Raw genomic sequence first — 288,358 nt, 5'->3', positions numbered from 1 at the left:
ATCCAAGAGAGAAGCCCAGTGCGAATCACAGGTAGACCCCATATTCTCCAAGTGACAAAAAAGACCCTAAAGCAAACATGCTCTGCTAAATTCAGTCGTGTCTGTTGAACTAAATGTGGCCAGTCTTCTAGGTTTGCTGACAGCTGTCTGGTAACCAACAGATGGGATTTTTCTGTAGTCTGCTGCTAATTCTCTGTCAGCTGGTGCCCCACTGGCAGTCTCTTTTAGCCAGTTTGCTTCTTGAAGCTAGATGAAGTATCCTTAAAGAAATGGGCTCCTCCATCTTGCTACTTGCAATTACTAGTATTAATCAATAAGTTTGGGAAGATTTCTGTGGTCTGCAGGCCATGAGCCAGTTGAGAGAGAAAGGAGAGGGGAGGAGGTTGATGAAATGACACCAAAAGTCCTTGAGAATGTACTGGCATTAGAAAGGCTTTTAAAAGCCAATCACTAGTTCAATGTGATTAATTATCTTAAAGTAGCTTGTAGAGTGTTTCCTGAGCAGCATTTGAGGTCACTTCAAACGAAGTAAATAAGCCACAGCTAATGTGCTGACGTTTTGTAGAGAAAAGACAAACCACTAAAAATGTCCACCCAATTTCCATTACTTACTATAAATTATTAGAAGCAAGGAATGTGTTTATCGATCTAAAAGCTAAACTATTAGATTAACAGTGGCTCAAACTCTATTTTCTTTATTGGAGCTGATTAGCCAGAGGGATATTCAAGAGTTTGCCCTGAGACAGAGAGAGAATCTCTTTAGGTGAGAAGCTGTTGTTTCTCATCTAAGAGCAAGGACTAAATTTCTGTGAAAGCAAATCAATTTTTGCCTTCTAATCACTATTGGGTGAGCTCTAGGGCCTTGAAACTCAAAATTGGTCTGGGACTAGCAACATCGGCATTATCTGGGAACTCATCAGAAAGGTAGAATTTCAGTGTCCACCTCAGGCCTAACTAAATCAGAATCTGCATTTTAACAAGGTGTCTGGGATTCATTGCACATTACTGTTGGAGAAGCACTAGTCGACGCCAATGTAAATTGTTACTTAAACATTTGCTAGAAAAGGTAGCTGGTTAATGAAAGGAGAAATGCTACCTTTCCTCAAAGATCTATCGGTGGTGACAAACTTGCTTCTAGCTATTAATCAGCCTCAGAGTCAAAACTTAATAGGCCCTATGGCCACGTGGCCAACGTGAGCACAAAAGCCGAGTCTGAGTTTGTTACATGATATTCAAAATGCCAACTAGAGGCACACTTCAAAGGAAAAACTTTCTGGAACAAATGTTTTAAAAGCCTTTTTTATGGCTAAGGTTACCAGTCACACAGAGTTTGCCAAGTTGATACAAAACTGTAAAGGTCTAAGATGCACTTGGTCTTGGGGGTACAGAGTTTAGGAAAAATCAGCTAGAGCAAACACTGAGCTCCCGCCAGCCAAGGTGAAGACGTCATCATGGAAGACTGATGCTGAACATCTGGGTCAGCTTTAGCAGCACCATGCAAAACCGTTTGGGGAGAAAGGCGGTGTGAAAATGTTCACACCCACAGCTTAATTTCGGGAAATTTTCTTAGTTTATTTGATACCAAGTGGACAAATTTCATTTCTCTATTGGGATTCCTTTATTCAAATGCCCTGTAAAAGCAAAAAATTGTTTTCTCCACTTTTCTTTGTTTGCTCCCGGGGAAGGTTTAATTGCTTACCCTGAGGTTTTTATCTGGAACAGGCATGAAAAGACGCACCCCATGGAATGAAGAGTCGTGCAGGCGCTGGCTGAGTCGGCAGAAATAATGGGCTAAAAATAGGCAGCAATCTCTAACTTGTCCAATGACCATAAAGGCATACCAACTAGAAAATACTCCTAGGAGACCAGTTTTTGCTTCTGGCTAATAGCCCAAATCACTCTTTAGTAAGTTCATTAACAAACAAAGCATTTAGTTTTCCTTTAAATTTTTCATGAGACAGAAAGTATGAGCATTTTAACCAATAAAATGATTTTTTTCCTTCCCTGAAGCAAATTCACATTTTGATCTTTGGAAAACACTGACTGCTTTCATGGGAAAATTCCTGATTATAGAGACACTTTGCTTGTCTTATCACAAGTCATCTTAGAACAAAGGTTTAAATCAAATGGACTATCAGAGTCCATTGGTCTTTTTTTATGCTTGACCTGGTATCTTGTTTTGCTGGGTTGGTGAAGATGGGGTTGAGGAAAACAGACCGAACTTTTCCTTTTAGTCAAGGAACAATCTTGTGCTTCAAAACACACAAATGAAAACAGCCTCCAAGCAATTCATCCAAACCTACCTGGACTATTTGCAGTGCAAAGGTAGTTGTTATTACTGTCCATTTACCTGCTGGAGTGAGTGCCTTTTGCATTTGAAGAGCAAAGAGGTGATAGCGTTACCATGTTTGCAAAACTATGAGAGAAAGGTTGACAAATAATTTATAATCACTTTACCAGCAAAGAACACATTTGTCAGAGCATTTGGGGGCCGCTACTTATGTCATCTATTAACAATTCACAAGGTGCAGTAGGTGGCCTCCAGGTTGGTCCCCAATGATCCCCACCTCCTGATATTGTGTGATCCTTTATCCTGAGAGTGATGGCTGGCCTTTGGTAGTGCCTCGTTTCTAATGAATAGAATAAGACACGAGTGATGGCATGTAACTTGAAAATTGATTATAAAAGGCAGGGTGGCATGGCTCTCTCTTTCCCTCTTGTTCACACATACACATTCAACATCATCATCATCATCATCATCTGCTCAGGGACAAGCCAGCTGCCATGAGTGAGCAGCCCTTTGGAGAGGTCCGCAAGACAAGAAACTGAGGCCTCTGGCCAACAGCCACATGAGTATGCTTGGAAGGGGAGCCTCTAGCCTTGTCAAGTCTGTCTGAGATGGCTGGAGTCCCAGCTGATGCCTTGATGGTAGCCTTGGGGAAGACCTTGAGCCAGAACCACCCAGCCAAGCTGTCCCCTGATTCTTCACCCACAGAAACTGTGAGATAATCGATATTCTTTAAGATGCTAAGTTTTGGGGTAATCTGCTACACAGCAACGGATAATTCACATACAAGGGCATTATGCTTCTTCTAGATTTATTGTCTCATTTATTCGGCAGGTATTTATTGAGAGACTACTGCATGCCAGGCACTACCTAAGCAGAGATTAATTGTCTGTTGAACATGAGGAACACATATTAAGGGATTCATGGCTTCTAGGCACTCTCTAGACAGCAGAGAGAAGGATTTCACACTTGGAAATTTGTTTGTGGCAGTCATCTTTGGAAATACAATCTACTATTTCCATATATTTGATCATTTTTATAAATTACAATTTCTAGCTACTGCTATAAATTTGCTATTATTTAGACATTAGTGGCTCAATAAATATGTGTAGATTGAATGCTTCTCTATGATTTGTGCCTACTTATGGACTTTAAAAATGAAGATGACCCTACATGCCTTTCTCCCTTACCCTGTATAGCTACTCAATCATTAGATCTTTCCAATTCTCCTTTCTAAATTCATGGGCCGGGTCTGGTGGTTCACACCTGTAATCCCAGAACTTTGGGAGGCCAAGGCAGGTGGATCACTTGAGGTCAGGGGTTCGAGACCAGCCTGGACAACATGGCGAAACCCCGTCTCTACAAAAACCACAAAAATTAGCCGGGCGCAGTGACACGTGCCTGTAGTCCCAGCTACTCGGGAGGCTGAGGCACAAGGATCGCTTGAACCTGGGAGGCAGAGATTGCAGTGAGCGGAGATTGAGCCACTGCACTCCAGCTTGGGTGACAGAGTGAAACCCTAGCTCAAAAATAAATAAATAAATAAATAGCATCCATGTTCTTCCCTCCTTCACCATCTCCCTTCTGCTCTTTCAGTTCAGGCCATTTCCCCAACTCTTTTTGGCATTTGCTTACTTTCTTGGTATCCCTGCCTCTAGTCTTGCTGCTGCCCCTCTCTGCTGCACCCTGCCAGCAAAGTGATGTTCTTAATATGCAGATCCCATCCTGTTTGCATCCTACTTAGAACTGCTCCATGGTTCTTAAATTATTTGTATGGATTTGTGGCAGATCCCTGCCTAGATGTCTGCTTTCATCACCCACCATTCCCCCTGTTGCCCTTCATACTCCAGGAGCCTTGAATGATTTATGATTTCCTGAACGTGCTCATCAGGCCTCTGTGGTTTCATACATGCAGTTCCTATTGCCTGGAACACTGGCTTATCCACTGTTAGTGAGAATCTCTTATTCCCTGCTACTGATTTCCCCTTTCCCATGAAGGGACAGTGATGAGTGTAACACACCTGCCCTCTCCAGCTCTGGGGTTAGGGAGAAGTGACTCACCTGATTAGTGAGTTTGGAAAGGCTGCAGCAAGTTGACCCAGTCCAATTTGGTGATTCTTCAGTGGTCAGTCTCTTGTGTTTCATTTGGGTAAGCTCTAGCAGAGAAAAGTAGGATGGAGTATACATCCCCACCCGACAACTTTGCTACTAGGTGGTCTATTCTAATAAAAGCCAGTCTTAGAACAAATCCTGCCAAATGTCTGTTTGTCAGCAAGTAGGCACAAAAACATGGTCTCATAAACTCGTGGGCGTCCCACTCTCTGTCCTTGTGCATTCCAACAGGCACCTTACAGGAAAGGTTCACTCCAAGATGGGTGCAACAAAATTCTGACGATGGGACTGGCCGATCCTATAGTTAAGTCTCCAGCTGAGTCCTCCATGACATGGCAGGCATAGGACCCATGAGAATTTCAAACCAGGCTACTGCTCCAAAGATATTAGATGACTCAGCTTGCCAGATCCTTATACTTCAGTTGTGCAGAGGCAGTTGGGCTAGCAAAATCTTTCTAGCCTGATATATCTGAGATATATATATATATATATGCACACACACATATACATAGATATAGATCAAACACCAGTCATTTACCAATAAAAAGTATTTATAACATATGTATTAACAAATTCTCTTGTTATAGATTTAGATAAAAATATTTGCAGCACTTCAATATCTCTGGAATATGGGTTTCTGAGTAGGTATTTCAAGTTCTAGCTAACTACCTCTAGGAGTTAGATTAAAGTTTACTTATACACACATGCACATTTATATCACACTATTCATACCACACAGACAACATGTGGGCATGTATTGTGCACCCTGTCCTTTTTGGGCACAAGCTGCCCCCAAGGAGCCACATTTTCCACTGCTCCAGAGGCAGGCTCTGCCCCTGCAGTGGGCAAGGTCTGCCCTGGTTCAAGGATGCTGGGTGGGTGGTCAGTCTAATTTGGGGGGTAAGCATTGGCAGGTGGAAGCCACCTTCTCTAATACCAGTCCTATCAGTCATAAAGATGATATTTTGTTCTCCAATTGCCAACTTCTTTGTCTTTGTTCATGAGTGATTCAGGTCTCAAGTGGGGAAGGGCTTTCTATTGGGCCCTTTCAAACACTACAACTTCAACGTGGCATGCTCCTAGCCCCTCTGAGAAGCCTTCCCTGGATCGCTCCTGGTACATCTCTAAATGTTTTATAACTGTTTCCTGCTGACCTTCTCCTGCACCCACCCCACTTAAAAGTAGAGCCCTAACTATTTGCATCTCTGTGCACCTAACCTCTGCATCTCTGTGTCCAGCATCTAACGCACAACCTGGCTGTCTTAGTCCGTTCAGGCCACTATCACAAAATATCATTAACTGGGTGGCTTATACACAACAGAAATTCTCACAGTGCTGAAGGCTGGGCAGTCTAAGATCAAGGCACTGGCAGATTCAGTGTCTGACAAAGGCCTGCTCCCTGCTTCACAGATGGTGCCTTCTTATCGTGTCCTCACATGGCATAAGGGGCAGGGTTCTCTCTGGGGTCTCTTTTATAAGGGCAGAATCCCAGTTCATGAATCCTCTGCCCTCATGACCTTATCCCTTCTCAAAGGCCCCACTTTTTAATACCATCATCTTGGAGGTTAGGATTTCAACATCTGAAATATGGGGCGACTCATTCAGGCCACTGACCATTCATAGCCTGGGTATATGGTAGGTTCTCAGCGAATGTTAGTTTAATGAATGAGTCATTGTTAGCAGGATGTCCTCTTAGCAGGGCCTTTCAAGAGTGTTGGTAAATGGCTGTCACCTCAGTACCAATCTGCTTGAAATAACAGGACCAACCTCAAATGATTCAGGCCAGCGTAAAGCGTTTCCTAGAACTGATGTCTCTTGTAACTTTAAAGTTTGTTGACTGAATGTGTTGGTTTATTTGTCTTTTTCATTATTCATTGAGAGTAGTGACTAGGCTTTGTTTTGATTTTTTAAAATAAAATACATGGCCATGTCATTTAATGTTGGTTTATCTGGTGGCTAATAAATTACTTGATTAGCAGGGTTTTGGGGCCATTTTATGGTCCATTGGCAGTTCTATTAAAAAATTAAAAAGGGAAAGACTCCATGGTCCATACTGACTAAATGTTTTTTGAATAAGTTATGAATTCTGTTAAAATGGTGGCAGTAAAGTCACAGTTTTCAATATTATATATAAGCAGCTGATAATGTGTTAGTTAGCAACCTCTAAAGCCATTGACTCCCATTTTTTTACCCACCTATTTCATTTAGTTGTGCCATTTGACGTTCTTAGCTAAAGCATAAATTCCATTTTTAAGATACCCAGTTTGGGCCAAGCATGGTGGCTCACGCTTGTAATTCCAGCACTTTGGGAGGCCGATGCGGGTGGATCATTTGAGGTCAGGAGTTTGAGACCAACCTGGCCAACATGGTGAAACCCCGTCTCTACTAAAAATACAAAAATTAGCCGGGCGTGGTGGCATACACCTGTAATCTCAGCTACTTGGGAGGTGGAGGCAGGAGAATCACTTGAGCCTAGGAGGCTGAGGTTGTGGTGAGCCGAGATCATGCCACCGCAGTCCAGTCTTGGCAACAGGGTGAGACCCTGTCTCAAAAAAAAAAAAAAAAGATATTCAGTTTGGGGAATGAGAAGTGATGACATCTATATTCCAATGCCAGAAGAATCGACACGGATGAGTTGTGGGGCCTTGAGTAAAGCTTTCCACTTCTGTGCACCTCTGTCTCAGTTTTCTCATCTGTAAAATGTGAATGTTGGCATGTGAATTCATTGATTCATTTATACACAGGGCCTGGACTAGGGTGAGCTAAGTGAGGCACTGGCCTCAGGGGCAAAATTGAAGGGGGTGCCACAAAATTCAGTCATCAAGAAAAAGAACATCTTCACACAATATTTTTTTTAAAAAACCAAGGCTGGGCACTGTGGCTCTCTCCTGTAATCCCAGCACTTGGAGAGGCCGAGGTGGATGGATTGCTTGAGCCCAGGAGTTCCAGACCAGCCTGGGCAACGTGGTGAGACCCCATCTCTACAAAAAAAATACAAAATTGGCAGGGTGTGGTGGTGCGCACCTGATACTTGGGGGACTGAGGTGGGAGAATTACTTGAGCCCAGGGGGTGGAAGTTGCAGTGAGCTGAGATGGCGCCACTGCATTACCTGGGTGACAGAGCGAGATTCCGTCTCAAAAACAAACAAACAAAAACACAAAAAACAAAGATAAGAAAAATCCATGATGACTAAAGTATCAATATTTTAAATAAAGATAGGATCACGATTGCAGATTTTCCCTTTTACCTCAGTTTCTGATATGGCTACGCATGGCACTATTACTGGCCCTGATTTTGATTTTTTTTAAGTTGCATTAAGGCCAGGCGCGGTGGCTTACACTGGTAATCCCAGCACTTTGCTGAGGCAGGTGGATCACCTGAGGTCAGGAGTTCAAGACCAGCCTGGCCAACATGGTGAAACCCTGTCTCTACTAAAAATACAAAAAAGTAGCCAGGCGTGGTGGCAGGCACCTGTAATCCCAGCTACTCAGGAGGCTGAGGCAGGAGAATCGCTTGAACCCGGGAGGCGGAGGTTGCAGTGAACAGAGATTGCACCATTTTACTCCAGCCTGGGTAACAAGAGTGAAACTCTGTCCCAAAAAAAAATGCATTAAAATATGATCGATGTTGATGACTAAGTGTTTTTCAGCCCCCTTCAATCTTGCACCAGAGATCAGTGCCTCACTTGTGTCACCTGAGTCCTGGACCTGTTACGTTGGATGTGCAGCTAATGAATGTCTGCTATTGCTAAGCACTGTGGGGACATAGCAGTCCTTGCTTTCAAGGAGCTCACAGCTTCATTTAGAAAGATAGGTGGGTAAGCAGAGATTAATGAGGACAGTGGCAAAAGCATCGAGATAGAAGGAAACAATGGAGGCAATATCAGACAAGACTATGTATATAAAAATCAGAGTCTTTCCTCCCAACATGGTATAACACAGTGGTTATGAGTGCAGCCCAGAGCTAGATGCCCTCGGTTCAAGCCCTGCTTCTTCCAATTACTGGCTCTGTAATTTTGGACAAATTATACCTTAATGTCTCTGCATTTCAGTTTCCTCATTTGTAAAAGTGAGCATGATAATCATACCTACTTCAAAGGGTTGTGTGGATTAAATGAGCTAAGGCATATAGGGTCTTGAGAATAGTGCCCGGGCTGGAGTGAAAGCTCAAAAATGTTAGCTGTAACTAGAATGCACTCATTTTCAAGCAAGGAGGAGCTCTACCAGATAAGATGAAAGCTAAGTCTCTTCTAAGCAAGCTGTAGGCGTTGCGGTGATTTTGATCTTTCTCTCATTTGTCACTCTCTGTCTCAAGCCACTTTCCTTTAGTTCCAGTCGAGCAGGAAAAGCTATTTCATCCTTGGCAGTTCTTCCCAATTCAGTAGACTGTGACCGAATCGTTTAGAAAGTTAATGGACAATTCCTGGCTCATGGACAAATGTACAAATCCTCATCGTTTTTTTTTTCTGAGCCTTTGATGTAAGGAACGACAAGTGGGCACTGTAATGTTCCCCCTTCGAATGTACAGGGACTCTTTTATTCACATTGTTTCACAGGGAGACCAATATGTGCCCTTTGAAGGGGGTGAACATGACCCTCCAGTACCTTTGAAATCCTGAGATTACAAGCACAGGGCAAAACTGAAATGCACATTTTTCCTTTTTATTGCACTGATTAAGTATAAGGAGATAATTTGCTTTTTCAGCTTAGCAAGACTCCATTCTAGTTTGGGTCAACTGGATGTTCTGAGAGGATTTGAGTACAAGCCCTCCAGTCCTCATTTATTCCTACACATGTCTGCTCTGATGTCGTGAAGAGTATCACACCATTTAAAAAGTATTCCTCTGTGTTCCCAATTGTCTAGAAATTTAAATATGGACTGAGTGATGGATGACATTTATAAATTGTTAGTTTTGTTAATTGTGAAGATAGCATTATGGTTACAAAGAAAACTCTTCTTCCTTCCTTCCTTCCTTCCTTCCTTCCTTCCTTCTCTCCTCCCTCCCTCCCTCCCTCTCTCCCTTCCTCCCTCTCTCCCTTCCTCCCTCAGATGCCTATTGCAGTAAAATGACATGACAACTGACATTTTGAGATTTGTGTTGGGGAATGGATACCTGAAAAAAACAAGAACGGCAATGTATGAGTTGCTGTTGAATCTGAATGGTGGGTATGACGGGGTTACTTGCCTTCTCTACTTTTGTGTCGTTCTGGAAATTTTCCCAAGAAAAAGTTTTAAAAGCACATTTTTTCAGTTTCAAGGCACTGATTCTCAATCTTGCCTCGGCCCTCTGGGCAGCTTATTCACACATCCCTCCCTCAACAATGGAAGGTGGTTTTCCTGCCAGTGTGCTGGGGGTGGGGCGGGGGTGGGGGGTGTTATAAGTGTGGCTGAGATAATGACCCCCTCAGCCCTTGGAGCCACCAGTGGGACCTAAGGCAGAGGGTGAGGCTCTGAATGGCCAGAATCCTGCACTAGTAGCCTACAGCCACGAGAGGCCTCATCTGTGTGTCCTAGGGTTCAGATAATTGTCACTTTCTTCAAGAGCCATGTGGTCAAAAAACACTAGTTCATGATTGTTCACAGTTAAGATGCAAATATCCCCTGGGAGGGGTTAACTCAACAAGCTAGTTTCAAGATTACTCTTAGGGCTCTGGCTGCCCAGGGACACCTCCCTCCACTGGTAGGTGAGTTTGGGACCTTGAGGGGCCAGGGTGGGGTAAGATGGTGGGGAAGCCTGTGAGCTGATTGCTGGGCCCCACTGTGAGTAGGCCTGAAGGGAGGAGGGGAAGAAAGATGCTGAGAAGTTGGGAGACAGATGGTGGTGGAAGGTACTGTGGGCAGGAGTGTCCTAGGGAACCCCAGGAGGAAAAGGTCCTCCAGCCTCACATTGTCTGATTCCCAGCTTCTTCTAGGCTTCTTCTAGCTTCTTCTAGACTGCTGCACAGCAGCGTCATGTCATAGTTCCACCTGGAGGACAAGTAATTTCTTGAAAACCTTCCTAGGGTTTATTTGAGGCCAGGGGGTTGAGACCAGCCTGACCAACATGGTGAAACCCCATCTCTACTAAAAATAAATTTAAAAAAAAAATAGCCGGGCATGGTGGCGCACGCTTGTAATCCCAGCTACTCAGGAGGCTGAGGCAAGAGAATCAATTCAACCCAGGAGGTGGAGGTTGCAGTGAGCCGAGATTGCACCACTGCACTCCAGCCTGGGTGACAGAGCCAGACTTTGTCTCAAAAAAAAAAAGGAAAAAAGAAAACTTTCCAAGGGCTTCTGCCCTCCACAGATTTATGGACACCTGACATTTACGCAAGTTGTCAGAGAACTGTGCTCAGGGGAATTCTTATTTTGAATCAAATGCCCCAGGTATATTTTTACTCTATTGTCCAAGTTTGGGTTCCCCGGTAGAAGCAGAAACTGAGTCCCTCTGGGGGACCACACCAGCCCTATACTGACTTCCTTTGGACATTTTTTTTAAACATAAGAAATGAATATACTTGTATCTTATTTAAGACCCCGTTATTTTGGATTTGTGTAACTCACAAGTGAACTGGACCCTAACTGATTTGGAATCCTAACAAAAGTGGAAGGATCCTGAGAATAAATGCGACTCTGAGGTTGTAGCAAACACTCTGAGGTGAGCCAGGGAGACTGAGGTCTTTGCAAGCCAAGGGGGCAGGAATGAAGTCAACAAAGGTTCAGGAAGTGGGCTGAGCCAAAAAGGAGCAAAAAGAATGTTGGGGACAAAGCGAGGAGCACCTTCTACACCTTGACTTTATTAAAGATGGTGCATAACAGTAGTCTGCCTTAAAGGTCAAGAGGACTGAAGAGAGAAGACGTGACGTTAGGATTGTGGCCAATTAGACATCATGGGCAAGGAGAGGGAAGAGGGAAGGAAGGATGACTCCGGGTTTCTGGCTTAGGAACCTGGGTGGCTAGTGCTGCCATTTTGAGAGAGGGCCCTCAGTGGTGGAGAGAGATCTGGAGAGGTAAGTTTTAGACCTGTTGGGGCTCACGGGAGACCCAAGTGGAGGCATTCATTAGGCTGTTGGGTCTAGACTCCATGAAAGAGAGCAGGGCTAGAAATCTCAGTGTGGACCAGTTGGGCTATAGATGGGCTTTGGTGACAAAGATGTGATTGAGGTTGCCAAGGAAAGTACGTGGGATGAGAAGACAATAGCTAATTACCAACATCTAAGTTGGCGGGGATGTGGGGGAAACAACCAAGGAATCTGTGAAGAAGATTGGGAAGAAGTGGCAAGAGAAGAGGGCAGAAAACAAGTGGGGTGGGGTGTTCTAGTATCCACGGAAAGGAAGCGAGTCAGGAAGAGTCATCAGTGATGTGAAACCACACACAGAAATGTCTAGTAAAGCAAATACTGCCGGTGCCCCACCCACATTCCCTTGGCCCTTACCAGTGTGTGCTGACAGACTTCCAACTGCTATAAGCTGCATTGCTTCAACTCTCTTTCTCTGGCTTCCAGAGCCTGCTCTGTCCATGGGCATGACAGGCTGGAAATGCCAGGGAATGCCCCTCTCCACCAAGCAGCCTTCAACCAACTCTTGACAGAAGCTGGTGTAGAACTACTCCAGCCCCCTTGCCCCTTGGGTGACATAACTCTGAGATATGTGTTCTACACCATTTCCCAGGGTTCCCCCCGGGATTAAGCCTCGCTTGCCCATCGTGATAACTTGTTAACAACACACTATGTTGACTTCCTTTCCCTTCCTTCTCATTTCTTCACTCCTTTACCAGTGTTTCCTGGGATCACCTCCCAAATAAATAACTTACAGTCAAATTCTTGTCTCAGGTTCTGCTTTTAAGGAATCCCAAACTAGAATATTTAGAAAGATCAAGCCTGAGAAACATCCCCTGAATCTGACAGTCAGTTTGATTGGTGAATCTGAGGGAGAAAGTTGAAATGGTGCAGAGGGAAGGATGTTGCTTTTCAGGGAGATTTTTTAAATGGATAAGAAATAAACGATGGAGAAGACACTTCAGACGCAAAATGACCCACAGAAGAGATAAACAGTGGCGACATCATATTTCACTTCAACAGGATCTCATTCCCCACTTCCTAATAGCACCCTAATAGTTTGAGGGGGCTCACCTTTCTCCCACTGTGTCTTGTCTTGGAGGGAGGTGGTGTCTGTCTCCTCTGGTGGATTTTAATGAGCCAGCTTCCTCATCTTGATGCAAGCAGGTGACCTATGCTAGGGGAACATGGGATGCTTTCTCCCCGGTTTTGGAAGCCTGAGTGATATAATATGAAGACTGGGCCGGTCGTGGTGGCTCACGCCTGTAATCCCAGCACTTTGGTAGGCTGAGGCGGGTGGATCACGAGGTCAAGAGATTGAGACCATCCTGGCTAACACGGTGAAACCCCGTCTCTACTAAAAATACAAAAAGAAAATTAGCCGGGTGTGGTGGCGGGCGCCTGTAGTCCCAGCTACTCGGGAAGCTGAGGCAGGAGAATGGCGTGAACCCGGGAGGCAGAGCTTGCAGTGAGCCGAGACCACGCCACTGCACTCCAGCCTGGGCGACAGAGCGAGACTCCATCTCAAAAAAAAAAAAAAAAAAATGACTGGTTAGAGGTCATTTATGCAACAGTCCAGTGCTAATCAGGCTCCCCCAAGTCTTCTTTTTTGTCTCCCAAATCCCTGCAACCAATTAACTTTTGCTCAAGATTGCCAGAAGCAGTTTCTGCAGCCAAGTATCCTGATTAATAAAAAGTGGGCTAGAACAAAAGATCTGACGATGGCTGAGAGTCATTTTTTTCTCCTCAATTTTTTTCTGATTATAAAAATAACCTGTGCTCAATGCAGAACATTGAGAAAGTATAGAAAGTAGTCAGAAGCAGAAAAAAGACTGTAAAATCCCATTACTCAAAGGCAGACACTATTAATTTAGTTGAGATGATACTGTGTATGCAATTCAATATCCAGTGTATAGAATTTGGCATTCCATTTTTTGGTTTCTTTTTTAAAGTTACTTAACATACGCCATGCATCATTTCTTTATTTTAACGACTTCTTCTTTTTTTTTTTTTTTTGAGACAGGATCTTACTCTGTCGCCCAGGTTGGAGTGCAATGGCTCAATCTCTGCTCACTGCAGCCTCCGCCTCGTGGGTTCAAGGGATTCTCATGCCTCAGCCTCCTGACTAGCTGGGACTACAGGAACAACAACTTCTTAAATATTATTTGGATGATTCATAATAGTCTTATGGATATATCATACTTTTCTGAAGACTACTGCCATCATTTAACATTCTGGCTTCTCTCAAAATTCTATCATAAAGAATAGTTTCCTGAACATTTTTGCTCATAAATTTTGATCTGACAGTTCTGATTCTGTCCATAGGCTTGATTCCTAGAGTGGAGTTGTTGTTTCAAAAGGAGCGAACACTGTTTAAAAGCTTTGGAAAGCTACTGCCAGAATCATCTCCAAATAATAACATACCAATTTATATTTCCACCAGTGCTCTTAATGGGAGTTTACAAAATGGTCAATTTAAGAGAAGCAAGTTATCTCATTGCTAGTCTAACTTATTTGATTTACATTGATTCAGTTTTCTTCTTTCTGAATTGTCTATCTTTGCATTAATATTTTTCATGGGAATTTGTACAAACTATATATTAAAGTCAATAATCCTGTGTTACAGTTGTTGAAAACATTTGTATCAGTTCGTTTACTTTATCCATCTGATTGTGTTGCTTTTAGCTATTCAAATGCTTAAAATTTTTATATCATTAAATCTAGAAAAAATTTGTCCTTGTGAAGAGAACTTTGAGAAGTTCTTTGCTGTTTTAAGCTTGTCAAGTCCTCCTTGATCTCAGTGTTTGATAAATATTCATTTTGAATAGTATTTTTGTCTTGAATCCTTTCTTTAGCAATACTACTATAGCTGCTTTATTTTGCCCACCTTTGATTGGCGTGTCTTTATTCGTCCTTCTAATTTTAACCTTTTGGTGTAATTTTGTTTTAGGTTGTCATTTATAAGTAGCACACAATCATGTTTTGATTCTTTTTAGCCCAGTGTGAGCATCTCTGCTTTTTTTTTTTTTTTTTTTTTTTTTTTTTCAGACAGAGTCTCTCTTTGTCGCCCAGGCTGGAAGTGCAGTGGTGCGATCTTGGCTCACTGCAACCTCCACCTCTCAGGTTCAAGTGATTCTCCTGCCTCAGCCTCCTGAGTAGCTGGGACTACAGGTGCATGCCACTACACCCAGCTAATTTTTGTATTTTTAGTAGAGACACGGTTTTGCCATGTTGCTCAGGCTGGTCTTGAACTCCTGGCCTCAAGTGATCCTCCCGCCTCAGACTCCCAAAGTGTTGGGATTATAGGTGTTAGCCACTGCACCTGGCCCCATCTCTGCTTTTTATTACAGAGTGTCAAACATTGACTATTAGCCTAAAAACTGATGCATATGTCCTGATTTCTGGCATCTTCTTTGTATTCTCTTTTAGGTTTGCTATTTTCTTTCTTTCTTTTTTTTTTTTTTTTTTTTTTTTGAGACAGAGTTTCACTCTTGTTGCCCAGGCTGGAGTGCAATGGTGTGATCTTGGCTCACTACAATCTCCACCTTCTGGGTTCAAGCAATTCTCCTGCCTCAGCCTCCTGAGTAGCTGGGATTACAGGTGCCCGCCACCACGCCCAGCTAATTTTTGTATTTTTAGTAGAGACAGGGTTTCACCATGTTGACCAGGTTGGTCTTGAACTCCTGACCTCAGGTGATCCACCCACCTCAGCCTCCATAAGTGCTGGGATTACAGGTGTGAGCCACCGTGCCAGGCCAGGTTTGCTATTTTCTTGCCTATGTCATTTTCACTGTGTTTTTGTTTTCTTCATTGGTAATTTGGAAAGTGGTTCTTAATCCTGGTAGTGGTTACCTTTTTTGTTAATTTTTAAAATTTATTTGTATATTTATTGTACTTTTTATTAAGATGTGGTTACCTTGAAGTTTACTAAACGTAGCCCTAAACCTATATTTCTCTAGTTGGCTAAATGAAAAAAGCATAATTTTTTTTATAGCAGCCATTTAACAATTGAGTGGGTTTTTTGTTTATTTTGTTTTGTTTTTAATCCTCTATGAAGTCCTGTCTTTAATATTATGATCTGGGGCTGTAAAACCCAGATAATTATTATATTGTATTCATTATGTGTTTTTTTTTTCAAGATTTGGTTTTGAATTTTGCATTTGATTCAGTAACCATATTTACAACAATTATTTTCATCCAATTAAATATTTAACTGCCTTCCAGGTAGCACGATTTTTAATTTGTCCTTTTTTTTTTTTTTTTTTTTTTTTTTTTTTGAGACAGGGTCTCACTCTGTAGCCCAGGCTGGAGTACAGTGGCACGGTCACAGTTCACTGTAGCCTTGAACTCCTGGGCTCAAGTGATCCTCCCACCTCAGCCTCCCAAAGTAGCTGGGACCACAGGTGTGTGCCACCACGCCTGGCTGATTTTTGTATATTTTGTAGAGATGGGGTGTCGCCATGTTGCCCAGGCTGGTCTTGAACTTCTGGGCTCAAATGACCCTCCCATCTTGACCTCCCAAGGTGCTGGGATTACAGGCCTAGTTCCACTGTGCCCAGCCTGGTTTTTTCAACTGGAGCATATGTATGAGAATCACCTGGAGAGTTGTTTGTCATTTTACATTCCCTGGCTCTACATTTCACTTAGAGTTTCTAACCCTAGGGGTCTACAACAGTCTTCACCTGACGCCCACTCTGGCCTCAGCCTTGCGGTTGTAGGCTAAGAACGGCTACAGAGGGCATTGTGGGAGACAGGCTGGAGGTGGGATGAAGAAGGGCTTTGGGAAAAGGTTTCCTGGGAAGAGGGAGTGTTCCTGGTTTCCCAATCAGGCCTGATGATGATGAAAGCACCTCTTGACCCCCACCTCCACCTCCCCAATCTCCAGTTGAGAACTGCTGGTATAAGAAAAGGAGAATGAGGCTTGGAAACTGGCTTCAAATCCTCGCTGCCACCTCCTCAGTCCGTTTTTGAACAACTTGAATCTTTGACTGTCAATTTTCTCATCAGTAAAAATGGTTCTTACTTCATAGGGTTGTAATCACAGATAATCTGTAAAGCACTTAGCACAGTGCTTGACAATAGCAAGCTCTTAATAAAAATTATTATAATTGCTATTTTATATTGACACGTCTATTGTTGTAGGGCTCCTTCTTCATGCAATTCTAATTTTTACTTCCTTCTCTTGGAGGAAGTAAACATCCAGCTAGTACTCCCATGCACAATCCGTTACAATTTATTTTCTCCAAAGCAATTTGCTCACCACTGCTTTTGCAAACCGCAGCTACCCTGAAACCTTTCTGCTCACTCCTTTTTCATCAAAACCACAGCAGTGCTGTCCAGCAGAACTTTGTGTGACAGTCGAAATGTTTTATAATAGAACATGGAGTTCCAAGCACTTGCCATGTAGCTAGTGAGACTAAGGAACTGAATTTTGAATGTTAATTAATTTGAATGTAAGTAGCTACCTGCGGCTAGTGGCTACCATATTGGACAGCACAACTCTGTAGGGTTTCTTTCTTGCTTGGAACTCCATTATTAAGTTAATGGTCCATCTCACAATTAATGGCATGTTAGAAAAGAGGAAGTTCAGTGAGAAACTATGAAATTTAATGTTAGACTTAATTTTTTATATTTCCAGCCTTTCATAAATAGCTTTCTTCTTTCCTTCAAAAATGAATATAAAGTTATTCTATATAAATCCAACAAAGGTCAAGATGAAGCAGGTTTCCTGCTTAGAGCATGTCTAATAGCGTCTATCCTTGCTACGGATGTATTGCGTTGATGAGACCTATTTGGTTTTAGCCAGTTAAACAGAACATTTGGAGGAAGTTAAGTTCATTGTGAATTTTGCTGATGATCAACCAGAATGAAAGTGCTTTGGAAGTTGGAGAGAGACAAAATGCACAGTCCAATTAGGTCAGTGACTTCCACATTATTTTTACCATGCCCCACAGTATGAAATTCAGCATGGACTAGTATACACAAATAAACATACATAATGGAAATAAAGACTTCACAAGAGCTATATTTTACCTTTATTACATGTAGCATTTTGATAGTCTGTATTTTATTCTATCCTATTCTGTGCCACTCTGTTGTGTTTTAGTCTATTTCATTTTCCATATACTGGTCAAGATTCACTAAATTGTCTTCCAGACCCACTGTTGGGTTCCAATCTGCAAACACCAGATTACGAGATGTACAGGAGCCACGTGGGTTTGAGAGTCAGAGGGAAGAGGGGTGACTTCCGAGTCCTGGGCTTCAGAAACAAACAGGGCTGGAGGCCGGATTAGTTCGCTAGGGCTGCTGTCACGAAATACCACAGGCTGGATGGTTGAAACAACAGAAATTTATTTTCTTACGGTTCTGGAGGCTGGAAGTCCAAGATCAAGGTGCCTGCAGGGTTGAGTTCTTCTGAGACCTCTCTCCTTGGCTCACAGAAAGCCACTCTCTCATTGCCTCTTCATGTGGCTGTCTCTCTGTGCATGGACAGTGCTCCTGGTGTTTCTTCTTCCAGTCATATTGGATCAGGGCCCACTCTAATGGCCTTATTTTAATGTAATCACCTCTTTAAAGAGGTGGTTACATTCTGAGGTACTCGGGGTTGAGACTTCAACATATGAATTTTAGTGGGACACTAGTTATGCAAAGCAACAATGCAAAACTTAATACACGAGTGCTGAAGGTTCTCGGGCTCCAGAAAAAAATGAGAGCATAAAGCATGCTACAAATAAATTACTGCTATCTTAGTGAAAAGAGAAGTTAGTTAGGTTCAAATCATAAATTCTGAATTTAAAATATAAATGTGTGTGCTTGCTGATATGAATATCTAATAAAAATCCTCATGCACACATTTGGCTTACCAATCAATATTTAACTCAAGGTTCACTTATCGTAAATGAGAACTGGAAGTTCTTTTGCAATTGGATGGGGACGCTGTCTGGTCTCAACATGCTATTTTTGAGAACACTTGAAGAATAGACAGCATTTTCTTTGCAAACATTAACTTGCCACGTCTTACAAAATTATTCCCCTTGGGCCACCTATATCAGGATGGTACTATCTCAGTTTTCCAGATATGGAACTGCTCAAGTCTCTCTCTGAGGTTGTATAAAAGCACCAGCAACCCAAGCTAATGCTAAATTGAGAAATCAACTGGTTTTCAACCAATGCAGCTAAACCAGATGGGCTGCCTTAGCAACTTCCAGGCCAACTCCATCTATTTTTCAACCCAAATTTAATAGATTTGTGCACTGCCTGCCTTTTTCATTTGTTAGACTCTGGAGAGAGAAAAGGAACACATTTTTAATACCCCCTTTTGTAAGTATAAAATAATACCTTCCAGCTCATGGAAAATAAAAGAAGTTAAATAAAAATGAAATATAGGTCATCTGTAACTCCACTACCCACTTTAAGGCTTTAGCATATTTCCTTCCAATATTTTAATGCATTCTTATAATGAAAATTATACTATATATACAGTTTTTTATCCTGCATTACTTGCTTATGATTGTATGCATTCCACTTAAAACCCTTTCAAAGCATTATTCTTTCATGATTACTGGATAGTTCTTTAAGTGTGTCCAGTGGAAGTGGGAAGATGGCAGTCCAGGGTGAAACTCAAGCCAAGAGGGTAGTCCACAAACCAGCCAAGGTGATCCTCAGGACAGCAGACCAAGAGAAGATTCTAAACTGCTGCTTAATGAGCCGTGGGGTAGAATGCGGAGGAGGGGAGAGTTTGTTCCAGGAAATTCAACGTACCCGCAATAGGTGGGCAAAATGAGCCATAACACATCAACTCCGAATCCTAGGCTTGTAGACCATGGGTGCAGAGAAACAGCTTTTCTGTGAATCCCTGCATCTCATGTGTTCTCAGCCCCACTTACTCACTCAGAAATCCCAGTCCCTTGTGAAGTCTTTCTTGAGTGTTTAGGGAAAAGTAGAGACACTTTATGTGTTTGCAACCATCAGTCTGGGCCACAGGGCTCAGTCTGCTTCTGCTTCTCTGAATTCTGTCTCAGCCATCTGTGCTTTCCTTGGAAGGGATCTCTGCTTCACCAGCCTCTACCCCATAAAGGGACACATTCAGGAAGATTCAGTCTGACCACTCATTATCTCCATCCTCATACCCCTTTAATTACCCAGCAGCCTTTTCCCGTGTGAGACATTCCGTGCTGGGCCCCCTTGGTTCACATAGGCAGCCTTCGCACTACTCCTCCCCTACAGTGTCACAAGTGCATTCGCTGCTCCTCTTGGAATCTCAAACTGTGTTGCCGAATCCACCTGATCACATCAAATTCGCTTCTCTTCTGGGATTCTTTTTTCAAGATTCTCCCCCGCCCCCATCCCTCCTTGCAAGCTGGCTTCTGTTGGCCTCCTCTTCCTCCCTACCAACTCTACCTGACGTGTCTGTCTATATCCAAACCCTAGCTGTGGCCTCTAGTCAATGCATTTTCTGCTTTGATGCCCATGTGCATCAGTTAATTCAAACCTATACCCAGAGGCTGGGGATGCCCAACATATTTGAGTCTCTGCTCTGGCCTAACTGGAACCTCTGCTACAGTGACTTAGCCCTTCCCCTTGTAAGGGAATCATAGAGCATTTTGCTATTATAAATATCACTGTAATCAACATCTGTTTGCATAAATCTCCAGGAATCATCCACATCTCTGGTCATTTCTTTCGAGAAGATCCCTCAAGGTGGAATTATGCAGTCAAAAAGAATACACATTTAAAATGTGTATACCATAGTACAAATTGCTTTTCACAAAGATGGTTCCAACTGTCACGCTCACCTGCCACATAGGACAGTCGAAAAGGCACATTTGAGAATGCGTCCCTGTGTTTCGAAGGGTGTGAATGAGTGGCACCTGCACTGACTCCTGGAGTTACAGCCAGAAAGCCTCGGTTTAAACCCTGGCTTGCCAACTATGTAACTGTGGTGGGTCACTTACTTTTCTAAGACTTGTTTTTTTCTCATGTCTAATGGGACTAATGACACCTTCCCAATAGAGGTATTGGAATGAATACGTGAGAAATTGCACGCATGAAGGTTAACTCACATCCCCTTTCAGCTCTGCTTGGAAGCTAGTTACTCTTGGAATCTAATGAGAGTTTACATTTTAATGACCAATAATGGTCTGATGACAACTCTCCCCAGCAAACTGCACCAGTGCTAGGTAAGCAGGAACAATCTGTTCTTTTCTTTTGACTAGCGAGCACGGAGGCTAAAGATTGGGGCTTCCCCAGAGCCCCCACGCCACACCACTGTCTGCCCTGCCTCCCAGATGTGGAAGGCCCTGCCATGCTGATTGGGTAAGATAAAAGCCACATGGTGAACACAAGACTTTGGGCTAACATTTTTGTTTTACAAATGGTTCCACAGTTTTGAATTCAGCTGCATACCCTACTTGCCAACCATAGCAAACTACGAATACAATTCAGCACCTCATTAATCCTAATATTATTACATGTGTGGTTTTCATTTCACATTTAATATTTATTTTTCTCAAGAGGAAGCCAGGACTAGATTAAGCATGTTAGAGTCACCCAGTCCGAAGGTCAGGGAAGTATTGGTAGAGCAGGGGAGGCAGGGGCTTCTGGGGGAAGCAAAGTCTGTGGCCAACTTTCGTTCATGGCCTGATGGGTAACACTCATTGATCATTTTATGGACTTAAACAGTAAGTGGCTTTTTGGACTGACTAAACTAAACATGGGATGCATGAACACATTTAGATTCATCTCTGAGTCTGAATCTGCCCACCTACTCATTCCCAGCAATCACACCTTCAAATCACAGGAGCTTGTTAGTAGCATGTTAGCTCTTAAATGGATCTTAGAGACAACCTCCTTCCCTCTGTCTGCTTGTGTGAGACATTTAGCATTACAGCGTTTATTGGCTGGGCTTTAAACAAAATAAAAAAGCAGTTGGAAATCAGTGGCTTAATTCTCTTCTGGAATTAAAGTTAAATTCCAGTCTAGGAAACTACAGGAGGACACTCACATGCAGAATTTTGTTCTAATCAGACTAATAAGAGCCCTATCTCTGGAATGAGAGAACTGGGGAAGAAAAAAAATTCTTCTAATCTATTTATAGTATATTCAGAAGAGCAAAGAAGTACTTTGAAGTTCTCTTAAGTAGGAAGAAGATAAAGGTATAATATATTGCCCAGATGACTTTTTTTCATCCTCCCTGAAACCTTCTTATTCTGCAAATATTTAGCAACTGTGAATAGGGAGGTCAGCAGAAGCACGTGAAACATTCAAGGCTGTTGCAAGCCAGAAGCTAGGTATGGGTTAGATTTATGAGAGGGGTTTGGACTTTTGTTTCTGCCTAGCATGTGGGGTAATAGTAAAGGATTTTGAGCAGGGAGAATGACACATCTGAATAATGCTTTAGGAGGCAGGATGCTTTGGAAGCAATGTGTGGTGAGGCAGGAAAGGAGAAGACGCTGCAGGCTGGGAGGCCAGGTGGGGAACATGTAAAATCATCAAGGAGAGGGTGGGTGATGAGGTTTGGCTATGACTCCACCCAAATCTCATCTTGAATTGTAGCTCCCATAATTCCCACATGTTGTGGGAGGGACCGGTGGGAGGTAATTGAATCATGGGGGCAGTTTCCCCCATGCTGTTCTTGTGGTAGTGAATAAGTCTCACAAGATCTGATGGTTTTATAAGAAGAAACCCCTTTCGCTTGGCTCTCATTCTCTCTCTTGCCTGCTGCCATGTAAGACGTGCCTTCCACCTTCCACCATGATTGTAAGGCCTCCCCAACCACATGGAACCGTGAGTCCATTAAACCTCTTTTTCTTTATAATTTACCCAGTCTGGGGTATGTCTTTATCAGCAGTGTGAAAATGGACTAATGCCTGAACTAGGCTTTCAGAACTAGGAATTATCTTAATTGAGCTGCCCCCAGAAGCAGGCCCTGAGACAAGGATTCCAGTGCAAGTATGCAAGTAGTTTCTTTGGGAGTTGATCCCAATCAACACTGGCTGGGGAGAGCGAAGTGAGAGGGAAAGCAAGCAAGTGGGTATTAGCAAATCAGCTACTGCTGTGGGCAATTAGAGCTTGATCCTGATGGGGAGCCCTGCGAGACTACCTAGAAGGCACCTCAGAGTTCTCCCTGCAAGAGACAAGGAAGATGGGGATTTATTCATCAATTCCTCACCAATCATTGGTGAAGAGCTGCTTCCAGAAGCACCCCCCAGCATTCCAGATTTGCCCTGCATGTGGGCCAAATGTGCTCCAACAAAAATGCCCTCAGGAAGAGTTGCAGGTGTCTGCAGTGAACAGCCTTGGGAATGGAGAGGTGAATGTGAAGGCAATCCGGGTAGAGCAAAAACAGGGCCCCACGTAGACGTCTATTTCTCCCTGGAGATACTCAGGCAGTCCTGGATCTTGTAAATGAGACTTAATTCTCTGAGTAGTTGGGCAGAAAGATCTCTGATTTGACTTTCTTCTCTAAATTCTGTGATTCCTTCATCTTCAATAACAGGCCACCCTATACACACAGATTACATTCTTGCATGTATTTAATCCCAGTTTTGAATCCATGCCCCTTTTAATTCTACTCTATAATATACATTTCCTTGAGGAACTTGCAATTAGCATTTTTGCATACATTTTATGGAATTATATTTTTAAAACACTTCTCTAATGAGATTGCAGAAAACTGGAAATTACAGTAATGAAGGTATTAGCCAGGCATGTGATACCCAAGGTAGGAAAGAAAAACATATTAAGTCAACTTGCCATAACTTACTCCAGTGAAGTTGGCAACGAGCAAGCCATCCATCTCCATCATTTACTAGAATTAATTCAAAGTCCTGCTAGGGTTCAACTGAGAAGAGAAACTTGCCAGGACTTCACATTGGAAGCCATTCAACATGAAAACCAGCATGACGTATTTTCTCTTCAGGACCGCACAACTCAAAATTGAAGACATTTGAGGAATTTCTAGAAAATTCCATAACAGGTCAATGACGATTTAACCCCAAGAAAATAGAACTGACTTTCTTAGGGAAACTGTAAGTTGCTTGCCTTTGTGGACCTTAAAACTGACCTTTTTGGTTCTCTTGCAGTTAGTTTATTAAGGGGGAAGGGAGTGAGAAAGTGCTAACAGCTCCCAGGACAGATTTTTCAGTGCTGAGGTCCACCGAGTGAACTCCCAAGCCAAGTAACCAACACTTGAAAATACGTTTACATCACGGAAGTAGAAAAGCCAAACCCCAGCTGGCCTTCATGAGAGGGAATAAATGTAAAGCCCAGAACGAAACGTGGCACCTCTTAGCGAGGCAGCGTTTTCTTCATTTTCATTGGTCCCTTTCCTTTGACCACAGTCCCTCGCAGCCCCTCAGGATCTGGTCTGGGAGGCAGGGGGCGGCTCCTGTTACTTTCACACCCAATTGGAGTGGCCTGGGAGCTGACCCAAATCTGGGTGAACGCATTTTCATTAAACCAGTAGATAGTCATTGAGCACCTACTGAGTGCAAGGGACAGAGTCAAGCTCTTCGCAGTTGGTAAAGGTAAGTCGGCCCTGGAGGGCCTTAGAATTCGATGGGGGAAGTGAGACATAGAGAACTCTAATATAAAGTTCCAAGGATGAAGTGCTGTCACCATGCTATAACTTCCTGTCATACTTGTAACTGTGAAAAGGATCCCGGCCGGGTACAGTGATGCACACCTATAATTCCAGCACTTGGGAGGCTGAGGCGGGAGGGTCACTTGAGTCTAGGAGTTCAAGACCTGCCTGAGCAATGTGGCGAACACCTGTCCCTGCAAAAGTAAAAAATCAGCTGGGTGTGGTGGCGCGTGCCTGTAGTCCCAGCTACTTGGAAGGGAGAATCACTTGAGCCCAGGAGGTCACCCATGCTTTCCAGCCTGGACGACAGAGTGAGACCCTGCCTGAAAAAAAGAAGAAAATAAAAATAACAATACTAGGAACTCACTTATAGAACACTTTCAGTGGTCTAGGTTCTGTGAGATAAGTATTATTGCTATCTTATTTTACAGATGTGGAAATGAAGGCACAGAGAGGTTAAGGCACTTCCCCAAGTTCACACAGCCAGTTAGTGGTAGAGCTGAGATTCAAATCCAAATCCAAGCAATCTGGCTTCAGAGCCCACGTTCTTAACCACTATACTACCTACCACACAATAATTTTTTAATATTAGATTGTTTGGGTATACAGCCGTTTCTCAGTTACTTTGGAAAATTCCATGAGGTAGAGAACTTGCGCTTTCATCCTTATGTTCTAGTACATGGCACATAGAGCCTGGTCCCAGGATATTCATTAAGATTTTTGTTTGTTTGTTTGTTTTTGAGACAGAGTCTTGCTCTGTTGCCCAGGCTGTAGTACAGTGACACGATCTCGGTTCACTGCAACCTCTGCCTCCCAGGTTCAAGCAATTCTCCTGCCTCAGCCTCCCGAGTAGCTGGGATTACAGGTGCACACCACCACGCCCAGCTAACTTTTGTATTTTTAGTACAGACAGAGTTTCACCATGTTGGCCAGGCTGGCTTGGAACTCCTGACCTCAAGTGATCCACCCGCCTTGGCCTCCCAAAGTGTTGGGATTACAGGCGTGAGCCACCGCACCCAGCCTCATTAAGATTCTTAATAAATATTTATTGAACAAATGAATGAATGAACTTAAAGCCCTGGTGAGGCTCTGAGGCTGTTTAGAGAAGGAAAAAAATGACTTTTAATCACAGGAATGAGGGAAGGCTGCATGGAGGAAGTGGTATTTAGCCTCTGCCTTGACTGGTAGATAGGGCCCATGGAGGTAGAAGGACATCTTTCGATTCTATGCTGCAAATGCAGACCTTTGGTCAGTTGGAAGGCCTACAGCCTGTAATTTGGCAGGCCTGCTTCTCAGAAGAAATGGGCATTCTATGGCCAAGTACCTTAGCAATGGGTCCAACGCCTCCACAGGCTCTGGAGACAGAGTGAGAGGACAGATGACCTGCAGATGGAGCATGGAGCATCCAGGAGGCCAGGGAGTGTGAGACTGTATCACCTGGCTGTGCTGGGCTGGGTCCCACCCTGGAGCACCAGGACTTTGGGTGACCCGAGCGGAGGTCTGCTTGTCCGCGGGATGTAAGCACAGGGGAGGGTCCCCACAGGCCACTTCTGGCTCTGCCCAGATCTGAGCAGCTGCCGCTGAAGGGAAGTGCCTGTCAGAGTGCATTTCATGGCGGGAACTGGCTGGGTGGAGGTGTGGCATGCCTGGTGGAGCCTGTCTGGTGGTGGGGGTTGGGGTACATTCGGCAGCAGAGAAGTGCATGGGCAGATTGAAAAAGCCCAGGCAGTGTCCAAGCCAGAGAGTGGTCATACCTGTTGAGACTGGAGGAGCACTTGACGGGGTCTTCCTTGGATGGGTAACTTTGGAAATCAGACCCCAAGGGCATTTCATATCTTGGTAACAAAGGGAGCCACTCAGAGGGGGCCTTTGGAGAATCCAGTCATGGTCCGAGGCTACCCTGAATGGACTCCAGGGGCTGCTAACTGGACTGTGTGATCTCTGTTGACAAACAGCCCAAGTGGAATTGCTTCTGGATTCATAACGTGATAAGGTTGCTGGACAGACGATGGGGGCTCCACTTAGCTGTTTTCTCTCCCTGTTCCTAGGCAGGATTCTGTGAACTACTGTGGAGAGGTGGATTTCGGCGTGAAATGGTCGTTCATGTGTAGGAAGCAGCAGGAAATGGAACTGGAAAATCCCAGACACAAAATATAGGCTACATAGTTTTAATTTCCTATTCGATGACATCACAGCTTGGCAATATCATAAAGCCAGGGCAGGGCCATTGGAGAGAACTGGGATCTTAAAATCAATTCCACAGTCCCAGCCTCTGATCACATGCTCTCTCCCACTGTCCACAGCAACGGTCTCAAACTTTCACAACATGCCTTAAAGTCCTCTCCTTTCAGTATGCGTGACTTCCTCACACTTCTCCGTCATGTCCCCTGCTCCCGCCACCCCCCAGTCAGGCAGGTTCTTTCTGCCTCCTATCCTCATGATCTTCCCTTCCTCTCAGACAGGACTGTCCACCTCCCATCATCCTGGGCCTTGGAGCCCCTCCCTTCCCAGCCCCTCATTACCTGATTCCCCTGCATCTTCAACCCCCAGCCGTCCTCTGCCTTTTATTCCTCTAGGATAGAAACACTATCCTATTTTCCTATTTTATCTCAGCTCACTGCAACCTCCGCCTCTGGGTTCAAATGATTCTCGTGTCTCAGCCTCCCGAGTACTTGGGATTACAGATGCCCGCCACCACGCCCTGCTAATTTTTGTACTTTAGTAGAGATGGGATTTCACATCTTGGCCAGGCTGCTCTCAAACTCCTGACCTCAAATGATCCACCCACCTCGGCCTCCCAAAGTGCTGGGATTACAGGAATGAGCCACCGTGCCCGGCCTCAAACCCTCTTTCTGCTCCCTCTCCCATCTTGCCAGGGCCAATTTTTTCCTTTCCTTTCCTTTCCATCCATTTTATTATGATCTTTGCTTCTCCCTTCCCATTCATTATGCAAACCACTGCACTTTTCCTTCAGCCCCTGGCAAGCCCCTACAACTGCTCACACACAAGTAGTAAGGGCCAAATACAGTTCACACCATAGAGCTGGCCCTGCCTCTTCCCCACAACTCTCCGCCCCCCAACTTGCCCAATGCAGTCCTCTCCTTGGGTCCCTCCTAATCTTTGATTTCTCATTCTTAGTCTTTTTCATGTCAACTGGGCAGTTAAAAATAATCAAACTTTTCAAAAGGGAAACTTTTATGAGAACTTCAAACAAAGTAGTATATTCACATAAGCATATGAACGCAATCCAAACCTAAAGTCCTCCTTATTGCAGAACTTATCTAGTGAAATGAGAAAATAATTTTTAGGAAAGCATCTGAAACAAAGAGATAAAAATGTCAAAAGTTATCAAAGGTGCTCCAACTGTTTCACACACAAAAAAGTTTTATTTATTTATTTTTATTTTATTTATTTATTTATTTATTTATTTTGAGACAGAGTCTCGCTCTGTCACCCAGGCTGGAGTGCAGTGGTGCGATCTCAGCTCACTGCAGCCTCTGCCTCCCAGGTTCAAGCGATTCTCGTGCCTCAGCCTCCCGTGTAGCTGGGACTACAGGCACACGCCACCACACCTGGCTAATTTTTGTATTTTTAGTAGAGATGGGGTTTCACCATGTTGGCCAGGCTGGTCTCCAACTCCTGACCTCAAGCTATCCACCTGCCTCAGCCTCCCAAAGTGCTAGGACTACAGACGTGAGCCACTGAGACCAGCCACATAAAAGTATTTTAATAACTTACCTAAATTGTGAAATTCAAGACTCTGAGCATAGTTGAACAGGTTTTGTTGATATTATAGAAGCAAAAGGAATAATATTTTAAACTCTATTGTTGGTACTTGAAAAAAAGTTATTGAAATGACAAATATTTACAGGAAAACTTCATTGCTTGGTAAAAAGAATAGAGCTTCTTCTGGGTTCAGTGGCTCACGCCTGTAATCCCAACACTTTGGGAGGCCAAAGCAGGAGGGTCGCCTGAGGCCAGTAGTTCCAGACTAGCCTGGGGAACATAGCAAGACCCCATCTCTACAAAAAACAAATTTTAATTAGCCTGGCATGGTGGCGTACATTTGTAGTCCCAGCTATGTGGGAAGCTGAGGTGGGGGAATCGTTTGAGCCTAGGAGGTCAAGGCTGCAGTGAGCTGTGATTACATCACTGCACTCTGGCACTCCATTCTAGGCAACAGAGTGAGACCTTCTTGTCTCTCTTTTTTTTATTATTTTTTTTGAGACAGAGTCTCACTCCATCCCTCAGGCTGGAGTGCAGTGGTGCGATCTCAGCTCACTGCAAGCTCTGCCTCCTGAGTTCACGCCATTCTCCTGGCTCAGCCTCCCAAGTAGCTGGGACTACAGGCGCCCACTACCACGCCCAGCTAGTTTTTTTTGTATTTGTAGTAGAGGCAGGGTTTCACTGTGTTAGCCAGGATGGTCTCGATCTCCTGACCTCGTGATCCTCCCGTCTCAGCCTCCCAAAGTGCTGGGATTACAGGCATGAGCCACCGCGCCTGGCCTTCTTGTCTCTTAAAAATAAAATGGAGCTTCAGTCAAAATTTTAGAAATCTTTCTGGATATTTTAAATTGAAAATAAGCCACTGTCAGTCAAAATTTTAGAAATCTTTCTGGATATTTTAAATTGAAAATAAGCCACTGCATTCAATTATCTTTGGATGATACACTAAACATATAAATCAGGTCAAACAGAAATTGTTCCCTGGGCACACAAGCCAAATCTAGTCTGCTCCCTAATTTTGTACAGCCTGTGAACGAAAGAAGAAAAATATTTGTTGACAAGCGAAAATTATCTAAAATTCAAATTCCAGCATCCACAAATAGAGTTTTATTGGAACACAGCACACCCATTCATTTCTATATCGTCTGTGACTGCTTTTTCACTACCACAGCAGAATCGAGTAGTTGCTACAGACACCGTGTGTCCTGCAAATGCTAAAATATTTACCTGTCACCTCATTACAGAAAAACTTTAACGATCCCTGAAGTAAAAGATTTAAATAAATTCAATTCAATAAATTTTATAATGCACTACCATACAAAAATAATAATTGGAAATAATTAAATAGAATATCTGTAAATTAAATTAATGAAAATAGGAAGAATATTTGAATCTCCTGAGGCAGCCTGTAGGGCCCAAGCTACAGAAGCAATTTTCGTTTGTTTTTTTTTATGAGATGAAGTCTCGCTCTGTCGCCTAGGTTAGAGTACAGTGGCAAGATCTACAACCTCCGCCTCCTGGGTTCAAGCGATTCTTGTGCTTCAGCCTCCAGAGTAGCTGGGATTACAGATACCTGCCACCAGGCACCAATAATTTTTTTTTTTTTTTTAAGCAGAGATGGAGTTTCACCATGTTGGCCAGGCTGATCTCAAACTCCTGACCTCAGGTGATCCTCCTGCCTCAGCCTCCCAAAGTGCTGGGATTACAGGTATGAGCCAGCATGCTGGCCTAATTTTTGTATTTTTAGTAGGGACAGGGTTTCGCCATGTTGGCCAGGCTGGTCTCAAACTCCTGAGCCCGCATGATCCACCTGCCTTGGCCTCTCAAAGTGCTGGGATTACAGGCATGAGCCACTGCGCCCAGCCAATGTGTGGTGGTGCACACCTGTAATCCCAGCTACTCAGGAGGCTGAGGCAGGAGAATCACCTGAACCTGGGAGGTGGAGGTTGCAGTGAGCTGAGATCGTGCCACTGCACTCCAGCCTGGGCGAGAGCAAGACTCTGTCTCAAAAAAAATGAAAACGAAAATTTAGAAATTATTAGAATTATTTGATGAATGATGCAATAAGCAGTTTTATGATATTTAAACATATAGCGTTTAGTTAGAGAATAAAAATTTTTATGTATTTTCATTTTACTATATTATATAATATGTACCAATATGTCCAAATATGTCTTTATCTCTATCTACATATATTATATTTCTATATCCATATCTCTATATTACTATACCTGTTATGGATTTTGACCATTGCCCCCAGGCACAACTAATATTCCATGCTAGTTTTCTGTCCTGGCCTCACCTTTTGGATGGCACACATGAAATTGACTTCCCAGCTCTGACCTTGGCACTCATCAAGAACTGTTCCAGTTCTCCCCTGCAGCTGGCTGCAATACTTTGAGTCACACCCCTTTTAATTCAGCACAGGCCTCAGGACCTTCCTTCCCTGGCACAGCAGTGGGGAGCACGCCCACTTCTCTCGCCTGTGTCAGTCTCAGCAGGGCCTGGGTAGTTAAAGGAAGCCTGTTCTCACCCTTTCTGCCTCTATCAAAACTTGCTGCCCAGGAAGTGTCTGAACTCTTAGGCAATATGCTCTTTTCCCAAGGGCCATTTTCATTTCATGTCTTGACTTCAGTTGCAGAAGGAAAGCTTTATTCCTTTATAGAAGAATTTCAGGCATCAAAGGCAGGTGGGGAAGAATTTTTGGGAGCTGAGGAGTCTAGAATGTGAATGTTTTATGAGTCCACCTGCAGATCAAAAGAGAAGAAAACTAATATATTCTTTTTCCAAAGGGGGAAGGAGAAGTTCCTCTACATTCTTTGGTGTGTGTTTTATTATTTTAATAGATCGTGTGAGTGTTCAGGCTTCAGGGAGATGAAACTGCTGTCTGATACATCACTGGTTATGTTATGGAGTATAAAGTCATGCAATTTAATGGAAAAAAGGCAGCTTGGAAAGATATCTGTGTAAGCCAGCTTTAAGAGGTCATACATCTTAATACTGATTGATAAACTGACCATGACTTGAAACAAACATGTCTGAATCTTCAATAGCCCATACAATAAAAAACAATAGCTAACATTAACTAGCTGCTTCTTCTATGCTTGGCATTGTGCTCAGTATTCTACAGACACTGTCTCATTTAATGCTTGAGACGAATTTTGGAGGTAGGTACTGTTTTATTTTTATTTTATTTTATTTTATTTGAGATGGAGTTTCACTCTTGTTGCCCAGGCTGGAGTGCAATGGTGTGATCTCAGCTCATCGCAGCCTCTACCTCCTGGGTTCAAGCAATTCTCCCACCTCAGTCTCCCAAGTAGCTGGGATTACAGGCATGCGCCACCATACCCAGCTAATTTTGTAATTTTTTTTTAGTAGAAATGGGGTTTCTCCATGTTGGTCAGGCTGGTCTCAAACTCCCAACCTCAGGTGATCCGCCCCCCTCAGCCTCCCAAAGTGCTGGGATTACAGACATGAGCCATCGCCCCTGGCCGTAGGTACTGTTTTTTTATCCCCATCTGTGTATTTTCCAGCATGCTGGCATTCTCTTTTTCAATCTCTCTCTCTTTTTTTTTTTTGACGGAGTTTTATTCTTATTGCCCAGGCCGGAGTGCGATGACGCGATCTCAGCTCACCGCAACCTCCACCTCCCGGGTTCAAGCGATTCTCCTGCCTCAGCCTCCTGAGTAGCTAGGATTACAGACGTCCACCACTATGCCCGGCTAATTTTTGTATTTTTAGTAGAGACAGGGTTTCGCCATGTTGGTCTGGCTGGTCTCAAACTCCTGACCTCAGGTGATCTGCCCGCCTCGGCCTCCCCGAAGTGCTGGGATTACAGGCACGAGCCACCATGCCCAGCCTTCAATCTCTCTTCTTAACCCACCCTAGGCCCATCTGGGCTCTGCTCTGTGCCCTGGACTCCCTTATCCTTGGATTCTGTTTGGGTTCAAACAATGGGAGCTACCACAGGTTATTGAAGGGTGGGAGGAAGGAGACAGAGAGGTTGGGCTATTTCTTCCCAGCTGTTTCCCTGTTCCATCTGCCTGGCTATGACAGCAGCTGTCTCCCTGTACAACTGTAGCTTCTGTCAGTCATCCCCTCTCCATAGCTCTGGCTCCTACTGGAAGCTGGTACCATCATCTCTTCTCCTTCCCTTTTCCAACCCAAGGGGAGCAAGAGCTTCCAGGTGCTGCTAGTCTCTGGGTGCTCTGACATCTCTTGGTTTCTTTAACCCTGCCCACACCTCCATAAATATTCTCTTTGTCAAACTGTCTTCACAGATCCCAGCTAAGTGTACCTTCTGTTTCCTGCTGGAACCCCGACTATTAAGTAACATTTGACCTCAGAACAATCTGCTATGTGTCCTTTTCACTCAACTTCTATACTTCCTGCCTTCTTCTAAATGCTATATTTTTGTTTATTTGTTCTGAAACTTCAGTTTGGCTTTATTTGAGGGGAGCTGATTGTATTAGTTCATTTTCATGCTGCTGATGAAGACATACCCGAGACTGGGCAATTTACAAAAGAAAGAGGTTTATTGAACTTACAGTTCCACGTGGCTGGGGCGATCTCACAATCATAGCAGAAGGTGAAAGGAATGTCTCACATGGCAGCAGACCAGAGAAGAGAGCTTGTGCAGGGAAACTCCCATTTTTAAAACTATCAGATCTCGTGAGACCCATTGCCTATCATGAGAACAGCACGGGAAAGACCCGCCCCCATGATTCAATCATCTCCCACTGGGTCCTTCCCACAACTCGTGGGAATTATGGGAGCTACAAGATGAGATTTGGGTGGGGACACAGAGCCAAACAGTATCACTGATCTTACACATAAAGTTACTGATTTTCCAAGTGGGTGCAGATTATTTTGACCTTCGGCTATAGGAACTTCTGTAGTTGTATATACATATTCATGAATATATTTATTCATGAATTTTGATCCTTTCCATGGGATTACTCGTTCTTATGCATGAATTTGTAATTAGAAAGTCTCAAGGGCTGGTATTCAGTTGCACACAAGCACACATTATAGTAACTAGCAAGCAATTTTTATCCCTATGAACCATAATAAATATTTAGGTGCATTTCTGGAAAATGTGATTATGCAAATCTCAGCTAGATGCTGAGTGAGGTCTGTGTGGAGAAGGAGTTTTTTTATTGGTAGCTTAAGGGGTTCAGCAGCTCAAATGCACTCTTTGGAAAACTTGGATATGTATGTTATAATATAATTTTATAGATGAATAAGTGTCTTTCTGTTTGGGTAAATTAATGCACATTTGCAATGAGGGCAGAGATTAGAAATAGGGGCTTGGGCTGGGTACAGTGGCTCTCACCTGTAATCCCAGCACTTTGGGAGGCCAAGGTGGGTGGATTGCTTGAGGTCAGGAGCTGGAGATTAGCCTGGGCAACATGGCGAAACCCCATCTCTACTAAAAATATAAAAAGTAGCTGGGTGTGGTGGTGTACCCTTGTAATCCCAGCCACTTGGGAAGCTGAGGCATGAGAATCGCTTCAGCCTGGGAGGCAGAGGTTGCAGGGAGCCGAGATGGCACTGCTGCACTCCATCCTGGGCGACAGAATGAGACTCTATCTCAAAAAAAGAAAGAAAGAAAGAAAGAAAAGAAATAGGGGCTTGAATTGCAGCTTCATACTGGCTCCCAATTTCTTAGAGGTTAAATAAAAAAATACATTTAAATACTTGTCCTGGGGTCTAAATCCCTAGACATAACTTTGTATCAAAAAATGTGTAAGACAACCACACACATAGTAGATTTTCAATATCACATTAACAAATCCAATTTTTCTTTCCCCAACCCTCATGATTCATGTTTTCTTAGCCACTGGAATTCTCACATGCCATTTCCAAGTAGATAGGATTGAAATTTTTAACGGTAGTGTGACTAAGCAGAGATAGCTTCTTATTAGTGTTACATTGCTCTGGGTACCAACTTACCACCTGAGTCACGTTCTACCATGGGCTTGTGTATATTAAGATAATTGTGGCTTATCAAAGTCCTATTCTAGATTTTTGTTTCCTCAGCACAGGCCCAGGAAACAAACAAACAAAAACCACAGGTTATAAGAGTGCCCAAACATAAGTCTGAATTATGCTTTTGTAGAGGTAGTTGATTTCCATCAAAAGCAATCAACTTAGTAATTAAACATTTATATACTTTTCTCTTTTTTTTTTTGAGACAAGGTCTTGCTCTGTTGCACAGGCTGGAGTGCGGTGGTGCTATCATAGCTCACTATAGCCTCCAAATCCTGGGCTCAAGTGATCCTCCCACCTCAGCCTCTCAAGTAGCTGGGACTACAGGCACATGCCACCACACCAGGTTAATTTTTTTCTTTTATAGAAACAAGGTCTTGCTATGTTGCCCAGGCTGGTCTCGAACTCCTGGGCTCAAGTGATCCTCCCGCCTCAGCCTCCCAAAACACTTGGGATCACAGGCATGAACTACCATGCTTGGCTCTATATACTTATTTTAAAGGGGTTTTTTTTTTTTTGCACTTACTTAAATGAATAATTAACACTTAAATGAATAATTCCATAAGAAAGTAGCATTTTAATGTTATTTTATAGATTGATTAACATAGCAGAGTTGCTCAGGTAGAAGGTAATTACAAAATACAGCTCTTATTTTTATAGATATTAGGGATGCATCCCAACAAGGATCTCAAAATCCCAAAGAAGATCTAAGATCTCAAAATCCTGCTGCTGGTTTCTGCCTGAAACTTTGGGACAGAGTTTCATTTTTTAGGTTAAACTTTCAATGCCTCTTGAAATGCAGATACCACCACTGGAAGATATTAGTCTTTGATTTGGTGGCATGAAACAGAAAACCCAAAATAGCAGTGGCTTAAACCCTTAAGAGTTGATTTTTCCCTCATGTATAGTAAATCCAGAAGAAGGCAATCCAATGTTAGGAGGGAAGTCCCACGGCCATCAAGAGCCCAAGCCCTTTTAGTCTTTTTGCTTTATCATTCTAAGTATGTACATTCTACCTCCAAGTTCCACTTGGAGTCCAAGATGGCTGCTGGAGCTCAAGCTGTCATATATGTATTCTGGCCAGTGGAAAAGATTAAGAGGAAAAGGCAAAAAGTACATGCCAGCTCCTACTTTTAAAGAAGCTTCCTGAACATCCCAACCAACCACTTCTCTTTACACCACATCCGTCAACCCTAGCTGCAAGGTAGATTGGGTAATGTAGTCTTGTCGCTGGTTCCTTTGCACTCTGGAATAAAACTAAGATTCTTTACCTAAGAATGTAAGATAATGAATTGTCTTGACCACAGAAAGGTAACATTTTCAACTTTCATTAGTCATTTATGCATTAGTGGAGATAAGGGACCTGAATAAATTAAGAGAGAGTAGAAAAGCACTGGGATCTGAGAAGAGTAGAAAAAAAAAGGGGAGCAAAACTGGACTAGGGAAGGAAAGTTTGAGAAGGGATTCAATGTTTGACACTTAGTAGTTACTCAAGAATTTGTGGAGGGAAGGGAGAAGAGATAGAGGAAGGAACAAAGGAAGAAGGAAGAATTGCTCTTTGGAAAATGCTTTGGAGGTAGAGACCTTGTTGTACTGATTTTTCTATTTCTAGAAGCTCCCAGCTCAGGCTCTTGCCATCCAGGTAGCTTTGGTTGTAAAGTCTTTCTTTGAGATCTGATACATTTTGCTCTGCCTTGATGATGTTACATCATTTTGTCTTCTTGTTTACATCATTCTCCCCCACTAAATCATGCATGCTTGGTGGAATCAATATGGCCCCCAAGAGGGCAAAACTTGGTTCCTGGGAGGGGAGGTACAAAAATCTTAGGTATGACAATGGTTGCTGGCTCGCCAAAAGGCCACAAATATAAAAACAGATAGACAGTGTATCTGTGGATTTAAAATTTCATGGGCACGTGGGGTTTGATTAGCATACAAAAAGGTCTAAAGAGGCTCCTTAGGGGGGCAATAATGAAAAAAGATTGAGAAACATTGCACTAAGCTATGAGTTCCTTGAGGTCTGGAAAGAAATCTCACTCATTTTGTGTTCCCAGAACCTAGCATGGTACCTGGTGCCCAGTAGGTAAGTGAATGTTGAATCAATGCGTAAAAGTCTTGAGGGATAGCTTGATAGGGAAGTATTCAAAGAGACAAAGAAATATTTTGTTAATATCACAATTTGGGGCTGGCCCTAACCCCGCCCCTCACCAACTATGCCAGATAGCAAATGAACTCCATCTGCCCATCTCTGAATGAACACATTTCATTCATCATGGTACATAGGTTGATGGAAAGATAGTTGAAAAAGAGAGAACAAAGATGAAGGCAGCGTTTAAGCAGGAGAAAAGGAGTGAAAAAGAAATATTAGTTATAGGCCGGGCGCAGTGATTCACGCCTGGAATCCCAGCACTCTGGGAGGCCGAGGCGGGTGGATCACAAGGTCAGGAGATCAAGACCGTCCTGGCCAACATGGTGAAACCTCGTCTCTACTAAAAATACAAAAATTAGCTGGGCGTACTGGTGCGCGCCTGTAATCCCAGCTACTAGGGAGGCTGAGGCAGGATAATCACTTGAACCCGGGAGGCGGAGGTTGCAGGGAGCCGAGATCACGCCACTGTACTCCAGCCTGGCTATGGAGCGAGACTCCGTCTCAAAAAAAAAAAAAAAAAAGAAAGAAAAAAGAAATATTAGTTATGAAAGTACCAAAAGAATGGAGAAGAAAAGGCCAAAGTATGGAATGTGGAAAAATTTCTATCCCCATCTATCTCTTTATTTTCCTATTCTCTCTTCTATTTTAGTATTTCTTTTTCCCCAGGAAGGCATGGAAACTTAAAAAATCATTGGTCTTTTGCAATACTGAAGCAAATCTGAAAGTTATTTATCACAATAATATGATATTATTTGAAGCAGAAGGTACCAAGATTTTTGGAGTTTTGATGTGTGATTGTTTGAACATATGGACTAAATGCAGATTGTATAAAAATAAATACATCACACAACTGACAGATGTTTTGCCATCCTATAGAAATAACCTAAAAGGAAGCACCTTGTGTGGGGCTTTACACTTTCTTTTTTTTAATGAAAGCATAAATGAATTTCTTTATTTTCTTCATTTCTGGATTTATAATTTTGATCACATTTTTTATCACCTTCATTTTATTTTATGGCCAAATATTTATTGTATGGATATATCTTTTTTTTTTGAGACAAGGTCTCACTCCATAGCCAGGCTGGAGTGCAGTGGCATGATCAGGCTCACCAAAGCTTCAACTTCCCAGGTTCAAGCAATCCTCCCACCTCAGCCTCCCAAGTAGTTGGGACTATAGGCATGTGCCACCATGTCAGGCAACTTTTTTTTTTTTTTTTTGGCATTTTGGTAAAGATGAGGTCTCAATATGTTGCCCAGGCTAGTCTTGAACTCCTGAGCTCAAGCGATCCTCTCACCTTGGCCTCCCAAAGTGCTGGGATCACAGATGTGAGCCACTGCACCTGGCCTTGGATATATCGTATTTTGTTTATCCATTCATTAGTTGATAGAAATTTGGGGTGTTTCTACTTTTTGGCTATTATAAATAATGATGCTATGAACATTTATGTGCAAGTTTTCGGGTGGACATACGTTTTCATTTCTCTTGGGTATATACCAAAGAGTAGAATTGCTGGATCATATGGTAATTCTATCTGTAACCTTTTGAGGAATTGCTAGAGTGTTTTCCAAAACAGATGCATCATTTTGCATTCCCTCCAGCAGTGTATGAGGGTTTTAATTTCTCCATATCCTCACCAACACTTGTTATTATCTCTCCTTTTAACTATAGCCACCCTAGTGGGTGTGAGGTGGTATCTCATTGCGGTTTTGATTTACATTTCCTTGATGGCTAATGATCATGAGTAGCTTTTCACGTGCTTATTGTCCATTCTTTTCTTTGGATAGATGTCTATTTAGATCCCTTGCCCATTTTAAAATTAGGTTGTCTTTTTATTATTGAGTTGTAAGAATTTGTTGTCTTTTCTAGACACACGTTCCTTGCCAGATATATGGTTTGCAAATATTTTCTCTTATTTTGTGGGTTGCCTTTTCATTTTCTTGATGCTTCTCTTTGAAGCACAATAGTTTTTAATTTTGATAAAGTCCAATTTATCTTTTTTTGTGTTGTTTGTGCTTTTGATATCATATCCAAGAAACCATCGCCCAATCCAAGTCCAGGAAGGTTTAGGCCTATGTTTTCTTCCAAGAGTTTCATTATTTTAGCTCTAATATTTAGGTCTTTGATCCACTTTGAGTTAATTTTTGTATATAGTATAAAGTAAAGGATCCAATTTAGTTCTTGCATGTGGATATCCAGTTGTCCCAGCACCATTTGTTGAAATAGATGATTCTTGCCCTATTGAATTGTTTTGGCACCCTTGTTGAAAATCAATTGGCCATAAATATAAGAGTTTATTTTGGACTCTTACTTCTATTGCATTGCTCTATATGTCTGTCCTTATGCTAATACTACACTCTCTTGATTAACATAGCTTCGTAGTAAGTTTTGAAATTGGTAAGTTTGAGTCTAAATTTGTTCTTCTTTTTCAAGATTGTTTTGGCTATTCTGGATCCCTTGCATTCCCATATGAATCTTCAGATTAGCTTGTCAATTTCTATTAAAAAGCCAGTCTAGACTATGATAGAGATTGCATTGAATCTGTAGATCAACTTAGGGACGATTACCATCGTAACAATATTAATTTTCCCAATCCATGAACATGGTTGTCTGTCTATTTATTCAGATCTTTCAACAATGTTTTATAGTTTTCAGACTATGAGTTTTACATTTCTTTCTTTAATTTTATTCCTGAGTGTTTTATTTTGTTTGATGGTATAGTAAGTGGAATTATTTTACTCATTTCACTTTTTGACTGTTTACTGCAAGTATATAGAAACACAATTGATTTTTGTATATTGATCTTTTAGCCTCAACTTTTCTGAACTTGCGTATTAGTTCTAGTGGTTTCTTAGTGGATTTCTTGGGATTTTCTATGCTCATGTTATCTGTGATTGGAGATAATTTTGCCTCTTTCTTTCTGACCTGGCTGCCTTTTATTTCTTTTTCTTGCCTAATGTTCTTGGCTGGAACCTCCAGTGCAATGTTGAATTGAAGTATCAAGAGCAGACACCAGCCTGCTCAACATGGTGAAAACCCCGTCTCTACCAAAAAAAAAAAAAAAAATTTAGCCAGGCATGGTGGCAGGAACCTATAATCCCAGCTACTCAGGAGGCTGAGGCAGGAGAATCACTTGAACCCAGGAGGTGGAGGTTGCAGTGAGCCAAGGTGGCACCACTGCACTCCAGCCTGAGCGACAGAGAGAGATCCTGTCTCAAAAACAAAAAACAAAACAAAAACAAAACAAAACAAAAAAGGCAGATATTCTTGTCTCACTCCTGATTGTAGGGGAAAGCATTCAGTCTTTTGCCATTAAGTATGATGTTATCTGTTGGTTTTTCATAGTTTTTTTAAAAATCAGGATGAGAAAGTTCCATTCTAGTCCTAATTTGTGGAATATTTTTTATCGTGAAAGGATTTGAGTATTTTTATCATGAAAGCATTTAATCAAATGCTTTTTCTGAATTTATTGAGATGATCATGTGGTTTTTGTCTTTTATTTTTATTTATTTATTTATTTTTGAAGCAGAGTCTCGCTCTGTCGCCGAGGCTGGAGTGCAGTGGCATGATCTCGGCTCACTGCAACCTCTGCCTCCCAGGTTCAAGCAATTCTCCTGCCTCAGCCTCCTGAGTAGCTGGGATTATAGATGTGTGCCACCACATCCGGCTAATTTTTGTATTTTTAGTAGAGACAGGGTTTCACCATGTTGGCCAGGCTGATCTCGAACTCCTGACCTCAGGTAATCTGCCCACCTCGGTCTCCCAAAGTGCTGGGATTACAGGCGTGAGCCACTGTGCCTGACCTTTTTATTTTATTAATATAGTGTATCACAGTAATTTAATTTTGGATGTTAAACAAACTTTACATTTCTGGGATAAATCATGTACAATCCTTTTAATATGTTGCTGGATTAGTTTTGCTAGTATTTTGTTGCGGATCTTTGTATCTATATTTAGGAGAGATACTGGTCTGTGGTTTTCTTTTCTTATGATGTCTTAGTCTAGTTTTGTTGTCAGGGTAATACTAGCCTTATAGAATGAGTTGGGAAGTGTATCCTCCTCTTTGGTTTTTGGAAGAGTTTGTGAAGAATTGGTATTAATTCTTTAAATATTTGGTAGAATTCAGCCGTGAAGCTATCTGGGCCTGGGCTTTTCTTTGAAGGGAGTTTTTTTGATTAGTTATTCAGTCTCTTTACTTGTTACGGGTCTACTCACATTTTTCATTTCTTCTTGAGTCTGTAATAATGACCCCTTCCTTTTATTTCTGATTTTAGTAATTCGATTCTTCCCTCTTTTTTTCTTGGTCAGTATAGCTTCTTTGTCAAAGAACTTTGTTGATCTTGTTGAAGAGACATTTGATTTCATTGATTTTTCTCATTTTTATATTTTCTGTTTTATTACTTTATACTCGAATCTTTATTATTTCAACACCCCTTTTATAGATGAAAAAACTCTGGCTCTAAGAGGTAAAGAGAGTTGCCCTAGAAAATTAACTAATAAAACATTTTATCTTTCCCTTTAAATGTAAGTCTTAAGCTCTGGAGTATAAAATGAATCAACTATTAAGATTCAAAATGCATAGTCCAGGGTTTTCATATAATCCTGTCCACTATAATTAATCATGTGTGAGCAGGTGCATTAGAGAGTGGCTATCTGGTCACTAAAACTAGATCCTCTTCCTCTGGGCACCTAGACAGGCTGCATTTCCCAGCCTCCCTGCAGTTAGGTATGGCCATATATGACTGAGCTCTAGCCTAGCCAATGAAATGCAAGCGAAAATGACATGTGCCACCCAGGTGTGACCCGTAACAACTACCCATTCACATTCTTCTCTCCCTTCCCTCCATCTAACAGCTGGCTGTTGGACCCCAGGGCAACCTGGAGAACTACAGGCTGAAGATGGCAGAGCCTCTTTTACTGGTTCTGTCTACCCGATTCAGCCACACTCAAGAGCAGTGCAACCAAGTTCTTTTGTGATATTTGTCATAAAGAAAAAAGAATTGTAACTTTATAAAATTCAACCCTGAGATGGCTCTACATCCCAGAGAGGCAAAGGCTTCCCACTTGAAGCCACGATAGCTTATGTGTGCCTGAGTCTTTAGAATTTGCATGGTAATTTACAAAGTATAAAGGGCTGGCCGGGCGTGGTGGCTCACACCTGTAATCCTAGTACTTTGGGAGGCTGAGGTAGGCAGATCACCTGAGATCAAGAGTTAAAGACCAGCCTGGGCAACATGGTCTCTACTAAAAATACAAAAAATTAGCCAGGCATGGTGGTGCGCACCTGTAATCCCAGCTCCTCAGGAGGCTGAGGCAGGAGAATCACTTGAACCCAGGAGGCGGAGGTTGAGTGAGCCGAGATGGCGCCACTGCACTCCAGCCTGGGTGACAGAATAAGACTCCGTCTAAAAAAAAAAAAAATATATATATATATATATATATATATATATATCTATCTCATTTAATCCTAAGAACAGCCCTAGAGTGGGAGTGTAATGTCAATGAGAGTGGAGAATGTGTATATCCTGGTTACCTCTTCATCCCCAGCACCTCCGCAGTATCTGACAATAGGTAATAAATACTTGCTGAATGAGTGAATAGACAATCTTGATCAATGAGAGATTTGCAAGAGCCTATCAGCAGTTTAAGCCATAGTTCTCATGTCTAGAGCACTAATAAATATAAAATAAAACAGCAGTGCTTGGCACTATCTATATATTAATACGTATAATATATATGTACTATATATCATATATATTTTGTATAATTTTATTAAATACTTTATTATAGCATAATTTTACTAATTTATTTATATAAATATATACGTTCCTTACTATAATTGGCATTAGAATGACTTTAGAACTTGACCATCTAGCCAGAGAAAACTTGACCAATATGCAGAATCCAATGGGAGGATTGGGTGCGGTGACTCAAACCTACAATCCCAGCACTTTGGGAGGCCAAGGCAGGTGGATCACTTGAGGTCAGGGATTTGAGACCAGCCTGGCCAACATGGAGAAAAATTAGCTGGGCATGATGGTGGGTGCCTGTAATCCCAGCTACTCAGGAGGCTGAAGCAAGAGAATCTCTGGAACCAGGGAGGCAGAGGATACAGTGAGCCGAGATTGTGCCACTGCACTCCAGCCTGGATGACAGAGTGGGACGGCATCTCAAAAAAAAAATCCAATGGGAGATGGGAGGCATTGGAGTGTTTCAGGCCCCCCAGACAGGACAACAAACGAAAATGTCTCTGGACATTGTTAAATGTGCCCTGAAAGGCAAAAATCACTCTCTCTTGAGAACCACTGATTTAACCCTAAGAAAAACTACAGTTAAGTATAGAGATAAATATGCCAAACCTATAGTATTCATATTTTTGTGTTATATGTGGGAATTCTCTGTGTATATTTACTTGCAATGTCCAAGATAATTTTGATTATTTGATTATCTAACAGGTTAGCCTTGTGCTTGTAGTTAAAATATGTATGTGAGTAATTAATTGATTTAGGCTTGTTATGACCAGTTTATTATGCTTGTCAACAGTATTAGGACATTTGAAAGAACTTATTTAGAAGCTTAACATATTATATTTATTAGAATCAGTGACATTCTTTTTTTTGGAGATGGAGTTTCACCCTTGTTGCCCAGGCAGGAGTGCAATGGCACAATCTCGGCTCACTGCAACCTCCACCTCCCGGGTTCAAGCGATTCTCCTGCCTCAGCCTCCTGAGTAGCTGGGATTACAGGCATGCGCCACCATGCCCGGCTAATTTTTGTATTTTTAGTAGAGATGGGGTTTCTCCATGTTGGTCAGGCTGATCTCGAACTCCCGACCTCAGGTGGTCTGCCCGCCTCGGACTCCCAAAGTGCTAGGATTACAGGCGTGAGCCACCGCGCCCAGCCAGTGACATTCTTAAGGAACTTGTTAGGGAACAGTGTACCTTCACAGAAAATAAAATATGTTAAAAGTACAAATTTGATATAAATGATTTAAAAGCTTAATTATGAAAGTGTCTGTAAAATTATTGATAAAATGAAATTGTATTTACAAAGAAAACAATAGTATTTGCAAGTTGAACTTAAAAATTTAAGAAGGATTTCAGTTTTAAAGTTTGTTAGTTGCATTTGAATTGAATATTATGGTATTTCCAAGAACCACATTAGCCTCTGAATAATATTTTTGCATGCAAAAGCTATCCTTGAGGACACAACTTCGCACTGACAATGAGAAGTTAGTTGTCTCATAAGGGGTGTGATGGTTTTTAGCATAGTCCCAGGGGGCTCTGAGGAACAGTCTTACGTCGTCCTCTTATTTCAAAGAATCACTCTGTGGAATGATGAATAAAATGTATGACTAAAAATGAGTAAATAAGGGGGAAAATGAAGGGAAAAGCATTTCCCAAAAATGAGGACAAATGAAAAACATTAAAACTTTGAAGTTCTACTTGGACACAGGGTGGGGAACATCACACCCCGGGGCCCGTCATGGGGTGGGGGGAGGGGGAAGGATAGCATTAGGAGATATACCTAATGTAAATGACGAGTTAATGGGTGCAGCACACCAACGTGGCACATGTATACATATGTAACAAACCTGCAGGTTGTGCACATGTACCCTAGAACTTAAAGTATAATTTTAAAAAAAACGCAAGCTTTGAGGTTCTGAAAATTCATTTTGAGGGGAGAAAAATTCAGGAGAAGGTATCAATACTCTCCTAAATCAATTTTTTAAAATATAGACTAGGAAGATATTGTGTAAAACTATCTAGAACAGTGTTTCTTAAATTTTAATGTGCATACGAGTCACTTGGGAATCTTATCAAAATCCTAATTCTGATGCCGGAGGTCTGGAGTGGGGGCCTCAGATTCTGCACTTCAAACAAGCTCCTAGGTGATGGTGTCAATCCTGGTTCCAAAACCACACTCAAACTAGCAAGAAGCCAGAAGGCCAGGTATTATCATTCTCTTCACTAAAGACAAGGAATATCCATAACTTTCATAGGCAAGTCCCAAAGGGACTTCTGCCCTCATAGAGGCGGGCAAAGAAGTGGGGAGGGTCTTCGCTGGTGACCTTCTTCATTCATTCACATATTGAGGCCCCTGTCCTCAGGGGGTATGGATATCAGCAGCCATTATCGACTCTTAGATTGGACCAAGGTTGGTAACTGACAGATGTTTTGCTATCCTGTAGAAATAACCTAAAAGGAAGCACCTTGTATGGGGCTTTACAATTTCGAAAGCCTTTTTAATCCCCTTCATTCCTTTTTATGGCCAAACAATATTTTATTGTATAGATCTACCACATTTTGTTTATCCACTCATTAGTTGTAACTGCTTACAGTCAAATTCTTGTCTTAGGTTTGGGGTCTGCTTTTTTTTTTTTTTCTTTTCTGAGATAGGGTCTTGCTCCGTTGCCCAGGCTGGAATGCAGTGGCATGATAATAGCTCACTGCGGCCTCCACCTCTCATGCTCAAGCGATCCTTCCACTTCAGCCTCTCGAGAAACTGGGACTACAGACGTGCACACCCACACCCAGCTAATTTAAAAATTTTTCTTTTTGTAGAGATCCAGGGGGCGGGGAGGGGCGGGTCTCACTATGTTGCCCAGGCTGGTCTCAAACTCCAGAGCCCAAGTGATCCTCCTGCCTTGGCCTCCCAAAGTGCTGGAATTACAGTTGTAAGCCACCGTGCCCAGCTGGATTTTGCATATCTAACAAGCACCCAGTTTATGCACGTACCACTGTGTTTATGAACCGTACTTTGAATGGCAAGGTTCTAGCTGGATCATCTCTTTTCAACCTCACAATAACCTTATGTACAATTAATATCTCCATTTTATAGAGAAGAAAACCAAGCACTAAGGAGATTAAGTAATTTGCCCCAGCAGTCAGGCTGGCATTATGACTTTGTCTACATTTTAAAATTAGAATTATCTAGCTAGTGGTTCTCAACTCTGGCGGCACGTTAGACTCACCTAGAGAGTTTTAAAAAATACAGATGCCTCCACCATATAAATCTGATTCTCTGAGGATGGGATCTAAGCATCAATAATTCGTTTAACCTCTCCAGGTGCTTCCAATGGGTAGCCAAATCTGAGTACCACTGACCTAAGTCAGCCCGGTTCTTTCACAAATAAGGACACTGAGGCCTCCAAAGGGTCAGTGTTTGTGATAAAAAAAAAAAAAACCCAGGTCCTGAGATTCAGCAAATATCCTAAAAAGCAGCTACTGTAATACAGGCTGGGGTTGGGAGGAGTTATTTCTCTTTGTAGAAAAATAGACCTTATTAAGTGATAAACTCGCAAAAGCCTATAGGATACTCATTAAAAGAGACTAAAGAGGATCTAATTTAGAACGAATTTACATTATTCTGAGGCAAAAAGATATATGACTGTGTTTTCAGGATCAGAATTCGCCTCAGAAACCCAGAAGGATGTTAGGGGTGGTGGATGTGCTGGGCTTTAGCATAATGTCTCTCATCCCCACTGGGAGGGAAAAAAAAAGAAAAAAAAGAGCAACAAACTGTACTTTCGTTAGGTACAGAAAAAAAATTGTGAAAATCTCAAGAAATTTCACATCTACCCCCAGAGTGCATAGAATCACCAATTTTGAAGATCACTGGATTCACTGATAGTTTACACTATTCATGAAGTGATTGAGTCATTCATCTGACAAATATTTGTTAAGCACCGGCTGTGCTCTAGGCACTTGAAAATATGGCAATGAACAAGACAGATCTAGAGGTTATAATATAAAAAGGAATCTGCCCATCATAATATCCTAGTCCTTGACTTCAAGAGGAGGTGTGTGACCTAGGCTTAGCCAATCATAATGCTCCATTCTCCTCACCATATGATGATTCAAGCCAGAGCAAGGAGAGTCTGTCTCTTGGATGAATATACACTGAACCAGGTATCAAGAGTTCTCTTTCTTCTCTAGGATTGCTACCAGGGCCAGTATAAACCCTTGTGGAGAAATATGTGGACCAGCTGCTGAGAGGTAGGAGGCAGGGGGAACGAGAGGAAGAGGACGAAAGGAAAAGAAAGTAAGAAAAAAATCCAATGACATCATTTGAATTCCTGTATCCAGAATCCACTCCACTTCGGTCCTTCCCGGATATGTGAGCTGATAAATTCCCTTTCTTTCTTTCTTTTTTTTTTTTTTTTGTTTGTTTCTTACAGTGGTGATCATAGCTCACTGCAGCCTCCAACTCCTGGGCTCAAGTGATCCTTCTGCCTCAGCCTCCTCAGTAGCTGAGACCACAGGCATGCATCACCATGTCCGGCTAATTTTTTATTTTTTGTAGAGACAGAGTCTTGCTATGTTGCCCGGGCTGACCTCAAGCTCTTGGCCTCAAGCGATCCTCCTGCCTCGATCTCCCAAAGTGTTGGGATTACAGGTGTGAGCCACGGTGCCCAGCCAAATTTGCTTTCTTAAGCTAGTTTGAGTCAAGTTTCTGTCACTTGTGACCAAAAGAGCCCTGACTCAGACTGATCCTAGACTCATGGAATGAACAAGTTATAAGAACCTCTAAGTTCATCTAATACAATGGCTCTCAAAGTGTGGTCACTGAACCATCAGCGTCAGCCTCGTCTGGGAACTTGTTAGAGATGTAACTCCTGGGGTCCCTCCCCAAAACTACTGAATCAGGAAGTCTGGAGGTGGAGCCAGCAATGAGTTTGAACAAGCCCTCTAGATGATTTTGATCGGCTCTAAAGTTTGAGAAACACTGTTCTAATACATCCTTTCCATGAGATGTGAAACTAGAGGCCCAGAAAAGGGAGTTAACTTGCTGAAGGTCACAAAACGAGTTAGTGTGGCCCCAGACCCTCTTAGTAATCCAAGAGCTGTTGGGTTTGGGGAAGGAGGGCCACTTGGAGTTTTGAGGGAAGTAACACATGGATTGGCAAAGAGGAGGGGGGAAAATATTTTGGGTCAAATAATACAGTATGGTTGGAAACACTTGCTATGTGTTTCCACAGGAGTTTGGAGAATATTTTACTCATCTTGGCTCCCCAGATGAGCCAACAACAATGTGTTAAAGCTCCACAGCCAATGGCAGAAATCCAAGAGAGTCCTTTTTATGTGCCAGCAAAGAGGAATTTCTTAGAAAAGCTACAGAAACTCTGCTACTATCATATTTCGCTTTGTGGAGTGAAGGAATAGGAAGATGAAACAAAAGGCATGGGGCTGAAGTTATTCCTAAGAGCCTTGCCTCTCCAATTGCAAGAAAGGGATTTGATTGTTCTTGCCAGGGCAGCGGTTCCTCAGAGGGAAACTGGGCACCTAACCTGGTGACTTGGAGAGTAACTTGTGGTTTTGAACTTTCTTTTTCAGGTGGACAGAGAGAGCAGCAGTGTCCCAGAGTGGCCCTGGAAACTCGATTTAGTAGGCTGCTTTCCAATGATCTGCCCAGCCTGCCCCAGGGACGTGGTCCATCCAGAGGCAAACCTAAGAGAGAAAAGGGCTTGGCACAAATATTTCTGACGCTTTCTCTTTAGTCTCTTCTTCTCCTACTCTTGAGTATACAGATGGGCAAAGGAAGGAGCAGAGCAAAAGACCAAGAGAAGTTGCTGGCACCACCAACGTTAGATAGTGCAAGCTTTTGATAGTCAGTATATACTACATCTACTCCAGCGTGGCCAATGTCATCCAGGAAGGCACCGGTTAAAAAATAAAGCAAAACAAAAGCATGACCTCCTCTCACAGAAATCCATGATCCACACATTAATTCATTAATAATGATTGAATATCAACTATGTGCTAGGCACAGGTCCAGGGACTGGGGACACAATAGCCACAAAAATAGTTAAAAAAAAAAAAAAAAAGAAAAGAAAAAAAAAAAAGAGGCCAGGCGCACTGGTTGACACCTGTAATCCCAGCACTTTGGGAGGCTGAGGCAGGCGGATCACTTGAGGCCAGTTCAACAGCAGCCTGGCCAACGTGGTGAAACTTCATCTCTACTAAAAATACAAAAATTAGCTGGACATGGTGGCAGGCACCTGCAATCCCAGCTACTAGGGAGGCTGAGGCAGGAGAATCGCTTGCACCCAGGAGGCAGAGTTTGCAGTGAGCCAAGATTGCACCACTGCACTCCAGCCTGGGCTACAGAGCAAGACTCCATCTCAAAAAAAAAAAAAAAAAAGAAAGAAAAAGAAAAATAAGACTTTGCCTCATGGAACTTACCTCCTGACTTGTCTTTTTGGGAGACAAACAATAAACAAAAGAGGTAATGTGTGTTAGTTGGTGATTAGTGCTATGGAGAAAAACTAAGCAGGGAAACAGCGATTCAGCCAGGAGTAGTGAGGGAAGGAGTTTAAAGTATAAATAGGTTGGTCAGGGAAGACATTACTGGAATCTGGTGTGGTTTTGGTCACGAACTCTCGAGAAAGATCTATTGAAACTAGGAAAGACCATGAGAAAGAGACTCAAATTATCAATCAAGAAGTAACTACTAGGCCAGGCACGGTGATTCACGTCTGTAATCCCAGCACTTTGGGAGGCTGAGGGCAGGTGGATCACTTGAGGTTAGGAGTTCAAGACCAGCTTGGACAACATGGTGAAACTCCATCTCTACAAAACATACAAAAAGTTAGCTGGGCATGATGGCGTGTGCCTGTAGTCTCAGCTACTCTGGAGACTGAGGTGGGAGAATTGTCTGAGCCTGGGAAGTCAAGGCTGCATTGAGCCATGATCATGCCACTGCACTCCAGCCTGGGCAACAGAGCAAGACCCTGTCTCAAAAAAAAAAAAAAGAAAAAGAAAAAAAAGAAACTACTGATACCTACTATGGCATGGTTGGTACCAAATATTCCATATGCTTTCCTACATTTCCCAGCCTCCCTTGCAGTTACATTGGGGCCACAGGATTAGGACTGGCCAATCAATCATGAGCAGGAGTGATATGTGTCACTTCTGGACCAAGACATTTAAAAGCTCAGTGCCTCTCCCACCCTTCTCTTCCCTGCCTCAGCCATCTTGGGAGTACATGTTCCTGATGCCTTGGACCTTTAAGGTAGAGAGAGGTATCTTGTCCTGCCTCAGACTTCACGTAAGGAGAAATCAACCTTTGTGGAGTCAAGCCCTTGAATTTTAGGTTTGTTACTGCAGCATAGCCTAACTTTATTTGACAAATACATCTAGTCTACCTAGACACAGGCATGAAGACTTAGGGGAAAAAAATGAGGCAGCAGGGCTTGCTCTCAAGGCCCTTATATTCTAGTTGAAGATGAAAACTATGACTTAAATCCAACATTCAAGGCCATGAGTTATCCGTGCTTAATGAATGCTGCAGATGGTGAGGGCTTTGGGAATTCAGTGGAGGGAAGGACATAGGATGCTGTCTGGCATCCCGGGATTGGCAGATCATTGTAGAATCAATAGATGAGAGAGCAGAGGAGGATTTGAAGAAGGGAAAGGGCAGTGGAGTATCTTTCCCATCAGAGTGGGGTCCATGGACCAGCAGCAACAGCATTGCTCAATAGAAATGCAGAATCGCAGGCCCTACCTCAGAGCTACTGAAACAGAATCTGCATCTTAACAAGACTCCTAGGTGGCTCATGTGCACATTGAGATTTGACGCGTGCTAATCCAGTAGACACCAGTGGATGGCTGTCTCAGTCCATTGGGGCCACTACAACACATTGCCTTAGACTGAGTTCTTAAAAACAACAAGAACTCATTGCTCACAGTTCTGGAGGCTGGGAAATTCAAAATCAAGATGTCAGCAGATTCCGTGTGTAGCGAGGGCCTGCTGGTTCATAGATGGCACCTTCTAGCTGTGTCCTCACATGGCTAGTTCTCTTGGGTCTCTTCTTTAAGGGCACTAATCCCATTCATGAGGGCTCTGGCCTCATGACCTAATCACTTCCCAAAGGCCCCACTCCCTAATACTATCACATTGATGATTAGGTTTCAACATAAAAATTTCTTATGGGACACAAACATTCAGACCATAACAGTGGTCTACCCTGAACCCATTCCTCCCTGCACCCCACCTCCATGCAGCCCATGTGACTCAGGGTCCACTGATCCCATCCCCAGCTGCAGAGTTAGTCTCTAAGGATAGTTCCCAGACTAACAACATCAGCATCACTAGGGAATTTGTTAGAAATGAGGCCAGGCGAGGTGGCTCACGCCTGTAATCTCAGCACCTTGGGAGGCCGAGGCGGGCGGATCAACTGAGGTCAGGAGTTCAAGACCAGCCTGGCCCACGTGGTGAAACCACATCTCTACTAAAAATACAAAATTAGCCAGGCCTGGTGGCGCATGCCTGTAATCCCGGCTTCTCAGGAGGCTGAGGCAGGAGAATTGCTTGAACCTGGGAGGCAGAGGTTGCGGTAAGCCGAGATGGCACAATTGCACTCCAGCCTGGGTGACAAAGGCAAAACTCCGTCTCAAAAAAAAAAAAAAAAAAAAGAAAAGAAAAGAAAAAGAAATGTACAATCAGGTATGTAAATTCCCAAACATCACCCAAGACTACTGAATTAGAAACTCTGAGGCTGGGGCCGGCCCAGCAATCTGTATTTTAACAAGCCCTCCTGGTGATTCTGATACAGCCTGACATTGGAGAACCACCGGTCTTCACGGATCATGGTAATCACATTCCCCTTGATAATTATTGGTTCCTGAACCCAGGCTTAAGCCAATCCATTTCTGGCCTTCCCCTGGCATCTGTAATTGGTCCAGAGGTGGTCATGTGACCTACTTTGGTCCAATCAGACTGAAAGGAAAGTTATTTACTCCACAGTTGGAGACGTGTTTTCTTTTTCCCCCTCCTGCCCCTTCTCGTATCCCTCTTGATGCACACAGCCAAGGTATTGTGTTGCCTTCTTTGCCACTGACTGCCAGCATATGACCAGGAGGAAAACCAGGGCGAGGGCAGAGCTGAAAGGACCACAGCAAAAAGGAGCCAGAATCTTTGCACTATGCCTCTGGCCTTCCTGTTCCCTGAACAATATATTTCCTTATGATTTAAACCAGTGGATTTGTGGTTTCTGATCCTTATAGCCAAAAACGTTGTAACGACAGATGAAACTAAGGAAGTATGAGGCCAATGGGCATACCAAAAAATTTTAATATGATGACGGATGTAATTAAGTTAACAGGCATTTTTTTCCCCAAATTCCAAAACTCTAGATCCAGGTAGCATAACTGTTACAACTTGAGAAAAGCAACTTAGTACAAATAAAATGGAGCATTACTTTATGCAGTGGGTCCTTGATTGGAGAATTGGTTAAAAACATACAAATGGGGGCTGGGCGCGGTGGCTCATGCTTGTAATTCCGACACTTTGGATGGCCGAGGCAGGCGGATCACTTGAGGTCAGGAGTTTGAGACTAGCCTGGGCAGCATGGTGCAACCCCATCTCTACTAAAAATACAAAAATTAGCCAGGCATAGTGGCATGCGCCTGTTGTCCCAGCTACTCGAGAGGCTGAGACAGGAGAATCACTTGAACCCAGAAGGCAGAGGTTGCAGTGAGCCGAGATCACGCCATTGCACTCCAGCCTGGGCAAAAGAATGAGACTCCATCAAAAAAAAAAAAAAAAGAAAAAGAAAGAAAGAAAGGGAAGAAAGAAAGAAAGAGAGAGAAAGAAAGAGGAAAGAAAGAAAAGAAAGAAGAAAGAAGGCTAAAAGAAGAAAAAAAAAAGGAAGGGGACTTACGATGAGGCATATTCTTAGGTGAAATGAAAAAAACAATAGGGTAATATACAAATGAGCCTGGAGCATATTATGGTGCCAGAAAGTAAGAAAGTGCTCAAGAAAGAATGGAGACACAGGAGCCAGCCTGAAAGAGCTTGCAATGTCTGAAGCTGGGACACTGACAACAAAGTCAGTAATAACAACATTGGATCCTAACCCAAAGACTAAACTCCTTATCCATGAATTCATATTGACATAAATAAGTAATTGAATAAATAAATGGGAGAGAATTCTTCCCCATAGAAGGATTCTAATGAATTCACATAGAAGGAATGAGGGAAATAGAAAATCACCTTTAGAACACCACAGGAATAATTGCATGCATGATCTACCGATGGATGCTAAAATTAGTGGGAGAAAGTCGGAGGAGAAACAGGATATTTGCATAGTCTCAAAGTATCTTCCTCTAGGGGAAAATGGATAGAGAAGGCAAACTAGGGTGCTATAGGGATGTGTCTGTCCAGAATTTTCTCCTGAAATGTGCCCTGTGGTTTCAGAGACAGGAAAAGCAAGAGATTCAGTTTAAAATCGCACGGCCAGGAGTTCATGGATTCCTCCAAGAAACAAAAAGGGCCATTGCTGTTCAAATATGGACTGAGCTGGATGTGACCTGGCCCTGAGAGTTGTCTCTTCTCACTACTAAAGAGCCACATGTGCTTGTCCTCCTCCCTCAACTCCCTACTCCAACCCCCAAGCCCTGGGCTCACTCGCTGCCAGGCAGGGTGGTGGTGAGTTTCACAAACTAATCCCAGCGTGCAGATTGACTGTGCTGCCTTTAGTTTCCTCTGGATTTTCGGGTTATTTGTGTTGGCACAGGGCCATCAGCTCTTCCCAAGTTGGAACACATTCTCAAAAAGGGCTGGTCCCACCTTCCTCATCTTGGTTGAGGCCGAGGTCTGGTTTCATTTTTCATTAAACTGCCATTTGTAACTTTCATTGAAGAGAATGACAACATGTCCAACTGTCTCCATTCAGTGTTTTCCCAAGAGAGGGCCTTTTTGCCTCCCACGAGAGAGTGTGTGATTTATTTATCTCATCTGTTGTGCAATAGGTTCGCCACCATTGCAACTAACACAATGTTCCAGAAAAAAAATGCTGTATCACACAGTGACTTCACTCAAGTTGGCAGTGATTGGTTTCTCACCTAGATCCACCAAAGCCTACACCGTGCAGGTAGAATTGCATCACCAGAGACTTCTCTGGTTTGATTGTGAGGGGGGCCTATAGGGCTGGGACTGCATCTTGCCCATCTTCATCTGCCCTGGGTCTGGCATGTAGTAGGTGTGGTAGTCATTGGTGCCGTTCACCAAGTATTTCCAACTCTTTGCTTCACAGGCCCTTGTAGGGCTGCATTTCCTGGCCCTCTATGTCTGGGTGCAACTATTTGCACAGTTCCAGCTGATGAGTTGGGTGCAGAAGCGTTGTACACCACTTCTAGGCTACAGCATTTAAATACTTGTGGTCCAGAGCTCTCTTTTCCCTCTAGCTCAGCAAGCAGCAATGTTTGAGAAGGTGGCTACTCAGTCATCCTGGATCCCTGATTGACTGCAATAAGTAGACACCCCCTTCTAACCTACGATGCACATGTAGTGTGAGTAAAAAAATTAATCATTGTGGCCAGGCGTGGTGGCTCATGCCTGTAATCCCTGCACTTTGGGAGGTCGAGGTAGGCAGATCACTTGAGGTCAGGAGTTTGAGACCAGACTGGCCAACAGGGTGAAACCCGGTCTCTACTAAAAATACAAAAATTAGCCAGGTGTGGTGGTGCACACCTGTAATCCCAGCTACTCGGGAGGCTGAGGCAGGAGAATTGTTGAACCCAGAGCCAGAGGTTGCAGAGTACGTCACTGTACTCCAGCCTGGGTGACAGAGTGAGACTCCATCTCAAACAAAACAAAACAAAAACAAACAAAACACCTTTGTTTACAGTAACCACTGAGATTTTGAGGGTTGTTTGTTACTGCAGAATAACCTAGGCTATCCTCACCGATACCATATGCATAAAATACATGTTTGTTGAATGAATGAATGAATGACTTAAGCCAGAAGAGACTGCTGAGCAGTGTTGCTCTAGAATTTCTTTCTATAAAGAAGAGATTCAGACATGGTAATCTGATTACACGTGTGTGGGAAGTGAGGACCATGTTGGCGAGGGGACTTTTCTTGTTTTGTTTGCATAGTACACTATTTTTATTACATGTCTTTTATTTGGGCTATGAGAGTGCTGATGGGGATTATAGGGAGCCTAAAGCCCCCCAAACCAAACCTCGGCATTATCACTGAAGTTTCAATTGACCTTGCCACCTCCTATGTATTTTACAAGTGGGGAAACTGAGACCCAGACTGTCTAAGTGACAATATCGATTAGTTAGTGGCAACACGGGTGAACACCAAGCCCCTCATTTCCTGATTGTCTACCTGGTGCTTTTGCTATGACACCATTCCACCTTTCACACCCAGGTTTTAAGAGAGCAGGGGCTTGAGAGTCATGCTCTGACTTATTCCAGTCCTGGCTCTGCCACTTACTAGCTGTGGACCTTAGGAAAAGCACTTAACCTATATGTGCCTTGGCTTCCTCAACTGTACAGTCCTCTGTGGGTTGCCACGAGGATTTTGTGAAATCAAGTATAAAGTATGTAAAGATCTAGCAGTTATTAGTCGATTGTTACTGTTATCTTAAACCCTCATCCCACTGTCTTTTTTTTTTTTTTTTTTTGAGACATGGTCTCACTCTGTCACCCAGGCTGGAGTACAGTGGTACATCCCGGCTCACTGCAGCCTTGACCTCCTGGGTTCAAGCGATCCTCCCACTTCAGCCTCCTGAGTAGCTGAGACTACAGGCAATGCCACCATGCCCAGCTGATTTTTGTACTTTTCTGGGTATAGACGAAGTTTCACCATGTTGGCCAGGCTGGTCTCGAACTCCTGGGCTCAAGCAATCCTCTTGCCTCAGCCTCCCAAAGTGCTGGGATTACAGGCATGAGCCACCGCACCCAGCCCAGCCCACTGTCTTGATTTGCACCTGAGCCCCATGTTCTCTTCATGCTCTGTTTCCCTTGGGAAAGAATGAATCTGTTTTAGACCGTCATGTGCTCTATTTGTAGACGATTTGGCCACAGGTCAATTACATTTGAAGTTCTAAGGAGAGCCGTGCCCTGAGCACTGGTGAGCTGTCCTCCTCTGCCACCTCCCTTTGCCAAGAGCCTACATTAAGGGAACTACCAGTGGGAAGGGGGCAAGGTGACAAGAACTTTTGCCTTCTCTATTCGGTCTCTGCCATATTTGCTGCCGATTGATGCCTGCTGATCAAGCTCCATCACTGCCTCAAAGACCCTGTGGGACTACAGCCAAAGCCACCCACTTTTCAGTTGCTGGGACATCAGCCCACAGGCTTTGGATAAATATTTACCTGCAAATCCCGAGCAGCCATAGCCTTCCTTCATATAGCCAGATAGTACCCGTGTAGAAGGCATGTGACTAGGGCTCCCTCTCTCAGAAAAGGCAGAAAAACCTGTGGCTGGAGGGCCGGGGTTCCCTCCTTAATCCCAATCTCTTTCCTCTTCCATAGGCCCTGATGTCAGAGTTATGTGAATCTGAGAGTGTGTGTCAAGAAGAATGAAACTTTGGCTGAAAGTGCAGCAAAATATGAATTTTTAAGAACTGTCTTATTTATGTTTTTTAGACATTCTTTTCTTTTCTTTTTTTTTTTTTTTTTAGAGACAGGATCTCACTCTGTCACCCAGGCTGGAGTACAGGAGCATGATCATAGCTCATGGTAGCCTCCAACTTCTGGGCTCAAGCCATCCTCCCACCTCAGCCTCCTCAGTAGCTGGGATTACAGGGGCAAGTCACTGTGTCTGGCTACCAGTTTTTGATAAAGCTAAACTTACCATACAACATAGCACTCTTACTTCTAGGTATTTACCTAAGTGAAATAGAAGTTTATATTCACACAAAAAGCTGTATGCGAATATTTATATTGCCTTTATTCATAATAATCAACAGCTGGGGCTATAGGCATGCACCGCCATGCCTGGCTCATTTTCTTTATTTTTTATTTTTACAGAGATGGAGTCTCACTATGTTGCTCAGGCTCGTCTTGAACTCCTGGGCTCAAGCAATCCCCTCATCCCAGCCTCCCAAAGAGCCTTAAAGTCCTTTTTTAAACAGCAAGTTTGTTTAAAGGAAAAGAATACTTACTCTGGTATCACTCTTAACTTTAGAAATTCAAGCAACTGTTAATATGAGATAGACATATCTTAACTTGTTATTGACGTGAGGCATACATACAGAAAAGCGCTCATAGATCCGTTTAAACTGTACCCAGATCAAGAAGCCAGACATTACCTGTAAGCCCTTCTTACTCTCCAGTGACTGCTATCCTAACTTCTAACAGCATAGGTTAGTTTTGCCTGTCTTATCCTTTACAGAAACAGAATCATATAGTGTCTGTGTTTTTGTGCCTGACTTCTTCACTCAACATTGTTTCAGAGGTTCATCTATATTAAGCATAGCAGTGGTTCATGCAGTCTCATTGCTGTCTGGGATTCCACTTTGTGACTATACCATCACAATGTCTGCGATCCATTCTGTTGGTGGGCATCTGGGTCATTTCCAATCTGGGCTATTGCAAATATACTGGTATGATATTCTAGTTCATATCCTTTGGTAAACATACACACTGATTGAGGTTGTGTGTACATCCAGAAGGGGAATTGCTGGTCAGAGGGTAGTTGTACTCTCAGCTTTAATAGATTCTGCCAAAGAGTTTTCCAAAATGCTTGTAGAAATTTACACTCCCACTAGCGGTGTATGAAAATTCTTTAGGTATGAGGTCTATGTAAAGCAAAAATAAAGAAGTTAATATGCAAAAATTATATGTAAGTTAAAAATACGTGTTAAGTTCATTCAAACGGGACCAATTTAACCCGTTGGAGTAATACTGGGTGTGTTTATTAAATACACCATTTTCCCCTTCATCAAAACTTTTAATTTATGTAACCTGGATGAGCTTCCTGACTCTACTCTCCCTTAATCCAACCAGTTAAAAGTCTCTCTGAAAACACTGTCCATTCATTTATTCAGTTAGAATGTTGTGTTAATAAACTGGTGTTTGCAAAACAAATTCAACCCCTCGAGAATATACATCTCGCCCATCATGTGTCTAAAATGGCAGAGTCAGCCAGGATGTGCCTTAAAGATCTGCACTTGATAACCATCGCTTCTCCAGGGCTATGAATGCAATTCAGAATCCAGAATTTTGTTCTAGTTGTAAAGAAAAAATGATATATTCTCCTGCAGGTTTACCGAAAGAGAACGATGCTTTTAAAACGATAAAGCATTTTGCAAACACAGGTGTTATTCGACTATAAAGGCGGCGGGGGAGGAGGGCAGTAAAATGAGCGGCAGAGGGAATTCAGAGCGCTTATTTTTTCCCTGGTCTCTGCAACTAATTCGTATTGTAGAACAGAGCCTCCATTTTCCCATCTATAAAATAGGGTACTTTGACAAATTGCTTAGGGGATCTGTACGTCCTATCCAGATCTAGCTTTTATTCTATGACCATGCAGGAGAGATGCTAAGACAGAAAGGTAGAGGGGACCAGGGACAACTCACTTTATATACCCCCTCCACCTCGACCCCCAGCAGGCAGAGCGCCCGAGATCCCGGTTTCTGGGAACCCGGTGTATTTCCAGTCCTTCACCAGGAAACCATCGAGCTGAATCCTTTACTGGGACATTTCTCATTTACTGCTCTCTCCAAATCCCCCTCTCAAGTGGTCTGACATCTGATCTCCGGATTCAGGAATATCTTGGCAGAAGTGCGCCCTCAGGGCTCCCACCCATCACAGCGTGCGACACTGAAACGGGCATATGGGTACCGGGGCGAGCCCTAAAGGTGAGCCGCTGAGTCTGGAGGTTGGGGTCCGTTGGGGTCCCCAAGGAGGAGCGCGCTGGGCTGGACGCCGAGCATCCGAGGGTCCCGCAGTGCCTGGAGCCCAGAGGCGCCACGGGGCCCCCGGCTGCGGTGGGGTGGGCGGCCGGGCTCGCCGCCCCCGCTTCTCCCCGGCCCCGGCCCTGAGCTCTCAGCCGGGCTTCGGCCGGCCGCGCTGCCCGCTCCCCCTCCTCCCTCCGCGCCCCGCCCGCTCCCCACCTCCGCGCCCAGCCTCGCCGCCGCCGAGCGCCGGACGCGCCACGCCGCGCTGGGCAGCTGGAGAGCTGGCGGCTGAGCGGGCCGGGAGCGGCGGGGGCGGCGCCCAGGCCACGGGCGGGGGGAGGAGGGCCGCAGCCCCGGAGAGGGGAAAAGGCGGGCCGGACGGCGCCAGCAGCCAGCCCCGAGGACGCGAGCGGCAGGTAAGCGCTCGGCGCCGGGACGGGTCTGGCCCCTTGGGGTCCTGAGACCCAGACTCGCACAGCCGGCCACGGGCGCTGGAGGCTCGGGCGCAGCGTCTAGCCCCGGAGGGCGGCGGGCCAGCGGGCCGGCGGGACGAACACGCCTTCCGCCCGGCTGCGGTTCCTAGCCGGGGCCCGGGACCGTCCTGAAAGGCGGAGGCGTAGCTCCCAGCCCCGGGGCTGGTTCCCCGACGGGGGGAGCCCGCGCGCCGTGGGAAAGGGGGCTCCAAGGGGAGACGCGCGTCTCCAAAACCTTCGGACGGAGCCGGACTTTCCCCAACCCGCGGGAAACTGAGCTACGAGCCTGACTCGCGCGGGTGGTGTGCTAGACGCCAACTCCGGGGAGCCCGGCTCCGCGCGCCTGGCCGGGCTGCGGCGGTGCTGGGGGAGCGCGAACGCGCCCGGGCCCCGGACGGCTTGGGGCTGCACCACTCGGCGCGGCCCCGAACAGGTGGCCCCGGGCGCCGAGGGACGGAGCGGCGGCCCGGAGCCAGGGGGTGAGCACGCCGGGGAAGGAGGGGGCTCGTGGTCTCGGAGTGAGCGCATTTCGGCAGGGACTCGAGTTTCGAGGCTCCGGAACCCGATAAAAAGTGAGGGGGAAGAAGAGAGCTGACCTCCCGAGAGCCAGACGAAGCAGGGGACAGGTTTTCCGTGGCTGCTTCGACAGTGACAGTCTGTACTGTGCACGATAATCCCCCAGGGATTACGTTAAAATGAGGTTCTGATCCCGCAGGTCTGGGGTGGGGGCCGAGCGTCTGCATTTCTAAGAAGCTCCCAGAGGCTGCTGATGCTGTTCCATGAACCACACTTTATCCGGCAGGCCCTACGGAAGTACTTTTTGTCCAACAGGCTGAAAACCTTAGGAAAAGTGGGAGATCGGGAGACGAGGTCCTAAGACTTTACAATATATATAGCTTTAATACCTCTTTGCCACCTCTACCCCCAAACGCACACAAAAACACTTGCTACTATAAAGGCCAAGGGAAACTTTCCCTTCGCCCCCTGAAGGTTCGCTTGAAAAATTAACTGAAAGGCAGATTGATTGGAGAAAAGGCATACAAATGTATTAATGTGTCCACGGGGAGAGAACAATAGAGTGATTACCACCAGCCCCCCAATGGGGTACAGAAGCTTGTAGATTATCTTGAGGTTACAGAAAGAAAGGGGGCTCAACGCATGGCCCCAAACAGGTTATGGTGGTAAAAGAGGTTGTGAGAGGGGGAGAGGAGGAGCCCTGGCCAGCAAAAATGGTCTGGAGATGTCAATGAAACCTCACAGGTGGCAGCCCTCAGAGAGAATAGACAGTAAATGTTTCTTTCAGAGCTTTAAAGGGGTCAGATCCTCAGTTAATTTCTCTTAGATCTGGACGAGGGAGGACCTCGATAAAGCCTGGCTACATCCGTGCAGATTCTCTACAAATGCAGATCTCCCGCACCAAGGACAGCTTTGCATTAGCTCTACTGGCTGGCTTTCTAAACAACCATTTCAAAATATGTCAAAGAAATATATTTTGGGGTAAGATGTTTTGATTTCCTTCACTACTCATTTAATAGCGAAATGTTTTACTTTTCTTACCAACTTTCTAGCCAAATACACGATCTGGTAGCAGGGCTGGCTTCATGGACATGCATCCTGCACTTGGTTTAGTGCCGAAATTCTTAATTTTTGAACAAGGGCTCTCTCCTTTTCATTTTGCACTGGGTCCCACAAATTATGTAGCTGATCCTAATAGTCACCATACGTGGAAAGAGAACCCATTTTTTGATCAGGGTTCGAGATGTTGGGTGATGGAGAGTAGAGGTTTATTAAGGGAAGACTAGCTAGATGTTGCAGTTATCTCCAGTCTTTCTCAACTCCTCTTTGGCTATCTGAAGAGATAAGTCTAAGAGCATACCCAGGCATGCATGGTGTGACAAAATTTATTGCTTTATTAATATCAATAGTTAACAATTTATTAGGAGCTTAATTATTGATAGACAATACAATTAAGTTTGATATTGAAATAATTTTGTAAGTTTATTGACAAGTTGTGTGTTATTTCCAAAGGATTGGGGAGTCTCTAGCATCTCATAAAATTTTGCTTAGTTAAGATCTAAGATGAGCTGGACATTGCTTGGTTTGGCAGCTTTCACAGCTCAAATGCAAAGCTGGAAAACAAAAAGTGGCCAAATTTTGTAGCTGTTCGGGAGTATTGTTTTACAGGGCCTCAGCATGATGCCAGCCCGGATCGGATTCCCTTCTGCTTTTATCACTCCCACATCCCTGCAAGGTGACTTTCATTAAAAGGGGGATAGAGCATATTTAGCTACTGAAAAACGCTGAAGAAAGGCAGGGCCAGCATCAGTATTTTGTCTGTGAAGAAATCTTGGCAAAAAAAAAAAAAAACACACAGATTCCAGGTGTGTGTATTTTTCTAGAAAAAAGAAATGTTGGAAATACAGAAAAGAAAAAGATTGTACTCTAACTATGGATATGATTTTGTTCAGCAGAGGGAGAAAAAGTCAGAGAAGTGGCATTTCATTGGCGGGTTTGGCAGGGAAAGGAAAGCTGCTGTGTTTTTGGTACCGTGAACAGCCTTCCAGAAATGGCAAAGTGAGTTTGCTCAGGTGCAAGGAAGAGCCAGCAAAGAAGCTGATTTTCCATGGCTGATGTGATCATTGTGGGGACTCAGAGGAGGACATCACGACATATGTTCTTGGTGCTTTGACGGCTCAGATGAAACTGAAAAACACATTTTTCCACTTTTCTGCCTGAGCGTGCCAAGTCGCTTTCAAATACATGATCCAAACTGGGAAGAGTGCTATTAAATTAACAAAAGGAGGGAGAGGGTGGTGTTTCTGTAATGTCCGTGGTTCAAAAGATAGAAAGGAGGGATTCTGACTTTAGTCAAAACCTGGGAGCTAGTTTTTATGCTTCACTGAGAAAGGTTTTCCTGACCACAAGATAGGAAGAAAAAAGTTCTTTTAAAATGTTTATGGTTTCAAAAATGTGTAGGTATTTAATCCGCATGGAACTTATTTTGGGATCATGGTGTGTGGTGGTGGGTGATGGAACTTAAGAAACGGGCTAACGTTTGGGGAAAGCTATCATAAAATAAATTCCCACAATCAAATAAATTGTGGTAAACACTGTCCCATTTTACAAATCAATTTAATGAATTCTTCAGTCTACTCCATGTTTTTCAAATTGAAGTGTAACTTATTACAGTAAAATTCACTCTTTTCAGTATACAGTTCTAGAAGTTTTGACAAATGTATATAGTCATGTAACCACCACCCTATCAGGATGTAAAAGAATTCTGCCACTCCAAGGAATTCCCTGTTGACTCTTTGTAGTCAGCCTCCCCCAGCTCTCAGCCCCTGGCAACCACTGATTTGTTTGCTGTCCCTATAATTTTGTTCTTTTCAGAATGTCCTGTAAAAGAACTTATGTATTCTGTAGGCTTCTGAGCCTGGCTTCTTTCACCTAGCATAATGCATTTGAGGTTTATCCGTGTTGCACGGATCAATACTTCATTCCTTACTGTTGCTGAGCAGTATCCCAAAGTTTGTTTATCCACTCACCAACTATTGATGATTATGAATAAAGCCAATATCAATATTCACATATGGCTTTTTGGATGAATGTAAACTTTTATTTCACTCAGGTAAACACGTAGAAGATGGCTATGTTGTATGTGAGCTTTATCAAAAACTGATAACCGGGCACAATGGCTCGTGCCTGGATTCCCAGCTACTCAGGAGGCTAAGGTGGGAGGATCGCTTGAGGCCAGGAGTTCAAGAACAGCCTGGGCAACATAGCAACATTCGCGTCCCTACAAAAAACATTAAAAAGTTATCTGGGCATGGTAGCATGCACCTGTAGTCCTAGCTACTCAGGAGGCTGAGGCAGACGGATCTCTTGAGCCCGGGAGTTTGAGGCTGCAGTGAGCTATGATTGGGCCACTGCACTCCAGCCTGGGCAATAAGAGCGAAACCCTGTCTCCAAAAAGAAAAAGAAAAACAAAAAGAAATTGTATCCTTTTTTCCCACTTCATTTTCTATGGTAGTAAGTAGGAAGGCTATTTAATTGTTTTTTGTACATTTATCTTACATTCAAGCCATTTTACTGAACTTTTCTTAGTTCTAATAGTTTTTCAGTTGATTTTCTTGGATTTTCAAAGTAGACAGTCAAATTGTCTGCAAATGGCAATACTATAGGGAATTTTCTCTCCAATATTTTTACCTCATTTTATTTTCTTGCTTTAGTGGCTAGGCTTCCCTGTAGGATAATGTTGAGTAGTAGTTGCTACTATTTTACCATTAACTATTGTGCTTGCCATAGGATTCTGGTAGCTACCTTAATTATCCTCAGGAGGTTTCTTTTCCATTGTTAGCTTGCTAAAAGTCTAAAAGTTTAATTTTAAAATTTCTTGTTCTGCTTGGAGTTCTTTTTTTTTTTTTTTTCCATCGAAAGCCTAAGAGGTTTAGGATCAGTTAGTTCGCTTCTTGACTTTGGAAGTTCACATTTTGATCTCACTGGAGGAGAAGTTAGTGTAGCATTAAGTCAATTCATTTTATTTTATTTTATTTAGATAGAGTCCCACTCTGTCACCTAGGCTGGAGTGCAGTGGTAGTAATCTTGGCTCACTGCAACCTCCACCTCCTGGGTTCAGGTGATTCTCCTGCCTCAGCCTCCTGAGTAGCTGGGACTATGGCTGCGCACCACCACACCTGGCTAATTTTTGTATTTTTAGTAGAGACGGGGTTTTGCCATATTGGCCAGGCTGGTCTCGAACTCCTGACCTCAAGTGATCTACCCGGCTCGGCCTCCCAAAGTGCTTGAGATTACAGGCATGAGCCACTGCGCCTGGTAATTCATTTTATTTAGATGATGAAGAACCTACCTTTGGAGGTTTTTTAAATAATGTTCTTATTTGGGGGAATGCTGGGTGTACTGAGGAAGAAAGAGAATCAAGAGACAGTTTATAACCTACTCATGTATAAACAAGGTAGCTTTTTCTAGTGTTCAAACTTTTTTTGCCCACCATTCACAATAAGTACATTTTATATTTCTTTTTTTCTTTCTTTTTTTTTTAATTTTTTTATTTTTTTTTGAGACAGAGTCTTACTCTGTTGCCCAGGCTGGAGTGCAGTGGCGCAATCTCGGCTCACTGCAGCTTCTGCCTCCCAGGTTCAAGCAGTTCTCTGCCTCAGCCTCCCGAGTAGCTGAGATTGCAGGTGCCCACCACCACACCCGACTAATTTTTTTTTTTTTTTTTTTTTGTATTTTTAGTAGAGACGAGGTTTCACCATCTTGGCCAGGTTAGTCTTGAACTCCTGACCTCATGATCCACCCGCCTCGGCCTCCCAAAGTTCTGGGATTACAGGCGTGAGTCACGCCTGGCCACATTTTATATTTCAACTCAGTCCAAACGTACTTGTATATAATGGAAACAAACTCTCACAAAGTCTTTGTCTTTCTCCTGTGTGCAATGTATTGATATTTTCAGTTATCTTTCATCTGTTCTATTTCATTTTAAACTGATGATCATGATTTTCCAAATTTCATTTGATTTTTTGACCCACAGTTTGAAAAACATTGTTTTGTAAAACTGCTCATTTAGTTTCTAAGCCCCCAAACTGCTGGATTATGTCCAGAACAGATTCATTTTATATCAGATCCTGCTATGATGCAAAGTAAGTTCATTTATTATGCTCTGAGATCAGTGTAACTACCCATTTCTCTCTTGAATTACTGTGTAGCCTCTAAACCAGTCTTTCAGTGTCTACTTTTGACCCCACAGAATAGCCAATACATGCAGTCTTATAAGTCCATGACTCAAACTCCTCTAATGACCTCTTCCCACACTTTTTTTTTTTTTTTGAGATGGAATCTCGCTCTGTTGCTGAGGCTGGAGTGCAGTGGCACGATCTTGGCTCACTGTAACCTGTCTCACGGGTTCAAGAAATTCTCCTGCCTCAGCCTCCCTAGTAGCTGGGACTACAGTTTCACACCTCCATGCCTGGCTAATTTTTATATTTTTAGTAGAGTCGGGGTTTCACCATATTGATCAGGCTAGTCTACGAACTCTTGACCTCAGTTGATCCACCCACCTCGGCCTCCTAAAGTGCTGGGATTACAGGCATGAGCCACCGTGCCTGGACTTTTTTTTTCTCTTGAGACAGGATCTCGTTCTTTTGCCCAGACTGGAGTGCAGTGTCGTGATCATGGCTCACTGCAGCCTCAACCTTCCGGGCTTAAGCGATCCTCCCACGTCAACCTCCTGAGCAGCTGGAGGCACTACAGGCTTGCGCCACCTGGCTAATTTTAAAAAAATTTTTGTAGTGACGGGGTCTCCCTGTGTTGCCCAGGCTGGTCTCGAACTCCTGGATTCAAGCAGGCTTCCTGCCTCAGTCTCCCAAAGTGCTGAGACTACAAGCATGAGCCACTGCACCCGGCCTGCACTTTTTTTTTTCTTAGACGAGATGGGGTCTCAGTCTGTAGCCCAGGCTGGAGTGCAGTGGTGTGATCATAGCTCACTGCAGCCGCAAACTCCTGGGCTCGTGCAACCACACCTGGCTAATTTTTGTATTTTTAGTAGGGATAGGGTTTCACCATGTTGGCTAGTCTATTGAACTTCTAGCCTCAAGTGATCCTCCTGCCTCGGCCTCCCAAAGTGCTGGGATTATAGGCGGGAGCCACCGCGCCGCCTCCTACCACACTTACAATCAATCCCTAGGGCCTCACTGGTACCTCCTTTACTCCCTATTCTCAACTTCTCCAAACACAGCCTCCTCCGTGCTTGTGTTCCTCACCCAAGCCAAGCGTTTGCTGTGCTACCTGCCCAGAACACCATTTCACCAGATAGTTTCTTTGTTTCGTTTGAGTCTTCTCTAACCCTCATTCTAAAACCGTACTCCCCACTTACCACAGGAAGGGTCCATTCCCTTATCCCACTTTTGTTTTATTTATATCACTGTTACCTGCAATTATGTTATTTAGTTATTTGTTTACTGATGCTGCGTCTTCTTTTCCTTGCTGGAATATAAGTTCCAGGAAGGCAGGGACTTTGTGTAGTTTGCTCATCATTGTGTTGTCAGGACTTTACAACAGTGGGACGTAGTAGGTGCTTTATCCATGTGTCAAATGACCAAATGAATGAGCCTAGAATGTAGATAAAATCTGACACTTGTCCTAAGAGAAGTATAATGTGCCCTGCCTTTCTGTTCCAGTGTTAGTGTGGAAATTTCTTTAGGTTAAGCGTGGAGTATTTTAATGTAAGCAGTTCATTAACCAATACACACTCACCTGGTATCCACTGTATTTCTGACACTCTCGTAATAATAATGATAGCTAATATTTACTGAGCAGTTGCTACTCTTATTGCTTTACATCTATTAACTCATTTAATCCTCCCAACCTCTTGAAGCAGGTACAATTCTCATCATTTTACAGATGAGGAAACTGAGGTACAGAGAAGTTAAGTTACTTGTCTAAGGTCATACAGAAGGTAAGCAGTGGGTCCAGGGTTTGAATACAGACCATCTGATTTCAGAGCCTGTGTTCTTCATCACAAGCTCCTAGCTAGAGCAAGGAGTGTGCACAATTCCTGACCTTTGTAAGCCTGTCTTGTTTATGGTGTAGCATAGTGGTTCTCAACTGGAGGTGATTTTGCCTCCCAGGGGACATTTGACAATGTCAAGAGACATTTTTAGTTGTCATGACTAGCAGGGTTTGGAGGTGCTACTGGCATCTAGTGGGGAGAGGTCAGGGATGCTGCTAAACATGCTGCAGTGCACAGCACAGCACCTCACCCCGACAAACAGTGATCCGGCCCAAGCATTAATAGTGCCAAGGTTGAGAAACCCTGCCGTGGCACAGTGGTTCTGAAAGCCCACTGCCCATTGGAATCACTGGGGGAGCTTGATAAATCAATACCGATGTCCAGGTCTTGTTCTTGACCTTAATAAACCTCAAATGGACCTTCATCATGGCCAGCAGTCCTACCATGCTTGCCTAGTGGGTTTGTTTTTCCATTCTCCAAAACAGCTGTTTGACACCTTTTATTTCCTCTGCCCCTCCTAGATCAGTTGCTGATTCTGGCTCATTCAACAGGAGCCTCCTCATATCCCGCTACCTGGACCCCCAACAGGCCCATATTTGTACAAATAAAGTGTTCCCCAGTGCTACTGTGAAACTGTGACTGAAATGTCCATAATGGATCAAAAACTGGCTTCTTTTCTGGGCTCTGGGTCCCTCATCCTCTTTGTCTTCTCAGGGACTTTTTTTTTTACTTTTGTATTTTTTGAGACAGATTCTTGCCCTGTCGCCCAGGCTGGAGTGCAGTGGTGCAATCTCGGCTCACTGCAACCTCTGCCTCCAGGGTTCAAGTGATTCTCCTGCCTCAGCCTCCTGAGTAGCTGGGACCACAGGTGCCCATCACCACGCCTGGCTATTTTTCTTTGTATTTTCAGTAGAGATGGGGTTTCGCCCTGCAGGCCAGGTTGGTCTCGAACTCCTGGCCTCCGGTGATCCGCCTGCCTCAGTCTCCCAAAGTGCTGGGATTACAGGCATGAGCCACCGCACCCGGCCTTAACTTTTTATTTAGAAATAATTTTAAACTTTACAAATAAGTTGAACATTTTTTTAAAAAAGTACAAAGAACACCCCTATGCCCTTAATCCAGATTCCTCTATTGTTAGCATTTTATCCTGTTTGCTTTATCATTTACACTCTTGCTCGTGTACCTAGGATTTTCCTGAACCATTTGAGGATAAATTTCATGCAGCAAGAACTTTAACTCCTAAATCCTTCAGTAGGGATTTCCTAAGTATAAGAATATTCTCTCAAATAATCACAGCACTGTTATCAATCTCAGTAAATGTTTTGATAAGATACTGTTATCTAATCTGCCATTTGTATTCCAATTTTGACAATAGACCTGATAACATCCTTTACAGCATTTTTTTCCTTCTAGTACAGGATCCAGTTTAGGGTTCTTGCATTGATTGATTGATTGATCGAGATAGGCTGGAGTGCAATGGCACAATCTCGGCTCACTGCAACCTCTGCCTCCCAGGTTCAAGTGATTCTCCTGCCTCAGCTTCCTGAGTAGCTGAGACTACATGCACGTACCACCACTCCCAGCTAATTTTTGTATTTTTAGTAGACATGGGGTTTTGCCACGTTGGCCAGGCTGGTCTCAAACTCCTGACCTCAGATGATCTGCCCGCCTCAGCCTCTCAAAGTGCTGAGATTACAGGCGTGAGCCACCGCACCAGCAGGTTTAGGGTTGTTGCATCTAGTTGTCATGTCTCTTAGTCTTTTTTAGTCTGGAACACTTCTATTGCCTTTCTTTGTCCTTCGTAACATTGATATTTGGGCTGAATATAGATTACGCTCTCTCCTTTTTTTTTTTTTGAGACAGAGTCTCGCTCTGTCACCAGGCTGGAGTGCAGTGGCGTGATCTCGGCTCACTGCAACCTCCACCTCCCGGGTTCAAGCGATTCTTCTGCCTCAGTCTCCCAAGTAGCTGGGATTACAGGCACAAGCCACCACGCCCAGCTAATTTTTGTATTTTTAGTAGAGACAGGGTTTTACCATGTTGGCCAGGATGGTCTTGATCTCTTGACCTCGTGATCCACCTGCCTTGGCCTCCCAAAGTGCTGAGTGCTGGGATTACAGGCGTGAGCCACCGTACCTGGCCTTTTTTTTTTTTTTTTTTTTTTTTTAATAGAACATTAATCATGTCTGGTTTGTCTGATGTCTCTTGTGATTGGACTCAGGTTATGCATTTTTAGCCTGAACACTGCATGGATGACATTATGTCCTTCTCAGGGTATCTTATTTTGGAGGCTCATAATGTCCATCTCTTCCTCATTGGTGATGTTAATTTTGATCACTTGGCCAAGGCATTGTCTAATTTCTCCACTGTGTAGTTATTGGTTTTTCTTTCCAAATCCACAGTCTGTGGGAAGACACAAATATCCTGCTCAAAATTTCCCTCTAGGGCCAGGTGTGGTGGCTCACGCTTGTAATCCCAGTACTTTGGGAGGCTTACACGGAGGATCAATTGAGCACAGGAGTTCCAGACCAGCCTGGGCAACATAGTAAGACCCCGTCTCTACAAAGAAAATTAAAAAATTAGCCAGGCATGGTGGTATGTGCCAGTGGCCCCAGCTACTTGGGAGGCTGAGGTATTAGGATCACTTGAACCCAGGAGATCGAGGTTGCAATGAACCATTATCGGACCACTGCACTGCAGCCTGGGTGACAGAGCAAGACCCTGTCTGAAAATAATAATAATAATAATAATAATAATAATAATAATAATAATTCCCTTTAGATTTAGCATCCAGTGATGATTTTTGTATGATCTAGTCTTTAATATGGTTGAAAATAATAATTTTGACTCTAGTATTCCCTCCACATTTGGTCCAGAGCCCTTCCTTCTCCCCTATTTATTGATTGATTCATCTGTTTATTTTTGGTATGAAATAATGAATTCATATTTTCAAAATAGGTCTACAATTCATTACTATACTTAATTATTTTGGTGCACAAATTGTAAAGGACTTAATTATGTATTGTTTCCTTCTCTCTTTTCTGCCTAATGAACTCCTCTCTCCCTGTTCTAGATCATTCCCATCAGCTTACAAGCCTGCTCTAATGTCTCATATGTTCATCAGCTCCATATTCCCCTCCACTCATTCCCCACCCCCATTTCTAGTCACCCCTTCTCAGAGGATCTTCTTAAAAGGATGCTCTGCACATTGCACACATGTACCATAAAACCTAAAGTATAATAATAATAATAATAATAATAATAAAAGAAAAAAAAAAAAGGATGCTCATATTTTATCACTCCACATTGTCAGTCCTCAGTGAATCCACGTTGGCAAATACAGCCATCACTTCTTTACTTACCATGTTTTACTTGGCGGCAGCATTTGACAGTCATTCCCTCCTCCTTTGACCACTTTCTTCTTGTGGCCTCCAGTATCCTACGCTCTCTTGGTTTTCCTGTCTTGCTGGTAGCTCATTCTAAGTCTCTTCGTCCTCTGTTCTACCTATGAAGGTTGATGTCCCTCCAAGGCACTGGGAACTGTTCTCTTTCTACCTGCTCTCCTGGGATGAGCCCATTCATTCCTATGGCTTTCCATTCCATCTAGATGCCAGTATCTCCAGTTGTGACCTTTCTTACACTTAAGACTTAATAATTTGCATGAATTTCTAAGAGGCATCTCAAACTCAATATTTTCCAAAGCAAAATCCTGATTCCCTGTCACCCTCATGCAAAACCTGATTCTCTCCCTGTGAAATCCATCTCAGTCCATGACATCACCATTCACTCCATCGTTCAAGCTCCACACCTACTAGTTTCATGCCCCACATCCAACCCATCAACAAATCTTGTCAATTTGGCTTCTAAACCGTATCCCAACTCTTCCCACTTCTCTCTACTCCTACTATTCCACTATACTTCAGTCCTTCTCCATCTCTTTCTTGGATGATTGTAGTGGCCTCCTAGAATCCGATATCCACATGGCAGCTAGAGTATCTTCTTAGAAGCATTAGGTGGATTGTGTCATTCCCTGCTGGACTATGGAAGTCTGCCGTGTTCTGGTCCCTGCCCCTGTTCTGTCTCTCTTGCTGACTGTGCTTCTTTATTGATTCTTCCAGCACATTAACCTCATCATTTTAGTCTTTTATACTAACTGTTCTGCCTGGAATGTTCTTTCTGTCCTCTCCTTCATCTTCTGTTTTTTTTTTTTTTTTTTGGAGATAGAGTCTCGCCCTGTCACCCAGGTTGGAGTGCAGTGGCACAATCTTGGCTCACTGCAACCCCTGCCTCCCGGGTTCAAGTGATTCTTGTGCCTCAGCCTCCTGAGTAGCTGGGATTATAGGTGCATGCAACCACACCCGGCTAATTTTTGTATTTTTAGTAGAGAAGACGGGGTTTTGCCATGTTGGCCAGGCTGGTCTGAAACTCTTGGCCTCAAGTGATCCACCCGCCTCAGCCTCCCAAAGTGCTGGGATTACAGGCGTGAGCCACCATGCCTGGTCCCTCCTTCATCTTCTTGTTGCTGGTTCCTCTTTCAGATCTCAGTTTAAATATCTCCTCTTTGATGACCTGATCCAAAATAGCCACCAGGTTACCTTCTATATCATCTCACCTTACTCTAATTCTCAACACTGTATTTATTATCTGTTAATTTCCTTGTTGATTTGTACATTTATTGTTCTCTTCTCCCCCTTCCACCCTCCTCACACTAGAATGTGAGCAGGGTCTACATCTTTACCCCCGGTGCCTAGAATAGTATTTGGCATGTAGTATTCAATTTTGGTGTTTAATAAATATTTGATGAATAAATGATACATTTAATCCTTCATGCATGATTCTCAGCACATGGAAGACACTCACTAAATGTCCTCTTGTTGTCTTTCCCCAAGAGTACATTCTTGTGTCTGGGGCTACTCTAGAAGTTTCCAGTGAAGACAATCATCTGATAAAGAGATTCATATTTCTGTGTTAGGATCCTGATTATTAGGGTTTCTAGACAAAGGGGAATTACATTTTACCAAGAAAAAAATAGTGATAGAATTCCAGGGATCATTAGTGTCACATTTTTCAGTGTGGGACTTTCCTGGCCCTCCTAACTACAAGACTGGTTCTCAGATTCCACAAAATTGACATGTTTTATCTTGGGATTCTGACGTGTAAATTTTTGAAACACTTCATTGGGGAGGATCACGTGGATTTTTAGGTGGGAGGAAGGGGATAGCAAAGGAAGTGGCATTCTTCTCTGCCTTTGTTAATAGTATCATTTCCTGTGCCCATTTCAACGTTAGCTCTGGTATAACACAAGTGATAAGCTGTGTGTGTTATTGAAATCTGAGAAAAGGGCACCAAAAAATGTTTAGTACTTTGTACTGGTCTAAAATTCGTGACTTGAATATATGGGGAGAGAGTGAGGAAGATTGGGAAGATGTATACTGAAGTGGTTTCCCTTTGAGGTATTATTTGAAGATTGGTTGTGATTTTTGGGAAAGCTCTTGTAGTGGATTTTAAAGCTTCCAGGAAAAAATCTGTACAAATGAACACGACTAATGATTTTGTCAGCAGATGATTCGGTTTTTGACAGAAATATACCACGTTTTTGGGGTATTTGGAGAAACCATCACCCTTGACCCAGTAGGATTTTTTTTTTAAACTGGGCCAAATGCTTATTGTATTCACAGTTCATACATGAGTCAAGAGCTGGGCGCCATTACTCATGCTTGTGATATTGATCACCTGTTCATCACCATTCATCATTTCTAGCAGCCATCCTTATGAAAGCAGGCAAGTGTGTCAAGTAGTATTTCATGGACATATTTAGAGGGTTCTTCTTCTTCTTCCTTCTTCTTTCTTCTTCTTCTTCTTTTTTGAGATGGGGTCCCCTATATTGCCCAGGCTGGTCTTGAACTCCTGGGCTTAAGCGATCCTTCTGCCTCAGCCTGAGTGTTATTCTCTTTGACTTATCCATAAAAGTAGATCCAATGTGTCTACATATATTTTTTAAATTAAACTTTTATTGAAGTACAAATTATACACATTACAAATGTACAGCTCAATTAATTTTCACAAACTGTGCATTTTCCTGTCACCAGCCCCCAGATCAAGAATCCAACACAAGCAGCCTTTAGAAGCCCTCCTCTTGCCTCCTTTCACTCACTGCCCCCCAAGGGTGACTACTGTTCTCCCTCAAATGCCACATATTGTGCCTGTTCTTAAATTTCCTATATATGGTACCAGACAGGCTTCCTGACTTCTGCTCAGTATTGTTTTTGAATTTCCTCCATATCGTTGCATGTGGTTATAGTTGGATGATTGTCACTGCCGAATAATATTCCATTGCATGATTACCATGGTTTATCCTTTCTACTGCTGATGGCCTTTGTTTGGTTTCCAGCAGTTTTTGGCTTTTATGAGTGGTGCTGTGGGTAACTCTCTTGCCTATCTTGTAGTGAACATATATGTGCATTACTACCAGGTAAATACCTAAAAGAATGCTTTAAATAGATTATTAATAGTTTTTATGGTTACTGTCAATTATTTTCTCCTCTGAATGCAAGTAGGATTAGTAGCCACCTTTGGACATAACTCACACATCTGTATCCATAGACAATGATGAGATTTTCTTTCTGTAACTTTTTTTTTTTTCTTGAACTCCTCAAGCAACCTGCCCGCCTTGGCTGCCCAAACTGCTGGGATTACAGGCATGAGCCACCGCGCCTGGCTTTCTGTAACTTTTTTATTAAGTTCTAGCATTAGTTGTTTTTACACTTTAATTTTCTTTTTTTTTTTTTGAGACGGAGTCTCACTGTCGCCCAGGCTAGAGTGCTGGAGTGCAGTGGCGCGATCTTGGCTCACTGGAACCTTGTGTCACCTCCCGGAGCGATTCTCCTGCCTCAGCCTCCTGAGTAGCTGGGACTACAGGTGCATGCCACCACACCTGGCTAATTTTTTGTATTTTTAGTAGAGACTGGGTTTCACCGTGTTAGCCAGGATGGTCTTGATCTCCTGACTTTGTGATCCGCCCGCCTCGGCCTCCCGAAGTGCTGGGATTACAGGCGTGAGCCACCGCGCCCAGCCTTTACTTTAATTTTTTTCTAATAATTGGTTTCTATGCTGATTTTTTCCTTTACCAACTACCTATATCATATCATCATTTTAAAATATCTTAAGAATTTTAGCTTGCTTTTTCTTTTCCTGCCTGCCCCCACCATCCCCACCCCCAGCTGTATTTCTTTTGAAATGAAAAAAAAAAAAAAAAACTCCTGGAACTGCTGAATGTGTTTTGCAGATGCAGAGGTAAAGGTTTACCACCCGAATAGCTTTAGAATGGTACAGGCTTATTCAGCACTGATTCCTAGTCTTGCCAAGGAAAAGTAAAAAGGACAAAGAAAGGAAGAAAGAAGGAGGTTTAAAAAACTAAATTATGCTTTATTCTATGGTGTATTGGTTGACAGTAGTATTTTTCTCTGTCTCCTCTCAGCTAATCTGGTCATTTGACCAACTGGATAGAGCAAATATTGTCTGAAATGAAGCAAATACACTCCATTTGATTTTGGTGGGAGACAAATTTTTAGGCAGGGAAAACGATTAGCAGATAGTGTCATGCACAGCAGTGACTTTCAAATGCCAACATGCAAAACGATTGCCTGGGGATCTTGTTAAAATGCATATGCGGATTCAGCAGGTTTGGGACTGGCCAGAGATTTCTGCATTGCAGCTCCTAGATGAGGTGATGCTGCTGTTGGGGCGGGGGAGCTGCACTTTGAGTAGCGAAGCTTTAGAACACAGCTGCCTCCATGTTCCTGGGGATTATGTGGAGCATTTGCCCGTTGCCCACTGATGGATGATAAACAGCTCTCCCAAGTACCCCTCTGGGCTTGTCCTCTCAGCACTGCTGGCAGAACCAGGTTGTGTGTAGCCTGCATTAAAGCAGCAGACAAAGCCCAGGGCTCTTCTTTTTTTTTTTTGAGACGGAGTCTCACTCTGTCACCCAGGCTGGAGTGCAGTGGCACGATCTCGGCTCACTGCAACCTCCACCTCCCGGGTTCAAGCGATTCTCGTGCCTCAGCCTCCTGAGTAGCTGGGATTGCAGGTGCCCGCCACCACGCCTAGCTAATTTTTGTATTTTTAGTAGAGATGGGGTTTCACCATGTTGCCCAGGCTGGTCTTGAACTCCTGGCCTCAAGTGATCTGCCCACCTTGGCCTCCCAAAGTGCTGGGATTACAGGCGTGAGCCACTGCACCCAGCTGCGGTGCTCTTTTTTTAACCTCGAATAGCAACTTCTTTCAAATCTCCCTCACCTGGACTCTCCTCAGATATCTCATAACACCTGAAGAAAAACCACTAACCTCCTCAAACACACGCCAAACCGAAACACACACACACACACAAACACACACGATCCCAGATACTGACATGGAGAAAGGAGTGGGGTGGGGCAGGCGTGAAGCCACCCTTTTTTCTCCTGCCTTCACTATCGCACACTTCCTCATTCATTCCAGAGCAACTAGGTGTCTGTTTCAACATCCCTGGCCCCACCATTATAGTACACACCAGTCATCTTCCAGCCACGAGCTGCACATTTCTCTGTGGGGGCCCTCTTTACACATCCATGCTGCAGGTTGGAAGTGCCAGGGAATTAACAGCTCCCACCCCACCCCAGGAGCAGCCCTCAACCAATGCCTGATGCAAGTCAGTGGATCCATACCCCAGCTCTTTTGCCCTCAAGTGGGATAATTCAGACCGGTGTTCTACACTGGCTCCCAGAATTCCCTAGAAGGACTAAACTCCCATTGCCCCCAGTGGTGACTGGCTTGATAACGCCATCTATTGGCTGCCTTCCTGCCCCAACTCACGTGTCCATTCTATCTGTGTTTCCTGGGGTCACATCCTAAATAAACTACTTGATCTCGAATATGTGCCAAAGAGTTACCTCCTTCTTCTTCTTCTTTTTTTCTTTTTCTTTTTTTTTTTTTTTTTTTTTTTTTTTGAGACACAGTCTCGCTCTGTCGCTTAGACTGGAGTGCAGTGGTGCGATCTTGGCTCACTGCAACCTCTGCCTCCCAGGTTCAAGTGATTCTCCCAACCCAGTAGCTGGAATTATGGGTGCACGCCACCATGCTAATTTTTGTATTTTTAGTAGAGACAGGGTATTTCAGCTAATTTTTGTATTAAAAAAATTTTTTTTTATTATACTTTAAGTTCTGGGGTACATGTGCAGAACGTGCAGGTTTGTTACATAGGTATACACGTGCCATGGTGGTTTGCCGCACCCATCAACTCATCACCTACATTAGGTATTTCTCCTAGTGCTTTTCCTCCCCTAGCCGCCCATCCCCCTACAGGCCCCAGTGTGTGATGTTCCCCTCCCTGTGTCCATGTGTTCTCATTGTTCAACTCCCACTTATGAGTGAGAACATGTGGTGTTTGGTTTTCTGTTCTTGTGTTAGTTTGCTGAGAATGATGGTTTCCAGCTTCATCCATGTCCCTGCAAAGGACTATTTAACATGGCCTAAATAGCAACTAATTATAATTGGATGATTGTCACTGCCGAATAATATTCCATTACATGACTACCATGGTTTATCCTTTCTACTGCTGATGGCCTTGTGTAAAATTTGTACTATAATAAAAGTTTAATTTAAAAAATATATGTAGACACGTTGGATCCGCTTTCATGGATGAGTCAAAGAGAATAACACTCAGGCTGAGGCAGAAGGATTGCTTGAGCCCAGGAGTTCAAGACCAGCCTAGGCAATATGGGAAGACTCCATCTCGAAGAAGCAGCAGCAGCAGAAGAAGAAAGAAGGAAGAAGAAATACAAAACACATAATTTTTGTATTTTTAGTAGAGACAGGGTTTCACTATGTTGGCCAGGCTGGTCTCGAACTCCTGGCCTCAAGCAATCTGCCTACCTCGGCCTCCTAATGTGCTGGGATTACAGGCATGAGCCACCACGCCCAGCCTTGGAGTTACTTTTTTTTTTTGAGACAGAGTCTCGCTCTATCACCTAGACCGGAGTGCAGTGGTGCGATCTTGGCTCACTGCAACCTCCACCTCTTGGGTTCAAGCGATTCTGCTCCCTCAGCCTCCCAAGTAGCTGGGACTACAGGCACCTGCCACCACCCCCAGCTAATTTTTGTATTTTTAGTAGAGACGGGGTTTCACCATGTTGACCAGGCTGGTCTTCAACCCCTGGCCTCACTCAAGTGATCCGCCCACCTTGGTCTCCCAAAATGTTGGGATTACAGGCATGAGCCACCACGCCCAGCAGAGTTACCTTCTGAAGGAACCCAACTAAGGCAAAACTGGTCAACAGTCAGGAATTCCTTTTGTTAATTTTAATAAAATCCTATTATAAAAAAAGGGAGAGCCCCATGGGGTTTCTTCTAAGGGGCATCTCACCAGTATCTAGATATTTTGTCTGCATGACACCAAACAGTCAGATGGCTGGAAATAAGCCTGACAATGGAGAGAATGCTTCTCTGTTCCTGGGCCGTTTTGGGATCTGGTCAACAGAGTTGATTTTCTGGACACCCCAGTCAAGCTAGTTCAGGTATTTTTGACCTGTACCCAGAGGGTGTATCTCTGAGGTCTGCCTCAGAAGCTTGATCACATCCCGGGGGCTCCTACAAATGATATCCTGGCTGCAGCCAACTCCCTTCCACGGGCCTCCCTCACTGAGTTTCTCTGTGGTCGGCTCTCTGCATAGCCCCTTGGGATGAGGAGTCCTTCTCAGACCTTTACAGAACAGAGCCTCTGACACTTAGTTTCAAGGGCCTACCTACACCCGTTTCCGAAGCTTTGCATCGATGGTCACTGCTCCTCTTAGCCATGTCCTCAGCTTTCTCCTCCTCCTGCCTTCTTCCCCAGACTGAAGTGGATCTGAACCTTGGCACAATCTATGCCTCTTAGTGCATTTTAGGGGATTTTAGGACTGCCTGGGCCCCTCTATATGTTCAGACGTGTGATAGGACCCAGCCTTTTCCCCTCAAGACCTTGTATTTGAAATGCCCCATTCTATGGTTCATCTCATCTTTGGAACCCACACCAGGCAGAGATGTTTGGGAGGGTGGCCTCACTTGGCACACTGGCCTGGATGTCTCACAGTTTTGCATACCTCTGCCAGGCTGTGCTGCCCCCAGGCCAGACTCCTATTTCTCTGTTTGGGCATCTTGGGGGTCCTAATTAGACACTTAGTCCTTTGGATTTGGTATTTTGAGAGTACACGCGGTATCAACAGGGCTAGCTTTAATGTTAAAACATCTATTAAAACATTAAGGGTGGATGGCTAGGTGACTGCTACTGTTACTAAAAGAGGTCCCGATCCAGACCCCAAAAGAGGGTTCTTGGACCTCATACAAGAAAGAATTAGGAGCAAGTCCACAGAGTAAAGTGAAATCAAGTTTATTAAGAAAGTAAAGGAATAAAGAATGTTTGCTCCATAGGCAGAGCAGTGGCATGGGCTGCTCAACTGAGAATACTTATAGTTATTTCTTGATTATATGCTAAACAAGGGGTGGATTATTCATGAGTTTTCTGAGATGGGGCAGGGAATTCCCAGAACTGAGAGTTCCTCCGCTTTTTACACTGTAAAGGGTAACTTCCTGATGTTGCCATGGCATTTGTAAACCGTCATGGCACTGGTGGGAGTGTTTTTAGCATGCTAATGCATTATAATTAGCGTATAATGAGCAGTGAGGGCGACCAGAGGTCATTTTTGTCGTCATCTTGGTTTTTGGTGCATTTTGGCTGGCCTCTTTACTGCATCTTGTTTTATCAGCAGGGTCTTTGTGACCTGTATCTTGTGCCGACCTCCTATCTCATCCTGTGACTAAGAATGCCTAACCTCCTGTGAATGCAGCCCAACAGATCTCAGCCTTATTTTACCCAGTCCGTATTCAAGACGGAGTCACTCTGGCTCAAATGCCTCTGACACTACCCTGTAACTTTCTTAGTCAACTTGGGCTGCCAGAACGAAATACCATAGATTGAGTGGTCTAAACAACAGAAATTTATTTCTCTTAATTCTGGAGGCTGGGAAGTCCAAGATCAAGATGCCGGCATGGTCAGGTTCTGGTGAGTTCCCTCTTCTGGGTTTATAGACAGCTGCCTTCTCACTGTGTCCTCAGTTGGTAGAGAGAGGTGGGGGAAGAAGGGAGGGAGAGGGGGAGAGAGAGAGACAGTTACCCTGGGGGTTAGGGCTTCAAAATATGAATTTGGCAGGAGGGACACACAAGTCCATAGCAATAACTGTGCACAACTCCACCCCCATCTCCCCACCCCCACCAGCATCTCATCTGTTGATCTGGCTGAAATCTGAAATTCCACAATTAGAGATTAATTTCCTTGGTTAAAGTGTTGTAATTTAAATTAGCACAGAACCTGGTTGATGGGCCTCCATGCGAGGCCTTTTCCTGAGAGCCAGTGAAAAAGTATGAGGTCACTGGGCACCTACAAGTTGGGAATGGCCCCCACCTAGAAGACACAAAGAGAACTAAAGAGGAAATTGATTTTCTTCAAGTGAGGTGGGCTTGTTAACTTTGCCAAGGCCTGTCCTAGTCCTCAGAGTTATGTTCATATCAGTTCCTGCAAAATAGCCCTTAAAATAAGAGAAATGAGTCCTTCATCTTGCTTTTTTGCATCTATGAGTGACGTGAAAGACATTGCCTTTTAAAGAGGGAGTCCAGGCTTGGTGTGGTGGCTCACACCTGTAATCCCAGCACTTTGGTCTTGAACTCCTGGGCTCAAGTGATCTGCCTGCCTTGGCCTCCCAAAGTGCTGGGATTACAGGTGTGAGCCACCACACCCGGCAATATTTTCACCGCAATACTTCATCTTCCTCCCCTACTAACATCCAAATGGTACCTGAAGTAAAGCGAGCCACTTCGTATGGCTTGTTATTGCTGGGAACAGCTGCTTGTGGATAATTAGCTCAGGCAATCAGAACACTGGGTCAGGAAATCAGGCACGTGGGTCTGACTCCTGTATGGCCTTTGCTCTTGGGGACCTGTTGAGGGTGGGTCACTGCTGGTTCAGTATGTGCTGCATGTGGAATTCCATCCCCTTTGAACCTGTACCATTAATGGGGTATCAGCTGGAGGTCCTTAACTTTGGCCCTGCATCAGTTTTCAAAAGTGCATAAAGGTAAGCACTATCCTGAAACTGTTGTTTATCTTTCTCATACATTTCTCTTTTTTTTTTTTTTTTGATATTGCATCTCACTCTATGGCCCAGGCTGGAGTGCAGTAGCTCCATCCCAGCTCACTGCAGCCTTGGCCTCCTAGGCTCAAATGATCCTCCCATCTCAGCCTCCCAAGTAGCTGAGACTACAGGTGCACATCACTAGGGTCAGCTAATTTTTGTATTTTTTGTAGAGAAGGAGTTTCACCATGTTGCCCAGACTGGTCTCGAACTCCTAGACTCAAGTGATTCGCCCACCTCGGCCTCCCAAAGTGCTGGGATTACAGGCGTGAGCCACCGTGCCTGGCTATCCTTCTAATACATTTCTTTATATTTTCCTACATAGGAATATGTCCTTAAGCAAGAGAGAATGCTACTCACATGCTTTTAAGCTTTATAAGATTGGTATGTTTTTTACTTCCATATTTTGCAACTTTCATCCCATTCAATACTATTTTTGTGAGATTGATCCTCTTGGCTACATGTAGCTCTAGCTCATTTTTCTTCCTTTGCTTTATCCACAAACCACTCCCAGAGAACAACTGAACTCACAGATGCCAGGGTGGGGGAAGAGTAGGAATTACACACACACACACACACACACACACACACACACTGTCATGATTAGTTGATCTGAAACACACGTCAAGCTATTCTCGTAACTAAATCTTAATCCAGCCAATAATTCCTTTAGATTTTAACCAGTTAACTTTGGAAATTGTTTTATAAGGCTTTAGTTCTTCCATACGTTCACAACTCACAAAATTGGTGTGGCAAATAATCCTTTTACCCTTTGCCCGTGAGGAATCGCAAAGCTGAGTTTGCTTTCATTTGCCATCGCTTTTCTTCCCCTGTTTTCAGCTGTCGTTATCTTTCTGTTTCCTTTTTTACTTGGCATAGATTTGCCTTCCTTTCCCAATAGTATGTCCAACTCCTTCAAAACCTCTCCATTCATTCAGCCATGCATTCTTTTCACATATATTTATAATGTCCCTAGTATGTGCCAGGCACTTTTCCAGGCACTGGGGACTCAACAGTAAACCGAGCAGATAAAACTTCTGCCTTCAAGCAAAGAAGCTTATCTTCCAGTGAGGGAAGCAGACAGTATTTCAGTAAAATACACAGTCAGTTAGATGGTGTTAGGTGGTGTCTGTGGAGGAAAATGAATCTTGGGAAAGAGGCACAGGAAGCCTTGAGGGGTTGCAATTTTATATAGCATTTTTCTAGGCCAGGGGTTGGCAAACCATGGCCCAAGGCCCTCCATCTGTTTCTGTAAATGAAGGTTTATTGGAACAGAGTCACACTCATTCACTTACATGTTTTCCATGGCTGCTTTTGCATTGCAACAGCAGAGTTTGGTCATTGCAATGGAGACCATTTTGGCTGCAAAGCCTAAAATAGTTCATATTTGGCCTTTTACAGAAAATATTTACTATTTGACCCTTTGCAGAGGAAATGCAGATTTTTACATATGATAACTTTTGAGGATTCTACCCATGTTGTGCTTTTCAGCTTCTAAAGCGTTGTCAGGAACACAATCTCATCTGAGTGTTGAAGTAGTGTTTGTTATGAAGTAGGTCTCAGTAGCTTTGTTTTATAGGTGACTCAACTGAGGCTTGAAGGGGTTATTATGGTTGTCCACGGTTGCTGACCTTGTAAAGTGGTCGTGTTTTTTGGTGTGTTTTTGAGACAGGGTCTTGCTCTGTTGTCCAGTCTGGAGTGCAGTGGCATGATCATGGCTCACTGCAGCCTGAACCTCCTGGGCTCAAGTGATCCTCCCACCTCAGCCTCCCAAGTAGCTGGAACCACAGGCATACACAACCATGCCCAGCTAATTTTTGAATTTTTTGTAGAGATGGGGCTTCTCTATGTTGCCCAGGCTGGTCTCATATCCCTGGGTTCAAGGGATCCTTCCAGCTCGGGCTCCCAAAATGCTGGGATTACAGGCGTCAGCCACTGTGCCTGGCCTAATGCTGGTGTTCAACTCTAAAAGCTGGTGCGTTTTCTACTTTCCAGTGACAAATACAACCCAGGTTTTTAGCGTGACGAGCTTCTAAGCGCATGAAACACAGACAGGCAGTCACGTGTAGGTGTCACGAATGTGGGCTCAGAAGCTCAGCAGCCCAAGTTCAAATGCTTGTTCTGCAACTTACCTTTGTGACATCAGGCAAGTTATTTAACCTCTCTGTGCCCTGCCTCAGTTTCCTTGTCTGTAAAGCAGTCATAATTGTATGCCTTCTAGGTCAGGTGGTGCTGTATCCTGGTTTTCCCAAGGCAGCTCTGATTTATGCCTGTTTTTTCCACATTAATCAATAGTGCCCCATTTTACTCTCACATACCCCCGTTTGGACATTAAATTATATGCATGCCCTAACCAGGGTCGTTGCAGAGATTAAGTGAGTTAATACAAATAAAGCAAGTTAATACAAATAAAGCAGTTCAATCCATGCTGTAGGAAGCATTTACTAGACTTTGGCTGTTGTTTCTTGTCAATGCCATGCCAGCCCATCACTTAATTTTTTTTTTTTTAATTTTTTTAGATGGAGTCTTGCTCTATCACCCAGGCTGGAGTGCAGTGGTGCGATCTCAGCTCACTGCAACCTCCACCTCCTGGGTTCAAGCTATTCTCCTGCCTTACCCTCCAGAGTAGCTGGGATTACAGGTGCCTGCTACCACACCTGGCTAATTTTTGTATTTTAGTAGAGATGGGGTTTCACCATGTTAGCCAGGCTGGTCTCGAACTCCTGACCTCAAGTGATCTGCCTGCCTTGGCCTCCCAAAGTGCTGGGATTATAGGCATGAGCTACTGTACCTGGCCTCACTTAATTTTCTTCTGACCCATTGCTTTGTCCCATTAAGTCTGAACTGATTCCTGTCTGGAGCAATTTTGCTTATCTGGGTTAATAGGTGATTGAGGATTCATCTTCTGTGTGGCAGTGCCTTCTGGCTCACTCCCTGACCTCCCTTAGCAGCTTTGCTCAGATGTCATCTTCTCATGATGGTGTCACAGGACACCTCTCTAAAATTGCTACCTCCCCCACCCCCAACACACTTCATATCCACTTCTCTGCTTTATGTGTTTGCTTTATAGTTATTACTAACATACAGGTTTTACTGAGCTACTAATGATGTGGTTCTGTTTTGCTGTTACTTGGATAAAAAAAATCCTACAAAATCTGCTATGCCTGTGAGAATATTTATTTTTATGTTTTAAAAAAATGTATCTTTATCATTACATTTTTGGAAATTACAGAAAAACCCAGTAAAAAATTCAACCCACCCATGGTCCCCCCTCCTGTTGGCATTTTGCTGTGTATCAAGAATAAAGCAATTTTACCCCAGCTCTAGAGGGAGTGCATTTTCTAATCTCACCATATAACTTTAGCTAAACAGCTTACAAGCAAATGACCATTTACTGTGTTCTCTAAGTATTGATTCCTTTAAAAGGAGATTTTTCCTACACATTTTCATCTGAAGCTGGCCTAGGAGGAAATATAAACACACTGGTCTAGCCTAGTCCCATCTCTAGAAGTAAAGGAAAAAAAAACATAGAAGAGAAATTGAGTGAAAAGGCATGTGCCCCCACTTGCAGTTAGCTTTCTGGCACGGTGGCAAAGCATTGGCCTGGCGCCTGCCAAAATGAGCATCTTAATAGAAATTATCATGTGTGACATTCCTTTGAATTGCTAACTTTCTTTGTAATATTGAGCAAGTTGCTTTTTGCATCATTGTCTCCTCTAAAAATATAATTCATCTTATATGTTTGCTTTATAGCTCTCTTTAAAACTGTCAGTGTTTCACAGATTCATCCATTTGCGTTTTTATTTGTTTGAATGCTGCACTGGCACGTACAACCCAAAAGGGCACGGTTGTATGTGTCTTGTTCACCACTGCACTCCTAGCACCTCCCGTAGTGCCTAGCACATGGTATTTACTTAATAAATATTTGTTGAATGGGAAGGTGCCTGAGCACAGCAGAGTACACTCACCCTCGATGCAGTGAGGGTGTCCTGCCACCGGGGCCGGGGTGGGGAGGAGATGACCCATGTATAAGGTCCTCAGCTGCGAGAGAATGAACCTCCAAAATGTGGTCTTGGTCCCTCAAATAGCATTCACACTTTCTCCCCCAGGCCCCGGATTCCTGTAACAAAGGATAAGTCATTAATTCAGTCCTCTGAGTTGGTTTAAAGAACAGATGCCTTTGTTTTTTTTTGAGACGGAGTCTCACCCTGTTGCTCAGGCTATAGTGCAGTGGCGCTATCTTGGTTCACTTCAACCTCCACCTCCCGGATTGAAGCGATTCTCCTGCCTCAGCCTCCCCAGTAGCTGGGATTACAGGCACCTGCTACCACGCCTGGCTAATTTTTGTATTTTAGTAGAGACGGGGTTTTGCCATGTTGGCCAGGCTGGTCTCGAACTCCTGACCTCAAGTGATCCACCCGCCTTGGCCTCCCAAAGTGCTGAGATTACAGGTGTGAGCCACAACGCCTGGCGAAAGAAGAGATGCCTTTTGAGAGAGGAAGCTCAATAGGACCTTCACACAAAGAGGTCAGGTGTGATATTAGCTCCATTCCTGGGACAGCTGTGATCAAGTGGGAGCAGAAAGAAGAGCATAAGGAGGGGAGGCAGAGAGGGGCTGGGTGGAGTGGCATGACCAAGGAGGAAAGCATGCAGGAAGGGCAGCAGGCCGATGTCAGACCTCTTCTCTTCTAGAAAAGCACATGAAATCTCAGCCACGGAGATGTATGTGGAGCAATTTGCAGAGTGCCTGGTGCCCAGAAGCAGTTAATGATGGCACTAACACTCACAGCTAATATTTTTGAGCATGTGCTCTAAGCCAAAGTCTGCTAAGCACTTTCCCTGTACTGACTGACTCATTACTCGTAAGAATTTTAGGACATAAATAAGAAGATTATCCCCATTTGATGGGTAAAGAATCCCAGGTATGGAGGCAGTAAATATCAGCAACTACTTTATCCCATGACTTGTGATAGGCTAAAATTAAACACTGGCTGTTATCATCATGACTCACTGAAAATACCTCACCACCTCCCTACACCTCCCTTTTTTCTGTAATACTGAAAAGGCTTTGACAATGTTGTCAATAATGTGGCATTAGTACTATAGGATAACCAAAAGCAGCTTGTAATATTTATGGCAAGGGAATTTTAAAAGATCTTTTGAGATACTGTACACTTGTTCTTACTTGCATGAGCACATTACATTTTTATCCAGGCAGAATCATTTTTCTATCAAACGGTAGTTTTCAACCTATTGCTAACTGCAGTACTGATTTTTTTTTTTTTTTTTAATAGATAGAGTCTCACTCTGTCACCCAGGCTGGAGTACAGTGGCGCAATCTTGGTTCACTGCAGCCTCCACCTCCTGGGTTCAAGCAATTCTCCCTGCCTCAGCCTCTCAAGTACCTGGGATTACAGGCACATGCTACCATGCCTGGCTAATTTTTTTATTTTTGGTAGAGACAGGGTTTCACCATGTTGGCCAGGCTGGTCTCAAACTCCTGACCTCAGGTGATCTGCCTGACTCGGCCTCCCAAAGTGTTGGGATTTCAGGCGTGAGCCATCGCACCTGGCCTGGTCCATTTCCTTTTAACCCTACGCTTTCCAATGAGAACTTGGGAGATGATTAAAATATTCCATTTTGTATGTACACTGCACTTTAAAAATTTTTTTAATTTAATTTTTTGAGACAAGGTCTCCCTCTGTTGTCCAGGCTGGAGTGCAGTGGCACAATCTTTGCTCACTGCAGCCTCAACCTCCTGGACTCAAGAAATCCTCCCATCTCAGCCTCCCAAGTAGCTGGGGCTGCTGGCACATGCCCCCACACCCAGCTAATTTCTGTATTTTTTATTGAGATGGGGTAGGGTCTCACTGTGTTGCCCAGGCTGGACTCCAACTCCTGGACTCGAGTGATCCTCCCACCTTGGCCTCCCAAAGTGCTGGGATAACAGGCATGAACCATTGCGCCTGGCTCCCCGGCACTGTTTTTACTATAAAATTTTTCAGCTGTCCCCGAGACTAGATTATGTGATTACTTTATTTCGGATGAGAGAATTGATGTTTACTTTTTCCTCAGCATTCTATTTATCATTCTAATTAACAAGTTATGAGTTTCACTAATAAAATGCTTTTGGCATTTGATATGCTGATTAGCCAAGTGTGGATTGTAGGTCAAGGTCACGATGGCAGAAGGACGTGTAGGAGCTGCCTTGAGAGAGTGGCCTTTGTGCTATAAAGTTTGCAGAGCACTCATCGAGTTCAAGCTTAAACTAACCGGCACACACAAACATCACACTGCCTTCCCTGCAGTATATTAAAGTGACTTCCAGACCTCATAACAGGCAGGCCCGGGGCACCTCATGGTTCATGGAGGCTTTGGGGTCTGGTGGCAAGTGATTAGCTTTGGGAGTAACATGACTCATGTAGTCTCCCGTTTTCTCAAATTATCTGGTGAGTTAGTCTCTTACTGCAAGGGAAAAAATAATACTCCCACACCACTTGGAACACCCCAGTTTTGGAAAAATCACTCAAAAAATGCTGCTTAGCCACCCATGCGGCATCCGTGCTGCTGGAGGGTCATTTGAGAAAAGGCAGTGTCCAGACGCCTGCGGGAGGCAGGATTTTTATGGGCTGTTTTTGTGTCCAGTTTCGTAGTCTTCAGAGGAGTCCATTCAGGCTGTCAATGGGAACCATTGAACCTGTCAAGTTGCTGTTTGCCGGGTCTCCTGGAAAAACACACTGCAACATCCCAGCCCTGGGCGGGTCAGAGAGGACAGTACTAAAAAAAGAAGGAGAAAGTGGACGGCCCCGCTCTGGTGGGAGGCCAGGGCTTGGGGCTGCAGCCAAGTTCCCTGGTGATAGAGGAGTTTCCACCATCCAAGGCTTCCCGTTCTGGCTCCCTCCACCCTACCGTACACCATCCAGCCTTCCAAAATAACTCCGCTTCCGGTGGAACCGGGCAGAGTCATTGGAATGCATGGTAAGCAGAAGGAGCAGGTAGCGTTGATGCTGGGAGAGAAAGTGTTTTGATGAGCGAGGAAAGAAAGTCAAACAGGAAGGCCAGCCAGCCACTGCAAGACTTTCCTGGCTATAGGAGCACTGATGGGAATGGCACTGACTTCTAGTTTCTGAGGCGCAGCCCAGCAAACCCATCAAGGTAGGCAAAGCCCTTCCTTGGGAGGCAAAGCCCTTCCTTGGGAGTCATCCCCATACCTCCTCCTCCCTCTCCCAGCTAACAGCAGGACTTCCCATCCCAATGTGCGTGCGTTGTCCATGCCTGACCCCACTGGGCTCTGCCCGGTCACTGAGGCCTGCCGTATCCCTGTTCACCACCCAAACTGACCTGATCATTAAAAAAAAAAAATAGATTTAGGAGGTACAATTGCAGCTTTGTTACATGAAGGTATTGTGTAGTGGTGAAGTCTGGGCTTTGATTGTAACCATCACCAGGATAGCGTACATTATAGCCGTTAGGTAATTTCTCACCCCTCACCTACCTCTCACCCTCCCTGCTTTCTATCCATACTGTATGTCCATCTATCCATACTCTATGTCTATCCATACTCTATATCCATCTATCCATACTCTATGTTGATCTATCTATACTCTATGTCTATCTATCCATACTCTGTGTCCATCTATCCATACTCTATGTTGATCTATCTATACTCTATGTCTATCCATACTCTATATCCATCTATCCATACTCTATGTTGATCTATCTATACTCTATGTCTATCTATCCATACTCTATGTCCATGTCACATTATTTAGCTCCCAATTATAAGTAAGAACATGCAGTATTTGGCTTTCTATTTCTGAGTTAAGATAATGGCCTCCAGTTTCATCCATGTTGCTGCAAAGGACATGATTTCATTCTTTTTCATGGCTGGGTAGTATTCCATGGTGTGTGTGTGTGTGTGTGTGTGTGTGTGTGTATATATATATACATATACCTACATACCACATTTATGTCCACCATTGATAGACACTTAGGTTGATTCCATATCTTTGCTATTGTGAATAGTCTGACTTGATAAATTAAGTCACACGTGCCCATTAATGACCGCAGTCATTGAAATTTGCATGTTTTATTGGGTGCAAGGCCTTACCAAAAAAACAACCAAACAAAAACAAAAACAAGCCTTGAGAGGTGGTCTTTTAGATACTAGTCAAAAATTAAAAACAAATTTTGGGGTGGAGGAGGAGTCCTACTCTAGTGAAGTCTTAATAGACTCTAGGTCACCGTCATCTTCAGATTCTCTGGTATAGAACATGTTTACATGTTCCCTGCCGGCCATCTCCCCAAACACACAAAAGATAGAATCAGTCACTCCCATCTTTGTGTCCTCAAAGCAGTGTTCTTATGACCATGAGCACGTTTTCGCCCACTGTTCATCCACGCATAGGAGTGAACATGTGAGTTTCTTGCCTTCTCAGAACGTTCCCCTTTATCCTCTCCTTGTGCACACAGACTGGCCTCCATTTAGAAGAGGGGCTCAGTCAAGGGCCACAACTTCCTGTAGACTGTGGGATCTACCATTCAAGACTGCTGAGAGGAGGAGTAAGCTGAGATCTGAGAATTGTGCCAAGGTGGAAGTTATGACCTTGATAAGAATAACACAAAAGCCCGATTGAAATCAGTTCAGGAGACGCTGGGAAGAGGAAGTGGAGGTGCCGAGTGCGGCCAAACCCTGAGCAGGTTAGTTGAGGACTAGCTGAGAGGAAAAGCTTGGCCTTCTCTAAGGATTGTCATGTTTTCTCTTGTTCATGGATAAGATTTCAGAATAAAACACGATCCCCTTTTCTATTTGGGCACCAAAGAGCCACGTTTGTAGTTTGATAATATAAAGGTGAAGGACTTGTGACCTACTTACCTACTTCCTAACTTCCCAGTTTCCCTCCTTGGTCCTGATCTCCTTCTCTAATTTATATCCTCCTTGAACCTGCCTTTCTTTGCAGGGAGTGAGGAGGGGAATACAAAGTGCCATTTTGTCATCTGTGGTCTTGGTTGTTAATTGCCTCTTAGCCTTCACAGAACAAGTGCAACTGAAGGCTCTAAGACACAAGTCAATGTGAAGGTCCTCCTCCATCTCGCCAGACAACTCCTGGACTAGGTCCTGGTTCAGGATGGGTTTGTGCAGTTGCTGCAGACAGAGGCAAGGACTGAATTTTAAGATGCTGGGTGAGGAGGGTGAGGCTGGAGGGTAAGAACAGGTAAAAAGGGACTGTGCACACCCCACTCGGAGCTGCAGGACTGCTTTCCCTCTCTTGCTGAGCAAGGCTATGGCCTTCCCCTGCAGCTTGGGAAGTTACTGTTCTCGCACCTGCCCCTTTGGGTTTCCTCTCCCCCTCCTGCCTTTGACCCTGCTCCTCATCCTCTCCAGACACCTGACTCCAAGCTCATCTTTCTAAAGCTGCTCTGTCTGGTTAATTTCACCCCCTCCCCCAATTTTATTCTCGCCCCCATCAAATTAGGCATTGACTGTCTACTCTACTAATTTGTTGTCATTGATACCTGACTTATTTTCAAGTTGTTGCAGGGGAACTGATGTGAGGGAAAAAGCTGGAAGGTGTTATTAACTCTAGAAATTCTATGTGACTATGAAGGCCAAAAGCATTTCAAGAAAGCATCCCATACACTTGTAACCTAGCAGCAGTGGGATGCTGGGATGCTGCAGGGGCTGGGATCAAAGGCTGTGGATTGGGCTGGCAGAAGGCCGGTGGCTGTGGTGGGAAGGCATACCAGACCCAAGGGGTGGACAAGTTGTCAGATGACCTGGATTCCAGTTCACATGCAGCTGCTTCACTGCCTTTGATCCTCACTTGCCTTAGCTGAACTCTAGGCAGTGCCTGCCACTCTTTCACTTTTTGTATCCAACCCAGACCCAAGTCGCGTCAATTCTTCCTCCGGAATACTGCTCAATGTGTCCATCATTCATCACCACCACCACCATCTTCATCTAGCCTTGTTTCTCACCTCGAATACTATAATTACTTCCTCGTTGGTGGAGAGCAGGGCAAACTAGTGCCCACAGGCCAAATCCCACAAGCTGCCTGTGTTTATAAATAAAGCTTTATTAGCACACAGCCACACTCATTCATTTACAGATTGCCTGTGGCTGTTTTTATGCTGTAATGGCAGAGTTGAGTAATTGCAACAGAAATCCTGCATCCTGCAAAGCTGGAAATATTTACTATCTTACCCTTGCAGAAAAGGTCTGCAGGCCCCTGGTGTAGAGGAAAATCATTTGTATAATTATTCTGACTCTTCTTTTCTGAACTCTAATACCCATTACATTTTAACAGATTTTCGTGTGTGTGTGTGTGTGACATAAAATCTGTAGTCTCCATTTCTTGATTCTAACTCTTTGTATTTTTGTTTTACTGAATTGCTCAGACCTTCAGAACAATGTTTGAGAATGGAGAGCTGAAATTCCAAACTGGACCCCCACTTCCACTGAGAGCCCCTCCTATTCATTTTCCATGCAAAAATTGCTAGAACAATCTTGTCAAAATGTGAATCTGAACACACTGCCCACTGTTTAAAATCCTTCAGTGACTTTCCATGGCTCTCAAAACAAGGGTGCAAATCCTTACCTTGGCCACCAAGCCCCCTTGGGAGCTGGGCCTTTTCTGTCTCTCCAGCCTCATCTTTCACTGTCCTCTCCTTGCCACGGCATGTCCTGTCCACTCCTACCTTTCTTCAGTTCCTTACATGAGTGACATTCCCTCTTGCCACAGTGCCTTTGCACATACTACTTCCTCTGCTTGATACGGTCTTTCCTTGCCTCTTTGGTGGGCAAGTTCCTCTCACCCTTCCAGTTTTAGCATCACTTCCACAGGGAAGCCTTCCCCAATCCCTTAGGTCAGATCCCCGTCTTCACCCAGAGCTCCTGTTGCATTGCTTTGTGGCACTTGCCGTAATCGCAATATCGCACTTCTTGGTGTGAATTTTTGTATCATATCTTTGTTTCCCCATTAGAATATGAACATTTACCCAACCTCAACATCTAATTTGACATTTCTAAACATTAACATCATAACCACAAACAAATAGGTTCTGGGACACTAAGGAAAAATCAACTTTTAAAAAGTCCAAAAAAAAAAATACATCATTTAGGAGAAAAAAATAAGTTAGACTGAGAATAAAGAATAAATTAGAAATGTGGAAAAGGAAAGACAAGCATTTTAAGAAATGACCTTCCGGCTCCTGAGTTGTACTGAGTGGCTTGATGTCATTAGCAAGATGAACGTATTGATTTTCTCTTATTTGTATAGTAAACAAATGGAAATCTAAGCATTTTACCACTCACAGTACATTGTTTCCTGTAGTTATAAATATATTTTCTTCTTTCTTAGCCTGGGCAGCCACGTGAGGGAGGAGGTCTTAAACCATGCCTCTTAACCCTTGGGCATCTGGCTCAAAGGCCCATTTTCTTCTCCTCTCCAGTGGCTAGGAGCAATGGGTAGAAGGGAGGGCTAGAACACACTTAACAGGTCACAGTGACAAATATTTCTTTCAGGGAGATTATCACGAGCAAATGCCCAGAAACTGGCTGCAAACTCTGCCCAGTGTCCCCGGAAACATCTTGGTTCATCTCTTTATGAGTAGGGCCCACGGACCATGCAAGGTCTGCAGAATCTGCTTATGTGGGTTCCAGAGGGAATGTATAGAGGGAGTGTATAAAAGAAAATGAGGCAGGCTTTGAATTAGAATCAGCCCAGGCCAGCATTTTATACATAATGGGCCCTTCCCTTAAATTGGTACTTGTAGTACTTACAGAAGGAAAAGAAGAAAGGAAGATGAGTGGAGAGAAATAATGAAAGGAAGAAAGGGTAAAGAGGAAGGGAAAGAATGAGGAGGAAGGAAAAGAAGAAAGAAGGTGTATAAGTTAGTTTTTTCCGCGTAACAAAACAGCCCCAAACTTAGCAGCTTAAAGCAACAACCATTTAATTAGTTCACATTTTTTGAGTCCACAATCTTGGCGGGGCTCAGCAAGATGGTTCTTCTGCTGGTCTCAGTTGGGCTCACTCATGCATCTTTTGTCACCTGCCAGTCTACCAGATGCCCCTTTGCCTGGGGGTTGGCCAGCTCTTGGTTGGAGCAATGCCTGACCAGCATGTGTCTTTCATCATCTGGCCAGCTAGCTCAGGCTGGTTTCCACTCTTACATGGTGGCTTGAGCCTTAAAGAGCAGCAAGAGAGAGCAAATTCCATGCTCAAGCACTTTTCACACTTCTGGTTGTATCACATTTGCTACATTCAAGGGGTGGAGCATTCAAGGGGTGGAGCAAGAGACTCCACCTTTTGATAGGAGGAGCTGCAAAATCACATTGCATGGATTTTGCAATGTAATTTTGGATAGGCAAAATGGATAGGCAAACTAGAATAGGAAAAGTTTGGTTTTTATTTTATTTTTATTTAACTTTTATTTTAAGTTCAAGTATACATGTGCAGGTTTGTTATATGGGTAAACTTGTGTCATGGGGGTTTGTTGTGCATATTATTTCATCACCCAGGTATTAAGCCTAGTACCCACTAGTTATTTTTCCTGATCCTCTCCCTCCTCCCACCCTCCACCCTAGGAAGAGTTTATGAGTAGCTTTGCAATCAGCCACAAAAGGGAGGGGCTAGAAACTTCTTTAGCTCGCAAAGTTGGCAAAGATACAGCAATTTAGAGGTGGAGTTTGAGGTCTTCATGTTGAATTTTTAAAATGTTATTAATAAATCACTAAATTCCTATCTTCCACAGTTTTTCTGTCAAATAGGGCTAGATAATAATGTAACTTCTTAATCATTTCCAGTGAGAATAATAACAACTTTATGGGCAAGGGTTTCCTCATCTTTTATTTCCTGGAATTAAGGTTTAGTACATCTCACGTGGCAGATATATATGGAAACAGAAAAATTTTAATGCACCAGCCTTAATTTATAGCCCAAGTGTCCAATATACAACAGAGGCTTACTAAACAAAGGAAACATTTATGTGTGTGGTTTTCTTACTACTTGGTGAGACCCATCCTACATGAACAATTGTTCTTTCCTTATCTGTGTAGCTTTTGGTCGTATTTTCTCTCATCATTGAAAATACAATATCAGGCCAGGTGTGGTGGCTCACACCTGTAATCTCAGGACTTTGGGAGGCAGAGGCAGAAGGATTGCTTGAGCCCAGGAGTTGGAGACCAGCCTGGGCAACATAGTGAAACCCATCAAGTAGCTGGGTGTGGTGGCATGTGTCTGTAGTCCCAGCTACTCAGGAGGCTGAGGTGACAGCATCACTTGAGCCTGGGATATTGAGTCTGTAGTAATTGCGCCACTGCACTTCAGCCTGAGCAACAGAGACCCAGTCTCAAAGAAAAAACAAACAAACAAACAAAAAACAGAAAAGAAAATATCAAAAGAAAATATCAAACATAGTTTAAACAGAGGGAAACGGCCAGTGTTTGTTGCTACCCAGTGGAAAGAGAAATTGAGTTAATTAGAAAATGTTAGCCATCTTAATTGAGATTGATTTAAGTTGTGATGATCTAAATTCAATTATCCTCTGAAGTGTTTTCATATTAATGGAAGAAAGCTCACTCTGGTGAATTTGGTATGAATATAGCTTAATGTCAGACTTGCATTTAAAAAATCAAGTATATAAGTTCTTTTTGTGTAATAGTAAATTAATGTTTTTGTAAAAGAATTGGTAAATTCTTGCCTATGCACTTATGAAAGTGAGAATTGTTTATACTCTAAGGAAGGTTATGTCCCGTTTTGGAATGCCTTAGTTCTGTCATCTTGGGTAGAGAGTTGGTGGTTGCCTCACACAGACCACTGGGACTGGAGGTGTGGGAGTCATTTGAAGGTGAGGCTCTCACCATGTGGTCTTTGATACTCTCTTCTCCAGCTCTGGGCAGAGGTGACCAGCAACATTCTAGCCCCCGGAATACACGTGGCAAGCCTTAAGCTAGGTAAGGGAAGGGAAGGAAAAGGGGGACACTGTAGGGTGAAGGAGAGTAGAAGAGAAAAGAGGGAGAGAAGACTGGAGGAAGGGAAGAGAGAAAAGAAAGCTTCTCGTGCTGCAGGAAAATAAAGCATGGTAGCAACAGCTGCAAGAGGCCCACCGACGACTTCTCCTGGCTGCTTCCTTCCACCTCAGCATGCAGCCCCTCCAGACTGATGACCGGGGTCATCTTTTGAGATGTTTCACAAAGCAATTCCAAAAGCTCTGTTAGTTACTTCTACAATTTAACAAGGATGGACACCAGGACACTGTCCTCCCACTTTAAACTCTTTGGCTGTGCCTTGGTTTCAGCCATTTCCTCTCTTCGGAATGCTCTCGGCCGTGTCTTCATATAAAGGGAGTTGCACCCTTTAAGCTGCAGCCTGATGATTACTTCCTAGATGAGATTTTCCTGGATCCATTTCCCCACACTGGGTCAGGTGTCCTCCCTCGGTGCTCCCATTACTGCCCACAGCTGATGCCAAAGCCTGGCATTCTGGATTCAGGCTTGCTGGTGCCCTTGGCCATGAGCCTTTGTGCAGGGCACAACCTGCACAACCGTACAGAGTGGCCTTGTTTTTTGGCACATAGTAGGCACCCAGTTAAATGTTTGTTGAATGAATGATCTTTAGTTTTCCAGAGCCATCTCACAATTTAACTCCTCTTGAGTGGTGGCATTCAGAACTGAACAAACCAGTCTGTGCAGGTCAGGGTCCTATTAGGCAGGGTCTGATCAGTACTGGGGCCACCACAAGGTTCTAGAACCACTCTTGTTTGTTCCTCGATGGCAATACCTACCACTCTAAGACCAAGAATGTGCATATCCCCAACCTTCTCCTGTATATAACTTTGCCTTCCCCATCATCTCCATTTGTGCAATTTGTTTTTCCTCCTAGTGTGAAGAAACTCCTCTTTCCTTCTTTCTGGCCCCATCCCGATGTATCAAGTCCTCTTTGTCCTCTGGTCATTTCTTCCATGGTGTTGGTGTCAGTGTCATCACCAGGAACTTCGAGCCAGTCTGTGCCTGTCGGTCTAGGTCACTAATGAATCATTAGGTTCCTAATGAAGTGCTGAGCCCTCCAGGATGCTGTATGTCATGGTTCTGTTTTGGCTGGTTTTGGTTTTTTTGGTTGGTCCTTCCTTGGAGGGCAGTGGGACAACTGCCTGGGGCTGCTGTTACCTGTGCTTTTTCCCAAGTAGGTTGCAGATTATCCCTAGGATGTGTGGGTGCTGTGGCCAGGCGCCCAGGATGGGAGTTCTGACTCTTGGACACAGCCTCCCTGAGAGCGGCCCTGAACTGGAGCAGGGCTCTTAAGTACACCCGGAGGTCGTTTCCTTCCCACCCAAACCACTTGTAAAGTCTGCCTGCCTTTTTTAAAATTTATTTTTTGGGTCACGCTGGTATTACCTTGGGTTTTAGCCAGCTTGATAAATAGAGGAAGTTGGGCGGCTTCCCAGCCTCCTGATGTCATGGTTTGGGGCAATCTGCAACTGTGGGAGGTTTCATGAATCCTAGCAAGTGGTGAGTTTGCTGTTCTTCTCTGCGAAATTTCTCTGTTCCATGCCATGTCTTACATAAGTTGATATGGTTCCTTTTGTGACTTGCCCTTTCCCTTCAATGATGTAAGAACCCCAAACATTGGCAGTCACTATGTTTTGTCACTGAAGCGCTGGTGCTCATCAGATCCTCATTCCTGTTCCGCTTCTCTAGGAGATAAAGGCTGGTGGGTGTGTGGTGGCCACAGGGGCAAGGAGGGATCTGTGGACTGAAGGATGGGCCCTTCTTTAATGAAGTTGAGGCCTTGGTATTCATCAGGCATTTTTGCATCATTGCTTTCGCCATTCTTTTCCACAACTTGCTGAAGTGAGTTCCTGCTCCCTGGCTGGGAAGCTGGTTTCTTGGCCCTGAAACCAGAAGTCTTTGTGTTCCCAGTTGGGCCTTTCTAACTGAGGTAGAGCAGGTGGAGGGGAGATGACGTTGAGCTGAGCAAGTGATGGCTTTCCCTCCCATTCCCCACCCCCTGAGCTTGAATGGAGGAGCTCTGTTCGGCCCTCCTTCTGTTCTGCTTTCCTTCACTAGAAGAAATCTACTTAATTGTGTAAGTACTATGTGAAGACATGCCTGTGGTCTATGGAGTAGCAATTTGGCTTCATCCTTTCCCTCATCACACTCCTGGGTTATTGGTGGGTTTCCTTCCAGGCTATTTTGTATGCATCCACCCTTGTCACTGTATTAATAAGGATAGGCCATGTGCAGTGGCTCACATCTGTAATCTCAGCACTTTGGGAGGTCAAGGCGGGAGGATTGCTTGAGTCCAGGAGTTTGAGACCAGCCTGGGCAACATGGTGAGACCCCATCTCTACAAAAAACTAACAAATTAGCCGAGCATGGTTGCACGTGACTGTAGTCTTAGCTACCCAGGAGACTGAGGTGGGAGGATCACTTGAACCCAGGAGTGGGAGGCTGCAGTGAGCTGTGATTGAGCCACTGCACTTCAGCCTGCGCGGCAAGGCAAGACCCCATTTCTAATTAAAAAATAAGCATACACATATAACTTTGATTGCGTCTTAACAAGTCCTCGTATATATATTATTCAGAAACTTGGTTTTTCTCTTGCCTTATATGCATTGACAGTCTCTATATGTTAATACACCTAAATAAACTTCACTTTTAAGTGTTGCATAATATTCCAAAACACAGATGTGCCATTGTTTAACTCTTCATCTACTAATGGAAACTTAGGCTCCCCCCACCACACACACAGCTGCAATGACAGTATTTGTGTGTATATTTTTGTATCTATGGGTCAGTATTTCTGTGGGGACAATCTCTGGAATTCGAATTTCTGTATCAAAAAGCATGCACATTTAAAATTTTAAAACATAGCTAAATTACTCTCTCAAAGTTTATGTTTCCACCAATGGTGTATGCAGGTGTTTATTTCCCCACATGCTCTCCAGCTTTGGATATTACTAGGCTTTTCAATTTTTTCATCCACTGGGAAAAACAAATGTCATGTTGCTTGCCCTACTTTTCTACCTGTAAGTATTCCAAGGGAGCGAACAGAGCCTCCTGTTGTTCATTAATAAACTGGATTCCCAAGAACCATTAAGTGTGCTTTATTATGGTTGTCAGTAAGGTTTTGGAAGAGGTAGTGTGCTTGGATTGGGAAATTTCATCAAAATATCAGAAATCCCTATGTAGAAAATTCTCATTTTCACAAATGTTAAATGAACTTCTTTCGATACTCAAGTCACAATCGATTTCTTTCTTTCTTTGATTATTGAAATGTTTTTCAGTTGTTAATCCTACATTTAGTCCACATTCAACATTGGGACATGTGTTTGCAATTGTTCATCGTAGGACAGGACAACATGGTTGGCCTTCATTTTTGTTTTTTATTTCAAGTTCTGGGGTACATGTGCAGGATGTGCAGGTTTGTTACACAGGTAAATGTGTGCCATGGTGATTTGCTATACCTATCAACCCATCACCTAGGTATTAAGCCCAGCATGCATTAGCTATTCTTCCTGATTCTCTACCCACCCCCTCCCCAACAGGCCCCAGTGTATGTTGTTCCCCTCCATGTGTCTGTGTGTTCACATTGCTCAACTTCCACTTATAAGTGAGAATATGTGGTGTTTGGTTTTCTGTTCCTGCATTAGTTTGCTGAGGATAATGGCTTCCAGCTCCATCCATGTCCCTGCAAAGGACATGATCTCATTCCTTTTTATGGCTGCATAGTATTCCATGGTGTATATGTACCACATTTTCTTTATCTAGTCTATCATTGATGGGCATTTAGGTTGATTCCATGTCTTTGCTATTGTGAATAGTGCTGCAATGAACATATGTGTGCATGTATCTTTATAACAGAATGATTTCTATTCCTTTGGGTATATACCCAGTAATGGGATTGCTGGGCACTGAACAGTCTGTCAGTAGGTCAGTTGGTTCCAAGATGACCTTAGAGATCATTTCTTATCACAGATCTTCATTTGAAAGTCATTATGTCCTATTTCACATGAGAAGACACCATTACGTGAAGCGACTGTCATCTTCAAGCTAATAGCTGAACCAATGTTTTGGTTCAGAAGTAAGGCATGTTGGAATATTCTAAAAGATACAAGTCAGGTTGTCAGCAATGCTCTCTGCCTTGGGTGGATACCCCATTCTTTCCCCAGCATGCATCTGAGTTTTCCCTCATATCATTGCAAATACCCCCATGTTCCCCTTTCAACTCTGAGCCAAACTTAGTAATTAACCAAGAGTTAGCCCTTTAGTGGAGAAAGAATTCTGCCTCTGGCAAAAGAGACCTAAATGCCCCAATCCTTGATATCAAGGAGTTTAGGTTCTAGGGAAGTGAAGTCACAAACACATGAAGAAATATCTAACTAAGCAGGGTCTCTAGAAGGGACCACCCCACCCCAGGTCTGGTCCAATCACTTCGTCGTCCAGTGCCCTATGATGTTGTTAATGAAGCCTTCAACTGAACAGTAATTCATGCCACAAAAACATTAACAAGGCTGGGTGTGGTGGCTCACACCTATAATCCCAGCACTTTGGGAGGCTTAGGTGGGCGGATCACCTGAAGTCAGGATTTTGAGACCAGCCTGGCCAACATGGTGAAACCCTGTCTCTACTGAAAATACAAAAAAAAAAAAAAAAAAAAAAATTAGCCAGGTGTGGTAGCGTGTGCCTGTAATACCAGCTGCTCAGGAGGCTGAGGCAGGAGAATTGCTTGAACCTGGGAGGTAGAGGCTGCAGTGAGCCGAGATCACGCCACTGCACTTCAGCCTGGGTGACAGAGTGAGACTCCATCACAAAACAAAACACATTAACAAGATCAGTCCCAAAACTGGCTTTGGGCTTGTGCTTCCAGTTTATATATAAGTTCCTCAAGAGCAGGGTTTACATCCATTTTTTCTGTAACTCCACTGCCAAGTTCAAGCTGTGACGTGCAGTAGGGAGCCCAGGGGGCGTCGGCTGATGAGCTCACCGCAGTATTGAAGTATTATGCTGTCAAGAAAGTCCACTTTCCATTGGTCTAACTTTGCTTTTTTTTTTATTTTTCATTTTCAGGTGTGCACAGAGGTTCTCCACCTTTTTTTCTGAACTTGCGGTCAGGTGAGTAATGCTATTTCTATGAGATAATGTTGTAGAAATGAGGAACATGTTGGCTTGGGGTTTTTTTTCTTTCCTATTTTCCCTCCTTCATTGCAAATTCCCATCCCCATACCAACTTTATTCTTTTTTGTTTGTTTTGTTTTGTTTTTAACTCCTCACTCCCACTTGGAGCTCTCTTTTCTTCAGATACTTTCTTTTCCTTGGGGATTCTATTGTTGACCTGTTTCTTCTTGGTAACCCAATTGCTTTTGAATGGGCGTTCAGAAATGGGTACCGATTTTGAAGTTACATGGTGCGGTCAAAGCTGGGGAAAGAGAATGATCATTTACTTGGAATTATTTGGGATCCTGTTTCACTGTTTTCCCCTTTCCTGCTCCCTGGATGTGTGTCCCTTGGCTCTAACAGCTTTTGTCATGTTTTGAAATGGACCAAGGAAGTGTTTGTTCTCTCTCTGACCTAAGTGCTGTGCAAATGCAGCTGTCAAAGGATCCTTCCAACCAGATTTCTACCCACGACTCTCTTCTAGATAGAAATTCTGAAGCTGCTACTTTCACGCTTCCTATTTCTTTCTTTTTTGAGACAGGGTCTCCCTCTGTCACCCAGGTTGGAGCACAGTGGCGCAGTCACAGCTCACTGCAGTTTTGACCTCCCAGGCTCAAGTGATACTTCCACCTCAGCCTCCTGAGTAACTGGGACCACAGGTGCATGCAACCATGCCTGGCTAATTTTTTATTTTTTGTAGAGACGGGATCTCCCTATGCTGCCAGACAGGGCTCAAACTCCTGGCCTCAATCCATCCTCCTGCTTCAGCCTCCCAAAGTGCTGGGATTACAGGCCTGAGCCACTGTACCCAGCCTATTTCTTTTGAGACTCATAAATAGTGGTTATTTCTGGGAATTCATTGACATAAATTATCAAAATTTTGTAAACAATGTAAATATCTATCATAATGAATACAAATTAGAATGATCCTGTTATAACTTACATGATAAATAACACATTGTTATTATAATAGATACTAGTAAGTTATTGCTATAAATAAGGTTATAACACCTGAGCGGGGTCACACAGCCAGTAAATGGCCCAGCTGGGACCTGAAGCAGGAATTGGCATGGTGTAATGACAAAACCAAGGAAGGGCACAGAATCCTGGCGAGGGGTGGGCCCTGGTGGGTGAGGTGGGGTTGGTTTCCTGAGTCCCTCGCTTCCTCTCCAGCATGGTTTCCTAGATGACCACTAACCATGTGCTTTTGCCCTATCTCTGCCCCAGCCCTGCAGTGTAGATCAATGCCCCAGGAGGCTTTTAAGAAGAGCCTCTTATTTCTCTCCTCTACGTATTGATAGAATTATTTTGCAGCAGTAGATTCTGGACCAAATCAATGAAAAAATCTTTGTCAAGTGCCTGCTGTGGGTGTGGGGGTGAGGTGGAGATCGAGCCTTTATAGGAGAGGCTATTGTGTTCTGCTTCCTTGTTTTTGTTTTTAGGCAAAGTCGAGTCTGATGGACCATGAAGAGAAAGTATCTTTTGTTTGTTGTTTTAAAAAAAAATCACTATTTATTTGGCCATGCCAATGACCAATGAATCTGAGTAGTGGCTATTAAGCTATCAAGGGCAGGAAAGATATCTGCCTTGTTTTTTGCAGTATCTCGGGTCCCTGGCATAGAATCTTGCTTGTAATAGAACTTCAATAAACATTCGTCAGCTAGATGAATGAATGTCAATTATTTTGGAAATAATTCCAAAATCTGTTTACATTTTGGACTGGAGTGTATTATAAACTTATCTTCTTTAGCTGAGTGTGGTGGCGTGTGCCTATAGTCCCAGCTACTTGGGAGCCTGAGGCAGGAGGATCGTTTGAGCCTGGGAGGCGGAGGTTGCAGCGAGCCGAGATTGTACCACTGCACTCCAGCCTGAGTGACAGAGCAAGACCCTGTCACAAAAAAACAAGCAAACAACAACAACAACCAAAAAACAACAAAAAACACAAAAACTTGTCTTCTAATTATGCTTGTAATCATAGCTAACACTTCTTGACTATACTAAGACTTTCATTATATTACCTCATTTAATCCCCACAGAACCCTGTGAAATAGGTCTTAGCATTACTTCCACGTCTTCACATGAAGAATTTAAACTCCAGAGAGGTTAAGGAACAGCTCAAGTTTACACTGTAAGTGGTGGAGCTTAGATGTGAAGGCAGACAGATGGCTCTACCATGCATGCTCCCGAATCCTATGCTATTCTGCTCGTTTTTGTGTGTTAAACATACTGCAAGCACTGGGGGCAGACCCTGAAGAATGAGGGGAGAGAGATATGAAGTAGGCTTTCACCTTGCGTTGGATAATTCACACATGGCTAATCAAGAGTATGGTAGATCGCAGGTATGAGAGAGTGGAGAAATTTGGAGCTGAGCAAGGGAGCCAAAAAACAGAACACCCCTCAGCTGGGTGCGGTGGCTCACATCTATAATCCCAGCACTTTGGGAGGCCGAGGCGTGTGGGTCATCTAAGGTCAGGAGTTCGAGACCAGCCTGGCCAACAGGGTGAAACCCTGTCTCTACTAAAAATACAAAAATTAGCCAGGTGTGGTGGCAGGTGCCTGTAATCCCAGCTACTCAGGAGGCTGAGGCAAAAGAATCGCTTGAACCCAGGAGGTGGAGGTTGTGGTGAGCTGAGATCACGCCATTGCATTCCAGCCTGGGTGACAAGAGCGAAACTCCGTCTCAAAAAAAAACCCAAAAACCAAACCAAACAAAAAAACAGAACACCCCTCACCAGGTTTGGTGAGTGTATGTTTACATTAAGCGCACAATTTAGTTCTCATCTTGCACGTCTGATATTGATTCACTTGTTTTATTGAATAAAGCTTCCTTTTTCTGCATCAGAAAGCACCTACCGCTTATTAAGAAAATCATTTTTGCACTGTAAAGACCAAATAAATCATTTCCTTCCATTTGATTCTAGAGATATGAAAGTTTCACACTGCAATGATGCCGTATGGCTCAGCATTGGCTTTACTTTGTGCTCTGACAAACAACATACAAGGCTGCTGTTTTAGAGTTCCTATTCAGCACTTACCAGTTAACCTAGTTTCTGTCATCTTTAGGACATGGTTGTTTTTGGCATATGGGATGTTGTTTCTCTTACTACAGTAATACTGGCTTTAGTTCTTGGTGACCTTATCTTCAAAAAATTTTGTTGCTGAAGTTCAGAATAGTTCCTTTTGTCCAATATTTATTCAAACTACCTCAATTTACAAGATTTGAAATTGCTTCTAGACATTTCTATGAGCATTTTGGAGAAATCTGAAAACAGTCATATTTGATTTATATAATGGGTAAAAATCTAAGGACTTTCCTTGTCTGGTTTTGGCATCGGGGTTATGATAGCCTTGTAAAAGTGAGTTCAGATGTTCTCTTTTTCTTGCGTTTCTGTGTGATTGAAACTCTTATTCCTTAAATATTTGATAGAATCATCAGTGAAGCCATCTGGGCCTGGAGTTTTCTTTGTGGGACAAGTTTTGAGACTTTTAATGGTTATACCTACTATTCATGTTTACCATTTCTACTTGATTCCTTCTTGGTAATTGGTATTTTTTTCTAGAAATTTGTCCCTTTCTATCTAGAGTTTCAAAATTATTGAAGACAGTTGTCCCTAAGAGCCTTTTATATTTATTATGTTTATAGCATTTACAGGTGTGTTGCTTTTTCCATAACTTCTATTAGCTACTTCCTCACTCCCTGCCTCTCTCTCTTTCTCCCCTTTCTCCCTCCCCTCCGTCTCTTGATTTTGCCAGAATTGTCTTGTCAAGGAGCAACGTTGGCTTTGTTAATCTTTATGTCTTTTTTCTGTTTTTATTATATGCTTTTTTTTTTATTACCTTCCTTCTTCTTCTTTGGGTTTATTTTGCTGTGCTTTTTCACCTTCTTAAGAACCTTAATTCATTAATTTTAAGCCTTTCTCTTTTTCTAATTTGTATGTTTAAAATATAATTTTCACTCTATCTTTAGCTGTATCCTATGTGTTTTATATACAGTGTTTTTCTTATTGATCAAGTCAAATATTTTCTTTTTTCTTCTATCTTTTTTGTTTTTGAGACAAGGTCTTGCTCTGTTGCCCAGGCTGCAGTGCATTGGCCTGATCATGGTTCACTACAGCCTCTACCTCCTTGTCTTAAGCGATCCTCTTGCCTCAGACTCGCATGCAGCTGGGACCACAGGCGCATACCACCATGCCCGGCTAATTTTTTTATTTTTTTGTAGAGAATGGTGGGGGGGGGTCCCACTTTGTTGCCCAGGCTGGACTCGAACTCCTGGGCTCAGGTGATCCTTCTGCCTTGGCCTCCCAGAGTGCTGGGATTACAGGTGTGAGCCACCACGCCTGGCGAATATTTTCTAATAAACATTGTGACTTCTTTGACCCATGGGTTATTTGTTAAATAACACATCTAACTTTTTGTTCTTGCACCTTAATTGTGTTGTGGTCAAAGAACATGCTGCTTTCCTGTTTTCCAATTGTTTAAAAAGCTTTTGAGACTTTTCTGATGGTCTGGATGGTTTTCGCAGACATTCCATGTACACTTGAAAAGATTATGCGCACTGCAGTTGTTGAATGGGGGCTTCTAGATATGGTCCTCATGTTGTTGGTTAAATGTGTGATTCAAATATTCTATATCCTTAATGACTTTCTTATTTAATTTTTACCAATTGCTGATAGAGATCTCATTATGATTGTGGATTTGTTCTATTTCTCCTTATATTCTGTCAATGCTGTTTGGTGTATTTTGAGGCTATAGTAGTTGCATTCACATGTAAATTTCTTCAGTCTTCAATTCAGAATTGAATCTTTTATGAATGGATGGTTTTATTTCTAGGTAAAGTATTTTGCTTTAAAGTATAATTTGTCTGATATTAGTATAAACACATTAATTTTCTTCTGATTAGTGTGGACATAGCATATCTTTTCCATCTGTTTACTTTCAAACTTTCTGAATCATTAGGTTCTATTTGTGTCCTTGTAAATAGCATATAATTGGAGTTTGTATTTTTTTCAGTCTGATAATCTTTGCCTTTTAATGGAATCATTGAGTCCATTTATATTTCATGAATCATTGATCTGCATTTTTTTTTTTTTTTTTTTTTTTTTTTTTTTTTTTTTGAGATAGAGTTTCACTCTTGTTGCCCAGGCTGGAGTGTAGTGGCGCAATCTCGGCTCACTGCAACCTCTGCCTCCTGGGTTCAAGCGATTCTCCTGCCTCAGCCTCCCAAGTAGCTGGGAATACAGGCTCCTGACACCATACCTGGCTAATTTTTTGTTTTTTTTTTTTTTTTAGTAGAGACAGGGTTTCATCATGTTGGTCAGGCTGGTCTCGAATTCCTGACCTCAGGTGATCCACCTGCCTCGGCCTCCCGAAGTGTTGGGATTACAGACGTGAGCCACTGCACCGGCCTGCATTTGTTTTTAAATCTTTATCACTTTCTATTTTTCCTAACCATTCTTTGTTGCTGTTTCTCCTCTTTCTTGCCTTTTTTCAGACTGACTGAATATGTTAAAAACTGTTTTCCTCCTCCACTAGTTAGGAAGTTATATGTCCCATTTCTGTTGTTTAGTTACTAAAGAAATTACAACCTGTTGTAGAAATTACAACATGTCTACTCAACTTTTCAATGTGTAAAGATAATCAATACCTTTAGCTTCCTCTAGTATAATTCAAGGACCTTGGAAGACTTTAATTTTTGAATTTCATTTTGTCATCTCCTTACTTATATTACATATAATGCATATATTATCTCCTATGTTTATATATATGAGATAGTTGCTATATGTTTTTATTTCATCATGTTTCACTAATCCCTACAAGATGTTATTGTTTTATATAGTAGTTTTGTTTTGTTTCAAGACAGAGTCTCCCTCTATCACCCAGGCTGGAGTCCAGTGGCACGATCTTGGCTCACTGCAACCTCCACCTCCCGGGTTCAAGCAATTCTCCTGCCTCAGCCTACCAAGAAGCTAGGGTTACAGGTGCCAGCCACCACATCTGGCTAATTTTTGTATTTTTAGTAGAGATGGGGTTTCACCATGTTGGCCAGGCTGGTCTTGAACTCCTGACCTCAAGTGATGTGCCCATCTCGGCCTCCCAAAGTGCTGGGATTACAGGCGTGAGCCACCATGACTGGCACTGTTTTATATAGTAAAAGTTCGTTTGGATTTGCCAATAGAGAGTACTACCCCTAGTTCTGGGCACCTGGGGCCTCTGGCCTGTGACTTGTGATTTAGAGTCCCCTCTCTGGCCCTTCTCTAGCTCCACCCTTCTCCAAATGGCAAGAAGTCTGTGGCACCAAGAAGTCATGCATACCCGGAGCTGCCTCCCTCTTCCCCTCACCCTTGCTTCTAGATCGTACTCTGGGAATCCAGGACCCTGGAATTCCCAATCCAAACATTCTGTGCCAATTTCCAGGACCTGGGCACTCCCCTTCCCCATTGCAAGCCATGCTGCAGGTGTATGTACCCCCAGACCCAAGGGATGACCAAGGGGTACATGCATGCAGGAGAGGGGGTTACGGGTATGCAGGCTGTGGTGATCACATGCGTGTGCACAAAGCCTCTTACAGCTTGGAATGAAGCCTTAGGGGAAGAATAAGGGCAAAGCCTTCTTTTAAACTCTTGATCTGTATCTTAGAAATGTTAGCCATGGGCCTGGCCACAAACCCACCACTTTCTTTGTTCCTCATTCCTCCTTTCATCTCAGTTCTTATGTCTTTTGCCTGAATACATGTTTTAGGATTGATTTCAGTAATGATTTGCAGGTAGGGAACAACATCACAGTTTCTGTTTGTCTGAAAATATCTTCATCTTGCCCTCATTCTTCAAAGATATTTTCCCTGAGAGCAGAATTCTAAGTTGGCAGTTTGTTTCCAGCACACTGCAGATAGACTTCCACTGGTTCTGGCTTCCATTGTTGCTTCTGAGAAGATAGCTGTCGTCAGTCTAACAGCGGCTTCTTAACAGCCTTTTTCTTTCTTTCTTTCTTTTTTTTTTTTTTTTTGAGGCGAAGTCTTGCTCTGTTGCCCAGGCTGGAGTGCAGTAGTGTGATCTCAGCTCACTGCAACCTCTGCCTCCCAGGTTCAAGCGATTCTCCTGCCCCAGCCTCCAGAGTTGCTGGGATTACAGGTGGGCATCACCACACCTGGCTAATTTATGTATTTTTGGTAGAGACGGGGGTTCCACCTCGTTGGCCAGGCTGACCTCGAACTCCTGGCCTCAAGTGATCCACCCGCCTCGCCTCCCAAAATGCTGGGATTACAGGCATGAGCCACTGCATGCCCAGCTTAACAGCTGCTCCTTTGAAGGTTATCTGTCTTGTTTTTCTGACAATTTTTCAGATGTTTGTGTTTTTGTTTTTGTTTTTTTTCATTTTCACTATGATGTATCTAGGTGTAGATCTCTTTTTATTTCTTGTGATTGAGATTCTTTGGGCTCCTTAAATCTGAGGATTGGTGTTTTTCACCCATTTGGGGGCACTTGGTCATTATCATTCCAAACACTGATTCTCTCTTTGAATTTTGTTTAAAGGTATGTTAGACATTGTATTTCTTTTCTCCATGTCTCTGAACTTTTCTTTCATATGTCATATTTGAAACTCAGGTTTGCCTCATTAGGCCCATACCCACAGGTATAAGTGGGCTTCATTGCTTACATTACTTACCTGAGTTCCTGCTTGAGTTTCACCTTTGGCCTGGCAATTCCTTTCTATCTTGCCAGCTCTTTGATATGTTTAAGAAAATCCGCAGCTGGGCGTGGTGGCTCACGCCTGTAATCCCGGCACTTTGGGAGGCCAAGCCGGGTGGATCAACTGAGGTCAGGAGTTCAAGACTAGCCTGGCCAACATGGTGAAACCCCATCTCTACTAAAAATAGAAAAAATTAGCCAGGTGTGGTGGCAGGCGCCTGTAATCCTAGCTACTCAGGAGGCTGAGACAGGAGAATCGCTTGAACCCGAGAGGCGGAGGTTGCAATGAGCCGAGATCATGCCACTGCTCTCCAGCCTGGGAGACAGAGCGAGACTCCACCTCAAACAAACAAAAAGAAAAAAAAGAAGAAAGAAAATGCGCTGGGTGCGGTGGCTCACTCCTGTAATCCCAGCATTTTGGGAGGCTGAGGCCCAGGAGTTTGAGACCAGGAGTTCAATACCAGCCTAGGCAACATGGTAAAACTTCATCTCTACAAAAAATAAAAAAATTAGCCAGGCATGGTGGTACATGCCTGTAGTCTCAGCTACTCAGGAGGCTGAGGCAGGAGGATCAATTGAGCCCACGAGGTCGAGGCTGCAGTGAACCATGATCATGCCACTACTGCACTCCAGCCTGGGTGACAGAATGAGACCCTGTCTCAAAAAATAAATAATTAATAATAATAATAAAAGAAAATGCTTTTAGCATTTTATTCATGATTTTTAATTGTCTTCAGCCCAAGGTTTGATCTAACTAACCTAACCCAACATATTCCCGGAACACTGAAGACATTTTTTTTTCCTGAGATATTTCCTGTATCGAAGTCATTGAGCAGTGTTCAAATAGAAATTTAATTATGCTTTTCTTACCAGTTTTCTGATTCTTTTTCTGACTTCTTTGAGAATTGAACAATCCAAATCAATTGCTTTTTCACTTTTTGTTCTCGCTTTATCCACACTGAGAACCCCTGCAGTCCTTCTCTTTCTACATTTCCCCTTGTGGTGGTCTTGTAAGCCAACATATATGACTCCGTATAAATGTCTCAAAAGCATAGAGTTTTCTAGAAGACTTAGGGAACAATTATCATACCTCTTATAACTCAGGTCAAAAATATTGATCATTGTCTATATCATAGTAGCTATGGTATAATCAAAGTATGCCAGTTAACCAGAGATAACAGAGAATAACTCTCACACAGACCTGCCCTATGGTGGTATCAAGCTATTTCTCCCTTTCTAATATTATTCTTTGATTATTCTGTATCTAAAGACAGATTTATCATTTATTGCCATAACAGGTTGCACTGATGATATATATTTCAAAAATATGATACTGATACTATTTAATGAAATTGAAGAGCTCTAGAACGAGTTTTTAGAGTGGAAGCACCACAGCATATAGTCATGTAGTTCGTGCACTGTACAACTCTAGAGGGAGGTTGCCATTTACATCAGAGTTCACAACCTAAAAGGGGGCCCTGGATAAAGATGAATTGGGGATCATCTTTAATCTAGTGTCAAGGTCTACGTTTCACTGTTTAAATGCTACCAAATAGTTTTCTCTGTAATTGTTGCTATCTTCCTAGCCATCCTTAGCACCTTAAAAATTTGCTAAGAACCAGTGGCTATTCGGATCCTCTTTGTTGATGACCTGGATAGCATTGAGCTAACCCAGATTGCACCAGAAGATGAATAGATGTTTGTGTTAGGCTGTTCTTGCATTGCTGTAAAGAAATCCCTGAGACTGGGTCATTTATAAGAAAAGGGGTTTAATTGGCTCCTGGTTCTGCACACTGTGCAAGAAGCATAGTGGCATTTGCTTCTGGGGCTCACTTATCACCAAGGGGATGGCCCAAGCTATTCATGAAGGATCCTCCATGATCCAACACCTCCCACCAGCTCACACCTCCAACATTCAACATGAGATTTGGATGGGGACACGTATCCAAACTATATCAATGTTCCAGCTGAAAAAGAGAAAAATGGCTTTGATGTGCAATGATTAAAGGTTTCAAACTTCACAGATTTCCCTTTGATTAGTGATCCTAGAGACTTTATGACCTAATAGGACATTCTCAGTTTATGCAGAAGGCAGTAGGAGCTACATTATTTCAAATACCATAAAACTTCTCCAAAAACGTACGTTCAGCCTTGAGGAAACGTATTCCAGATCTGACAACTGAAAGCAGTCTGCATTAAGTTCTTGATCTATATTTTCTTTCAAGATGATTGCCGGGGTCATCTTTCATTCTGGCCTTTCCTACCTGCATTTGGAAGTTGAGTAGATCCTGCCTTTAGTGAAAAGGCATAGTTTATTTTGATCAGAGGTCTCAGTTACAGCACATAGTAGTCACTCACTGTGTATGTACACTGAGTCACTGAGTACACGAATTTACCTTTGATCATATCTTGTACACCACTTAGGTCCTGCCCTACGAGTTAGCAAAGCTCAAGAATGAGTCTGTAGACATTTTTAAATTGTATAATAACATTTTGAACTTGATGTCTTTCAGCTGATGGACTCAAAACATTTTACTTACAAGGAGACAAAGTCTCAGGAGGCTGGCATTGTGGTAGAAAGAGTAAGGGTTCTGCCAAATAGCTGAAAGACGTTGATGCATCCCCTAGACTTGCAGGGGTGTCCAATCTTTTGGCTTCTCTGGGCCACATTGGAAGAAGAATTGTCATGGGCTGCACATAAAATACACTAACGCTATTGATAGCTGATGAGCTAAAAAAAAAAAAAAATTGCAAAAAAACTCATAATGTTTTAAGAAAGTTTACGAATTTGTATTGGGCCACATTCAAAACCATCCTGGGCCACATGTGACCCGGGGGCCAAGGTTGGACAAGCTTGCAATGATGGGGCCTCTTTCATCTGTAGAACGAGGGTTCGAGGATAGGTGATTTCTGAGTTCCTTTCCAGAAATAAGCCACTCTGATACTGTCTCCCCAGGCTACACTTAAATACTTGTGAATTAAATCTAAGTCAACTCCACCAGTTTCAGGTACAGTCAAGTCTAAGGCATTTGTAGAGGAGAGCATTTTCTGTGGCACTGTAGTTCACTCAATAATGCCTTCATTTTTTTTTTTTAAGCAGTGCTTTTGGAGGGGGGACAGAGTTCAAAAACTTTAAAAAATGTTAATTTTTAAACTTTTTATTGAAACTTATGGCATACATATATGTGTACAACTCAGTGAATTTCGTGAACTGAATACACCCATGTAATTGGCACACAGAATATTCTCGGTACCTCAGAAGCCTCCCTTGTGCCCACATCCAATATTGTTATAACTCCCTCCCTTTCAAGGATAACCCTTCTCCTGACTTCTCACCACATCGATTAGTTTTTTCTGCTTCGGTTTCTCATGAATGGAATTATGTACAATAAGCACTCTTTTGTCTCTGGTTTCCTTGGCAAACATTATATTTCTGAGCTGCACTGAGATTGTTTTGTATAGCTGTAGCAGACACTTAGATCTTTCCTCCAGAGAGACATCGATATATCTTTGCACAACTGTGTTAACATCCTCATTTGAGTGACTCCTTTGGGAAGATCAATAACATGCCATTATGCCCAGAGAGAGGTTAAAAGAGGAGGGAGAAATTAGAGGCTTTTTATAATTGATCAACATATTCTAGCATTAATACATAATACAATTTATTAATTTAAGGTATGCAAGCCCTCTTTTGAAGGAGAAAGATTCACCTCCTGGTCTAAAACATCATCATGTCAGGTCAAGGAAAGAATCACTCTCCTTGTGCTGGTTATGAGTATTCAATTACAGAATTCTTAAAGATTGCCAGCTTTACCTTGAGACAGAAACTCTGACTTATATATCCCCTTTCTTTCCATGCCCTCCACCCCTTAATCCCAGCACTGCCTGATCCTGCACATACTAGGTGCAAAATAGATATTTGTTGAATGAATGAATGAGTGAAGAGTACAGCTAACATTTACAGTGCATTCACAGTGCCAGCCACCGTGCAAAGATTTCTCGTTTACTCACTGCAACAGCACTATCAGGTGGGTGCTGTTGTCTCAGTTTGCTAGATGGGGAAACACGACCATTGGAAATAACTTGTCCACAGTCACCAGATATTATGTGGCCGAGTTGGGATCTTTGAACTCATGCTCTTTAGTCTTCACCACTATGTATTCACACTCACTCTAGGGCTTGCAGAGGCTGCAAGTGGTGGCTGGATTCATGAGTGCCCTTGGCCGAGAGCTCTGCTCGCTGAGGACACACAGCCTGGTTTGTCCCAGCCACTTCCATCTGGCTGTGTAGAGGGAGCCTGCCCAGTTGGCTCTCGCCACCCCCTTGCTTGTGCCTGTGCCCATGAGTGATTCCTTTCTCAGCACCCCATGCCAGCCTCCGCTCCTAGTGCTGACTGCCTGTCATGGGGTAATGTTGGCCAACTCCCAGACGTGAGAGGATCAGACACAGTCTTAGCATTTGCAGTTCTTTCTGTGTGCTGAACTCTCCCCTAGCCCCTGCCCCACCTCCAGCACGTGCATTTCATCTAGTTCACTCCTATTCAGCCCTCACATCTCATCTGGTACATATTGGCCCTCAATAAATATTTGTTGAATGAATAAGTGAATGAATGGTAAATGAGGCTTTTAAATTCAATTCTGACATAAACTACTAAAATGCAAGCAATGATGATAAAATAATATGCAACAAAAAGGAAATGCAATGTACTGATGAAACTGGATCGTTCCCTTGACCCCTTTGTGGGACTCAGGAAGGAGTGGCTCACTTACTCAGCCCACAGCTCTCAACCCTTCGTGGGAGGGGGAGCACGCAGGTGAGTGGGTACAGAGGCCAGGTTGAGTGCTTCTGGGCAACCAGCAGGAGCAGGACTCTGTGCAGGCCCACAGCAGCGTCTACAGGTTGCCCGCGACCCGCTGAGCCCCAGAGGGCATGTGTTACAGCGCATTCTTTTAGCATTGCCATCCTTGGACAGTGTAAGTGTTAAACAGCTCAGTGGAGGGTCAATGTGACAGCCTTTTGCACCCGCACCAAAGTCTTTGTCTGGCATCCAGGAGGAATGAAGTTGTAAGAACAAATTGGAGGGTGGTGAATGCAGAGGATTTTATTGCTGATGAAAGTGGCTCTCAGTGGGATGGGTAGCTGGAAAGGGGATGGAGTGGGAAGGTGGTCTTCCCCTGGAGTTCGGCCATCTGTGGCTGAACTCCTCCGAAGTCCCACTGTCAAGCCATCCCTCTGAAGTCAAGCTGCTCCTCTCCAAGGTCCGGCTACTTCTCTTCTCTCCTCTGCCACTCTGCCAGTGGGGCCCGGGATTTTTATGGGTACAGGACTGGGGGGCAGGGCAGGCCAGGGTGGTTTTGGAAAAGGCAACATTCGGGCAGGGAAATGAGAATGCATGTTCTCACTTTGAGCCACGGGTCCAGGCTTGAGGGTGTGGCCCTTGTCTAGGACCACACTCTTCTACCCAATATTTCCCTGCCTCCTGTCCATATCACTTATCCTTTTACAGTATAAAACATGCAAGAGCGAAACTCCGTCTCAAAAAAAACAAAAAACAAACAAAAAAAAACATGAATAGGAGCTGGGCACAGTGGTGCTGCCTGAGGCAGGAGGATTGCTTGAAGCCACAGTATACTATGATTGCACCTGTGAACAGCCATTGCGCTCCAGCCTGGGCTACATAGCGAGACCCTATCGCTTTAAAAAAGTTTTTTTTTTTTTTTTTTAAGAAAAAAATGACATAGAGAAGGATAATTATTGAAAAGATTCTGTGTAGTGGTAATAATGATGTAACATTTTGTGTTTTTTATTCCTTCTCTTGTTATTTTGCATGTGTTGATGTTTTCCATAAATCCACATGGCCTACCTTGCTTCTAAGTATAACATCCTACTGGGCAACCCTCCCATAATAAACATGGGTTTTGCTCGTTGTCACCAGTGCCCAACTGGCGTTTCTGATTCTCTGGAACCATAGCAATTTGAAGTGCACAGGATCACAGGTTGCCTTGGTTGAGGAATGACCTTTGAGGTATTGCTGTGTTGTGATTATGGCAGCTGTGATGATCTGTCTTCTCCTTACTTTATTCCAGGATGGTTTTCTCTGGTAGGCAGTGTGGCCATGTTGGCAGAACTGAAGAAGTTTTACTGACGTTCAAGATATTCCTTGTCATCATTTGTCTTCATGTCGTTCTGGTAACATCCCTGGAAGGTAATGTGTCTGTTTTTCTTCATTTTTTTTTCTGTTTATCTGCATGTGTGTATTTTTTTGTTATTTAGGATTTTTTTTACTGTGGTAAAATAACATAATATTTATCATTTTAACCATTTTAAAGTATACAGTTCATTGGCATTAAGTACATTCACAATTTTGTGTAACTGTCACTGCTATCCATTTCTAAAACATTTTCATCATCCCAAATAGAAACTCTATATTCATTAAACAATAACTCCCAATTTCCTTCCCCCCCACCCCTTCCTGGTAACCTCTGTTCCTTTTCTTTCTATGTATTTGTCTATTGCAAGTACCTTAGATAAGTGGAATCATACAATATTTGTCCTTTTGTGCCTGGCTTATTTCACTTAGGTTCACCCATGTTGCAGCATGTATCAGAATTTCATTCTTTTTAACAGCTAATGTTTCACTGTATGCATTGACCCCATTTTGTCTATTCATTCATCCATTGATGGGCATTTGGGTCGTTTCCCCCTTTTGACTGTTGTGAATAATGCTGCTATGAATGTGGGTGTACAAATCACTATTTGAGTCCCTGCTTTCATTTCTTTGGGGTATATACCTAAGAGGGAATTGCTGGATCATATAACCCTGTGTTGAACATCTTGAGAAACTGCTAAACGGTTTTCCACGGTATCATTTTACATTCCTACAAGCAAGGCACAAGAATTCCAGTGTCTCCCATTCTTGACAATGCTTGTATTTTCCTGTTGTTTTGGCAATGGGTGTGAAGTGGTATCTTATTATGGCTTTGATTTGCATTTCCTTAATGATTAGTGATATTGAGCATCTTTGCATGTGCTTATTGGCCACTTGTATATCTTCTTTGGAGAAGTGTCTATTCAAGTCCTTTGCTCAGTTTTGAATTGGGTTGTTTTTGTTGGTGTTGAGTTTTGGAGTTCTTTGTGTATTCTGGATATTAATCCCTTATCAGATATATAACTTGCAAATATTTTCTCCCATTCCGTGGGGTGTTTCTTCCACTTTCTTAATAGTATAATTTCATGCATAAATTCTTTTAATTTTAATGTAGTCTATTTATTTTTACTTTTGTTGTCTATGCTTTGGTGTTATATCAAAGAAATCATTGCCAAATCCAATATCATGAAGACTTTCCCCTGTGTTTTCTTCCAAGAATTTTATAGTTTTAGCTCTTATGTTTAGGTCCTTTGATCGATTTAGAGTTCATTTTTGTATATGGTGTAAGATAACGGTCCAACTTCACTCTCGTGCATGTGGATATTGTTTTCCAGCCGCATTTCTTGAAAAGACTGCCTTTTTGCCATTGAATGGTCTTGGCACCTTTGTCAAAAATCACTTTGTTACCAGTGGAGGGTGTCTAGGTTTTTGGCATCTTGAACAAATAATTGGACAAAATGCACTAACAAAGCAAGGAAGGAATGAAGAGATTTATTGAAAATGAAAGTACACTCCACAGTGTGGGAGTGGCCCGAGCACAGGGGCTCAAAGTCCCTGTTACAGAATTTGTGGGAGTTTCCATTGGTTACTTGGTGTATGCCCTATGTGAATGAAGAGGATGAAGTAAAGTTACAAAGTCATTTACTCAGCGTACACCCTATGGTGAGGATATTTCCTGTCATAGCTGAAGTGTGTATCGGCCTTATGTTCCCTGCCTCCAGACCCTATTTTCCTGCCTCAAAGTGACCCTATAGATGAGGGTTTATTTCTGGTGTTTACTTGTTTTTAAATGTATCTACTTGAAGGTACAACCATATGGCAATTTAAAGGCGGTAGAGAATCAGACAAATGAAGCAGCCTGGTATTTTCAGAAAGGGGGATCTTTAGAAGTTCATGGAACAAGAAGAAAAGGTATCTCAGAAAAGCAGTTGAAAGACCAGCAATGCTGGGCCTGCAATTTCTGTGGGCACAACTGCCAAAGGCAAGTGTAAAGAATCCTCATTAGGAGGTTCACACCTGTAATCCCAGCACTTTGGGAGGCTGAGGAGGGAGGATCATTTGAACCCAGGAATTCAAGACAAGCCTGAGCAACATAGTGAGACCCCGTCTCTACAAAAATGAAATAACATGAAAAATTAGCCGGGCATGGTTGCGGGTGTCTGTATTCCCAGCTACTCAGGAGGCTGAGATGGGAGGATCGCTTGAGCCCAGGAGGCGGAGGTTGCAGTGAACAGTGACCATACCACTGCAGTCCAGCTTGGGTGGCAGAGAGTACAACCCTGTCTCAAAAAAAAAAAAAAAAAAAAAAAAAAGAATCCTCATTAGGAATGGGACTAGGAAATGATTGATACTTGAGAAGACATCAAGGACACACAACAAAATACCTTTCTTATTCAGAAGTGGGTGGCAGGACCAAGGAATCTTTATTGCATAAGATAAAAATCTACTAGCAGCAAACAACAAAACATACAAACAAATAAAACACACATACAAATACACAGACTAAATGGAAAACTTCCCAACAAGCTATAACACAATTGGCAATCCTTTAAAAAGTAAGTACTGGGGCACGCTGTCAAAAAGCCGCCATTCTTTAAAAAAAGAAATAATGGCCGGGTGCAGTGGCTCATGCCTGTAATCCCAGCACTTTGGGAGGCCGAGGCGAGTGGATCACCTGAGGTCAGGAGTTCGAGACCAGCCTGGCCAACATGGCAAAGTCCTGTCTCTACTAAAAATGCAAAAAATTAGCCGGGCGTGGTGGTGCACACCTATAATCCCAGCTACTCGGGAGGCTGAGGCAGGAGAATTGTTTGAACCCGGGAGCAGAGGTTGCAGTGAGCCGAGATCATGCCATTGCACTCCAGCCTGGGTGACAGAGCGAGACTCTGTCTCAAAAAAAAAAAGAAAGAAAGAAAGAAAAGAAAAGAAATGATAAAGGCTAGATGTATTCTGAAGGCTTACAACATACCAGGTTCCTACATGTTTAATACACATCCACTCCCTTAATCTTCTCAATCCAGTCTAGGAAGGGGAGATCCTAGTTGTATTCCCATTTTCCAGATCAGGAAGCTGAGGCTCAGAGAGGTAAGTAACTTGCCCAAGTCTGTAAGCCCTTAAGAAGCGGCAGAGCTGGGATTTGAACCCAGTAGTCAGCCTCTAGATTTTGTGCTTGTAACCACAAAACCAAGTTCTCAAACTTGAGCATGCATCAGAATCCCCGGGAGGGCTTATGGAGGTACGGTTCACTGGACCCCACCCCCAGAATTTGTGCTTCAGTGGGTCTGGGGTGGGACCGAGGAATTGACAGCTCTCACAAGCTCCCAGGTGATGCTGATGATGTAGTCTAGGGACTACACTTTGAGAACCACTGCCTACACAACTGGTGGAAGACAGCAATGGGGAGAGAAATCTCTTCCTGAGATATATGTATGTATATATATAGATATCTATATGGGATAGATAGATATAGATATCTCATGGGATATATATATAGATATATATGTATATATATACACACATATATATATACGTATATATACACACACATATATATATACGTATATATACACACACATATATATATACGTATATATATATATCATGAGATACAAATTCTCTTGTTGTGACCATGTGATGTTCATCTAAACTGTGGGCCAGTGAGGTGGCTCATGCCTGTAATCCTAGCACTTTGGGAGGCCAAGGTGGGTGGATCTCTTGAGCCCAGGAGTTCCAGATCAGCCTGGGCAACATGGCAAGGCACTGTCTCTACCAAAAAAAAAAAAATAGCCGGGCAGTGGCATGCCTGTAGTCCTAGCTACTCAGGAGGCAGAGGTGGGAGGATCGCTTGAGCCCAGGAGGTCAAGGCTACAGTGAGCCGAGATCGTGCCACTGTACTCCAGCCTGGGTGACAGAGCGAGACTCTCAAACAAAAAATAAAATAAAATCTAAACTATTCTCACACGCACCATCTGCTTAGGGCACTGAAACATTACTGTGGGCTTGGCAGGGCAAAACTCAAGAGTCCCCCCTTTACTGATGAGTAAATGTCCCCAGGGAGGTTATTGGTTAGGAAGTGGCGGAGCCCAGACTAGATGCTAGATCTTCAGTCTCACGTTTCGGTGCTTTTTCCACCGCAGGGGTAGATGAGGCAGGAAAGTGGAACACAAGGGAAAAAATTCATCCAAATGAAAGCTGTTTGTTAGAAATATGTCTTTTTGAAAAATTATGTTTTAAAATGCCAACAACAGGGGCAGGTAAATAGGAAAGTGCATGGCTCTGAAACAAACCTAAGTAGGGAAAAGCTGAGTGATCACTTAAGGCAGCTGACTGCATTTCTTGCTCCAGATCTCTGATGAATTGATTTCTTAAAGCAGTGGTTCCCAAAGTGTAGCAGACAAGTAGCATTGGCATCACCTGTCTCTCAGAACGCCCAGTAAGAGTATTTATTCATGTTATTTATTTATTTTGTTTTTGTTTTTTTTTCTTTTTCTTTCTTTTCTTTACTTTTTTTTTTTTTTTTTTTTTTTTTTTTTGGAGACAGGATCTTGTTGTCGCCCAGACTTGAGTGCGTGATCTTAGCTCACTGCAGTCTCAACCTCCCGGGCTCAAGTGTTCCTTCCACCTCAGTCTCTGGAGTAGCTGGGACTGCGGGTGACACCACCACGCCCAACTAATTTTTTAAATTTTTTGTAGAGATGGGGTCTCACTATATTGCCCAGGTTGGTCTCGAATTCCTGGGCTCAAGTGATGCTCCCACCTTGCTTCCCAAAGTTCTGGGATTACAGATGTGAGCCACCACGCCCTGCTCATGTTACTGAATAATCACCTTGATAGCACTCACCATGTGCCAGCCACTGTTCTAAGCCCTTACAAAGGGCTAATTCATTTAAAGCCCACTCTATAACCCCTTGAAAAAGGCACTATTATCAGCTTATTTTACACGTGAGGAAACTGAGGCACAGAGGAGGTAAGCAACTTGCCTTCGGTCAAATAATTAAGAGGTTGCAGAGTTACAATTCAAATTCAGGCCATCTGGCTCCAAAGCTTGTATGTGGGACCTCTATACTATGGTGCCTTTTCACATTCTTAACCTCTCTGCTATGCTAGGCTCAGTTGCTTGGTAGTTGTGAATCTGTAGATTAAAAATAAAGATGGAATCCATAATTGTGAGATTCAATGTTGTTTTGGATCACCCAGGTGGCTCATAGGCACCACCTCCCCCAATACCTTTGGACTGGGGCAGGGGTTCTTTTAGTTCAGGATGGCTCGGGCCTGGTTTTTGAAGGCCAAGGGGACTGACCTGCCACTTCTCCATTGGGTTATCAATTATGCAATAATGATTGCCTGCTGTGTGCCCAGCAGTACTGGCTGCTGAGAACATCGTCTCTGACTCCAGGGAATTTACACTGCAGTTGGAGGGCCGTGACTATGACGCATGAGAACAATACAAACTATAAGTCTTAAAGTATGAGTCAGCGCTATAGGGTGCTCACATATGGCCTGTGGCCAGATCTGTGGATTAGTCTAATTCGATGCTAAGCCACCTATAGCAGATGCTATTGGTACCCTGCCCATATCCCCTTGGCCCACCCCAGGGGTCACCTGCAGACAGTTCCTGTGGATGCTGACGGCTTTCATGTCTCCCTGAGAATCATCTATGTCCATGGGAGTGTGCTTGGCCCGTGTGCGGGACAAACCAGAAGTGCCAGGGAGATAACACCCCCAAACAGTGAGTAATGGGAGTTGGTATTCAAATATGCCAGCTTCCTTGTCCCTTGGTGGGACCACACTCAGGTGTGTTCTATGTCATCTCCCAGAGTTCCCCAGTTGCACTGTACCCCATAATACTCATCTGCTCATGAATGTGCCCATTTCCGGATTCACCCCCTTGTCTGTCTCACTTGCATATCCCCCCACTCTGCTTCCAGGGACCCTCCCCATTAGGAAACTCCCCTTCCAAAGTTGAGGCCAAATCTTACTACCTCTAGAAAACCTGCCCTGACCTCGGAAGAATTAAACCCCCCTCCCCAGTGCTTGCTTCGCTTTATCCATCCGTACCTGGGGATATCACTTTGTGTCACACTCATTACAGGCTTCCTTTGTACCGTGAGTCCTTGCAGTGTGCAGTCAGTGCCGGACAAAGGGTTGGCGAGGCGGGTGGCGAACTCACGGGAGGGAAGCTGATGGGCACTGAGAGCCTGCTCAGGGCCACTCTTCCAGGTGCTTTACGCACATTATCTCATTTAATCCTTACAAAACCTCTTTCCGGTGGGTAGTTTTCGTCTTGGTTTACAGATGAAGAAACTGTCAAACAAATGAAGGCATTTGCCTAGAGGTCCCACAGCTAGGAAGATTCCCCATCAGAATCTGTAGCCTGTACTGCTCACACAACACCAGGCTGCCCAGGGCACCCTCAGTAAGTGTCTGGGGACTGAATGAGCATGCCACTGAGGCACAGGGCTGGGGGAGTGGAGAGGGAGCCTGGGGTGAGCTGTTAGAGAGCAGCAGCTCCCCCGACCCAGGGCTCTGGGAGATCTGGACCGTAAACACAGTAGCTTCACCCTGGAAGCCTGAGAGGTGACTCAGTAGCTCTTGACGGCAGGGAGAGGTGGGATGACACTCTCTCGTTAGGCCACTAGCCAACAGAGAGAGCCCGTGGACCTTAACACTTTCAGTTGTGTGATTTGGTGACATTTGAGGGGCTCATTCTTGGTCTACCAGAATGGGTTTTGGCACCTCCAGCCTCCAGATCTCCTGGGCAGTACCAATGCTTTTTTTTTTTTTTTTTTAATCAATCTTTGAAGGAGGTCTTCTTTTAGATACAACTATTCTATTTTCCAGAGGGGCAGATGACATAATAGTGGAAGATGGTTATAATTTCATTCTTGCAGAGTTGTCTTCCTCATTTGGAAACAATTACACACTTGAGCCAGTTTGGTGATCTCATGAGCTACAATCCCCAACTTTCTCTCTGAGCTGGGTCTAGATCTTTCTGTGCTGCAGGCATTTCCAGCGATGAGTCCCTCTATAATTCCCCTCTCCGAGGCCTGGCTGTCTGATTTCCTCCTATCCTCTCGTGCTGTGTCCACCTGAGTCCTTGGTCTTCCTTGCGAGGAAGTCAGTAGAGCTGCAGGAAATGGGCTGCGTGCTCCTGAGAGGCAGGAAACCTGTTCTGTTTCATTTTGTCCTCTAATACCAGACCCTGTCCTGGTCTCCTCATTCTCTCTCAATCCCCTGTCTATACAAATGAGGTTATAAATGCTTACCATGGCACTGATCTGATGCTCAGCCAATCTCACAACCCCCTCTGACCCCTGCCAAATCTTACTACCCACACCCAGGCATGAGGCCATGTCTGTTGGACCCTGGCTCTTTCCCTAGCAGGTGGAAGTGGTGATGGGGAGTGATGGAGAGTCTATCATAGATAGGTGGCAGGTGAAACTGAAAGCAGAGGACATTGTGTCCCACTCTCCACTTGGAACTCCAGGTAAGGACTCCTCATGGGCCCTGTGTGTCAGCATAGGGCAGTTGCAGAGATGAAATGGCAAAACTGTTTCCCCTTGGAGATGATGTCCCCTCCAAGTCTCTCTCAGCTCTCATGTGGTAGAGTAGGGACTCTAAAGTCCCCTCATGTTCCTAGTGGGTAGCTGTGATGAGATCCAGGGGTGGGGACAGGGCTGCAAAGACTATGGCGTGGACAGCCTAGGCCAGGGGTCAGATGGAGGATGAGACAGACACTCAGTGGTGAGAGCTCAAGGGAGCTGTATCAGCAGGAGAAGGACCCCCAGGCCTGGATGGGATTCTGAAGAATAGACCATGGGTCCACTGGACACAGCCTTCAGCAGTGGATACCAGTTGGATACCTAGGAGCCCTACAGGATGAGGGAGCTCTCTGGAGAGGCCATTGAGAACTCAGGGCTCAGCACTGGGTGAGCTCACAGATCCAGGCCCCTTCTCCCTACTGCCAGCAAGGCACTAGCATGCCATTCTCAGCCCAGGCAATCATAGTATCTTACTTATTTATTTATTTTTCTGAGACAGAGTCTTGCTGTGTTGTCCAGGCTGGAGTGCAGTGGTGCGATCTCAGATCACTGCAACCTCCGCCTCCCGGCTTCAAGCAATTCTCCCACCTCAGCCTCCCGAGTAGCTGGGATTACAGGCTTGCGGCACCACGCCTGGCTAATTTTTGAATTTTTAGTAGAGACGGGGTTTTGCCACGTTGGCCAGGCTGGTCTGAAACTCTTGACCTCAGGTGGTCCGCCTACCTCGGCCTCCCAAAGTGCTGGGATTACAGGCATGAGCCACCATGCCTGGCCTTCTTCATAGTGCCTTTAGTACCAGTACTGTGTTTACTAAGACAGATTCTTTAGTATATTCTTTAGTATACCAATACTATGTAGTATTGGTACTAAATACAGATTCTTTAGTACTACTACATAGTACTGGTACTAAAGACAGATTCTTTAGTACTACTTCATACATAGTGCTAGTACTAAAGATTAACAACAGCAGCAGCAACACAACTGGACACTCCTGTAGGTCTTTGCGGTTGACGAAGCACCTTGGCATACATCATCTCACCGTGTCCCCTTGAGGTTAGCAGAAAAGTTTGTGTTATCCTCACTTTGCTGAAGAGAAAACTGAAGCTCAAAGCAATGGAGTGACTTTCTAGGTTAGCCAGAAAGAGACAGTACCAAGATCCAGAAAGTGCTTATTTTTGGCTTGGACGGTTTGGGTAATTTCCAAATTCACACAGCTAGAAAGTGGAGGTGGTGAGATTCTAGAACTTGTGTTCTTAACCACTTCCCCAATATTTAGTCCTGAAGCATTAAAAATTGTTTTCTTGTTGTTGCTGTTGTTGTTTTAGAGCCTGGGTCTCACTGTGTTGCCCAGGCTGGAATGCAGTGCCTATTCACAGGCGCAACAATCATGGCTCACTGCAGCCTCGAACTCCTGGGCTCAAGCCATCCTCCCATCTCAATCTCCCGAGTAGCTGAGATTACAGGTGCACGCCACCGTGCCTGGCTTGAAAATGGTTTTTACAGAACTTTGCATGATTTGTTCATCCTGGGATGAATTTATATCCCCAAAGCTCTGTATAAAGATAAAGAGTGATCTAAGGCATAAAAGCAACAGTTCTGCTGATTTAACCTATTAGGGTTTAAGTTGATTTCCAAGAGAACACGCTGTTGAAATGCACCTTAATAGCGGATACATCCTTAGTTTAAGAAATAACAAGAAACACATTGATCTGGCCAAGAAGCCTCACATTTATAAGATCACAGGGCTGTAAAAAACATCAAGGTAAGTTAGAGATACTTTTGCAATGATGTTTGTGGGAGTTGTGTTAGTCTTTAACATCCATGTCCAGTGTGACCTAGACCCTTTTGTTACTTTTCTTTTAGAAATGAACAGAGCATAAAGTAAAAGTTACTCTAATGTTGCTATAGTATTTAGTACAGCATAGAGTTTTTTAATTTAAAGAAGAGATAAACAAAGATATAAAATGGCAGTAATTTTGCTTTAGTGTGTAAATTAGAATTGCTTATAATTATCTGATTAATTGAATGAACAGGAATTGAACACATAGCTCTGTTGTCTTTCAATTATGTAGACATTTTTGCCTTGCTCCTAACTTGAAATATGATTTGATATTACACAGATTTGGATTCACAGTGAAGTCTAACAAATTCTGGGTTTTGGTGTACACAAGCAGAAGGAGATGGGTTTGAATTAGTGAGAAGTTTTCAGTTACAGGATATTTTCAAAGTAGAGTTTTAAAACTTTGAAGTGAGTTGCATAATATGACTAGAATGTAAACTGTCTTTGAGGCCAGGGACTTTGTTTTATTCCCTGCTATAACCCCCGTGCCTGGCACACAGTAGGCCTTCAAAAATGGGATTAAAAGAATAAACTTTGGCTAATGACTTCACATTTCTGAGCTTGTGTTTCCTCACTTGTAGACTGAAGGGGCTGGACTATTTTGGTATCTGGTATTTTCCCTACCCATGACCTATTTTGTAATTCTTTTCTTCCAGTGAACTCCAAGCCCTAAAAGATGCTTTTACACAATTTATTTAAGTAAGATTGTTCTCATTTTTGGTGTTGAGTAAAAACATATATGACAGTATCCAGTGTTTGCAATCAGCAGTAGGAAACAGTATTGATATAATCCCAAACAGTGCAAACATTATACTCTATTTTTATTTTTTAGAGACAGGGTCTTGCTCTGTCACCAGGCTGGAATGCAGTGGTGCAGTCATAGCTCACTGCAGTCTCTAACACCTGGGCTCAAGCGCACCTCCCACCTCAGCCTCCCAAGTAGCTTGGACTATAGGCATGCACCACCACACCCAGCTAATTTTAACATGTTTAGTAGCGATGAAGTCTCTTCATGTTGCCCAGGCTGGTCTCAAACTCCTGGGCTCAAGTGATCCACCTGCCTCGGCCTCCCAAAGCACTGGGATTACAGGCATGAGTCATCACACCCAGCCTCAGCCTCACACTCTAATTTTTTTGTGTGCAGCCTATTGTGGATAAATAAGCGATTTTTGAAATGATGAAAGTACAGTCTAAATGACTACCTTTGCAAGACGTATGGTATTGCGCTAGATCATCTTCAAGTCTCCTTTACCTCTGAAGTGGATTTCTATGAACTTCAGTTTCCTGATGTGTAATACGAAGGGATGGAGCCCCATGATCTTTGTAGGAGGTGCCTTCCTATGATGATCCTATACTATGGAAACTTGAATTAGATGAGCACAGTGTTCTAACAGACATTCTCACTAACCTAGTATTAGTGAATAGATAAGAATGTTTTATAGTCAGAATGGAAATCTCATGCATGTAAATCCTGGAAGAAACCATCTTCATGATTTTTTTTAAATGCCCTCTACAAATTACTGATACCACATTGTTTGCATTAAGTGAAAAAAGTAGTTTATTATATAATGGTAAACTTTATCCAAGGGCACAGAATCATATAGTCTGAATTAATAATAATTACACCTTATTGTTGAAACTGTGATAAAATGCTTGATAAATGTAATATAATTTCATTCAAAGATAAGGAAATACAAGCAGAGAAATGTTAGAAACTTACTCAAGGCAGAGCCAGGATCTGAACCCAAGTCAGTCTCCTTAATCACATTTAAGGCTTGGCTCAGCAGGCATGTTCATTTATTCATTAGAAATGAATGAACACAGGCATTTTATTCATATGTAGGAGATTACCAAGTCAGAGTTACAGATTATTAAAAGTGAGGGATCTCAGATCAAACTTTCAAAGCTCATGACAAGCCAAAGAAAATATGAGGAGAAGACATTATTAGAACAGGAGCTACCAATGTATAAAGGCTGGCTAAGGATTTTCTGAAGGTTAAGGGTTAACTTGGCTTCAAAACAGAGGCAACTTAAAAATACAATTTTTCCAACTAAGTAGGATTTCTATGCAGCAGGACTATGCCTAATTCCAACCCTCTTAATGGTTTTTTACTACCATGTAGTTGTTTACAGAACTAGTTCCTCACATGGGAGTCCCACTCTCAAGGGTCCCGGAGAACCATGATATGAACATTCACTAGGAGCAAAGCTGATAGGGTGAGTCATAAAGAAGGGGTTGTTCATATTCAGCCTCAAAGTGGCAAGGACTTCTCCTCCTCGGGTTCATACTGACTGCCTGACTTTTGACCTTGTCAATATCATGACAAAGAACAAGAGAGAAAATGGTGGCTGGGGAGAGTGATTTTAGCATTCATCTTGTCCCACCCTTAGTTTAATGGGCATTAATTACTTCACAGCGCTCAAATTAAATCTGATGTGGCAGAGACTGGCTGGCACCAAAGCTTTTACTTTTTCTTCCTCAGCACACAGCTAGGCTACATTTCCCAACCTCCCTTGTAGTTAGAAGTGGCCGTGTAACTAAGTGCTGGCCAATGGATGTGGGTATAAGTGCTGTGTGCCACCTCCAGGCCTGGCCATTAAAAATCTCCCACCTGGCCAGGTGCAGTGGCTCACACCTGTAATCTCAGCACTTTGGAAGGTCAAGGAGGGTGGATCACCTGAGGTCAGGGGTTCGAGACCAGCCTGGCCAACATGGTGAAACCCTGTCTCTACTAAAAATACAAAACTTAGCCAGGCGTGGTGGTACAAGCCTGTAATCCTGGCTACTTGGGAGACTGAGGCAGGAGAATCACTTGAACCTGGGAGGCGGAGGTTGCAGTGATCCGAGATTGTGCCACTGCACTCCAGCCTGGGTGACAGAGTGAGACTCCATCTCAAAAAAAAAAAAAAAAAAAAAAAAAATCTCCCACCTGATTCCCATCACTCTCTCTCTTTCCCTGTTTGCCTGCCAGATGGTACTCTCCAGAGCAAACTTGGAATCTGCATCTGACACATGGTGGGAACTCAGTAAATACTAGTAATTATCACTATAGACCAGTGCTAATAGAACTTTTTTTTGCACTAATGGAAGTGCTCGGTATCTGTGCTGCCCAAAACAGTGGCCACCAGCCACGTGTGACCACAGTATTGAGCACTTGAAACTTGACTGGGGTACTAAATTCTAATTATGTTTAACTTTAATTAATTTAAATTTAAATAGCCACATGTAGCTAGTGGCTACCATGTTGGACAGCACAGTTATAGACCATTTAATCTAATTGCTTCAGAAGGTTTCTATCTCAAACTGTGTAAGTCAGGATTCAATCACAGGAGAACCACTAAGGTGCGCGCGCGCGCGCGCACACACACACACACACACACACACACACACACACACACACACACACACACACACACACACACACACACACACACACACACACACACACACACACACACACAGGGATTTGCTACAGGGATTTGTCCTAATACAACTGTGGGAGCTGGTTAAGCAGTCTCTATAAAGCTCTCATCTTCACATCTGATGTTGGGACTCGACATCTATGGGACAGGCAGTTGGGAAGGAAGGATAAATGTAAAATAAGGGAGAGCAAGAACAACCTGGAAACCAGAAGCATGCATTGTAGCCCACGAGAACAGACTGAGCCCCACATCGCTTATTGTTGCTTTTGACCTTGGCAGTATGGATGTCCTGCAGAAGCTGGGCCCTTCATCATAAAGTACACACATGGCCAAGGAGCTGAAGAAGCTGAAAAGGAAAACCCAGGAGAAGGTGGAGCAGTTACAGGCCCGGCAGCTCCCTGGTCCTAATAAGATGAGGCAACTGATCATTGCCAACCTATGTGAGCTACAACATGGCTGCTGCCCACATCTGCCCAGATTTCCCACAGGAAACTCTCTTCTGTCCCACGTTAATTAGAAACATGCAAGAAAGGGAATTTTGGGAAATGTAGTTGGTCTAACGAAGATGATGCATTATGGAGCCACCACACATGCTAGCATGCTAATGAGCTCAATTTTCTATCTGCTAATACTTCTAAATAAAACATGAAGCTAACATCTCCCAAGGCTCTATTTTGTTGTTTCAGTTCTGCAACTGGCCTAGAGAATTCTGAAGATCCTTGCAGCCAGCTAACGTTATCTTTGAGTGGTAAGATTAGGAGTACTTTTCAAGTTTTTCCTTATATTTTTCTGTGGCTTAGAATTCTTCCCACATAAAACCACATTATGATTATAATCAGAAAAAAAATTAGTTACATTTTAGAAGCCAGCCTATGACCCCTAGGGAGACCATGCATCCCACTTAAGGGCAAACCAATAACATCGTGATTAACTGTGTCTTCTACATTCTTCCTGGAAATTTCACCTGTTCTTGACTTTGTATAAGAACTTATAAAACGTAAGTTATGGTCATCAGATTTCCTGAAGCCCTCTGCTTCTCTCCTCCCATGTTCTCAAAGTGATCCCAAGGATATTTTAGAAACTGGAAGCAAATAATATAAGGAGAAAAGAAACTGGAGTGGAAGTCTTGCACATAGAAGGGAGAAATCATTTTTAGATAAGTCACTGGGAAAGTGAAGAATAGAGAGCACATCCTTGATATAGTTTGGCTGTATTCCCACCCAAATCTCATCTTGAATTGCAGCTCCCATAATTCTTACATGTTGTAGGAGGGACCCGGTGGGAGATAACTGAATAACGGGAGCGGTTTTCCCCCTACTGTTCTTGTGGTAGCAAATAAATTTCATGAGATCTGATGTTTTTATAAGGGATTTCCCCCTTTCACTTGGCTCTCTCTTTTGCCTGCTGCCATGTGAGACGTCCCTTTGCTCTTCCTTCCTCTTCCACCATGATGGTGAGGCCTCCCCAGCCATGTGGAAATGTGAGTAAATTAAACCTCTTTCCTTTATAAATTACCCAGTCTTGGGTATGTCTTTATCAGAGCGTGAAAACGGACTAATACAGTCATTGTATTAACTACTGACGTGAGCAGTATTTACTGTGTATTCTTCTCAATACTTTAACAGTAGTACCTATGAAGTATGTCCTGTTACACTTATCTTCATGCCTGTTTTTCACCTGGGAAACTGAAGTGCAGATGGGTTAAGTAAGTGGTCAAAGTTACATAGTTAGCAAATGGCAGAGCCAGGATTTGGACCTAGGCCGTCCTGGTCTTTGGAGTCTAGGCTCTTAACCTACCTGCCACACTGCCTTCCTTAGGGGTGCAGGACAGGGTCACGTGGACTATGGGAGTTCGATAGATTAACTGCTGGCAGGCCGATTCCTGTTTCTTCCTCACTCCCACATCCCAGTGACCCCCCTCCGCCCCACAAAATCCTCTCACTTTTACCTTAGAAGGATCTGTTGAACCTCTCTTTTCATGCCAGCTTCCCAAGCATGGGTTCCAGTCCTCATTGTGTCTTGCCCAATCTACCCCCGTAGCTTACTCTCTGGCCTTCCCACTTCAGATTTCCCTCATTTATTTCATAGTTATATAAAAAATATTGTTCTGTGTCAGGAACGGGGCAAGGGGAAGGGGAGAATGAGGAGTTATTGTTTAATAGGTATGGGGTTTTGGTTTGGGAAGATGCAGAAGTTCTAAAGAGAGAAGGTGGTGGTGGTTGCATAAAAATGTGGACATACTTAATGCAACCAAACTGTACACTTAAAAATGGTTAAGATGAGGCCGGGTGCAGTGGCTCATGCCTGTAATCCCAGCACTTTGGGAGGCCGAGGCAAGCGGATCACCTGAGGTCAGGAGTTCGAAACTAGCCTGGCCAATACGATGAAACCCTGTCTCTACTAAAAATACAAAAATTAGCTGAGCATGGTGGCAGGCGCCTGTAATCCCAGCTACTAGGAAGGCTGAAGCATGAGAATTGTTTGAACCTGGGAGGTGTAGGTTGCAGTGAGCCGAGATCGTGCCACTGCACTCCAGCCAGGGCAACAGAGTGAGACTCCATCTTGGAAAAAAAAAAGGTTAAGATGGTAAATTTTATGTGTTGCATATACATATGTATATATATATATATAAACGTATATATGTGTTTATATATAGACATAAAAACATGTATATATGTAGCATATAATTTGTGGTTTTATATATATAAATAATATATAATAAATATAAAAATAATAATTTTTCTGAAATGTACCTTAAAAAGCCTCTACTGCTTCTCCTTCTCCACAAGATAAAGCCCACATTTCTTAGCATAGCTTTCATTACTTGATCATCTGGCTTATGTGCCATGCAGGACTGTAGCTTGGCCACCATCTTTTTGTGCCGATGACCTTGTGATCGGCCACTCCTCTTTGGCCCTTCTCCTGGAAAGACCCCATAGAACTGAGAGCTATCATTCAGCCTTGCTGATTATCATGGAAGTAGCAGGAATGATGGGTTAATAAGGAGATAGACTTACAGACAGCCTCTCAGGTGGCCAGACAGCATAGAGTGAATGGAGATGGTATGGCTTAGTGAAAGAGGTATGGGCTCTCAAGTCAAACAAATCGGAGTCTGAGTTCAGGCTTACCATTAAACTCTCCATCTGTGAAATGAGGATGATCGTTTCCTATTGTAGGGCTATTGTGAGGATTATTAGCGATCATGCCCCAGATATAGTGGGTATTCAGTATAAGATACACAGTGTGAATTCTCTTTAGCTCAGACTCAGTTAACTAAGTTTGGAAAGAAAGACATGGGTGGTATTTCAGTTATCTATTTCTGTGTAGCTTAATACAACTGTCATTTAGTTTGCTCACAGATCTGTAATTTGGGCAGAGCTCAGCAGGAGGGCTCATTCCTAGTTCACGTGGAATCAACTGGGGCATCTTGCCTGAGGGCTGGATCCTCTGCTTCCAAGATGGCCCGTGCACATGTCTGGCAAGTTATTGCTGGCTGTTGGCCGGGAGCTCAGTGGAAGCTGAGGACTAGGAACCTCAGTTCCCATGTGGCCTCTCTACATGGCCTGAGTTCTAAGGATAAGAGAGAGGGAGAAAGAGAGAGAGTGAGAGCAAGCAGGCAGAAGCTCTGTTGCCTTTTATCACCTATCCTCTGAAGCCCATAGTGTTACTTGCACTATATTCTCTTAGTCAAAGCCCACCCAGGATCGAGAGAAGGGGACATAGGTTCCACCTCTTGACAGAAGAGTGGCAAAGTTCTGGAAGAACTAGTGAGATGAGAAATATTGCTGTGGCCATTCATGGAAACTGCAATCTGCCACCAGAGGTTTTCAGCTTCTAGCTTAAGGTTTTGGACTTGGAACCCATAGGGAAGTGATTTCTGAGGTTTAAAGAGTGTCATGGGGCTGGGCGCAGTGGCTCACGCCTGTAATCCCAGCACTTTGGGAGGCCGAGGCGGGCTGATCATGAGGTCAGGAGATCGAGACCATCCTGGCTAACACGGTGAAACCCCGTCTCTACTAAAAATACAAAAAATTAGCTGGGTGTGGTGACAGGCACCTGTAGTCCCAGCTATTCAGGAGGCCGAGGCAGGAGAATGGCGTGAACCAGGAAGCTTGCAGTGAGCCGAGATCACGCCACTGCAGTCCGGCCTGGGCAAAAGAGCGAGACTCTGTCTCAAAAAAAAAAAAAAAAGAGTGTCATGGGCACCATGTGCGACATGGAACCAGGAGGTGGGGGACATGAGTTTTAATCGTATCACCACGCAGCAGTCTCCTCTTACACAAAGCACTCACCTGGAGCCCTGGACTTGTCATTTGTAACCAGATGGTGCCCTCTTCAGCTTTACTCTTCTCCAGTTCTCTGAGACTGTGAGGTCCGGGCACTGTCCATTCCAACTCCGACATGTCAGCCATGGCTGAATCAGTGCTTCTCCATCCATCTTCTTTTCACATCGGAATTGCTAAAGGAGCTGTCAAAAATGCAGATGCCCAGGTTGAAATGATCAGGGGTGGGATCTGGACATCAGTCATTTAATTTAAAAAAAAATTTTTTTAGAGATGGGTTCTTGCTGTGTTGCCCAGGCTGGTCTCGAACTCCTGGGCTCAAGTGATCCTCCTACCTAAGCCTCCTGAGTAGCTGGGATTTGAGGTGCTAGCCACCACGACTGACTACATCAGTAATTTCCCTGGGGGTGGTATTAATGTGCAGCCAGGGTTGAGAATCGGTGAGCTCTGCCATTGTGTCCATCTAAGTGTGTACAGGAAGTCAATCAAAGGAACCCAAGGGTAGCCATTGCTTTTCGTGCCCCTGTCACATCCTTTTGAGCCATCTATGAGACCAGCCACAGAAGAGGTGGACAGTTCTATGCTCGCAGACTTCTGTCTGCCTCTGGGGTTTCCCCTGAGCCCTGGCAGCCTGCTCAGCTGTCACAGGAAGAGCCCAGGAGTGCAGGGGAAGTAATGGCCCAGGAGCAAATGTCAGCTGTTGGGGAGGGAGACTTGGATAAATGCCCCAGTCTCCAACCCTTCCTAGAGACAATTCTAGAAGGCATTCTCTGTGCTTCTCAGAGGTCTCTTTGGACTTGAGCTCCCACTGTCCACAACAAACACCCCAAACTTGGCTTCCATCCTTCCCTGTCTCTTTCTCCCTGCCTCCTGGGATTACCTCCCAAAGAAAGTACTTGCACTCCAGTCTTGATCTTAGGCCCTGCGACCCAGAGAACCTAAACTAAGATGCCAAGTGATCACTGCTCAATTGTGAACTGGCAAAGAGTGGTGTGAACTAAGGCAAATTGGAAAAACTGCTCGCCACAGCCAAACCACTAGTGCATGCACCCCTGCCACCTTTCCAGGCGCTTCTGCACTTAAAACTCCCACAAGGGACTCTTGCTAACCCATACATGACAGATGCTTTGGTGAGAAGGAAAGTGTCAGCTGGCTAGCAGCAGAATCACTCTAGACACTAGTGGGGTTGGGGAGGAGAGGGTTCTTTCTTCACACTCTATCTTTTCTGGAGGAAGCAGAGATAACCCTACAGCAGGGATGTCCAATCTTTTGGCTTCCCCAGGCCACATTAGAATAAGAAGAATTGTTTTGGGCCACACATAAAATACACTAACATGATAGCTGATGAGCTAAAAAAAAAAAAATCACAAAAAGATCTCATAATGTTTTAAGAAAGTTTATGAATTTGTTTTGGGCCACATGTGGCCTGTGGGCTGCGGGTTGGAGAAGCTTGCCTAGGGCATGCATTCTCAATGGAGGCGCTATCATCCCCATTGGGGTGGAAAGTTGGTTCTTGGTAGCAAAACAACAACAACAACAGCAAAAAAAAAAAAAAAACCACAGAAAACGCTTATATATGACACAGGGCCAGGACTAGGATGAAGCAAGTCAGGGGCCCAGGGAAGAAAATATTAAGGAGACAGCCACTCCCAGGGCTGTGGATGTCTGCACATAGATAAACATATTAACTCGCTAGATGGCAACGAGCCTGCGCATAAAGAGATGAAAAGGATCAGGCAGAGGCAGAAAGTGTTGCAGCTTGAAATAGACTGGTCTGGAATAGCCTCTCAGAGAAGGTGACATTTCAGTAAAATGTGCAGGAGGCTCTGGAGCAAACCAAGGGGCCTTCTGGGGTAAAAGTGTTCCAGGCAGGTGGAACAGCAAAGGCAAAGGCCCTGAGGTGGAAATATGCTTGGTGTGTTGGAGAAATGGCAGGGAGGCCAGGATGGCTGAGTGAGGGGAGGGCAGAAGATAAGGTTGGGGTAGAGAGCTGTCTGTTTCATGGAAATGTTGGGGCGATTCCACTGAGTGAGGAGCACAGGTATAAGGCCAGTGTCATCAGTGTCCAATAAAGGCAAGTCGGCCTCCCGCTTTCCCCACCCCCAAAGTGCTCAGCAGCATTTACATGTTGTCAGACTGAAATAGCTCTAGAAGCTACAAGCCTTCGGCAGTTACACCAATCACTTCGGAAGTGAACGGAAATCATGGCTAGCATTCTAAATGAAAAGCACAGCCACGACGCTCCATTATCAGCACACGCCAGGACCAGCAGCCTAGATTGCTAGCCATGTGTCTAGTTTCAGAGGCACTGGGAAGGGGGAATGATCCCCCAGTATCCTCTACTGGTCAGAAAGTTAATTTCAAGGCTCTCATTCTTCCTAAAGTGCACATCCCTCCTGGTGGAGCACAGTGGACACCCAGTAGGTCAGTGGCCCTTCCTTCTCTTCAGCCCACAGCCCAAGATGAGAAGCGGCCTGGTGTAGTGAAGCTGGAGAGCCTGCCTCACATCCTAGTCTGCCCTTTTACATGTAATCTTGGGCAAGTTACTTGACTGCTCTTTTCCTCCATTTCCCTATCTGTAAAATGGGGATAACGTACCTCATAGGGTTGTTATGAGGGCTAAATGAGCTAATATTTACTCAGTGCCCGGTCATATAGTAATGGTGTATAAGTGCTTGTTAATTAAAAATAGACCCCCTTTTGGGACTCTATTCTTCCCAGGAAAAAAATGCATATGAACACACATTTGCATTTTATTTCGGGGCATTTATGGACGCTCCAACATACATCTCGTGGACCCTTGGGGAAGGGACAGTTCATAAAGCCCCGAGAGAACCAGGATGAGTTCTGGAGGGATCAAGACCCAGGGGGATGGGTGGGCGATACTGTGCGAAGGCAGGAGAAAAGCAAGAATTGGGGGCTGGGGGCTCAAGAACACATTTCACCTTCTTCCCCTTCTGGCCAAAGCCCACCTAGAACTGCTGATTGCTTGCACTTTGGGAAGTTCCATCAGCTAAGAGCTGAAGTTTTCTTTAATGATGTCATTATTAAACGTTTAATAAATACATTATGTAAGAGTACTTATTGAGCAGTGTCCCAGCGTGAGTAAACATGTTTTGGATATGCCAAATTAGAAATGTTTTCATTCAGTTTTGGGGGTTATGTAGTAAACTCTGAAAATGCAGTTCCTGGAAGAGTGTCTGTTATCCCAAGCCCTTAAGAGCCAGTGTAATAACAACAAAAATATTGTTCTGTTTGGGGTTCCCATATAAGAGTGCCTAGGCATGGTGGCTTGTTTTTAATTATCTCTCTATGGAACAGTAATTCAATCCAGAGGAGGACTGCCACCAGATTACAAGTTTCAGTCAGGTTGAAAATATTCATGCAAGGAGAGCTAGTCGTAATCTTTTTAGATCCACTCCCAAAAGATTAAGCCTTTATCTTTCCCATCCAACTTGAGGAAGAATGTGGTAGAAGTAAATACTCATAGTATTAACACAATCATAGCTGTAAGACAACCATCTCACATTTGAAGTCTTAATATCTACCACAGTGTCAAACAGCAGGGAGAAAAATGAACACTTCAGAAACACCCAGACATGATCTTGCGTAACTTTGGTGCAGGTAGTTTATTTGGGAGGTGATCCCAGGAATCAGGAGTGAAGGAGCAGGCATTAAGAAAAGAGGAAAAGTCATTAACAGGTATGTTATTGAGGTCACCACTGTAGGCAGTGGGGGCTCACAATGGCTGACTTTTTAATGCTGTTTTTGATATGTATTTGGGTGGACATTTTAGCATACATTTGTAAGACCTGTTAAGGCATCTATCTGCTGTGATCGGCAGCTATAACTACTCCTCCAAACTTTGAAATCTGAGTCATAGTCATCCAAGAAGTATTCTTGAGTCTTTCCTCTGTTGACTCTGCATTAGTCATTTTGCCTTGTTACTTTCAGATCCATTCCCCATTCTTCCCTTACTCTGTATCACAGGGACCTGACCCCTTGCAATATCTTTCATGTCTCCTTGCCAACTGGCTTCCAGCTAGGTTTGGCCAGTGGGTGGCAGTGACAGGAGATTGGAGTGCAAAAGGAAAGGGGAAGTCAAGGTATTTCTCCCCCTCTCTCGGTTTGGCTGGCATCTCTGATGGGGGCTGTGCCTCTTCCATGATTCCAGTCTCACTGGACAGACCCCCTCCAACATCCCGTGGCCTGAACTCCTGCCTTGTGGCTCTGTTCATCAGTATCTGGTAATATTACCTCCCTCCTTTGCTCTTCCAGCATCTTCCTGTTGTTGCTCACCTCTGGATTGCTCCAGTTCTTCGTCTTTGCACCACTTCCCTGTGTTACATTCCTGCTCTTGAACTACCTGTCATGGGTTCCCGACTGATCTCTGACTGATGGAGATTTCTTAAGGATTTCATTAGTCATTGCAAAAATATTTTAGGACATCAACCACAAATAAGACACTGGACTAGATTCCTGGAAGGTAATAAATAAAGCATCAAGCAGCTTAGCGTCTAGTTGGGTAAACAAGGCACACAGTGGAAAAGTTAAATGACATCTGTCCAAATGCCAAGTGAAAGAAGGGTGTAGTCAATGAATACTTGAAGATATAAAGAGCAGAGAGCCAGCTCCATCAGCTTTTGTAACCAGGGCATGCTTTAGAGGGCCAGGGAGCCGACATAAAGGGGTCATCTCCCAAAACTTACAATTTTGTAAAACAAGGTGAAAAATTGGAATTTTATTTGAAATTTCCTGATTTTTAAATGTTGGTGAGTAATTCAAATTTTCAGTAACTTGGAGCTGGGCATAGTGCCACACCTCTGTAGTCCCAGCTACTCAGGAGGCTAAGGCAGGAGGATCACTTGAGCCCAGGAATTTGAAACCCCCATTTCTGAAAAAATTTTTTAAAAATAGCCAGGTGTAGTGGTATGCGCCTATAGTCCCAGCTACTCAGGAGGCTGATGTGGGAGGATCCCTTGAGCCCATGAGTGGGAGGCTGCAGTGAGCTATGATTGTGCCACTGCACTCCAACCTGGGCAACAGAGCAAGACCCTGTCACTAAAAGAATAATAATAACAAAAAACTCCAGCATGATTCCCACTATGTAGACAAGATAAAACTTGTTTGGAGGCTGAATTGAGACTGTGGGTGTACAATTGGTGGATGGATTACTGTATGGGGGAAGAAATGGGATGCAAAGAGTGTTAGGATTCCTTCCAATTAGAAGGTTCTAGGGTTCTAATTTTTCACCCGGGGAATGAGACAGTGACGGCCTGGGTATGGAAGGGGGCAGTGAGCATGGGGAGAAGGGACAGATGAGAGAGAGATTACGGAAGATTAATAATAAAATCCTACGGCCAGGCGTGGTGGCTCACACCTGTAATCGCAGCACTTTGGGAGGCCAAGGCAGGCGGATCACTTGAGGTCAGGAGTTCCAGACCAGCCTGGCCAACATGGTGAAACCCCATCTCTACTAAAAATACAAAAATTAGCCAGGCGTGGTGGCAGGTTCCTGTAATCCCAGCTACTCAGGAGACTGAGGCAGGAGAATCACTTGAACCCGGGAGGAGGAGCTTGCAGTGAGCCGAGATCGCGCCACTGCACTTCATCCTGGGCGACAGAGCGAGACTCTGTCTCAAAATAATAATAATAATAATAATAATAATAATAATAATAATAATACCCTCCATTTCTGTATTCCTTTATGGTCTACAGAGTTTGTCATTGGAACCGGGATAGAGTAGAGCCTCAGAGGTTAGGCTCAGAAGTCAAACTGCCTTCGTTCAAATCTCAGGTCTACAAGCAATGATCTGTGAGGCCTTGAACAAGTTTGTAAACCTCAGCCAGCCTGTTTCTCAAGCACTAACAAGGAATGATGTTAATGATATCACCTACCTCTTTCAGGGTCGAGGAGCCCTTCTCGTGGCATAACTCTGACCCACTCTTCTGCCTTCCTCTTCCACTTTTAAGAACTCATGGACTAGATTGGGCCCACCCAGGTAATCCAGGATAATCGATCCATCTCAGGATCCTCAGTGTTCATCATATTTGCAAAGTTGTTGGCTGATTAAACAATGAAGTATGTTTGAAGTCCTTCATGTGGTAAGCCTGGATCACAGGAAGCGTGGATCAGTTTTTGCTATTCCTGTTATGCCACGTACATTCTGTCTTTGAGAATCCTTGCAACAGCCCCATGCTACAATGAGAAGACTACCCGGGATGCAATGACTGGATATGGAGGTGGGAGTTGGGGATGGGGAGGAGTCAGGAGCAATGGCCAGAGAGTTAGCATCTTGGTTTGTAGACTCGACTCTATTGTTAAAAGTAACTCTTTGTCCCAGGCTCTTCACTTGACCCCTGTAGGATTTTCTCTCTTGAAGGGCGGTTCCTTGCAACTCATTCTCCATAATTTAGGAAACTGGGTTTCTGAGTATGGTGGAAAGACTAATGGCTCCCCAAAGATGTCTGCATCCTAAAATCCCTGGAACCTGTAAATATGTTACCTTACATAGCAAAGGGAACTTTGCAGGTGTGATTAAAATGAAAGACCATGAGATTATTGTGGACTATTTGGGTGGGCCTAATAGCTCTTAAAAGTGAAGAGGAGTCAAAGTGATGCCACCTGAGAAAGACCTGGCCCTGTCCCATCATGGCTGACTTTGAAGATAGAGGAATGGGGCATGAGCCAAGAAATGCAGGGGGCTTCTAGACTCTGGGAATTGAAGGAATGGCCCTCAATTTATTGCTAGCAAGAAAATGAGGACCTTTGTCCTACTACCACAAGGATCTGAATTCTGCTTATCCTGAATAAGCAGGAAATGGATTCTCCCCTAGAGTTTCCAGAAAAGAATGTGGCCTAGCATCATCAGCATTGATTTTAATCTGGCGAGACTCCTACTGGACGTCTGATGTACAGAACTCTAAGATAACAATTTTGTGTTTGAAGCCACTAAGTTAATGGTACAGCAGCAACAGCAAACCAGTACTGAAGTTTTCAACTTAAATGTTTGGCTGGTGTTACTGGCAATACTATTGAGTTCAGGAACTGGTCAAGGGTGGAAATGATGTGGGGTGATGAGGGATGAGTTCTTGGATATACTGAGTTGGAGAAGCAATGACAGCAAGACATTCACATGGCAGTGCTCAAACCACACTTGGCCATGTGGGATTAGAGTTTGTAAGGTAGTGGCAATAACTGAAAAAAAAAAAAAAAAAAAAGTGCCTGGGAGGGGATGTAGGGAAAGAGACTCCATCGATGGGGCCAGTTTCTTGAGTTTCCAGTTCGTCTGGCTCCATTTGGCTTCTATTCTAAGCCAAACTCCTGCTCATCCTAATTGGAATATATGGACTTTGTTTTAAAAAAATCACTAGGGAGTCATACTGAGTAAATTTTATAGACAGAGCACCATAATTTTATTTATTGACTTAAATTGAGACTTCCATAAATGAATAATGCTTGAAAATTGGCTCTTTGTAGGTTCCAAAGGAAAATCTGAAAATTTTAAATGTTTTTCCTTTCTTTGTTTATGAATCTTTTTAACAATGGAAATGTTTTGTCTCCTAAGAGTGGCATGGAGCTCAAATATATGACTCACTGGATATGACGACCACCTCTTTAAGTTGTAACAAATGGGAAGTGAGTTAGGAGAGGGCCCAAGAGAAACATAAGCTGATCCTCAGAAAAGTGTAAGTCTTGTGGGGGATACCTCTAGGTTGGACCAGGAGTGAGGTGGAGCATCATAATGAGAGACAGAAAAAGTGAATAAATGTTAGTCACCGAGCCGCTGGGTTCCTAAAGGAAAAAGAAATGCCAAAAGAAAAAAGCAGAGAAGAATCATTTAAAAATCTCTAGCTTTAATTTACTAGATTCCCTCCCTTCATCAAAGTAGACCGCCGTCTTTCCTGTCGGGAGTTACTGAGAGCCCTGTACATTTCGTGATGAAAGAGACCAGCCCTGGGCTGGTCCAACCCCTCATCTACTTTTTTTTTTTGAAACAGGGTTTGGCTCTGTCGCCCAGGCTGGAGTGCAGTGGTGTGATCTCAGCTCACTGCAACCTCCGCCTCCTGGGTTCAAGCAGTTCTCATGCCTCAGCCTCCCAAGTAGCTGGGATCACAGATGTGCACCACCACACCTGGCTAATTTTTGTATTTTTAGTAGAGACGGGGTTTCGCCATGTTGGCCAGGCTGGTCTCGAACTCCTGGCCTCAAGTGATCCTCCCGCCTCGGCCTCCTAAAGTGCTGGGATTATAGATGTGAGCCACTGTGCCCAGCCTCATCTACATTTTGATCAGGTTTCAGCTCTTGATTATAAGCCCACGCCTATCAAACTCAGGGATGGAGGACCAGTTTCGTGAGTTTCCCAGAAAACTTCCTTCTCTGCTTTGGCTCTTCTGTTACCCTTGACTTGCCCATTTTTTTCTAATAAGAAAGAGGTGAAACTCAAATCAGCCCCCTGTGTGTACACAGCTGTGGTCAACAGATTTGGCAGTGGAGAAGGTTGGAACTATGGCCATCCACCGGGCAAAATTGTCAATGAAGCAATGTTAGCCTCTGTTGGCCCTCGACGTCACTCTCCATCCCTCTTCTCTGGTACCTAACTCTTCCCAGGTGCCTTCATCCCGCTCCCCGCCTTTGCCAGGTGCCTGCCCTTCTTCACTTTACCTGCCCACACTGACAGGTGTCATTCTGAGGGTAGTCCATATTGAATGTTGATTTTACCCAGGGCTTTCCCACGTTGCCCAGTGTGGTAGCTCTTTGCTAGATGATCAGATGAATTCACCCAATTCAAATGAACTCATACTAAGATGTGAATGACTGATGACCCCTTAAGTGCTCCCAAAGGTATTTTTTAAATTAACCCTTTCAGGCTGGGCATGGTGGCTCACACCTGTAATCCCAGCACTTTGGGAGGCCGAGGTGGGTGCTTGAGCCTCAGGAGTTCAAGACCAGCCCTGGCAACATAGTGAGACCCCCATCTCTACAAAAAATAAAATAAAAAAGTTAGCCAGGTGTGGTGGTGCATACCTGTGGTCCCAGCTATTCAAGAGGCTGAGGTGGGAGGATCACTTGAGCCTGGGAAGTCTGAGGCTGCAGTGAGCCACAATTGCACCACTGCACTCCAGCCTGGGCAACAGAGTGAGACCCTGTCTCAAAAACAAAATTAACCCTTTAAAAGCTAACTCAACAGATTAGTGGAATATTAAAGTAGCATGAGAGATACAGAAGAACAGAGACTAAGGAAGAAGTAACTCCAATTAAATTAGGGCACCAAAGCACCTAGCCACTTGCCTACATTTGCCTTGTTGGCTGCAGGGTTATTGGGGAACTTGGGCACTCATTCAGTCCTGCTTTCAAGCCGAACTATGATTTTAATTATCCCAGAAAACAATCAGTACCCTACCATCATTTCAAGAAAATAGGCTCCTGGAGGCTACCAGGTATGTTTCGCTGTGCAATGTTAGTTTGCAAACATACTTATTCTTTCCTATTAATTATATCTCAAGATAACATTGTAAAAATAATTATCCCTTTGTCATTAATTTTTTTTAATGTATAAGATAACACCCCATGTGGGTCAGTGTTTGGGGATGTAACACTTCCAAAGGGTAGTATAAATTGGTCCAAGTTTTCTCTAGGGCATTTTGCAAACAACATTTATGGAATTTCTGAAAGAAATAGCCACATATGTATGTAAAAATTTAGCCCAGAGGATTTATTGCAGCATTGTTTGTAATCATGAAAAATCATACACACCAAAATGCCCATTAAGAGGAAATTTGTTATATAGATAAATGGTACATACAACAATTGAAGTGCTATTCAACCATCATAGATGGTGTTGTGTAAAATTGTTTGATGATATAGAATGACGTTCAGGATATATTGTCATAAGAAAAATCAAGTTATAAATATTTTTGTGTAATATAATCCTTATACATATACATACATATATATACATATAAACATATATGCATGTATCTGTATGTAAATATATATACACATATAAACATATATGCATGTATCTGTATATATGTAAATATATACACATATAAACATATATGCATGTATCTGTATATATGTAAATATATATACATATAAACATATATGCATGTATCTGTATATATGTAAATATATATACACACATAGAGAAATAATATATACCAACATGTTAATGTCATTTTTCTCTGAGTGGTGAAATTATAGATGGTTTTTATTTTCTTCTTCTTGCTTATCTGTAATTTCTAGTTTCTCCAGTATGTATGTATTATTTTCATAGATAGAAATATAGAATTACTTTTCTTTTAAGGGATCTGAGCATTTTCCCCAAATAAGTAACTCAGCAGCTCTTGTAGTTTATAAACCCAGAGGTGTCTGATCTAGCTTAACTCATAAGAAAGAAATGGCTTAATAGATATAACGTCTGTGCTCAAAAGCAGCACAGTTAATGGAAGTTTAATTTATGCAAACATACACGTTAAAAAGTATTCATTAGGCTGTTGAAAATAATAGTAAATTAACATACTGCCCTCTTCTGGTAGCTATTTGTAATTCAGCTTATGTTCACTTCCATTAAAGATGTTTATCTCCTACAAATGTGTGCATAAATTAAACTAATTTTATCTTTTTTTTAAAATAAATTTGTGCACATTTGAGGTTTATAACATGATGGGATGGAGTACATATGGATAGTGAAATTGTTACAGTAGTGAGGCTGATAAACATTCACATACTTTTTTTTAGTGACATGAGTAGCTGAAACCTACTTATTTGACAAAAAATCCTTAATATAATACAATTTTATTGATTTTAGTCCTCATGAAACTAAACTAATTCTGAATCACCTCTTTTCCTCAACAGAAGATACTGATAATTCCAGTTTGTCACCACCACCTGGTAAGTTGTTTTTTTAGAACTCTGGGGAATTTCAGGAAAATATTATTCTATAAGTTCTCTATGAAACATGGCATGTAGTCAGGTACAACAAAATTGTTTTCCTCCAAGAAGCTTAATTAGGTCATTAAGCCTACACCTGAAAAATCAATGCAAGCATAGACCAGAGGACAGCCATATTGATCCGTCCATATTGCTGGACAAAGCCAGGCAACAAATCACAGGGGACTAAATTGTTAGTTTTCATTACAGTAATTACTTAAGTTCATCAGTTATTTTTAGTATTCTAGTTCACAAGTCTCTTGAAGAGTATCAGGAACATAAACATGCCAGATGTTTTTACATTTAAGGGAGGAGATGAGATGTTCACTTAAATATACACCCTCAGTACCTCCACTGAATGGATATTTTTCACTAGGATTCTAAGGGCTTAGCACTCACTAGAATGGGAAGGCAAATACATTAGAACCCAGATTGGCGAGAGCCTGGAACAGAACCCGAATTCGAGACTGCTAGCTGGAATGGGACCTTAGGGATAAAGTGACCCAGCCCTGTCCCTTAGTTCATGAGATAATGAAGCCTGGAGTGGCTGAGGAACTTCTCTAAGATCACACAGCTCCTTGCTCCACATCACACAGAGGCAGCACATGGCTTCTCTGACTCCTACTTCTGTATTCTTTTGGGTACACCATCTATTCCAGAACAATCTTTTATGATGGGGAGTGAGTCAACTCACATCCTTTCTGTAGTTGTGTGCAAATGAGCTTCTACTGTTATTGATTCATTATTTAAATCCAATTAATCACAATAGCTATACTTCTCATGCACTACTATGTATCTGGAAGCCTTCAGATATCTCCTTGTTCTCCTCTCAATCTTGCAGCATAGGAAGTATTCGTGTTATAGATGAGGAAACTGGGGCTTGGGGAGGATAAAACATGCTCATGTTCACACATTCTCTGGAGCCAGATGACTTGAGTTGTAATTTGGCCACCACCTTCCTGCCTTCATTCCTAGCTGTGTGGTTTTGGGCTAGTTCCTTTAACCTTTCCATGCCTCAGTTTCCTCTCCTGTAAATTGGGGAGAATAATAGTACCTGCTTGTCGGGTAGTTGTGAAGACGGAATGAGATAACACATATGCCAGCCACAGTGTAAACCCTTGGTAAGTAGTAACTATTATTTTTACGAGTTTTTGAGTAATGGGGCAAAGATTCAAACCCAGGACTGCAGGCCTCCAAAGTCCAAGCTCTTTTGATCTCGCCAATTTGCCCCCTAGTTGTTAAGCTTCTAGGGCACAATGAACCACTGTATTTTTCTTCCAATAGAATAGTCCTCAGCAAACTGAATCATGCAAACCTTGTTTGCATAGAATAGGGAATGGGGCTCTGTAGGGACACACTGGGTCTAGTCACAGCCTGGCTTCTGGGTGCCCTGGGGGAGAGCAGTGCAAACTGGAAGGTAAGAGCCAGTGTAGCATCAAGGGATGGATGGGCAGCCGTGCCCAGAGGTCTCTTCTTTGCACAGTGTCACCATTCATAAACATTCGGAAGAATTAATAGTCATTCCTTAAAAACTAGTTATGGCCAATTATTTTGTTCTGCCCCAAGAGCAAAAAGGATTCTATATCTATGCTTTGAATCTTATTGCTCAGGAACTGTCTTACTTCTCAAGAAATATCCTTGGTAATTTAAGAAATAAATAAATGTAGTAAATGACAAAATATGGAAACAATAATGTGGACAGACAGGGTGTGTGTGTTTCAGCCAACACAAGAGCAGTCTAAAACAGGCCAGCCAAAGTGCCTGGACACACCCAAATTTTGTCCATACCGGCTGAAAATCAGGCTCCCTGCTGCAAAACTTATTTTAGTTATAAAATGTTTGTGTTTGCTTTTCCCATGTTTAGGTAGAGGTCAAGCCATTGAATCTTTTAAATATTTAAATATGCAAAATGTGTGTAGTAGATTGACTTCTTAGCTTAAGTGGAGTCATTCCACAGGAAATTTATCACTTGATTAATTGCCTTAATAGCAGCCATATTTTAAAATAACTTACCAGGAAATCTGGTTAGGTAGTACAGTATTGAGTGGTAGCAATTTTTTTAATCCTAAATTTACTTTGGGAATATATTTCATGATTGTAATTCGGCAAGTTATTTAAAATGTTTTCTAGAATGCTCTGGCTGAAAAATTTTTAAAGTAGTATTTCTTGTATTTTGGTCTGGTTCCTAATCTTATTTCTATAATATTCCATAAGTAGTTAGCAAGCTTTGTGATCATGGGTCTCAGGTTCATTCATCTTGGGTTCTTTTTCTACAATTCTCTGATTAAATTTTATACTCACTGAGTGCTTATGGGACATGCAGATTTAACTACATCTTGGTCTGCTAGTGTGTTTTCTACTTCTTTTCATAATTATATCTCAAAAGTTTTAATTCTTTAAAATTTGACAAATAATTGTTTCAAAATATTTATTTAATTTTTTTTTCTCCTGCAGCTAAATTATCTGTTGTCAGTTTTGCCCCCTCCTCCAATGGTACTCCAGGCAAGATTTTGAAAAAATTTAAACCTAGATTTAGTCCAATTTGTTAAAGTTTTGTTTTAATTATATCTTTGTATTGTTTTTCTCCTCGGGACAAAAAGAGGTTGAAACAACAAGCCTCAATGGTAAGAATTTTTCTGAAGCAAGTGAAAATTGATAACCCTTAATATGAATATAAGCATAATGAATGGTGTTGAAGGTTTCCATTTCTAAATTATTTCTGAATATGTCGAGTAGTTTCAAATAACCCAAAACAAAACTTGCCAACCCTGGAGAGTGACCTAAACTTTCTGATTAAATGATAACATTCTTACAGTCATGGAGGGAAGAGAGCAGTCCACCACTCTAATTGTTAACTAAAAATAAAAGAAATATCGATCACATTTTGAATTCTCCATTCCCTTGCTGTCCAACACAATGCCAGCAAGTTTTACATGACAGATTGTTTAAATGTGAAAAGCACATCCAGTAATTCAATATGATTCAGCATGGATTTGGAGGCACAGTGTGTTCAAAGACAGCCTTTTTACAGATGATTTGATCAATTTTTAAATAGTATGAAATGGAAAAAAAATGGCTTCCCCATCATGCTAGAGAAAAGGGCAAAGAAGTGGGCTGTATTCAAGGGAAGGGGGCAGAGCAGTACATTCTGTTCCCTCCAATAAGTGAACAGAATTGGTAGACAGCCTTCCTTCCATCTTATTGCAATGAAACCCCAACACTTTTCACAAGCCCTTGGTTAAAATCAAATCTCACCATGTGGTTGGTGGCTAAGGAGCTAAACAATCATAGATGCAGCTCATACTGATCAAAACTGGTTTAAATTCATATTTGGCCCAATGGGAAAGGACAGATGTTATCATTTTTATGTGCAGTTACTTCTCACAGTGAAAATAATATCTTCAATTTAGCTTTGGTGCAGTTTTTGGATCCCATTTTGTGTGTGTGTGTGTGTGTGTGTGTGTGTGTGTGTGTGTTTTAAGTATGATGTAATAAATGCCTTTTGGTTTTTTCCTAAAATTTCATCCAGAATCATAAATTCTAGAATGATTTGGATTTAAAGAAATGCCAATAGAATAGATTTTAAATTGGATTTTAAATCAAACAGGATCCAAATGAGATTTTCTTAAAAGTTAGTCGAATATAATGGTCATTTACTTGAAATTTAAGCTAGAATTATTTTAAATTGCTTTATAAGAGTGTACCACTGGTAAAAATGTATTATGCATCCACAGGGCTATATATTAAAATCAGTATTAATGTTGGAAATATCATATCCCTTAGGGACTTTCATTATAATAGAGAAAAAAGGGACAAAATATTAAACAACATAGATGAGTTTATTCAAATCTAATGGTTACAGGAGTGTTGCTCAGTGTTTAGACATGTAACTTGCATTTGAATCAATGAACATTTCTCAGGAATTGTCTCCAGGGGTTGGAGAATGGAGTAGTGAGAGGATGGGTAGCAAAAACATTTAGTAGTGTCAGTTGGCTTTTGCGAAACTAACTTCTCCCAGATTTGGGGAAAAGGGAAATGTTTAAGTAACCTAGGAAGACACACATGTTTGTAAACCATGCCAGTAGTTATGCTAATTTTTATTATTTTATTTCAGATGTTACTTTAAGCTTACTCCCTTCAAACGAAACAGGTAATATCAAGTGATTTCTAAATGTAATAGCTTCTTCTGCAGCCTCTTGAGTTCTTGCTTGTGCGGTCTACTGGGTTACTAAAGAGTTTTCTTTTGCCTCCTTGCCCTTTTTCCTGTGCCTTCAACCATCGATTTATGACCCCTTTGACTTTGACATTGAACTATAATTCTGTCACCACACTCCCAAACTTCCAAACGATGGCCACAGCACTCCATTTAAAATAGCATGTATTATTTTTGTGATTATAATAGTGATACATATTAGCTCATAAAGATGGAGAATATAGAGAAATGCAAAGAGAAAAATACAAATCATCTTTAATGTTACTTTCCTAAGACTATGACTGTTAACAATTTGGTCTATTTCCATTCAGTATCATTTATACATATATTTATATACATATACTCTTATATCCTTTGCAAAATAGTCATAATTTACATAGATTTTTGTATCTTGCCCTTTTGACTTAATATTACGTTAGAAGTATCTTCCAGTGTCCCTTACTATTATGACTTGATAATATTCCATTTTGTACCATATGTTGAACTTTAAAGTTGTTTCTATCTTTTTAATAGAAGTTATTGCAATGAACATTCTAGTGCCAACATCTTTGCATTCATTTCTTATTTCTGTAGGATACATTCTAAGGATTGCAGTATGCAAGGATTGCATTCTAAGGGTCAGCAGTATGAATATTGTAAGACTCTTGATACTACTGCTTGGTTACCTTCTAGAAAAGTCGTGCCCAGCGACATTCCTGTCCTCAGTGGATGAGAATGTCTGTCACTGTACCTTTGCTGAGACTGTATCATATCTTATTAAAGCTTTCTCTCAACTCTTAGGTTTTATTTTTCATTCATGATTATTAGTGAAGTTAAACATTTTTACCCCAGAGCACTTTAGTTACCAGAACCAGAAGTTCATTTCACAGTTGTATTTTGTTTGCTCTGAAAAGGAAACTATCAGGGCAAACAAAATAATATATTTAAAAGATTCTTTTTTTTTTTTTTTTTTTGAGACGGAGTCTCGCTCTGTCACCCAGGCTGGAGGGCAGTGGCGCCTTCTCGGCTCACTGCAAGCTCCGCCTCATGGGTTCACGCCATTCTCCTGCCTCAGCCTCCCGAGGAGCTGGGACTACAGGTGCCCGCCACCACGCCTGGCTAATTTTTTGTATTTTTAGTAGAGATGGAGTTTCACCGTGTTAGCCAGGATGGTCTCGATCTCCTGACCTCGTGATCCGCCCGCCTCAGCCTCCCAAAGTGCTGGGATTACAGGCGTGAGCCACGGCGCCCGGCCCTAAAAGATTCTTAATGACAATGTGAAATGCTATCAGCCTTCATAATTACCACCCATCATTGCTCATGGGTCACATTGAAACCTGACAGTTTCAGAAACCTCATTTGTGTGTCTTTGTTACTGATGAGTTTCTGCCAGGATAACATCATCATTCTTAAGTGTGTCTCCAATCTCTGAGCTTGGCCTTTTCTTCAGAATTTGCCCATCCACCCTAGGTGACAGCTTCGGTGAAAATCTATGCCCTGAACACAGCCTCTTTCCATTGGCCATTTTTACAGCAAAGATTTCTGTACCTGGTTCTCCATTACCTGGGGAATGAACCATGGGCTCTGTCCCCAAAATGTTTGGAAGACATTTCTAAAGTTTGCTTCTTCAGGGCATGTTAATATTTGCCTGTGAGTCACTCACTTTGAACAGTCCTGGTTCTGCCGTGGGCGTGTTATGTGATTGTGTATAGGTGGATGATCTCGACCTCTCTGAGAATAGCATTCTCCATCAATACAATGGGGATAGTATTATGTTAACTCCTAAAGAAGATAGCAAGACACTTGATTGTATAATAGCAATACTTTACATCCCATGTGTACTGTTTCACATTAATTTTTATTCTGAATTACCTGCTCTTTACAACCTATCACCTGAAGGTCCCGATAGTGGCTTAATTCTACATATCTGAAGTGTAAGTCCACATCATTTGTCTAGCAGCAGTGTGTGGAAAGTAAAGTAGAATTACACAGGCAGTGGGGTGTGTAATGGGTGTGATCTAACTGTGTAAACATGGAACTCCAACTCCCAGACTCACCCTGTGCCAATGCTACGTGATCCGTGGATGCGGTTCCTATTCATTCTGCTGCTGAGATGACCGATAGTGTCTTAAAGGTGTCAACAGTGTGACTTTTTTTTTAGCACTTCACTAAAATGATAGTCATGGCAAATTGTTTTTAAAAAACAAGCAATGATTATTCTCTAATATTTAAGTTGTTTCTTTGCAGAAAAAACTAAAATCACTATAGTAAAAACCTTCAATGCATCAGGTATGACTTATTATCAATATCAAGACTTCCCTTTTTATAACTAAAGTAAAATTAAACAAATGGCTGGTGTTTATAATTTCTTTCTCTTTTTTCCAACCTTTTCAAGATAAACTCTGATCTTAACGAATAGATGTGTATGCACTGGGTACCTGAAATTGTACTAGGTGTTTGGGGCTATATAATAATGATCAGACACAGAGCCCACCCTCAAGAATCTTCTAGTCTATGGGTGGAGACAAGGCAAAAAAATAGATAACTAACATGAACATGCATGCAGATAAAGGCAATGATTATACAAGTATTACTGACACGGTTAAGAGGCATAGGAGTAGAGGGGGATGCAATTAATGAAGAAGTTAGAGGAATGAACCTCAAATTTTTTTTCCTGAGACAAGATCTCACTCAGTGGCCCAGGCTACGGTGCAGTGGCGCAATCATAGCTCACTGCAGCCTCAACCTCCTTGGCTCAGGTGATCCTCCCACCTCAGCCTCCTGAGTAGCTGGGACTGCAGGCTTGTGCCATCAAGCCCAGCTAATTTTTGTATTTTTTGTAGGGACAGGATTTCGCCACATTGCCCAGGCTGGTCTCAAACTCGTGGGCTCAAGTGATCTGCCTGCCTCGGCCTCCCAGAGTGCTAGGATTACAGGCCTGAGCCACTGCACCTGGCCAAATTCTTTTTAAATCAAAGAAAATGTGTACTTTTAAGTTTCTGATACAAGACTACACACACAAGACATGCTTGACAAAGGCTTGATTTCAAGTAGTAGTTGGCAAACTATCACCAATGGGCCAAATCGGGCTCACTGCCTGTTTTTGTGAATAAAGTTTTATTGGAACACTACCATGCCCCTTTGCTTACATATTCTCTATAGCTATTTTTCTGCTGCGTAAAACACAAGTGGTTGCAACAGAGACCATATGACCCACAAAGCTTAAATATTTACTATCTGACCCTTTAGAAAGTTTTCTCACTCATGATTTTAAGGAGTGACCTGTGGCCATGTACATAGAGGAGATTACAGATGAGAACTCTAGCAGTAGGAAAAACAAAATTCTCACTATTAATGAACAGCAAGAAGACACACATCACTGGAAACGGAGGTGCAGCTAAAATTTAGAAAAAGATGAGATGATCGAATGAAAAGTTTAGTAAGTAATACAGCAATGGTTTAAAGGACATTTACGGCATAACCACCCATCATAGAATCTATAAATTCTATATTTGCATAGTATATATGTTATAGTGAGTTCTATCTATAAGCAAGTATATTTGCTTATAGACAGAAGAAGAAATGAAATATTTCTCTTTTGGTGTGGGTAACACTGCTTTGGAACAATATAAAAATCTACAGATCTGGTAATTTGGGGTACCTAAATTTAATTTGCTCACAAAATCAAAACTCGTAGCTATAGGTGTCTTCGCTAAAGCATGATGCCTATACATCAATAAATTACACTAGCAGAAACCATCTCACATGCACTAATTCAAATTATAATTTTAGTTTATACCCAAACTAGTTTTCTCGTAGAAAAGAACTAAGGATTTGTAATGTGCAATGGAAATAAACTTGCAGTTGGGCATTGCACACATAATTCTGACCAAATAAGACCAAACAAGGAGACAAAAATATTTCTTAATATAACAGGTTTTTCCCTTGGCAGTTTGTTTAATACATTATCAGCATTTGCTCCTCCCATGTACTATGGATTTCTTATGCTTTGCCAAAAGGATGCAACTAATAAAAGAAGGCTTTTTAGAGAAGTAAACCTTGAGTTCTTTTCAAATTGAAGAAGAGATACATTTCTCCTCTCACCAAAGGAGAAAGTGTTTCTCAGGTTAATACATATAAAGTTTTGGTTCTGATGCTCATTTTATCTCCCAGTCATCTCTGTCTCCTTTGTATGCCTGTGTGGTCTGTTGTCCTGGTCATCACTCCATTTTGCCCTCACTAATAAGTAAATTAAAAAATGCTTTTTATTTACTGGCTAGTATCATCCACTAGATTGTATGCTCCTTGAGGGCAGGATCTATATCTGGAAACTCCCAAAGCCTGTAGAATATGGTTAATGCCCAGCAAATATGTTTTGAATTTTGTAGTTTTTGCCCATGAAACAATATTATGACATTAATGTTATTTCATACATACATTTGCATAAAGAGCTAGGATTAACATTAGAGTGTTCATAGACTCCCCTACCTAGGAAAAGAAGGAGGATCTATGATTAAGGGCCATTCCATTTAAAGTCTCTACTTAGTTTGTGTTCATGGTGCTATGTTTATACTGAACAGGAGAGGGATTAATTGGGAAGGGGTCAAAAATTTTAGGGAGGAGTTGAGGATCAGATATTGACATACTAAAGATTAGCAAAGAATTAAGTTCGTAGCTGACAAATGACCAACAAATGAAAACTCATTTCTTTAGTCTTTGTGGAATTCATCCAGCCAATTAATTCCAGCTTATAATATTTCTGGTCCACATTTGATGCCTACATTTATGAATTCTCTTGACAATGCAGCACATAAACACAGGCATTGACATGCTTAACCAGCTGGGTTGTGTTTTCTTTGCAGGCGTCAAACCCCAGAGAAATATCTGCAATTTGTCATCTATTTGCAATGACTCAGGTTAGTTCTTGTGTACATTACACATTACCAGATAAATTTCCTCCATAGAGATAAATGGTTCAATTTCTTTTCTTTTGAGTATGTGGTATGTGCCTCTTGGATCTGCCTCTTTTCATGCCACCTGGCTACTAGGAGTCCCTAATAAAAACAAAAGCAAATTTTATATCTGGCTGAAATTATCTTCCCGTTGCCTAGTGAGAAGATGGATTAACTTCCTTAATATGAGACATAAAGCTCTACAATAAATATTTTTCATTATAGCTTTAAATCCATAACTAATACCCTTAGAATTAATTTGTGAACATAATAAAGACAATAATTATTGAAAGTCACTTCTTACATAGAAATCTGTCAAGCTTTTCCATAGGGCCTTAAGTATTAGAGCTTAGAAACAGGATAACGTCTTGCTAAGAATAAAGCGGATCAGCCTGTTGAATGTTGAAAACTCAAGTACACCTAGTTTAAGTGGATGCTAATTCCAGCAGTGTCCATAGTGTATTTTGCCATTTCTAACTAAGACCATTTGCTGTTTTTAAAAATTGAGATGGAAATCTCTTGACAACATGCTATTTTTGAAATGGGAATGTTTTCCCTTCTGCCATGGGCCAGACAGAATGAAACAACCACTTTTCTCACCTTGGTTTGGCTCTCGGGGCTCCCTTCCTTGTTAAAACCAGTGAAAGCAAATGTGAAAAACAGAAAAATATGGTGTGGCAGATCAGAATTGGCCAGAGATCATGAGAAGCGAGAAGAGGAAGTTAACTAGGTATTTTATGTTCTGAAAGTCTTACTGTGATTATAGTAATAAGCAATCATTACAGGAATGTTTTCTTTATTCCATTCCTTTTAACAGTTTAATAATTTGTTTGAAAAACATAGGTAACAATTTCAAGTAAAATAAGGTTGGATAAATTAGAAAACAAGAAAACGTCCTATTGAAGGAATGTTTCACACTTTCTATTGTGTGAATACAAGATTTGCTCATTTTTCTGCTGATACTATGTTCCAGGTAGAATATAGGAGGAAAATATTAGCTGGTTTTGATTAAAGAAAGCAAAGTGTTGGATACATTTCATTTTCATATATTGTATAACTCTCTTCTCTTTTCCTCCTCCTTCTCTTCCTCCTCTCTGACTTTTCCGTTCACCGAGTTCCCCATAATGTCATTATTTTTGTGCTTCACTTATGTTTTGGGCTGGTGACTAATGTCTAGTTCAGTGTTGTGTCTACATGATGTTTGATAACTGTTTGAAAATTGAACATGTAGTTAAAAAAAAAAAAAAAAACTGGTCATCTTGAGTAACAGATGCCAGAAAGCTGGTTGGAGTAATGTTTTCCCCAATTAAGGGACTGAATTGACCATTTGTTTTAGTGTCGGTGAAAACAACCTCATCAGGGTTTTTGGCACCAGAAACCCCATGGTACCCTGCCAGAAACTAGAAACCTTCACTTCTTGCAGGTTCCAATCTGGGTTCATTAAGGAAAATGGAGGCTGGTGAAGAAAGTGGGAGCTGACCAAGAGTCAGGCTGATAGTCAAAAGGTAGTGGCTTCCTGGTTGCTCTGCTACCACTGTGCTCCCAGCACATTTATGAAACTCAATATTCACTCAATAAGAATGTGAGGCAGAGACGTTGTGGGTGTTGGCATGCACGTACACACACACAATTTAAATAATCATTTAAAAGCTAAGATTTTTAAAAATGGATAAGTAAGTCTATGTAGATCTCAAATATCTTTTAATAATTACATACTGTATGAATTGAAATTTCAGTATCGATATGTGGAAACTGAGGTTCTCAGTAGAAAAGTTGCTGAAATAGATCATGTCAAACACTGGTCTAGTGCTTTCTTGGCCATTTTTAAGCAGGAATCAGTTGTTGTACTTTGGGGTACAATAAAAGATGATGATAAGAGGAGGCCTTCTAGCTCAGGGGTTGGCAAACTACTAGCCATAGTCCAAATATGGCCTGTTTTTGTAAATAAAGTTTTATTGGAACACAGCCCATGCCTTTTCATTTACATATTGCCTATGGCTGCTTTCATGCTACAATGGCAGAGTTGGGTAGTTACAGCATAGATCATATGGCCTGCAAACCCTCAAATATTGGCTACCTGCTCAATCACCAAAAATGTTGGCTGAGCCCTGGCTCTAGTTTATGTGATATCCTTGCCCCATTGCTCACAAGGCCAGTTTGCTCACGAGATCAAGCTTGTTCAACCGCGGCCCATGGGCCACATGCGGCCCAGGACAGCTTTGAATGTGGCCCAACACGAACTCATAAACTTTCATAAAACATTATGAGACTTATGCATGGCCTTTTTTTTTTTTTAGCTCATCAGTTGTCGTTAGAGTATTTTATATGTGGCCCAAGACAATTCTTCTTTCAATGTGGCTCAGGGAAGCCAAAAGATTGGACACTCCTGCATATAGATTATGAAGTGCACACCACATCTTTCTGTTTAGGAGTCTCTATGTTATTTGTTTCCAGATAGAGTCAAAGGCCCCAGGAATAAAATTTCTTAACAAGGGGACAAGTTTTCTCTTTCTGAATTCCCACATAAAATTTACAGTTCATATTTTCTGAAAATTATATTGATAATAGTTGAGTAACTTACTGAATAAATGTGAATAAAAACAATTTGATGAAACTTTATAATTTGATATGTGGTATTAATCCTCAGGCTATAAAGATACAAGTCTCAAATATCTTTTTGAAAATTTATTTTTAGCATTTTTTAGAGGTGAGATCATGTTTCAATATGATAAAGAAAGCACCGTTCCCCAGGTAAGTTTTAAAGATTTTTTTTACTGCAATCTTAAAAGGCAAATTCATGTGTATTTAAACATTTGTTTGAGGTTCAGATTATTTATGATATTTGGTATATTTATTGTTATGACCAAATTTAAATAAAATATGTTAATTGAGTCCCTAGCTTTGTAGTGAGGGCTTGAATTCATAATAATCATGGTATTTTGTTAATAACTATATTTTAGTTTTCAATAGGCTTGCTGCTGAATAAGAATGTTAAGATGATGCAATTCTACTGCCAGTTAAAATTTTAAATTATATTAGAAACTCCTAGCAACAAGAAATATATGTATTGAATCTAAGAATAATATTCTGAATGTGATTCTCTTTGCCCCGTAGGGGATTCTGATGCAGTGGTATCAGCCTTCCCAAAACCTAGATTGGTTCAGAGGATCCCAGCCAAATGTGGTTCATTCATTCGATGACTATTTCTGAGCACCTACTATGTGCCAGGCAATGAACTTATTGCTAGAAATACAGCGATGGCTGCTATCAAGTTTTCCTTCTTACATTGGGGTCTGTTACTTAGATCCGGGACCTTTCATGACAAGAATGTTAATAGTGTTCTTTGGGGGGAACTCGTGAAATAAAGAAAGACAGAAATCAGCACATCAGAGCTGCTGACTTAGAATATTTTTTAAAGAAAACATAAAACAAAAAGGCTCAGCCAATATGGATTAACTTTTAAGAACCACTTTTTGCCCTCCCTTTTCTATAAAACTGCAGCTTGATCATTTAGATAGACAATGTTCCTTGCAGTTAGGATTCAGTCTTTGGGGTATAGTTATTTGAGTGGCTGATAAAACTGAAGAACAACTTATTGTTAGAGAGTGAAAAAACAAAACAATGTTTGTTATACTCTTAATGATTTTATGCTTCTAACAGAATCAACATATAACGAATGGCACCTTAACTGGAGTCCTGTCACTAAGTGAATTAAAGTGAGTAATCTGCCATTTGATTTGAAACTTCAGACATCAACTATGGAAGGATACTTTTTGAGCCATGTTTGCAATTGAAAACTGAGAATGGGAAAGAGACCAGCCCAAAGGTTATAGAGCCAGTTGGTTCTTGACTTCCTTGCAGATTAACCATAATCACATCAACTCTTATCCCCATGAGGCTCTTCGATGCTCTGAAGTTATATAACAGCTTCATTTGAATTAGCATTTGAGTTTTAATATGATTTGGTATCCAGCATGGTTGAAAGAGGAGTCCAAGGTGGGACTCCAAATATATGATTTGCTGATGCTTTCATGAAGCGTCAGTGATTGATAAGTCAGAGAAAAGTCTTTGTTAAGTAGACCTGGGCTTACAAGGACAAGCACAGACAATGAGAAATGCATTACAAACAGATGCTGCTTGGCCGGGTGCGGTGGCTAACCCCTGTAATCCCAGCACTTTTGGAGGCCGAGGCAGGTGGATCACCTGAAGTCAGGAGTTCAAGACCAGCCTGGCGAACATGGTGAAATCCCATCTCTACTAAAAATACAAAAATTAGCCGGGCGTGGTGGTGGGCGCCTGTAATCCCAGCTACTCGGGAGGCTGAGGCAGAAGAATTGCTTAAACCCAGGAGGCAGAGGTTGCAGTGAGCCAAGATTACGCCATTGCACTCCAGCCTGGGTGACAAGAGCGAAACTCTGTCTCAAAAAAAAAAAAAAAAAAAAAAAGATGCCCCCAGTTAAACAGTAAGTCAAAATGTCAGCCACCAGGATGGCCTAGGCCAGGAGATGATCTTACTGTGTCTGTCACCAAAAGGGTCAACTTCACGTTTATGCCCTCATAGCAGCCAGTGAAGCAGCATCAGAGACAAAATTCATCTACTCTCAACATTGCTACTGCCTCATAAATGAGATTGTTATAAACCTTTGAAGCAAATCTGCTCTAGTGTCTGTGATGACACTGAAAAGAAAAATCTTTCGTTTAAAAACAAAACAAAACAAATCCCTCTTCTTATGGGTCATCTTTCAAATTAGCTTTTTGACCTGGCTACATCTGATGATTCAGCAACGCCTAGGCAGAGAGAAGCATTTGGCAGATAGCAAACATCCATAGGGCCTACTCAGTTTGTAGTGGTTAAGAAGTTCAACTAGTAAGAACTGGGAGTGGGGTGGGGTGTTATTCATGTCCTTTATACCTATTCTTTGACCTCCTAATGAAATCTAGCTTTTCTAACTATTCATTTATATATGTGAAATGTAAAGCAGAAGAGATCAATGCTCTGGAAGGATCTGAAACTTTAGCTGGGCAATAATAGAATAATTTTTTTTTTTTTTGAGATAGAGTCTCACTTTGTTGTCCAGGCTGGAATACAGTGGTGCCATCTCGGCTCACTGCAACCTCCACCCTCCTGGGTTCAAGCAATTCTCGTGCCTCAGCCTCCCGAGTAGCTGGGATTACAGGCATGTGCACCACACCTGGCTAATTTTTGTATTTTTAGTAGAGACGGGGTTTTGCCATGTTGGCCAGGCTGGTCTCAAACTCTTGACCTCAAGTGTTCTGCCCGCCTCGGCCTCCCAAAGTGCTAGGATTATAGGCATGAACCACCATGCCCAGCCAAAACTTTTTTTTTTTTAACTCACAAATTTACAATTAGAATACAACTTGGCATACTTGTAATTACTCTTAATTACTAGACTAGAAACAGAACTGAGTTCATTTAAGGTCACCAGGCATTTGTTGAACACCTACTTTGTGCTGGGCCTTGGGGATCCACAGGGATAAACCCAACTCTCTGAGATAGGAAACCAAGTCTAGAGCAATGTTTCTCATCCCTGGTTGCATATTAAAATCACCGGGAGCTTTCAAAAATCCCAGTGCCCAGGCATGCTCCATAACAAATCAGTATTTAGGGGCTGAGACCCAGGCATTGGCATGTTTCCAACATGAGGCTAATTGTGAGAACCAGGGCTCTAGAATCTGGTTGGGAAGACACAAGATGAAACAAATAACAATACAGTGCGACACCTGCACTGAAGGTGGCTTGTATAGGGTACCAAAGGATGGATGTTCTAAGTCTCTGAATATAGAGCAGGAGGAGCAATTAAACCGGGCTGCAGCGGAGGGATAGGGGAAACCCCAGAAAGAAGGTGACCTGTAGGTGGGGCATGGTGGCTCATGACTATAATCCCAGCACTGTGGGAGGCTGAGGCAGGTGGATCTCTTGAGCCCAGGAGTTTGAGACCAGCCTGGGTAACATGGTGAGACCTAGTCTCTACAAAAAATTAGCCAGGCATGATGGTATGTGCCTATAGTCCCAGCTACTCAGGAGGGTGAGGCAGGAGGATTGCTTGAGCCCCAGGAGGTGGTCTCTAAGCACAGTTACGGAGGAATGGCTCCTGCCAGCTTGAGGAGTTAGCAACTATTGCCATGGTCCTTCCCTTCTTCCTTCCAGACCTTGCCTGGTGCCACCATTCCTTGGAGCAGGTTTTCTCAACCTTGGCACTCTTGACTTCTGGGGCTGGATCATTCTTTGTTGTGGGGGTATCCTGTGCATTGTAAGGTATTTAACAGCATCCCTGGCCTCTCTCTACCAGATGCCAGTAGCACCCTCCTCAGCGTAACAACCAAAAATGTCTCCAGACACGGCCAAATATCCCCTGGAGGGCCGAGTCTCCCCTGTTTGAGAACTACCGCCTTAGAGTGAATTCTTTAACTAGATTCCTCTCATCCCAACTTCATGTGAAGCTCTGCCACTTTGAAGAAATGAAAGCATGGTTGGAGTGGGATTGGAGGAGAGGAAAGAGAGAATTTCCTAAGGGGGAGTTGTGAGGAGGGGAAGGCAGTGTTGGAGAGGGCCAGAGAGGGCAGACCAGGTCAGTGGGAGATGGGGTGAGGAAGAAATCAGAGGCACAGGGTCCCTAGGGTGACTGGCCTGCCCCTCTCAGAAATTTTTGCGTGGGGCCAGCTCTCCCTCTGACCCTCTGCCAGAAGAAGCTGCCTGAGGTTGCAGTAGCCTAATGAATAACAAAATTGTCCAATCATAATTTATAACTCACTTTTGGCTAGAACTGACATAGCTCCCGTCTGGTTGGTTTCCCTTGTCATATAAATAATTTATTTTCTTGCCACCACATAGGACTCTCTTAGTATACTCTCTGTTTCTTCAAAGTGAACACCATAAGCAATATATACCATGTGCTTGATTTAATTGCTAAAATCTAACATGTTTTGAATTTAATATCACTAATGGTCTCCTTAATGTCAATTTCTCTTATTTTATTACAGACGCTCAGAGCTCAACAAAACCCTGCAAACCCTAAGTGAGGTAATCATAGTGTACCCTGTAGCTTGTTTATAATTATTGTTATGACCTGGGGGAAAGCATAGGGTTCTGCATTCCTGGGAGATATGTATTCAAATTCTCCCAAATTTGTTGTGTAAGAGAATGAATGGACTAGTTTTTTTATTCCAAAAATCAGAACTAGAAGCAATGGGTAGACATTACAAGGAGGTAGATTTTCCTTGATGTAACACCAAGAGTTTCTTAAAATATAAACTCCAGGAAAATGAGCTTCCTTGTGTAATAGTGACCTCACGGAGATTGTATGGCCTGAAGAGCGTTGATGATATGCTGGGAATCTGGTAGGAATGTGAAATGGACAATCCCTAAGGGCTATTGTCATTTTAAAATTCTGTGATTAGCCTTAGGTCTTCTTTTCTGATATTTCCAACTGCCCAAAGTAACATATATGGGTATATATGTTTTTTGTTTTGTTTCAGACTTACTTTATAATGTGTGCTACAGCAGAGACCCAAAGGTCAGTCATTTTTAATACTTTCATAAATATAATTTCTCCATTTATGAGAAATAAAGTATTAGGGAGTCTTAGTTAAATTGCAAATGCAAAGGGGGGTCCTCTAAAATAAATACATATTAATGACATTTTGGATTTAAATATTTTTATTTTTCCAAACACTGATCACTCTGTCATATCTACCTTCTCATTTCTTTACAAAGTACAGAGAAGTGTGTAGTATTGGGCCATTTACTTCCGGTTCCACAAGGCTAAGGGTCATCAGTGTCCTTAGCCCCGAGGGCCACCAATATAACCAAGAAATGGCTCCCAGTGGTCCAGGCAGGGTGAAGGCCAGAACAAAAAGAGGGAATGTAACATGGAGCTTGGGAAAAGAAGGAAAGAGGGGGAAAGAAAAGATTGGAAAGAAAGAGAAAAAAACATGGCTGGGTGCGGTGGCTGATGCCTGTAATCCCAACACTTTGGGAGGCCAAGGTGGGCAGATCACTTGAGGTCAGGGGTTCGATACCAACCTGGCCAACATGGCAAAACCCCATCTCTACTAAAAATACAAAAATTAGCCAGGCATGGTGGCGGGCACCTGTAATCCCAGCTACTCAGGAGGCTGAGGCACAAGAATCACTTGAGCCTGGGAGGCAGAGGTTGCAGTGAGTCGAGATTGCACCACTGCCCTCCAGCGTGGGTGACAGAGTGAGACTTTGTCTGAAAAAAAATTATTTTTAAAGAAAGAGAAAAGAACAAATTAAGAAGCACATGCACACAGGGGTGAATCAGAGCTTGTCCAACAATTATTTGGGGTTGCACAGATTATCATTTTGAATTGTGTCCATTGGCTATCCTGGCTGTGTAAACCGATGGCTTACAGGGCAATACACTCAGTATCTGAACCCCGAGCCTTCTGTGACAGTCAAAGTCCTAGAAAATGAGAGTTTCTACTCATTAAACTATTCATTGGTACAAATAAGGGCAAGTCTTCTGTGAAATTGTATTCCCTATCCACTGTACGTATTTAGTTCATTTCACTGACCTCCTTTTCGTTATTGTAACATTAATTTTCTTTCACCTAAACCAAGGCTAAAGTAGAAAGAAACAGAGAATGTCTTCAATTCTTAGCTATCTAATAATCTAGATAGAATTCCCAGAAAGTTTTTTTTTTTTTTTTTTTTTTTTTTTTTTGAGACGGAGTCTCACTCTGTTGCCCTGGCTGGAGTGCAGTGGCACGACCTCGGCTCACTGCAACTTCCACCTCCCAGGTTCAAGTGATTCTCCCTGCCCCAGCCTCCTGAGTAGCTGGGATTACAGGTGCCCGCCACCACACCCAGCTACTTTTTGTATTTTTAGTAGAGACAGGTTTTCAGCATGTTGGCCAGGCTGGTCTCAAAATCCTGGACTCAAGTGATCCACCTGCCTCAGCCTTCCAAAGTGCTGGGATCGCAGGTGTGAGCCACCGCACCCGGCCCCAGAAAGATTTTGGATTTGAAAGGTCTTGATGTGGCTGGGTGCAGTGGCTCACACTTGTAATCCCAGCACTTTGGGAGGCCGAGTTGGGCAGATCACCTGAGGTCAGGTGTTTGAGACTAGACTGGCCAACATGGCAAAACCCCATCTCTAATGAAAATACAAAAATTAGTGGGGTGTGGTGATGCACGGCTGTAATCTCAGCTACTCAGGAGGCTGAGGGAGGAGAATCGCTTGAACCTGGGAGGCGGGGAGGTTGCAGTGAGCTGAGATCATGCCACTGCACTCCAACCTGGGCGACAGAGCGAGACTCCATCTAAAATAAAAAAAGAAAAAAAGATCTTGATGTTCATCTAAACTGGTATGTGAAAGGGCTCCCATGATGGAAACTCAAATGTTTATAGACACCAGGCAAGCGGCCAGCTAGTGTTTTGGGGGTGAGATTAAAAGTGTCAAGGTGCTTGCTTGTCTTTGCAACCAAGTTTCACCCCTGCCTGTTCGTTGTGTAGGCAGGCAAAATGAGACAGCACCTGTGTGTGGTCAGAGAGTCTCCAGTTTGCAACCTCTGTGAATGTGAACCTCCATAAATGTCTCTTAATATAAAGTCTTTTTGGGTAAAATTCAGACCGTGGTAAATGGGTATTTACAAGCTTATTGGGGTGACATCACAAGTTAACAGTATCAGTGTCCCCTTTCCTCACTCTGTTTACAAAAGCAATTACAAATATGTAGGTAGGTTTCCCATTTAGTAACATTCTGGTTATGTATATTTCTCCTTACAGCACATTAAATTGTACATTCACAATAAAATTGAATAATACAATGAATGCATGTGCTGTAATAGCTGCTTTGGAAAGAGTAAAGATTCGACCGATGGGTAAGTTGTCTATTATTGCTATTATTGCTGCATTAATCTTCATGTGGCTTTTAATGTGTTATTTTTCTAATTTAAAATGTAATTAATAAATTTACATATGTTACACCTTTCTGTTTTGACTCCTTTGTCCTTGGGCAATTTCTCTCTCTCTCTCTCTCTTTTTTGTTTTTTTTTTTTGTTGTTGTTGTTTTTGGTTTTTTTTGAGGCAGAGTCTCAGTCTGTCACCAGGCTCAGTGATGCGATCATGGCTCACTGCAGCCTCCACTTCCCGGATTCAGGTGATTCTCCCACCTTAGCCTCCCGAGTAGCTGGGACTACAGGCATGCACCACCACACCCAGCTAATTTTAACATTTTTAATAGAGATGAAGTCTCCTTATGTTGCCCAGGTTGTTCTTGAACTCCTTAGCTCAAGTGATCCTCCTGCCTCGGCCTCCCAAAGTGCTGGGATTACAGGCATGAGCCACCACACCTGTCCATTGGGCAATTTTTAAAGAGCCCTAGAAGGTTATTTTTCCTGCTTGCTAATAATTTTATTTTACTTTAAGTGCTGGGATACATGTGCAGATCATGCAGGTTTGTTACATAGGTATACATGTGCCATGGTGGTTTGCTGCACCTATCAACCCATCATCTAGGTTTTAAGCCCTGCATGCATTAGGTGTTCTAATGTTCTCCCTCCCTGCTAATAAAGTTTTAATATGTCTTATTTGATAATATGATAAACCCTGTTGAGAAGGAGAATTCTTTTTGGAGTGTTCAATGGATTGCTACTGGGATATGTCCACTTTTTAAATTGACAAGCAAAAATTGTACATATTTGTGGTATACAATGTGATGTTTTGATATACATTGCGGAATGGCTATATCAACTGTTTAACATTTGCATTACCTCACATACCTATCATTTTTTGTGGTAAGAACATTTAAGGTCTACTCTCTTAGCACTTTTCAAGCATACAATACATTCTTATTAACTGTAGTCATCATGTTGTACAATAGATCTCTTTTATTCCTCCTGCCTAACTGAAATTTTGTGTCCTTTGTCCAACATCTCCCCAATCCCTCCGCCTCTGACACCCCAGTAAACAGCATTTCACTCTCTGTTTCTATGAGTTTGACTTTTTAGATTCCACATCTGAGTGAGATCATGCGGTGTTTGTCTTTCTGTGCCTGGCTTCTTTCACTTAACATCATGTCCTCCAAGATGTGTTTATTTGTGAATTCCTCTTAGGAGTTACTGAAGAGTGATTAGTGCTGCAAGCATATAACCCCCAAAAAATCAATAAATATTTTTGAGCACTACTATGTATACAGTATATAATTGTCAATATAACGGCGTCCAATCTATTTTATCACCTGTTTTAGACAATTGCTCTTTTAAATGCAGGCAGTGTAGGAACCGTGATACTTAATGGTTCTGAGCTGCCACCTTGCTTTGTTCTTGACCGTGCATTTTTCTTGTTCCTTTTCCTTTTGTCTCCCCTAGAACACTGCTGCTGTTCTGTCAGGACACCCTGTCCTTCCTCCCCAGAAGAGTTGGAAAAGCTTCAGTGGTATGTAACAAACATGCTGACCCTTCTCCTTAAAAAAAAAAAAGAAAAAAAAAAATCACCATGCTAGCTAAGGAGTTTTAGAATTTTGGGAGGCTTTCTTTAGAATTAAAGAAGGCTTTCAATTTTAGGGAAAATGCAGTTTTCTGCCGTATGAAGTTTCCACTTGGACCATTGCCTTAAACCAGTGGTTTGAAATCTTAGCTGCACATTAGAATCACCTGGGGAGCATTAAAAACACTCTGACTCCCAAGACTCACGAACTAAATGTTTTGTCATTTAAAAAACATGTTTGACGGTCTGATGGGTGAGAAATGGTAGCTCAGTGTTACTTTAATCAACATTTCCTTACTAAGGCAGAGTCTGAACTTTTTTTCATATATTTGGGGGCTGTTTTGTATCTTTTTGTGAATTACATGTACATGTCTTTTCTGTATTTTTTCTAATTGATATCTGATCCATTATTTAAGAGTACTTTAGCCCGGCGCGGTGGCTTACACCTGTAATCCCAGCACTTTGGGAGGCCAAGGCGGGCGGATCACGAAGTCAGGAGATCGAGACCATCCTGGCTAACATGGTGAAACCCCGTCTCTACTAAAAATACCAAAAAAAAATTAGCCAGGCGTGGTGGCGGGCGCCGGTAGTCCCAGCTACTCAGGAGGCTGAGGCAGGAGAATGGCGTGAACCTGGGAGGCGGAGCTTGCAGTGAGCTGAGGTTGCGCCATTGCACTCCAGCCTGGGCGAAAGTGCGAGAAACCGTCTCAAAAAAAAAAAAAGTACTTTATATATTGTGCATATTAGCTCTTTATATGCATATCTATGGTATATGTTGCAAATATTTTCTCCCAGTATTTTAGTTGTCTTTTGACTTTATCATGTTTTTTGTCATGCAAATTTTGAAACAATTTTATGTAGTTAAATATGAAAAAGTTCATCTTTTCCCCAGTGATCTGAGATGTCACCTTTGTCAAATACTAAATTTTGATAGGCATTTGGGTCTAATTCTGGATGTTAGATGTTAACACTGGGTGACCAAGCTGCGTGGGAGGTATACAGAGCTATCTGTAGTGTTTTTATAGTATTTCTGTAAACTTAAAATTAGTTCCAATAAAAAGTTAAAAAAAAAATACTGATTCCCAGTCACCAGGCTCAGAGATTCTGATTTAATTGGTCTGGGATATAGCCTAGGCATTAAGGCCTTTCTGGACCAGGCGCAGTAGCTCATGCCTGTAATCTCAGCGCTTTGGAAGGCCCAGGTGGGAGAACTGCTTGAGCTCAAGAGTTCAAGATCAGCCTGGGTGAGATCTCGTTTCTACTAAAAATTAAACAAAAAAAAAAAGGCTGGGCATCGTGGCACGTGCCTGTAGTCTGAGGTGGGAGAATCACTTGAGCCCAGGAACTCAAGGCTGCAGTGAGCTATGTTCATGCCACTGCACTCCAGCCTGGGCGACAGAGCAATACCCTGTCTCAAAAAAAATAAATAAATAAATAAAAATAAAAGCCCTGCTGGCGATTCTAATGTGCAACCGAAGTTGAGAATTGATGCCTTAAAATCATTGCTCCAATGGAGGGAAACTGGGAGATGGGTGCTCCAAAATAGCAAAAGACCCTGAAAGTCACACATGATGTGACCACAGGTGTATAGAAGCATACATAGAAAAAAACAGGAAGGACATGAATGAAAATGTTCACTGTGGTTCCCCATGAGTGACCTGCCTGCTGGCATTATGAGTTTTTTTTTTGTTTTTTTTTTTTTTTTTACTTTTTCTTTTCTTTCTTACTTTGCAGCATTTTCTATATTCTTCTACAATCAGATAAAAATTGTATTTGGAAAAAAAGGACTTTTAAAAAAATCTGTGTAGCTTCTCAGATGGGAAGAGAAGGCTAAGTATAGCCTGTCTGCCCTTTGTGGGCCAGATTTCTGGGATATACTAATATTAAAACATTGGACCTTGAGGAACAGGTAAAAGTCTTTGGTTAAGGATTTGTAGCAGCATTTTCTGCAATAAAAAGTAAAGAGTAACATGCCCCATTCAGCTTCACATGCCCCATTAAGCTGGAGCATTGAGCCCCATTTTGGGGATAGAGTTTCTGGAAGCATTGGGATAGGATCAGAAGAGCATCCCTCTTTTGAGGCAGCCCCACTGACCCCTAGTGGCTGCCCATTCAGAGGGTGGTTAAGAAGAAGAAACAGGAATAGAAAAGGGGTCAGGATGTGAAACTGATGTCCAGCTAGGGCTCAGTCATTAACTAGCTGTGTATCCGTGTTCAAGAGCAGATGCTTTTTTACCTTCAGAGTCTCAGGTCAAATGAAGAAGTGAGTTAGAGCTCTGTAAAATTAGGAAATGGACTGGATGAACATCAACACTTCTCAAACATCACCGTGCACATCCATCACTCAGGATCTTGTTAAAATGCAGACTCTGATCCAGTAAGGCCTGGGCCTGAGACTCCGCATTTCTGACAAGTTCCCCAGGTGAAGCCAGTGTTGCTGGTTCATGGACCCCACTTTGAGCACCAAGGGTCTATATAGAGACTGTAGAGCAGTGCTAGTGGTTCTCAATCCTGGCTGCATGTTGAAATCCTCTGGAGCGTTTTAAAAAAACATTGATGCAGCTGGGCATGGTGGCTCACGCCTGTAATCTCAGCACTTTGGGAGGCCGAGGTGGGAGGATTGCTTGAGGCCAGGAGTTTGCGACCAGCCAGGGCAACATAGTGAGACCCTGTCTCTACAAACAGTTTTTAAAAATTAGCCGGGCAGGGTAATATACACCTGTAGTCCCAGCTACTTGGGAGACTGAGGCAGGAGGGATCACTTGAGCCTGGGGAGTGGAGGCTGCAGTGAGTCATGATCGTGTCACTGCATTCCAGCCTGGGTGATAAAGCAAGACCCTGTCTCTGAATGAATGAATGAATGAATGAATTTAAAAATACATTGATGCCTGCCTCCCACCCTCAGAGACTGGTGTAGGATACGGCCTGGGCTTCCCAGTTTTTAAAAACTCCTGGGTGGGGTGATTCTAATGTGCAGCCATGTTCGAGAACCACTGGGCTAGAATTCGATGCCCACCCAGGGTCTTTCTAATATGTTGGTTCTTAAGTTTAACTGTACATTAGAAATACCTGGGGTATTTTTAAAACATACTGATGTGTCAAAGTGGCCTTCTAGGGTGCTGGAAATGCTCTGTTTTGATCTAGGTGGTGATTATATATAAAATTGCTCAAGCTCTAAATGTAAGATTAGTACACTTTATGCAGGCTACACCGCAGTAAAGAAGCACATTAAAATGACATGCATTAAAATGGGCACCTGCGCCCACTGCCAGAGGTTCCAGGTCAGCTGGTTTGGAGTGCGAGCCCAGGCATTGGTGCCGAGGTACTCTGAGGGGTTCAGATGTGCTGCTGGCATTGCCTACCACTGCTCTGCCGCTTCCCTGTGTGCCTCACAGTGGATGGAGGGCTCTGACTAGCATAAGTGACAGGAGTAGAAGGCAACCTCTTCACAGTTGAGCCCAGTGAATGGGAGCCTGTGTTGGGGGTCTGCCTTCTGCAGGCCCCCAGATAAGCTGAAGAAAATTTAATGTATACTTTGCAAAGCACCTTTACCCCAACTTGGCCAGGTGTGTTGCTACAGTGTACAGTTTAGGGAATGGAGCCTCAGAGATGTTGGGTAAATTGTCCACAGGAGTAGTGAGAGCTGGAGCCCTAGCGAAGGTTGTTTGTTTGTTTGTTTGTTTGTTTGTTTCTGAGACAGAGTTTCGCTCTTTCACCCAGGCTGGAGTGCAGTGGTACAATCTTGGCTCACTGCAACCTCCGCTACCCGGGTTCAAGTGATTCCCCTGCCTCAGCCTCCCGAGTAGCTGGGATTATAGGCACCCGCCACCACGCCTGGCTAATTTTTGTATTTTTAGTAGAGACAGGGTTTCACCACGTTGGCCAGGCTGGTCTCAAACTCCTGACCTCAGGTGATCCACTGCTTCGGTCTCCCAAAGTGCTGGGATTACAGGCGTGAGCCACCGCGCCTGGCCAAGTCTAGGCTTTTTGACTCATGACGTTTCTGACTGTCTGACACCCTTTATCCTCACTGCCCCGAACCTCAGGGGATGCAGGGAGGCCTATGGCCAAGTGACCAGCCAGACTGGACCAAGCAGCCTTTTCTTTTTATAGATGTGACTTGCTTTAGGCCCCTTGACCTAATATTCCTCCCTCTTCTCACCTTAGAGAAGCTCTAAGAACACATTCTTGTTGGTGTTCTAAGTCTCCATCTCAAACTAGATCGATCAGAGGCTTCCTTGAGTAAATATTCCCTGGGTAATAATTTGTTGCTCCTCCTCTAGTTGTTCCTCCCTAGATCTCTCAAGACTGATGGATCTTGTGCCAGAGAGTAGGTGAGGACTTCTCCACCTTTGATGCCCATGAAAATCACCAGAGAGTTTAGAAAATACACATGCCCCATCCCAAGACCAGCTGAATCAAACACAGAGGAGTGGGCCACAGAAATCTATATACACATATGTTTTAAAAAGTGTTCTGGGCCAGGCACAGTGGCTCACGCCTGTAGTCCCAGCACTTTGGGAGGCTGAGGCGGGCGGATCACCAGAGGTCAAGAGTTCGAGACCAGCCTGGCCAACATAGCAAAACCCCATCTCTACTAAAAATACAAAAAGTAGCCGGGCATGGTGGCAGGTGCCTGTAGTCCCAGCTACTTGGGAGGCTGAGGCAAGAGAATCACTTGAACCCAGGAGGCGGAGGTTGCAGTGAGCCAAAATCACGCCACTGCACCCCAGCCTGGGCGACAAGAGTGAGACTCTGTCTCAAAAAAAAAAAAAAAAAAAAATGTTCTGGGTAGTTCTCATGCACAGCCAAGGTTGAAAACCACTGAGCTAAAGGAACCTTCAAGACTTAGCTGATGTAGACCACCTCTTTTGCCCCAGCTTGATTCATTGTTTTCATTCAACCAACATTTCTTGGTCAGTTACCATGGGTCAGCTACCACTATGCCAGGCTATAGCAGTGTAAAGTTGATTAAGACAGATTCCTAGTATATGAAAACCAGTTGGGTCATGAGACATTTTGCAGTTCCCCTCACCCGGGAAAACAGAGAAGATCCCCTCAATTGAGTGACCATGAGACACAGAGTCACAGAGCAGCAGTGAACTGGGGAGTCACAGAAGAGCATCTCTCCTTGCCCATTCCTCTCCCAGGAAGTACGTGGTAGAAGTGGGCAGGGGCTGGGGGATGGTGGGTAGGTGCACAGAGGGTGTGAAATGGCAGAGGCTGGAAGTGTCATGTCCCTGATGTAACTACGTCAACCTGACAGTGTCAGATGATTGCCAGAGGGGAAAGACTCGCCCCCTCTGTAGCTCATTCGTGTCTCACTTGTATCTCTCTGATTTGTTCCTTTAGTGACCTGCAGGATCCCATTGTCTGTCTTGCTGACCATCCACGTGGCCCACCATTTTCTTCCAGCCAATCCATCCCAGTGGTGCCTCGGGCCACTGTGCTTTCCCAGGTCCCCAAAGCTACCTCTTTTGCTGAGCCCCCAGATTATTCACCTGTGACCCACAATGTTCCCTCTCCAATAGGGGAGATTCACCCCCTTTCACCTTCAGCTATGGAGCCTTCAGCTCCCATAGCTTCCAGCCCTGCCATTGACATGCCCCCCCAGTCTGAAACTGTCTCTTCCCCTATGCCCCAAACCCATGTCTCCGGCACCTCACCTCCTGTGAAAGCCTCATTTTCCTCTCCCACCGTGTCTGCCCCTGTGAATGTCAACACTACCAGCGCACCTCCTGTCCAGACAGGTAAATATAAGATGTCACTTGAACAGCAGCCAATCTGCCAATCAAGACATCTGTGATAAGACCATGTTGAGCCTTTCTTTGTATGACGTTCGCTTGATTTCTAGAGCTTTCCTTTTGGGATTCTAACGTTCTAATGACTTACATGGTTGCATAATAGTCATTGTGTTGAGGTGGCATATCTAATTTAATCATTCCTCTCTTCTGAAACCGTTAAGTTTATTCTACTTTTTAGCTCCCAGGTATCGGTATCTTTCATGCAGTTGTCACTTTGCTTCTCGGCTGTGGCTGAGTTCCATTGTTTTGACCAAGATAATGGAGAAATAGCTCTAAAGGGCAAGCACAGATCTCATTTGATGGAGTTGGAGATTTTCTCGGTTTCTTTCTCCTACAAAAGGTGATTGGGACACTGTTTTCAACACCCTGAAGAGTAAACTTTTGATCTATTAAACATAGCAGCTCAGCTTAGACAGAAGACAAAAGAAAAAATTGGCAGGTCTGCAAATCAGTCAGTCACAGACTGAGCCAAGGTAGTGGTATGAGGGGAGAAACATTGTGAAGACCCAGGCTTGGGTCCGCACGGGCCCTCGCAGACAGTGTAATCTGGAACAAGCTCCTCCTGCCTCCGCCTGTTCTATGCGAGGATCAAAATCATCACACTAACTGCATGAGGCTGAGAATGAAGGTGTACGTGAGAATGCTGTGGAAACCGCCAAGGGCTCCTGGGTCCAAAGTGGGCTTAGTGGTACAGAGATAAAGGCAAGAGGGAAAGAAGCTGAGAGAAATCTGGATACACTGAAGTTCCAGCTCCATGAGTAAGAGGCAGGTCTTCCTCTAGAATTTGGAGGATGGGGGAGGCAAAGCCAAGTTTTTGGTGACATTAGATTGATTTTGGTACCCACCTCCTCCACCCTGGTGCCAGCATCACCAGGAGATAAGGAGCTTCTGCCAAATGACTTCATATTTCTTCAAATTTGCACTGCTCTCTCTTCAATAAATTTTTTTAAATTGTTTCTTTTTTTTTTTTTTGGTAGCTTTGGGGTCTTGCTATGTTGCCTAGGCTGGTTTTAAACTCCTGGGCTCAAGTGATCCTCCCACCTCAACCTCCCAAAGTGTTAGGATTATAGGTATGAACCATTGTGCCCAGCCAATAAATTTTTATAAATGTAAATATTTTCGGCCAATTAGAAAATCATTGGGGCTCTAGTCAAAGGAAGGTCCAATGGCTGATGAAGAATAAAGTAAAATTTAAGTTCATTAGCCTGGGCCTAAGATGCCCACCTTCCCAAAGCTAATTCCCAGTGATCCTTAGACTCAGCCTAACAGGCTACACAAAACACTATCAAGGTGGCCTCTGGTGCCTATCTATTCTTGGGGCAACAAGAAGCAAAGTGACATATGCATAAAAGATACAGACTGAGGTGTTACCCAGGAGCTAAAAATTAGAATAAACTTAATGGTTCCAGAAGACAGGAATGATTAAATAAGATATGCTACTACAACACAATGACTATTATGCGACCATGTAAGTCACTAGAACAGAAACAGAAATACACAGAAACTTGGGGGCATTTTCAAGTCTTGATGTGAGGTGAAAATAGCCCAACAACAAATAGTTTGCACACCATGTTTATAACAGTATAAATACACATGCATAAAGATTCGACGGGAATAGGCAAAATAATAGGATGTTAAGTGGTGAAGTTAAGAGTTGTCTGTTGTTAAAGACAGGTTTGTATCATTGTTTCCCTATTAAAAATCAGACTTACAGGTGATAGTCCAGCTTTCATAATATTCTTTTTTTTTTTTTTTTTTTTTTTGAGAGAGAGAGTCTCACTCTGTCACCCAGGCTGGAGTGCAGTGGTGCAATTACGGCTCACCGCAACCTCTGCCTCCTGGATTCAAGCAATTTTCGTGCCTCAGCCTCCCGAGTAACTGGGACTACAGGCACATGCCACCACACCCGGCTAATTTTTTAAATATTTTTAGAAGAGACGGGGTTCCCCCATGTTGGCCAGGCTGGTCTCGAACTCCTGACCTCAGGTGATCCACCTGCCTCAGCCTCCCAAAGTGCTGGGATTACAGGCGTGAGCCACCATGCCCAGCCCATAATATCTCTTTTTCACAAAAGAGCTTCCAGCAATCCACATAAAATCCTGTACACATGATACAAATTAAATACAAGTATACTTGTGCTTATATGAGTATATACTAAATACACTGATGTGCTTTATATTTTTTAGTTAGATTTATTGAAGTAAAATTTACATACAGTAAAATGTATCCAATTTTATGGATAAATCAAATTTTTGCAGTTCTGTGCAGTTGGAAACACCCACAGTCACGTAACCACCATCATAATCAAGATATATAAGTTTCCCACTACTCCCAAAGTTCCCTTGTGTCCCTTCAAAGTCAAAACCTATCCCCTCACCCCCAGCCCCTGGCCACCACTGATCTGTTTCCCTACAGTTTTTTGGATTTTTCTAGAATATCATATGAAGAGACTCACTTAGTATGTGGCCTTTTGAGTTTGGCTTCTTTCATTTAGCATAATGTATTGGAAAATTGGAGATCCACCCATGCTATTGCGTGTATTTAGAGTTAATTCCTTTTTATCGCTGAATAATATTTCACTGTATGGAGGTACCACAGTTTGTTGATCTGTTCTCCAGTTGATAGACATTCGGATTGTTTCTAGTTTGGGACTATTATGAAAAAAGCCACTATAAACATTCATGAACAAGTCTTCCTAAGACATATGTTTTTATTTATCTGGGGCAAATACCCAGGAGTGAGTTTGCCATATCACAGGGTGTATGTATGTTTATCTTTATTAGTGAGTTTTCCATTGTGTGTTCATAACACGATTTGGCTCTTTGATATAGACATCGTCAACACCAGCAGTATTTCTGATCTTGAGAACCAAGTGTTGCAGATGGAGAAGGCTCTGTCCTTGGGCAGCCTGGAGCCTAACCTCGCAGGAGAAATGATAAACCAAGTCAGCAGACTCCTTCATTCCCCGCCCGACATGCTGGCCCCTCTGGCTCAAAGGTACGACTTAGCAAACTGAAGTGGTGGTAAGAGGGGACCCTCCAAAGATAAAGATGCTGCTCACATGATTAATATCACCAAGTCTTTTACTCCCAAGTACCAGGTACATCATGGTTTCTCAGGTTGTTACTCTATATTCTGCCTAGAATGAGGAGACAGAGTGGGACTGCCAAATCTACACTGCCAACCTTGAGGCTGGGCACTGTGGCTCACGCCTACAATCCCACCACTTTGGGAGGCTGAAGTGGGCGGATCGCTTGAGGTCAGGGGTTTGAGACCAGCCTGGCTAACATGATGAAACCCCGTCTCTACTAAAAATACAAAAACTAGCCAGACGTGGTGATGCGTGCCTGTAGTCCCAGCTACTCAGGAGGCTGAGGCAGGAGAATCACTTGAACCTGGGAAGTGGAGGTTGCAGTGAGCTGAGATGGCGCCACTGTACTCCAGCCTGGGAGGCAGAGTGAGACTCTGTCTCAAAAATAAAAAAAACAAAAACAAGGCCGGGCGCGATGGCTCACGCCTGTAATCCCAACACTTTGGGAGGCCGAGGCGTGCGGATCACAAGGTCAGGAGATCAAGACCATCCTGGCCAACATGGTGAAAGCCCGTCTCTACTAAAATACAAAAAATTAGCTGGGCGTGGTGGTGTGCATCTGTAGTCCCAGCTACTCGGGAGGCTGAGGTAGGAGAATTGCTTGAACCCAGGAGGCAGAGGTTGCAGTGAGCCGAGATCGTGCCACTGCACTCCAGCCTGGCAACAGAGCGAGATTCCGTCTCAAAATAAATAAATAAATAAAAAATAAACTGCCAACCTTTCTTTACAGATTACTGAAAGTAGTGGATGACATTGGCCTACAGCTGAACTTTTCAAACACGACCATAAGTCTAACCTCCCCTTCTTTGGCTCTGGCTGTGATCAGAGTGAATGCCAGTAGTTTCAACACAACTACCTTTGTGGCCCAAGACCCTGCAAATCTTCAGGTACATCGTAATTGATGGCAGAAAAAAACATTCTCTTGTGTGTGATTGTAGTCCCTGTTGTATTTCATGACTGAGGCAATTACTGCTTATAGTCAGGGGTGATATTCAAAATATTTGGCATCTAGAACAGTGAGGCACCATAGAATCAAGCCGGGCGCAGTGGCTCACACCTATAATCCCAGCACTTTGGGAGGCCAAGGCAAGTGGATCACTGGAGGTCAGGAGTTCAAGACAAGCCTGGACAACATGGTAAAACCCCATCTCTACTAAAAATACAAAAATTAGCCAGGCGTGGTGGCATCCACTTGTAATCCCAACTACTCAGGAGGCTGAGGCAGGAGAATTGCTGGAACTCGGGAGGCAGAGGTTGCAGTGAGCCAAGATTGCACCACTGCACTCCAGCCTGAGCGACAGAGTAATATTCCGTCTCAAAAAAAAAAAGACGTTGGTCTTGGCTGGTACAGGATGTCAGAGGTCCCTCTTACACCCTGCGTTAACCCTTTAGCAGCTGAATTTTGGAACGAGGCATGGGTGGTATCCAGCAGAGGGGTCTAGGCAGTTGGGAGAGTAGGCAGGGGTGTCAGCTACTTATCATCATATTTTGATATTATAACAAGTGTTAGAACTACACTGCTGTATGTAGTGGTGCTGAGTATCATTCCTGTTTCTAGTGTTTTCTGTCCACCTATTTAGAGGGATTGGGGGCTATAAACACCCAAGGAAACCAAGTCTCACTTTTTAATTTTCATAGTCTTCCCTTTACAAGTGTAGTGCACATAGTTCTATGAGGACTTGACTCTAACTGGTCACTAACTTGGTGTGTCTGCTGCTACAGTCTCCCTGGGGTCTGCAGTCATCTTGCACTTTTCAACTATTTCTTTGCATCCTTAAAATGTTTCCTTTCCTTCTTGGAGGCCTCCTCTCCTTTATTACACTTCCTTTCTCTTTTTTTTTTTTTTTTTTTTGAGATGGAATCTCGCTCTGTCGCCCAGGGTTGAGTGCAGTGGTGTGATCTTGGCTCACTGCAGCCTCCGCCTCCCGGGTTCAAGATACTCCCCTGCCTCAGTCTCCCAAGTAGCTAGGATTACAGGCACCTGCCACCACACCCGGCTAATTTTTGTATTTTTAGTAGAGACAGGGTTTCGCCATGTTGGCCAGGATGGTCTCAAACTCCTGACCTCAGATGATCCTCCCAACTTGGCCTCCCAAAGTGTTGGGATTACAGGCATGAGCCGCCGTGCCCGGCCTATACTTCTTTTCTTTAATTTAGTAGCAACCAGAGGAATAGAAGTATAAGCTATTTTGCATAGAGATGCCGCAGGTCAGGTCCTCACAGAACCCTGTGTTTTAATTATTAGGCTGGTGCAAAAGTAATTGGGGTTTTTATCTTTAAAAAAAAAAAAAAAAAATGGCACATACTGCAATTACTTTTGCACCAACCTAATAGGTGTGTTTTCCATCTCATTATACTAGTTCCAGACATTTATTCTTATCTTCCACTTGATTTTCAGGTTTCTCTGGAAACCCAAGCTCCTGAGAACAGTATTGGCACAATTACTCTTCCTTCATCGCTGATGAATAATTTACCAGCTAATGACATGGAGCTAGCTTCCAGGGTTCAGTTCAATTTTTTTGAAACACCTGCTTTGTTTCAGGTAAAACTGCTGCTCACTGCTTTTGGCTTGGGTTTTATTTGGAGATGAGGGCATTTCATTTCTTTTAGTGCTCGAATATTCTTAAGGCTGCCATAAGTCAAATGAATTGCCGAAATGCTGCAGTTCATTTTTAGACGCAGCCTAATGATACTGGTGATGATAAATGACAGTAACTGACAGTTACATAGTATTTATATTTACCAATTGCCAAGCACTATCCTAAGCAGTTACAAATGTTAACTCTAATCCTCTCAACAACCCTGAGAAGAAGGAACTATTATCATTCCATTTTACAGATGAAGCCAGGGAGGTGCAGAGAGAGGTTAAGTGACTTGCTTGGGGACACACAGCTTAAATGGCTTAATGCTATGTTCCCTTTAAAGATTCACAAAATCCTGTTGTGTCAATCTGTGCAGTTTTGCTCAGTATTTAGAGCATTGTATCGTAGAACAAGCTCTGTTTCTCTAACTGTGATCGCTTGGGAAAGTCACTTTCCTCCTTGTCCCTCGATTTCTGACTATATTGTAAGATAAACAATGTGGACTGAATATTCCTTAGTGTTCCTTCTAGCTCTAAAATCTGACAATATCTCATTTACCCTTGCCATCTTGGTGTGCCAGGATCCTTCCCTGGAGAACCTCTCTCTGATCAGCTACGTCATATCATCGAGTGTTGCAAACCTGACCGTCAGGAACTTGACAAGAAACGTGACAGTCACATTAAAGCACATCAACCCGAGCCAGGTGGGGAAGGCCAGTGCCGTCTGTTCATTGACCAGGAACACCTTGTACAAACTATGCTTGTAAGGCATGGCCGGCAAAAGGCAGATCAGGCAGAAAGAACCTTCAGCTCAGTTCGAGTAGTTTGTAGGACTAGAATCACATCTCTCCATTGGATTTTAACACACTTAATAATTGACCAGGGCAGGTGCAGTGGTTCATGCTGTCATCCCAGCACTTTGAGAGGCTGAGGCGGGCAGACTGTCTGAGCTCAGGAGTTCGAGACCAGCCTGGGCAACATGGCAAAACCCCATCTTTGCGAAAGATACAAAAATTAGCTGGGCGTGGTGGCAGGCGCCTGTAATTCCAGCTACATGGAGGGCTGAGGCGGGAGGATCATAAGCCCGGGAGCTCAAGGCTGCAGTGAGCTGTGTTGGGGCCACTGCATTCCAGCTTGGGTGACAAAGTGAGACCCTGTCTCAAAAAAAAAAAAAAAAATGCTAATTTCCAGGAAGAATTGGTGTAAAAGCAAGCTCTTAACAACTGTGAAATATCAGATATCAATGTGTGTGGATCTGTGGCTGCAGGTCTGATTCTTAGCTCAGTTCACACTGAGCATCATCTACGACCTCACTACTCACAGTGTGGTCCACAGACCCACAGCATCAGCATCACCTGGGAGTTTGCTAGAAATGCAGAGTCTCAGGCCCCAACCCAGACCCACTGAGCCAGAATGTGCATTTTCACAAGGCCCCAAAGTGATTCCTACACACGATTGATGAGCTTAAGAAGTGCTGGTCTATTTAGGGCTTACTTGCTTCTAGGGACCATATAAAATAAGAACTCTCTAAAAATTAAGCCTAAGATTCTGAAATAAAAAAAAAACCAGTTTTTTTTTTCCAAATACCTTTCAGTTTTTTGTTTGTTTTTTTTTTTTAGTTCAGTAAATTAATTATTTGTGATTTATCTTTCTACCACAGGATGAGTTAACAGTGAGATGTGTATTTTGGGACTTGGGCAGAAATGGTAAGTTCCAGTCATGACCTTTTCAAACTCTTGAGTGGGTTAATTGGGGAGGGTGTGAAGTCACTGGTGCTGTGGCCTTGCTGATGGGACAGATGTTCTTCCCAATGCCAACAGGTGGCAGAGGAGGCTGGTCAAACGATGGCTGCTCTGTCAAAGACAGGAGATTGAATGAAACCATCTGTACCTGTAGCCATCTAACAAGCTTCGGTGTTCTACTGGTAATATGCCTGTGCCACGTGGCCTTAAATTCTGAGTCTGATGGGTACCTGGGCATCACACCACAATGTCTAATCTGATGGATGGATAACCTTGACAGATCAGCAGATATGATATTGTGGCTGATTTATACACCAATGAGATTACTCTTTGCCGGGCATGGTGGCTCATGCCTGTAATCCCAGCACTTTGGGAGGCCGAGGTGGGTGGATCACTTGAGGTCAGGAGTTAGAGACCAGCCTGGCCAACATGGTGAAACCCTGTCTCTACTAAAAATACAAAATTAGCTGGGCGTGGTGGTGCGTACCTGTAGTCCCAGCTACTCAGGAGGCTGAGGCAGGAGAATCGCTTGATCCTGGGAGGCAGAGGTTGCAGTGAGCCGAAATCACACCATTGTACTCCAGCCTGGGCAACAGAGAGAGATGCCATCTCAAAAAAAAAAAAAAAAAAAAAAAGGGGGGTGGGGAATTCCCCTTCTAATAAGCAAATGCACCTGAAGGAAAATACCTGAACAAGAAAGACAAGTATTTTTTCACATTCTCTTTTTACATTTAAGTTTTTCTCTTTTAAATAATTAAGAGAACTAAGGAGTTCAGATTAGGATGAGTAATAAAAATTGTTTAGTTTGCAATGCACTTTAAGATTTTTACGAAACACTTTGACTTAAATGCTCTTATTTAATCATCCCAACAGTCCTGCAAGATAGGCAGAATGGGGAGTTGCTATTGTCATTTTATTAAAGTCAGAATTAAGACTCACTTGTTAGATAATTGCCCACAGTCATAGAACTAAGAAATGTAAGAGGCAGGAGCTAAATTGCAGTCTTTAGGCTCCTAGTCCAGTTCCTTTCCATTGCACTATAATGCAGTGATCAAGTACATGGGCTTTGGAGTGTGCCAGACCTGAATTTGAATCCTGGCTTCTCCACTTTCTATCTGTGTGTCCTTGAGCAAGTTACTTAACCTCTCTGTGTCTCTGTTTCCTTATCTTTACCTGATAGTAATAATTGTGCCCACCTCATAGGTTTGTTGAATAGACTATGAATGGATCCCTAGAATACTTGATACATCATAAGTCTTGTATTTATTTAAAAATATTTGATTATTAAAAGCAATATTTCATTTTCCAGGACCTATCTAGGACATCTGTGCTGCCTGCTCAAACGATGGCTCTGACGTTTATTACATATATCGGTTGTGGGCTTTCATCAATTTTTCTGTCAGTGACTCTTGTGACCTACATAGCTTTTGAGTGAGTATCCACAACTGAAAATTTGGATTTAGGACTCAGCACTCACCTCCATTGCCAACATTTATTAACTAAGCCCTTTCCTCGGCCTGCCTTACCCTGTACACCCAGCTAGTAGAGCACCTATGTATCAACTTTATGGGACTTTTTGGTTTATATGCTTGTGTCCTCACACTAGTCTGTGGACTCCCTGAAGGCAGGGGTTGTGTCAGAATCATCTTGGTACCCCAGAATGACACCCAGTACCTGACAGACATAAAGTGTGAAATGAATGAGGGATGCAGGCCCCAAAACCCAGAGACTTAGAATCCAAAATAGACCACAGCACCATGTACAGCATAAGAACTATGTTTAATAAATTACATTTCTAAATTATACTGAGCAAACACAAAGGATTAAATACATTAACTGGTGTGGGGATGGAGAGAAATAAGGATGTAAAAGCTTTACTGAAAAAAATAGATATTCAGTGAGTGTAGCTCTGCAGCAAGAATGCCATTCTAAAAAACAGCCTTTCCTTCTTGGCTTACCAGACAGGTCCCTTTGGTTGCTTTTTGGGGGTAATTCCAACAAATTCTAATGGAAAAGAAGGACATGGGCATTTTTATTGCATTAACGAATTGAAACAATATGTAGGTTCTTGGATTTAGATTTTGGACACTGATCAGGAAATGTAAAAATTTATTTTCAGTGCCAAAGTTAGGGTCTAGCTGTGACTACGGATCTTCTAGTGAGCCTTTGGAAATATTATTAGTGAGACTAAATAACCAGAAGGCCAGCCATTACTCAGAATGATTTCATCGGATCTAATTTTGCATGCATAAACATGAACATGTCATCAATTAGCTGGCTTCTCCTATGCTATTACATTTAGCTATAGTTTAAACTCTTCTTTCCATGATCTCATTTTACCTAATAACATACAATAATATGGGAATCTTGGTTAAATTTTGGAGATCTGAATATAGCAGACTCTATGAGAAGCAGCACCAATGCTTCCGAAAGCAGTTTGGGAGAAATAGGGTGAGTGCTTAGTAGAGTCTTCTACAAACTGTTTAAAAGTATGGGTCAACAGTCAGCATGTAAAAGGTCCCACAGAAATACAGACACAAATTCTCCTTATGGTTATCACAGATGATTCTGTTTAGATTTTTCCTTTGTTGTTGGTTTTAAGCTCCCCCCTCCGCCCCATATACACACACACTCAAACAGAGGAAATTTATGCATATAGACATTTACCAAAGAATAAAAATAAATTGCTTAAAACTCAAAGAGCCTGACAGACATGCTTACATAAGGGTTGGTGCTAGGTGTGGTAACTCATGCCTGTAATCTCAACACTTTGGGAGGCCAGGGCAGCAAGATTGCTTGAGCCCAGGAGTTTGAGACCAGCCTAGGCAACATGGCGAAACCGTGTCTCTACAAAATAAATAAGGGTGTGGTAGTGAGCGCCTGTAGTCCCAGCCACTCAGGAGGCTGAGGTGGGAAGATCGCTTGAGCCCGGGAGGCAGAGGTTGCAGTGACCTGAGATCACGCTACTGCACTCCAGCCTGGGTGACAGAGCCAGACCTTATCTTAAACCAAAAAAAAGTTGGGGGGTTGGCAGAGTAGAATGCTAATTCTTGTTCTCATCCTTTCCTTTTAGAAAAATCCGGAGGGATTACCCTTCCAAAATCCTCATCCAGCTGTGTGCTGCTCTGCTTCTGCTAAACCTGGTCTTCCTCCTGGACTCGTGGATTGCTCTGTATAAGATGCAAGGCCTCTGCATCTCAGTGGCTGTATTTCTTCATTATTTTCTCTTGGTCTCATTCACATGGATGGGCCTAGAAGCATTCCATATGTACCTGGCCCTTGTCAAAGTATTTAATACTTACATCCGAAAATACATCCTTAAATTCTGCATTGTCGGTTGGGGTATGTATAAGCTTTCCTGCATGTTGCCTGGACTTTTTCTGCTTTTTCTCCAGTGTTTTCATTTTTGAGCAGGTGGAAACGATGAAGCAGATCACATTCAGCAAGTTTCTAAAACAGCTTTTTACTCTTACATGTGCACTGCCCGAAGAGCAACTTTGTCAAGTCTCCTTCTAGGACACCTGTTTATTTCCTCTGGATTTGTTATGAATATGAAATTCCTCAAGGTTGAACCATGAATCCTCTTTGTATCTCCAGGAACTAGAATTTGGGGCTGGCACAGAAGGTGCCAGAAGGTACTCAATATATTGAAAACATTAGCTTGGTGGTAATATATTGAAAACATTAGCTTGGTGGTAAAGAGCCCAAACTCTCAGTCCCTGAGCTCCCAGCCAGCCTCATTCTACTTTGTACCTCCCAGATATCAGACATGTATGACAGTATGCTCAGAAGGGCAGAGTGAGAGAATGTACACATAAAACCCATTGAACTTCACTGCCACGTGGGCATGACATTTCAGATTGTGCAGCCTATTGGTGGCAGGTCACAAGGCCTTAGACTCCCCAAATATCTTGAAGATTTCTTCATTCAATTTCCCACCCAATGCAGGAGCCTCTTCAACCCTCAACTCCACCTGACTTATCCTTGACTAAAGATAATCTAACTTCTGCTTGAATACTTTTATTACTGGGGAGTTCATTACCTTACAAGGCAGCCAATAACCATTTTATAAAGCTCTACAGTTCTGATTTTTCCATTAAGTTCAGTCGGCTCCCTGGTGGCACTTACCAGTGGTTTTGCTCAGGCAGAAAACAGTAAGTTGATACCTCTTCTGCCAGAGAGTCCTTTAGATAATCTACAAGTAATATATAACAGTATGTATAATTCCGTATTTTTCACACAAGTGACCCCATGCAAGATAAGCCAGTGAGGTGAGCCAGGCAGTCATTCCAAATGTAGGCAAAGAAACTGGCTCCAAGTGATGATGTGATTTACCCCCAATTCACAAAGCTAGAAAACAGCAAGCCTGGCTCTCCGTCTCCTTATATGCAGCCTTCTGCCATCCCCCCCACCAGACTCCCTCTATTTTCAGGCTAAATATTCCTACACATCAAGATTGAAAGCACACCACCACCCTTGCCACCCTGCCTTATATCTTATGTCACTGTCTTTGTGAAGAACAACAGAACAACACCCTTTTCCTGCTTGTCCCAGAAACATAAGTCATCGCTCCAGATACTGGGCACGGATTCTGTCTTTAGAGAAGGCTGAAAGTCAGATTCCTTTGTTAAGTATGAGGCCCCCACCCCCAATATTTTATTTTTAACAGTGTCTCACTTAGAAAATTATCATATGTCAGGGTCACCAGAAGGTACAAGCGCAAAGGCATTAAATGAACTATTAGATTTGATTTTACCAGGCACTACAACTGGTCTGTGACAAGGAATTGTTTGTTCTTTACCAGAGCCTTGAGATAGGACGTCTGCTGGTCGGTGTGCAGAGTGTGGGGTGGTGGCATGGGGCTGGGGGGTGATAGTGTGCAGTGGTGAATAGGATTCTTTCCCCACCGAAAGCCATTTTAAACTTGGGGGACCCTTCTCATGGTACCTTCTCTGAAGGGAAGTGTCCGTGGGCTCTCGACAGAGCCAGCATAGTAGTAGTCACCACCCCCTGGATCAGCCAGGACAGAACCCTCCATCCTTCACTGGGTCTCAAAGTCTTCAAATTGAGGACTTTTTGTTTCACAATGAAAGATTTGCCAGGAGTTGCTGACTCTTAAATGTACATTCCAGACATGTATAAGTTAAAGGCACAACGCTGGGTGCAGTGGCTCATGCCTGTAATCCCAGCACTTTGGGAGGCCGAGGTGGGCAGATCACCTGAGGTCAGGAGTTTGAGACCAGCCTAGCCAACATGGTGAAACCCCGTCTCTACTAAAAATACAAAAATTAGCCAGGTGTGGTGGTGCACACCTGTAATCCCAGCTACTTGGGAGGCTAAGGCACAAGAATCGCTTGAACCCGGGAGGCGGAGGTTGCAGTGAGCCGAGATTGTGCCACTGCACTCTAGACTGGGTGACAGAGGGGGGCCGGGGGAGGGGGGAGTTAAAGGCAACACTGGCAGCTGTAACAGATTAACCTTGAAATCTCAGTAAAAGACTATTTCTCACTCACCTACAGTCTAGTTAGCAGGGGCAGAGGAGTCCCTGGTCTTGCAGTTATTCAGGGATCCAAGCTATTAAAGACTCTGCCTCAAGGTTGCCCTAAGTTTGCAGGCAAAAAGAAAGTAGAGGATCTCACAGGAGGTTTTTATGGGGCAGGCCTGGAAGTGGAGCAAATCACTTGTGCCCGTATCCCATGGGCCCAAAGTGAGCCATGTGGCCACACACACCCAGGTGCCTGGGAGGCTGGGAGCATCCAGTCATGTGCCAAAGAGGAAAAGAAACCAGCCTGGTGAACAGCTAGCCAGTCTCTGCTACAAGATGTAAATAGGATGTGATCTCTAGTCTTGTCACCCACTTTGGTTATTAGAACTAGGTGTGACCAGCCAGGCGCAGTGGCTCACACCTGCAATCCCGGCACTTTGGGAGACCGAGGCGGGTGGATCACAGGGTCAGGAGATCAAGACCATCCTGGCTAACGTGGTGAAATCCCGTCTCTACAAAAAATACAAAACAAAAATTAGCCAGGCATGGTGGCACGCGCCTGTAATCCCAGCTACTAGGGAGGCTGAGGCAGGAGAATCGCTTGAACCCAGGAGGCGGAGGTTGCAGTGAGCTGAGATCACACCACTGCACTCCAGCCTGGGTGACAGAGCAAAAATCCGTCTCAAAAAAAAAAAAAAGAATTAGGTGTGACCAATGTTTCCCATCTTCCAGGGGTACCAGCTGTGGTTGTGACCATCATCCTGACTATATCCCCAGATAACTATGGGCTTGGATCCTATGGGAAATTCCCCAATGGTTCACCGGATGACTTGTGAGTACAAAGCCCCCTAAGGGAATGCTAAGTGAACTGGAAAATGGAATGCTCCTAGAAAACGGAGGATCTAATCAGCATATTGACTCCTGCTGTCATCCTAATAAAACCCAGCAATATTTCACAGCAGCCTTCACAGTCACATGTAATGAGAGAAGCTAGCTGGAAATGCCATGCTACTCTTCAAGTGATGAATTAGGAGCTATTCTGAAAAGAAAAATGAATTAGGAAGAACTATTTTGAAAATATTTTCATTAGCCTCTGATGAAATGACATTCCAGTTATATTAATAAAGACTCATACAACAGAGTTGCTAGGATTTACAGGGGCAAAATCCTGAATGTTTAAAAAAAGGTCTATTTTTAAAATACTTTAAATCACCAAGTGTCCTCAAATAAACTCTTAGATTCTTTTCCCTAGAGCTATAAATGGTTGTAGAGAATAGCAGTTTTATCATTTTTTTCTCTTGTACTGGTAGAAAATGTTTCAGTAAAATATTAGAGATTCATTGTATCATTTTGAACTCTAGTTCATAACTATAATATGTTTTCCCCTGTTTCCCCCCCTCCACCAACTCCAGCTGCTGGATCAACAACAATGCAGTATTCTACATTACGGTGGTGGGATATTTCTGTGTGATATTTTTGCTGAACGTCAGCATGTTCATTGTGGTCCTGGTTCAGCTCTGTCGAATTAAAAAGAAGAAGCAACTGGGAGCCCAGCGAAAAACCAGTATTCAAGACCTCAGGAGTATCGCTGGCCTTACATTTTTACTGGGAATAACTTGGGGCTTTGCCTTCTTTGCCTGGGGACCAGTTAACGTGACCTTCATGTATCTGTTTGCCATCTTTAACACCTTACAAGGTAAGCTTTACAGCATCAAATACAAACTGAATGATCCCAGTTGAATATAAACATGTAGCTACTAAAAGAGTACAGGCATGCCTCAGAGATGTTGGGGGTTTGGTTCTAGACCACTACAATAAAGCAAATATTGCAATAAAGTGAGTCACACAAATTGTTTAGTTTCCCAGTGCATATAAAAGTTGTGTTTACACTAGACTATAGTCTATTAAGTGTGCAATTGCATGATGTCTAAACAAATGTACATACTTTAACTTAAAAATATTTTATTGCTAAAAACTGCTGATACAGAGACACAAGGTGAGTACATGCTTTTGGAAAAATGGCCTTGAGAGACTTGCTGGACGCAGGGCTGCCACAACCTTCAATTTGTTAAAAAAAAAAAAAAAAAAAAAAAAGTACTATCTGTGAAACCCCATGAGGTATGCCTGTATATGCAAAGTAGCTTATTTAGTGGCTTATGATATTTTCATTGAAAAACATATTTATTATTGAGAGGGAGTGCTTTGAGATCCTTGGAGGAAAGGTGCTTACTAAATTCAAGAAATGGTGTTTTTTTCTCCTTATTCATCGTTATCTCCTTGGAGAGACCATATTGAGGGGAACCTGCCAGGAACACTTTTTGAAAAAGTCAATTATTCTTCCTTCACTTGGTTTCTTTTAAAAAAAACTTTTGTATTCAAGTAGAACATGCAGACTGTAAGCACACATACCATGACTGTGCCTGTGGGAGCTCACCACTCTCCCCTCCTAGGTCAGCGATTTGGAGACAATGAGAAATGGGAAGGCAACAGACAGACCCAAGTGGCAGCAGTCTTACTTGAAGGCTAATCCCAAGAAGTTGTTGCCCTGGGACACTCAGCGGGAAAGAGAGCAGGCTCTGTGTGTCGCCATCTGCTTTAGGTTTCCCATTGGTTCATGAAGCCCATTCATCTTGGAACCCTGATAGTTGTACTCTTTAGAAAAGAAAATGACACATTCTTTTAGAGCAGTGTTATGAAAGACGTGTCTGCTGTTAATTTTTAATGGAAGTGCTTTGACATTAAAAGCCCAGCAGGCTATTAGGTTTACATTACAATAACAATAATTCACTGTCCCTTAGTTTCCTTTTATTCTGAATCCTCTTTTGGGGATGCCTTTTAATTGCCTTCTCATTGGCTTTTGTTCATCTTTCCTGTTGCTTTTGCTCCCATATTGTCCTTCTCTAGTTCTATCAGGCAATAGATCATCTTGTTGGTTTTCAGAGAAATCCCAACCTGAGGTTAAATTCAAATGCCGAATTTGGTTGTTGGTTCTTATTTTAATTTGGAGGAAGCCAGCAGAGATGCTTGTTTGGTTATATATGGTTATTAATTTTTACTTATAATATAGCAGTTCCTCAATTGGTATATCCAGGTGTTACACCGCATGGTATTACATACAAAACCAAAAACATGAGCAAATTCTTTTTAAGGGTCTTAAGAAAAGTTTTATTTGCCAACCATGGCAATACTGAAAGTAATAGATACTTTAAAAGAAAAAAATATATATATGCCCATATTACACTAATCATTGACATGAAAGCAAGGTACCCACCCTCACATGTTTAATGTGGAAACTGAATCTGCCTTTTTCTTCATTTCCCCAGATTATCTTCTCATTAGAATATGAATGGATAAAAGGAATGAATGTATTGTTTCATCTATACAAGGAAACTAACCCTAATGCACAGGGCTTTTGGGGTGGTTGAATATATATATAGCTTCTGATTTTGGCTTCTCTTATACATGCTGTTTCTCTCCTAATGCAACCAATGGTCGACTCCCAGGGTGACAAATGAATGAAGCTGTGTAATATTCAGACATGGGTCTTGATGGTGGGCACATATACCCTACTAGAAGCAAAACTGTTTTGTTTGTTTTTTGAGATGGAGTCTCGCTCTGTCACCCAGGCTGGAGTGCAGTGGAGCGATCTTGGCTCACTGCAACCTCCGCCTCCCGGGTTCAAGTGATCCTCCCACCTCACCCTCCCAAAGTGCTGAGATTACAGGCGTGAGCCACCACCACGCCTGGCCCCTGGTATTTTAAAATGAAGGTTTTAAAGTGAATAGATTGGGGGTTTTTAAGTAGAAAGCAGAGAACCCAGAATTCATCCATTCACTCGGCAAATATTTATTGGCAAAAGCCTTGGGGAGTGGCAGCCATGGGGCTGGCTGGGGAGCCCTGGCCTGCCTTGACTGGGCACCCGAGTGGGTGAGAGGCGGAGTCTCAGGGCCCCTTTAGGTCTTCAGCTTGCTCTCCATGCCAGCACCTGGGGCAGGTCAGGAGGAGGCAGGCAGGTAGGTGAGTGCATCGCTGTACTGCCTGGGTTTGAGGGGGAGAGAGAGATCCGAGCAAAGGACATGGCAGTGGGCTGGAGAGGAGGAGAGCGGGAAGGGAAAGATGTGTGGAGGAGATGGCATTTGACAGAGCTTGGAAACGGATTCTAAATAGGGAGGGAAGGAGAGGCAGGAGCCTAAGTCCAAGCTGGGATCCTGGGTGGATGGCTTGTAATTCCAAGATACGGAAGGCCAAGGACAGGATGTGGGAGGAGACAGTGAATTTAATTGTGGAAATGCAAAGTTATGATTCCTTTTATCATATAAATATTCTTAATCTTACAAAGATTTTCTTTTTTTTTTTTTTTTTTTTTTTTTTTTTTTTTTTCATCAGTATTTAGATTTTATTTTATTTTATTTATTTTTTTTTTATTATTATTATAATTATTATTATTATACTTTAGGCTCTATGGTACATGTGCGCAACGTGCAGGTAAGTTACATATGTATACATGTGCCATGCTGGTGCGCTGCACCCACCAACTCGTCATCTAGCATTAGGTATATCTCCCAATGCTATCCCTCCCCCCTCCCCCCACCCCACAACAGTCCCCGAAGTGTGATGTTCCCCTTCCTGTGTCCATGTGTTCTCATTGTTCAATTCTCACCTATGAGTGAGAATATGCGGTGTTTGGTTTTTTGTTCTTGCGATAGTTTACTGAGAATGATGATTTCCAATTTCATCCATGTCCCTACAAAGGACGTGAACTCATCATTTTTTATGGCTGCATAGTATTCCATGGTGTATATGTGCCACATTTTCTTAATCCAGTCTATCATTGTTGGACATTTGGGTTGGTTCCAAGTCTTTGCTATTGTGAATAATGCCGCAATAAACATACGTGTGCATGTGTCTTTATAGCAGCATGATTTATAGTCCTTTGGGTATATACCCAGTAATGGGATGGCTGGGTCAAATGGAATTTCTAATTCTAGATCCCTGAGGAATCGCCACACTGACTTCCACAAGGGTTGAACTAGTTTACAGTCCCACCAACAGTGTAAAAGTGTTCCTATTTCTCCACATCCTCTCCAGCACCTGTTGTTTCCTGACTTTTTAATGATTGCCATTCTAACTGGTGTGAGATGGTATCTCATTGTGGTTTTGATTTGCATTTCTCTGATGGCCAGTGATGGTGAGCATTTTTTCATGTGTTTTTTGGCTGCATAAATGTCTTCTTTTGAGAAGTGTCTGTTCATGTCCTTCGCCCACTTTTTGATGGGGTTGTTTGTTTTTTTCTTCTTACAAAGATTTTCTAAAGGCATCCCCCGATGCCTTTTGACAGCAAGCTTTCCTAGGACTCTGGGCTTTTTATTCAATTTGCAAAATTTCATGTTGCCCACAGCTGCCAAAATAATTATTTTGTGCAAAGTGAGCTTATGACATTCAGCTATTAGCTTGGAATTCATTGTGGGGTTTTTTTCCCTCCTTAGGATTTTTCATATTCATCTTTTACTGTGTGGCCAAAGAAAATGTCAGGAAGCAATGGAGGCGGTATCTTTGTTGTGGAAAGTTACGGCTGGCTGAAAATTCTGGTAAAGATTTACCTCACTTTTTCTCTTCCTCTTAAATCTCAAGGAAAAGATTGTATAAACTAAGATCCAAAGCAAATCCAATCTAGAAATCAGTGAATTCCAGCAAATCTGGAATTTGCTCAACAGAAAATACTGATCGTGAACATTAGGGAGAAAAAAAAATCTAGTGAATTAAAAAATAATTATTCATATCTGGGAATTTTTTGAGCAATAAAATTAATGGGCTGGCTGCCTCTTCAATGAAGCAACAGTAAAATTTTTAGAATTGATTTTCTATTGAGATTATGCTTTTCATTTCCCAAAGTAATTTTTAATATTTACCTTGGTAATTTTTAAAATCTCAACTCAATCCTTTCTCCACAGGTCCTGGTTGTCAGTTGCTTTATTTGTTAGTAAGCCAGACTTTGTGTATAAGCTTTAGCATACATTTGGTTGTAACATACATTTGTTTATTTTGAAGTGATTTTCACATATACCCGGTTGGGTAGTAGAGCAAATAGCTCATCTTTTTTTTTTTTTAAAAAAAATGAGAAAAATGAAGTACTGTTTGAAAAGCTACATTCCTTTTGCATGAATACCACCTTTGCAGTATCTGGGGGACACGGGAGTCTGTATTCAGAAAACAGCAGTACACATAGTTCAATCATTTTCATGGATTGAAGAACAATTAGTCATTACAACACAGACTATTTGTGTTCTTGTTAAGACAGTGTGAGGCTCTGAATCACTACCTAATTCTATGGATATTTATAGACATAATCAAATTAGCTTAGCCTTTAGTTCTAGGAGAATATAGGTTACTTTTAACCACACAGTCATTTGAAGGACAAATGTAAATAATCCAAATGAAAATACATGTTATCACACCAACTGGTGGAAGGTGACTTCTCCATAAGATCCTGAAGTGAGGAATCAGTTGCTTAGGACTTGTTACACTGTGATCTGTCTCTTGCGTTTGAGCTTCAACACACTGCCCTGTTTTTCTGTAATGCTTATTCTGCTGTAGACTGGAGTAAAACTGCTACTAATGGTTTAAAGAAGCAGACTGTAAACCAAGGAGTGTCCAGCTCTTCAAATTCCTTACAGTCAAACAGTAACTCCACTAACTCCACCACACTGCTAGTGAATAATGATTGCTCAGTACACGCAAGCGGGAATGGTATGTATGTCTCAATATAGTATTTCTCAAGCTAGTGTTTATTTTTTAAAATAGTTTTATCCTTTATTGGCATTTTGGCTAAGCAAAGTGAGTAACTATTAATACATATATGACTAGTGGATCAAAATGTGGTTCCCTTACAAAAGAGAAAGTTTACTAATCCAAATTGATTTATTATAGAGCAAATACTGGAACAACGATTTTTTTTTAAGATTTGGTTTTTCATAGTGGGAATTGATGATGATGTAAAAATTTTAACATTTTAAATCCTCACTTAACTATTGTCCAAAGACTTCAGTATTGTGCTATTCTGTGAGAGCAGTACCTAAAATAGCTGATAAGACTATAGCAATTTTTATTACATCTATCATAATATACATGTTCAACATTTTTTTTTTTTTTTTTTTTTTTTGAGATGGAGTTTCACTCTTGTTGCCCAGGCTGGAGTGCAGTGGTGCAATCTCAGCTCACTGCAACCTCCACCTCCTGGGTTCCAGCAATTCTGCCTCAGCCTCCTGAGTAGCTGGAATTACAGGCAACCTACGGGTGACTGCCACCATGCCCAGCTAATTTTTGTATTTTTAGTAGAGACAGGTTTCACCATGTTGGCCAGGCTAGTCTCGAACTCCTGACGACAAGTGATTTGCCCACCTCGGCCTCCCAAAGTGCCGGGATTACAGGCGTGAGCCACCGCGCCCAGCCAACACTTTTAAACCTTCCTATTTTTTGCTTTTCATGTTTGTTAATTCTTTCCCACAATGTGGCTGTCTTGTGACAGCACCCAAATCCCCATGAATATGTCAAATACTGGAATATGACTTGTGACCAGTATTGGTGACCATATACGTGACCAATATCTGAACAGATTATTGCTGCCGTGCCTCCTTTACTCATTAATTCTGACATTTCTAGCTAAAACTTCTGTTACATTTTCTTTCTTTTATAAGACCAGGCTGTTCATTACTCATAAAAGCTTACCTTATCTATTTTTACCTTCTCTTGCTTCTTAATATATCTTTTGCATTCTTATGAAAACATAAGCTCTGCTGGTATAGTTTCTCCTTCCATGGAGAATTTGCCTGTATTCATTGTTTTAGGATGTTAGTTCTTTTCATGACTAATTCAAATAAATTTGTGAGAAGGTTCATACGTCTACCAGTTTTCCAATTTCCTGAAGATGGGCGGTCCTGCTGGTGTGTCTAGACTTTTTTTTTTTTTTTAAGACAAGGTCTCCTATTGCCCAGGCTGGAGTTCAGTGGTATGATCACGGTTCACTGCAGCCTCCACTTCCCAGGCTCAAGTGATCCTCCCACCTCAGCCACCCAAGTAGCTGGGACTATAGGAGCATGCCACCACGCCTGGCTAATTTTTTTTTTTTTTTTTTTTTTTTTTTTAAGATGCAGTCTTGCTGTGTTGTCCAGGTTGGTCTCAAACTCCTGGGCTCAAGTGATCCTCCCACCTCAGCCTCCCAAAGTGTTGGGATTACAGGTGTGAGCCACTGTGCCCGGCCTGTCTAGGCTTTTAAAATACCATAGGATGCCTCAAAATCAAGGTTTCTCAACTTCAAGCACAATTGACATTTTGGGGCTGGATAATTCTTTTTTGTGGAATTGCAGGACATTTAGCAGGATCCCTGGACTCTATCAACTAGAGCTAGTAGCACCCTGCCCCTAGTTATGACAACCCAAAATGTCCCTCTACACCAAATAGCTCTATCAGGAATGATTCAATGTAGGTAAACAGAGGCGAGGCAGTGGGGAGCACAGCTGGTTAGTACATTAGTGTGAGAAAGCAAATTGAAAGGAGAGACATCAAAGGAGCGAGCTGGGTCATCTGGGGCTCTGAATCCATAAACCAGATTTGTCCATATTCTCGAAAGAGCTCAGAGATGAAGCCTCACCTGCCTAGCTCTATCAACATGTTGTCATCCTTTGGGGAATCAGATTTCATGGAAACAGCACATTTTACCACAGTTGTTTAACACAGCTGATTTGACACAGCTACTTTTGATGCTTGACGGTGAGGGTGGGGGTACATTTTAAGGCTGCCAAAATGGCTCAGTGTTTAATATCACATAATATGCATGTCAGATAAACATTCCTGACTCCTCAGTCCTCGCCCCAGCATCTGGGATAGATGAGGAATGGAATTGGCAATTTCAAAAAAGAAAGCTAGGGCTGGGCACAGTGGCTCATGCCTGTAATCCCAGCACTTTGGGAGGCTAAGGTGGGAGGATCACCTGAGGTCAGGAGTTCAAGACCAGCCTGGCCAACATGGAAAAACTCCATCTCTAATAAAAAATGTGAAAATCAACCAGATGTGGTGGCACACACCTGTAGTCTCAGCTACTCAGGAAGCTGAGGCAGGAAAATCGCTTGAACCCAGGAGGCAGAAGTTGCAGTGAGCCGAGATCGCACCACTGCACTCCAGCATGGGCGGCAGAACGAGACTCCGTCTCAAAAAAAAAAAAAAAAGCTAGAAGTTTAATGATTTGTTTATTATGCCAGGCCAAATTGTTCTTGCACCAAAATGTCCTCAAGCTGAAATGCCTAAATGCAAACAGCTGCCTCAGACAGTCACATGCCCTATTTGATCTGTGTCACAGATGGAGCTGCATTAACCATATTCATCACCTAGTTTGCATGAATATTACACAGTTCAGTTCTGAGCTGCCTTAGAGGGTGGGGTACCAGCAGCCATCTCATTTGGTACCCAGGACCACAAGGATCACAGTTTGGAAGCAACATCACACGTCAATTCCATTACTTCTGAGCTGTGTGACCCTGGGGAGAGCACTTAATTTCTGAAACCTTCGTTTCCTCATCTGCAAAATGGGGATAACAGTAGTACCCACCCTGCAGGGCTCTAAATGAGATAATAAAGTGTCCCAGTACTGTTATCATAATCATGTCATGAACTAACAAATGGGCTTATTATTCAGCTTTCTATATAGTCTCCCAATGGTCTAATGATCAGAAGGATGGTGCCAAGTAACTAGAGGAGGCCAGCACCTGTGCTCCTCTATAACTCAGGGCCTGCTTGGGGTGGGGAAGGCCCACGTCCAAACCAACAGTTACCCTTGAGTGCCCAGCTGCTCCCTGGCCTGGACTCTGAAGTTGGAATTGGTAGTTTCCTCTTGGGAATTGGTCCTGTCCTGATTTAGTCAGAGGAGCTGGTTTAGTCTACAAGAGAGATGATTTCTTCTTGCCATGACTGTTGGAGCTGGTTGCTCTGGTTTCTCTGGTACAAAGTTTCATTTTATAGGAACCTAGGGAACCAAGAACTTCCTAAGGGTACATATGGGGATCTCTGTTAACATTAACCTTTTGGGAGACCAAAGTATTACCTTAACTTATATTATACATATGCTGCTACTTGAAGTCAAAACATATCCAACCAGAGTTAGGAAGTGGGCCTTTTATTAATATATTACCTTGCTTCAGATTTCGACTGTTTCATTAAAAAACAAACCAAAAAACTGCCATAGAGAACTGGTTTCTGAAGCAATCTCCACTTTGGTATGCTTACTTTGAGTGGGTGGTCTTAGGGAAGTAATGAAAAATAAATAAAATATGAACATATATCACAAATGATTTTAAAAACATATTTTACAAATACATCTTTAAGAATAAAGCGATGTCTAAGTTTGTTTGCTTTTTAATGCTTTCTGTGGATACTTCATGCCACCCACTTTGTGTTTCCTTATACAGGAAATGCTTCTACAGAGAGGAATGGGGTCTCTTTTAGTGTTCAGAATGGAGATGTGTGCCTTCACGATTTCACTGGAAAACAGCACATGTTTAACGAGAAGGAAGATTCCTGCAATGGGAAAGGCCGTATGGCTCTCAGAAGGACTTCAAAGCGGGGAAGCTTACACTTTATTGAGCAAATGTGATTCCTTTTTTCTAAAATCAAAGCATGATGCTTGACAGTGTGAAATGTCCAATTTTACCTTTTACACAATGTGAGATGTATGAAAATCAACTCATTTTATTCTCGGCAACATCTGGAGAAGCATAAGCTAATTAAGGGCGATGATTATCATTACAAGAAGAAATCAAGACATTACACCATGGTTTTTAGACATTTCTGATTTGGTTTCTTATCTTTCATTTTATAAGAAGGTTGGTTTTAAACAATACACTAAGAATGACTCCTATAAAGAAAACAAAAAAAGGTAGTGAACTTTCAGCTACCTTTTAAAGAGGCTAAGTTATCTTTGATAACATCATATAAAGCAACTGTTGACTTCAGCCTGTTGGTGAGTTTAGTTGTGCATGCCTTTGTTGTATATAAGCTAAATTCTAGTGACCCATGTGTCAAAAATCTTACTTCTACATTTTTTTGTATTTATTGTCTACTGTGTAAATGTATTCCTTTGTAGAATCATGGTTGTTTTGTCTCACGTGATAATTCAGAAAATCCTTTCTCGTTCCGCGAATTCTAAAGCTCCTTTTGGAGATGATATAGGATGTGAAATACAGAAACCTCAGTGAAGTCAAGAAATAATGATCCCAGCCAGACTGGGAAAATGTAAGCAGACAGTGCCACAGTTAGTTCATACAGTGCCTTTGAGCAAGTTAGGAAAAGATGCCCCCACTGGGCAGACACAGCCCTATGGGCTCATGATTTGACCAACAGAGTGGAGAGACCATATTTTAGCCCCACTCACCCTCTTGGGTGCATGACCTGTACAGCCAAACACAGCATCCAATACGAATACCCATCCCCTGACCGCATCCCCAGTGGTCAGATTATACAATCTGCACCAAGATGTTTAGCTTTATACCTTGGCCACAGAGAGGGATGAACTGTCATCCAGACCATGTGTCAGGAAAATTGTGAACGTAGATGAGGTACATACACTGCTACTTCTCAAACTCTCAGAGCCTTTAGGAACAGGAGAGTAGACTAGGATTCCTTCTCTTAAAAAGGTACATATATATGGAAAAAAATCATATTGCTGTTCTTTAAAAGGCAACTGCATGGTACATTGTTGATTGTTGTGACTGGTACACTCTGGCCCAGCCAGAGCTATAATTGTTTTTTAAATGTGTCTTGAAGAATGCATAGTGACAAGGGGAGTAGCTATTGGGAACAGGGAACTGTCCTACACTGCTATTGTTGCTACATGTATTGAGCCTTGATTGCTCCCAGTTATATACAGGGTCTATCTTGCTTCCCACCTACATCTGCTTGAGCAGTGCCTCAAGTACATCCTTATTCGGAACATTTCAAATCCCTTTTAGTTAAGTCTTTCACTAAGGTTCTCTTGCATATATTTCAAGTGAATGTTGGATCTCAGACTAACCATAGTAATAATACACATTTCTGTGAGTGCTGACTTGTCTTTGCAATATTTCTTCTCTGATTTATTTAATTGTCTTGTATTTATATGTTAAAATCAAAAATGTTAAAACCAATGAAATAAATTTGCAGTTAAGATCTTTAAGTTTGGTAATTTTCACAAAGGAAAAACATCTGCAGTCTCTTTCCCTGGTGGCCTGGCATGGAAGTGGTAGGACATGCTGATTAAGGCAAACACAATTGGCTGGGCATGGTGGCTCACACCTGTAATCCCAGCACTTTGGGAGGCTGAGGCAGGTGGATCGCTTGAGTGCAGGAGTTCGAGACCAGCCTGGGCAGCACAGGGAGACCCCTGTCTCTACAAAAAATTAAAAATTAGTTAGGCATAGTGTTGTGTGCCTGTACTCCTAGCTACTCAGGAGGCCGAGGATGGAGGATTGCTTGAGCCTGGAAGTTTGGGGCTACAATGAACCACGATTGTGCCATTGCACTCCAGCTTAGGCGACAGAGCGAGACACCATCTCTTAAGAAGACAAACATAACAGTAACATCTTTTGGAAAACAGCAGGTACCCTGTGACTATGAAATTAGAGCAAGGGTTGTTCTGCCTCATGAGATCAGTTTCTGAGGTCTCCTTTCCCATTACTCTTTCAAGATTATCTCTTCAACACATTGCCTTTGGCCTGTAGGCAATGTACAAGACCCAATTCAGATCTCATCCAAGTATCCACTTCCTCAGTGTCAAACAGGTAGGACTACTGAAAAGTGAGAACAGGATTTGGGATTTCTGCATTGCTGGTTAGCATGTGGGATCCCCAAATACAGGAAGCTGGCCTCACCCTCGCAAGAGGTCTCTGAGCAACCTCTTCTTGCAAAGTCCTCAGCTCCCACAAAGATGCCGAGTACTAAATTCATAAGGAAGATGTGAGATCCTCTAGATTGGGGGAGGGGTGAGACCTCAGAAATCAATCCCCCAAAACAGATTATATAACCAAAATATACATAAAAGGATGCACAATGTCCAGTATCCTTTAGGTCCCGCCCCCTTATTTTTCCTACTGTGTCTGTGCTGTGGTCCTTAAGCTGAATTCTCTCATCTATTTTTCTTACTTTAGACAGACATACGGCAGGACAGAGAGTGTTTCTGAGAAGGATCCTCCTTTGGGTTTAAGATTGATCCCACAATCTGAGACTCTATTGTAAGGAAACAGAGGTGGTGCCAATATTAGGAGGCAAGGAGTGTCAGGGCAGAGGCCAGTATTTAAAGAAGTATTTCCTCAAAATATTGGAGTAGTTTTTTGTTGTTGTTTTTTTCTCAAAACACACTGCAGTCATTAACCCCACAAAGGAAGTCTGCTGACTTCAGTGAGCAGCATCATGATCGTTCTTACTGAAAATGGTGAAGTAAGCCAGGCAAGCACCTGTAGTCCCAGCTACTTGGGAGGTGGAGGCAGGAGGATTGCTTGAGCCAGGGAATTTGAGTCCATCCTGGGCAACATAGAAAGACCTTGTGTCTTTAAAACAAACAAACAAACAACGGTGAAACAGCTTCAATTGGGATACTGGGTATGTCTAACAAGGTCAACTAGGAGTCGGTCGGTTTGTCAAAGGCCATTTAGACAAAGATCTAATTTACTGCATAACCAATTCACAGAGTGGACTTGTTTGCTGTCATTTTGTCTCCCTAAGAGCATTTTAAGGACTAGTTTGTCTCTGTCTCTGCTCCTTGCTGTTCTAGTTGGAGTCCGAAGGAAAGGAAAAAGGAAAGACTGGGTAGGCATAAGAACATAATCTTCAATTTGAAGAATTCTTATCAGTGTATACCTTTTTTTTTTTCTGAGACAGAGTCTCGCTGTGTCACCCAGGCTGGAGAGCAATGGTGCAATCTTGGCTCACTGCACCCTCCACTTCCTGGGTTCAAGCAATTCTCCTGCCTCAGCCTCTTGAGTAGCTGAGATTACAGGCGCCTGCCACCATGCCCGGCTAATTTTTGTATTTTTTGTAGAGATATGGTTTCACCATATTGGCCAGGCTGGTCTTGAACTCCTGACCTCAAGTGATCCACCAGCCTCAGCCTTCCAAAGTGCTGGGATTACAGGAGTGAGCCACCGCGCCTGGCCAGTATACACTGCTTTCTTTTCATGTTAGTCTCCAGGTACAGCATCAAGAAGTCAGAGAAGGCAAAAATGGAATATATGTTCTTTTAGAATATATTCTTTTAAATATATTTAATAAATATATTCCTTACTGTGAAGAAATCTTGTTCCCTGGTGTTTCCTCTCTTTGTCTCTTAGTCTCAAACGAGCTACAGGAAGCTGGAGCAGAGACAAATTCAACATTCTTTAAAATGTAATGAAAAAATGATTTCCAGTCAACTAAATTATCATAGAAATAACTAAATTTGGTGAATTGGTCATTTTCAGCAAATTCATTCAGAATTGACCTTCTGGGTCAAAGATGGAGTGATTTTCTTTAGAGCCAAAGACCTGAACCCTACAAGAGAAACATTTATTGGTTTCCACCTTGGATGTTAACACGGGGCTCTCTGGAAACTACCTGGGCTGAAGCCTCTGTGGCAGGATGATGGCAGATCCTCTGGCTGGGGTCAGAAAAATCATACATGGTGCTGCCCCAGGGTCCAGTTCTGGGTCTTCATTTTTATGGAGATCATGAATCAGCTTCAGAAACAATAACATTCCCTATCATTATACTATGTCTGATTTTTGACAAATATTTGAGAAATGACTTGGAGACAAGTTTCTATTGGTGATAACCAGAGAATGGCTTCATGGATATGGGGACCAAGATATGGAGGTTTTGCACCTCAGGGATATGAGGATACTAAAATGTGAGACTGATTTATTATATAGCACAGCTTTCTGGTCCAAAATGAATCACTAAAATTTGCTTTGAAATTTAAAAGCTAAAATGGAGTAGCCTGCCTTCTTGGTTTTATCCCAGAATTTTGAGCTTATTGAAGAACATAGCTTATATATTGCTATGCAATCGCATAGACCAAAGCCGAAGCATGTAGATTGCCTATACACCAAAAGGGGTGCAAGTGTGCATAGCAGAATTAGCGAAGAATGAAGTCAGGAAACTGAAAATGTTTCTGTACTAGGTGGAAATGCCAGATAAGGAGCAAAGATCATCAGTTATTTCCCATATAGCTGCAAAATCAACTCCTAAAGAAGGACCCAATGGAAACAAATGCCACAATGAAAAGAAGCAATGATCCCAGCTTTTAGATGCAGATGAATACATGAAAATTCTAGCAAGAGTACCTATTCAGATTCCGAAACATTTAGTGATGATAACAATGTCTAGTTTCATTCACCCCTAGACCACAGCAAATTCTTCATGGAGGCACATCACATGGATCGCTGCATAATTCAAGAGCCAATATTAAGAAAACAAAGTATTATATGAAGTAATATGTGAGCTGAAGAGGGGTTTGGTGCTTTAGTTGAGTGACAGAGTAAAGCCATAGATTTATGTTCTGGAATATCTAACATAAACTTGGTTAAGGACCAAACATAAGGAAACGCAGCTAAGCAGGACTGATTTCATTTACTCATTCGAGCAACATTAATCGAGCTCCAACTATATGTTCAACACTGTACCAGGCATAGTAGGAGATACCAAAAGACTGTTTCAATGAATAACGTACATTCCAATTAGGAAAATATGCTTCATCCACACATGAAAACATAAATAACAACAGGAGGCAATACATTGTGGCCAAGTGACAACGAAATTAGCTATGATTTATTAAGTATTTTTCTACTAGCCAGGCTTGTGCTAAATGCTTTATATTCATCCTCTTGATCTTAAGTCATCCTGTGAGGTAGGTGCTATGATTATCCCCATTTTACAGATGAGAACACTGAAGTTCAAACATGTAAAACGGGATGCCAAAGGTCATACGACTTGTAAATGACAGAACTGACATTTGAACTCAAAATGAACTGACTCTAAGTCCTAAGCTCTTACTAAACCAATGGCTACAGAAATTCAGAAAATGGGGAAGGCTAATAGAGGGGCTGAGCTGGCCGTTAAGGGAAAGATAGGCTTCAGTTAGTCAAGGAGGAGGAAGAAGGGCGGAAGGGGTCAAGCATAGAGTAAATGCATGGAGACTGGCAAAGAGCTTGCGGAAATTGATTACATTAGTCTAGCTGTCCAGTGAATTCCTATGTGGGCCAGATTTTGCTGGACAATGAATACCAGGCCGAAGATTGCGAACTGTAGGTTATCAGCAGCCACGAAACATTATAATGAATGCCAAGTTTCAAGCTGTAGACCTGTGGCAGATGAACTGCGAACCTGCCTGGGGAAGCGGCGCCCAGGTGGCTAGGGGCGGGGTCACAGGCGCCAGATGTGTCGCTGGGGCACCTCTCCGGGCCTTCCCCCTTTTTCTTCCGGGCTGGGTCCCGCTACTCCAGTTCCGCTAGGCGGCGGAGACGGGGCCAGGGGCGAGACTACAATCTTGACCCTCAGAGGGGTGCCCAGGCGGCCGCGGTAGGCGGCCCTCTTTCTCCGGCCTCGGGTGGGACTGGCACCCGTCTCAGGGGGCTCCACACTACCACACAGGGAAGCCAACTCGTCCGCCGCCCGGAGCCGGCTTCCCCTAGACTCCCGAGGGCCGCCTCCTTTTTCGTCCCCCCGAGGCCGCGACTCTGAGGGTTCCGCTTTGCGGCGGAGGCGGGGCCAGGGGCGGGAATGTGGGCGGGGCCGTGAGGTCGTTTCAGGGCGCGGGGCGGGGCCGCCCCCTTACCTGTGCCCCTCAGGGTTCCAAAGGTTCCACTCCGCGGCAGGGGCGGGGGCGGGTCCAAGGCGCCCAGGTGGCCGCGGCAGAAGGGCCTGTTTCTCTGGCCTTGGCTGTGGTTGGCAGCCGGCCGGGGAGAGAAGGGACTCAGGGAGGCAACCTGGTTCCCGCCCGTTGCTGATTTCGCAGCGGCTCTCCCTGGCCGCCCCCTTTTCCTTCCCCCTCAGGCCGCGACTTGGAGGGTTCCGTTCCGCGGCGGGGGCAGAGCCAGGGGCGGGGCTGAGCGCGGCCTGGGCGGGCTCCCCGGCGGCTGGGGCTGGCGTCTTCTTTCCGCCCGGGGGACCTCTTCGCGACCGCCGGGACGTAAAAGGGGCTTGGCAGGGACGTCCTCGCCCCACTCCCGGAACCCAGTTTCCCGCTGCTCCGGCGAGCGTCGGGAGCCCAGCAGGCCTGGCCGAGGCGGGACCTTCGTCGCTCCAGCCCCCGTCCCCGCCCCCGCGCCTTCCCGCCGCGCGGAGCTCTGGTTGGCTTGCTTTCTAACCGGACTTTGGTGCTAGCGTTTAGAAAAGTCTCGACCTTCTCCGGCCCGGTCCCATCCCAAGAACCGACTAAGGCTGTGAGTGTCCAGGAACCAGACCCGCTTGGAGGCCACAGCCCCGACGTCCCGCGCCCACGCGGCAGATCGGGCGCTGCGGCCCGGGAGCCTCGGGGAGATGCGGAGCAGGAGCAATTCCGGGGTCCGCTTGGACGGGTACGCGCGGCTGGTGCAGCAAACCATCCTGTGTTACCAGGTAAGGAGGGACCGCCCCCAGGGAACGCGTGGAACTGCCCTCTCGTGTAACTCATTCTCCTTCCCAGGCCTCTGGCCCTCTTGTGACCTGAGACCTTGCAATTAAGAGTTTGCTATTTGAATGTAGTCCTTGCTAGCCAGTGATTACCACCCCATTGCCACCCCGTGCTCCTTAAGATTCAGGGGACCTAACTGTTGCTACAGCTACTTTTCACAGAATTCTTTGGCCATTGTTCAGGATGAGAATGAGCCGCCTCCGTGCCCGGGTCCAAACTGCCTCTTTTTGCATTGACTCTGCTTTTTTTGGACGAGAAGAGGTGGAGTGGGGGCGGGGGGGGTTGGACAGACTACACTGAATGAGAACAGTAGACAGGAGTGAAGAAGCTCCTGAAGTTTACTGAGGACTCTGCAGTGTGGGGCGACAGCTACTGTCCCTCCCATGAGCTGTCTTGGTAGAGACCCACCTGGGAAGCCCTTAGGGGCTACTTTGGTTGCTATTTTACAGATAAGAAAATTGTGAGGCTAGAAAGGTCACTGCATGTAGCAGGTCAGACCCAAAGGCTCCCAAGCTCACAGGGTCCTATGACACTGCCCATGTGGTCCGAGGTATGAATATGCCTGCTATGCTTTTGATTCCTGGGCTAAAATTATATGTGGGTCCATCAGTGTAAGACCACTGAACTATTTTTATTCCTAGTGAAGACAGCAGCTATGTTTCTTGCCCTCAATCAACAGCAACTATTTATAGGGCCTTCAAAGTCAATGAAGGGAGTGGCATTCAGGGGTTAGAGGCCTGACCTGCAAGCTGGGAGCCATGGTCATTTCCAAGGCACTGACGGTTTTCCCTTCTTAACTAATTTCTTAGCTTTGTTTCCTCACTTAGGAAATATTTGTGGTGTATCTGTTATATGCAAAGCACTCTACAAAGTGCTGGGGTTACAAAGAATAAATGATCGTAGTATAGTAACATTTATGCATAGGGTATAGGTCCAAAGTCCCTTATCTCTTTTCTTTGTTGTTGTTTGTTGTTTGTTTTTGAGACAGGGTCTCACTCTGTCGCCTAGGCTGGAGTGCAGTGGCGCGATCTCGGCTTACCGACACCTCCGCCTCTCGGGTTCAAGCGATTATCCTGCCTCAGCCTCCCGAGTAGCTGGGACTACAGGCGTGCGCCACCACGCCCAGCTAATTTTTGCATTTTTAGTAGTGACGGGGTTTCACTGCGTTGGCCAGGCTGGTCTCGACCTCCTGACCTCTTGGCCAGGCTGGTCTCGACCTCCTGACTTCAGGTCATCCTCTCACCACGGCCTCCCAAAAGTGCTGGGATTACAGGCACGAGCCACTGCACCTGGCCTCAGAGTCCATTATCTGAAACGCTTTGGACCAGTTGTGGTTTGCCCATCAGAAATGTTTGGCTTTTAGAAAAGTAATATGTGTACAACGTACTATATATACCATATAGTACTATATATACCATAATAACTGCAGCCAGATCTGGGCAGCACCCCTTCGTCAAACAGGTTATTACTTCCACATCAGAATATGAATATTCACATAATTTCAGTAAAGGCTGAAAAGAGTTTCATGTTAGTTCGGCTCATCTTTTGCCCCCAAAAGAGCTTGCTGCAAACTTACGAAAACACTTTAAATTTTCAGAGCTTACTGGCTTTTGAGATTGCACATGAAGGATGATGGTCTTTATTTTGAGAGCTTTGAGGAAGGACCCCTCACCCAGTTTGTGGGAGCAGTAGAGGAGTCCTGGAAGAGATGATGTTCAAGTTGAGAGCAGGAGAAGAAGTAGGCAGGCAAATGAAGGTTATTTTTCCCCTTCCTTCTTGGAATATATTCTAGTTACATCTATAAAGTGTTTTAAAATCCAAGTTGAAAAACCTTTCCCTTCATGACTGTGATGGAGAAGGCTTTAAGGAGAGCTGATGAAGCTTGGTTCTTTTGTCAGACCTGGGTTTGAATCCCCTGCTCTGCCTTGAATGACATGTGTGACCTTTCTTGATCCCTTCTGAGTCCATGCCCTCATCTGTAAAGTGAGGATAATAACACTTGCTTCCACTGAGTGTTTCTAAGGAAAAAATTAGTGCCTCCTACCTTGTCTGGCACCTACTGGGCAACAGTAAATAATGGGTGCTCTTGGTGGTGTTATGATTTTGATAGAGGCCACACGTTTGTGCCCAGGCCTCGTGGTCCTTGCAGGAGTACTCTGGCTCATGGTGCGCCCTTTCCTGAAGGTCCTGCTACAGCTCCGCATTCCTTGAGCATAAATATGTCTCCCCATTGATGCCAAGAGATCCTAAGTACAGAGACCTTATCAGTTTCCTTCCTTTGCATCAAGCAGTGGCCAAAGGCATGAAAGGTACCCTTAAGTACTTGTTGGTAAAAGACTTCCAGCAGGACCTGAGCCATCCTAATAACCCAGCTATCTGTTGAGGCTTGTCTTCCCTCAGAAGCAAAAGAATTGTCTTCTCATTAAAGCAAATCTGTGAGATTGGACTTTCCTCCCCAACATTTTAATGATTAAAAAAAAAGTTGTGTGAGCCTTTAGTTGTATTTATTTTGGGGGTAGTTGGTGAGTAGCCCTCATGTTTGCCCTCTTTTTCCCTTCGTGTGTCGTCAAGCTCTTCTGGCTAACCAGGATACTCCCAGCACAGTTCTGCTGGGAGATGCCATGCGCCCACAAGTGCAGAATTGCGCCCATTCACCCCCACAACTAGTGTTCACAGTTGTAGAGCCCTAACCCATTCAAGGCCTCATCACGTTCTCTGAGTAATCTTAGGCAGGTCCCCTAACTACTCTAGAAAAACGAATGAGCACTTTTATGTTATGTATATTTTACCACAATTAAAAAAAAGAATGAGCTGCACGAACGGTTTCTAAAGTGTATGCTGTATCTCCCCACCTTCTGTAGATATGTGCAGATGTTTAGGAGGCATTTTTTTAGTGTCAGCTGGTAACAAGCTCTAAACTCTGTTTCTGATTTGCTTTTTAAATTGAGATCAATTTACATTGGTTTCATTTGTTAGAAATCATTTTGTGTTAAATATGCCAAGCTAATCACCATTTGAAGGGGTGGCCTGCCCCTCCACACCTGTGGGTATTTCTTGTCAGGTGGGACGAGAGACTGAGAAAAGAAGACTCAGAGACAAAATATAGAGAAAGAACAGTGGGCCCAGGAGACCGGTGCTCAGCATACAGAGGACCTGCACCGGCACTGGTCTCTGAGTTCCCTTAGTATTTATTGATTACTATTTTCACTATCTCAGCAAGGGGAATGCGGCAGGAGAACAGGGTGATAGTGGGGAGAAGGTCAGCAAGAAAACGTGAGCAGAGAAATCTGTGTCACAAATAAGTTCAAGGGAAGGTACTATGCTTGGATGTGCACGTAGACTAGATTTATGCTTTTCTCCACCCAAACATCTCAGTGGAGTAAAGAGTAACAGAGCAGCATTGCTGCCAGCATATCTCGCCTCCTGCCACAGGGTGGTTTTTCTCTTATCTCAGAATAGAACAAATGTACAATCGGGTTTTATACAGAGACATTCAGTTCCCAGGGGCAGGCAGGAGACAGAGGCCTTCCTCTTATCTCAACTGCAAAGAGGCGTTCCTCTTTTACTAATCCTCCTCAGCACAGACCCTTCACGGGTGTTGGGCTGGGGGACGGTCAGGTCTTTCCCGTCCCATGAGGCCATATCTCAGGCTATCTCAGTGGGGAGAAACCTTGGACAATACCCGGCTTTCCTGGGCAGAGGTCCCTGCGGCTTTCCGCAGTGCATTGTGCCCCTGGTTTATGGAGAATGGCGATGACTTTTACCAAGCATACTGCCTGTAAACATTTTGTTAACAAGGCACATCCTGCACAGCCCTAGATCCCTTAAACTTTGATTCCATACAACACATGTTTCTGTGAGCTCAAGGTTGGGGCTAAAGTTACAGATTAACCGCATCTCAAGGCAAAACAGTTGTTCAGGGTACAGATCAAAATGGAGTTTCTTATGTCTTCCTTTTCTACATAGACACAGTAACAGTCTGATCTCTCTTTCTTTTCCCTACAGTCATTCTTCTGTTAGAGGTAATAGTTGGTTCACATAATTTCAGTAAGGGCTGAAATTATTAAATTAATTAAATTATTTAATATTAATTATTAATTATTAAATTAAATTATTAGTTAAGCTAACATCTTAACTAATTCCTTTTCCTGTATCTGTGAAAGAGAAGAACTTTTCCCATTAGTCATTTGCCAAATATACTTGCTGCTAAATATTATTTGAATCTTTAATGCAAAGAATGAAAGAGCTATGGTTACAAAAAGGTCCTTTTGCAGGTTTGATTTTGTAAATATATATACTCGAGGAAGTATCTTTAAACATTTGTTGCCTTTAAAAGAAATTTTTAGATTGTTTTGGCTCAGGTAAGAAATATGAACTTTGTACATTTTTTTCACTAACAGCTGTTTGAAGGCTCCTTAATAAAAGTATTAAGTATGAAATGGTGATAAGAGAATATGGATCAGAAGGAAAAACAATGGTCAAGGCAGTGTTCACTGTAACGACAGATTATTTGATATAATAAAGCAAATAACTAACAGACTGGGACAGTAAATACTGTTATTTAATGGCCATGGAATTTAAAATGAGAAGAATGGAATAAATAAAACATGGAGTATGGAACAAATAGTAACAATAATAAAGAGGAATTTGGGAGAGAGTTAAAAAAGATATAATTAAGTATTAGAAAATAATAATATGGCAGAAGAATAGGAAGAGACTGGAGTGAAAGTGTTTTTGTTTGTTTGTTTGTTTGTTTGTTTGAGATAGTCTTGCTCTGTTGCCCAGGTTGGAGTGCGGTGGCATGATCTCAGCTTACTGCAGCCTCCACCTCCTGGGTTCCAGTGATCCTCCTGCCTCAACCTCCGGAGTAGCTGGGATTACAGGTGTGTGCCACCATACCTGGCTAATTTTTGTATTTTAAGTAGAGATGGTATTTCACCATGCCAGGCTGGTCTTGAACTTCTGACCTCAAGTGATCCACCTGCCTCGGCCTCCCAAAGTGCTGGGATTACAGGTGTGAGCTACCGCTCACAGCCAGGGGTGAAAGCATTCTGAGGGCCTTATCCCATTAAGAAGGAGGATGAAGGTATTATCCTAGCTTTTAAGATAAGAGTTTGTGTTTAAGCATTACCGTTAATATATGTGGCATATATAACTTTATTTTTATTTTAATTTTGAGACAGTCTCGCTCTGTCACCCAGGCTGGAGTGCAGTGGTGCGGTCTCAGCTCACTACAACCTCTGCCTCTCAGGTTCAAGCGATTCTCCTGCCTCAGCCTCCTGAGTAGCTGGGACTACAGGCATGTGCCACCACGCCTGGCTAATTTTTTGTATTTTTAGTAGATACGGGATTTCACCATGTTAGCCAAGATGGTCTCGATCTCCTGACCTCGTGATCCGCCCTACTCAGCCTCTCAAAGTGCTGGGATTATAGGCGTGAGCCACCGCGCCAGGCCTCTGGAATATATAACTTTAAAAACGATTGCAGAATAAAGAAAATCTGATCATCTGAGTGAAGGGAGGAAAAGGCTGCTGGGGAGGGTAGGAAGTAAAGAAAAAAGTGTGGTAAATATAAAGTACAAAATAAGATGCAAATAAATCCAACTATACAGTATTAGTAATCACAACAAGAGTCTTCCTCATTAGTATAGTGGTGAGTATCTCCACCTGTCACAACGAGTATAAATGCTGAAATCCACCAGATAATAGAAATTATTATTATTATTATTTTGAGACAGAGTCTTGCTCTGTCACCCAGGCTGGAGTGCAGTGGCATGATCTTGGCTCACTGCAACCTCCGCCTCCCGAGTTGAAGCAGTTCTCCTGCCTCAGCCTCCCGAGTACCTGGGATTACAGGCACCATCATGCCTGGCTAATTTTTGTATTTTTAGTAGAGACGGGTTTCGCCATGTTGGCCAGGCTGGTCTCCAACTCCTTACTTCAGGTGATCTGCCCGCCTTGGCCTCCCAAAGTGCTGGGATTACAGGCGTGAGCCACTGCACCTGGCCCAGCTAATAGAAATTATTTTTTAAAACTTTTTAAAAGGTGTATGTCATTTGTAAGAGACAAAACCTAAAACATAGGATACTGAGAGGTTGAAAGTAATATAGTGGGACAAGATGTACTGGACAAAACTAACCAAAAATACGTTGATGTATGAATATCAGACCGAGTAGACTTTGAAATTTTTTAAAAATTATATTAGGGATACAGAATGGTATTGCTAGATGACAGAGGGCTAATTCACCAATAAAAATATAGCAATTTTAAGTCTGCAGAATACTAACAACATAGCTTCAATGTAAAGCAAAATTTGACCTAACTATAAGAGAAGCTGACAAATCCATAATCTTAGTGAGAGTTTTTAAACCCTCTCTCTTAGATACTGTTAGTTCAAGCAGAGAAATAATTAGGCCATAGAAAATTGGAGCACTGTAAGAAACAAATTTGATTAAGTACACTTACATAGAATTCCGCACTGAACCAATAGGAAATACTTATTTGTTTCAGCTTCACAAGATATATTTTTCAAAAAGTGATGACAGATTAGAATATAAGGGAAATCTCAAAAAATACTGAAAGATCAACTTTATGCATGCCACACTTTTTTTGGCCAAAATGCAAGAAAATTAGAAAACAATAACAAACAATTGCTAATGCCTGTCATATATGTTTGGAAACTTAGCAAGCCTGCTTCTGAATATGTCATGGATCAAAAAAGAAATTATAATGGAAATTATGAAAGAGTTAGAACTGAATGACAGCAAAAGCATTCCAAATAAAAATGTATGGGATTACAGCTAAAGTGGGGTTTGAAGTGAAATTTATATCCTTACGTGTATATATTGGAAAAGAAGAAAGATTTAAAAATTAATAAACTCACAGTTGTGAAAAGGACAACAGAGTGTATTCAAGAAAATAGAAGAAAGGAAATAATAAGGGTACAAGCAGCAATTAATGTACTATAAAACAGACAGCAAAGATGGACAAAGCGTAAAGCTGATTTTTTGAAAAGACTAGTAAATAGGCAGACTTCTGGCAGGGTTGGTGAGAGGGATCAGGAGAGGGAGGAGGGACAAATGAATAATACAGGAGTCCCCCTTATTCACAGGGGATACATTCCAGACCCTGTGGGTGCCTGAAACCACAAATAGTAGCAACCCTATATAAACTATGTTTTTTCCCTGTACATAGATACCTATGAGAAAGTTTATAAGTAAGAGATTAAGAACAATAATAATAAAATTGAACAATTAAAACAATATACTGTAATAAAAATTATGTGACTGTGGCCTCTCTCTCTCAAAATATTTTATTGTATGTAGTATTTTCAGACCACAGTTGACCACCAGTAACTAAATGACAGAAAGCAAAAACAGATAAGGAAGGACTACTATATTAAGAGTGGGCTGTTTTCCAGATAAAGATTACCAGTGTTAAGAAAAAATTAAATCCTGATTAGACCTGTATAACCTTTAAAGAAATGGAATGAGTCCAAAAAGTCCTAGTCCAAGATGCTTTTACAGAGAAGGACCAAGGAACATTTAGAGATTGATTTCTTTATGTATCTTGGAAGTTAAAGAATTTGGGCCAGGTGCAGTGGCTCACGCCTGTAATCCCAGCACTTTGGGAGGCTGAGGAAGGTGGATCACCTGAGGTCAGGAGTTTGAGACCAGCCTGGCCAACATGGTGAAACCCCGTCTCTACTAAAAATTCAAAAATTGACCGGGTGTGGTGGCAGGCACCTGTAATCCTAGCTACTCGGGAGGCTGAGGCATGAGAATCAGTTGAACCTGGGAGGCAGAGGTTGCAGTGAGCCGAGATCGTGCCACCGCACTCCAGCCTGAGCGACAGAGTGAGACTTTGTCTCAAAAAAAAAAAAAGAATTTGACTTTTATTCTGAGTGAGAAGGGAAGCCCTGAGAGGGTTTTGAGCAGGGGAATGATATCATCCAAATCATGTTTGAAAAGAATCACTCCATTGGCTGCATGGAATATTGACTGTGGGGGACCAAGGAGCAAAGCAGAATGAATGACCACTTAGGAAGCTTCTGCAGTTGGAGCATGATGACTCAGACAAAGGTTGTTCAAGTGGAGACAGTGTGGAATGGTGAGATTTGGGGTAAATTTTGAAGGTAGAGACAACAGGATTTACTGGTGGAGTGAGTATTGGGTGTGTGAAAAAAGAAAAGTCAAGAATGACTTCAAGATTTTAGGCTTAAACAACTGGTAGGATGGAATTACCATTTACTGCAATGGAGAAAATTGTGGGGAAGCAAGTTTAGGGTGGAAGATAGAGTTTTGTTAAGTTCAAGGTGTCTGTTAGATATCTGTATTAGTCCGTTTTCATGCTGCTGATAAAGACATGCCTGAGACTGGGCAGTTTACAAAAGAGAGAGGTTTAATTGGACTTACAGTTCCACGTGGCTGGGGAAGCCTCACAATCATGGCGGAAGACAAAGAGGAGCAAGTCACATCTTATGTGGATGGCAGCGGGCAAAGAGAGGAGTGCTTGTGCAGGAAAACTCCCCCTTTTATACCATCAGATCTTATGAGACTTACTCACTATCACGAGAACAGCATGGGAAAGACCTGCCCCCATGATTCAATTACCTCCCACGAGGTCACTCTCACAACATGTGGGAATTGTGGGAGTACAATTCAAGATGAGATTTGGGTGGGGACACAGAGCCAAATCATATCAGTATCCAAGTAGAAATGATAAGTAGGCAGTTGAATATGTGAGTCTAGAAGTTAGGGGAGAGGTCTGGGCTAGAGACAGAAATGTGGGAGTCATTGGTGTATGTGTGGAGGTTAAAAGGCCCTGAGACGAGACGAGATCACAGGAACAAGTACAGACAGAAGAGAGATGAGGTTCAAAGAGGAGACCCCCAAAAGTGGAGAGATCCAGATTATGAGGGGGAGGTACTGCCAAGGGGGACGAGAAGAAGCCATCAGGGAAGTAGCAGGAAAAGCAGCCAAGGGTCAGTGTCCCCCCAAAGTCCTATGTTGAAGCCCTAATCTCAATGTGATGGCATTAGGCGGTGGGGCCTTCGGGAGATGATTAGGTCATAAGGGTAGGGTCCTGATGAATGGGATTAATGCCCTTCTACGAAGAGACACAAGAGAGATGGTTCTCCTCACCACCACCATGTGAGCTCACAGCAAGAAGGTGGCCATCTGCAAGCCAGGAGGAGGGCCCTCACTAGAACTTGACCCTGCTGGCACCCTGATCTCGGATTTCCTAGCCTCCAGAATTGCAAGAAATATATTTCTGTTGTTTAGGCCACCCGATCTATGGTATTTTGTTAAAACAATCCAAACTGACTAAGATAGAAGTCGGGAAAGTGATTCAAGGAGGAGGAAGTAATCAGATGAGTAAAAGGCTAATAATGAGACAAGGTCAAGTAGCATCAGGACTAAGAGTTGACCATTAGATTTGGGAATGTGGAAGTTATTGGTGACCATGTCTGACAGTTTATGTGGAGTATAAGACACAAAAATTGGGCAAGTCGAATTCAAGAGAGAAGGGAAGGACAGAAACTCAGATTCTGAGTTTAAATTGTTCTTCTGAAGAGTTCTGCTGTAAATAAGAGCAGTGGTTGAGTGGAGATATGGGGTTGGGAGGGTTTTTTTAAATATGAGAAATTATGTTTCTGGTGGAAATGATCTAGTAGACAGGGAAAAACTGATAATGCAAGGAGCAAAGTCTTGGCATGCATGAGAGCAGATAGATTGTAGCATATATATTGCAGGTGACCTTAGAGAGGAGCACAGATAGCTCATCCATCAAAACAAGAGGGAAGCAGGGCATACCAGCACCATGTTCCCTTTTGATTGCTTCTGCCTTCTCAGCGAAATATGAAGCACGGTCACTAGCTGAGAGTGAGGATGGGGAGGAGTTATTGGAGGTTTGAGAGAGAAGGTACGAAACAGTCCTTTAGGAGAAAAAGGGAATGAATGGACAAGGGATTTCTAGGTAATCGTTGGACAGCATTAAGGGTCATTAATTTAAGGGAGTTCAGTCAGCATGGCTGTGTGTTTTTCTCTAGCCACATTTAGCTGCATGGGTGCACCCTCAGAGTTGGCAGAGGCAGATTTAGCCAGAGCTGGCATTTTGCCCAGTGAGTACAACGCCTCTATTGTTGTTGACAGAGGGGCAAGGGATTAACAGATAATCCTTATCTTAAACTGTTTCAGATAAAAGATAAAGAGAGACAGCTCTCAACTCCTTTCAGATGGCCAATACCCCATGATAGTCAAACAAGACATGCTAAAACATAAAACTTACAGAGGAAATTCACTTATGAATATTGATATTAAATACATGAGTGAAATATTCAGAAAATGAATCAAGCCATGTGTATAAAAAACATCATGATCAGGTGTGGTTTATCCCCCAAATACAAGGAAATTTACTACAAAATCTATTAATGTATTTTTACCACATTAATAAAGAAGAAAAACAGTGTGATCATCTCAGTAGATATAGAAAAGCATTTGATAAAATCCAGTATCCATTAATGATTTTAAAAGCACCTCTTAAGGCCAGGCACGGTGGCTCACACCTGTAATCCCAGCACTTTGGGAGGCCGAGGTGGATGGATCACCTGAGGTCAGGAGTTTGAGACCAGCCTGCCCAACATGGTGAAACCCCGTCTCTACTAAAAATACAAAAATTAGGATGTGGTGTGGTGGTGGGCGCCTGTAATCCCAGCTACTCGGGAGGCTGAGGCAGGAGAATCGCTTGAACCTGGGAGGTGGAGGTTGCAGTGAGCCAAGATCATGCTACTGCACTCCAGCCTGGGCGACAGAATGAGACTCCGGTCTCAGAAAAAGCACCTCTTAGACAATGAGGCATACAATGGAATTTTATTATCTTGACAAAGGGTAATGTGAAAATAAATGTACAAACCTTGTAAGTAATGTATTGGGGAAAGATTTAAAGTCAAGAACTTCAAGGATCCCCACTATCACCCCCTCTATTCAGCATTGTAATTGTGCCCCCATGTAACAGACATGAAAAGGAAATAAGAGTCATGGAGATTATTATTTGCAGGAAAAAAGTGCTACAGAAAACCCAAAGTGACTGGAACTAGAGTTTTCCATTTTTCAAGCAAGTTTCCCATATATAAAATCTATATGCAGTAATCAAGGTATCCCTTTACGGCAGCCACAAACAATTCGTAAATGTTATCATTTCTTAGAAAAGCATTCACAGAAGCAACAAAAACTGTTGAATAAATCTAATGCAAGGGCTAGACATGCCTGGAGAAAGTTATAAAGCTCTATTGAGGGACATAAAAGAAGACAAATATGAGGAGAGACACAGCATGTTCCTGAATGGGAAGATTCAGTGTTGTAAAGATATATTCTCCCCAAATTAATGTATAAATTCAGTAGACTGCCAATCCAAACCCAAAGAGACTTTTTCAGGGAAATTGATCCTAAAATTCACATGCTGTAGTAAGGGGCCAAGAATAGCCAAGACACATTTTAAATAGAAGAGGGGAAGGAATGCCTTACCAGATTTCAAAACATAAATCTAAGGTCATTAAAATTGTGTGATATTGGCACAACAGCAGACAAATAGACCAGTGGAAAAGAAGAAAGACCTCAAGAACAGAAAGGATAGATTATTCAATAAAAAATGTTAGGGCAATTGGCTGTCCATATGGATAAAAAGAAATTCTGTTTTTCTCTTAGACCATACACAAGAATAAATTCCAGAGGGAATAAAGACCTAAATGTGAAAAGCAAAGCTATAAAACTTAGAACACTTTTATGATCTTGAGACAGGAAATGATTTCTTAAACTAATCATAAAAATCATAAAATAAATTGATAAATTCAACTATATGCAAAAGCAAAACCTCTTATGACAAGAAGTTTATCTAAACAAGGCTAAAAGATGAGCTACAGAATGGGAAAGATTTTTGAATCACGTCTTGGAAGCAAATCCTCTGCCCTAGTCAAGCTCTCAGATGACTGCAGCCCTGGCCAACATCTTGACTGAAACTTTATGAGAGGCTTTGAGCTAGACCCACCCAGTTAAAGCTGCTTCTGAATTGCTGACCCACAGAAACTGTGAGAGATAATAGAGGTTTATTGGTTTTAAGTTACCAAGTTCTGTAATTATTTGTTATTTAGCAATATATAACTAATACAAAAGCTTAATCCTGAGAGAGTCCTTAGAGAGTCAGCCATTTATATAATTGATTGGATTCAGGTTTCCATCTTAATTGACAGCTTGTTTTAATTTGATGAAATAGCAGGTGCCATCATTGTTTAGCTTCTGGGTTTGTAAATATTCTCTTTTCATTACAAAGAGAAGAGATATGCAACATAGTACCAGAATAACCAAAAAATATTTTAAATCCAGGTGACTTACTTCACTATATCTCTTTAAGGTGATTCCCTTCATCATTTATAGTAATTTTATATATTTCTATAATAGTATTGTATTCTACAATGTAAACAAGCAATGTGCAGAGGAGAAAGCAAATAAACGGGCTAAAAGATGGCTCAACTTCACTAGCAATCTGAGAAAGTAAAGCAAATCTAAACAACAAATTCAGACTGACAGATGGCAACAATTTTAAAGCATAATTCTAAGTGTTGGCAAGGTTATGAAGAAGAGGTAAGTGTCATGTGTCACTCATGAGAAGATGTATTAGTTAAGGTAGGCTAACTGCTGTGACAAACAAAACCCAAATTTCTTTGGCTAAACACAGAAGTTTATTTTGTACACATATAACAGCCCATTGTGGGTCCAGGTCATTGGGGGGTTCACCCAGATACCTGGGCTACCAGTGGCCTTACCATCTTCAATGTGCAGCTTCCAAGGTCACCCTGGATGTAGACATCCCACTGGTGTACCAGGAAAGTACAAAACATTATTCATGGGAAGGCTTTATGGGCAAGGCATGGAAGTTGTGTACTTTACTTTCATTCACATTCCTTTAGCTAAAACTCAAGCATAGGGCCATGTGGAACTGCAAGGGATGATGGGAAACATAGTATAACTAAGTGCCTAGGAAGAAGAGGAAATCGGATTGGTGATTAGGTAGTGGTCTATGCTGCAAGATGTAAAAACTGCAGACTGTTAATTGGTACAATCACCTTGGAAAGCAATTTGAGATGGTGAAACTGAAGCAATGCATGCTCTATGACCCAGGAGGCCCATATCTAAATATAGACACTAATGATGTGCTCTTACTCACTGCCCAAGGAGACATGTACAAGGACATTTGTTGAAGCATTGTTTATAAAAGAGGAAAATTAGAAACAATCTGACTGTTCTTCAATTTGGAAATGGACAAATAAGAGATCTAGCCACACAATGGAATACTATATAGCCATTAAAATGAATAACCCAGACATACATGTATCGAATTGGATAACCCTCAAACATTTAAAGTTGAATGGTGACTATAGTTGACTGTAGTTAATAACAATATATTGCATTCTTGAAAATTGCTAAGAGAGTAGATTTTAAGTGTTCTCACCACAAAAATAAGTATGTAGGGCAGTACATATGTTAATTAGTTCAATTTAGCCATGCCACAATGCACACATTTCAAAACATGTTGTATATGATAAATATATACATTTTTTATGAGACAGGGTATCACTGTCACCTAGGCTGTAGTGCAGTGGCACCATCATGGCTCTTTGTAGCCTCAACCTCCCAGGCTCAAGTGATCCTCCCACCTCAGCCTCCCCAGTAGCTGGGACTACAGGCACATGCCTCCACACCTGGCTAATTTTTTATTTTTTGTGCAAACGAGGTCTCACTGTATTGCCCAGTCTGGTCTCGAACTCCTGGACTCAAGTGATCCTCCCACCTCAGCCTCCCAAAGTGCTGGGGTTAGAGGCATGAGCCATCATATCCAGCCTAATTTTTGTCTATTAAAAAATTTAAAGATGAGTAAAAAAAGCAAGTTATAGAACAATAAGTATAGAATATTACTAGGTATGTAGAACTTCTAAAACACCTGAAATATGGTTATATCTTGCTTATGGACACATACTTGTAAAAATTTTAAAAACATGGACAAGAAAAATACACTCCGGCTTTGGAGTAGTGTGACAGTTCACAGAGGGTGATCCCCAGATCCCCGAAGGTCCCTGACACCCTTTCAAGATCTCTGTGAGGTCAAAACTATTTTCATCCCATTCCTAAGATGTGATTTGCCTTTTTTCACTGTGTTGACATTTGCAGTGATAATAGAAAGCTGGTGCTTTAGTATAAATCAAGGCAGGGACTCCAAACTAGACTAGGAGTCACATACTATAAAAACCAAAAAAAGAAGAAAAGGAAAAAAAAACCAATTGCATTTAAGAATGTCCTTTTTGGAGCATTAAAAAATTTTTTTCAAGTTTAAAGTTTATCTGATCTTTAAGATATTCTGTGTGTTGACGTGAAAAGTACATATAAAGCACTTCCACTGCACACCGAAGTACGATGGCTGCTTCTAGGAAAATCATTTGCACAGTTGTCTGAGCTGTGAGCTGAACTAGCAGTTTGGTTTTTTTCTTGGACACCATTTTTACTTGAAAGGTTGACAAATTATGGTCATTCAGACTTCGGCATTTGGCAGACATTTTCTCAAAAATGAGCAAAGTGAGCCTATTGCTGCAAGGAAAACAACTGACAATATTTGTTGCCAATGATAAAATTTAAACTTTGAATTGAAATGAGATTTTGGGGCAACTTTTTTTTTTTTAATATACAGAGTTTCTCTCTTGTTGACCAGGCTGGAGTGCAATGGCACAATCTCGGCTCACTGCAACCTCCACCCCCGGGGTTCAAGCAATTCTCCTGCCTCAGCCTCCCAAGTAGCTGGAATTATAGGCATGCACCACCACGCCCCGCTAATTTTTTGTATTTTTGGTAGAGACAGGGTTTTACCATGTTGGTCAGACCGGTCTCTAACTTCTGACCTCAGGTGATCCACCCACCTTGGCCTCCCAAAGTGCTGGGATTACAGGTGTGAGCCATTGCCCGGCATTTTGGGGAAACATGTATGAGCTTGTGAGTCACTGTGAGCTTGACTTAAAGCTCCTGATACTTGACTTAAAGCTTCCTGATACTTAAAAAACTTTTCTGATGAGATTGGTGGTGATATTAACAAATGTGGATAATGAAATATGTCAACATTTGGGCTAACTGCATAACTCACTGAACTGATGTTTTCCAAATGACCAATGCTTGATGTTATAAAATCACACGTGGGCAAATGATTCATTCAAAGCACAAGATAGACCAATGGATTTTAAAACGTCAGAGTACATAAAGCTCATTGTTACGATTTCAGATTCCACATTTCAACTGGCGTTTAAGAAACCGTCCACTTGTTGAGTTTTGATTGTATCAAATAATATTCTTAATTATCCAAAAAGACTTAAAATATTTCTCCCTGCATATCTGTGTGAAGCTGGATTTTCTTCATATACTTCAACTGAAATAACGTTGCCACAAAGTGAATACAGAAGCACATATGAGAATATAGCTATCTTCTATTAAGCCGGACATTAAAGAGATTTTTTTAAATGTTAATCACTGCCATTCTTCTTGTTACTTTTTTGTTTTGAAAAAAAATTTTTTTAATTTTTTGTAGAGACAGGGTCTCGCTATTTTGCCAAGGCTGGTCTCAAACTCCTGGCCTCAAGTGAGCCTCTTGCCTCAGCCTTCCAAAGTGCTGGGATTACAGGTGTGAGCCACTGCACCCGGCCTGAAAAATTTTTTTAATGTTTTGTTTTGAAATTATACAAAAATTTTACTTACGTTGACATGCAGTAGGTTTTTGTTAACGAATTAGTAAATATTTTAAATTTTTTCAGTTTTAATTTCCAATATGGTAAATATGAGTAGCTAGAATGCATATAAACAAAAGCTCTTAGGGGGTCTCCAGTAATTTTTAAGTGTAAAGGGGTCGTAAGACCAAAAAGTTTGAGAACTGCTGGGAAGTTTGTGAACCATTAGGGAAGACCACAAGGAAGGCTTCAACTTGATCTTTAACTTTTTCTTTCTTCTTTTAATAAAGGAAAGACTGGCACAGTTACAGCAGAATGCTTTCATTTGTTGGATCTGGGTGATGGTTATATGGATATGGGCTATATTGCTTTCTCTTTGCTTCCCTATATGTTTGAGGCTTTATTTTTTTTAAATAAGGCTATATTAAACATAGCGTAGGAGTCAGCTTTGATTCCTCCTAGAATGGAAGGAATTCCCCACCTTGAATGGGGAGAATTTTCTGATGGATAGAGACCACCGAAACACATCTCAGCTCCACCCACTTCTGTCTGTATTCATTGTCACCACCCTCATCCAAGCCACCGTCATCTCTTGACTGGACCACCCCTCTAGTCTCCTAATTAATTCCCTGCTTCCACTTTCAGACTCTCCTCTCCAAAGTAGTACATGATCTTCCATCAGGCACCAGACTACACTACTTTCCTCTTGCAGCCTTCCCATAGTGTTCGTAACTCCTAGAACAAAATGCAGAGTCCCTCCTGTGACTGGCCAACCTCTGTGAGCCGGCTGCAGCCAAGCCAGCAGCTGCCAGTCTCCCCTCACTTGCCACCAGTGGGGTCCTGCTCAGTGCTTAGTAACAGGCTCCACTGACTTGAAAACTTTGCCTCTCTGTCAAGAGTGACCCCAGGAGAAAATGAGAGAAAGCCACCCCCAGTTTCTCATTCCTTCCAGCAAACCCAGGATCTTTACCAACAAGTCTGGCACCACCACCCAGTCAGCAGCCTAGGAGTCTTTTAGGCCCCTTTTTTTTCCCTCTCCCACCTATATCCAATCCATCACCAAGCCCTGTTGATTTTACACCCTAAACATTCCTCGAGCCCACCTGCTGCCTCTGTTGCTCTGTCACCACCACCATCCTTGTCTGAGCCACCAGCCTCGCTGTCCCTCCTCCTGCAGTAGCTTCCCCTCCCGTCTTTTTCCTGCATCCACTCAGTCCCTTCCCTGTACTTCTCTCCACTGAAGCCAAAGTGCCCTTCTCCAGGGACCAGTTCCAGCATTTGGGGCAGCACTGGGTCCAATTGGGGCAGAGGTGACATTCTTAGTTCCTAGTTAGACAGGGACTGGCTGACAGGTGGTTGTCTGGTCTTTGCGTTAAAGGGATCACTCCATAGATAACATTTTCCCCCTCCTGGGATAATCCAGGGACCTGCCTTCTGCACCTCCTACTTCAGCTCTTTTTGGGGACAGCCAGGAGGAAGGCTTTTGCTCTTTTCTGGACAGTGTTTAAATAATTTAGTGTCAGATAAAAACATTTGAGTAATTCATAGAAAAAAGTGCTCGAATCCTCCATTTACAAATCAAGGATTGCAATAACTCACACAAGGGAGAGATTTGGAATTGTTTCAAGCTTTGCAGGGATCAAAAAGATCTAGTCAGATCACTTAGTTGCCTTTTACAGTTAAAGAACCCCGACCAGCCAGGCATGGTGGCTCACGCCTGTAATCTCAGCACTTTGGGAGGCCAAGGCGGGGGGATCACTTGAGGTCAGGAGCTCAAGACCAGCCTGGCCAACATGGTGAAACCCTGTCTCTACTAAAAATACAAAAAAAAATTAGCCGAGTGTGGTGGCGCACGCCTGTAATCCCAGCTACTCTGGAGGCTGAGGCAGGAGAATTGCTTGAATCCAGGAGGTGGAGGTTGCAGTGAGCCGAAATCACGCCAATGCACTTCGGCCTTGGTGACAGAGCAAGACTCCGTCTCAAAAAAACAAAACAAAGAAAAGAGCCACCACCAAGAGAGTTGAGGGGACCTTTTTCAAGGTCAGTTCTTCTCGTGAGCTGACAGCCCTGTGTAAGCACTGTGTCTTGGGCCAGACCAGATAAATGGAGATAAATAGCTTAGATACACCAGATTGCTGTGAATATCAAACAAAGTTGCATTCTCCTTTATGTGTTAAAATAGTGAAACTTTAAAAGGCTATTTATTTAAATATTCCACTAAACTTAGTTCTGCCATATTGTTCCTTGTCACTTATATTTGAATATCACTGTTAACTAGTGAAATAAATACCACACCTGTCTCACAATAGGTAGGGAGAACATAATTAATGTTCATAAAATACATCTAGAGAAGTGGTTCTTAATCAAATGGGTTACAGATCCATTTGAGGATTTGATAGAGGCTGAATATCCAATGCTCTCCTTAGAAAAAACGCTCACACAAAAATTTCAGGAGTCTCGTAGCCTTCCGTGTCCCTGTCCACGATGTGCACCCCCCCAACACACACCCCAGAAAGGCGATCCGTGGACTCGTCGCAGATCCTCTGGAGGCCCCAGGTTAAGAGCCCAACTGTAGAGTGACATGTGGTGTCTTCATGCTCCAAACCCAAACCCCGACCTGAAACATTTGGAATAAAAGTCACGCTTATAATTGAAAATATCAAATAATGACATCTGCAATACCCCTGTTCAGCTGAAAGTTGACTAGCGCAGCACCCAGTAATCCACCAGTGCCTAACATGTCAGGTATCGGCAAGAGGGAACTGACAGCCCCCCTGAGCTGAATGTGTTCTGTAGGTTTCCACAACACCAGGCTCAGGACTTACATCTCAGTAATCCTCCCTCCTTACTACACGAATTAGTGAGAGAGGCAAAGAATTAAAGTCTCCTAGGAGAGTGGTAAAGTCATTTACACGTTTGATTGTAGCTAAAGAGCCCAGAGCGGTTTGTGTGAGTTTCAAAAGTTTTAAGATGAGCGTTGGGATCTGGAACGAAGCTGCACCAAGTGGATGCCTGCAATGCTTGGTTTCTAACCCAGTTTATTTCCCTATAGGCCATCATTCATCATATCAGATGGTGCAAATATCTCGGACCAGGACAGCTTGCAGGTTGTGCATTGTTTGTAAACCCAGAGGGGAAACTCGAATAAGCAGCAATTTAGACAAAAATACATCATTTGAAAGTGAGAATTACACACCTGTGATCCCTTTAAGTAAAGCATGAGGCATATTAGAGCTTATGGTTTCAAGATTATTCTCCGAGCCACCTGAGGTTTACCTACCAAATTGTACAAAATCTATCTTTTAAACTAACTTAAAAAGAAACTGTTACTTATACAATCAGTAGTCTCAATTGTAGATGCAATCATTTTAAAATAAATGCTATTATAATTCCTCCTTTAGAACACATCTCAAGTGTAAAGCATTGGCCTTCTCCACTCCTCTTTAATATTTCAAAAGGCAGTAGCTAGAACAGAATTCTGGTACAAGTGAATTTAACCAGTTGTTGGCATTATTGTAACAGGATTTTTCACTTTCTATTTTTTGCTTTACCAATGGAGAGTGGTGGTAAGAAATTATGTCTTTTCAACATTTATCCTGGTCTCTTGTGCGTATTTTATTTGAATAATTTAACTATACTTTCCTCCCTCGAAACTGAGCAAGGTGGGGATATATATGCACTTAGCGATTCTTAATCCAAAGGAAAAAAGACCAAGGGTAGGGTTGGCCTGAGGCCTCTGACCTCTGTCCCATGGAGTGAAGGAAAGGGAACCAAAGGCCCGGGAGATCAGGGAAGGCTTTGCAGAGGAGGAAGCTCCCACAGGAGAACAGTTTGTCAGGAGGGCTTTACAGGCAGAGGGAGGAGCAAGCATGTGCACAAGCCCGGAAGTGCCAGAGCAGAGTGTGTGCAGGAAACACTAATTCAGGTTTTCTTGGGGGCTAAGAAGGGAGTGTCAGGTGATCAGGCGATCAGGCTGGATGTGAGGGGAAGAGCCAACACATGAGCCTTGGATGGCAATCAAAGGGATTTAGATTCTATCTTGTAGGCACTGGAGAATTCTGAGGAGGGCAGAAATCTTTGAATTCTAGGTCTGTGACCTAGAGGCACAGAAAGGGTGGTCTTTCTGTGACCACCCTTCCAGGAGGATGGATTGGAAGGAACCAATACCAGAAGCAAGGAGATCAGTGAGGAGCTATTTCAATTTCCCTGTGGGACACGGGTAGGGGAAAAAGGGAATTGGTACTTTGTGTTATTTCTGGTGGGTAGATGACAACATTCATCTCTGTGCCGTCCAGCTAGAAATTGAATTGCAAACTGTTAGATATAAGTAGTTTGCTGCTACCATCAGGCATATGTCTTTTGCCTGGTATTGCCTCACTCTTCCATGTCTTTAATAGCACCAAACAAATGTTTTATGGTATCTAGTTCATCATGGCCATATAAGCATTCATGGTTGTATTTGTTAGGATTCTTTCAGTTGTAAATGACAGAAACTCACCTCAAACAGCCTTAAGAACAAGAGAGAATTTATTGCTCAAATAACTGAAAAGTCCAGGGGATTGGCCTAGATTCAGGCATGGCTGGATCCAGGAGCTCAAGTCATCAAATATGGTATGTCTCTTTACAGTGCCCTGTTTGACTCTGAGTGGGCTTTATTCTCTGGCAGGCTCATCCCAGGTAGTGACAGAGGTATCCCTGGGAGCTGCAGGTGATAATCTTCTAGAGCGGCAGCCTCCACAGAAAGCAAGCTTTTCCTGTAGTGGCTCCAGCAAAAGTCCTGACTGACTTAGCGTGGCTCTCAGGTGGTCCAACTTGGGTTGTCTGCCCATCCCTCAACCGTGCCCAGATTGGCCAGGCCTGGGCCACATATCCTTCCCTGCAACTGGGCCAGGACCAAAGTAAGCCCCACCAGAGCCACACTGGGCAGAGCAGGGGAAATTATAGGCCATTACTAGAAAGGGAGGAGACAGGGGCTGGACAGGCAGAAGCAACAGCATTTCCATCAAGACAGAGACGAAACGAAGGGCCCAAGGGGACACCCTGAGTTGAAATAATACACCCAGAGTTCAGTATAGGGAAAAATTGAATCCCTCTTGGAGAGGACAACCTTTCAGCTCTTTGAAGCCTCCCCTTAACACCTGTATTCTTCCTCCTTCCCATGATATGTGGCTTTTAGCTTTTTCATTGCCCTAATCACCCTCCTCTGGCTATGCTCTAGGTAGTGAATGTCTCTTTTAAAACATGGTGTTTGGCGGTAACAGAGTACACCAGATGTACTCTGCCAGGCTGGCGTTTGGTGAGGCTCTTATTTCCCTTGTTCCGAAAACAATACTTCTACTAACACAGCATTGGCTTTCTGGTACGTGGTACTCACACACTGTTGGTAGGTTGCTGTTAAAATTTGCAGTCAGTATCATCCAGTTGAATTTTCTTTGTTTGACTGTGGTATAAGATGGGTTTTGTAGACTGGCTTCATGAATTTTCTTGTACCTAAGTGTTGGGCAAGCTGTGGCTGGGTCACAGAGTGGCTGCTGGTGTGGAAGGTGATTTGGCAAAGAGAGAAGAAGCTCTGTTTAAAGATTTATTGGGATCCCAGGGGTGGGGGTGTATGTGTAAAGGGAGCTGAGTCAATTCAAATGTGGGAGTGATAGCTAATAAAATTAGTTCAGCAAAAATTTATGAAACATATGAGCCCAGTGAACAAATCCTTGTTGAATACCGTTTAGTTTGTTTCAATCTATTGTCCAAGTCCTTGGCATTCTGCTGTTCCATTATTGGCTCAGCATCCATTTTGCAGTCCTTACCTGCCCCTCCGTGCCCACGCACGCACCCACAAAGGAGCAGTGTATGTTACTGTTTCAACATCTCTGCCTTCTTCTGTTGTTAAAATCTAACCCATCCCCTGCTTGCTTGGAGAATCATCATCTTTGTATTGCCACCAGTCAAGAAGATTGTTTAAGTATTGTTTCTCAAGCTTGTGTGATGAAGACTTTAGTTTTTTGTTTTTCATTTTACAATACAAAATTATAATGTTGAATCTGTGTTTTTAAATTATACACACACCACCCTAGGGAGTCATGTATCCTATATTCTCTGGTCAGCTTCCACCACTGCACCCTGACTCCCACTGAAATTCAGTACCCTAACTTCTGCCTCCTTAAACTTCACCTCCATCCTGTGACATTACTGTTCTCTATTTCACCCATCTCAGCTCTGAGTTCAGCAATGAGCCATTTCCTGTACTTGAAGCAGCTCCCCTGTTTTGTCCACTTTTCTACTTTTAAAGCGAAAATGAGGCTTTAGCTTCTGCTTGAGTCATTCTCAAGGTTCATGTTGTGCATGTCTGATTTATTTCTTTTGAGTTTCCTAAAGAAAGGCTGAACAGAAGGACATGCGTAATAGTCTTGCGCTGTTGCCCGGGCTGGAGTGCAGTGTGGCGCCGTATCAGCTCACTGCAACCTCCACCTCCCGGGTTCAAGCGATTCTCCTGCCTCAGCCTCCTGAGTAGCTGGGATTACAGGCACGCACCACCATGCCTGGCTAATTTTTGCATTTTTAGTAGAGACAGGGTTTCACCATGTTGGTCAGGCTGGTCGCAAACTCCTGACCTCATGATCCACCCGCCTCGGCCTCCCAAAGTGCTGGGATTACAGGCGTGAGCCACTGTGCCCAGCCAAAATGAGCATTCTTAAGTGGTAAATTTACTTGTATTAGCTATGTATAATACAGATATATATAGACAGAGAATGTCTATACTTTTAAGTACCTTTGAAAATATATTTCAGACTATAAATCAGTAAAAATATAGTGATTTATTATATATTCATTTATTTATTTATTAGGTACCTAACTAGGCCAGGACCTTGGGCTAGAGTGGTAAACAAAAAAGATAGGCTCTGCCTTTAGGAATCTTGTAGTATGAAAACCATGTTTCAGATTGTGCCAGAAAGACATCCCATTTCCATGGATCAGAAGACTCAATATGGTTGAGATGGTAGTATTCTTCAAACTGGTCTACAGCAGTGGAATTGAGATTGAGGTTCTTTTTCTTGCATATGTATGCCCACTTGTCCCAACACTGTTAAAAAGACTGTTCTTTCTTGGATTGTCTTTAGATCTTTGTCAAAAATCAGTTTGCCCTATTCATGTGGATCTATTTCTAGACTCTGTTCTGTTCTGTCCATCTTTATGTTTATTCCTTTACCTCTTGTTAGGTTCATACAAGTCTAAGATTGTTTTATCTTCATGATGAACTGACCCTCATGGTTCACTGTGTCTTTCTTCTCCTGTGCACAGAATGGGCAGTGATATAGTTTGGATGTTTGTCCCTAACCAAATCTCATGTTGAAATGTAATCCCCAGTTTTGGAGGTGGAGCCTGGTGGGAGGTGATTGGATCATGCAGATGGATTTCTTATGAATGGTTTAGTATTTGTGAGAAATTGTTTAGCACCCCTTAATGCCATCCTTGCAATAGTGAGTTCTCCCGAGATTTGGTAGTTTAAAAGTATGTGGCGCCTCCCCCATCTCCCTCTTGCTTCTGCTCTCACCATGTGAAGTGCCTGCTTCCGTTTTGCCTTCCACCATGAATAAAAGCTCCCTGAGACCTCCCCAGAAGCAGATGCCCCACGTTTCCTGTACAGCCCGCAGAACCATGAGCCGGTTAAACCTCTTTTCTTATAAATTACCCAGTCTCAGATATTTCCTTATAGCAAATATGAGAATGGCATCATAACAGTCAGTGCTTTAGATACAAGTTGCTCAAGTAGCCTGGTTCCTAGAGGGAAGGTAACACAGAGCAGAACCACAGCCAGCCAGGGGTGGACACGAGGCATGGACAAGAAGTAAACGTTTGTTGTAATAAGCCACTGAGATGTTAATATTGTTTGTTACCAGACCATAGGGGCCAAGCTCTGGGCCCAATCCATTCTAGGTCGTAGGGGCCTGCCCTTTATTTTTCATCAACAGGAGCCAACAAGGGCACTTTTCCTAGATTAGAAACCCAGAAGAGGTGGAGAAGGTAAGAGAGGTGAACAAGTAGCTGGAGATAAAGGACAAGCTGTTCAGCTCTTGGCCCCTTGCTTTTGATGAAACTCAGTTTATATTAGGCTCCTCTGTCTCTATGGCCCTTTCTCATAGAGTTTAAGGATATCATTGGCAGGTTCTCCTGAGGCAGGGATGCTAACTGTCAGTGCAGGTTCGGGCTATCTCCACTAAGACCGGCTTGTGATACCTACTGCTTATGATTCTTAGCTATCCTCTGAGTTGCCATTTCTAGAGATCTGCCCCATTTCCTGTCCTTCATGACTCCACATCAGGTCACCTGATATAGGTGGGAGAGTGGGAGAGTGGATATTATTACAGAATTTGCCCCTGATATTAATTTAGTCATGATTTTTTTCAGGCAAAGTAAACAGAGAAAATTTATATGAATGAGCAAAATTCAGGGCTAAACTTGAAGGAGAAAGGCAAGACCTGGGTGTGGAGAGGACAGAGTGGCCAGGTTTTTTGTTTCAAAAATGTCAATGTGATAAAATATCTTTACCAGTAATGTTTATAGTAATGATAAAAGAGGGCACCCCAAAGTTTGGTGTTTTTTTCTAATAAAAATGATGGTTACATCGAACTCACTTGCAGATTCCTCCCCTAGCTACATCATCTGACTTCCTGAAATTATTGTAATTATATGAAGAAGAAATAATGCTAATGAAAGCCGTTCAAACAGGTCGATAATATTAAACATCGCAATTATTGAGCAGTTATGTGTGCCAGACAGTCCAAAAAGCTTGATACGAATTAATTCATTTAATCTTCACAAATAACCCTATGAGGTGTACACATTGTTATAATCCCCATTTGACAGGTGGACACCGAAGTCATTTGCTCAAGGTTACAGCTGGATGGTAGGAGAGCTTTGAACACGGCAGTTTGATTCTAGCCTGCTCTTAAACACAATACATGGAAGGTTGTCTTTCTTTGTAGGTAGAAATGGTGAAATAGTACTTGGTTAAAAAGAAACTAGGCCAGGTGTGGTGGCTCATGCCTATAATCCCAGCACTTTGGGAGGCCAAGGCGGGTGGATCACTTGAGGTCAGGAGTTCAAGACCAGCCTGACCAACATGGGAAAACCCTGTCTCTACTAAAAGTACAAAAATTAGCTGGGTGTGGTGGTATGTGCCTGTAATCCCAGCTACTCAAGTGACTGAGGCAGGAGAATCGCTTGAATCCCCGAGACAGAGGTTTCAGTGAGCCGAGATCGCACCACTGCACTCTAGCCTGGGTGACAGAGTGAGACTCCATCACACACACACACACCCACACACACACACACACACACACACACAGAAGAAACTAAAACTTAATCACCTCACAGAAGAGCAAATCCAGTGGCCCTCCCTCCCAGACAAGAATGACTGGATGGTTAAATTCACTGGTAGTCAGGGAAATAAAAATTTTAAAAATAAAAATGGTGATGAGATATCACTTTACATCCATCAGACTGACAAAAAATTAAAACTATTGATAACTTATGGCAGAGATAGTGAACAGTTATGAAAATTTAAAGTGTATACACATATAATATGCCAACCCAGCAGTCCCATTTTTGGGATTCTATTCCATGGAAATAAAAGCACTGTTAAATATATAAGGATATTTATTATAGTCCTTGTATTGCCAAATTTAAAAAAAATCCCAGAAAAGAAATGAATACCCATTATTACAGGTATCTTCTATGGAATATGATGCAGCCTCTAAAACTCATGAGTTTGAATTATGCCAGATGACATGGAGGGACCTCATAGGTCCTGTTGAAAGAGAAATGCAGGGTGCAGCAGTGTGTATCATATGATCCCACCATCCCGCTCGTTAAAAACAGTGACCCTGGCCGGGCACGGTGGCTCACGCCTGTAATCCCAGCAGTTTGGGAGGCTGAGGTGGGCAGATCACCTGAGGTCAGGAGTTCGAGACCAGCCTGACCAACATGATGAAACCCTGTCTCTACTAAAAATACAAAAATTAGCCAGGCATGGTGTCATGCACCTGTAATCCAAGCTACTCAGGAGGCTGAGGCAGGAGAATTGCTTGAACCCAGGAGGCAGAGGTTGCAGTGAGTCGAGATCACACCATTGCACTCCAGCCTGGGTAACAAGAGCGAAACTCCATCTCAAAAGAAAACAAAACAACAGTGACCCCCACCTCCAAAAAGAAAACCTGTGCATGAACAGGAATTTATACATAATTATATATATATATACACTTCACCTATTTAAGGGGTACAATTTTGTATATATATATATAAAAATCTGGTTTTAGTAACACACAGGAAAAAAATGTGGAAAAAATGTATATATGAGGTTGTTATATGGAGTGTATGGAATTGCTGACCTGAGGGGAGGAGGGAACCAAGCAAAAAAGAGAAGGAAGAAAGACAACTGAAAAAGATACATCTATCTGCTTATGGTTACGTATTTCTACAATGCTCTGTGTGGGTGCAGATATAGCTAAATAGTGTTTTTCAAAGATTGGAAAGCAACATATGGTTAAAATGATCACATCTGAAACCATAGGCTTGGCTTGGACCAATCTCCCCACCATCCTCCTGTGGTCTGCATTTGCCTGTGTTTATGTTTAGCTTGCAGAATGGCATCAGACAGGGCAGCCTTTTTTTCCATCCTCCATTGCCATTCTTAAAGTAAAGACTCCAGAGCTCCAAAGAGATGGACCTGTTCAGGTGGTTCATAAGCATCAGTAAGTGAGAGTACAGATATGGCAGCATAGTCCATCTCCAGGCAAGGGAATGACTCAAAGACAAAACCACTGGGTCATCCCTATTAGAAGGGAAAGCAGTGGCTGGGTGCGATGGCTCTTGCCTGTAATCCCAGCACTTTGGGAGGCCGAGGCCAGAAAATCACCTGAGGTCGGGAGCTCGAGACCAGCCTGACTAACATGGTGAAACTCCGTCTCTACTAAAAATACAAAAAATTAGCTGGGTGTGGTGGCAGGCACCTGTAATCCCAGCTACTTGGGAGGCTGGGGCAGGAGAATTGCTTGAACCCAGGAGGCAGAGGTTGCAGTGAGCTGAGATCGCGCCATTGCACTCCAGCCTGGGTGAGAAGAGTGAGACTCCGTCTCAAAAAAAGAAAGAAAAAAAGGACAGCAGAGCAGAAGTGGCAGAGTATCTGCCAATCTGTGGTCATTTCAGTTTTTATGAATCACATCAAAATGGAACCACCCCCATCTTCTTCCAACACAATGCATTGGTTTTTATAGACTTAACGAGAAGCAAGTCAAAAAGTAAATATTCCTATTGCTGAGTGCAGTAACACCCTAATTTTACACGGCATGTATGTGTTTGATTCTGAATATGGGAATCCCCTGAAACGTTCAAACTGCTTCTCTGTAGTTGAATGTGGGGGACAGACAGTATAACTTTGGGTGAGGATGAACTAATCTACTCCAACAGTTAAGCAGTGTCTAAAGAGTAAGATGACTTTCGTTAACAGGACAGGGATATTTCATAATCCAAACCACACTTGGCACTATGTGTAAGCGATCACTGCTGTGTCACCAGAAGGTTGTTTGTTTTAGTAGACTCATGGTTGGTGGGCACACAAGGAATGGGTTGAGTTCTTACTCTGGGTCTCCTGATGTTTCCCTGTCCCCAGCTTACCCAACAGACCTCAGAACAGATAAAGATGCTTATGTTGTTGTTGTTGTTTTTGAGACAGACTCTCACTCTGTCACCCAGGCTGGAGTGCAGTGGCACAATCTCGGCTCACTGCAACCTCTGCCTCCTGGGTTCAAGTGAGTCTCCTGTCTCAGCCTCCTGAGTAGCTGGGACTATAGGCACGCACCACCACACCCAGCTAATTTTTGTATTTTTAGTAGAGATGAGGTTTCACCATGTTGGCCAGGCTAGTCTCGAACTCCTGTCCTCAAGTGATCTACACGCCTCAGCCTCCCAAAGTGCTGAGATTACAGGCGTGAGCCACCGCACCGAGCCAAAATGCTTATGTTATACGTTACTTAAAAAGAATACCAGTAGTCCACTATTGGAATAAGATTTGTACTTTCAGTCATTCCTAGGTTTCAATTCTGGTTGACTTTAACATCAGTGATTCATAGTTGTTGGCCGTAGAACCATGTCAATATATTGAATGCCATTGCCCCTGTGGGAAATATCAGTTGAGTTTTAGATGTTTTGATAGAGGGCATAGATTTGTTAGAGGAGAAAGTCAAATATTTAATTCCTTAGGTGGGAACATGTGAAACCATGCCAGTGTTTTTTACTTAATATTGGCAGTATCACTGTGGAAGTACCCAGTGCAGTTTTTTCATGAGTTCTCTTGTAAATAATATGGTGCCCTTTAGAGTAATGTAATTTTTTTAAGCTTACAAGGTTCTGATTGTTATGATACATTTTATTTATATGTACATTTATATGTACAAATTTTCAGGAAATGTCAACAGAGGCTTTATCATTATGTGACTCTTTAATCTGATTTCTAGGCAGAGTTTATTAGGACTGGCTTTTAAAAAATTAATAGCTTTATTTACTTACCATACAATTCACCTATTTAAGCTGTACAACTGGATGGTTTTTAGTATATTCACAGATTTGTGCATTCATCACCACAATCAATTTTCGAGCATTTTCATCACCAAAAAAAAAAAAAAAAAAACTACTAGCAGCCACTGACTTCCAGATTCTACCTGTACTCCCAGCCCAGTCAACCACTAATCTACTTTATGTCTCTATAGCTTTGCCTTTTCTAGACTTTTCATACAAATGGAATCACACACTATGTAGCCTTTGGCATCTGGCTTCTTTCACTTAGGGTGATGTCTTCAAGGTCCATCCCTGTTGTAGCATGCATCCATACTTCCTTTTTCTGCCGAATAATGTTTCATTGTTTGTATAGACCACATTTCGTTTATCCATGTATCAGTTGATGAGTATTTGGCTTATTTCCACTTTTTGGCTTTTGTGAATAATGCTGCTATGAACATTTGTGTATAATTTTTTGTGGCAAGGTCTGGCTTTTTAGTGACTCAGTTGCCCTTTTAAATACCCATGATATCATAGCTAAATAGGACTCCCAGATGTCCTCTTGCTTGGCACCTTCTGTTTAGACACATGAAGTATCTGGATTGCCCAGAGAGGGAAAGTGGCTTCCCTGGGCACACAGAGCTAGAGAGTGGAGTGGGGCCCTGCCTCTAGGTTTCTTGCTCACAGGTTCAATGCTTTACCTATTGGTGTGGACACATGAAGACTGAAGAAGACCTAAGATCTGCAATATGCAGCTTTGTGAAAGCCTTGCAGTCTTTTCCTGTTTGCTGTTTCTTCTGTTTTACCACTTACAACAGTGTGGTCTCGTCTGAAAGCAAAAGAACATAAGAGCTGGAATGTTCCTGAGAGATTTTCTGGTCACATATTCTCATTATACAAGTGAGGAAACTAAGGTGCTGAGAAGGCATGTGATGTCTCACCCAAGATCACACTGTTAGTGGCAGAGCAAGGACTGGAACTTTGGTCTCCCTGCTCCAGGTCCCGGTCCTCATCTACCCTGTTAGGACAAGCATCTGTTACCCAGGGACTGCATGAAGGGTGGCACTGAGCCATTTTGTGTCTCTTCTCTAATAGAACCCTGTCACAGGGCTGCTGTCAGCCAGCCATGAGCAGAAGGATGCCTGGGTACGGGATAACATCTACAGTATCCTGGCCGTGTGGGGCCTGGGCATGGCCTACCGTAAGAATGCAGACCGTGATGAGGACAAGGCCAAGGCCTACGAGCTGGAGCAGGTAATAGTGACTGACGGCTGTATCTTGGCTGCTCAGCCACCTTCTCCTTGAACTGAAAAACCCACAGAGAAGTAGCTGTGTGTGCAGAACTGTTTGGGTGCAGGCCTCTCCTCTATTTCTGCTATAGAATATTTTGGGGAGGCACTTAGATGGTCTCAACCTCACATTGGTCTTTCTGTTTGAGATTGGAGATTCCCCCATAAAACTGACAACATCCAAAATCACACCAAATAGAAAATGAAAGCAACCACATTTCTTTTTCTTTTTTTTTTTTTTTTTGAGACGGAGTCTCACTCTGTCACCCAGGCTGGAGTGCAGTGGTGCGATCTCAGCTCACTGCAACCTCCGCCTCCCAGTTTCAAGTGATTCTCCTGTCTCAGCCTCCCGAGTAGCTGGGATTACAAGCGACTGCCACCACGCCCAGCTAATTTTGTATTTTTAGTAGAGACGGGGTTTTACCATGTTGGCCAGGCTGGTTTTGAACTCCTGGCCTCAAGTGATCCGCCCGCCTCAGCCTCCCAAAGTGCTGGAATCACAGGCGTGAGCCACCGCACCTGGCTGCATCCACATTTCTAACCCCAAAGTGTCAATTTGTATAATTAGTTACATTTCTTTCACACGTACTTTATCCATTTTGTACATATTTATACACAAGACATCATCATAAACTGATATGTTTTTTAAAAGTCACCTCACCACAGCTTCACATTCCAAAGCATGTACTCTTCAGAGTAGTCACACTGGAAGGATATTTATCCAAACATTATTGCCGCTGCTTAAAATATTTTTGAAACTTCCCTTAAAAATACCTTTCTAATTTGAGCCATTCCAGGAAAGCAATCTTATTAATTTATGGTCACCCTTTAATTTTGAACCAAATTGGTGTTATCCAATTTGGGGGCCTATATTATTCACCATACAGTACAATGAAGTCCTTTTATTGTTTTCCAAAATCCAGAACCAAGATACCTACCAAAGATTTGCCGTCACTGAGTTTGTAACAAAATAATCTGTCCCTGAACACAGGAGTTATTTTCCAAGTGTTTTGAGTGGTAGCATTGAAGTAGAGAGCACTGAAATATAAAAATCATTCTCTTGGCATGAGAGCCCTTGGGATTTATCTTTGATTCAGACATTCTTCGATGGCCTCACGGTCAGTGGATCGTCTGTGACGTGGTGTCTCATGTATTAACGTAGCATTATTGTTGTTATTTATAATGAGGATAATAAGACTAGTAATTGGTTACAATAAATCATATTATTCAGAAACCTTGGCTGTCACTTGCATTTTGTTAGAGCTTTACTCAGTAATTCAGTGGTGGTTTCACAAATGGCCATGTTGGCAAACATTACTTTTGGGCAGGCGTGGTGGACTTAGTGTAACAAAAATAAATTACCAAGAAATGTGACATAAAGCTCCAGAGTACTGCACTTACAGAAATTGTGTTGCTAAGATGTCAGCGAGGAGTCACTGAATTTCAGAGGTGGCAGATATCATCTGATCCAACCCCTTTATTTGAGATAAGTCACTTTGTCGAGATTTTTCTTTCTTTATGATGGAGTGGAGAGGACATGAACCATCAGAACACTCACGTAGGCTCGGGACTGGCCTTTCCAGGGCAGTTGCTGGGCGGTTCTGGTTTGCCAGCCACAGTGATCAGGAGGTGATTTTCCTGCAGCAAGGACCCTGGGCCGTGTTGCTGATTCTGCTTTTTCTCCACAGAACGTGGTGAAGCTGATGCGAGGTCTTCTCCAGTGCATGATGAGACAGGTAGGCAGAACCCACACACGTGTTTGCCAAGTGGGCATTCCATGTCATTGTAATTGTGACATTTAACATGCTTAAGACATTTTGTACTTTTCTTCTCAAGAGGAAGAGCAATTGAAAATATTTTGCTTACTTTCTCTCTTTTTTTTTTTTTGAGACAGGGTCTCATACTGTTACTCAGGCTGAGTGCAGTGGTGCGATCATGGCTCACTGCAACCTCAAACTCCTGGGCTCAAGTGGTTCTCCCACCTGAGGTGTGTACCACCACACCTGGCTATTTTTTTTTTTTTTTTTTTTTGTAGATATAGTATCTCACTATGTTGTCCAGGCTGGTCTTGAACACTTGGACACAAGTGATCCTCCCGCCTTGGCCTCCCAAAGTGCTCGGATTACAGGCGTGAGGAGCTACCATGCCCAGCTACCTTCTCTTTTTAAAATTATTTTCAGTAACTTTACTATTGAACCACAGTCTCAAAGGACAGTTTCTGAGACTCTCTTTTGAAGAGTTACATGGATAAAAGGAGAAACATGCTTTTTTTTTAATGGAGAAGAAAACATTTTTTTTTTAAAGCCACTTCTAGAAAGCCATATATTATTGTTTATTCCATCATGTTTGTAAAAGGGTATATTTTCATTGAGATGAAATGCTTGAGTTTTAAAAACTTGATATTATTGTTTAGTGGTATTTTCAGTGAGGGGTAAATAAAACAATTCATTGAGCATGTACTGCACATAGAACATTATACTAGGATCTGCACAAATTCAAAGACGAAGACAAAACAGTCCCCACCCTCAGTCAGCGCAAGAAAAGACATAGTTGCCCTTTTCCTTTCAACATTAAGAAACAAGAAACTGAAATTTAAACAGGTTCCTTTCCTCCCCTCCTTTTCTCCCTTCTTCCCTCCCTCCATCTCTCCTTGAGTATCTACCATGTGTCACAGCTGGGGATATGTAGACAAGGACACCCTTTGGCATGACCCGTCACTCCTGCAGATGAGACTCCCCCCAGGCTGGGACATTTCAGGCAAGGGGGCGAGAAGAATCCCCAGCACAGTCCCTCTGTGCGGTGCCGCCTAGCAGCTGCCTTCCATCCCTCTGGCTCCCAGAAGTAGCAGATGAGAGCTCTAGATCCAGGTGGCTGGCCATGGCCGTGATCTCTGCCAGCCATGAACCCCCATAACTATGCAGAGCGGGCTTGCCTTCTCCCTCAGGTGGCCAAAGTGGAGAAGTTCAAACACACTCAGAGCACCAAGGACAGCCTGCACGCCAAGTACAACACCGCCACCTGCAGCACGGTGGTGGGCGACGACCAGTGGGGCCACCTCCAGGTGGATGCCACCTCTCTCTTCCTCCTGTTCCTGGCCCAGATGACCGCCTCAGGTGAGCTGGGGTTGCTGGAGCCCATTGTATAAGGAGTGACAATCCGGAAAAGGGGTGGGAGGAGGACAGGTAGCGGCCAGTGTGTCAGGCCGTGTGCTGCTTCACTGCTTTAATAAAATACCTCAGACAAGGCCATTTATACAGAACCGAGATGCGTTTTCTCACAGTTCTGGAGGCTGGGAAGTCCATGACCAAGGCACTACCAGGCTCAGTTGTCCAGTAAGGGCTCCATCCTCCAAAGAGGAGGACCGCTGTGCTCTCCCATGGGGGAGACCAGAAGGGCAAGAGAGCCAGAGGCTCCACGAAGCGTGTTTTGTAAGAGCCTTCATCCCATGTAGGATATGTAGGATGGGAGGAGTCTTCAGGGCCTAATCGCCTCTTACGGCCCCACCTCTTAATACCATCACATTGGCCACACCTCAATTTTGGAGGGGACACATTCAAACCATAGCAATCAGTATTATAAATTAGCAGTTTACACAAAAGAAAAGCATGCTTTTCCATATTCTGTGCATTTGTTTCTGCAATAGGGCAGGAAGTGCAGGGACCCTGCCTGTAACCTGCAGAGAGGACAGTCACCCTCCATCTGGGCACCAGCAGGGTAAAGGCCGTCGAGCTGGCTCTCTTAGCTTCCCTCTGTTGAGCACACAGCCCCCTTACTGTCACTCTCTCCTAGTTCCTGGAGCCACCTAGGTCTGGTCTAACTTTGACACTTAGCTGTCTGCAGACCATCTCACCCCTGCTCTTAGACTTTTCTCCTCCAGGATCAGCAGCCTTGTCCTTTCAGCTCTCCCACTCACTACCCTGGTCACCCTCTTCTAGACACACCCTCACTTTTCCAAATTATATTTGAACACCACCATTTCCACCACTCAGCAGCGTGCCCAGAGTGGGCTGAGCAGCCCACTACTCAGCAGGCTGAGTAGGCTCACAGTTTGCCGGCGGTACGCCTTGTTCCCATTGAAGCCGGAGCCGCTGGCCTCTGTGGCAGCCTGGACGCCAGGCCTCTCTCTTTCCCACTAGGGTCTCATACCAGGTGGTCTCTCTCCCACAATGGCATGTGCCACAGATGCTCCCCCAGGTTAGGGCACTTAGCGGCTGTGTCTAGGAGTTCTTATCACCTACCAGTCCAGTCAACTGATGTGTCTGAGGCCTCCCATTCATTGCAGACTGCAAGTATGAAACTCTCAAAAGCCCAGAAATCAGTAAGCAGTATTGTTATGGCTGTGTGAATAAACCACACATTTATAAAGTTACGTTTTGGCTATGAAAATTAATATGAGCTCACTGTAGATATTTTGGAAAATATAACAGAATACAAAGAAAAAAATTCCACTGCCAACTTTCATTTGGCTGCATCTCCTCCAGGTCTTTTTTCCTGTGCATTTTTTTACATGTTTAAGGTCACATTGTACACATAAACATAGTCTTTTTATTACATAGCGTTATAACAAGCACTTCTCCCATGATATAACAAGCTCTTCATAAACATTATTTTAGTGAGTTTATCAATGGATATACCATAATTAATTTAACTATTCCTTCCTTCTTTTATTTTGCTACTATAACTAATGTTGCAATACCAACTTTGACCCCATCTTCATTTACTTCCTTCTGAGAGTTAGATATCACTCAAAAGCAACTCATATATATTGCCAAATTATTTTCAGTTTCTAGTTAAACTTAGTTCTGATTGAACTTCTAATCTGGCTTACTAGTTAAGCTTCCCTCATTGATGTAAGAGTCCATTTCCTATCATATCCATAGCAGCTTCCAGAATTCATACTTTAAAAATACCTGTATTTGTTATAACTGACTATATTTTTCTGCAGGGTGGAAGGCCAGCTCCTGGAGCTGGGGACTCCCTGTCTCCCACTGGGAAAAGCATTCACCCTTCTCTTTGGCTCTCTCAAAGATAGAGACAGTGTCTCTGGTTCTTCTGGACTAAAATCCTTGCTTTGTTGGAACCTTCTCCGCATCAATCCAACCTGTACCAGAGGTCCCAAATCTCTCTCATCCCTTTCTACTCATAGGCACACACAGGAAAGTGGAGTCCTTCCTTTCCTTCTCCTTATTTTCCTTCCTTCCCTCCTTCCTTCCCTCTTTTTGGAGATTAGACACTCACTGTTATGCCTTACTTCAGACTTCATTTTTGATGCCTTTGGAAGAAAAATGAAAATGAGGGTAAAAGGGTTTATTTCCTAGTGTGATATTTGTAATTTGTGACTGGCAGCTCTCTGCAACATGGCTTCATAACCTCATTATTTTTCTTTGCTAGGCTTACGTATCATTTTCACTCTCGATGAGGTGGCCTTCATACAGAATCTTGTCTTTTACATAGAAGCTGCATATAAAGTCGCTGTAAGTATCAACCCTGGTAGTCTTTTCCGATGTGCCAGTCAACAAAAAGAATAAAAATCGTACAGTGTTTTCAGGGCCAGGCTGTTTGGGGCTCACCAAAAGGTTAGCGAGACTAGCGCTATAAGATTGTGTCACCTCCACACACACAGTGCGTATTTTTGTCCTGGGATAGAGTTGGGGGTTTCATGTTTTTGGAATGTACTCTGTGCTCTGTCTGAATCCATTATGCTTGTTATATTTTTTTAATTTATTTTGTTTTATTTATTTTTAGACAGAGTCTCGTTCTGTCACCCTGGCTGGTGTGCAGTGGCGTGATCTTAGCTCACTGCAGCCTCCGCCTCCCAGGTTCAAGTGATTCTCCTGTCTCAGCCTCCTGATTAGCTGGGATTACAGGTGCCCGCCACCACGCCCCGCTAATGTGTGTATTTTTAATAGAAACGGGGTTTCACCATGTTGGCCAGGCTGGTCTCAAAGTCCTGACCTCAGGTGATCCTCCTGCCTCGGCCTCCCAAAGTGCTGGGATTATAGGCATGAGCCACCACTCCTGGCCCATTATGCTTGTTTTATTTTATTTTATTTTTTATTTTTTTATTTCCATAGGTTATTGGGGAACAGGTGCTGTTTGGTTACATTAACGTCCTTTAGTGGTGATTTGTGAGATTTTGGTGCACCCATCACCCGGGCAGTATACACTGCACCCTATTTGTAGTCTTTTATTCCTCTCCCGCTTCCCACACTTTCCCCCTGAGTCCCCACAGTCCACTGTGTCATTCTTATGCCTTTGCATCCTCATAGCTTAGCTCCCACTTAGGAGTGAGAACATATGATATTTGGTTTTCCATTCCTGAGTTACTTCACTTAGAATAACAGTCTCCAGTCTCATCCAGGTCGCTGTGAATGCCATTAATTCATTCCTTTTTATGGCTGAGTAGTATTCCATTATATATATACCACAGCTTCTTTATCTACTCGTTGACTGATGGGCCTTTGATTGGTCCCATGTTTTTGCAGTTGTGAATTGTGCTGCTATAAACATGCATGTGCAAGTGTCTTTTTCGTCTAATGACTTCTTTTCCTCTGGGTAGTTACCCAGGAGTGGGATTGCTGGATTAAATGGTAGTTCTCATTATGCTTGTTTGAAATAAGATCCTAACATGTTCTGCGGGATGTATATGTCCTGGCTTGAGTTGGGGCTAAAGAGGTAGCAGCATTAGCACCTTGGTGGGAGCTGGGATGCCATGAGCATTGCCCCAACCGGGCCACAGGTAGAGGGGCTCGAGCCAGGCAGAGCCCCAACCTGGGCCAGATTTGCTGAGTATAAATGTGTATAAACCCCGTTTCCTCCAAGCTTCTGTCTGGTTTGGAAGGCAAAGCCTGAGGCGCCTTTACGCAACAACCCCAGTGTGTAAAGCTCTCAGGGAAGGAGGGAAAAGGTAAAGGCTGGTTTAAAAAAAGCCACTATGGTCTAAAGGAAGGTCAGCAAAGGTTTTCTGTAAAGAGCCAGAGAGTAAATATGTTTGGCTTTACAGGCCCTAGGGTCTCTGTCGCAGCTACTTGGCTCTGCCTTTGTAGCATGAAAGCAGCCATAGACAACACGTAAATAAATGAGCATGGCTCTGTCCCAGATAGACTTTGCAAAAATAGGTGGGAAACTAGATTTGTTCCAAAGACTGGGTGGAGTTCACTGACCCCAGGTCTAAAGCAGTGATTCCCAACGAGAGGCAATCTTGCCCTCCCAGGAGACATTTGGCGATGTCTGGAGACATTTTTGGTTGTCGCACCTGGTCAGTAGGTGTTCCTGGCATCTAGTGAGCCAAGACTAGGACTGCTGCTAGACATCCTACAATGCACAGGCGCCCCCCCACCCCCCAATGACTCACATTACCTGGCTCGAAATGGAATAGTGCTAAAGTTGACAAACCCTGGTCTGAAGAAACTTGAGAAGTCTTTGTGGAAAGGGTGGGCCTTGAGTTGGACCTTGGAAGCTGAGCAGAGTCTAGATCAGCAGAAGGGAGGAGGTAGGGAGTTTGGGTGCAGGAATAGCTTGTGCAGTCCCAGAGGCAGGAACAGGCTCTGAGTGTGGCTGGGTGGGCTAGGGGGTGCTTGAGGAAAAGGGTACAGAGGAAAGGAGTAGATTTAGGGGGAAAGCTGACATTGGAAAAGAGTAGGACATAAGTGGATCTTATGTTCCACTCTCAGCTTGTGGGTGTGTCTAAGGAGGCCAGATCATGGGGCATATGGCCATCCAGAGAGAGAGATGTGAATGTGATCCACTAGAAAATACACCATTTGTCATTTTAGACCCTGAAACAAGGGGAAGCAGCAATCAAAGCAGTTTTTGAGGACGAATCACCCAGTGCCGGGGTTGGAGGAAAGGTGGGTTGGGCTGCAGGAAGGCGCAGATGAGAAGAGTGCTCAAGGGAAGAAGCCCAGGCTCAGTCACCAGGCACGCTCGGCGGGGAAGTTGCTCTAGGATGCCCGAGTCTCAATCTCTACATTTTGAAAATGTTCTGGCCGGGCGCGGTGGCTCACACCTGTAATCCCAGCACTTTGGGAGGCTGGGACAGGTGGATCACCTGAGGTCAGGAGTTTGAGACCAGCCTGACCAATATGGTGAAACTCCGTCTTTACTAAAAATACAAAAATTACCTGGGTGTGGTGGTGTGCGCCTATAATCCCAGCTACTCGGGAGGCTGAGGCAGGAGAATTGCTTGAACCTGGGAGGTGGAGGTTGCAGTGAGCTGAGATCGCGCCACTGCACTCCTGAGCAACTGAGCCAGACTCCATCTCAAAAAATAAAAAGAAAAAAAGAATAAAAGAAAATATTCTTTTTTGGAGATAAAAAAATAAAGGTTGAAATGTTGGCATCAGTCCTGTGTATGTTGGGTGGTCAGCTTTCAGTAGTACACATAGAATTGTTTAAAACAGCATCCCATATGTGGATTTTTTAATGAAAATATGAATTATACATTAGGTACACATGTATCAAGTCCTCTGGGTGCCAGCATTCTGAGTCAATCCCTAGTAATCGGTTTGTAAATACCACGTAGGTTCAGTGTTCTGTGTCTCAGTTGTGACTTTGGCTCCAGTTACTTGCTGAGCATTTTTTCCCCAAGAGATAATGCTAAAAATAAGTACTAAATTATTGTAAATGCTTTTGCTGGCTTTGACTAGTTATGACCCATGTGCTAAAGTTTCTGTATTCCATCTTACAACATAAGTTCAAAGGCATTGACTAGAGAGGCAGCATTTTATTCAATCTTAAGAAGATAAAATATTTTGTTCTCCATACATCCAGAGTTTCTTACAAATGAATACCTTCTAGAAATAAGAAATTTGAGAGTGTTGTGGCATGCACTTTTGTCCCACTTGAGTATTCTCTTCTAAAATTCTGCACAGAGGTCGCATGAACTGAAATTGAGGAAGAACACAGTATGAGTCTACAAAGCCTCCGGGAAGATCCACTTATGTTTCAGTGTGGCCGCAGGAACATAAAGGAAGCATTTTTCCCATAGCACTTCTTATATACCTCTTTCTCCCCTCTGATTCCCACCTTTTTCTCCCCCAGGATTACGGAATGTGGGAGCGTGGAGATAAGACTAATCAGGGCATCCCAGAATTGAATGCAAGCTCCGTAGGAATGGCCAAGGTGACGGTCGTCCTGTTTGTTCTTCCTTCTGCATGTTTTTACTGCTTTGACTTGGTTCCCTTCATCAGGAGTTTGGATTTAATCTGATTAGCATATTTTTCAAAAGTCAACATCAAGTATGTGAAATTCAAGTGGCACAGTTACCCCAGCCACCTGAAATTCTAGGTAAAGAAGGTAGGTTTCCAATGCTGAAATCTGCCCGTGGCAGAAAGTAAGAGTGTTCCATCCTGGTTAGCTGCTGCCATCACCCACGGGTCTAAGCTCTTGCTGTTGTTTAAGAAGCTGCACATGTGATGTCCAGTCTTCTTTTCTGGGTCACAGAGAGGACTGGAGAATATCACCACTTTGTAGGTTGGACTCACAAGTTCAAAAGTCTACAAGGTCAGTCAAATAACAATACGAAGTGAAACTAGCCAGACAGCAAGGTGGGGGTCGGGGGAGGAATTGGGAACACTGGGAAACTTTCCCTGAAGGTACTCCGATTCAAACTCATTTAAAATACTCTTCAAGCCAAACAAAACACACCTATGGGGCAGATTCAATCTGTGGGTCACCAGTTTGCTTCTCTTGCCATAGACATATGGTGTGCCTCCTTCCCTCCCTCCTCCAGAAAGTAGTGTATTTTTTGGACAGAGTAGAGCCTCCAGGGCTATAATTTTTAAAGCAACAACAAATACGCTCTGTTGAAGTAAACAGACAGAAAATGTACTTATTACTAAAAGAATTAACTTTCTGAAGTGCCAGAAGTTTGAAGTTAACTGTTAAAATGTGAGAGAAAAGACAACCATGAATTTAGTGCACACACACCCACACACACACACACCCACACACACACACAACGTTATGAACTTGTTAATTCATTTTTAGGTAGAACACTAACTTCACTTGGGAAAATGTTTTTCTGTTTTCTCTTTCTTGTTTCCATAATAAGCAGCAATGTACAGGAGAGCTCTGATCCACTGAAAATAAGAATAGGGCCGGGCACAGTGGTTCACGCCTGTGATCCCAGCACTTTGGGAGGCCGAGATGGGAGGATCACCTGAGCCCAGGAGTTCAAGACCAGCCCTGGCAAAATGGCGAGACCCTGTCTCTACCAAAAAAAAAAAAAAAAAGAAAAAAAAAGACTAGAACATGACTACAGGAGTCTAGCTGGATTTTTAAAATGTGTTTCATTACCTTTGGGAGAACATGTATACTAGATTGCTTAATGAAAAAGGAGCACCAGATATTGGAGTGTGTGTTTGTTAGAAAGAAAAAGTAACTCATACATGTGTTTGTAGGCAGCTCTTGAGGCAATTGATGAACTGGACCTTTTTGGAGCCCATGGAGGACGCAAGTCAGTGATTCATGTTCTGCCAGATGAGGTCGAGCACTGCCAGGTAATAGCCTCTTGCATTTCAGAGAGCAGGGAAGGAGAGTCCTGGCATGGAAGGCCTGGGATCCAGTGCAGATTCCCCACCTTGCTGGCTTGGTGATACTTTGCTTCTTTGAGCTTCAATTTTCTCACCCATAAAATGGGCATCCTGGGACCCTCTCCTCTGGCCTCAGAAGCTAGTTGTAAGAATCAGTCAAGTTAGTCTGTCTAAGCACTTTGTAAGCCAGAAAAGTGTAAGACACCATGATGCTGTATAGATGGAATCAGCAATCCAAGCAGCCTTGTTTTGCAAGAGGCAAAGTCTGTTTTATGTGTTTTGAGCACATAGGTGGTTTTCTTTCAGGTTTAGTTCACAGTGCCCCCAAATTGAATGATGAGCAAGCACTAGTTCACTTGGGGGTGGGGGGTTGGGGATGGGTGAAATAGGTAGTGGAGAAGACATGAGATGGGAAAGATGGGAAATTAGCACAACCTCCGTGAAATACAGGTCAGAGAAAGGAGTGATCTAATACAGATTGGAGGATTCTATTGAGCAGAGTGCACGTCTTCAATTGCTAGGCCCTCAGCAAACTCTTATTTAGCGAGGGCCCACTGTGTGCCAAGTACATTGCTGGGGCTAAAGAGGGTCAGATACTTGTGAATGGAGAGCTTGTGAATGGAGACTTGTGAATGGAGAGCTTTGGTAGAAGTTTGTGTTTCCAGGCAGAGAAACCCTAGGGAAGAGTGAGTTACAGAACAGGGCCCTGGGCTCAGTTGGCTATAGAAAATAAAGCTTTATTCTGAAGCTGAAGGGTGCCACCCATCTTGACCCTATCTTCCAGCTCACTCAATTTTTCCCCTTTAGGTAGTCCTGGTATTTCTTGGGGTATAGTCTATCTTTTTTTTTTTTTTTTTTAAGAGGAGATCTTACTCTATCACCTAGGCTGGAGTGCAGTGGTGCAATCATAGCTCCCTGTAACCTCAAACTACTGGGCTCAAGCAGTCATCCCGCCTCAGCTTCCCATGTAGCTAGGACTACAGGCACGTGTCACCCACACCCAGCTAATTTTTTTTTAAATTTTTTTGTAAAGTCAGGGTCTCGCTCTGTTGCCCAGGCTGTTCTCCAATTCCTGGCCTCAAGTGATCTTCCCACCTCAGCCTCCCAAAGCTCTGGGGTTGCAGGCATGAGCCACTGTGCCTGGAAGTGGTGTGCATCTTAATAGATGTGTAATCCAGTGGAAATGCGTGAGCTTTGCAGCCAGCTGGGCCTGAGTTAGAATCCTAGTTCTGTCACTTACTAGCTGCTCGAAGTCTCAGGGTCCTCAGGTGTGAATTGGACGTGGTATCATAAGTCCTTCTTCATATGAAAGATTCAATGAGCTTATGTTTGCAGGGGTCTAGCCCCATGTCTGTACATGTTAGATCTCAGTGTTAATTCCTTCCTTTCCCAAACTTTTCCTGATAATTTCAACTCCTTTACAAGTTTCCAGCACCTAATCCAGCCACTTATTTATAATTGAGGCCATATTATAGTGCCTGTAAGTAACCCTAGAAAGATTCTAGGACTAAACTAATTCTGTGGTTTACCATTTTGTCTGAGTGTTCATGAGATCTTCTGGATTTGACTCCTCCTTTAAGTGGTTTCTGGATCACCCAGTCCAACTGGTCACATTCCACAGAAGCCAGACATTTCTCCAAGCTGGCCCCATGTATGTGTTCTTTTCTGGTCTCTGTCTTCATAGCCAAGACAGCTTAGCCTACTGACACAGGTTCCTCCCCTACATGTCCTGAAGGTCTGGCAAAGTCAACAGGGCATGGAAGGAAGGGAGACAAGCAGTTCTTAGCATGGGCTTCAGACAGTACCATGCTCTCCGCAAGCCCTGACTTCTCACCTGAGGAACAGGAATCATTGGCTGCATATACAGTGTTGGCCAGCAGGGGCCATGTTGGTAGGACAAAGCTCTACTCAAAATTGGCAACCGTATTTGAATGTTCCCTTGGGGCTGAGCTCATGGTCCCTAGATACTGCGCCTATTAGCGCATCTCCAGGTTAAACCACCTCTTTGTTTCTCATTCAGTCTATTCTGTTCTCCATGCTGCCAAGAGCATCGACATCTAAAGAAATTGATGCTGGACTTCTTTCCATTATTTCCTTCCCGGCCTTTGCAGTGGAAGATGTAAACCTTGTAAATGTGACCAAAAATGAAATTATTTCTAAGCTCCAGGTAAGCATTAGTCATGCTGGTGCCCTTCTGTCCTGTGTGATGTGCATGGAGCAGCTCACCCATGCCTCAGTTCCCCATGAGGTTAATTGCTTGATTTATCTAAGCAAATGCATAAAGTGTTCAAAGCTGAGTCTACAGGCAAGAAAACAAAGTCTCCGAGTGATTTAGTGGCTTGGTTCTCTCCTTGAGAAGCAGAACTGGCACTCAAGCAGGCACCTTTGAACCCCAGTTTGTACCAGTACCATACTTCTAAGGCAGAGCTACTTAACCCTTTAGAGGTCACAGACAGTGTATAGAGTCACTGCCAGAAAAAAAAATGCATATGTCCCAGTGTCCTCAAACTTTACACACAATTTCAGTGGACTTGCCAATCCCAAAGTTACCTTCAGGTTAAAATAATCCCTGTTTTGAGTTGAAATGCAGTAACCATGATACACTAAACTGAGAATATTAAATACTCCAGCCAGTTGAAACTATCGGTAAAATTATCAAAGAATGTAAGTTTCCCTAAGCTGAAATCTGCAGGTTGATTGTCCTACTTAGGTTCCATGAAAAATGCTTTTGTCCCTTGGAGCTTTTGTCCCTATGTCTCCAATCATATTCCCAAAAGAAAGCAGCTGTCTCAGTCAGGGTTCAGTGGGAAAAAGGGAACCCCTTTAGGTAGTTGAAGTAGGAAGGGAATGAATGCAGGGAATGAAGTGTTTACAAGAAGAGCGGGTTCTAGGCTCAGCCTCCTGGGATGACTCCCAGGACAGTGCGGTGCTGGTCGCTAGGGCTAGGGACATGGTTGCCTCCATGACCCTCGCGAGAGCTACATCTGCTGTAGCAGCCTCCACATACTTACGGAACTGGAGAATGTACACCCAAAGCTGTGATCTATGGATTAAGGGCGTCAGATTAAGAGAGTGCTGCCCCTGCCCTCCTTTCTTAGCATCCAGGAAGCTGGGGCAGAACCCTGGAGCCTGCAGCCCAAAACCAGCAGCGACAGTCCTAAGCACAGGAAGCCGCCTCCCCTCCCTTTCTGCTAACCTTTGTGGAGGTGCATCTGACCTTAGAGCCTCCTCTGCAGCCAAAGCCTAACTTCCAGGAGCCTGGGGAATGTCCTTGTAGCTTTCCAATCTTGCAAGTAGGAGCAAACCAATCCAAGTATCTGCCTTGGTGGCTTTTCTAAATAGTGAGGGTCCTTTTAGGTCTCTGTGTAATACAGTAAATCAGAATGAAGGCATGGTCGTTCACTGAACTCTTGGTAATTACTCTTGCAGCCCTGATACTCCGATGGAATGTTTTGGCGTTCCCTTCCAAGTACCGATCAAACCTGAATTGATTTTGCTTATTACTTAAATATATTAATAACTATACTGACAGCAAAGAACACTTAGTATAAAATTCATTACTAAAAGATTCATGGGAAAGAGGGTGCAGGGCTGACTTGAATTAAAAAGGCAAAAAAAAGTCTCTGAGCTCATCGAATGTACTTTCTCTTATTAGGGGCGTTATGGATGCTGTCGCTTCCTTCGAGATGGTTATAAAACTCCAAGAGAGGTTGTATTTAAATATTGTTTCTTATCTTTCCTCAACTGTTTCATCTCTAAGTTGCCAATGTGTTGTTCTCCCTCTGTTGATTATAATTTTATGTTGGAATATTGGAAAGGGAAGTATTAATTTTGGAGTCAGCAAGCCTGGAGCCAGGCAATAGCGTAGTATCTTTAGTAGGGACGGTGAGCTGGTCATTTAAAACCAGCTTGGCCGGGCGCGGTGGCTCACGCCTGTAATCCCAGCACTTTGGGAGGCCAAGGTGGGCGGATCACGAGGTCAGGAGATTGAGACCATCCCGGCTAACACAGTGAAACCCCGTCTCTACTAAAAATACAAAAAATTAGTCGGGCGTGGTGGCGGGCACCTGTAGTCCCAGCTACTCAGAAGGCTGAGGCAGGAGAATGGCATGAACCCGGGAGGCGGAGCTTGCACTGAGCCAAAATCGTGCCACTGCACTCCAGCCTGGGCGACAGAGCGAGACTCTGTCTCAAAAAAAAACAAAAAACCAACTTGTAGGCCAGGTGCAGTGGCCTGTAATCCCAACACTTGGGGAGGCTGAGGAGGGAGGATTGCTTGAGCCCAGGAGTTCGAGACCAGTCTGGGCAACATAGTGAGACCTTGTCTCTGCAAAAAAAATAAAATAAAATTAGTGAGGCAGGCATGATGGCATGTACCTGTGGTCCCAGCAACTCAGGAGGCTGAGGTGGTAGGATCACTTGAGTCCAGGAGGTCAAGGCTGCAATGAGCAGAGATCATACCATTGTACTACAGCCTGGGTGACAGAGTGAGACCCTGTCTCAAAAAAATAAAAATTTCTTTAAAATTTTAAAAATAAATAAAACCAGCTTGTAGACAAGGAGAACTGGTTCTGTGGCTTACACATTTTTCTTAAAGACCAACTATGGCCTCCTCCTTGGGTTTCTTTGCCACAGTGACTAATATAATGATATAAATCAGATCATCTGCCAAACTTGGTGGTAGACATATTGCTATTTCTTTGTTAGAGATATAGGAAGCTTTAGTATAATAAACTACCAAGGAGTCTTGTGTATGTTTCTGACTTACTTTTCAAAATGTTACCATGGCAAACTGCCAAAAACAGCATCTCATTATAGTAAAATCCTACTCATGCCAACCTCAAAGCTGTAAAAACCAGTCAAGCATGGGAAACCCCATGAGGCACAATGGTATTATGTATGTATTCTGACATCACCTTTTAAAAGTTTGACTTATTTGATTCTAGGACCCTAATCGACTGCATTATGACCCTGCTGAACTCAAGCTCTTTGAAAACATTGAATGTGAGTGGCCTGTGTTTTGGACATATTTTATAATAGATGGAGTCTTCAGTGGTGATGCTGTTCAGGTGAGAAAATGCTGGGTGTTATGTTGATAATTATTTTCATTCCACTGGTATACTGATTATTATTAGAACATAGGGTTATGCAAGAATTTAGGTCACTGTTTCGGTTATGTGTTCCCACTTAGCAAACTTTCCCAGAACTGAGTGAATTAAAGCAACAGCTATTTTATTTATTTGCTCATGATTCTGCAATTTGGGCAGAGCCCAGCAGGGACAGGTTGTGTCTGCTTTACCTGCTGTCAGCTGGGATGGTTCCATGGAAGTGGAGAATCTATTTCCAAGATGGCCTCACTCACATGGCCAATTGATGCTGGCTAGCAGCTGACGCTGGGAGCTCAGCTGTGCTATTGGCTGAGGCCTTGGTTCTCCTCCACATGGCTAGCTTGGGCTTCTCACAATATTGTAGTCTCTGGGCCATTAATTTTACATATTGGTTGTTTTCCCCCCAGAACACAAAAGCAGAAGCTGCCAAGCTTCCTTAAGTGTTAGGCCCGGAACTGACAAAATGTCACTTTCATCACATTCTGTTGGCTAAAGGGCCATCCCATATTCAAGCGGGAGGGGACTAGACAAGGGCATGAGTACTAGGAGGCATGGTTCACCAGGGTCTAGCAAGAACATTCCGTCACAGACAGGTTTTGTTGTTGCTGTTGTTCTTTCCAGATTATCCAGTGGTTTGCTGTCTTTAGCCCTAGTTTGGGGTGCTCTTGGATAACATCTTACTTCATGTAACAGCCTCCTAACTCAAATCTCAATCTCCGGCCTGTCCCTGCTGTTTCCATTCTTCTTACCCACTCTTTTAATAAGAGTGATCTTATTAAAAGGCAAATTAGGTTATGCTACTGCCTTGCTTGAAAGCTTGCTTGAAAACCCCTTCATGCGTTTTGTGGGGTTCCATATGATCTGATCCCTGCTTTCACCCCTTTAGCCTTATTTCTTAGTGCTTCTTTCTTGAGTTCTGTGATCCAAGCACAATGAAATCCTTTCAGTCCTTTAAACAGGCCATGTGCCCTCCTCTCTTCTCAAAGGCCGAGAACATTCTTTTCTTCCCCAATTGCCCCTCCCCCTTCCCTTGGTTCAATGTAAGTGTGTCTTCTTTCAGAAAGCTTTCTCTGACCCTAAAAGCTGGGGCAGGTGCTCCTACGCCCCACAACTATAACAGCATGGGTCACACTATGTTGTATCTCCCACTTACCTGTCAGAGGACCCCGGTAGAGGCTATCTCTCTCCAGTTCACGGGTATAGTCCCTGTGCCTAGTGCATAGTATGTGCTCAGTAAACATTTGCTGATGCAACTCTCATTTGTTCATGACCTATCTCTTTAGTTTCTACTTGGTACCATGCTCTGTGCTGAGCCCTGAGCATACTTTGTTGAACAGAACCGACCTGTCCTTGTGAAGCTTACATGAATGACTGACATCGCAGATGCTTTGTCGTTTTTTCAACTGGTTCTGATCACATGTTTGGTGGGGGTGGGGATGAGCAATCAGAGATCCATTTTAGCTCTTGACAGCTCTCCTGCTCAGGAATGCTGGGGGGCTTCAGAACCAGCAGTCAGCTGGAAATGTTAGTATTTCCCCACTGTTGATGCTTTCTCTTAGGCTTCAGTGATTATCTTAGGTTTTCTGTCATTTTATCCCAGAATTGAAAGATCTCAAAAGAATTGACTTAGAATTTCAGTTGTGAATAGGCTTAACAATGATGGGGGGAAGAAAACTCAGGAGAGGAAAATGACTGTTTAGCATCTTGTTGATTAAGCCTCATGGAATCTACTACCCTACTACACCTTTGCTGTCGCTCACACTTGTTGCCCAATGACATTTTTAATATGGGGTCAACTTTTTTAGCGCCCACACATGAGTGAGAACATGTGGCATCTTTCTGTGCCTGGCTTATTTCACTTAACACACTGACCTCCAATTCCATCCATGTTACTGCAAATGACAGAATGTTATTCTTTTTTTATGGCTGAATAGTAATGAATGCCTCTTAAGTGGAAAACTTACCAAGAGGTAGAAATGGGATACACTGCTTAAGATATAGCTTCCCCCACAAGAAGTTTATAATCCGGTTGCTGAGACAAAATTTAAATATATGAGGGATTAAGAATGAAATAATTACATGATGAGTTAAAGACAGAACAGGAAAGACATCTGATACACAGTGTAGATATGACTACTAGAGGAATTTTGAGGAAGAAACAGCTACTGTATGATGGGTGCTCTGTCTCTCTGGAAGCATGACAGGCAGGGCTGAGCTTAGATACACTCCTGAGAGGAATAGCCGATTGTGTTTAGCTCCTCCTAACACTGTAAGTGTGCCTCCTGCATTCCTGGAGCTGAGGGTATTTGTGCATTTCTTTGCCCTGTGTCTGAACTCTAATCTGTTGCCATGAGAGCTTTTTTTCTATGTTGCACTGCTGTTACAGCAATCATGACCAGACCTCCTTCCTGCCATGGATGATGGGGCTGTTTTCCAGGTCCAAGAATACCAAGAGGCCCTGGAGGGAATACTCATCAGAGGCAAGAATGGGATCCACCTGGTGCCTGAACTCTACGCTGTCCCGCCTAACAAGGTAACCCAGTGGCAGAGGGCCCTTTGCACCGCTTATCTAGAAATAAGTGACTCATTGCTTGGCCTGTTGGTATTCTTTATCTCCTTTTTAGATCTAATGAACACTTTTTCTCCAAAGATGGTTTCAAAAGCCTTAGGTAGGCTGGGCGCGGTGGCTCACACCTGTAATCCCAGCACTTTGGGAGGCTGAGGCGGGTGGATTACTTGTGGTCAGGAGTTTGAGACCAGCCTGGCTGACATTGCAAAACCCCATCTCTACTAAAAAAAAAAAAAAAAAATACAAAAATTAGCCAGGCATGGTGGCACATGCCTGCAGTCCCAGCTACTCGGGAGGCTGAGGCAGGAGAATCGCTTGAACCTGGGAGGTGGAGGTTGCAATGAGCCGAGATCACACCACTGCACTCTAGCCTGGGCTACAGAACGAGACTCCATCTCAAAAAAAAAAATGCCTTAGGTAGTGTTCCTGTCTATCCCAAGGAATCATGACTTTGGAAAAATATGTGGAACATGCTTGACCATGGGTATCCTGGGGAGGCAGCAGTTGAAGACCTTCAAATGATACCTGTCCCTCCCCAAACCCTGACACAGGCTCTCTAAAGAGCGTAAACCCATTGTGCACCGTGTTCTTACACACTTCCACAGACGAAGGCCAATGTACAGGGGTATTGAGAATCTCTTCCTTTGATTCAAGCAGTTTGCAAGCTAGAGTTTGAGTAATCAGTTAGAAGCCGTTCTACATCAGGGAGAGAAAAACAGTCCAGTTCCAAGAAAATGCCCAAACATAGTTTTATTCTATCAAGTTTCCTAAATTGGGTCATGATGGACCTATTATCTTGGCAGGAAGATTTGTCTGTCAATATCTCATGGTTAGAAGAGAAGAATTCTTGGTTCCTGGCTGTCCCTTGGATGCTTTTGGTGCCTCAGGGCTTGATTATTGTGTTTGTGGGATGAAAAGGCCTTCAGAGGGCCGTGTCTTCCCCAAAATTGCCAGGGCCTGGAGGAGGTCATAAGCCAGCAGAGGCCTGGCATACAGCAACTTGGGTTTAGGTGTTCTGTGGTTGAATCAGGCCCACACACGCATGGCCACAGGACTGGCAGGGCCTTTTAAAGTGTCTGCCTTAGCTCAGAGAGGCTGTGGAACCTGTCAGAGCTCACACAGCACTGGGCTTCGCCCTGGGGCCAGACCCCAGGTTCAGGGCCTTGCTGCCACCCCACACTGCCTCCTAATGGGTGGTACATTTCTGTATAATGGAAGTATCTACACAGTGGATGCTCTCACTAGGCTTCTGAAAGCAATAGTATAGTGGACTTCTTTACTTTTCCATAGAAAATAAATTTTAAAGGAATCTGATACTTGATCCTTATGGCAAAAAAGGTACCGTGCATCACTTTGAGCCTTATTTTCATCTAAAGGAACTATTATGTGTTAGATCACTGAACCAGTTAAACCAAGTAGAAAATCAAAGGAAGGAGTTTCCGTGAGAAGTAGAATGTGCCATTGCCGGAAGCATTCAGTTTTTTGCATTTATATCAGCCCATCTTGTTCACTGGGCCCCTTCAGGTGGCTGCTTGCTCCAGGTGGGCTCACCAAGCCCCACCAGCCTGGACCCTTAGCCCTGAGCTCCGGAATGTTGATGGCCCCTCATCCCAACATGAACCGACAGCCCGCATCATCCAAGCTCTCTCAGGACTGATTTTGTTCCAGGGTTAAGGGCCAGACTTTGGAGAGGAACTAGTCTTCCCTCGCTCTACAGATCAGTCTATGGAGCCTGCTAGGGCTGTGTTCCCTCTAAGTGTCCTCAGCCTAGATCCCCTGCAAATAAATGTATTCCTTTTAGTACGCGTGCTGCGGTGTGTGGGTTGGGGCGGGGCTGGCAGTGGGGGCTGGGTTACCTTCCAGTAGCTACATGTTCATATCCCGCTTCAGGTCGCTCCTTTCCCAGTACCGAGGCATTCGGGAAAACCGAATTGGTAATGAGAGGTAATTTGGAACCTGGAAGCAGAGCAAGGGAAAATAAATGCCTTCAGGGGTATTTTACTTATTCTATGATAGAGAAGAGCCGTCCAGTTCTACTAGAGGGCACGTTTTACTGACTATAGTAAATGCCAGGTGTTAAGAGCTACCCTTTTCTTTCTTTCTGATGAACAGTGCTGACTACACATTGTAAAAAATTACTCTGTGACTTTCTGTCTTCTAAACTCCACACTGACCTTTGGGTTTCTGCTTGTCATTACAATGTCCTCAGCATGTTTACACTGGTGTGCTAGGCACTGATTTTGCGCACTCTTTGACACTGATTGCATTTTGTGTTGGCTCCTTCCAGATGACAGCTGGGAAGGTTTATCAGTCACATCAATAACATGTAGAGACCACCGGGAAGGATTTCTGCACACAGGGCCACCACAGACCCATGTGGCACCTGTGTGCAGATTAGATAAAAGGCCTCATCAGGGTAGCCGCAGCCCTGGGCCAGGGTGGCATGCAGCTTGGATGTGAGCCCCACTCATTTCCTCACCCGGATGTGCTTGTGCAGGGCACCATAAGGCCCTCTGTGGACAGCTGGAGAACAATGAAAGTGTCCCCGCAAACATGGATTGAGCAGCCGCTCCGTGCCAGGCACCAGGCTGGCTACTAGGGCACAAGGGTGGCTACAGCGCCAGCTCTGTCCCTGTGAGCTTGCAGGTTAGCAGGGGCCAGAAGAGCTGGTCCATGAGATGGAGGGCGGCGGCAGCAGCAAAAGCATAGCACCTTTGAGGACCTGTGGGCAGTTCGGAAGGACCAGTGTGCAGAGAGGCAGAGGAATGCCTCCATGCAGGGCAGGAGGTGGCTCATAGGTGGGAGGAGTGCAAAGCCAGGCTGTCTTGTAAACTGGACACCTTGTCTGCTCTCTATTGAATATTTCTCATTCTAGATCTCTGCAGTCTTTTTTTTTTTTTTTTTTTTTTTTTGAGACAGAGTCTCACTCTGTCGCCCAGGCTGGAGTGCATTGGCACAATCTTGTCTCACTGCAACCTTTGCCTCTCAGGTTCAAGTGATTCTCCTGCATCAGCCTCCTGAGTAGCTGGGATTACAGGCATTTGCCACCATGCCTGACTAATTTTTGTATTTTTAGTAGAGACGGGGTTTCGCTGTGTTGGCCAGACTGGTCTCGAACTACTGGCCTCAGGTGATCTGCCCACCTCAGCCTCCCAAAGTGCTGGGATTACAGGCGTGCGCCACCATGCCTGACCTTTCAGTCTTTCTTAACACGACTTACATTTCAAATAGTTTTAACATACTACCTGATTATCATACAAGTAATTCTGTACACTACAAAACATCTAGGATTCTGTAGAAAGAAGAAAACGTTATCTCTAATTCTACTACCCAAAGATTATGACATTTTGGAGCATCTCCTTCCACACTATTGTCCTATTGGATTATTTGATTACTAATGACATTGAATTCTGTTCAGTTCATGTACTTAAGTTTTTCTTAATGTTTACCACTATTGAAAAAATTTAAAATTTTACTAAATATGTTAATAACATCATTGATTAATCTGCAAGCAGAAGGTGAGTCTCCTCATGGTGTGATGTTCCCCTTGGGAGAAGGATGTTTCCTATTTCCTTTGGTTGACTTATGTTTTCTGGAAGAAAAAAGTGGTCACTGACATTACCCCCAACCAATGATGTGATGACTAAAATGTCAAAGTCCAGCATGGAGTTTAAAAGAGAGAAAGTTGCAGACTAGCTTACAATGCACAGCCAGCCCTGTCCTCCAGAAAGAACACCAAAGTTTATTTTGCTGAGACAGAAGCCCCCCAGTGGGTTCAGCTTTTTGAAGCCCTGAAGGAGGGGTTTACAGGCTAGTAGTCCAAGTGTTTTTCCTCGGTAAATAGTGCCACCTTCTGGCAATTCTCTTGCATTAGGCGCACAGTTTATAAACTCCTAGGGATGGCTCCAGCGATGCACTGCCACAGCTGGAGGCTGATGTTTTCCATCATTTCACCCATCATGCAGCCAATTGTAAGCATGAGCCATGAGAGTTCTCATGGCCAGAGCTGTGCACAAAGCAGGCAGGCCAGGCATCCGGTGCTTGTGGCCTTGCGTGTGCCTGTAGGAAGAGCGCTTGTCCAGAAACAGGCCGCGATTTGACTTCCACTTCCGCTGCTTTGTAGCCTTGCAGCCCGGAGGAAGGGGCTTGCTCCCCAGCCTCCTGGCACCTGCACAGAATCGGCCTGGAGGATGAGTACCATTTCATAAATCCTCAGTGCATTCCCCATGGTCAGGTATCATGGCCATTTTATCCTCTGACGTTCTGTCTTTGGATTTGTCTCTCTTTCCAGGTAGATGAAGAGTACAAGAATCCTCACACAGTAGACCGAGTTCCTATGGGGAAGGTGCCTCATCTGTGGGGACAATCCTTGTACATCCTCAGCTCGCTGTTGGCAGAGGTAGGGGGCTTAGTGGCCTCACAGACTGGAAACCATGTGATTGGAGGTTCCGGGAACCCCAGAAGGGCATAGGGACTCTCTGCCAGGCGTGCGTGTGGATGTCTTTTGCATCTTCATTCGTTTAAGGTCAACTGGACCGTGTTGGCTCCGGGGCTTGACTCCCAGCCTTGAGTGTCCATATTTCCATTAAACCAGCTCAGGTCCATGAGGGCCCAGCACTCCCCATCACCCCCTGCCAGCATTCCTCCTCTGTGGCTAGAATCTGTTCCAGTTGATGGTCAGAGGAGCTGGAAGCTTCTCGGCCAGGATTGTTAGCACATCTGATCCTAGAAGATACAAGATTTGGGAAACGACTAGATTGGCCCCTAGCTGCCCCTGCCCCAGTCCTAGGAGCAGGAAGCACAAGGACCACAGATCTCTACAGAAAGAGGTGGCGGGCCGGATTTTCTCTGGTGAATTTTGTGTCAGGTGTTGCCCCAGACAACCCGCAGCACCCTTCCTTCTGCAGACAACTGCCTTTTGACTCCTCTCTTTTTATTCACCATTGACTTGTCTCCAGGCTTTTGTTTTAATATGCAAATACTTTGGAGCCGCCTCAAATGAATCCCCCACTCCTCAGTATGAGTGACCTTATCAGATGGGCTGTTGTTCCTGAGAGAGTCCTGCCCAGCTGAGTGCTTCGGCTGGACCCCGGGGAGGCAGGGAGGGGAAGGAGCCCAGGGAAGGGCTGAGGGGCTGCCAGGCTCTAGAAAAGGCAGAAGGGGTGGTGGGTCAGCATGCCACCGGGTTCCTAGAGTGTTGAAGCCCAGGATGAAAGATACCACCGTGGAAGCAGCCCTCAGGAACTCTACCTGCCGAGCTAAAACGGTTGTTTTACAGGTACCTCAAGACTCCCCAGTGTCATGGTCATGTCCTTGGAGTAGGGGCTGTGTCTTCCACTCCTGTCTTTATTAGTAGGGAAAACGCATATATCTCCTTTGAAAGCCAGCCCTGTCTCTCACTAGTTCTGTGACTCCGGGCAGGTCTCTAATCTCTGGGCTTCGGTTTCCTCATCTGTAAAATGAAAAGGATGTACTTGATCATCTCTGACCTTCCAGCTCTGATTTCTGTATCAGTGAGATGGGAAACGAGTAACTCCCCTCCCCTGCTTTCTCCTCTCTGATGTAAAGGCTTTCTCTGGGCCCAGCGCTAGGTCCAGTTCCTCCTCAGAACTCCAAGAACACCTTGATCCTCTCTCTCGGGGTTCGTATCATTTGTAGAAAGTGCAAGGAGGCGCATATTCAAAGAGAATACTTTGCAAGGGAGTGGGGTTAGGGGGCCAAGTCCCCACTCAGCCACTTCCCTTGGGTCATTATCTTGGTTTCCCCACCTGTACAGTGGTGATGGTTGTAGTGTGGGGGCCAAGGTGTTCTAAAGGTCTGAAGACAAATCACTGACATGAGGCAGATTGATTAATAAGCAAAAAGGGCATGCAGATGTACTTAACATGTATACAGGGGAGCCTTCAGAATGAATACCCCAAGATCTAGGGGAAATTTTCCGTTTTTATGCATAGTTTCAACAAAATATGGACAGCTGTGTAGAAATGTGATTAGACAAAAGGGGCCTGATGAATGCTAATGGACCAAGTGGGGAAACCCAGCAAGGCCTTTCTGTGCAGCACTCTTTACTTCTGAGTGTGGGGCCGGTCCCTCCCTGGAGTGGGGCCCTTATGACCTACAGCCAAACAAGGTAGGTGAGGGAATTTTTTCTGGCCAGTTTTTACAGAGAATATTTTTAGGTTTTGTGGCTGGCTTTGGGGAAAAGGGATTCCGGTTTCTATGCCCGCCTTGGGGAAGAAGAATTCTAGTTTCTGTGGTGCCTCCAGAAGAATGGACTGAGAGAGAGAGGCAGGAGAAGGTCAGAGGAAAACTTATGCTTCTGAGGCTGCTGCTGAGGTCTTTGTTTTGGGGGTGTTGTTTTCTGAGCCCCAAAAGTAGTGCCTACCTGTCAGGAGGCATAAATATGACAGTGCACATACAGTGGCTCAACACAACGCCTGGCATGTTACTGAGAGCTCAGAAAGTATTGGTTATCATTCTTTTTGCTCATACAAGATGGTGGCATATTCGACGAGCCCTAGAGAGCTAGGTGCAAAAATGCAATACGTTTATCAGTGGCAATTTGAATGTTACTCTGTTTCACAGAAAATAAGCAATTGACTCAACAAATATAAAGAAAAAAGTCTTGAATATGTTGAGCCCCAAAATATTTCATTTTCACAGTTCAGTTTAAGATGAAATTTTAGTTAATCAATATTTCATAGTGTTAATGCTCCTCTTTTCATAGGGATTCCTTGCCACTGGTGAAATCGATCCCTTAAATAGAAGATTTTCCACTTCAGTCAAACCTGATGTTGTAGTACAAGGTTTGTGAGCGTGTTTACTGTTCATATTTAACTTTGTAAAACCAATGTTATTTTAATTCAAATTGTTGCCTAGTTTCTTATTTAATTTTTTAAAAGTGTGTATGTGCCTGTGCTTTAGCACGTAGCAGTTGTGTGAGATGCCTTATATAACTCAGTGGCTCCCAAAGGCAACAGAATTCTTCCCAACCACAAAATGACTTTCTACAAAGCAATTGTTGTCTTGAATATAAACCTTGATTGCAACTGGGGCACAAGTGATTCGTTGCACATCATTTATCATCATTGTTATTCTTTGAAAAATAGAGCCTAAGCCTGGTGAAAACTCAGAACCCAACTGAGGGTCATTCATTCCTCCCTTGGAGTCCTGACATCTTTCCGCCTTTCACCTGTGTCCACCTTTCCTCTCCCTCCTCTCCAGCCAGCCCTTCTTCTGGAGAGGGGCGAGACCAGCCCAGGCTGCTGCTGCCCTCCGCCTAGCCAAGTGATTTCACCCTTCTGTGCCTCAGGGTCATCAGGACTTGAGCTCCCTGACTGGGGCTTCCTAAGATGTACTGAGGCTGCAGTGGGAAAGCGCTTGGTGTAGTGCCTGGCCTGTGGTGTGCACCCGGGTGGAGCAGTTCTCTTCCTACCTTCCCTCTTAGGGAGGGCCTCCTGGCAGTCCAGTAACATTCTCTGTGCCCCATAGAGCACACCAGCTAATGTCATAGCACGTTGTGTGTACACCGTATTGCCCCTGAGACTGTACACTTCTTAATGACAAGGCCTATATCATTCTTGCAGTTTCTACGTTGATTGGCACATACGCACCCATACGTTGAAAACAGTGATTGAACAAATGACAAGCATTTCTCTGTAGCCACTGGCTCATTTTGCTTTGGGGGCTCATGCTGTGGTGAGATGAGCTGATATCACCCAGTCAATAGAGCCATGAGATACACCTGTCACAGCATTCTGATTAGGTAAAGTTTGAGATGATGATCATCATCTCCACCTTACACACGAGGCTTAGACGTTAACCCACTCCCTCAAGGACCCACAGCTGGCAGCTGCAGGTGTGAACCCATTCCTGACTTCCAGGTGGACTGATCCAGCTGGACTCATTGTCCCTGCGCTAAGCCAGAGCATGTCCTGCTAATTAGTCCCTTGAATCTATTAAGACCGTTTTTCCACCTGCAGGCTGGGACACTTTGATGGGTGTTGACCAGCATTTGTTTAATAGAACAGTGTAGAAATTCCCAGAAGGTCAGGCACAGAGTAGGGGAAGTGCAGTTTCGGAAACTTAGCCACATCCAGCTGCACAGATCATGAGGCTCCCAGGTCTCCCCCAGAACCACTGCACTAAAGGAGTTACTCCTACAGAGAGTGGCTGCTGGGGTTTTGATAAATGTGGAGTCATGCCTGTCATTGGAAGCTTTAGAAGAGACAGGTGTTAAGGAAAGCCAGCCAGCCAGCCCTGCATGGCTGATGTTCCCATTTGCTGAGGGCCTGGGAGATTAGGTTTCAGTCCACGTGCAGCTGTAACTGGCCAGTTGAGCATGCAAGGCTTCCCTGGGGGCTTGTTGTGAAGGTCAGATGAGATAATGGATATTAAAATACTTGAAAAGGCATCAAGTGCTGTGTAAATATAAAGAGGTGACACTCAGCTCTCAACTGCATGTATATGTATTGTACATTCCGGCCCCACCAGCCTGTGAGTACAATGATTGTACTTAACAGTAGCCAATCCTGCACTGCCCTGAGCCTCTCCAGCTCCCAGAGGGCTCCACCGCAGCTGGACATGGCACCAACCTCTCTCCCTGTGGCCGTGCTCCCCTTTTCCAGTCCCATCCCTGTACTCCTTCCCTTTGCCAAAGCACTGTCTCTTCTCAGAAAGGCCAGCGGTACTAGTACAACAGGTGCAGCCTAGCCGATCCCGGGTGGTCCCCAGTGATGGCCTCCCTCCTCCATGGACCCCCAGGTCCCAGGCACAGTCAGCTCCCTGCCTGCTGGAGAGCCAGGTGCCCAGCCTCTCCCACCAGAGATGGGGCCCAGGCCAGCCCTGGGGTGCTTTTTCCCCACCGGTGGGGCCCTGTGTGGGGGTTCTGAATGGGCCAGGCTGCTCCACTACTGCCAGCATCCCCACTCACAGACCTACTTTGCTTTCTCTAGAGGGAAGGATGTCCCCTCAGAGCATCCCCTGCCAGCAGGCGCCCCCATCTTACTCTTCTTTCCCCCGTCCTTTGGGAGCAGGGGCACAGGCTTCTGGCATCCCCCAAGTGGAGCTGTTTCCACTCCTGACCCTGCACAAAAAGGGACACCAGGCAGGTTTAGAATAGATGCAGACCCAGAGGGAGGCAAGACATTACTTGAGACCGGGCAATTTGGCTTGGGACTTATTGAGGACAATTTCTAGAAGTCTCCTATCAGACTATCTTGCACATTGAGGGCACTTGATAAATAGGCGTCGAGGTTGTTGAGGGGTGGCAAGGACAGAATGGGGAGGAGCAGCAGGATGAACACTGTCATTTCTAAAGCCAGTCATTGCATGGAAGAGCATGCTAATGTGTATGTCACCAGGCAGAAGAGGGCAGTAAGGAACACGTGTCCATGTGAAGAGACAAGAATCATGAGCTAACGCTCATTCTGTGTTCTTGTTCACAGTTACTGTTTTGGCAGAAAATAATCACATTAAGGACTTGTTGAGGAAACACGGGGTGAACGTCCAGAGTATCGCGGACATTCATCCAATTCAAGTCCAGCCGGGCCGGATTCTTAGTCACATATATGCCAAGCTTGGTAGGTTTGGGGAAATTACCTGGGCCTTTTTGGCATGGGGGCATCTCGGTTCTAGATTTGGGGTCTGAGGGAGACTGTGATATACGTAAGTTCTAAAGACTTGGGCAAAACACTAAAGCAGGCGGTTCCACCGCTTCGATGTGAAGAGGAACGGGTGAACCAGCACGTTCTCACACCCATTCAGTGGGCACCGTCACAGGTGGCCAAGCATTTGCCGGATCTGTTGTAAAGTAAGGAGCCACCTTGAAAAATTTACAATTGGAAAAGTCATTTGTGTCTTGATAATGCTTCTCATGTTTACCTTTAGTATCAGAAAATGCTCATTTACACATTAAAATGGGAGGAGGTTCTGTATGCTTTTTCTAGAATCTGACTTTGTTTACTATTATGGCTCAATACTAAGTAAATCGAAAGTAAATGTTCTATAGTCCTTTTAGTAGTTTTATTCCATGCAGTTCCAACCAGGTACTGTTCATATACATTCATGAAAAGAAGGGGGCGGGATTTGTTTTAATATTCAGCTTCGTGCCGTTTTAAAGAAGGATGATGGCAGTAGAAGAACCAAGCCCCAAAATGGGTTGTCTAATCTAGAAATAAGCTCAGTCTTAGCCTGAGTTGTGTGGATTACTTGTTACCGTATTTCCTCTAACTCCAATTTCTCTTTTACTTCTCAAACAGGACGGAATAAGAATATGAATTTGAGTGGGCGACCGTATCGACATATTGGTGTCCTTGGAACCTCTAAACTATATGTGATTAGGAACCAAATCTTTACTTTTACACCCCAGGTGAGGAGAGGAGGCCAACGAGCATCTTTTTTTTAAGTTCTCTTTGCTGTCTGGTAAGCTTTTCTCCTGTGGATATGACAGAATTCTGCATGCATAGGTTCAAATAGAGACATATGAAATGATACCCAGAGCCTAGTACAAGTCTGCCCGTAGTAGGTGCTCAGTAAATGCTGATTGAGACAGGCATGCCATCACTTCCGGTCATGAATATTAGTGAAATTCAGACTGCTTTAGAAGTTTGCTGTTGACATGTCACTTGACTCACAGCCCTTGTGCCCGTAATCACAATCATCTCTGACCCTTGTGCAAGCTGTCATCAGACCCTCTGTGTAACACACAGCCAGGCTGATTTTCTGGCCCACACCCTCGCTTACCGGGATACTGAAATGTACTGATTATGGAACTTACTGCAGAGCTTTGGTTTCCAAAGAAAACTAGTCCTGTGGAAGTACATAGAAAATGTTTTTCACCCATTTGGGCAGCTAGAAAGACCAACAGTGGGATCGCTTTGGCAGCGCAGGGCACAACCCCTGCTTACCTGGGCACAGGGTTGGTCATGGGGTCTTGGGTCAAGCTGCTCTTTCATCCTAGCCCCTGCTGCTCACAGAAGTCTTGTGAGCTATTTCCCTTAGTAACAAATTTCAGTCCAGAGCTGAGCATGCACTAGTCCAGAGGCCAAGAGAACAATTTGATTTGTTCTCGACATCAGGCAGCAGTGTCTTTAGTTGACATTAACCAAAGCCATCAATCAGGTAAACAGAGTGTCCACCTCTCACCTGCTCACAGTGCCCCCACTTGGAAAGCATCTTCGAACCCATAGCCCTGGAAGGATCAGGAATTAAGGAGTTATTGATTTGCTTTCAGAGACAGCAGTGTTGGGCAAGATGCTTAAATCCCCATCTGAGGAGCCGGAAATAAATCTGGCAGCGCACCTTTCCCTTCCACACTACAGCGACAGCTCCCAGGCAGGCAGCAGACTGATTTGTCTGATCTTGAGCAGGGCAGCCCCATGACTGGGTGGATTTAAACCAGTACTGAGCCTCTTGCCTGGCAATAAAACCCCAGGATTAGTGCTGACCTGAGTTGTCAGCTGGTGTTTCCAGGTAAAGAAAGGGTGGCCGTTTACCCAGCCTCTTCTGACTTTCAGTTCACCGACCAGCATCACTTCTACCTGGCCCTCGACAACGAGATGATCGTGGAGATGCTAAGGATTGAGCTGGCCTACCTGTGCACCTGCTGGAGGATGACGGGCAGACCCACGCTCACCTTCCCCATCAGTCGCACCATGCTCAGTAACTCCAGGGATTTCAGCAGGCTCCCTCCTGCCCCAGGGGTGGTTTGGGCTCTTACAAATGTTTAAAATGGCTCCCATGGCCAGAACTAAGCACTGAAGGGACTTCTTAGCAGTTTGGTTTCTTATCTCGGGAATCTTCTATGCCAGAAATGTTTTAATTAGATGGTGTTGATGAAAATGTTTCAGTGCATAACAGGGAAAAAAAGTCTTCCCAGACTAAACTAATTCATCACTTTTTTTTCCTTAGCAAATGATGGCTCAGACATTCATTCTGCTGTGCTCTCCACAATTAGAAAACTAGAGGATGGATATTTTGGAGGAGCCAGGTAATTTGTGATTTTTTTAAAAAAATATAAGAGTAGCACTGACCTTTCTTAAAGTCCTTTGCTGCCCTTGTCCCGTTTTTCATATTAATTGTTGAACCTAAAAGCATGCAGTTTTAGAGTAAGCAGGAAGGTAACACTTTTCTAATCCAGTCGCCCATGTGAAACTTGGCTCATCTCTGAAACAGCACTCGGCTGGTATCTTTTAAGCTTTATAGGCACCAGGAGGCCTCGGACATAGGGAGGTGAACCATCAAGTCCCTGTGAAACATCTGTTCTTCTTGGAACACATGTATGGAATTCTGTGTATGTTTCTGTTAAAAAGTGTGGAAGAAAATAGTGCCTGGGATCTGGCAGGTGCCCAATAAATGCTCCTTGCACCAACTTGAATATGCTATCACCTTAAGATTCATTTGCAGGACTTGGCAAATTCCTTAGAGCCCTCACAGCAGAGCACCTGAATGAATCTGTGTAGGTCACTGGCCCCTCACTCTCTGTGGAATGAGCCCCCTTCTGGTTTACAGGCCCCAAGTAAGGCAGACGCACCCAGGTATTATGCTTAAGCACCTTGAGTGATAGAGGGCTTGCCCTCCAGGAATACCCCTTCCATTTTTGTGCCCTCTACTGTCACAAGGCAGAGATCTTCTCTGTAGTGTCTATTCTCTCATCTTCTTCCATCCCCTAGGATATACCAGAAGGGCCCCAAGAGAATGCTGTGGACCAGGCACGGTGGCTCACACTATAATCCCAGCACTTTGGGAGGCTGAGGCAGGCAGATCACCTGAGGTCAGAAGTTTGAGACCAGTCTGGCAAAACCCTGTCTCTATTAAAAATACAAAAATTAGCCAGGCATGGTGGTGCACGCCTGTAGTCCCAGCCACTTGGGAGGTAGAGGCTGCAGTGAGCCAAGATCATGCCACTGCACTCCAGCCTGGGTGACAGAATGAGACTCCGTCTCAAAAAAAAAAAAAAAAAAAAAAGGAGAATCTCACTGTGTAGCCCAGCCCTGGTGTAGCCTTTCCAGGGCTCAGGGAGGCTTCTCTTTGGTCCCTGATGGAATTCCAATTGCTAAAACTTTTAGAGTTGAAGTCACCCTTTCTTCTCACATCCTCTCACCCCAGGGACACTCCTACCGCAGCAAGTCACTGTCGTTTTTTTTTTTTTTTACAATTATGGTAATTTACCTATAACATTACCTTAACCATTTGTAAGTGTACAGTTCAGTAGTGTTAAGTACATTCACATTGTTGTGCAACCAATCTCCAGAACTCTTTTCATTTTGCAGCAAGTAAAACTGTACACCCATTAATAGCAACTCTATTTCCCCGCCTCCCAGCCCCTAGCAACCACCAGCCTTTCTGTCTCCATGAGTTTGACTGCTCCAGATAGCTCATATAAGTGGCATCATACAACATTTATCATTTTGTGACTGGCTCATTTCACATGATGTCCCCAAAATTAAGTCCCTGTTATTTCTAACCCTGGCCTTGAGCGATTTGAAGAGCCCTCTGAGGTTGGTCCCTCTGCCCACAGAGCTTCTTGCAGGTTTTGCTGTAGACTTGAAGTGGCCCTTGATCCAAGCTTCTCCTGGCCTTTCTCACGAGACTGTCCCCAGTGTTTTGCCGTATACACTTCAGGACTAGTGCCATACCAGCAATCTGCATCCACTTTTGCACATTTTACCTCCAATTTGCTTCAGTTACCACCTGGTGCATGGCGTCGTAACTGAGAGAGAATACCAAAGGCCTATAATTAACCATTTTGCAAAATAATTTTTTTTTTATTTGAAACAGAGTTTCACTCTTGTTGCCCAGGCCAGAGTGCAGTGGCACAGTCTCGGCTCACTGCAACCTCCACCCCCCAGGTTCAAGCAATTCTCCTGCCTCAGCCTCCCAGGTAGCTGGGATCACAGGCATGTGCCACCACACCTGGCTAATTTTGTATTTTTAGTAGAGACGGTGTTTCACCATGTTGGCCAGGCTGGTCTCAAACTCCTGACCTCAGGTGATCCACCTGCTTCAGCCTCCCAAAGTGCTGGGATTACAGGTGTGAGCCACTGTGCCCAGCTGCAAAATAAATCCTTTTATTGAGATCTAATCGTTGTAAAAAGGAAATTGTCTGCAGTTCGCTGAGCACTGGCCGTGTATTCAATGTGTTGTCTCATTGAGGCTTCACTTTCTGACTTGGGGTGCATTCCCATTTCATAGACAAGGAGCTGTAGACTCAGAGAGCCATTGGCAGAAGAGGAATAGGTGCAGCAGCTCTGCATGAACCCAGAACCCGGCTTCTAAGCCCTGGTGCTGAGCTAGATGAGGGCTTCTTGATGTCAGGAGGGCCCCTTGGTTATAGACCATGGCAGATGATTCAGAGAGCCTTAGAAGAGACTGGAATGCCTAGGCTACTTCTGCTCAGTTCATGATCATTAAGAGCTTTATAAATAAAATTAATATAGTTATAATTTAGTATATCATTTATAGATTACATCTAGAAGTTATAACTATGTAACACAGTGTTATAAAAATTGTATTGCAAAGATAATTAAGTTCTTGATAAGTTGAGTCACAGTTTTGGCTTTTCCTGTATTTCTGAGGGTTGTTGTTGTTGTTTTTCTTTTGAGACGAGTCTCTGTCGCCCAGGCTGGAGTGCAGTGGCGCGGTCTCGGCTCACTGCAACCTCCACCTCCCAGGTTCAAGCAATTCTGTCTCAGCCTCTCAAGTAGCTGGGATTACAGATGCTTGCCACCACACCCCGCTAATTTTTGTATTTTTAGTAGAGAGGGGTTTCACCATGTTGGCCAGGGTGGTCTCAAACTCCTGAGCTCAGGTGATCCGCCTGCCTCGGCCTCCCAAAGTGCTGGGATTGCAAGCATAAACCACGGTGCCCAGCCTATTTCTGAGGGTTTTTTAAAAGCTGAACTCACCCTACATACCCCCTGGATGGATCCACTTTGGGGGGTGCTCAATTAAAGGAAGGCTTTTCTTTCCCTCGGGCTGTCATTCTGGTTATAGCCCTTTTGAGGCTGAAGCTCCGGCACCTCTGATACTATTGCATTACATATGCCTCAATTGACTCTTTAAACGTTTCTCGGCCTTTTCAACTAAATCCCAATCTGGTGCTGATAACTCTGAGGGAAGGATCCATTGCTTTCTGCTCCCCCGGTGTAACCTTTTAAGAATGTTTTCTTCTGTACGTGCAAATCGCTCCCAGCATGTGGGGGTGGACCTGCGGAACCTCAGGCCCCAGGCTGCCAAACCCAGCGTCCAGGTTTCAGTGGAACTGTGCCCAGCCTAAGGTGATAGGGCCACTCAGGGCTTCTGCTCCAGTCTGGGGATGGCTTCCCCATTGAATTCCTTCTAGAGGGAACCTGACCTCTTCCATCATAGCACCCCCATCCCTGCGTGACGGTGTTTCGTGGTAGGGACTCATAAATAATGGAATGAGTGTGCCCAGAGAGTCGTTGCTTCTGGGCCAGTCGTTTTGGGGGAAAAAACAAAACAAAAACATGGGTTGGTTCTGTTTAAAAGTAGTTTGCGCAATATATTTTGTCAAACTGTTGGTTCAGTAAAATAGAGTCGTATTTGTGTTGGGCTGGGAGTAAGAAGTCAGTGTGATTCATTTGGCTTTTAATATGCTGTGCGCGTTCACTTCATACTTGCTATTTTTGTTTGAATGTCTTGGCTGACCGCTTATATGGGGCAATCTGCAGAGTAATATATGTATTGATTCTGGCAGAAGCACCACATGGTTGTACAAAAGTCTCTCAGTGATTCATAGTGGAAGGTTATCCACACACTACCTGTGTCCCTAACACGGTGTCTTCTTGGCAGAGTAAAATTAGGGAACCTTTCGGAATTTCTCACCACATCGTTCTACACGTATCTGACTTTTCTGGATCCAGACTGTGATGAGAAGTTGTTTGACAATGCCAGCGAAGGGACTTTCAGTCCTGATAGTGATTCAGATTTGGTAGGATATCCGGAAGACACCTGTAATCAAGGTACAGCTTGGAATGCTTTTGTGGGTAGTTCGCTGAATTTATTTAAACTTTAGCATTGTGATAAAATTGCCCTAAGACTCAAATACAGACAATGATTGATAATTAAAAACAAGGAAAAACAAAAAAGAGGCTTCTGAAACTTGCATATATTAAAATGGGTAAAATGCCAGTTTAAAAACCGAAACTGCAAATGATGTCCTTGAAAGTGGGGCATTTTTAAACCTAGAAGGACAAAGAGTTTCAGGAATGGGGACTGGGGACTTTTTTCTTTTTTTTCTTCTCTGTCTCTTTTTGTTGTTGTTGTTGTTGTTGTTGTTGTTGTTTGTTGTTTGAGACAGGGTCTTGCTCTGTTGCCCAGGCTGGAGTGCAGTGGCATGATCATGGCTCACTGCAGCCTCGACCTCCTGGGCTCAAGCAATCCTCCCACCTCAGCCTCCCAAGTGGCTAAGACTATAGGCCTACAGAGAAGCACCACCATACCCAGCTAATTCTTTTATATTTTATAGAGATGGGGTTTCCTTACGTTGCCCTGGCTGGTCTTGAACTCCTGGGCTCAACTGATCAGCCTGCCTCGGCCTCCCAAAGTGCTGGGATTACAGGCATGAGCCACCGTGGCTGGCCAGGAATGGGGACTTTGCACAGAATACATACATTCTGAAGACAGAAACATACTGCTTGAATTTTCAAAGGAGTGGTAGAATGATCTAGGTTTGGTTGGATATGAGTGATGAAACCCTAGGTATATAACATTTCTCAGTCTGAATAAGGTTTTGAGGTGATCTGTTTTTCACTTTTAGAGAGTAGTTGGAATTAGGGCTGGGAGTTCCATAAGGCTTAGCTCACTCATGACAAATTAAAACAAAAAGCCCAGACTTCGGCTGCTATCCTTCAGGCTGTCTTACATATTATTCAGTTCATCTTGGGAGGATGAGATGTAAACACTATCTTGACCGGTAGTTTTTTTTTCCTGGGATGAGGTTTTTCCAAACAGCAAATTTCTGCACACATACATTATCTCTGTAAATCTCTTCTTACTCTTCAGGGGTGAGTGGGAGTGCAAATATCGATATCTCAGTGTTGTCATCTGCTAAGCCTACTCAGTGCTACTTGCTACCCACGGTCACTATTGTGTAGTCATATTTCTGCAGCTTGGTTTCATTGGCTCTTTTGCTTGCTTGTCCAATTACAGAAAGCCAAGACGAACTTGACCATTATATCAACCACCTTCTGCAAAGCACATCGTTGAGGTCCTATCTGCCTCCTCTTTGTAAGAACACAGAAGACCGCCATGTCTTCAGTGCTATCCACTCCACGCGGGACATACTTTCTGTGATGGCAAAAGCAAAGGGTTTGGAAGTTCCATGTATGTTATTAACTCTTTTCTGCCTGTTAAAATACCTTCTTTTATCAAAGTAATGCAGGGACATAATTTAAAAGTCAAAGAATCCTAGAAGACAACAAAATGCCCCCCACGTGCTTCTACTTAGAGGTAACCACTTTCAACTCTTTTAGCTCTTTCTTCCGGTATATACATATCTACATATTTCTCAAATAATGTTTGCATACTGCTGTCTTCACATGCATTGACTTGATTTGGTACCTGTTGACTTTCGATTAAGTGGGTAAGGATCTGGCTGTCTTAAATCACCACTCCTCTGCTTCACTCCCCCTAACCCACCAAGGGGTTAAAGTTTAGTTAAATCAGTATTCACGCTTTATATCATTGTATGTACACAAATATTTCCAACTGAGCATTATAGTATACTCTGTTTATATTCCCATTTTTACTCTGTTTTTTCGAAAGGTAAAGTTGCCCTGGCTTTTCATTTGCTTTGCTTTCTTTCTACATCTTCCAGTGGCCTCACAATACAAATTTCCACAAGCTCAGTCGTATCAGTGAATCTCTCAATTCCACTGCTTTTCTTAGAGTCCACGAGTCTCGTTCTATCTGGGCTGACTGCACTCTAGGCCTGTTGCATATGTGTCATCCTGAGAGTTTCCCTGGCTTGTCTCCTTAGTTGGATTCCGTGGTTCCTGAATCTGTTGTGTTCCCCTTTCTCAATGTATTCTTCTGTTTTGGTGGAGCACATTCTAGAATAGTTTCAGTAGGTTTCAAAAAAAAAAAAAAGTGAAGTGGAAGAGGGCATGGTGGTGACAGCTCTCGACTTGCTTGTTTTTGAACTGCACTGCCTTCTGCCCCCTTCTGGCTTGGTTGCCCTCAGTGTCTGAGGTGCTTTTTACCCTGGGATCTTCCCTGGAGGCTTCCTTGACTTGTCTCCTGGGATGGCTCTCCTGTGTTCTGTATCCCAACTCTTCTTTCTTTGTTCACCCTTATTTTGATAGAGGACATGCAGTAGTTTCCTGAGAAACAGTGCACAGTGGGTAAAATTGTTGAAACCTTGCCATTTTAAAAATGTCTACAAATGTTCCAGACCCATTTGAGAGTTTGGCTGGGTATAGAATTCTAGATTAAAAATACATTTTTTTGGCTGGGCGTGGTGGCGCACACCTGTAATCCCAACACTTTTGGAGGCTGAGGCAGGCAGATCACTTGAGGCCAGGAGTTTGAGACTAGCCTGGCCAACATGGTGAAACCCTGTCTGTACTAAAAATACAGAAATGAGCCAGGTTTGGTGGCCTGCGCCTGTAATCCCAGCTACTCAGGAGGCTGAGGCAGAAGAAGCACTTGAACCCGGGAGGCAGAGGTTTCAGTGAGCTGAGATTGTGCCACTGCACTCCAGCCTGGGTGACAGAGCAAGACTCTGTCTCAAAAAAAAAAAAAAAAAGACTTTTTTTGCAGATTTTTGAAAGTATGACTTATTGTCTTCTTGCTATCAGTGTGTTGGTGTTGTTGTTGAGAAATCTAAACCCGGGCAGGCACAGTGGCTCATGCCTATAATCTGAGCAATCTGGGAAACTGAGGCAGGAAGATCGCTTGAGTCCAGGAATTTGAGACCAGCCTGGGCAAGATAGTGAGGCCCTGTCTCTACAAAAAATAGAAAAAATAGCCAGGCATGGTGGCACATGCCTGTAGTCCCAGGTACTTGGGAGTCTGAGGCAGGAGGATCACTTGTGCTTGGGGAGGTTGAGGTTGCAGTGAGCTGTGATCACACCACTGCACTCCAGCCTGAGTAACAGAACAAGAACCTGTCTCAAAAAAAAAAAAAAAAAAAAAAAAAAAAAGTATTAGCCCATTCTTGCATTGCCATAAAGAAATACCTGAGACTGGGTAATTTATAAAGAAAAGAGGTCTAATTGGCTCAGGGTTCTGCAGGCTGTACAGGAAGCGTGATGCTGGCATCTACTTGGCTTCTAGGGAGGCCTCAGGAAGCTTCCAGTCATGACGGAAGACAAAAGGGGAGCAGACACTTCACATGGCGACAGTAGGAACAAAAGAGAGTGGCAGGGGAGAGTGGTCACACACTTTTAAACAACCAGATCTCATATCCCTTGTGAACTCAGAGCGAGAGCTCACTTATCACCAAGGGGATGGCCCAAGCCATTCATGAGGGACCCACCCCCATGATCCAAACACCTCCCACCAGGCCCCACCTCCAACACTGGGGATTACATTTCAACATGAGATTTGAGTGAGACATTCAAACCATATCAGAAATTAAACCCATTCTGATTGTTTGAGACAAGAGTATCACTCTGTCACCCAGGCCGGAGTGCAGTGGCACGATCTCAGCTCGCTGCAACCTCCACCTCCTGGGTTCAAGCGATTTTCCTGCCTCAGCCTCCCAAGTAGCTGGGATTACAGGCGCCCACCACCACGTCCGGCTAATTTTTGTATTTTTAGTAGAGACAGGGTTTCACCGTGTTGGCCAGGCTGGTCTTGAACTCCTGACCTCAGGCAATCTGCCCTCTTGGGCCTCCCAAAGTGCTGGGATTACAGGCGTGAGCCACTGTGCCCGGCTCATTCTGATTTTTGATACTTCAAATATGAGCTATTTTTCTCTTTGAAAGTGTTTAGGATCTTCTCTGCTCCCGGCTTCTGACATCTCAGTGCTGCACCTTAATCTCTATCTGGGTGTGTTTTTATCCATTGTGTTGGATACACAGTGGGCCTTTCCAATCTGGAAATTTGTTTTTCAGTCCTGTAAAGTTTTCCTGAAAAGTTTCTTGACTCATTTCCTGCGCAACATTTTCTCTGTTCTTTCTTTCTGGTGTTCCTATGATTCCAAAGTTGACTATTCCTAGAGAAGACTTTATCATTTTTTTCCCTCTGTTTTCCATTTTTCTGTCTGTCCTGAGAGCCATTGTCTCAACTTTTTGTTCCATCCCCTCAATTTAGCCACTTTTGCTATCATGTTTTAAATCTTTGTTCCCCAAATTGTGTCTGCTTTTGTTTCACGTTTACAATATAATTTCTTGGCCGGATGCAGTGGCTGATGCCTATAATCCCAGCACATTGGGAGGCCAAGACAGGTGGATTCCTTGAACCCAAGAATTCCGGACCAGCCTGGGCAACATAGCAAGACACTGTCTCTACAAAAAAAAAAAAAAAAAAAAAATTAGCCAGGCGTGGTGGTGCATGTCTGTGATCCCAGGTACTTGGGAGGCTGAGGTGGGAGGATCGCATGAGTCCGGGAGGTTGAGGCTGCAGTGAGCCATGATCATGCCACTGCACTCCAGCCTGGGTGACAGAGCGAGACCCTGTCTCAAAAAAATAATAAAATAAAAATACAGTATAATTTCTTTTTCTGAAAGAGAGAAAGAAAAGGTCCCGTTCTGTCACCCAGGCTTAAGTGCAGTGGTGCAATTACGGCTTACTGCAGCCTTCACCTCCCAGGCCCAAGCGATCCCCCTACCTCAACCTCCCAAGTAGCTGGGACCACAGGTGCATGCCACCACACCCAGCTAATTTTTATTTTTATTTTTGTGGAGACAGGGTTTTGCCATGTTGCCCAGGCTGGTCTCAAACTCCTGGCCTCAAACAATCTGCCCGCTGTGGCCTCCCAAAGTGCTGGGATTATAGGCATGAGCCACCATGCCTGGCAATTTGTTATTATTCTAAGAATATTAATGGCAGGGCTTTTTGTTTTGGTTTGTATATATCCTTTTTACTCTTTGAATGGTTTCCATTCCCCCAAGTCACTTTTTCCGGTTTGCTTAGGTTTCTGTCTTCCACATGAGCGTCCTCCTTCCAATGCCCTGCTCCTCCTCGCTTACCTGGTCATGCGTGAGAATCTCCAAGCCCATGGGTGGGGCTTGTTGACTCGGAGTTATTTGATTTCCCAGAGATACTCTACAATCTCCTAGTGGATTTCCTATTTCAAGGATTAGGGCCTGGTTGCCTGGAGCTATATAGTTACTTATAATTCCCTTAAGGAAGGTATCCAGGCCTTCAGATGTGCTCATCAGCGGCCCCCCTCTCTTCGAGCCCCTTCCTCCTTTACCCTCTTCTGAGAGACCCTCCAGTCTTCTGTCAGAGTGAGTGAGGTGGTCATCAAGCTGGGTGTAGTTGAAGCAGATGTCCAGGGAGCTCACTGCTTCTCAAATAGCTTCTCCCCAGCTTTCCTTGTTTTGGACACCCCTTCTAGGCCCCAGTTCCAGAAGCACATGGTGCAGCAGGCCCCAGGGACTTCTGATGAGCCTTGGGTGTAACTGACCAGCTCTCAGATTTCTCCACTGCAGACTTGGGAGTTGGTTGCCTTGTGTCAGCTAAATCACTTATCTTTCATCTGTCAGCTTTCCCGCTTCTGAAATTCTGTTCCTGTCGTCTTCTTTCTTGTTTTTCTTCATTCTCAAGGATTTGACTTTTTAAAAAATATATATAAAGTTATGCACCACATAACTTTTTGGTCAATGGCAGACCATATATGGCGGTGGTCCCCTAAGATTATAATGGAGCTGAAACCTTTCTGTCACCTAATGATGTCGTAGCTGTAGTGACTTTGTAGCACCATGCACTGCTCACGTTTGTGGCGATGCCATTATCAACAAACCTCCTGCGCTGCCAGTCGTATACAAGTCTAGCACATACAATTATGTATAGTGCATAATACTTGATAATACATAAATATGTTGCTGGTTTGCGTATTTAGAGTGTACTCCTTTTACTTATTAAAAAACGTTAACTGTGAAACAGCTGCAGACCAGTTCTTCAAGAGGGATTACAGGAGAAAGCATTGTTATCTTAGGAGATGACAGCTCCATGTACGTTACTGCCCCTGAAGACCTTCCAGTGGGACAAGCTGTGGAGGTGGAAGCGGTGAGATGGATGATCCTGGACCTGCATAGGCCTAATGTGTGTGTTTGTGTTTTCATTTTCTTAAAAAAGTTTAAAAAGTAAAATAAATAAAACTAAAAAATAGATCAAAGCTTGTAGAATAAGGACGTAAAGAAAATATTTTTGTGGGCCGGCCGTGGTGGCTCATGCCTGTAATCCCAGCACTTTGGGAGGCCCAGGTGGGTGGGTCAGGAGTTTGAGACCAGCCTGGCCAACATGGTGAAACCCTGTCTCTACTAAAAATACAAAAATTAGCTGGGCGTGGAGGCACACACCTGTAATCCCAGCTACTCGGGAGGCTGAGGCGGGAGAATCGCTTGAACCCGGGAGGTGGAGGTTGCAGTGAGCCAAGATCGCACCACTACAGTCCAGCCTGGGCAACAAGGCGAGACTCCATCTCAAAAAAAAGAAAATATTTTTGTACAGCTGTACGATCTGTGTTTTAAGCTGTTATTACAAAAGTCAAATTTTTTTTTTTTTTTTTTTTTTTTTTTTTTTTTGAGACAGAGTCTTGCTCTGTCACCCAGGCTGGAGTACAGTGGCGCGATCTCGCTCACTGCCAGCTCCGCCTCCCGGATTCATGCCATTCTACTGCCTCAGCCTCCCGCGTAGCTGGGACTACAGGCGCCACCACCACGCCCGGCTAATTTTTTCTATTTTTAGTAGAGACGGGGTTTCACCGTGTTAGCCAGGATGGTCTGGATCTCCTGACCTTGTGATCCACCCGCCTCAGCCTCCCAAAGTGCTAGGATTACAGGCGTGAGCCACCACGCCCGGCCAAAAGTCAAATTTTTAAAAATTTAAGTTTATAAAGTTACAGTAAGCTATGGTCATTTAGTATTAAAGAACACTGTGTGATGAATTCAGTGCAGTGTGAGTGTAGAGTATTTATGAAGTCTACAGCAGTGTACAGTCATGTCCTAGGCCTTCACATTCACTCACCACTCACCCAGTCACCCAGAGCAACTTCCAGTCCTGCAAGCTCCATTCATGGCAAGGGCCCTATAGAGGTGAACCATTTTTCATCTTATATACCATATTTCTCTTTTTTTTTTTTTTTTTGACAGGGTCTTGCTCTGTCACCCAGGCTGAAGTGCAGTGCCACGATCAGGGCTTACTGCAGCCTCAGTCTCCTGAGCTCAAACGATCCTTCCGCCTCAGCCCCCCAGTAGCTGGGACTACAGGCATGCACCATCACACCCGGCTCATTGTTTTTGTTTTGTTTTGTTTTGTTTTTTGAGACAGAGTTTCAATCTTGTTGCCGAGGCTGGAGTGCAATGGCACGATCTCAGCTCACCATAACCTCCGCCTCCCAGGTTCAAGCAGTCCTCCTGCCTCAGCCTCCAGAGTAGCTGGGATTACAGGCATGTGCCACCACACCCGGCTAATTTTGTATTTTTAGTAGAGATGGGGTTTCTCCATGTTGGTCAGGCTGATCTCGAACTCCTGACCTCAGGTGATCCTTCCGCCTCAGCCTCCCAAAGTGCTGGGATTACAGGTGTGAGCCACCACGCCTGGCCTACCTTTTTTTTTTTTTTTTTTAATTTTAGTAGGGATGAGGTCTCACTATGTTGCCCAGGCCAGTCTTGAACTCCTGAGCTCAAGAAATCCTCTCACCTCAGCCTCCCAAAGTGCTGGGATTACAGGCATGAGGCACCATGCCTGGCCTATACCATATTTCTACCGTACCTTTTCTATGTTTAGACACACAAATATCATTCTGTTACAGTTACCTACAGTATTCAGTACAGGAACATGCATAGAGGTTTGTAGCCTAGGAGCAATAGCCTCTATCATCCAACCTAGGTGTGTAGTAGGCCGTACCATCTAGGTTTATATAAGTACACTCTATGCTGTTCATGCAGTGAGGAATTTGCCTAATGACACATTTCTTAGAATGTATCCCTGTCATTAAACAATGCATGACTGTATATATTTTCTCTAATGTTAGTGGAGGGTTGGAAGGAATTAAAATTACAGTGTGTATTCAATTCACAAGTATAACCTGGAGGTCTATAAATGCCTTTTAAATATGCATCATCTTTACCTTGAAAACTTCTTGTTCTCCTGAGATGACATGATATAGCCTGGAAGACAGGGATGGCTTAATGAATAAATATCAATAATGATAATATCCAGAGGTGGTTGAAAAACAAGCCCTACTGCCCGGCAGTGGCAGAGTGAAGTGCATACTGGACCAGAAGCCAAGACACCTTGATTATGGGAAGTGACCTTGGACAAATGGTCTGCCCTCTCTGGGTCTCTCAGTTTCCTCATCCGAAAGAAAAAGAGGTCAGGCGAAATCACTTCTGAGCTTCTTTCCAGTCCTGGGATGTTATATCATTTTTCCTGAATTCCAGGAGGGAAAAGTGAAATCTAGTTCTCAAAGCAAGATCTATGCCCTGCTCACTTCTTATTCCCAGATTTAGCACATGAGGTGGCTACATGATAAATTCTTGTTGAAGCTAAACTAAATAAGTGATCTTTCCTTCTGTTGGTTTGTGTTAGATAAGGAGCAGCCGCCATACTTCTCAAAAGAAGTATTGGCCGGGAATGGTGGCTCAAGCCTATAATCCCAGCACTTTGGGAGGCCGAGACGGCTGGATCACCTGAGGTCAGGAGTTCAAGACCAGCCTGACCAACATGGCAAAACCCCGTCTCTACTAAAAATATAAAAATTAGGCTGGGCCTAGTGGCTCATGCCTGTATTCCCAGCACTTTGGGAGGCTGAGGTGGGCGGATCACCTGAGGTCAGGAGTTCGAGATCAGCCTGACCAACATGGCGAAATCCCGTCTCTACTAAAGATACAAAATTATCCAGGCGTCGTGGCGCATGCCTATAATCCCAGCTACTTGGGAGGCCGAGGCAGGAGAATCACTTGAACCTGGGAGGTGGAGGTTGTGGTGAGCCAAGATCTCGCCATCGCACTCCAGCCTGGGCAACAAGAGGGAAACTCTGTCTCAAAAAAAAAAAAAATTAGCTGGGCATGGTGGCACGTGCCTGTTATCCCAGCTACTCGGGAGGCTGAGGCAGGAGAATCGCTTGAACCCAGGAGGCAAAGGTTGCAGTGAGTCGAGATCACACCAGTGCACTCCAGCCTGGGTGACAGAGTGAGACTCTGTCTCAAAAAAAAAAAAAAAAAGTATTGTTCTTCCTCCTCAGAATAACTCTCTTTGTTCTTTTGTTTTCCAGTTGTTCCCATGACTTTGCCGACTAAAGTTCTAAGTGCCCACCGTAAATCACTGAATCTTGTTGATTCTCCTCAGCCACTCCTAGAAAAGGTAAAGTATATGGAACAGCTTTTTTTAAAAGTATGGTGTTCTACAATGCAGGATTAGTCCCCAAACTCTTTCAAATGGCTAAACTCAAAGAAACAGCATATTTCTCGATATCAGGGACCTTTCAGTTTAGAAGCTCTGGGCTTGGATGTGAAACCAATCACTGCAAGTCTGGAATCTGACTTGCATCAATATGTACATTGAATTTGATGCAAACCTTTACATTTTGCCTGTAGAAAAAGCTACTACCTTGCTGCCTACTCATCAGAGTCTATGTAGCCACTAGAGGAAAAAGCTCACTACCTAGCCCCGCCTAACTGTTTAGCCGGCCAAGGTGGGACTACTTGTGGAACAGAGTACAGGACTCTTTGTTCCTAATGGCCTTTTTAAATTTTTCTTAGAGTCTCGCTCTGTCACCCAGGCTGGAGTGCAGTGGTGTGATCACAGCTCACTGCAGCCTCAACCTCCAGGCTCAGGCAATCCTCCCACCTCAGCCTCCCAAATAGTTGGGACTACCAGCGTGCGCCACCATGCCCAGCTAATTTTTGTATTTTTTGTAGAGACAGGGTTTTACCATGTTGCCCAGACTGGTCTGGAATTCCTAGGCTCAAGCGATCCTCTCACCTTAGCCTCCCAAAGTGCTGGGATTACAGGCACAAGCCACTGCGCCTGGCTCCTAGTGCTCTTAATGTAAGAAAAAACAGTAAAAGATTCCTTAGGATACTGCAGGAAAAAGATGGGCATAAAAAAATTTTAAAAATAAGATTCCTCAGGGGAATAAAATCTCAGGCTGTTCCATTAATTCCCACAATTTGTTATTTTATCCAGGACTCTTCCCTGATTCTACCCCACACGAATAGACTCAGTGCCACTCAGTGCCTGTTGGAGAAGATTTTACCTTGATTTCAATTTTAGGTTGTTTAAAACATCCTTTTTGCGTTTGTTTTGCTTCCAAATAACTATACCATATATGCAGCATGGTGCAGAAAGCAGGAATAGAGGAGCGAGAGGTCACCTCCAGCCCCTCCTTAGCTCTTGTGAGGGCTTTTCGGCTCCGTCTAGAAGCCGCTTGACACCAGGCAGATTAACAAGAAAAAGCATGCAAAGGTGATTAGCTTTCTGGGTACATGGGGATCTTCACAAGAGAGTGAAGTCTGAAGAAGTGGTCAAAGCAAGATGCTTTCCTACTTTTTAAACAAAGAGTGATAAATTTGAGAAGCTAGGACAAGACAAGGAAAATCTGGCTAGAGGCAGTTACTAGGAGATATATACACAGGGCGTGTAAAACTAGTGGAAGATAAGGGTTCCTTGGATAAGTGTATTTATACAGGTCCATTGCTGCCCCCAGTTCCTGGGCTCTGGTGATATGGGCTCTTTTCGTGCCCTAGGAGTGTACCCCTCCCAGAGGCATCCTTATGGCTTGCTGCCTGCAGAAAGAGACAGGTCAGCTACCCCTTTCTGAAACTACAATTTTTCCAATGTTTTCAACTCAAAATAGTCAATATACCAATCTGGCATATTTGGGGATAGCACATCCTTCACACCTTCAGCTCAATGAATGATCACCAAGCCAGTATACTTGGATCAATGACCACCTTCTGTGCCCCCCTACCATCTCTTTCTCCTTTTCTGGTCCAGAGATAACTGCTATCATGATTCCTAACACCAGAGGTTAGTTCTACTTGTCTGTGAACCTTCCATAAATAAAACTCACATATATTTTAACCTATTCAGTCCAGTCTCTTGCAGATGTTGACCAGCACAGTGATTCACTGATCAAAAATAGTAAAAGCCTATAAATAAAGAGGTACAAAAAGTCACTGAAAACTGGAGCACAGCACAGCAATAGAGTTCCAAGACCAGATTGGTGTTTCATTTCTTGATCTTCCGAAAGTTCCATGCCTAGCCCATCTCCCTGCTTTCCGGCTCTTGTATGACCAGGTTCCTGAAAGTGACTTTCAGTGGCCCCGAGATGACCATGGTGACGTGGACTGTGAGAAGCTGGTTGAGCAGCTAAAAGATTGTTCGAACCTACAGGACCAAGCAGACATTCTGTACATTCTTTATGTCATAAAGTAAGTGTCTGAGTCCATTCGGGCAGTTATAACAAAATACCATGAACAGGTTGGCTTAGGAACAACAGAAATGTATTTCTCACAGTTCCGGAGGCTGGGAAGTTGAAACTCAAGGCCGATTTGATGTCTGGGAAGGCCTGTTTTCTCATAGATGGCGTCTTCTCATTGCATCCTGACATGGTGGAAGGGGCGAGTGAGCTCTCTGGCGTTGTTTTTATAAGGGCACTCATCTCCTTCAGGAGGGCTCTGCCCCTTGACCTGATGACCTCCCAAAGTCCCCACCTCCTAATGTCATCATTGTGGGGGTTAAGATTTCAACATAGGAATTGGGGGAAAACAGACATTCAAGCCGTAGCAGTAAGTTTATGGTCTTTACTAGGCTAAGCTTTCTCAGTTCTCCTTAATTTTTTCCCTAGTATTCTTGGCCTTATAGCCAGCCCAGGTCATGATTATATTCACCCCGGTTACCCAGGATCACCAGGAATGAGACTTCCATCCCCTTCTCTGCCTACTGATGCTGGTCCCCCAGGATGAGAAGGCTATGTGAGGCCAGGAGGCCACCACGTCCTGATGTTAGGCTTCTGTTTCAAAGGACAGAGGGAAGCTTTGGTTGGGCGTAACCCTCTCAGTGAGACTCAGGGGTGCTGGGAGAGCCCAAGCGCTGTGCAAAATGCACAGTGATCCATTCCTCTCCCAGTCTAAACATTCTGGACCATATTTCTGGGTTTTTCTACCTCTTGGCAGGGGTCCCAGCTGGGACACAAATCTCTCTGGACAGCACGGGGTCACCGTTCAAAACCTTCTCGGTGAGCTCTATGGGAAAGCCGGCTTGAACCAGGAGTGGGGTCTGATTCGCTACATCTCAGGCCTGCTCAGGAAGAAAGTGGAGGTCCTGGCTGAGGTCAGTGCGACTGTGCCGGCTGCCCATGTGTGCTCACTAGCTAGTGCCCCCTTCCTCTTCCACTTCCAATCTCCCAGTTATACCTCTTACCTGTGAAGGAGCCCCATTCTTTAACCCACAGGTGGAGCGGGCCCTTCTCTCCTGCCTGCCTGCTGCTCCGGGAAGGCGAGCAGAGGGAAGGAAATGCAAGTGGATTGGTTTTGTTCTTTCTTAGCTACGGAAAAAGGCTCTCCAGGAAATCAAATGAAAGTGCTGTGTGGCCTGGCAGCCTCTTAGAGCTCTCTTTTTTCACACATCCACAGTACAGTGATCATTAATATTTATAACCCCAAGGCCAGGCAAAATCCAGAGCTGCTTTCTAAGACACTCGAGTTCAGTGTCATGATGGTAAGATGATGGCGTTTATTAGATGTGAATAATGGGGAAATGGGTAATTTAGGAATTGAATATGGTTATTAACTCTTACCATTGGTATCTTCGGACTCATCCCTGTCTCACTCAATAGCGGGGAGTCCAATGTGTTTGCTAGTGGATGGGCATTAGACGCCCACTGACCGGGCCCTTCAGAGCCAAGCCTGGGGCCACACATTGGAGACAGAGTCCACAGACACCCAGCCCTGTCTGGGTTGCTTAGTCTGGGGTCTAGGTATGAATTTTTCAAATCAAGGGCAACATGGGTCATTAAGTTTGTAAAGGTAAATGTACGATCTGATTGGCAGTGTCTCCTCCCCACTGCCTGTCGTCTTTGCCAGTCTCTCGCGCGCTCTGCCTCTCACCCTTCCTCTTAACTGCGCAGGCCTGCACGGACCTGCTTTCGCACCAGAAGCAGCTCACCGTGGGCCTGCCGCCCGAGCCCCGGGAGAAGATCATCTCTGCGTAAGTCCTCAGCCTTGGGGACCTCAGGTTTGCGGGGGAGCCAGGGGGAAAACATCAGCGCTTCCCAGTGTTCGGAGGAGGGGCTTTTTAAAGACATTCTGTCACATGGATGCATCTAGCACAGAAAATAAGGGTGTTCCATGGAGGGCGAGGAGGCACTGTCTCAAGACACCTCATCACGTTCGTGACACAATGCTCCTTCCTAGGCCCCTTCCCCCAGAGGAGCTCACAAAACTCATCTACGAGGCCAGTGGGCAGGACATCAGCATTGCCGTCCTCACGCAGGTCTGGGGCTGGTGTGGGAGGGGCCGGGCCACAGCCTTCCTCAGAGTGGAGGGGACCCTTCAGCCACTCACCCTGTCTCTGAAACCGTATCTCCGTGTGTGTCTGCCTCAGGAGATTGTGGTTTACCTGGCCATGTATGTCAGGGCACAGCCCAGCCTCTTTGTGGAGATGCTGAGACTCCGGATTGGACTGATCATTCAGGTGATGGCCACGGAGCTGGCACGGAGCCTGAACTGCTCAGGTGAGATGCCCGCAGCTCCTGCAGCTCCCGCCGCACCCCACCCCGACCACTCGGCCACGGCCTCCACTCTCAGAGGAAGAACTGCTTAGGTTATCTCGAACCCAGCATCCAAGCCTGTGGCAAGCTCAGGCCTTACCAGCTTCTCTCATTTAGATGGAACTCCCATCCATGCGGCATAGAGCTGAAGTTCATAAGTCAGGGAGAATGGGGCTCTGGTGATGTTTACCATTACAGCCTCAAAGGCGATGCGGAATCTTCCGCCCTGTACCTGACATCTAAGCTCCTTCCTGGATGCCCTTGCTATGAGATGTCACCCCCATTTTATAACACCTTCACTGGGAGAAACCCTACCAATTTGAATATAAAAATCCATCATGAGACATCCAGCGTTGGGGATCATACATTGTGAAACATCATGTGTCTAAGAATTAAGCAGATACATGATTTAAACGGCAGCATTTAGAATCCCCACGGAACAGTGCATTTCAGCCCCAAAGCAATAGTGAGGTTCTCCTGAACAGGGGGACCTGCCACGGCATCTGCTGTCACCTCCCTCCCCACCCATGTCCGCCTGACCCTACCTTTACCCGCCACCAGCCCTGTGTCTGGGACACTTACAAGATATTTGTTTTTAGGAGAAGAGGCTTCTGAAAGTTTAATGAACCTCAGCCCTTTCGATATGAAAAATCTCTTGCACCATATTCTAAGTGGGAAAGAGTTTGGCGTTGAAAGAAGTGGTAAGTCCCATGCTCCTGTTAATGTCTTCAGGGAGCTGCCTCCTTTACATGCAGCAGACATTAGAACCAGCACTGTGGGGCATAGCGAATGTGGGAAGGGAAGGCTCCTACCTGAAGGAGATGGACAGAGTCCTAGGCTCAAGCTTCCTGCTTTGGGGGCTTTGGGACTCGCTCGCAGTGTGCTGGACGAGCTTTTCTTGCCCAGGTTGGCACAGCATGTGGGTGTGGTATACCGCCTCCTGTAGCCGTAAGCACCTGGCACCATCACTTATGCATCACTTATGCAAAAGTGTTGGCTGGGCACGGTGGCTTACACCTGTAATCCCAGCACTTTGGGAGGCTGAGGTGGGCGGATCACGAGGTCAGGAATTTGAGACCAGCCTGACCAACGTGGTGAAACCCCGTCACTACTAAAAATACAAAAAAAATTAGGCGTGGTGGCACGCGCCTGTAATCCCAGGTACTCAGGAGGCTGAGGCAGGAGAATTGCTTCAACCCGGGAGGTGGAGGTTACAGTGAGCTGAGATCGCGCCACTGCGCTCCAGCCTGAGCGACAGAGCAAGACTCTGTTCTCGAAAAAAAAAAAAGTGTTAGAAGTGTGGGGGACCCCGAATGCCAGGGTGAAAGGGCTGTCCTTTCACACCACCTGAGCATCCTGGCCTTTGGTTTGGGTAAAAACATTCTCAACCCGGCCTCACATCACCCTCCACAGGGCAGGGAGGAGACCCCTCTGTGACCTCACAGCATACTCGAGCCAACTTATTTTGCTTTGTCCTGCCTCGCTCACTCTGTTTTTATCTGAACCGGAACCCTGCTTGCAGTGCTGGGAAACATAATCACCCAAGTCCTGGCGTGATTCTTGTTCTCAAATGTTCCCTAATTATAATTGAAGCAATTATCATTTCTCCTCCTCATAAAAAAGCTACATGATTTGCAGGCACGTTGGTGAATTTATTTCATCAAGCCAAATAAATGCACTGTGGGCTATCATTCCTTTATTTAATAAGAAGGACATTGGGTACTTTGTATGTTTCCTGAGCATGTGCTGGCTGCAAACAAAGACAGCATCATGCAGTCAGATGTGTTTTGGTGGTTTTTCTCCTTTGCCGAAGGAGGGGTGCTCAAAATGCTTTTGCAAAAGTAATTTCCAGTTCTTTCCAAGGCAGAGTCCTTGAAATGGTAATGTACGAGATAAATATTTAATGTGTTCTGCTCATCATTATAGTATTCATGGCTTGACACAGATAATTACTAAAAATTTGTCATTAGATATACAGCTATAGATGCTATGAAACTAGGAACTGAGTAATGTCATTTGAAAGTCATAAATATGTGTGATTGCAAGCAAGAGCAGAAGACATGCTGTCTTTTTAACATATAACATCATTTGTTAGCTGTCCTTTGTAATTGCTCAATTTTTGTAAATTAGGAAGCCCAAATAGGCTTAGAATTTTGATTAAATCCTGAGATGTCTGAGATAAATGTTTCCAGCGAACACCCACCCTGGACAGCCCCTCTTGTAGCTTCCAGACCCTTCTCCTTCTGTTTCCCACTTTCCTGGGTCTGTCCTTCCTCCCCAGCTCATCACTGGGTCTCCCTTATGGGCTCCTGCCTCTCTGCTGTCCTTTAAATGTTCTTGTCCCCAAATTCCTTATTTGTCACTACTCCTCCGCTCCCATGGCTCCATTGGGGTCAAGTGGGATGGTGAGGCTTGCAGGGGATGCTGCCCAAGGAGGTGACCTTTGAGCTGGGCCTGGCTTGCCAGCACAGGCAGATGCCCAGTGCAGTGCAGGTGGCCGGGAGTCGAGGGGAGGTAGGGCTCGAGTTGGTAGAGTTTCAGGTGATGCTGGGAGGACTGTTTGGCCTTTGTCCTGAAGATAGCTAGACCTGGGAGGCTTTGGAGTGGGCAGTGAATACGATCACACTTGCCCTTTAGAATGATTGCTGTTACCGCAGCACAGAGGCCAGGCTTGTGGGTGGTGGGGCTAGGGACAGGTTTGAGTCCCGAGGCTGGTGAGATAGGTTGGGAGTGAGAGGTGGCGGCCTGGTGCAGTGCATCGGTGGCCTCTGGTTGCCTCCACCTCCAGCCCCTGGCAGCCTGGCCTTCCTAGCACTTCCCCCTCCAGCCCGAGGCCCTTCTCCAGCTGCCACCTTCATTTCATTTGGCACCTCGCCCTCAGGCCTGGGCATGGGCTGTCCTCCAGGCACCGCTGCGGCACTGAATTCTCCTGCATTCATACCTGCACCTGCTGCCCAGACAGGGCCTGGCACCAGGAGGCCCTCTGGATCATCCAGCCCACGGCCACAGCTGCCCGGGGTGTCAACCCCTCAGGCCCGCAGCAGTTTTGTCATTTTCCAGGGGCATTCCGAGAGTCACACGGGACTGGGGACAGAGCCCAGCAAGGTCCATGTGGGTCCTACACATTAGTCATGATGAACCCTTTAGAAAAATATTAATACAAATAGGATTGGGTATATCGTTGACCAGTCAATACTCACCAGATCAAACTCCATGCGGTCATGAAACATGATGTGATAGAATATTTAATGCCAGGGAGAGACATTCACCATACAAGTACAAAAAGGCAGGTCACAGAACCATACCACAGAATGTATGTATCCATCTCATGTTTCTGTATCTATACGTATGTATGTGATGATACTGTTTTGTTAGTTAAAAACATACACAGTCATAGGGAAAAAAACTGGAAGGATCATGACTAAAACATCAAGAGATGTTAGTTCTAGCTTCTGTAGTTCAGTGGTCTCAGTTTTCTACAAGGAATGTGTGCTTTGGGGTTTTTTTTAATTTTTATTTGTTTATTTATTTCTAATTAAATATAGATACGAGGTCTCACCATGCTGCCCAGGCTGGTCTTGAACTCCTGGGCTCAAGCAGTCTTCCCACCTCAGCCTCCCAAAGTGCTGGGATTACAGGTGTGAGCCACCACGCCTGGCCTCGGGTATGTTTTTTGTTTGTTTATTTTTTGAGACGGAGTTTGGCTCTTGTTGCCCAGGCTGGGGTGCAAAGGCGCGATCTCAGCTCACCGCAACCTCCATCTCCCAGGTTCAAGCAATTCTTCTGCCTCAGCCTCCAGAGTAGCTGGGATTACAGGCATGCGCCACCACGCCCAGCTAATTTTGTATTTTTAGTAGAGACAGGGTTTTTCCATGTTGGTCAGGCTGGTCTCGAAATCCCAGCCTCAGGTGATCTGCCCGCCTCGGCCTCCCAAAGTGCTGGAATTACAGGTGTGAGCCACCGCACCTGGCCAGGTATGTTTTATTAGAATATTTTTTTACTTATCCAAAAGCAAGGGTGGGTATGGTGGTTCATGCCTGTAATCCCAGCACTTTGGGAGGCTGAGGCAGGCAGATCGCTTGAGCCCAGGAGCTCAAGACCAGCCTGGGCAACATGGCAAAACCCTGTCTTCACAAAACATACAAAAATTAGCCAGGTATGGTGGCGCACACCTGTGGTCCTAGCTACTTGGGAGGCTGAAGCGGAAGGATCGCTTGAGCCCAGGAGGCAGAGGTTGCAGTGAGCCAAGATCGCACACTCCAGCCTTGGGAACAGAGCAAGACTCTGTCTCAAAAAAATTAAAAAACATGGCTGTTTGCGGTGGCTCACGCCTGTAATCCCAGCACTTTGGGAGGCCGAGGTGGGCAGATCACAAGGTCAGGAGTTTGAGACCAGCCTGGCCAATATGGTGAAACCCTGTCTCTACTAAAAATACAAAAATTAGCCAGGCGTGATGGCAGGCGTGTGTAATCCCAGCTACTCGGGAGGCTGAGGCAGGAGAATGTCTTGAACCCAGGAGGTGGAGGTTGCAGTGAGCCGAGATCGTGCCACTGCAGTCCAGCCTAGGTGACAGAGTGAGACTCCGTCTCGGAAAAAAAAAAAAAAAAACAACATATCTCACTGTGTCAGGGGCTTCCTGGCCTCTGTGTTATAATGGTGCTTAAGTACTCTGCACACTTCCGTTTACTCCTTTAAGAGCTGAGTGCTGCACCTGTCCTGCTCTCGGTGCTGGAGACACAGCGCTGGCCAGGCAGAGAAGGCCCTCATTGTCAAGTGGGGGAGACAGGGGCAGATCCTGCCTCGGGTTGGATGCTGCAGAGTTCCTAAGAACCACGTGTGTGTGTTTCCCACCCAGTGCGCCCTATCCACTCCTCCACATCCAGCCCTGCCATCTCCATCCACGAGGTGGGCCATACCGGAGTCACCAAAACTGAGAGGAGTGGCATTAACAGACTGAGGAGTGAAATGAAACAGGTAAGAACACCTCAGTGGCAGCAAGGGACGAGTGGTGGTCTCCCTACCTGGGCTTACCCCAGAAAGCGACAGAAACCTAGGGCATGAGGCTGCAGCCCACTGTCTGTAGAGTGGGAGGTCCCTTCTGTCTGGGATCTGAACACACCCCTGTCCCCAGATAGATATCCCAGAGCCGGTCATGCACACCCTTACCCACTCATCCTTAACCTTAACGTGATGTTCTCATGAACGTTCCAGAAAATGCCCTTGTCCATGTTTGCCTCTGTTCCCGAGAACCACTCTTAGGAGTGGGCCACAGCCATTGAAAAAGTAGAGTCATGCAAAAAGTCACCGAATCATCTGTGTCCTTCAAACGAATAGCAAGAGGGCTCGGGAAATAGACCGGAATGCCCATGATACTTGGATCCTCCACCAGCCACAGGGGTCTCTTTTCTTAGTTCACCTTTAATTCCTGGTAAAAAAAAAAAAAAAAAAATCCTTTTGAACTGACTGCACAGGGCCGCAGCTCAACATCGCAGTCTTAACGTGCCGGGTGCTGTGCTAGGCCTTGCCCGGGGTCCATGCTGGGAAAGAGTTTCCCTCTGACCATGAGAAATGCACTCGAATTTTCTGCTCCATTTTAAATGCTGTTCATGACCCACTAAATTGAGTCCATGATGCACTCATGGGTCACCCCCTGCGGTTTGACCAACACAGCCCTGGATTGAGAGAGAGGGCAATAGAAGAAGCACGCGTTCTTGGCTCAAAGCTGGTTTTGATTTCCTGATGTATTTTTGCTTTCAGATGACTAGGCGGTTTAGTGCTGATGAACAGGTGACACCCCTTTGCCTTGTTCGTCCTTTGCTTCCTGTTCTTTCTGGCTTGAATGTGGAAAGTGAGGCTGTGACTCTGCAGCGTGTGAATGTGTGGAGGGCAGCTCTATCCAGCAAACGGGCTGGGGCACAGGCAGAGAGCAGGACTCGAGGGCAGGAGAGACGACCTTGCCCCATGCCTTTAAAAATAATCTGTTTCTCAAACTCTTGGGCTTTGTAGGGTACTTTGTGAAAGAGATCATCCAGGCTCTGCCTCAGTGGGAGTTTCTATTCAAAAAGAGGGAACTAAATAGAAAACTAAATAGGGGGGAAATGCGGTCATTGGTTATATCAGTAGAAAGAATGCTGCTATTCCTGTCCTCAGATCGTCTGGGGGGACTTAACCCTGGAAGGAAAAACATGTAAGGATGCTCTTCTTTTATATCACCCTGGTGACATATGTTCTCCTCCCCCCTCTGGGAAACTGGAGTCGCATTTCTAATATTTTGATGTGTATTACCACAAGAGCCTAGAGGAGACATATTAATGACATGTAAAGGCCGATTCCACATGTTGTCCAGAGGTAAAACATGCTTTATCTCTCCTAGTTTATGCTGTTTCCAAGTAGGGAACTGGCTTTTCAAACATCTTCCCTTGCCAGCCACTCGGTGGCACCGTCCCTCTGTCCCCACATCCCGATGGCCTGACCGTGGGTGAATCTGAGTGGCTCCTTCCGCCTCCATTTCATGCTGTTCTTGCGTGTTACGGGGACGAAGTGATCACCTCTGTTCTTTGCTGGGCTTAGAGTCACCTAGCTAGTACAAACTTTGACCACTTATGTCAAGGAACATATTATTTGTTCCAAAAATGTAATAGGTGTTATGGTATTTTCAATCTCTAGTCTCTTTTGCAAGAATACCGTGTAGATAGCACACTGTACCCTTGCAAATTAAGGGTACATTCTAGATTTTTAGACGAGGAAATACTTATTTGGCCAAAGGTATCAGCCTGATCATCATATTTATTCATGTAATGAATATCTACTGAATGTTAGGTGCAGCATGTTAGTGTCGGCTGTAGGTATTTGGTTCATCTGTAGATTTTCACAATTCTTACCATAAAATATGAGCATTTCATGGCTGTGAGTTTGGAAAATAAATTGTGTCCTAACTTGATGATGCACCCTCCACATACGACAGGAACATTTAATGTTTACATTCAATGGTAACAGTTCATGTTTTTAAAAAGAGCAGTTAGTAAGTTTCACGTGGAGTCGAAGCCCAGAGCGGTGCTTGCAGGTGCCCCTGCACCTGAGCTTGCCTATGTGTGTTGCTGTGGAACCTTCTCTGCGCCTGCATTCTCTGCTGCTGCTTTCTGTGGGTGTTTCGGATGCTGCTCCATGACCCTCCTCTCTGCTGAGTCTCTTGGTGTCATTGCTGTCAACTGAGTGGATTCTTTTTGTTTTGTAGTTCTTTTCTGTGGGCCAGGCCGCGTTCAGCAGTGCGCATTCCTCCAAGTCTGCGGTAACAGTGCTTCGGGATTATTGTGTCCGTCCCCGCTCCTCCTCGCGTCCTTCCTCGTGCTCCCACCTCATGCCCAACTTCTGAGGATTCAAGCAGGGCTGAAGTGTTTTCAGCGAGATGCTCACAGGCTCCTCCAACTGGAATTCTGAGGAGGGTAGAAAGAAGGCCCCAAAGTGCTTGCCCTGAGCTTTGTTCTCCGTCTTAAGCTCTCAGTTCTCTGCCTGTGCTCCTTGGCACAGTGTGGGTGAGGAGCGTCCTTCTCACCAATTCCCAGAGCTTCTGGAAACTTCGGGGCATTAGTTCCATGCCTCTTTATGGAGCCAGGATGGTGAGCCCTTGCCCACATATGCCGACTAGCACTCTGCACCTGCCACGCCCCAGATCCCGTGCAGGGCTCGGATTGTGCTCACTGCAGAGCGGAGGCTGAGTCTTCCTCCTGAAACTGGAGGGCCCAGATCAGCTGAGTCATTGAGGAGTGCAGCTGTAATTACTTTTATTTGTGTCTAATTGTTGCCTTAAGTGGCAGTAATGAGCCCAGTGGAATAACCCAGCCGAACTGCCTTTTCAAAGTAAGATCTGTTGAAATCCAAGTGCTGCAGAAAGGAGAGCTCCGCCTCCTGCCCTGCTAGCGCACTTCAGGATTTCACTTTAACCCTTTACATTTGACTGTGCACATTTGATATGTGGCACTATCGAGAAACGAAAGTGCCAGATAGTCCCAGGCAAAGAGATGTGTGAGCGTGAAGATTATCCCTTCTCGACCTGGAGGTCTCAAAGCTAGAAGCCCCGCAGGGCAAGACAGAAAGCTGGGAGCTTTGCCGCAGGGAGGGGATGCGCCCCCACTCACAGAGGCCCGCCCCGCCAGCAGTGGGGAGCCTCTCAGACAGTGCCCCCCTCTGGAGCCTGAATCAGTCCAGCCAATGTTGAGGTGGGAAGGAGATGGCGCCCTCTTCCCTCACTTCAGCAAAGTCAGCCCCAGTTCAGAGGCAGCCATTGCCCCAAATTAAGATAAAGCCCAGTGCCAAGAATAGGGAAAGCCGGAAGTGGGATTGCAAAGGGTGGGTGGATGGACCCTGATCTGCGAGGTCCTCGCCACTAAACGCGGGCTTCACTGTTTGTCTTCCCCCGTGTCACATGTTGCCCTCTCTGTGGTTCCTGTCCTGTGGAAAGGTGTCTGTCACTTCTCTGTGGCACTGCAGCAATGAAGTGGGCACTATGGAGTTTGTCTCCCTGGGCCATGGGTGCCTGCTCCGAGGGCCCGTTGTCACCCTCAAAGCTCTCCCACTGCAGTGGCACAGGCGCCACGTGCGGGTGACAGCTGCCCCTCATGGGCACTTAGCGCACACTAGGTATGCCTCAGGGACTTCTGTGTCTCCACGTGGTGAAGGCTTCCAGGCAGCGCTCTACAGGATGCCTGTGTCCCCACTGTGCAGATGAGACTGAGGCCCAGAAACAGTGTTCATGGCAGGGCCAGACGGCCTCGGGCGTGTCCTTGGCACCGCTGGCGTTGAGTGGGGATTAGCCCGTGCCCACCCTACTTGGCCTCCTCCTTATGGGTTCTAGCTTTGGGGGTGGGACCGCCTCTCGGGGGGCCGGGCAGAGTGCAACATGGAATGACCTGATCAACCCAAAGTAAAGTATGCGAGTTGTCTCGCATCAGGAAACAGACAAGGTGGACTGGAGGAACCGTGTTCCTCTTTGGCGAGTGGTGTTCTGGCATTTGTGCCTAGGTCGCAGGGCCGCCCTTCGTGATGGCGCACTTTCCCTGGGGCACCTGCTGCGTGGCTTCTGAGGCCCCAAGCTGTCTGTCTTGCAGAGGTCCAGCACCCCATCCTCGCCCACTGGCACGTCATCCTCAGACTCTGGAGGACATCACATCGGCTGGGGTGAGCGGCAGGGCCAGTGGCTGCGCAGGAGAAGGCTGGACGGGGCCATCAACAGGGTCCCCGTGGGATTCTACCAGAGGGTGTGGAAGATCCTCCAGAAGGTGAGCCGAGATGCGAGCTCCTGGGGAAGTGAACCATCCCCTTACTGTCCTGGCAAGGCATGGTGGCACCTCCAGGCGAGCAAACACGCAGCCCTGAGGATGGCTTCTCTGCCTCAGTGCTGTTGGCACCTGGGGCCGAGGCATTCTCTGCTAGGGGGCCTGTGTGTGGTAGGATGTCTACAGCATCCCTGGCCTCTACCCGCCAGATGCCAGCAGCCATCTCTTCTCCCCACCCCACCCCCGTGTGACAACTAAAAGTGTCTCCAGGCATTATCAAACGTCCCGTGGGAGGCAGATCACCCCAGTTGAGAACCACAGCAAGTAAGACAAGGTGGCAGTCTAGGTTGTGGTTGTGTGGGACCAACTTGGACGTATTTTAGGAACATAGAAGAACAGGGAAAGGCTGGGAGGCTTCAGATGAAAACCCCGTAAAACAACCCAGAGCAGCACCTACAGGCCTGGAACCTGGAATGACAGTTCAGGAGGAGCCTGGAGTAGGCCAGCCCCCCCAGCCTCCTGCACATCCAGGCAGGGGTAGTGTCCCTGCTGTTCAGTGATGTGACTGAGCCCCACCCTCCCGGGTTATCTGCCATGTTCAGTCCCAACGTGTACAGAGGTGGAGAGCTTCCAGTTTGGCCCCAGGTCCTGTGTGCCCTGAAGGCACAATCTCCCTCACACCCTGGGGCCCCACTCCCCTCAGCCAGCCGGCTGTTGCGCTTCCCATCTGCCTGAGGCTGTTCACGTCTCCCCAGCTGTTGTCCTTGGGAACTGTGGTGCGTGTACCTGAGCACAGGAGCACCTCCCTGAGCGCCTGTTGTCAAGGAGGGGACAGCATTCTCTGTACCCCCGCAGTGTCTCCCTTCTGCATCAGCCCGAGAGAGTTTGTGCAGCTCCCTGGGCTGCACCAGGCCCTCCCTGTCTTTTTCCCTTGAATGGAAGGACAGTATGCCTCACTTAAAAGCTGTACAAACCAAGCCATTTTTTCCCCCCAGAACTATTTTTTAGTTCATTTCACAGTGGGAGAGAAGAGAAAAAAATCATCCCAGTGACAGCATACAACAGCCCCCTTCCCAAAGCCATGGCACCACTTGCTCAAGGTTCTTTCTGTAACAGGGGCCCCTGTGCTTCATGGGGCCCAAGGTATTCCTCACGGCCACTGCAGAGGGATGTGAGGTGGTCGGAGTAGGCCCTGCCCAAGCAGCTGGACTCCTGGGACTCAGGCAGGATCCTGCAGGGGCTCATGGTGCTTGCTCCACTTCCCGCTTCTCTTAAGGGGGTGGGAGTGTCCATTAGCTGTTCTGCCCTCAGCCCACTGGGGACGCTCCGGGCCGGGGTGCTGGGATTTAGAAGGTGGCCAGTTAGTGAGACTAGAACAAGCTGTTCCTAGAAAATTTCCCCACTCTTCATGGGGCATCATCACATGCTTCCGCTCGGACGCACTGGCGCAATACCAAGATATTTCTATTATGAAAAAGCATTTTGTGTTGAGCTGGCACTCGATATTTAGATACATGGGTGTGCATGTCTGTGCATGTGCTGGAGGCTTTTGTGATTGGTGCTTATTATAGAAATCTCAAAAATAGATGCCTGCAAAGGCACAGAAGCATCCCTTCCCCAGCAGGAGCCATGAAAATCCCCCTTTATTATGGCACTAAAGGGGCCTCGCAGCCGCCAGGGCCTAGTTGCCAAGTACGATGTGGAGCCTCCCGGGAGGACTCGGCAGCCCCCTAGGGCATTGTTCGGGGGAGATCTGAAAGATGCCTGCTGGGTTCCCTAGAATTGTTCCATCGAAAACACAGCCTGTGGGCAGCGAGAACAAGCTCTCTAAAAATAACTCTGACAGTCTGGCGTGTCCCAGCCCTCATATGGGTTTCCAGGGCAGAGGGTGCTGTGTGTGCATGCGTGTGTGCGTGCACACGCATGTGCTTATTCCGTTCTGGAATCTGACTGAAATGTGCTGTGTTCTGCCTCCAGTGCCACGGTCTCTCCATCGATGGTTATGTCCTCCCATCCTCGACGACCCGAGAGGTACGATGAGAAAAACGCAAAGGCTGGCCCCTCCGTGGGTTCACAATCAGGGCTTCATTGCATGGACTCTGACCTCTTGTGCTCCTTTTGGGCTCATTCTAATTGACAGGCCAGTTGTAGCTCTGAGCTGTCTAGCCACTTCACCCTCATATTTGGCAAAATGTCTTTCCTGCATTTATGGGCATCAGCCTTTTTCTTCACCTGAGACTCAGCATTTCTAGGCTAGCAAGCTCTTTGCATTTGCCAGACACCCCTTAGAACCCCGTTGAAAGAAAGGAGCCAATCTCCATGCCACCCTGGCCTGCCCCACGGGCAGCCTTCTCGGCCCTTTTCTCCAACTAAAAGCAGTAATCATCCCTAGGTGATTTGTCATTCTTTTTAACATGGACTTTTTTAGTTTTACCCCACCCAAAGCACCATGCTTCATGCTGGAAGGAATAATGAAGAGGAAAGAGAAACCAGAAATGGTCCCTGCTCCCTGGAAGCTGTAGTCGATGGGGGGAAGGGTAGATAAATCAGGCTAGGACAGGCTGGCTCCTGGAGGCACACTCCAGCCTCTTGCTCTGAGGGCCACTGCTGGCAGGATCCAGAGAGTGGCCAGAAAAGGGGCATCAGTGGCGCTGAGCCCCGAGCCCAGGCACTGCTACGGTCACCCTTGGTTACTCAGTGATAGGGCTGCATCTGTCCTCTCACTGGTGGTTGCCTGCCTGTCCCTTTGGTAGATGACCCCGCATGAGATCAAGTTTGCTGTCCATGTCGAATCGGTGCTGAACCGCGTGCCACAGCCCGAGTACCGGCAGCTGCTGGTGGAAGCCATCATGGTGCTGACGCTGCTCTCAGACACGGAGATGACCAGCATCGGGGGCATCATCCACGTGGACCAGATCGTGCAGATGGCCAGTCAGCTGTTCTTGCAGGACCAGGTGGGGGTGCCAGGGAGCTGGGTTGGCTGGCATTTATCTCTGTTGAGGCTGGAGATTGTGTCCAATAGGAAAGAATATACTCGAACCAAGAAAATGTCATCACAGATGGGGAAAAAATGTCAACCACTTGCTTAGAAAATGGTACAGTGGCCACTTGGGAAATCTCAAGACCTTTGGGGATGGATAGGCCTATCTCAATGCAGGTTTTCGTCCAAACACCACCACTTGCAACACATGTGACCCTGGGTGAACCCCTTACCCTGTACACAAAGTTCAACAGAGTAGTCCTCATTATAGTCAGGAGCTGCAAACTAGGGTGCGTGATAACAGAGCGCAGTGACCAGAGGAGAGGTAGGGGCATTCCCCCTGGCAGCGCTGGCTTCGTGCCCTCGTGCCCTCAGAATTGGAGCCTCTCAGAAGGCCAAGGCTCTAGTAGAGCAACCCTCACCCTGCCCATGTTGAAGAGCAACCCTCACCCTGCCCATGTTGACCCACTGCCACCACCATGCAGAAGCGTGATGGGGAGTGGGGGCTCCACTCATTGTCCCCTCTGCCCTTTCCTACTGCAGGTGTCGATTGGAGCCATGGACACCCTGGAGAAAGACCAAGCCACAGGAATCTGCCACTTCTTTTATGACAGCGCTCCGAGTGGGGCTTACGGGACGATGACCTACCTCACAAGAGCAGTGGCTTCTTATTTGCAGGAATTGTTGCCCAATTCGGGCTGCCAGATGCAATAGGGTCTCCCCTGGAAACATGGTCACACTCTCAATCTGTCACGTGCCCCCTAGCCTTACTGGGAACCTTCTGTCCCCCAAGATCCCCTGTGCTATCAGGAAAGCATGTCCCATCAGAAACACTCTCGGGGGGCAATGGCAGCACTCACCCTGAAACTGATGTATGTTAAAGCCACAGAGATAGAGCTGAGGAATCCTGTGTTCCCCCGCAAGGAGCGCCCCGGGATCATTTTCTAGGTTCATTTCTCTGGAACATTTGCTGTAGCATCTGGTCTCACGGACTCTGAGGAGGAATTGGAAATTGGTCTCTTTTGAGTGCAGAGGGAACTGAGACGCCAGCTTAAATTGGCTCTTGCAGAGAGTTACAGAAATAGTTTCGATGAGCTAGTGACACATCCTAAAGATGCAAAGATCCTCCCGGCGGCAGTAGCCTTGACAAGGGCCACCTCTTCACAGGATGCAGTCTGTCTGTGCACCAAACTCTTCACCAAATAGAACACTTGTGTCTCTCTGTGGAATTGGGGTTTTCTTGTGCCTTGCTTGCTTTCATAGCCTTCCATTTTATTGGCATGGCTGCCTTGATGTAACATAATTCTCTGTCCCCAAGATTTAGAAAATTCCTCTTCATTCACCTTGGCTCATGGTCTTCCAGGGTTTTTATCCTGGCTGTCTATGAACTAGGGTTTTCTCCTGCCTTAGGAAAAATCCTGCATCTCCTGGAATCTAGGGAAAAAAAAAAAAAAAAAAAAAAAGGCAAGGCTCCTCTTATAGCCAGGCAAGCAGTTGTTTAGGGCTAGACCTGTGGTTCCTCGCTCATGTGGGGTGAACGCCCCGCAGTGGATACTGTCCTCCTGTGCTCTGGGCGAGGCGTCATAGGGTGAGCACAAGTCGGCAGTGCCATGGAAGTGAACAGGCATGTCCTCGCAGAAACAATGCTTCCCTCTGAAAAATAGAG

General features: G+C 43.8%; 2 protein-coding genes and 1 long non-coding RNA gene across 25 annotated transcripts; 2 read left to right on the top strand and 1 right to left on the bottom strand.

Moving 5' to 3' along the window:
• The first annotated feature begins 57,408 nt into the window (after positions 1–57,408).
• On the top strand, positions 57,409–191,257 carry ADGRG2 (adhesion G protein-coupled receptor G2). Of its 12 annotated transcripts, none has more exons than XM_063660460.1 (29): positions 57,409–57,485; positions 97,796–97,840; positions 111,654–111,772; positions 139,664–139,699; positions 142,193–142,240; positions 142,339–142,362; positions 143,853–143,888; positions 146,178–146,219; positions 148,793–148,846; positions 151,578–151,633; positions 152,543–152,598; positions 155,885–155,924; positions 156,380–156,417; positions 158,655–158,749; positions 160,238–160,304; positions 165,708–166,105; positions 168,991–169,156; positions 169,981–170,137; positions 171,649–171,792; positions 172,413–172,535; positions 173,492–173,537; positions 173,652–173,755; positions 174,883–175,004; positions 176,647–176,915; positions 179,791–179,890; positions 180,471–180,754; positions 184,545–184,646; positions 185,653–185,805; positions 189,516–191,257. In XM_063660460.1, exons 3-29 carry the CDS (start codon positions 111,655–111,657, stop codon positions 189,698–189,700), a joined length of 3,063 nt encoding a protein of 1,020 aa, XP_063516530.1. In that variant the 5' UTR covers positions 57,409–57,485; positions 97,796–97,840; position 111,654; the 3' UTR covers positions 189,701–191,257. The 12 variants fall into 12 exon arrangements, with proteins under 12 accessions (XP_063516530.1, XP_063516529.1, XP_063516531.1 ...); XM_063660459.1 differs by lacking the exon at positions 57,409–57,485 and adding an exon at positions 57,851–57,940; XM_063660461.1 differs by lacking the exon at positions 57,409–57,485 and adding an exon at positions 58,456–58,476.
• LOC129024281 (uncharacterized) lies at positions 127,713–134,872 on the bottom strand. The gene is made up of 3 exons (XR_008497058.2): positions 134,701–134,872; positions 128,812–128,987; positions 127,713–128,089 (listed from the first exon to the last, which is right to left on the bottom strand). It is a non-coding gene; the product is annotated as an uncharacterized LOC129024281 (long non-coding RNA).
• A 1,862-nt stretch (positions 191,258–193,119) lies between the features above and the next one.
• On the top strand, positions 193,120–287,921 carry PHKA2 (phosphorylase kinase regulatory subunit alpha 2). Of its 12 annotated transcripts, XM_054471174.2 has the most exons (33): positions 193,120–196,668; positions 226,124–226,282; positions 228,006–228,053; positions 229,262–229,430; positions 231,709–231,791; positions 235,360–235,440; positions 236,721–236,819; positions 238,873–239,019; positions 240,508–240,561; positions 241,799–241,921; positions 244,398–244,493; positions 248,821–248,928; positions 251,257–251,335; positions 253,976–254,110; positions 254,789–254,898; positions 256,046–256,190; positions 256,440–256,518; positions 260,343–260,512; positions 261,702–261,875; positions 269,941–270,029; positions 271,968–272,101; positions 272,846–273,002; positions 273,799–273,878; positions 274,085–274,163; positions 274,275–274,404; positions 275,040–275,141; positions 279,296–279,414; positions 280,198–280,227; positions 281,675–281,728; positions 283,545–283,715; positions 285,690–285,743; positions 286,466–286,666; positions 287,236–287,921. In XM_054471174.2, the coding sequence occupies exons 1-33, from the start codon at positions 196,591–196,593 to the stop codon at positions 287,404–287,406; spliced, it is 3,708 nt and encodes a 1,235-aa protein (XP_054327149.1). In that variant the 5' UTR covers positions 193,120–196,590; the 3' UTR covers positions 287,407–287,921. The 12 variants fall into 12 exon arrangements, 10 of the variants coding, with proteins under 10 accessions (XP_054327149.1, XP_063516522.1, XP_054327152.1 ...); XM_063660452.1 differs by lacking the exon at positions 226,124–226,282; XM_054471177.2 differs by lacking the exon at positions 236,721–236,819.
• The last annotated feature ends 437 nt before the right edge of the window (positions 287,922–288,358 follow it).

The sequence above is a fragment of the Pongo pygmaeus genome, chromosome X (genome assembly GCF_028885625.2).
Source record: "Pongo pygmaeus isolate AG05252 chromosome X, NHGRI_mPonPyg2-v2.0_pri, whole genome shotgun sequence".
Lineage (NCBI taxonomy): Eukaryota > Metazoa > Chordata > Mammalia > Primates > Hominidae > Pongo > Pongo pygmaeus.
The sequence above is the reverse complement of the archived record's forward strand: the minus strand, read 5'-3'. Positions and strand labels throughout refer to the sequence as shown.

What these genes read in the sequence shown, in the direction of transcription:
- PHKA2 (XM_054471174.2), top strand. Translation starts at nt 196,591, where the DNA reads ATGCGGAGCAGGAGCAATTCCGGGGTCCGCTTGGACGGGTACGCGCGG. An exon ending in TCCAGTGCATGATGAGACAG is followed by an intron (nt 228,054 to 229,261) that starts GTAGGCAGAACC and finishes CTTCTCCCTCAG; the next exon opens with GTGGCCAAAGTGGAGAAGTT. An exon ending in CATCCTCGACGACCCGAGAG is followed by an intron (nt 285,744 to 286,465) that starts GTACGATGAGAA and finishes TCCCTTTGGTAG; the next exon opens with ATGACCCCGCATGAGATCAA.
- ADGRG2 (XM_063660456.1), top strand. Translation starts at nt 59,472, where the DNA reads ATGTCAAAGAAATATATTTTGGG. An exon ending in ATCTATTTGCAATGACTCAG is followed by an intron (nt 148,847 to 151,577) that starts GTTAGTTCTTGT and finishes ATTTATTTTTAG; the next exon opens with CATTTTTTAGAGGTGAGATC. An exon ending in GCTACAGCAGAGACCCAAAG is followed by an intron (nt 156,418 to 158,654) that starts GTCAGTCATTTT and finishes TTCTCCTTACAG; the next exon opens with CACATTAAATTGTACATTCA.